This window comes from Anthonomus grandis, chromosome 18 (assembly GCF_022605725.1).
Source record: "Anthonomus grandis grandis chromosome 18, icAntGran1.3, whole genome shotgun sequence".
NCBI lineage: Eukaryota > Metazoa > Arthropoda > Insecta > Coleoptera > Curculionidae > Anthonomus > Anthonomus grandis.
In genome coordinates, this window is record NC_065563.1 from 5,655,129 (window position 1) to 5,943,486 (window position 288,358).

General features: G+C 32.0%; 3 protein-coding genes and 1 long non-coding RNA gene across 13 annotated transcripts in view; 3 read left to right on the forward strand and 1 right to left on the reverse strand.

The window, feature by feature from the left end:
• Positions 1 to 1,329, forward strand: part of LOC126746758 (endocuticle structural glycoprotein SgAbd-8-like) — a 10,638-nt gene extending 9,309 nt beyond the window's left edge. Inside the window, exon 5 of the mRNA XM_050455093.1 lies at positions 994 to 1,329. Within this exon, the coding sequence (XP_050311050.1) occupies positions 994 to 1,110 (117 nt within the window). The 3' untranslated portion in view covers positions 1,111 to 1,329. The remainder of the gene's footprint in view (positions 1 to 993) is intronic.
• A 6,831-nt stretch (positions 1,330 to 8,160) lies between these two features.
• LOC126746757 (methylthioribose-1-phosphate isomerase) lies at positions 8,161 to 38,121 on the forward strand. 2 transcript variants are annotated; one of them, XM_050455092.1, is made up of 7 exons: positions 8,162 to 8,226; positions 8,282 to 8,530; positions 8,782 to 9,017; positions 25,493 to 25,701; positions 25,757 to 25,920; positions 37,270 to 37,471; positions 37,538 to 38,121. In XM_050455092.1, exons 2-7 carry the CDS (start codon positions 8,393 to 8,395, stop codon positions 37,660 to 37,662), a joined length of 1,074 nt encoding a protein of 357 aa, XP_050311049.1. In that variant the 5' UTR covers positions 8,162 to 8,226; positions 8,282 to 8,392; the 3' UTR covers positions 37,663 to 38,121. The 2 variants fall into 2 exon arrangements, with proteins under 2 accessions (XP_050311048.1, XP_050311049.1); XM_050455091.1 differs by having other exon boundaries at positions 8,161 to 8,530.
• A 7,027-nt stretch (positions 38,122 to 45,148) lies between these two features.
• Positions 45,149 to 197,633, forward strand: LOC126746905 (tropomodulin). 9 transcript variants are annotated; one of them, XM_050455322.1, is made up of 10 exons: positions 45,149 to 45,291; positions 106,280 to 106,432; positions 111,621 to 111,788; positions 111,847 to 111,970; positions 121,126 to 121,346; positions 136,490 to 136,741; positions 157,483 to 157,630; positions 185,717 to 185,800; positions 190,678 to 190,737; positions 196,922 to 197,010. In XM_050455322.1, exons 1-8 carry the CDS (start codon positions 45,178 to 45,180, stop codon positions 185,788 to 185,790), a joined length of 1,254 nt encoding a protein of 417 aa, XP_050311279.1. In that variant the 5' UTR covers positions 45,149 to 45,177; the 3' UTR covers positions 185,791 to 185,800; positions 190,678 to 190,737; positions 196,922 to 197,010. The 9 variants fall into 9 exon arrangements, with proteins under 9 accessions (XP_050311279.1, XP_050311278.1, XP_050311282.1 ...); XM_050455321.1 differs by having other exon boundaries at positions 190,678 to 190,741; positions 196,922 to 196,936; XM_050455325.1 differs by lacking the exon at positions 185,717 to 185,800 and having other exon boundaries at positions 190,678 to 190,741; positions 196,922 to 197,633.
• Positions 197,634 to 209,323: 11,690 nt separating this feature from the next.
• LOC126746913 (uncharacterized) lies at positions 209,324 to 211,139 on the reverse strand. Its single transcript, XR_007664024.1, has 3 exons — positions 210,903 to 211,139; positions 210,607 to 210,696; positions 209,324 to 210,404 (listed from the first exon to the last, which is right to left on the reverse strand). It is a non-coding gene; the product is annotated as an uncharacterized LOC126746913 (long non-coding RNA).
• Positions 211,140 to 288,358: the final 77,219 nt, after the last annotated feature.

Genomic DNA, 288,358 nt, shown 5'->3' on the forward strand with positions numbered 1-288,358 from the left:
TAATATTTATTTTAAATAACATCCTTACAGTTTTCGAAAATTTAGTTTCAAAATTCATTACTTGCTCTTTGGGCTCTGAAATTATTTAGGAACAATTTGATTTTTATCAAAATGTATCAGCACAACTGAACTTGCTTATGTATGTTGACATACTGGCAGGTGCCTTCACATCTTTCCTATTAGTCAGTCTCCTCAGCTCTGCTACAAGGGTCTCGCTCGAGTTCTCTGCAGTTCAACCTTTTCATCTCAATGAGATCAAATTCTATTTTGACCATAGCCATTTTCTCCTATTTGCTGCCGATTTTTGTTGATTCATTGGAGTGGCATATTTTGCACTTTAGGACCTCAATAATAATCTCTAAGACACTTTGGTGCGACACCAATCGCATGGATCTCAATATCTCCAAATGCAAAGTCATCAAATTTTCTAAGACAAAATAATCACGTAACTTTATTATTCATATAAACAACTCCTTGAGAGTGTCATGTGTGCAACAGATAAGACATTTTGGGATTGCTACTTGATTCCAACCTAGACTGCTCGTATGAATCACATTTTTAATAAATCTAGTTGCTAGGTTTTATTAGATGTGGCACCAGTTTAATCACGGTACCTCCATTAAAGTATTGTATTTTGCCTTTGTCGGAACCCACTTGAAGTATGCCTCGTCTGGAGTCCAAACTATACATTCCGTATTCATAGGCTGGAAAAAGTTCAGCATAAGTTTTGCAGGTACATTCACTACAGGTTTAATAATGATAAAGAATTTTATTATGAGACTCTCTGTTCAATACTACAAGCAGAAAGACTTAAACTTAAAAACCTGTTCTGGGAGCTTTATCTGACCTTCATTCGTAAACTAAGTCGATTGTCAATGAATCTGTGAATCCTTTTCGAGCTTGTATTTCGTTACTTATATACATATTTTAGTTACTTATATTATAATTTTGTATTAGGCTTAACTCGTTAATAAATAAATTAATTCATTTTAGGTGAGGCCGACTCCTAGTTCGAACGAGTTAGGAGAGAAGGAACCAGAATACAATGATGCCCCCGGGAAACCTTATACCTTTGGCAGTGGGTACCTCTTTGAATTTGGGTCTGGTTAATGCTTAAGTTAAAAATAATTAACACTGTTTAACAATTGTTTTATTGTAAAGTATTAGTTAGTTTGTGTGATTGTAAATGGTGCGAAGAGACTTCATCTAGTTTTCACAAAGATACCCATTTGTGTTAGTGATTTTAGGCTACAGATCTTTTATTTTATGTACATACTTTTTTGTGAGTTCCCCTTATATGTTTCGAAAATATATATAATTGTTAATGAATTATATTTTATTATCATTTTTAAAAGTTAATCTAGTTTTCATTTCGGTTCTGTTGGAACTCTCTAACTTCCTTCTGGAGGTCTCGCACTAAAGAGGCTAATGCCTCGGGGTTGACTCCGGCCTCACAAAGCCTTACGCATATAGAAAGGGCTTCGGGACTCAGCCCTGTATTGAGTAATTGCGAGATTTCTTGAATGGTTGTTAAGGTAGAGCGAGCTTCTTCTATGTGAGCTGCTCTGGTTGAGTCCATCTGAAAAACAACATAGAAACATCTATATTTTATTTCTTTTAGTGGAATAGTTTCATGGTGGAAATTTTGCATATGTATGCAATAAAACAGATTAAAAAACATAATACGATGTCATACAACATATTACACTTTTTGCAGAAATGACCACTGGCAGCTTTCCTTATATTCAAAATTCGATAAATTCCTGAACTTAATCTAAGAGGACATTTTTAGTTTTATGTTCAAATTTTCGTGGTCTATCGACCAACCCCAGAATAGTTTTTGTTTTATTTACACATTAAATGTGCATATAGGGAGGAGTTCGGCCCTACCGCCAATCTGGTAATCTGGTGATTTCCTTCCCAATATTCACTTTTTAGAAGTGAAACTTAATTTTTTAGTATATAATCTACAAGCTGTAGAATGTACAGGCTTGGCAAAGTAATTAGCGGTATACCTTATGAAAGTGTGCCCTTGCACCCCAAAAAATCAGACCAGACTGCAGAGAAAATTGCACTAAGCCATAGTAAAGAGTCCTAAGTGTTTCAATATTTACCAAGTCTTTAATCAGTATAATCAAAAAATATATTACAGGAAAAATTTTATAAATAATAACATAAAACTATTAAAACATTTAGAAAAAAATGTAAACAATTAAAAAAACAATTGAACCTAATAAATCAATTTTTACATAAGTCAGGTGAAAATAATAATATCAAAGTATATAGATTTCAACGATTTGTTTCAATGATTTGTTAGACTGTGATAATATTAATCAAATCGAAATACATGGTGCACTTATAAATGATAGTAAATATATCGCAAATAGTTTGAATATATATTTTACAGGGATAGATTACAGAAATTTACGATCATGGTCAGGGATCGGAAATAAGGTCAGGTCAGGATCAGGGTCGGGACAAAATCAAACTACACACTTAAATAATATCCAAAAGTTTAATTGAATGTGGCCATAATGTATTTTAAGAACGTACAGATCGTAATGAATTAAATAGCATAATATTAAACCTGAAAAAAAATCAGCACCAGGCCATGATAATATCGGATGACTTAATATCGGAGAATTTAATCAATATAAAAGAACATATTGGTAAAGCTTGTCACTACAGCCCTTGTTACTGGTGATTTTTCTTCAGAACTAAAAATATCGAAAGTCTGTCCAATACATAAATCAGGATCTAAAACTCAACTAACTATAAACCAATTTTTATAATTAGTGTATTTTCTAAAATTCTGGAAACAGTATTGAAGAAGCGAATAACATAATTTGTTCAAAAATATATCTTATATGATTTCTAGCAGTATGAATTTCTTAAAAATAGTAGTACTCTAAGTACCACCTATCTGCTCAACTATATCTCAACCAAGCTGGACACTGGTAAAATTGTATTAGTTATTTTTGTAGACTTAAGAAAAGCTTTTGATGTGGTGAATCATACTACTTTACTGGATAAATTAGAAAAAATGGGGTTAGGGAGGTTGTACTTGCCTTGATTGAGTCGTACTTGTTAGGCAGAAAGCAATATGCGTATCTAAATGGTTAGAAAAGTGAAGTATTGACATATAACTGTGGCGTACCCCAAGGATCTGCACTGGAGCCCTTACTATATGCACTATTTATCCTTAGTTAAGGAGGTTAGCCTGTTTGGATGTCCAGTATTTGACATTTGCAGACGACACTGCTCTATTGTATTCAGACAATAAGATATCTCATTCCGGTGTGGAGCACATGTACTAACACTAACTTTCAGAAAATTAAAATGTTACAAAATAAAATACTTAAAATCCTTTTCGATTGGAGCAGACAAAATTAATTTTTAAGATTATACATAAGCCATAAAAGTCCAATGACACCATTGTATACTCAAATGACATACATTCATATCAATTAAGAAATAATAATGTTTGACTAAATAATGCTAACGAACATAACTCTAAGAAATCCTATTGATAAAGCTTCACAGATATTTAATTATTTGTCTTCTGAAATAAAACAGGAGAATTCTTAGAACAGATTTATTAAAAAACGTAAGATTGTTGTTACTCAATATTAAAATTAATTTCTGTATGTTTAGGTATTAATTACGTATTTAATTTAATGTAATGATTGTAAAACAAGACTACACGTGTTGCGGTTTAGTTATTAGTGAAACTCTGGTACCAATGCTATAAATGCATTGTTTAAGAGTTTATCATTTATATTAGCTTTCACAATATGTATTTAATTTTAATAATAATTGTAATATCTTGTATCTAACTGATTGCTTAAATAAATGATATTTTCAAAAAAATATTGAGCTAAGCTTAGCACATAGCTGCTAAACAGGGTATTCCCAGGTGAGTTTTTGGTCAAGATGGATATTCAAAAACTTGGCGATGGGTTCCTCAACAACAGATGTTCCATTAAATATTATAAACAAACGATTATCTACAGTAAGGTTTTTTATGAAATTAACTGAATATTAAAGATTACAAATAGGGGACGTCTTTATCTCCAAGAAAAATGCATGTAGGTCACATATACGTTCGTATGTTACTGACATTAACGTATATGTTTTTTGCAATGTTCTGTATCTGATGATGGCTGTTTACACAGCCGAAATGCATAATACATTTACCTAAGTGACCTACATGCATTTTTCTTGGAGATAAAGACTTCCCCTATTTGTAATCTTTATATACACATTCTCCTATAAAATACGGACTTCTATTCAACTAACTAAAAATTGCCTGGTCATGACTTAACACTGGCAGTAATCAGTCAAGTTTACCATGCACTACTGTCGAGACATTTAAAAAACGTTAAAGAGAACATATTCCTCTTATATTATTATCTAAAATGAATGTTTTCAAATACCGAATACAACTGTTTTTTAATACCTATACATTATAATATTGAACTTTAACAAAAATGATGGGGGTTATAATGTTTGTGAAAACTAATATAAATGTAAGCTTTTCTTTTGATCATCTGCCAAACTTATTGATAATAATTGGAAGATTGATAATATTTAATAAGAATAATATTTCTTTTGGTGTTACTTAGTTAGTGTACAAACCCCCACCTATCATGCTGCCTATTATGATACTTGTATGGATGAATTGTGATTTCAATCTTATATAAAAGCTGTAACCTGATTTGTGTGTTTTGATTAGATATTTGTTAAAGATAAAAATAGATTTAAACATTTTTATCTTGATTCATTCATACTAGGTAGGTATGTTACTGACTATTATTACTGACACGTGATGAATAATATAAGTCATACTAACTAAAGTTGTTCAAGAAATACCAGACCCAATTAACAAAAAAAACATTAATATAGATAAAATTAAATTGTTGTTACAAAATAAATATTGGTTAAATGTTGTAAGTATGAATGATGGTTTAATTGATAACTTCCGTTAGACATAGAGATAAATTAAAACGGCAATTATTCAGAAGCTATAATACTCAGCTTGACACAATATACTTATAGAAAACTTGAATAAATAAGTAAAAAAGACAAATAACGAATATTATGAAAATCAAATAAAAATAATTTAAAGGGGATATATAACATAAATACGGACGAGACAAATCACACAGATAATAAGACCGCATTAATATTCAGCCAGTAGCGCATAATTGGGCAATAATTAACTTAGATATAGATATATCAAACTATTTTAACAAATTCTTTACAAATGTGGGTGTGGAAATGGAATAAAACATTCCTTCCTCAACACAAAGATTGCAAGCCTTGTAACAAAAAACTATTCTCTAAGAAATAATTGTGCATCTGACCATTATTGGGTCTCCACAAGCATCAATTAATAAACATTTACTAAAATTCTTAAGCCCCTTTTTACATATAATACATGTTCGTTTTGAAACCGGAAAAGTGAACAAATAACATTTAATAACATTTTGCCAATATGTACAAAATGCTTTGAATAAAAGGATACACATAGTTTATATAGATATAGAGATAAAGTCAGGCATAATAAAGTCAATGAAAATGAATAAAGTCAGTAAAATCTCTCTATAAAAGTAATATGACAAATAATTCAATTACTTATCTTCTATTTAAATGATAGGCAGCAATATGTTGAATTCAAAGATGGCTCCAATTTGGGACCTCTGCTGTTTTTAATCCTTATAAATACATGTTAAGTACTATAGCTAATTCAACGACCGTATGTCTTGTTGGGGACTTTAAAATCTACATGGAAATAAATTCAATCAAAGAATGTCATGAAAAATTTAGAAAGAGTTGTAATCTGATGTAATTTGAATCATTTTAATTTTAATTAAAAAAGTATTTCTCTATCTACTTAACTCTTAATAAAAATTTAACCAATTATACTTACATTAATAATGGGGCACAATTACAAGACTGTAGGCATGAGAAAGACTTAAATTGTCATATTCGCTTGTAAACTGTCATTTACAGATAACACTATTGAGTTGGTTTTTATATATAAAAAAATGGAATTTAGTCAGAATTTATTGTCCACTAAGGTTTTTAGTGTACACTGTTGTCTAAGATTGCTTGATGGTCTGGTGTTGCCTGTGCTGAAGAAAAGTTGTATTATATGGTCACCACAATATGAAATATAGACTAAAACTATAGAATATGTGCAATGTACTTTTCTGAAATACTTGTTCAAAAAAATGGTTAATATCTGAATGAAGGCTAAAATGCCTTATTATTATTATTGCAGTAATTTAATAGATTTTCTTTGGAAAATCATTACTTCAAAAATACTTTCAATGTGTCCATTCTTGGTCAATATTGGTAGTACTACACAGAGACTTAACTGGGATTTTCCAAGAACAAACATTTTTGAGGGTTCACCAATCTATAAAGTGTCCAATTCGTAAATTATAGATTGTTTACTTCTCAGATTATAATTGTATCTGTAATTGGCTATTTCACTGTTGATGCATTATAAAGTCTGGGCAAAAAAGTATTACAGTATTTATTAACTTGGCAAAAGCATTTGACACTATTTCTCATGAAAGACATCTTAATGTGGTAGATTATTATGGAGTCAGAGGGACAGTGCTCTAACTTTTAAAAATAGGATTAGGATAATCTCCAATGAGTTAGATAAATGTATGACAAAACAGGCATATTTTGCATTAATTGAATCGCATTTATGGTAAGGCAAAAGTTTTTGGGCTTTTTGTTCTAAACCCTTGATACATACATCAAAAAAAAGGGCAATTAGGTACATGAATAAAGCCAAAGCTACAGATTCATGTAAGACTCTCTTTGTTGTGGACAAAATTTTAACATTGCCCAGTCTCTTTATACTTGAAATAATATCTCTAATACACAAGAAATATAATGGTAGTTTGAGTCAGGATTTGTCTTTTTACTCCACAAGAAAGACACATAGGGTGCAACTGCCCATTCCTAGATCGGCCCTGGTGCATGACTCTGTTGCATATAATAGTTGTCAACTTTTTAACCATTTGCCTATCAGAATAAAACAGATTTGTCAGGCTTATAGATTTAAAAAGGAAGGAAGGAAATTGATTGTTGTAAGATCCTATTATGATATTGAAAAATATTATAATGATATCTTTTAATGTATTTAGTTCCTACTGGTATAAGTTTGAATGTGTTTTTTTTGCTTTAGGTTTTATCAGCGCTTTATTTTATTTTAATTTGTGTGTATATATCCTATATTTTTTGTTGTTTGTTGTCACCTCCTTTTTCTTTTTGTTTTATACAGCTTTGTTCACAACAACAAATGTTTGGAACAATAAAGCATATTTTGAATTTGAAAAAAGAAAGGGGAACAGGACATTTTTGTCCAAATTAATTAGAAGAGAAATAGATGATCCCAATTTGTTGGGTATGATAGCTTATAATGAACCTGTGTACCAGAGAAGATGTCAATTATTATTTACTGTGAAGAGTGCTCAAACCAATTATTATCTAAATTCTCCCACAATATACATGTGTCACCTCTACAATAATTTGGAAAGTGAATATATTTTTAATGTATCAATTACTTATTCAAGGCCAATAGTATAATAGGAATACTGTAAATGATTTACCTGCTTTGTAGCCTACTCTATACTTGGTTTTTTACTGTAGTTTTTAAATAAATAAAACATTATATATAAATAAATAAATAAATAAACTCATTATTGCTTAGGTTTCACAGTATTAGCTCGCTGTTAATATTTGATTGGCATTTATTTTATCACTTATTTACCTTTTTTAGTAAATTATGTCTTTTTTCAGCTTTTTTGACTCAATCCTGACAACTAACCACTTGGTCTTGGAACATATTAATAAACAAAAATCAGCTGTTTTGAATTAGCATTTATAGGTTATGCTATAAAGTTGGTTAGAGTTCTATTTTTCTGATTAAATTTGATTTTCCACTAGACATGTATAGAAATTATTTTAACGCGTTTTTTAAAATTATAATCAAAAAACTAGGGCCAAGGTACATTAGATACATTTAAAAATGATTTTTCCGGTTGGCACGGTATACTGTCTGCAAACCCTCTTTGACAGGTTACATTCATTAGTTTATGTCACCTGTCACTGTCAGTGGTGATTTGAGGTCGGTCAGGTCAGTGACATTTCGTAAATGTCGTTTATCGCCGGCGCCGGCGGTTTCGAAATACGGATAAGCGGGTAGATTTTAAGCATATTTCCCATATATAAGTTATAACCCTTCATTCATCTCCAGATAAATAAATTCACGTTTCTCGTACGGTATTATGGATATCTAGTTTCGAATTATCGTTAGACATTATTCCGTTTTCGTGTATCGCCGTTAAAAGCTAACCAGTTGTTGACCATGGCTCTCAAGTCCATCATCTATAATAGGGAAACCAATAATCTAGAAATTCTGGATCAACTTCTACTGCCAGCGATCACGAAGTATGTGAAAGTTAAAGGAGTGGAAGATGGATGGAAGGTTATCAATAAAATGCAAGTAAGTACTTTCATATTGCAACTGAACCATTTAATAACCTTATTCAAGTAAAAGATGTATTGTGTAACTGTTATACTGAAGAATAGTATGGAATACTTAAAGATTAGGGTTTCTTGAGGGTCTCTTTAGATGGATTTGGTTTCCTTATATAGCTACACTATAATCTTATCATAACTTCCCTGATCTTTAGACAACAATTCATATTACTGGTATCTAAACTGATTCAATTGTAAATAGATTTAATACGACAGGTTAGAGGAGCACCAGCCATAGCTATAGTGGGCTGCCTGAGTCTAGCAGTGGAATTGCAAAATGACAAGTTTGAGAGCAAGAAGCAGTTTCGTCAAGAGGTTGAGGGTAAACTGAACTACTTGGTCTCCTCTCGGCCAACGGCTGTGAATATGAAAACTGCTGCTGAAGAGCTTATAGATCTTGTAAATGAATTAAGCAAGGATGGATCTGTGAGTTTGGAAGATATGAAAAATAAGTGAGTATAAATTTAAATTTTTACTCAAAAAAAAAACTCATTTATATCATTCAGTTTTAAAATACAACATATTGCAAATATTTGTATAATTTTAGGACAATTAGCAAATTTATAATGCTGATAACTGTTATCATCATTCTCCTTTTGACCTATTTTATAAAAACCAGCATATTTCCAAGTAAATTGAATGTAAATTTATAGTTTTTTTTTGAAGGTTCTCCAACTGGTTTTGCCAAGATTTTTATCTCATTTTTAATAATTAATTTGATTATTAACTTTGCTTGTAGACTATAATACACATGTAACCTAATAAAAGCATGCCAAGAAACGTTTTTATTATTATATAAGGCAACATAAATAAGATATTAGATAAGACAAGATAATTTGGCCAGTGTCTGTAATCAAAAAGTAATTATCAGATATTCGCACGTGCACTGCAAACGCGATTTTTTCTTGAAATAATTTGCAAATATTTTGTTATATAAAGCTGCTATAATTTATCTAGCTTCCTGTTGAAATTACAAAAATTCAGTGATTGGTGTGTAAAGTCCAAAAAATTTTTTCCTGTGGGTGTTGATCAGTTGAAATCATCTGGGTGTTTTTTAATCTTAATTTCATATTTAATGAAAGTAAATTTTGTAAAATGTAAATGAAGTAAATTTTTATTTGTATATAGAATATTTTCTTTCCTTCCTTGGAGGGTAGTACACCCTGGCTCCTGCCCACTTATTATAAACTTACTATTACTTATTATTAAAATTAAAATCATAAATTAATTGAATATATTTAAAAAAAAAAAAAAAGAAAAAAATCTTATTACAACATTTATTTGTTTTAACCTAATACCTAGGTGTACATAAAACACCTGTGTGTAATTATTTCAGAGAAAAGTTGTTTCTATTTCTTTTCCTGTTTTTAGTAAACCTACCTAATTAATCTTAAACTATTGTGATAAATCCTACCCTTGATTCCATCTTTGTCATTTACCAAAAAAAACAAACAAAAATTTGTCCTTGAACAATTGGTAATAAACATATTTTTTAAACCGATATTTATCATTGCTGAAAATTGTCTGTTTCATAGCTGTCTAGAACAAATCATTTGAATTCTACGCAAGGAATATTTTTACCTTTGAGTGATCTAGATTAGTATGTATTTGTGTCTGGTCAAGTAGTTGAATTTATATAAGATAAATAACCTAATTGGCACATAACAGTTGTATATTTAATAACACTATTATTTGCAATTTTTGATAAATCAATACTAACATCTCCAGTAAATATTTCTAGTTGTTAATTATTATTCAAACTTAAGAATTCTTCCAAATCTTGGATAAAAAAGATCTTTTGAAATATGGGTGGAGGTTTATACACTGCTGTTATGCCAAAGCAATATCCCCAATATGATATACTACTCTAGCCACTGTGGCTTGAGATTTCAGCAGTTTTATCTTAGAAAATATCGGCTCTAGCTCTGGTTTTATAAGAATTATGATACCATCTTTTTTGTTATATTTGCCTTCATTATAGAATGTTTCATAACCCCTTATGTTTAAGTTATCACTGAAAGATTTTTCGAAAGTACTTTTTGCTAAATACAATTATGTCTGTAAAACCGTAAACTAACATTTTCTAATAAAACAATTAAATTGTTAAAATTTTTTCTTACATTCCTGATGTTTACATGGACTAAATGAAAAATATTTGCATTATATTTACTTCATTATATAGGATATTGCAGTCCACCTTTTTAGTTAAGATATTGTTGTCTCCATCCATGTTGTTCAGAATATCATCCTGATTAATTATAACCATTACTCCCCATAGTCAATCTTTTTTTTTGTGCTTTCAAGAAAATGTTTTGTTGATGGGCAATTGGTATCTAAGGCTGTATGTTTAATATTGTGTTTTAAATGATATTTTCTATTTGTTGAGAACATTTTTTTTGAGCACTATTACATGTGCTTGTTTTGTGTTTTCCTGCACAAGTACCACATACAGTCTTATTAGTGCAAGTGTTGCTTTTGTGATTGGATCCTTGGCACTTATTGCATTTTGTAAAGGGGACATCGGCATACACGGCACAGTGAATACAGACCATTCCAGAGTTGATAAACTTCCAGTAAGCAGTGGGTCAACACTCTTTTTGGTGTTTTTTTAAGTAACTGTAAATTCATCATTTTGTTTTATTCAATGGTTTTGTTATCTGATTTTGTCTTTAATGATTTCTGGTATTCTGTCTTCTTTATATACCACAACCTTAACTCGAGATTTTTACTTCTTTGCTATGTTAGCGTCGATTGTGTGTTTTAATTTTGTATCAATTGCGTTTTTAAGTGGGTTTTATTTTTAGTATTTTTTTTCTTTTGTGGTGCACCTAATAACCAGATTTCCATTTTTAGTGGTATAATTATTTTTTACACCTATTTGCAAACCATTGGGGTTTATTTTGTCTTAATATAGTTTTAGTCTTTTCAGAGTCCAAGCCAGTTTTGGATTTCATAATTAGTGTAGGTAGTTGAGATGGCTTATCTCCCATTATTGTTTGGCTTTTTTTCGCAACATCAGAATTAGTAAGAATTTTGTTAATGATTGATTGAGGTTATTGATTTCTTTTCTAAGTTCAGTTACTTCATCTCTTAGTTTTGATACCTCGTTTTCATTTCATCCAATAAATTAAACATTTTAGGTGTTTTTCATAAGACTTTTAAGCATTGCAAGCAACATTGTAAGCAAAGCAGTACTAAAACTCTTTTCTGCAGTGGCATGCATTTTATTTCCAATGATCTTAAGCTGGTACATTTTTTGTGAATTTTCGACGCACAAAGATCGCAACTAGTCCATTAGTTTAGTCCAGCATATTTCACAGTTTTCATTGCCTACCATATTTATTTGTATATTAATAAAATTCCCGCAAGAGACTGAAAATCCTATAGATTTCACATTTCCTTATTAGTCATTCAAAATACACCAAAATATAAATAAAACATGTATCATGATTAGACATGAGAAATATACAATACAAAGCATATTCATTCAATTAAATAAAATTTGTTTCAAAGTATTCATGCTTGAAAAACGGTGGACAATCATTAATTCTTTTAATTTCTTCCTAAATCATTTCCCTACAGAAATTAAATGCTTAACGGGAGATGTTAAAAATGGCCTTGCTTTTTGTAAAACAGATACTTTTTAATGAGTGTTGTTGATGGTATCGGCTATGCCACTCTATATGATGATGGTATCTTTTGTATTTGGGGTTTGTATATTCTCACAAGACTTCTTGTAGACTAGAAAAGCTGTTTCCAAATTAAGCAAATATAACAAAGTCAATAAATTCAGTTTTACAGATAGCTTGCATGTATCTCAAGAAGAAGCCTTCCTACATATATCCAATTGCTAATTTTGCAAGAACAAAACTTTATTAAATTGCTGCTTTGAGCAATTATCCCAAAAAGCAATTCCATATCTCAAGCGAGATTCAATTAATCCACCCTTACAGTTTCCATTTCTAACTGACTATACTCAAAATCTTTAGTGTAAAACAGCCAGACACCAGTTTACTTTGTAATGTCTCTATATGAGCTTCAAACTTTAATCCATTTTCAATATGAATACCTACCTGAACATTTATTCTGATCTAGATTAAAAAACTTACAGTCATTCAAAATACTGATGTTAAAAGTCAACAAATTTGAGTCAAACTATTTTTTTACCTCACAGATATTTTTTAGTTTTTACTTACTCCTCAATTTTATGGTTCCATGATATGATGGCATCATCTACAAATATTGTAAAAATGTCATACATTCATATATTTGTAATATTATTGATATAAAAACAAAAAAAACACCAGTCTCAACACAGATTCCTGTGTAATGCTCTGCTTAACTGACTGTTTATGTGAGAGTTGATTTTCAAACATAACTTATTGATTTCTTTCCGACAAATATCATTTTAACCACTTCAGAGTAACTCCTCTAAAGCTATATTTTATATACCGGGTGACACAGAAAAAAGGAAACACTTAATAACTTTTTTATTTTTCAACATAAACAAATGAAATTTGGTATATCGATAGAATAGTTATAAGAGCATCTTTTGACATATTCTATTGTTTTCCATCACTTTTGGTTTAACATGAAGAGACACTAACTTTCTTAGTTTAAATGGGACACTTGGTATATTATTACGTATTTCAATAGAAAATAATATTCTAAAAACAATGATGCTCTATTTGCTACTTTTTGTTTTATACTCATAGAAAAAAAATTTTTTTTTAATTTTAAAATAGGGTGCCAAGAATGCGTTGAAACTTTCAATTTTTAACCAAGTAATCACGGAAAAATAGTTTTTGTTACATTTTGTGACTTAAATCTTTCACGCGCCTGTTTAAAATGTCTAAATTCCGCATTAATTTTGGCATTTACTTATTTTTTTTAAATAGCACATTATTGGGAACAACTACTTTTGAAATACGGTTTTTTTTTTCAATAATTTGATATGATTATTTTTTAAATCGGTTGATAAATAAGCCCATAAGAAGAAAAAAATTAAGTTATATAAATAAACGCATTTAATCAATAGAAATAGCATAGAAGGCTTTGATTGCTTGAATAGACTGCGTTTTGACGCCTTCCTAAACTATTTTTCAATTGACATAGTACATGACATCTTGTGAAGCGCAATTATTATTTGTTATTTAAATAAATTTGCTAATATATGAAATGTTTACCAATGAAGAAAAAGTTGATGCCGCACGCCATATTCCCACGCATACGTACTTGCATTAGACAAGAAGGTGGTAGTTTCGAACATGTTATGTTAAAATAATTTGTAAACCTTATATTTCTGTTTGTTTACCGTTTGTGTATACCTATGTTATGTTTAGGTAAATGTTAAATAAAATATGTCGTACTAAGATACTGAAAAAAATATTGCATTGAAAAATTTGTTCTTTTATTCTCGTCATATGTATAGTAGTAATATAGTAATATGACGTTTGACAAAATATGATGTGTTATGTCAGTTGAAAAAAATACTTGCTGTTCGTTCATTTTTGTAAATTTTTCTTCTTATGGGCTTATTTGTCAACCGATTTAAAAACTAATCATATCAAATTATTGGGAAAAAAAACGCATTTGGAAAGTGGTTGTAAGTGATCCTAAACAAACATGAAAAAATATCAACCAGGCAATAACGAAAAAATTCAATAATTAATAAAAAGGAAAAAAAAAGATTAAATATATCTTAGATATTGAGATAGGCTCCAGCCCTAAATATTAATGTATGTAATAGAAATAGTGAATCAGTTTTAAATTCTATAGTTCTTTACACTGATAACTGAAAATGAATTAACAGAATAAAAAGTCTCAAAAATAACTTTCCCCTTGGTTCCGACGATGTTACTATACTTAAATTAAAATTTAATCACTTAAAGTTACTTAAGCCTTTAAAACATTTGATAAATTTTATTTATTAAACGGAGCAACTTCCACTTAAAAATCGCCATTATATCTACTATTTATAAATCAGAACACGGGAAACGTTCCAGTAATTATCGGCCAATAGCAATAGCCGGAAAACTTTCTAAATTAAATGAGAATTCTCTCACAACTAGATTAAAGGAGTTTCTTCTGAAAAATAAAATAATCTCAAAAGAACAATACTGGTTTTTAAGATAATTGCAGTACTGTGGATGTCGTAATTTCAGTTACAAAATCTGTTTACAAAACTTTAGGTTGTAAAGGTAATCAAGCGGGAAAATCTGTGCATAGGCTTATTTCTGGAATTAAGTAAAGCACAATTTTATTATATTCAACACTGGTAATAGGCTGCTTGCTAAATTTGTTGCCTGATGGAAAAGGAGAAAATGCTTCTTAAATTACTTATCAAAGGAACTAATTGTAACACAAGGTATAAAAAAGTTGAAGATTTTAATAATCTTGTCAATGTTTGGACTATGCTCGTTGTAAATGCAATCTAGAAATAATAAAAATACATGAAATCACATATCTTAGAGTTATAATTGAAAAAAAATCTTTTTTCTAATTTATATATGAAATATGTATCAACTAACATTAGGAAACCTATTCATAAATTCTACCAGCTAAGACAGTTCATGAACTATAAATTATTAAAACTAATATATTTATCTCTAGTTGAATCCACATTAAATGAATGCATTGCAGTGTAGGGAGCAACAAGCAAAACTCTTTCTTCTTAAGTTTTACTACACATAATGTCACGATCAGAGCAAACTCTAATAAATTGGCTTTCAATAAAAATCCAAAATCTCAGTCAAAATTTCTAAATGTCAGAAAAGTCTGGTTTATGTAATACCTATACATAAAATATACCATTTTATAAGATGACTTTTTTTTTTTTTGGGGGGGGGGGAGGGTCGATGGACAAATTCTTTATGAACACTGGTTACGCGGCGCCGCCCCCAGTAGTGTGGAACTCAGTGTCGAGTCTGTTTCGTCCTATACCCACTAAAACTCCACCGTTGGGTGGTGCCTTGTGGCTCCCTACACTGCGGTCTGCTAAGAAGCAGTCCTATTGTGTCCCATATGTTTAGTCCCACAGGTTCAATTCTGTAGCTTCAAGGAAGTCCAGGATTGTGCCCAGTGGTAGATTTCTTATACCCTCTGGTGAGGGTTTCTCTTCCCCCAGGAATGTTGCCCTGGTTTGATTAAATGCTTCACAGAAGCACAGTATGTGAAGAGTTGTTTCGTCCTCCTCATTGCATCCCCTACATAGCGAGGTAACTGATTTCCCTAGCGTATGCAGGTGTTTCCTGCTGGGTGCATGGCCTGTAAGTAGCCCTGCGACCCTTCGCAGTTGTTGTCTGGAGAGGCCCAGTATGTTCTCACCCTTCTTGAAGGGTGGGCTGCCTATAAGTTGTTTGGATTGTTCCATCTTTGGCAGCTGCTCCCAGTAGAATTTGTTCTGGTTTGTTAGCCAGTTGCCGATTTCCCTCTTCCAGGTCTTATCGCTGACACAACATGTTGGTTCAGGGCCTACCAGGCTGTTGCTGGCTCCCTGGGTTGCAAGTTGGATAGCCCTTCTTGCAGCCTTATTGTTGCCCATATTCTCTGCTAGGATTATCTCTGGCCTATTTTGCGCTTCGGCGAGGTTCCTGAGATCCTCCCAGCAGCTTTGCATAGTCCTTGCCTTAGTGTCGAACTGTTGTAGTGCAAGTGTTGCAGCCTGGTCTCCTGTGAAAATTGCGAAGGTTTTGCCTCTTGGCAGCCCTTCTCTCATCAGTTGGACTGGACACAGGTTTGTATTCCTATTATGCTTGCCTGTAAATTTGTTGTTTCGAGGCCCAGGTTTAGCATAAGTTGTCTGCCCTGTTGTTCGTCCTCCACCATGCCCACAGCTACCCCGATCTTGGATCGTTTGGTTGCCGTGTGCCATACTGAGTAACCTCTTTGCCTGAGCCTGTCCGCTTCTTTGTCCAGTGGTCCCCTTTTCTCTTTGATGACAAAAGGTTTGTCTAGGTATGTGACCTTGGTTCTGTCTGTTCTTAGGGCCAGGCGCCCAAGGTCCTGTATCTTGTCAAATGAGGCATTGTGCCCATCTTTCGATAGGATTGTTGCGCCATTTGACAGCAGTCTTTTCGCCCCCGTTATAGCTTCAGCCCGTACCACTAAGTGTAGCGGGCTTAGTCCTATCAGGTTCTCTAGGGCAGCAGTCGGCGTTGTTGACATCGCTCTTGTTATGCCCAGACATGCTATTCGTTGTGTTTTGTTGAGTATCTGTATTACAGTCCTCTTTTCTGCCGCATGCCACCATATAGGTGCTGCGTATGTAATGATGGGTCTAACCATTGTCGTGTACATCCAATGTACCATTTTTGGTGACAGTCCCCATGATCTACCGAACATTCTCTTACAGTACATAAGAGTTTTCGTGGCTTTATTTGTATCCTGGATTACATGTTTCTTGAAGCTGAGTTTTTTATCCAGGGTTATACCTAGATATTTGACCTCGTCTTCAAGTCGCAGATTTTCTCCATAAAATTTTATGTTTCTAAAGGGCTCTAGTTTCCTTCTTTTGGTAAAGGAAACCAGAGTAGTTTTTGTGGGATTTACCCTTAGTTGTTCTTCCTCACACCAGTGCTCGACAGTAGTCAGGGCTCTTTGCATTTTTTCGAATACATGAGCCTGACTACCCCCTCGTGTAAGGATGACTATATCGTCAGCATATCCTATAGCGAGGATAAGCTGCCTCTCCAGTCGTGTCAGCAAGCTGTCCGATACAAGGTTCCACAGCAGCGGTGACAGTACGCCCCCTTGCGGTGTTCCCCTGCACACTTTGGCCTTAACCGTTGTGCTGTTGAGATTTGCTGCTACTTTCCTATGATTTAGCATTTGGGTTATCCAGCCGCCAATCATGGGATGTATTCCTCGTGCTGCTATCGCACGGTTGATTGAGTCATATGATGTATTGTCGAATGCTCCCTCAATGTCTAAGAAAGCTCCTAGGGCGATCTCTTTGTTGTTCAGAGATTGTTCGACCCTCTGGGTTATCTCGTGAATCGCTGATTCGCAAGATTTACCTGTTTGGTAGGCATACTGGTGTCGATGTAGAGGGTTGACCCGTAATACATTGTCCCTGATATGCCTTTCTATGAGCTTTTCCTCTGTTTTTAGGAGGAATGATGTAAGGCAGATTGGTCGGAAGGATTTAGGTTTCGCATAGGAGTCGCGTCCCGTCTTTGGTAGAAATACTACCTTTGCTTCCCTCCAACTCTCTGGTATATGCGCCGTGGCTAGACTTGCCCGCATTATTTTACATAGTGCAGGCAGCAGCAGTTCGCTACCCCGCTGTAACATGACTGGCATTATGCCATCCATTCCGGGAGATTTAAATGGTTTGAAGGAATTTATCGCCCATTTAACCTTCTCGTAGGTTACTACCTTTTTTGCTAGTTCCCAGTGTTCCCTTTTGCCCCTGTTCGGAATGATAGGAGTTGGGTCCTGGGTATGTTCTGGTTGGTGGAGAATTTTCGATCCCGGAAAGTGCGTGTTCAGCATTAAGCCAAGCGTTTCTTCCTCGGTTGTCGTATATTCTCCATCGGGTTTTAGACAAGAGCCTAGGGTTTGTCGTGGCCCTTTGGATATTGCCTTGTGGAGTCTAGCATATGCTGGTGTCTCTGCTAGGTCCCGGCATAGCTTCCTCCACCCTTCTTTCTTTGCTCTTTTTATAGCATCATTGTACCTGGTTAAGTGTTGTCTGTATAGATTCCACTCGCCAGTTCTTTTGGCTCTGTTAAAAAGCTTTCTTACTGTCTTCCTTAGCTCGCCCAATTCTTGGTTCCACCATGAGGTGTTCCCTGCTTGACGCGGTTTGCTTAGTGGACATGAATTTTCAAAAGCAACTTTAATAGCCTCAGTGACTGACTCTGTCAGCACTTCGAGCTCTACATTGTCTTTTGCCTCCGTTGGACAGTTCTCCAGTTCGCGTCCTAGTATCTCATTGAAGAGGTCCCAGTCCGTTTTCCTGGCGTTCCTGTAGGTCTCCGGATTTGTATCCATAGATTCTAGATCGAATCTTATGTACCTGTGATCCGACAAACTTGGTTCGTCAGATACATGCCATTTTTTAACGAGGTCGCAGATGCGTCCCTTGCCAATGGTTAGATCAATTACTTCTCTGCGGAGTATGTTGACGAAGGTTTCTCGGTTCCTCCCCCACATTAAGTATATTTAGACCGGAGGCAGCACAGTAATTTAATAATGATTCGCCTCGTTTGTTTGTTCCAGTGCTTCCCCAGATAGTGTGGTGAGCATTGGCGTCACAGCCTATTATAAGGTTTTCCAATCTTTGATGGTCTATCAACCTCCGAACTGTTGTCGGAGGTGGTTCCCCTTGTTGATCGTGCGGAAAGTATGCTGATACTATTATTGTATCGTAGCTCCTCTTCGCTGTTTTGATTTGTACTTTGACCGCCGCTGTGTCCCTGTCACAAAACTCGCACAGCGGTGTGGCTTCTATATCTTTTCTTATAAAGATACAGCTTCTTAGGTTAGGTCCCTCTTTTGGGTCTGACACTAGTCTCCCGTTGAGGTTTCCTAGTCCCCTTATCTGGCCCCTATAAGTATAAGGTTCCTGAATCAGGGCTATCTGAATATTGTTGTCGGCTATGCATTTTTGTAAGGCCGCAGTGGCTGCTTTGCAGTGGTGGAGGTTTATTTGTATCAGCCTCGCACCCATTGCGGAGAGCGATTTTAGGAAGAAGAGGTTCCCGGAAATCCCTCTGTTTCCATAGGGGTTGCCTGGTCCCTCTTCCCTTTCTCTTGGCTGCTGGCCAAGAGTCTGATTTTTATGCTGCCAAAGTTGAGGTATAGCGATTGATTCGCTTCCCTTACTTTGGCCCAGGATTTCTCGTCCATGAGGAGCGTTACCAGGCAACCCTTGTCGTCCTGGTCCTTCCTCATGTCGAGCACTTTCCACAAGCTGGTGTTGATGTTGTTTTGAACATCCAGCTTGTGTAGGAGTGCTTTCGGTTCCTCAGTAGGTCCCGGCACCCAGGTTATTGCCTTCACCGGTCTGGGAAGTTTGCCGTCCTCCGTTAGCTGGAGTTCAGTCCCTTCCCAGGGAGTTTCCTTCTGCACCAGTTCGACGAGCCAAATTTTAGTTGACTCGTCGACACAGGTGATGTGAAGGATTCCCCCACCGTGGCTTACGCCTGCAAACTTGGGCGCAATTTGTGATCCGCTCTGCAGAGCGAGCGTTTTGTTGAGCAGCCAGTCCTTTAGGGTGTTTGCCTGCTCCTCCGAGACGAATGCCTCGGGGTATTTTTTGGCTGTTATGGCCATTCTTAGAAACCCCGCCGCAGCATCCCGATAGGACAGCCCTGGTTCCCGTCTTGGGCCCCTGGGCTTCTTCCTGGGTCTTTTTGACTCCGGCGGGGTTTCTCCCTCCGAGCGATGTCGTTTTTGCGTCTCGCTCGTATTGGCCTTGGTCTGGGTGGGTGTCAGTGCCTCTTTGGGCCCCGTCCCCCCCCCTTCCCTTGGCCGCCAACAGTTTGGCTTTCCGTCTTTGAGCCCCCGACGGTCGTTTCCTCCCGGCAGGTCCCTCTTTGGCTTTCTCAGCGGAAAAATAAGATGATATAACATGAAATATAAGATGACTTAATTGTTAGTGTATTTTTATGTATAACTGAAGTTTTCCGTGGATAAATAAATAAACTAACTCTCCTATGAGGGACTTGGCTGATTTATTGAGTAATTGAGATCATATATTTAAAAAAAAGTACTAGAAGCAATCTTATGTATTCTTCTTTTATCATTCACTCAGCAATGGCAAACCCCTATTCAACTATACTGATACCGTTTTATTCATGCTAAGGAAATGTAAAATTTTTTTACACAGTCCAAAAATATATATCTAAAAATTTAAAATAATAAAGTTTGCAAAATTAAAGCAACATCTAAAATTAAGACAAAATTCTACACAAAACAACTATACTAAACAAAAGACATCAGCTGGTGCAGAATTAAAATTTTATAAATATACAATCAGAATTAATCTTACAGACACAATATTATAGTTAAGTAAAATTGAGTAACATATTTGACTGGTTAAGATCTAACAATTTGCGTGATCTGAGCTGTAAAATGCCTTAGTCAACAAATATTTTTTCACACAGTAGTAAAATTGTTTTTTATTCATTCTCCTAATATGTCTAGGCAATTTATTAAAAAAATTTGGTTTATTATTAAGGCTTACATAATTAACCCTTCGTCTTCATCTCAAGTCTTCATCTAGTCTAACATTGTTATCATCGCAGTTACGTTGTATTTCCTTCAATATAGCAGACACCTCAATATGTATAAGGAGGAAAGAATTAATATTTGGGGTTCAAAAAATAACTCCTTACATCAGCCAGTACCAGAAGTCCAGACCTTGGATCACACGAATCACCTTCCTCTGTAGAGAAAACATTTTCTTAGCTTGAAGATTGTGCCTCGAAGGCAAAATTGTATAATTACAATGGGATTGAAAGAGTGATAAACTGTCAATAGTATAGACTTGTCGACAAATGATTTCCTATTTCATAGAGAGAAAGTGGGAGAATTTAATTTTTCATTCATTAAAAATTAAAATGTTGTCTAAATGTACCCCCAAAAACTTCACAGATTTTTTTATTGGAAAATTCGTTTGTAATGGTTAGATTAAATAGGATTTCTTCTGTTTCATGGTTGTTTAATAATAACATTTGTATTGAACCAATTTTGTATTAAGATTAATGGATGAGAACTATGATTAACATAGATAGTGTTATTAATATATAATCACATAGAAAAGAACGTAATGCTTACACTGTGACTAAAATTGATTATGATTTACTAAAAAACTTAATAAAAAATCAGAATTTTGATTGTATCTTGAACAGGTAAGATCCAGAAGTTGCGAAATCAAAATTAAATAATATACTTTTACGTGCCCTTTTTCAAGCAACTATTCAAAAAAATTATTATTAATCTAATATCATTACAATCATTAAAAAGACAGAGAAAATGAAAAAAAAATTCTTGAAAAAATGCAAAATAAGACTACCTTTAAAGAGTATAATAATTACTCACATACTTTAATTCAAAAATGTAAATATGATTATTACAGAAGTAAAATTATGTGTAGTGAAAGGATTTTAAAACAATGTATAGAGTAATAAATGAAGTAACAGATTCTTATACTGTAATTCATAATGATATTGTGTTGCAAAATTCGGTGCAAATATTAAGAGTGTATTGTTGCAGCTAAAATAAGACTTTTTTTCCTGTAAAAATGTGTCCTAAAATGCCCCCTTAGACCTACAGCCCGCACAAATTGCTACACAAAAATCGATTATTTGGAACCGAAATTACGCATCAATTATTTATATTAATATGCATTATTTTAATTATGCATCAATTGTTCTGAAGAATTACATGTCCTTGTTTTTTGGGTGCTCTATTTATTTTCCGGCTCAAAAATGGTGTAAATTCAATTTTAGGGCCGGCTTTAGTGGAGCTTACTCTTCTGATGGCCCGTATCCTACATTTCCTATAAGAAATTTAACAAGCTAGTTAGTCATGAAAAATATAAAATTTTTGTCTCTTAAATTTTTTCGTTATAATTAAGTGTTTTCGAGAAAATCGCTGATAAATGAAAGGCGAGCATTATTAAATCCGATTAGCCTATTAGATTAGAGAAAAGGAAGTGGGCTGTGACTGTTTTATTTTTTGTCAAATCAAATTCATTTTATCCAAAAATGTAAAATCGATAATTTTAGATTTTTTATGACTAATTACATGGTGTTTTAGATTTTCAAATTTCTTATTGGAAACATAATATATGGGCCACCAAACGGGCAAGCTCCACCAAATCCATTTCTAAAATGGGATTTACACCATGTTTGGGACAGAAAATATCAAAAGGACCCAAAACAGTTAGGACTTTGTAAAATTTGCAATTTTCCAAAAGATTTGACGTATAACTGTAGTCAGTGTTAATATCGATCAATAATCGATTTTTCAAGCAATTTGCGCGGGCTGTGGCTTTGAGGGGATGCATTTTAGGATACATTTTTATAGGAAAAAAGGCCTTATTTTAACTCCCAACAATACGCTCTTAAAATATTTACACTGAATTTTGTATATTCGATACAACATGTACAAGCGAAGTAAATCTCCAATATACAAATAAAAATGAAATAATAAAACAAATAACTTCTTTAAAGGATTATTGTGCTTGAGGTGCTGAGGGCATTACGTCTAAAATTATCAAGCACACTAACAATAACATCGCTTCCTCATTGGCTCACGTTATCAGCTTGGTATTTCATTAAAGCAAAGTCCTTGTCTGTCTTATAATAGCAATTGTAAGACCAATTTGGAAAGCTGGAAGTAAATCCAATATTGACAATTATCGACGCATTTGTATTATTAATTAATAATTTTACCATTAATTGTTTCTTATCTTAATTATGTCTTACATCTTAAAGAATGTCAATTCGGGTTTAAAAGTGGTCGCAGTATTATAGTGAGGTGTTTGAACAAATTAAAAATTACACAGTGCCTCATGTTTTGCTTTTACAATTTTTATGGGGTCTAAATGACACAGTAGTCATTTTTTTCTGGAGAAACTTGGGTAAAAAGTGCAATGCAATACTGGAAATAAGTAAAAAAAAACACTGGCCGGACTCTTAACATTTCGCTGAATATCTCATAATTGAATTATTAGCTTTTTCTCTTACAGCTGCAAATCAACCCGATTTTAATAATATATACATTGACAGCCTTGGTGGTCAGTTATCTTAAATTGATAACACTAAATATCTAGAAATTATTATTGACAAACATTTAAAATGGGATCAACATGTTCTTTGATTAACAAAAATTATCAGAAAGTTGATATGTACATTTTACCCTATTAGAGACATAATAAAAAAAGTTTTTAATTCTGGTATACAAGGGTATTGTTGAATCTCTTAGAGGCAGAGTGTAGTGGTCTCTATTAGGACACCTTACCTTCTTTGAATCTTACGCACAACTATGTCTTAAAAGTAATTTTCAATAAAAGCGAACAGATTTAATGGTCTGCTTTGCGCCTAGCGCGCACTACAACTTTTTGTCGTCCAACTTTTAATTTTATAATTTTCTTTTGCTTTATTAAAAATCTAGAGGTACCTAGAATCTAAAGGTGTAAATTAAATCATGTTCAAGTTCTTAAGGCGTACAAAACGAGCAAAGTTCATATAAATAGTTGTTCACAAATTTATTGTTTTCGAGATATAAAAAGCATTAAAAATTGTTTAAACGCTTGTTGTTTTAAAGTAAATCGAATTAAAAAGTAATTAATCAAATGGCATTTGAGAGAGTTCATTGTTTGTTGTGTTTTATTTTTCTACTACTTTTAACTACTATGTAAAAATACTTTTTAATATAGTTATTATATTATTAATATAATATAATAATTTGATGGATTTTGCTTGGTCATAAAACTCCTTATTTAAGTCCGGATAAGCAAAAAGGAAAAGAAGAAAATATATATATTATGATCAATTACTCTTTCTTCTGCCGACCATAGACGAAGGTGAAGGATTTGCTTAGGCGGAAGCTTGCAACAAAAGTTAAAGTCAGCCAAATATTGACGAGATTGACGAGGATAAAGTTTTCTATTATCACTGGTCCCAGCATTTAAGAAGCTTAATCATAAGCAAAAATTACAAGTCAAGTGCAAAATTCTATTTTTCCGAACAATTATGAATACCATCATAACTACTCAGATACCTCAATAAACCAAATAACTATAATTATAGAAATATTCAGTTACCAATAAATATCTCAGGAGAAAACTCAAGAATTCAGCAATAGCTCGTCTAGCTGCTTATACATTGCAGCCCCTCATTCTATCACCAGCAACGATACACTAGCACAAAGTCCACAATAAGAACTCTATGTATATTAATTTTTACAGAATTTGTTACAGATATATGTTATTGAATAAAATAAATACTTTTGCTCTACATAATTTCTTATCTCAGTGTAACAGCTACTCTTTCATCAGGTGAGATTTCATGCAATTTCTGAATTTTGTATCTTGATAGCTTATAGAAGGTCCAATAATTTTTAGTAGTTCGTCAAAACTTCCAAGGCTCATTCTGTAAAAGCTGAAAAAGGGCTTTTTTTGCTACGACCTTAAATCCTCGTACAGCTTGTGAAATTGACCCTTTAGTAACCGTTGGCTAGTAATGGGATGAACCCAGTATTTTCTATTTTCTTATCACTAATGCTGCGACGCAAGCTACCTCTATCAAATCCATTTTTGAATTGTCGAAAATTATTTGTATATTATATTATGAACAGTTTAGTTCGTTAATGTACCCAATCTCGAATTGTTGTCGAAAAATTTAGTTCCTAGTGCGGACTAGCCCTTACTCTAGAGAAGTTTCTGATATTCGTTGAGTTTTGGTCTACCTGTATACATGGCCACAAATCTACAAAATGTAAGAACTTTATCAGCCATATATACTATATTATAGTATATATACTATATTATATACTAATATACTATATTATATACTAATATACTATATTATATACTAATATACTATATTATAGTATATATCCCATATATACTAAACTATACCCTACCCTACCCTAATACCCTGAGACACCAGTTGTTTTCACAAAAAAAATTAATTTCATACTTGGCTCTATAATAATTGTATAACTTGCTATCATCTAATAAGAAATTTGGTGTATTGTGTGGTGAACCTATATCTTTGAAAGTATATAAATGTTTAAAAATATTTTTAATTAACTGCAACAATTATTAATTTTTTTGGGAGTTATCAGGTTGTTGTTACATGAACACATACAGTTTTAAGTTATATAGGTGCATTATATTAATGCCCTTAGTATGTCTAATGATTCAGCTAGCACGGATGTTATTTAGTTAATAAATAATGAATTGCAGGTTCCTAATAACAATTCAGCAAATGCTAGAAAAAGACATAGCGGATAACCAAGCGATAGGGGATAACGGGGCCAAAGAAATTCTAAGTAAAGTCGCAGGTGATAGCCAAGTGAGGGTGATCACACACTGTAACACAGGATCGCTCGCCACCGCCGGATACGGTACCGCTTTAGGTGTAATAAGAAGTTTACAAGCAGCGAGGAGATTAGGTATATAAAAAAACGATTTTAATTTAATTTTTTTTGACAGACTTAACATTTTTAGAGCATGTATATTGTACTGAAACCAGACCATACAACCAAGGAGCCAGATTGACTGCTTTCGAATTGATTCACGAGAAAATCCCAGCAACACTGGTGTGTGATAGTATGGTGGCAGCCCTGATGAAAAGTCGGAATATATCGGCCGTTGTTGTTGGAGCAGACAGGGTAAGCATATGGACAGTTAAATTGAATTATACAGTCAATAACATTAACATTATATACTAAAGGGTATTTTAAAAATATATAGAGTAATAAAATGTGGACTTTCTGTCACTTTGGCTGAATTTTGTGGTCTTAATTAGGGGTTAAAAGCTAAGTAAACCAAGCAGTACATAAAATGTGATTTTGGGAAAACAGCAGTTTTTTGTAAATGCATAGAAAATTTTGTATATAATTTATTACAAAATCATTTCTCACCTTTAGCTTAAATTTTTATACTAATTTTTGGTTGTTAAGGTTATTTTTAATTGAAGTCCTTTTTCAAATATTTACGATAATAATTAAACAAGCATATTAAAAATATTAATCATTTCAATATTATTGCATCAAGTGATTAATATGTCCTACGATTTGTTCAAAACATACACTTATACGTTCCTGAATACCTCGTTCTACTCCATGTAACATTTGTCGAGTTACTTGAGCATAAAACGCGTCTCGTATTTCCTGCTCGCATAAATAACTTCTTTTTTAAAACCCCATAAGAAAAAATGTAATTTTGTTAAATTAGGCGATCTGGCTGGCCATTCCTTCCAATAAATTTTTCTTCAAAGGTCACATTCAAATGTTCAGTGACATTTCGAAAAAAATGTGCAGGAGCTCTGTCCTGTTGTAACCACATTCGGTTTCTAGTAATTAATGGAACATTCGCAAGTAGGCAGTTCATTTTGTAAGAGTTGAAGGTATATTTCTCCATTAAGGTGACCATTAAAAAAATAGGACCGATAATACTGCTTCCAATAATTCCCCCCACACATTTAATGACCATTTTAGTAGTAGGTTGTCAATCTTCCGCATGAACTCGGGGTTTTCCGACGAATAATAGTGAAAGTTATGTCTATTTACTCGTCCATTTTTATTAAATATTGCCTCATCTGTAAATAGGACATGGAATCGTTTTGTAATTTATTTCTGCTCCAAGTATAAAATTCAAGTAAGTTTTGTATATATATCCCTATCAAAAAGTGATTGTTCACGGATGTGATATGGATGAAAATGCAACGAATTTTAAAAATTTCTTTTTGAAACTTGTTGCACTGATCTTTCACTTATTCCAACTGCTCTTCCGATATTTGTTTGACTTACGTGAGGATCTTCGGTTACCGTTAATAACACATCTAACTCTTGCTCCTGATTAGTAATAGACCGCATTCTTTCTACCTTTTAGTAAGAAACATTCCCTGTCTCCATGAATCTCGCTAATAACCTTCTAAAAGATTTTGCATCTGGACATTTCTGATCAAGATAACACATACATGCGACAGGCTAAAAAACAATTCATTATCAATCAACACAAATATCATGTCTGCTTAAAAAAAATCATGCTAAAATGCATTTCTTTTCTTTTGAACAAAACTTCAAATAACTGAATACTTTGTTGTTGTTGATAATAAACACACAAATATGGTATTGTCATCAAAAATGTCAAGAATTTATTTAGAAAAACACTTGAAATATTTAGCTTGGCAACAAAAAATTTTATTCAAATATCTATTTTGTTTTGATTTCAGATTTCCTGGTTCTTATTTAAAAAAATTTTATCTACAAATATTTATGGTGAATATTTTTAAAATGACTAAAGATAGCTAATATGTTTACATAATGGGAAATGTTAATTTATTAATTCTTCATTAATTGTATAGAAAATATAAAGGGTATTCTATTTGAGAAAAGCGAGAAATGAAGCTTGGAAATTCGTAAAATTTGAGTAATAACTACGAACAACCCGTATTTAATAGAAAGAAACTATTTAAATCAAAGTAATTCTGCATTCTTTTAGAATTCGAATTTAACATAATATTGACATTAAATTAACATTTTTGATGTCAAGATAAAATGAAATGATGATATAATAAATTGATAATTTAATAATTTTATTTAAAAAAAATATTGCAGTCAAACTGCGCGTGAAAAAGTAGTCATATTTAATGCATTTACTAAGTAAAGGAGGTCGTAAAAATGGCACCCCATTTAAAAAAATGCCTCTTATATCGCCACACTTTTTTGAAGCTTTATATATCGAAATATTTTCCAAATATGCGCTATGACGTCTCAAAATCAATCTTAAATTTTAAGAGGTTAGAAAATGTGAAAACTGTAGATTTGCGTTTCATAAAGGCATAAGATTGAGAGGGTGAAATACCGATTTTTTTTAATCTTTCCAACGAGAACTATATACAGTGTGTCCCACTTAAGGGTTAGCCACCCCTCTAAAATGTTTGTTTCTTAACTAATTTTCAAAAACTTTTTTTTGTTGGATAGATGGTCAAAAATAGCACTTACGAGCCAAGTTCGACATTTAGAGAAAGCAGGTCATGGCCTACTGTATTCAAGTTTGAAGTGCGAAAAATCGATAAGTAGTATTAGCGATATTTATTTTTGAAAAATGGTACTGGATTATTGTTCAGGACCACTTAAACATAAGTGTACCAAATTTGGTTATGATAGTATACAGGGTGTTTAAATAAATTGGAGTCAAATTTTTAAAAGGCACAATAACATTCTTAATCAAATACGAATATTTTTTAAATTTTTGGCTAATTGGCATGTGTCTTGAGAACACAAAGGTTGGAAATATCCTTCAACAAACAACAATCGATCATATTATCATACTATTTTGGGCTCAATTTGTTTGTTTTTTTATGAGTTTGTTTGTTAAGTTCCAAAGATATGATGTGTCTGGTTAAAAATTATTTTATGGGAATTTTACCCAAGTATGCTATGAAAGAAAGTGTTCCTGACAGTTTGTCAAAGTTTTCACGCATTTAGTTCATTTTGACTGCTTGTCGAACAATTATGGGTGATTATAATTTAAACGAAAGAGTTGAAGTAGTGCGGCTAGTGGTAGCTTGTGGTAGTAGTGTGGCTAGTGGCGATGGAGTTAGAACATTTCGTGAAGCTGAGGCGGAATTTAACAGGAGACATCCTGGTAAAAACATCCACCATTCAACAATAGCCAGAATAAACTACGGGTTTGATCAGTCTGGTTCAGTAGGCGGAGTACGTCCTCAATTACATCGTAATCGAGCAAATAATATTAACCAAATAATTCTTGAATACTTTAATGCTAATCCGCAATCTAGCATTAGAGTTGCTAGTGCCAACTTAAATATTTCTAAAAATTGCATATGGAGGTGTTTAAAGAAAAATAACAAGAAGCCTTTCAAGCCTATATTCCTTCACACTTTGGACCACGGGGATGAAGAACTCATTTGGCTAAACCTACATTTTTGAAAAATATTTTATACACCGATGAGGCAACATTTACTACAAACGGCATTGTGTCATCTCAAAATATTAGAATGTGGAGTAACGTAAATCCCCATTGGGTAATACAATGTAAAGGCAGTATTCGCAGAAAATTAACGTATGGTGCGGTATCTTGAACGAACGTATAATCGGGCCGTTTTTCTTTAATGAAAATCTAAATGGACTTAATTTTCTTCGATTGCTGGAAGGTGATTTTAGTGACGTAATCGATGATTTGTAATTGATTTGAATTGGCTAAATCAGAATTATCCGAATCGATGGATAGGACGAAACAGTTCATAAATTCAGTGACCAGCACGTTCCCCCGACCTTTCTCCCTTAGATTTTTTTCTTTGGGGAACCCTTAAAAACATAGTGTACAAATCAAGACCGCAAACTCTACATGATCTTTGTAAGCGCATTAGACAAGAGTGTAATGAAATAAGCAGGGTACAGTTAAAGGGTGGTAGTAAACAACAGAAGACGCATAAAAAAATGTATAAGAATTAATGGAGGACATACTGAAGGAACTAATATTTAGTTTTGTGGCATTCATTTTTAAATTTGAGTGTTAGCAAAGATAAAATACTAGTAGTATTATTATCTTTGGTGTTAGGTAAATCCTTTAGGTAATTATTTTCAGTTTTTGCTGCTTAGCCTACATTACATTATTAAGCAACTAGTGAAGTGTGAATTGCAACCTAACAATGAAATAAAACTAAAAAATTTATAAATGAAGTTGTATTATTGTGAAGCCCAAAATAGTATGATAATATGATCGATTGTTGTTTATTGAAGGATATTTCCAATCTTTGTGTTCTCAAGACGCATGCCAATTAGCCAAAAAATTTTAAAATATTCGTATTTGATTAAGAATGTTATACGCCTTTTAAAAATTTTACTCCAATTTATTTCAACACCCTGTATACTATCATAACCAAATTTAGTACACTTATGTTTTAAGTGGTCCTGAACAATAATCCAGTACCATTTTTCAAAAATAAATATCGCTAATACTACTTATCGATTTTTCGCACTTCAAACTTGAATACAGTAGGCCATGACCTGCTTTCTCTAAATGTCGAACTTGGCTCATAAGTGCCATTTTTGACCATCTCTCCAACAAAAAAAAAGGTTTTTGAAAATTGGTCAAGAAACAAAAATTTTAGAGGGGTGGCTAACCCTTAAGTGGGACACTTAATGGACAACTTAACACAATGTTTTTAAAGAGTGAGTAACAATATTTTGTTGAAGCTTGGGGCCTGCATAAAGACATATTTTTAACTTTGCCCTTTTAAATCAGGTGCGCTAGCATCAAAAACAACTCTTAACTTGCTATTAGAGCTATTTGGTTTGAGAAAAATTAAGATAAACAAAGATTTCTCTATTTTTCTCGAAAACGAATCGACCGCCGAAAAACGATTTGACATATTTCGGCGTTTTATTTTTTAAACAGTGGTTTTCGATAAATCCGTGGTGGGAAGTTTTCAAATGAACACCCTGTATATAAGATGATCCTCCAGACATAACTGACAGGACATTTTCTTATTTATTACACTGTTCTTCTGATTTTGTTGTAAGTTAGCGACAAAACTAGAAGTAGGTTTTGCTTTATACTGAGAGTGATTATTTGGTTTTTTTATTGGGTTTAAAATGCGTCTTTGATTTAACATACTCCGACCTTTTAACAGAGCTATTAGAGTAAAAAACAGTGTCTAATGCTGAACATTGTTTATTAAAAAAACTGACAAGTATTTGAAAGTTGTTATGTAAGTTTTCATCTTTGACTAATTCTGAACTACATTCTACACAATTCAAAATGAGTAGCAGTCGCTTGATCCAATCCAGAACTTGACAGGGTAACCTAAATTTTCCAAAACTGAGATATTTTCCAAAAAAGTATCCACTAATAATCATAAAGAAGCAGAGGTATCTAGCTGAGGAATTCAAACAGTCGATGGAATAGAGAGCCAGTGAATAATGAGCAATCAAACGCTTATTATCTATCATACCTAGCTTTTAATGTATTATAGGCAACTATCTAATTTTGGCTTGTCAATGATGTACATTTAACGAGAGAGAGAGGAGCGTATTTTAAATAACTAACCAAATAATTAAACTTTTCAATATTAGTGATAGAATCATTATTGTGAATCAAAGAGTCGTACATATTGATAAAGGTCTGCCATGTTTTCAATTCTCCAACAGGTACAGACATTTTAGGAAGTTTGGCATTAATATATTTTGATTGAGTTTGAATTTGGGTACCATTATTTTCTTCAAAATGTGTAGAAAATATAGCTTGAATTTTAAAATTAATTTTATCAAAATTCACTAAAATTTCTTTTTGATTATCTAATTCAGAATTTCCCTGTCCAGAAATTAATACAATTATGTTCTTGTGAATTTTCATAAAATTATCATATATAACATCAATCAACTTGTACCTACACTTAAAAATGGAATTCGGGGAAGGATCTATAAGCGCTGCTTGCGCTACTTTAAGGAACTGTCATTTTTGTTATTTCAATATCGCGTCAAGCAATGTATTGTTTTAACTCCTTTTAATCAGCCATTTAAAAAAAAATAGAAAATGTGTAGGTGTACGGGTATAAGAATGAATGTAAATATGCTTTGATATTTTTAATGATAATGTTAATATTTAAATAACCATTTACATGCAAGATTTGGACTCTTAAGAGTAAAATATTAAAGAATTCCAGAAAAAATTACGTGACAATGCGCCAAGAATTTATTTCCGCTGCTATGCTCGGTAAAAAAATATACATAAACAAAATAAATATGGATACAGCGTAAAATCTGTTTTTGGTCAAATCGGCGTCGAGTTAATATTGCATATAAAAAAACTAATATTATCGATGAAAAGCAGGTGAAACTATAAGGGAACTGATATGGCGGTTATAAGAGTGTCTGGAAATGTATGAGTACGAGTTTTCAAAAATTATTTTTTATTTAATTTTGAAAATATGAGAGTATTGGTATGTGGGTAGCTCAGTATTTTTAGAAAGGATAATGGGCTTGAAGGACCAACATGTGGAGGTGAGAGCAATAAATTTATGAGAGAAAAAGGATAATAAAAGTGAATATACCATAGGCTGTTGATTCGTTTCTTCTATATACTTGAGCCGCCCGTCAGTCCCGTTACCGGCCGGTATTTTCGATAACTTTGGCAAGGTTTTACGGAATTATTTACTGAATTTGAGTACTAGTGAAGTATACACAAAATGCGTCGAATACACGAAAATGGTTCCCTTTTAAGTGCTTGTCCACTCCTCTTACGTCTGATTCCTCGTTCATTTTTAGGAGGAGAAAATGAGGAATTTGGTGTTAGCGAGCAGACATATTTTTTAGATACAGGGGTCAGTCAAAATTTACTTAGAGAAGTGAGATTAATATGAGTATTTAAATAATTAGTGCAAGTCATGCTAATGCCATTACTGAACAGTATATTTTTATTTATTTATAGTTACTTTTACAAACACAACCTATAACTTACATGCAAGAGGCTCTTAATACTAATGTCTTAATACTAAATAAATATTTAATAGATTAATAAGTAATAAAAAGGACTAAACACAGTGAGTGTGATGGTAGACATTTACAAAAAATCTTTGAGTTGCAAAACATACAAGCTCTATTTTGTTAGTATAAAATATATCTAAGCTATAATCTTTTTGAGATCTATTTAATATAATATAAAAATATATTAAAGAATTATTTGAACGATTGTAAGTTTACCTTATTGCAATAAAATGCCACATAGTAATATAAATGTATCCAACTCAACTCACAGAAATTATTTTTGTTTAAAATGCAATGGGATTTTTCTAATTTTTCATGATAAGTGTTGGCCATTTTTAAAAAATAAAAACAAGCATACTGTTTTCTTAATGGTTTAAGCTTTATTAGTTTCAATTTTAGTATTCATAGAAATGTGCTTAGCGTGCTGTTTACGTTTTACTATCAGAAACCCAATTTATGGTGCCCTTGCACAAACACTGCACAAACTGTAATGATGTATAATGCTTAACTTGAGTTTCACACATATGGACTAAAGGCATCACAACCCATAGATCTTCCCAGCTGAACATGATTGCTTTGCTTGCTATTTCTTTAATGTTATATGTTAAACTGATATTTTCATTAATTGTACACAAAAAAATACCTAGCATCCTAAAATCTATAGGATCAATAAAAAAATTACCTTGGGATTCAATAACATTTCTCTTAATAAAAAGTTCCTCATCAGTTTTCCAGATCTCTTTGATAAAAACAAAAACACCATCATTTAATAAACATACATTATCAGGAGCCTGAGTCCTAAAAACTACTCGATTAATTTCATCATATTTTGGCTTATTTACTATTGTTGTATCAGTTCTTTGGAACTTTCTTATATCTTCGTCAGTCTTTTTATAAAACTCGAAAAATTCATCCATTATCCCAAAGATGCTGGTCATACACTTTTATAAAAGGTAAAAAACACGAAATCTACAGCATCACAAATACATTTAATAAAATAACAAAGGTTACATGTTTCGCTCGACTAGAGCATCATCAGACCTAAACAATAATTAAAATTATGTAACCCGAAAAAAGGAGAATTCAACAAAAACTTACCATAACATACACAAAACACCTGATATATAAGTAAACAAAGATTACAATAAAGTGGCACTATCTATGTACAAAGAACTCAACTAAACAATCAAATCACTTTATACATTTTAGAAATCTAACCATCATTTAAGAGTCTAGAAATACTTGAGGTTATTAAAAACTAGGTGGCCATCAAAATCAAACCTTTCATTAACACAGGACAGATCTGGGCTTTTAAAAGCTTTACTAATCTCCATTGTCTCCAACAAGTCTAGTTTTTTACTTTTGTTGCATTGATGCAGTATTTTTATATCCAGATCAGCTTTTGCTAATCACCTTCTCGACTCCAAACATGATTTTCCTGACAGCCAAAATTAGATTTCGTGTTTTTTACCTTTTATAAAAGTCTTTTTATGATTTGTTATAAGAGTTTAGAGGATCGAATACATACTTTTTTTTTCAAATGGTACATGTAAGATTCAGGTATAAATGCACGCATTATCCAAGTAGCCAAAGTGTAAAACATAATTACGTAAGTGATTTAAGTTATGAACTAACTCGTCCCCATAAATTGTCCCATATTCTAAAACAAATTGATTTAATAAATCTTGTGCATCACTATTGAGATTTAAATTTAAGTTAGGTGAAACTAAGATTCTTATTGCACAAGACATGTACAAAAAATGCTTATACATATTTTTTGGTAAGTATGTTTTTAAAGCAACAACTCCTGTATTTAATAAAATTTGTCGGAATTCAGTTGCTTTAAATCTATCAATCTCATAAAGATCCCTTGGTTTTCTGCAAAAATCATTAGTCATATAACTTTTATAAGACAGTAACAAGTCATTTAATGCTTTAAAATTATTGGGTGGTATTTTAACATTTTGTTTGCCTTTACACCAAAACTGAAGAAGTTTCTTCATAAAACCCAGACAAACAAGGACAATATATTCAATAGTTAATTGAACTATCATATCAATATTAAGGTTTTCCAAAATTGTTGTACCATTATGATGATACTCATCATGCTTATTTCTAAATGACTCATTAGTTCTGAGTGCACTTCTTAACCCCCTAAAAGTCATTCTATTATGAAGAAAATCCCCTTCTTGAATGCATTTACCACACCCATGATAACCATTCCAATCAAGCATGTAATGAATGCCTTGGCAGGAAAATCACAGATAAAGGCATTTATATCAGTGATATTAGGTGATATTGGTAATTTTATATTCCTCCAAATTAAGCCTGTGATTTTTAGATCCAGAAATTCTTCTATAAAAGTTTTTAAATAAGTATTACAACATTGCGGTTTGTGGCTGCCATGATAAATCCCAATTACAAATGGTTTTAAATATATTTTTTAGGGTGCCTGGTACTATCCATCCCAAAATAGGGCAAAATTGGATCCCACTACTTTTGCTTAAAGGAAGACCATCAATATTGATATTTATTTTGACATTATTGTTTGGTATTACTGTCCTTATTGGCAATAAATCCAAATCTTTTAAAAGTGACTTTTTAAGACCTATATGGCTATACACACCTGGTTCAATTTTTTTTATTTCAATATTTCTTGGGGTATTCAATAAAGTTCTTGCATAGGTAGGCACATTTATATTATTTTTTTTTTATATTTTAAGAAGCTGGGAAGTGTGAGTTAGAAATATATTACACTCTATTGCTCATGTGCTTAGATCTTCGAATAGTTCAAAAATATTGGTTCTCTCATCCTTGACACATTCCGAACAAGAATATTAATCTAAAATTGCATTGGAAAATTCTGGATTACTAGAAAATTTTAAAATGTCAGAATTGTCTAAGGGGTTCAATTAATTAATACAATTAATTTGCTCTGAATTTAATTCAGTTAATGTACTAGACATTTCATTTTCTACATGTAAAACATGGTTTACACAAATAGGTTTTAATATAAATGTGGGTAACAATAAACATCAAAAAGGGCCTCACTCTCACCTCACTATAAGTTCAATTTAACAAAAGGAGAAAGGTAACAAAAGGTTTTACTTACACGATATTATAGAAAATAATTAGGACTCCGACACTATCTCTGAACAGATAAATTCGGTTTTACCAATGATGAGCGCAAACTATTTGGTATTTTAGTTTTAACAGGTGGTTAATAAATAATTTTCCATATTATGTCGATTTCTTCAGATTTCAGTGGATTCCACAATTAACGAAATCAAAATGGAAGTTGCAAACATACAAGTTGCCCGTTAAGAGTATATCAAAATTGCAAGTCATCATAAAAACAAGCAATATTAAATATGTGGACTGTCAAGACTCATGTCATCTGTCGCCAATCAGAGCAGTGCTTTTCAATTTTGCTTGGAATGACGTAACAATGACCATGATAGCGGCCTTACCAGACAGCCTATATTTATAATCATCAGCCCCTATATAATCTAGCGACTATGGTTAAAATGTGGCGTTAAAAAAGCTGTTTTTTGCAAAACAGTACAATAATTTGTGAAATGAGAACCATTCCTTAGATTGTTATAGACATTTAACAAATATTTTTGGCGTCTGTACTTAAACAATTACGCTTTAAAACTTCTTGATTTTCCCCTGTAGTTTCTACTTCCTTTGCTTTTTCCTCTGTTTCCTAAACACTAGAAAATTAATTATCAGAACTATGTGAGTCTAAATCACTGTCCAGATCACTCTTATTGTTTTCATCACAAATGTTATTGTCTTTCTTGTACACCCACGGTCTCCATAAGCCCGCACAAACACTCCTCTTCATGCCAAATTTTCCTGCCTATTTTCCTAGGGTCGAAACATTTTAAGGTCTTTAGGTATAATACCAAAATAAATCCACAAACACATATAAAAAAAACACACTTCCTCACATTAAAAACTGCAAAAAATTTAAACGAATACAAGCCAAATTCTAAATTTTCCACTTTCATAAACGTGTAAAAAGCAAAACCTGCAAAACCTATTAAATAATAATAACCTCACATGACCCCTCTCCCAATTATTAAACGTGATAGGCTCACCCTTAAAGATCTCTTTAAAAACACGACGAAAGTAATACAAAAACAGCCCAAAAATTTATCTGGGTATGGCCCCGTAATCGTCAAAATCTATTTAGTGCCGCATCTGCGACACATCAAACGACTTTATGTATCAATGTCGCATTCGCATCAGTACCAACGTCGCACACTTAATCGGCTCAATCCGGCAAATAGGCGCGTTTCATCTCGGCGCATTTCAATCGGGGAGTCGAATTAATATAGAATTATATTATATTATTATAATTAGAATTATATTAGAAGCACATATAAACACACACGGAACATGTGCTCCATTGTGTACTGTTCTTGGGAAAATAAAATTTATATATATGTAAGTTCTGAAACAATTAATAACAAATATTTTTTTCTATATTCTTAGGTGGCTGCGAATGGTGATACAGCAAATAAAATCGGAACCTACCAAATGGCCGTGGTGGCCAAGTACCATGGGGTACCATTTTACGTTGCCGCACCATTTACCTCCATCGATTCGAAAGTTACTAGTGGGGAGCATATAGTTATAGAAGAAAGGCCGGATAGGGAAATGACGCATGTTGGAGAACACAGGATAGCAGCAAAAGGTTATAAATAAACATGAAATAGTTTATGGTAAATTGACTATTTTGAATCTTTATGTATCGTTTTAGGAATCCAATGTTGGAATCCCGCCTTCGATGTGACTCCGGCCAGTTTAATCGCCGGAATAATAACCGAAAAGGGAGTTTTCCGACCGGACCAATTAAAGGATGTTTTCGCGAGTGCCAACCCGTAAATATCTTTAAATGGAAAACACTTAATTTTATTGAACAAACAAAATATATATCGACTATTTTTGGATAATTTTACTATTTATGTATCAACTTACTACGACTATTTCATTCTAAGATTGTTTATTAATAATTATTACACCTTAGAGCGAATACTGAGATATTAATTTATAGCGACAGATTAAGTACTTTTTAGCCAGTGAAAATGCCCTAAATTATACTTTTTGGTCTGCTGAACCTCCCGATTATTATTTATGGATTTTAAAACGTCATAAGCCTTAACTATTATAGTACTATATAATAATTCCGCACAAGGTTTCTTTGAGACTGTTTGGATTTTACTCCAGTTCACTCCTCCAGTGGCTAATAGTAATTTTTAAGTGATTTTTTTAGTTATAATGGTTTTTAAGTTTGTATGGTTTAGATTATTCTAGACAATTATAGAATTTTTCATCTTACTAAAACATTGTTTCTTTTTCCAACTTATAGGGTACCCAACTTATTAGATGCTTGTCGCTTTATTGGGGTGTTAAATTCTTTTTAAGGGAATATAGAGGAATTCCTAGGGCTGGATTTCATGTATAAAATGTTTTTTATGCAAATATGTACTTACTAACTACATAATTTTTGGTTAAACTATATTCAGTGGTACTTATTTTATATCGATGATAACTCAAAATCTATTCCGGGCATTTTAATGAGGCTTACACTTAAAGTTGAGGCAATGTCTAAGGAATATTTTCATATATGAAGAATTCTTGTAGTTTTTGAGTTATTGTTTACAAGAGGTGACGCTAGACATGAAATTTTAAGAATGACCTCTAATGTAGCACATACAGAGCCATGTTTGAGTGTAATTCAATAAGTTAGCCAGTTAAGAGGACTCCGGAGCGACCCGCGTTTACAGTTTTTGTGATGTTGGATGTCCGACCGTCTCGAGGACTGCGGACATGAGATTTGCGGTCACTGCCTGCGCGCTAGCCGGCGTAGGAGAGCGGCGTAGGTTTTTAATCATTTAATAATAATATTAATAAACGTCTTTTATCTATGCAGGGTGTGCCAACAAGGTGTACGGCTAAGATAGCGCCTTAATTATACGAGGTAGAGCAAAAAGTTCTACAGCAAAGTTGTAGGGTTGACAAAAACCTACGAGCTAAAAATATTTTTATGTATACTGGGTGTGTCACAAAAAAGTTACTTAAAATATGATTTTTTTTTAAATGGTACGCCCTGTGTATTATGATACTAAAATGTAAGGCAAAAAGAGTACTTTACTTTGGTATAACGTTTTTAAAATTTCCGTGCGGCGTTACAACGTAATTAATTTTTTTATGTTATTTATTGCCTTTTAGAGGGTTCGTTTAAAAAATCATAATTAACTTAAAATTTATTCTGTGCCTATGAAACTTGTACCACAGTTAGTCTAGGGTACCTCCTCTAGGCTGACTATGATAATTATTTAATTAAGTAATTTTTTAATACACGATGTTTTTAAAGAACTTTCAAACTTTCCGAACTTAAATACGCAATATCTTAAATTTTTCAAATGGAGCACCCTATATATTTTTATGTAATTAAGTTTGTCCCTCAAATACCTTCATTTTTCATTTAATGTGTCCTATAGCTAAACGAAGTACTTTTTGGGATATTTTAACTTTTCTATAAAATACTATGCATAAAACGGGTATTCTTTAAGTTTTGATCAAGATTGCTTAGAAACATAGGTTTAAAGGTCAAATAATAATTGTCAGATTATTAGTTTTATGATAGCAGTAGATGAGATCAATGTTTTTTTTTCAAAAACCATTTTAGAAATTATTATCACTGAGTTAATTAATCGATTTTTAATTTTTATTGTTCATTTTGTAATCAATATGAATTTTCCTCGTGAGGAATTTGTTGGTATGATATATGCGCTTGGAGCTGCTGAGAGAAATAGCCTTTTGGCATCTAGAATTTATGCGCAACTTTATCCTGAAAGGAGACATCCCCAAGCACAAGTGTTTCAAAAACTAAAAGAAAGATTTGAGAGAACAGGAAGTGTAATTTATGAAAAACATGAACGGGTGAAGCCAGTTACAAATGAGGAAAACAGGATGACAGTAGCTTTAAGTGTCGTTGAAGATCCTCATAAAAGCGTTAGGCAGATTGCTAAAGAATTACCCTTTAGTGCAACATCTCGCATGCTTCGAACCGAAAAATTTCATCCTTACCATATTCAATTGTTGCAGGAATTACTTCCGCAGCATTATGAAACAAGAAGAAGCAAAGAAGAAAGGCTTTCTGTCAGTGGGCGCAAAATAAGATTCGTCAGCCTGAATTTTTTAATTTTGTGCTTTTTTCGGATGAAGCTACATTCCATAATAATGGCAGTGTTAATAAACATAATTTTCATTATTACGACACCAGCAATCCAGTCTTCACCCGAGAAATTCATCATCAACATAGATGGTCGCTTAATGTTTGGGCAGGAATAATAGGACATTACGTTATTGGACCGCAGTTTTTTAATGGACATCTTACAGGTGAAATATATTTAAACTTTTTACAAATGTCCTTCGACAAACGTTGACCATGTTCGAGATAGGATTTGGTTTCAGCATGACGGCGCTTCAGCTCATTATAGCCACGCTATTAGAAATTTTTTAAATGAGCATTTTGATGACCGGTGGATAGGGAGAGGTGGGCCGGTCCCTTGGCCCGCAAGGTCCCCAGATTTGACCAAACTGGATTTTTTCTTGTGGGGATATGTGAAGGAAAAAGTCTATCGAACAACTCCTACCACAATTGAAAATTTGAAAAATAAAATTCGGGAGATTTTTCAAACAGTCACGCCAATTATGTTGGAAAAGGTTAATGACTCATTCTCAAAAAGGGTAAACGCTTGCGTACAAAATTTAGGAGGTCATATTGAACACAATTTATAATAACTGTAATTGATCTTTACAATTTAAAATTAGTGTAACGATGTACATTTATGCAAAAATACGTAAGTGCCTACCTAGTATGTAATTTAATTTTGCCGTTTTTTTTAGCAGTTTAGGTAAATAATTGTGTTGGTTAATTTTTCAAGTATGTAATAATAATAATAATAATTGTAGGAAAAGTAATCATTCTAATTTTTCAATAATTTTTTCTAAGCAATCTTGATCAAAACTTAAAGAATACCCGTTTTATGCATAGTATTTTACAGAAAAGTTAAAATATCTCAAAAAGTACTTGGTTTAGCTATAGGACATATTAAATAAAAAATGAAGGTATTTGAGAGACAAACTTAATTAGATAAAAATATACAGGGTGTTCCATTTGAAAAATTTTAGATATTGCGTATTTAATTTCAGCAAGTTTGAAAATTCTTTAAAAACACCCTGTATTAAAAAATTACAAATTATCATAGTCAGCCTAGAGGAGGGTACCCTAGACTAACTGTGGTACAAGTTTCATAGGCGCAAAATAAATTTTAAGTTAATTATTATTTTTTAAACGAACCCTCTAAAAGGCAATAAATAACATAAAAAAACTAATTACGTTGCAACGCTGCACGGAAATTTTAAAACCGTTATACCAAAGTAAAGTACTCTTTTTGCCTCACATTTTAGTACCATAATATACAGGGCGTACAATTAAAAAAAATCATATTTTATAGTAACTTTTTTGTGACACACCCAGTATACATAAAAATATTTTTAGTTCGTAGGTTTTTGTCAACCCTACAACTTTGCTGTAGAACTTTTTGCTCTACCTCGTATAGTTAAGGCGCTATCTTAGCCGTACACCTTGTTGGCACACCCTGTATGCATAAGTTACAGAGATTAAATGCACATTTAATATAAGATCGGCTGCTTTATACAACTTATGTATATAGAAATTTCCATCATTATTATATTGCTAAATATTTGCCGTATTCCTTTTTTATGTAGCGATTTTAAATACCAGTGAAGTCTTTACGAAAAGTTTTTTTTATTTTATTGTTAGAAAAAATAATAGCTAGGATTTAAGATAATAAGATTTAATGAGGACTGGAAATCTATTGTTTACCTTGCTAAGCCTCTTACCTATCTAGGTGAATTTAACTTTACACGTTAGCTATTAAGAGGGTGGATCAAATATTAACCGATCTTTTTTTAAATTTATTGCAAAAAATTGTCAACAAAAAAGAAATTACATTATTTTCAACATAGTCCCCTCTCTTTTGAATACATTATTCCCATCGAATTGGAAGTTTATCATGCCTGTTTCGTAGAATGAACGAGGTCGGCTCTCGAGCCATTTAGACACGAAGAGTTGCAGAAAGCTCCAAGCTCTTCTTTCAGCAGTGGCGAAGCGTACGAGTAGACAAGGTAGACACTGTCTACCCAAAATTATCCAGTTATTTGTCATTAATTTATTACGTAATTATTTCATGTAATTGTTGAATTACAATAAAAAAAAAAATAACACAGAACGTAGTCGCTCCTTACTATTATTATATAGTATCTAAACGGCTATAATATCTAAGGCGCGCCCCGCCTGACGCACCAATTAAAATAAAAATGCAGGGCTGACACCCAATTATTGTATACGAGCCCCAGAAAGACACATTGATATTTGTCTTCCGACATTTAGAGCAATTAATCGAACCATCAAGCAGGTGGCAGAGGTCCGGCCGCATCAGCATTCAGCCTATTACGTATGCAAAATTTACACGCGGAAATTTGAACTTTTGTCTATCGAAGTCGACCAGCTATTTCATTATACTGTTGAGGGTTATTGTTTATGGACACGCTTGATCTGGTCGGCCGCAATACCTACATCTCAGGTTTTTTTAGTGGTTATTTATGAACGACTGTTCGATATTGGCAATTGTATTTTAGTTGTGTTCTTATTTGTCTTTAATTAATTTTAAAATAATGGATATTATGGATTTATAAGTTATGGTTATACCTATGTTGTGTTTTTTTTGTAAGTAGTATTTATTTTTATTTATCTATCTTTTTATGCTAGTAGTAATAATTTTTTTCTTTTTTATATCACTACATAATTTTTCTCTTTGAGTTAATATTTCATGCGCTTTCATTCTCTATTTTATTAAAATGAATAATATTGAATACACATTTTTTTCTAATTAACGATTTTTATTGTTTGTCTATCCGAAAAAAAAGTTCACGCTTCGCCACTGTCTTTCAGAGGCCCGAACAAGTAGAAATCACAGGGAGAGAGGTCCGGACAGTAGGTATTCCAAAGTAGTCCACCCCAATTTGAGTATTTTTTGTGGTGTTATCTTGGAGTAGGAGCACGTTTTTTATACTGCAACCACCTCTCTTTAATCCGAAACACTGTCGCACTTTTTCCAGATTGACAGATTTCCTGCACTGTAGATGGCGGTTTTTCAAAATAAACTTCTTGACAGCGGCTACGTTCAAATTTGTAATGCTTGTCCGTGGGCGTCGTGGGTGGCAGCTGTTTTCAACGTTGACGCGAAATTTTGTATAATAAATAATATCCTTTTTAAAAAATACTCATTCACACCTCCCCCTCTACTTTTCTTTTAATTTTGCCTTTTTTAAAAATTCTCAAATGTATTACTATATTATAAAGACATTATAGGAAAAAATGCACAATTTATACAATAAAAATTAACAGTTATACATGCTTGTTAAAATATAAAATAAAAGGTAAAAATTCTACCAAATTCCATAATGTATAAAATTACAACTTCATTTAATGAAAAACTTTGGTGTTTGAAGAGCAAAGTTTGCAAAATCGAGATTATACAGGGTGTCGCAAAATGTTATAGTCAATATATAAAGGCAATAAAGTTTTATAAAATCACCAAGGAATTACCTCCTACCAAATTCACTCGTAGTGTTCCTTAGTAAGTATTATGAATTAAATAAATATCAACAAATTAGTAATGAAAGAGGCATAAGTAAATGTGTTAAAAGTAAAATTTATAGGAATTACTATTTTTCTATTTACCTTTAAAAATTTCAGACTCCGAGATCTGTATCGGGTCCAAAATTGCTCATGCATTGAAAGTGCTGCATGCATTGAATTACTCCTCTCTCAGGTTTGGCATCGCATTTTGAGTAAGTTTTGACATTGAGGCTTTCAAAAAGTCTACAAGATGGATTATTTCCCGTATTGAGCTTCACTGGATAATTTATTTTGGAAGCCAATGTCTGGAAATAGAAAATATATTTTGAAGTAATTTTTAAAATCATTCAAAAGAAACATCTTACTCCATTTTGCCATATTGTCCGTCTAGGGTCCTATGGGATTACTAAAAACCTGGATGCAGTTTTTAATTTGTTAATCAATCAGAATATTCTGCTGTCGGCTGCTGCTCTATGAGACCAAAAGTGATCAGTTCTTTATATTCGTAATCTGAAAAAAGACATTTTTGAATGGAATGTCTTATACATCTTGACAGGGACGCCATAGCGGCCCACGTCTTCTTCAGCAGAACACATCTCCACAGATCGTGCAAAATCTGATTGCATACTGCCAAAAGAAAAACGGGCAGTTTATCCAGAGATGTGATGCAAACTCTCATCACACAGCCTGGAGTAGCACAAACAAATGGTTTGACATTGCTAATGGTAACAGACCCATAATTGAGCTGAGGAACGTGAGAAGTACTGACATAAATCGATTCCTACAGAGGAACTTACTACCCTGTGACAAAAATAGTAGCGTGTCAAAATATAAAAAATATGTTAACAATAAGCTGTTTCACCCTGTATAGTATATAGTATAGTTTTTAAATGTTACCTATGCTTTTAAGTTTCAGACAAAAGAGTATAAGTTAAAATAAAACGTATTTTGTTGTTAAAAGCGATAATTTGTATGCCAGAATAAGTAATTCAGGGTACACACACAGACTTTGGTCTATTGTGCTCCAGAACTGAACTATAAGTTGTTAATTGATTCGTACTTTTTGGGAAATAGATACTTTTTTGATTTTGATTATCATTTAACACATGATAACTCAAAAATTATTCCAGACAATTTAATACATGAAATATTTGTGTAGCTCAAAAAATCTCTGATATAAACTCTGCCATTCTTAACTAAGACGAGTTCTAAGTTCTTTTGAGAAAAAAAAGTTCGAACATTGATTTATTTAACTCGTACAAGATTAGAATCTGCAGCGGGCAGAAAGCGTTAAAATAGCAATCAAGATTATAGAGTCGTCGCGTCAGAAGCAGGAAACAAAAGGCTTTAAAATTAGCACACCAGCAGCAAAAGTAGATAAATTCGAAAAACATAAAAATCAGTAAGTAACAGGAGCAACAAAACAATACAGTATCTAGACTACAACAAACTTCCGTTTGACGCCTGCTAAAAGAAAGATTAAATTTAGAACGGCATGGCTCGCCAGTCTTTGGCAAGTAACCGGTGCGTTCAGATTGAAATAGCCCAGTGACGGAGTTCGGTCGTTCGTTCGATCTTATAATACAAATTTAATATATACGAGAACGAGAGAGAGTAACAGTGTACAGAGAGCGCGCGCGATCAGCGATTTTTGCCCCCCTGCAATGTCCGAGAATGGAAATGGCAACGGCGAGGAGAGCCTGGTGGAGACCGTGGAGGAGTCTTACGAGACGGCCGTGCGTCGCAAGGTCATCAAGACCAAGATGAAAATCCAAGAAGTAAGTGCCGGACATTTTTATGTAACACATCTACCACACGACAAAACCATCACAGCACCGCAGTATTATAGCGCTCTATCTATGTATGTATGCGCGAGGATGTTTTTTTGTTACTATTTGTTCGACCTAAGGTGGTCATGCGCACTTTATATGGCATTTTCCAGATGCTCCGATACAATAACATTATATTATTATTATTACTCGGAATATTTCCAGTATGTAGACACAATAATTAAACTCAAAATCTGGTTTTCTTGACAGTCAACCACTACAGAGGACGTTTCATTTATGTGTCTTTGAGCTACCTTGTAAAGCTTTTATTATCCTCAAAGTAATAAAGGGTTAACTTTTTTGTTTTTTTTTTTAACTTGAACGTCCCACACACCCATAAAAGCTCCCATATAAAATCCGAAAATAAACTTTATGTGTTTTGGTAAGATATACAAATCATACATAGATACTTATCAAGGTATACTGGCTGACCCAGAAGGGATGCGTTAATGCAAGCCAGTCCAGTTTCTTTCAGGCAGTTGAAAGGATTTTTTAGTTACTGAGATGAGTGAGATTCTTTCTTTCATTTTTAAACCCTACCAGGAAATTATTGACCCCCTATTAAACATTAAAGTTTCGAAGCACCTAAGCCCTTATTCTTCAATTTGTAGGGACTAGAAAACGCAATTGTTATCTCTCTTTATCGCAGCATGAATTAAATTTGTCTGACAAGGACGAGTGGTCATTCTATTAGCAATCAAAAGTTTTTAAAAATACGTTACTTCTGGTCAGTTCCCTGGAAATTTAGCGCTCTTTTCCTTTGGCCAATTGGAGTAATTTTCAAAAGATCCTCTATGAGTTGGCTATGTTGTTGCTCTGAGATAATCAATACCTTTGCCTATCTGGATGATCTTCTAGTATATAAATAAATGGGGGCGTTCATCATACATAAAGTGAGGGCATTTATGTACCAGTTGATCCTGTAGAAGCGCGGGCATTTAACACGCACAAATACATTTCAATTGTACGAATGTACGATCGCTGGATCTTATGTAGTAGCGTCTATTTTTAACAGGATTTTTATAGATCTCCGGCGGCGTCATGTAATTTTCGCAAACGATCAATATGTTCATCAGCAAGATCAAAAAACAATCTGCTGGGCGGATACGCCATTTGTGATAATTGATTTTCTTTTTGTAAAAAGTTTAGATATACGAGTACAGTATAGGGATCAGTAAGAGATTTAAGGATCGGTTGCAAAGAATGTAATTTTTTTTTCAACAAAATCCAATTTTTTCGTTTTTTTTTCCTATATAAGATGTTGGAGATGAATATGAAAAAAATACGTTAAAAAAAAAACATTATTTTTCAAATCTTGGTATAAACAATGCGGTCTCGGATGTATTTTTTTTATTTCCATTAATAAATCCGAAAATTTCGTCAAAAATTATTTGTGTCATTTCCAAATCAATCACAAAAATGTTGGGCACCCAAAAATCTTTACTGGGTTTTGAGGACTTTAGGTCTCTCCCCACTCATAATCCTACTGTTAAATAAATTATTCATAATTTATATATAAATCACTGCTGCGATAAAATTACAAACTAGACCTTGAAAAATTACTGGTGTAAAAATTATTGTAATAGTTTAAAGCACTAAAATATTGGCACCAAATCTGTAGAACCATTGTCAAAATAGATATTTTATAGGCTCCAAAACTTTAGGATATTTTTAAAATCACTGATGAGATGACCCTTTCAGTGATTTTCATAGAGTTTAATGTTTCAATACTATTAAGTATAATATTTAATCTCTTGATCCAATAAGTCAGCTATAAAAACATCACTACTGTGAAAATTATTTTATGGTTTCCGGGTCACAAACAAAAATATTGCGCACCAAAATATACTCCCATGGGAAAATCTGTAGGCTTATGTACCCCCTACGGTTAAATAAATGATTTATATATTAGTAGAGTAATTTATATATTATTATAGTATTTGGTATTATAGTGTGTATATTAGTATTAATTATTTGTAATATATAAACTACTAATATTATATATTAATAATTTATATATACTGCTGACATAAAATCCTTTTATTAATCCATAAAATCTTAAAAATTAAAGTTATATAACAAAAGTAAGAAAATAACAAAAATTATTATATAAAAAAAAACACCGATCGAAATCAATCAATATTAACATAAATAATGTATAGAAAAATATATCTAAAAAGAAGTACACTTTTAAGTATAGTAACTAATAAGACGGTCATATCCATAGAGCGCCAAACTCAAAATGAAACAGCTACTTACATAGGTAGCTATATTGTCTATAAGTGTTTAAGTAATGTTATTAGTTATAACTTTCAAAGAATTACTAAAAATGTCACAATTTACATAAACATTAAATGTATTACAATAAAAATATATTGGGGCTTTAGTAAGTATATTAGATCTGGGATGGTTGCAATGAAAAGTTAACGAAGATCTAGCGTTAAATCTGGGAACAATATACTTTATCTATATGTTTCCAAACATCAGATCCCAACATATGTAGTAACGAGATTACAGATGTGATTTTAACAGGCATGGAAGCTTATTACCACATTCCAACAAAAAATTAAATACTAATATAAAACCTTGGTTTGACAAAAAGTGTCAAAAAAACAGTTGAAAGAAAACACGGAGCATATAGCCTATGGAAGCAAAACTAAATTGCCAAAAAGCAGGCCCAATTTATAGAAGCAAGAAACAACTGCAAAAGAGTTATCAACTTGACCAAGGAATCGCACAATAAGAGGATTAAAAGCAAGTTACTTAACTGTCCGAACAGCTCCAGATCGTTTTGATCTCTTGCCAACTCTGTTAACTCCAATTTCAGCAAACAATCAATACCTCCACTACCAGATGAAAATGGACAATTAAAGAAAACCACATCAAAAGAAAAAGCTAATATGCTAGCCAGCTTGTTTTCTTCACATTCCAGCCTACAGGTTCCCGCCGGAAGAACACCAATGACAATGGAGCAGGTCAATCACTAAATGGCGGAGTTGACTTTTTGCCATAGAGATGTCCGAAAGACCTTGCAGAATCGAAAAATAAATAACAGGACCCGACGGGATACCTGCCCTGGTACTAAAACAGTGCACAATTTAACTTACTCCTGTACTTCTTAAGCTTTTTAAACTATTTAACCTATCTTATATACAGGGGACTTTTCCAAAAAACCGCTGCAGTGCAACCGATTCCGAAGAAGGGTAAAAAAACTACACCATCCAATTAACACCCGGTTGCTCTGCTTCCAATTATTTCAACAGTCATGGAAAAGGTCTTCAACGCAAAACTACTAAAATACCTGGAAAAACACAATATAATCAACGATAGACAATCCGGTTTTAGAAAAAACAGATCACCAGGCGGCATACTAACTTATGTCACACATCTATGGTACAAGGCCATTGAGCAACATGGAGAAACGAGCGAGCGGTGGCATTGGATATGTCCAGGGCTTTTGACAGAGTGTGGCACGAAAATTTGCTAAACAAATTGAGTGCCTTGGGTCCTTCCGCAACACTTTGCTTCTGGTTTTCCAGTTTTTTAGGGGATAGATCTATTTATGTTATTTTAAATGGACGCAAGTCTGGCATCTTTAAAATTAATATTGGAGTTGCTTTTCCTAATTTACATCACTGATTTGCTAAACAATACAAAAAACCCTCTCTATTGTTTTGAAGACGATGGCACTATTGTATCTTCTATTATACCACCAAGACCCCTTTCATAAAGGGAATTTCTAAGCAAAAGAATTATACAAGTATCTCAACAACACAGAACAACATTCTTGTGCTTGTTTGCTTCATTGTTGCAACGGCCCCAAAAGGTACTCCCTTGACTTGAAAGAATTTGAAAAAAAGAGGATTAATTTTTTCTATATTACTTTTACCTCTTCTAGTAGTATCTATTTATTGAAGAACCCTTGAAGTTAAACGTCAGAGATAATAGGCTTAACCTTGTTAGGTATTTCTGGAAAAACTGTTTCTAGATTTAAATTAATGGCAAATTTTTGTAGTAGGATACATTCATTTACAATAAAATTGATAAAATATTTCAAGTGCTTCCGTTAAGAAATTTGCAATGAATGAACATTTTGTGACCTTTTGGAAAAAAAAAATGTTTCAAATTTGTGCGTAAATGGTTTTGCTGTTGCAGCAGTAAGTACATTAAGTGGCAATTAGATTTAAATATTGTCATTAAATATTATTGAATAAGATTAAATATTAAATTAATAATTTAAATATTGTTATGGCGTTGACAAGAAGGAAAATTCAACAAAAGATCCTAAATTTATAGATTTTTAAATAAATATCTAGATTTCATTTCGCAAATCAGGTTTGCAAATTGAAAAGACCAATTAATTACTGGATTTTTTTCCTTTGAAAGGCAATTCTAGTCAGGAGGTTAGAAAAACCATAACAATGGAAACTTCTCTTTATATGACAACAAATTACTCTCCAATATGTCAACATTTTTTTGAGCATCCATCAATTCTGAGTAGTGGAGCAGTCCCAGATCGCTTAAAACAATTTATTTTTTCTAGGAATTTAATGCCTTGACTAAGTGAATCTTCACCTTAAGTATCTGAAAAAGGTCTTCTGAATAACTTAAGAGCAAGGACTAAGTGTCTTTGTGTTCAAAACTCTTGGAATAAGAATTTAATTGACATATTCCTAATGATTCCCTACATGTTTTGGACACAGTGGTGTCCATCATCAGGGGGTACTAAAAGGAAATAGTTCCGAACAAAAGACAGCAGACCCAGAAAAAACTTAAAAAATTAATATAAGGTACACTTACAAAGGTTTAAAATTGGTAACAGGCACACGCCCCAGGGTTTGATTACACATCAAAAATCCTCTATTTATTACTATTGTTTTCAATTTTAATTTTTTTATAAGTATTTTTTCTTCTTCTTCTTCTTCCTCGGCTACAATGGACTCGCGTCTTTTGACGACCGCCCAATGCCCGTGCCTCAATGAAAGGTGTGCCTGGACACGTCTGGATTGGTATCCATGCCTTTCGTGGTAACTTTATAGGTTTACTTAGTTTAACTAGTTTGGATAAATTAGGATTTAGGAAAACATATATAGACACTCTTCTCGCTCTGTGGCTATCAGAGCATTACACAAGACAGCCGGATAAAAGGATTAAAAAGCGTAAAAGCAAGCACACTCTTTATCTATATATATACATGCATGTTTACAGATTGATGTTATTGTTGAAAAGGTTTTCTATGATAAATTGAGTGGTTTTAGATTTTGGTTTTGCACATACAGACTTTTCATTAACTGGTTCCATTTGTTCTTTCAAAGCCGATTGGTATCTTCTTTGGCAGTTCTTTTCGTCCATTACACAGTCGAATAGGATATGGTTTAGTGTTCCTGGCTGTCCACATACACAGTTTGGGTTTTCGTTAATTCCTATTTTGTATAGATGCATTGGTGTTAAGCAGTGACTAGATCTCATTCTATTAAGGAGTGTAATTGATTTTCTTTTAATGTAGGGAATATCAGAGAACCAGGGCTTTTTTAGTGGTTTTGGTTCCATTTTTGCATATTCTGCTCTTTTTCCCATTGGCCACTTTGTGTACCGGCTTTCTCACTTCTTCCATATTGCTTTTTTGCCATCATTAATGAAACGTTTTGCGTTGATAAGATTTGGTTGAGTTACTCGTTCCAGTTGTCTTCCTGCTTAGGCGAGTTCATCAGCCCTGTCATTGCTACTTATACCTGTATGACTTGGCATCTACATTAATTTTATGTTATTATCCCCTCTATTAATTATTTCATGTCTTGTCGTTAGAGTTATATAGTCCCTTTCCTTGTTAATTCCAGGTTTGGTAATTGCTTGCAGTCCACTAAGTGAATCCGAGCAAATAAGTAGTTTTTTGTTTGTTCCAGCCAGGCATTTAATAGCTTACCTTAATGCTAGCGTTTCTGCTGTAGAAATTGGTGTTTAGTCCTTTAACCTCCTATGGACTTTTATGTGTGGATTTTCACAAAAAATTCCTGTCCCACATGTTTTAGTACTAGGATCTACTGATGCATCTGTGAAGACTGGGGTATACTCTGGGAAACTTGCAACAATATCTAAGAATTTTTTGTTGTTTGATCCTTCTTTACCTAATTCTGACTTTATTAGCTGAACTAAACTCATTTGATGTTGATATGATGACTCATAGTATGGTAGTAGTTCGGATTTGTGGATTTTTTTTCAATGTCATGCAGCATAAAGTCCAAGGCTTCAATTAGGGCTGGAGTTTGGTGTTTACACCAATATTGGGTATCCATGTTAACACTTGCATATGCGTTAAGTAAGTTGTTAAAAATGGTGTCATCTAACATGTTTATGCGTTTGGCAATAAATTTTAAGGACAACCATGCTCTTCTTAGGTCCAAGGGCATTTCTCCTACTTCCGATAGTAAAGTTCTTATTAGTGAAGACTTCATAAAGCCTAAGGCTATTCTTATGGTGGTGTACTGAATCCTGTTTAGCTTATTCCAGTTGGCATTGGTTGTTTTAAAGATGCATTGTGATTCATAGACTAAGTGTGTTCTCACTATACCTTTATATATCATTAGCAATGTTCTAAGGTCACTACCCCACCAGACTCATGTTAAACTCTTCATAACGTTTGTTCCTTTTAGGGCTTTCGTGGTTTGATTTTCAATATGCCTAGTCCATTTCAAGTGATTGTTAAAAATAACACCCAAGTATTTGTAATGTATTACCCACTCTATACTTTATTATTAATTTTTAGATTTGCTGGTGTATTTTTTAGGTTTCCTTTTGAAAATGTCATAGCTTTGGTTATTTGTTCTAAAATTGTCAAGCCATGATTTTGTATAAATTCATAAATTCACTCTATTTAAGTGATTCCGTAGTACTGTAGAATAACCAAGTCATCTGCAAATTCCAGCATTTGAACTTCCTCTGCATTTTAGTACTTTAATGGTGCGAGATACAAATTAAAAAGTAATGGACTAGCTGGTGCACCTTGCATTAATCCCCTACTTGTATATCTTGGTCCTATGAGTTTCCCTGATGATGGTGATCTTACCATGATTTGTCTATTTAGTAGTAGTTTCTCTATGAATTGTATATTTTGTTTATTAATATCTTGTTGGTCCAAGTAGTTTAATAGGATGGGTATATTCACATTATCATAAGCTGCTGATGTATCTATGAACATTACAGTCACCTTTTTATTTTCATTGAATGCCTTATAGATTTTTGAAGCCAAATATATGCAATTATCATTGACTCCCATTCGCTTTCTAAATCCATTCTGCAATTTACCAAAGATGTTTTTATTTTCCAATAGGTGGTCCAGTCTGGTCTGTATTATAGCTTCCATGATTTTTCCAACACATGAACTGAGGGTAATTGGTCTATAACTGTTAGCCTCGTTAGGGTATTTTCCTTCTTTTAGAAGTGGTATTACAATTTGTCTTTTCCAGTCCTCTGGGATGTCTATATCACCATCTAATCTTTTATTGAATATGTTTAATAGACACGTTTGTCCAATATCTGGTGAATGTTTCAACATATTGTAACAAATTTGATGATGGCCAGGTGCTGAGTCTTTTCTTTTTTTTGATAGTATGGTGTCAAGTTCATTTTTTGTAATTGGTTCAATACCTTCAGAGTTTTAATAGTCGTGCCTCTCTGGAAGTTTTTGGGGGTGTCTGTTTCTGTCAATTTTTCAAGATAATCCTGGAACCATAACTCATTTGTCTTGTGTACCCTTTCTTTGTAAGTGTTAGAGAACTTTTTAACTATTTGCCATACTTACGTTATAGGTGTATTTCTATTGAGATTATTACAAAATTTCATGAATCCCTCTTTTTTCTTTTTCTTGAGAAAGCGTCTCGTTTGTGCAGATATTCGTTTAAAGTCCTGATTTGATGTATTTTTATATGTCTTTGAAGTTTTTTTCTTTTTGCTATTTGTTCATCACATGAGGCATCCCACCAGATTGGTTTGTTAGTATATGCTGTCTTGTTTGTGTACATTTTTGTCTTTGGGATTGTTTGTTCTGCAACTTCATTGACTATCTCTAGGAATTGATTATAATCTTGGGTAACGTCTTTTATTTCCAAGAGTTCTCTATATTTCTTCCAGTTTGCAGACTTTGTATTCCATTTTGATTGTGGCGAACTATATTTATATCTTGTTTCAGCATTAATGGTAATGATTATAGGTATGTAATCACTATTAATAGGGTCCTCGTATGTTTCCCACTTACATTTGTAGCTGACATCATTTGACACCAATGTTAAGTCAGGGCAGCTGTTTCCATCTGCTGTTAATCGTGTTTTACTTCCATCATTTATGACTACTATATTGTCCATATCTTGGAGAGCCTCCACTAGATTTCTTCCTCTCTGGACTGTTCTGGTTGATCCCCATAGCTGGCTTTGTGTGTTTAAGTCACCTGACAATATTGTGTGATTTTCCATTAGATTTAAAATTTCTTTGTACTTTTTCTTTGTTGGTATTACATTTGGTGGGCAGTATGCATTTAATATGGTTAGGTTTACAACCTTTATTGCTTGTATTTGGAAGTTCTCCGGTAGTGTTAGTGGGATATCTACTTTACTATACATGGTTTGTTTGTTAATCAGGAAGGCAACTCCTCCATAGCCATCATCTCTGTCTAGTCTAGTTGTGTAGTTGTTGATTGTGAATTTGTCTTCATGTTTTAGGTGAGTTTTATTTATTATATGTTTTATGTCCTGTTGTTTACTTTTTAGTCCGTTGATATTCCACACTAGAATTCTGAGTTCCATTGGGACTAGAGGTTGTCATCTTCTGCTGGTGTGTAGTAGTTCTCCTCATTTGTTGGAGGACTTGGGACTGAGATTAGCTCTTCCTCGCTTTCCACCTCATATCCCCTGAATATGCTGTCAATTTCTTCAAAAAGTGTGTCGAGCCCTATAGTTTCCTTAATGACTTTAGATTGGCTTAAAATATTTTTTATTAGTTGAGGCAAAGTTGCCTGGGTATCGTCTGATGACTCCCCTGAGTTACGATTCTTCATAAAACTTAAAATGTTTTCAGATGTTGATGGAGCACGGCCACCCTCTGGGTAAGTAGCTTCCTTGTAGGCTTTTTTCTCTATAGGGGGGGGACAAATCAGTGGTTGATCTCCTTTTTGTAGACTAGGTTTGGGTCACATTAAAATATAATCTTTGTGTGAATTTGTTTTGTCCTACGTTTCTTCTTTGGTGAACCTCTATCACCGTTTCTGTTGCTTTTCTCGAGAGGTTTGGGTAGTTTTCGCTATTACATGTGTAGGTTACTTCATCCACTCTATTTGTTGTCTTCTTGGTTGGGGCAGTAGTTTCATATTTTTTCGGGACCCTTATTCTTGCTTCATAATGGGAAAGGTTTTCAAATGCCATCAGCTGCTGACTTTCCTTCTGCCTCTGGTACTCGGGGCATGCTCTATCAGTTGGTAGATGGTCCTTGTGGCAGTAAAAACAGTCCTGCGACATGTGTTTTTAACATGCCCATATTTTAGGCAATTTCTGCATATAAGTACTGGAGCAAGATATACGTTAACCTTTGCTCTGTAGTAGTCAATATCCACCTCTATTGGGAGTGTTTTGCCTGTAAAGGTGAGAACCATTTTTTGGCTGGGTACATATTCCACTTGGCCTTCTTTTTCTGGTCTTCTATTGAGCCTTCTTGCACCTAGAATTGATAGTGAGCATCTTTTGAGTAGGTTTGTAGATGTTAATTCTATAAGTTCCTCTTCTGTGACCTTCGTGGGTATTCCTTTTATAACTCCTTTGCATGTAACTAAGCTTAATGGTATAAATGCTATTATCTTATGCTTGCTAAAGAATTCATCTTGGGCCATGAAATTGTTGACTGAGCGGTGTTGAATTCGATACCAAGTCTATATTTTCCTTTCCTTGAAATTCTGAAGATACCTTGAATATTGGCTTTTTTTAATTCTCTACCCAATCTTGACTTGGGGGCCCCCATCTTTTACACTCATATGTATGTGCTATTAATTATGTTTTGTGGTTGTTATGTTAAATATGGTTTATATAAATTTAGAAGAAAGCAACGAGCACAAAGTGCTGAAATATACACAGGTATGTACAAGACGGTCAAAAGAGAGAAATTGAACAAAAATAAGAGTAAAAATCGATTTTGGAGAACACTTTGGCTTATAAGCTTATGCACGTAATCACCAATTCTCTACCACTCTAATAAAAAATCAGAAATCAATATTTTTTTTTACTCCAACAAGTTCGCACATAAAAGTCTAGAATTTTTTTTTTGCCATTATTGTTTGACATTAAAATTACACTTAAACGAAACTGACGTTGATACATGAGACGCGACAAGAATGACATAAGTAATTCTAATATTGACACTTTGTAATTCGGACCTTGGTCTACAAACGCATGAATCATAATTTACCCTATTTTAAATTTACATACAAACGATCCTTTTATGCGTCATATTTGAATTGTTGGGCGCCAAAATGAATGAATCCGTATATTTGTTTTCTGCATTAAAGATTTTCGTGTGGCGGGCACGGAGAAATCTTGACGTGCAACGTCACTAATGTTTAGAGAGATATTTATGAGTGACGAACGAGCTCGAAATAGAACGAGAAATAATTACACGCCCGTGTACACTTCGGGACCTGACATGACAGTTTTTCTTGGTCTTTTGAACATCTAATTATTAGAAAAATGCCGAAATTGATTAATTTTTGATTGGATTTTAACAATTGAATATTCAGAGAAGTGTTAAAAGGACCATTCAGGCTCCTCTATTAAGAGCGTAGGTGCATGCGAACTAAACACCACACGCAATACATAATTATTGTTTTTGTTTTGTTAGAAATAGAAGCGCATATCAAATGGACCCGATGACAAATTGATTACGTGCAATTTTTTTGCTCGGTGCATGTTTTGGACCACGGATACGTTAAACGAACTATTTTAGACTTTTGCTATAAATTATGGCAATAATTTACATGAAATGTGTGCATTTAAAACGAAACTACTTAGTGACAGATCTGATATTGATAGGTTTCAAGTGAAATTGATTGATTTTGAGTTTTGATTTTGATATACGTGATATCTATCAGTTGTGCAATAAGGAAAGAAATTATCACCGGAAGATCTGAAGAAACAGAGAAAGACAGATACATATGACCTGTAGACAGCACAATCATCGACCCATTTTCAAGTATATAAGCCCCAAAAATGTATGGAGATTTCTGATTGTATATTGAGAGCAGTCAAGTCTTTGCAAACATTTTGAAATAGGTATTTCATCAAATTAATTAAAGATTTTAAATATAAACTTACCAAATATACAATTTTATCTTCTTTTTACAAAAATTTAAAAAAAGTGCTGAAACAGGTGTCTAATCAAATGAATGGAAGGTTCTAAAATTTCTAATTCTACTACAAATTTTAAATTTTTTTTATCTGCATTAGGATCTGAAAATGATTTGAAAGAGGTCAGTTTCCCATGTAATATTAGTTAAAGACCAACTGGATTCAAATCAATTGCTATAAATATAAACTGGATTATCATAGCCTATTATAAAAGGAAACAATAGATTAAAAAATTCTATTCACTCAACTACATTTGGATTCCACTGGGTCATTCTCGGCGAGAGGGGAAGTGCCAAACAGTGGAGCCAAGAGCAACGAGATGCAAACCCAGGCTCCGATTCTAATTGATGTTTCGAGTCGAAATAAATATGGCGACGTCGAAATGCGACTTTGCAAGCCTTTCGGATTTCGGCTGAACTATGAATATGACGTCATTGGATCTCGACTAATCGAAATTAATTTCAACTTAAAGAAAATGGTTGAAATTTTCACTTCGAGTCGAAATTATGGAATGGAATTAGTCAGATGTCTATTATGATTGATTGTGTTTTGTAGGTGAAAGTGATTTTTTTCCAAAACTTTCATCCCCTAAAGTCGAAGTACATACTTGTAATGGATATTACTTACTAAACTTAAAAGTTACTTTTGTGGTTAGACATAGTATATTTTATAGACGTTATCCGGGATTTTAGTTTTGGATTCGTTTCTTGTGTTTTTAACAAATAATGTATTGTTTTATATATTAATATTTCCTATCTAACAGTGTCTTGCAGGTACTTATTTACAAATAATGACATTACTTTATTTACTTGTTTTGGGTGAATTAGAAGTTCAAGAGAATAGACGTGCACAAAGACTTATATTTGAAAAAAATGCTGCTACCGATACACAAAACCCATTCTCATTAGGCAATATTCAATTTAAATTACATCTTGGTTTCCAAGCTTTATCAAGAAATAAATGTAGAATAAGGATGTATATAATGTTGACATGTACACTCGATAAACTACAAGCAGAAAACAGATAATTTATATAGAATAAATGCTTGTAGTAATAAAATCTTTTACATGCTTTTGGTTTAGTGGAATTTTTTCATTAGTGTTGCCTCTAGAAAAATAAACAAAATTTTATTACTGTATCTATATTTATGGCTTAAATCGTCATTACAAAAAAATTTGATCGATTCTCAATAGTCTTTGATGATACTAGTAAAAAAAAATTCTATAGATTATAAAACATAGTGAAATAAATCTTACATCGTCAATTTGCAATCCTAAATTACGAACTTTTCAAAAAATGCGAAAATCGCATTAAAAATATTCCGAAAATGCGCCACAAATGAAAAAGTGTAGCCAACATTATCTGAATATTTCTAGATGTAACTAAAATCAAAATTATTAAGAAGAAATAGAAGAAATTATTAGCGCTTGTTTCGTATCTTATTATTTTATAAGTTTGCAGTAGTTGCGTCAGTTTGACATAAATTTGCATAAATTAGTGTTATGTTTGTTTTTAAATATGAAGAAAACCTAGACATTCTGCTGGTATACGAATATTGTAATAGAGGTGGTAGGGCAGCAGTGGTTGAATACCTCATGGACAAGTATTTAGGAAAGTTTTTAATCAACTGAAAACAACAGGATCATTTCCAATTAGTTCTCTCATATGTCCATCAGCAGCTGCTCAAGATGTAATATTAGATAGTGTTGAATGGTCACCATCAACATCATAACTTTAGTTTATACCCATTTCTTCTATAACCAGTCCCAGTCGACTGACCTGGGTCCTCGTATGCAGTTCGCAATTCGCTCATTCAACGTCCTAATTTGGTTAATCACATCTTCTTCACGAATAAGGCTATATTCATCCAAGACGGTGTCAATAATTTCCATTCTTGGCAGCTTCGTATCCCAAAGCTGGAACTGGACTGAAAAAATTCTGTTCAGGTGCACTTTAACGGCCATGTGACCCGTTCTGATACCTATAAGTGTTCTGAGTTTGTTCCTTCCAAGAGTAAAGAGGCCTTTAGTAATTTTTTTGTCTATTTTAAAGTTCATAAACATGTTTTCTCTCTTTAGCCGTCTCATTTCTGTTCAGTGAGCTTAATGTTTTCTTTTCACCCAGGCCCTGATCTCACTGTAGAGTGTGCTTCTTGGCACTCCCAGCGCAGGTTCTGGTCCGATGTAAGGTGCCGTAGAGCCCTTTCTTGCAACTTTATAGGCTTTTTCATTTCCTGGAATACCTGTATGTCCCGGAACACATATAAGCTTAACTGAGTTGCAGTCTCTTAGGGATTTCAGTTCGTTTTGTCGGTTTTAGATCTATCTATGTACCAAATAAGATCCTTGTCGGTTACTGGTTCTATTCTTTTCTTGTTAAATATTCAACTTTGAATGGTGTGCGGAAGCAATACTTTGGAATCAGGTGATGCGAAATCATTTCTGATTTGATTACCTCAAAGATTCCAGACATTCTTTGGTGTTCTGTCAAGTTAATCTGGCTATTATTTCCCATTCGCTCCAGTTCCAGCTTTGCTTCTCCTTGAATCAGCAGGTCTAATGGTGGGAAGTTAAGAAGGGCTCCCATGGATGCGGTTGGTGTAAATTTGATGGCTCCTGTTATGCCTAGACATGCAAGTCTTTGTATTTTGCGTAACTTAAGCCTTGGTCCTACTTGCAGAGTTTTTGGACACGACGTTAGAGGACCATAAGTTATAGTGGACACTAATACTCTAGTGTAGATCCAGTATGCCATTTTATGTTAAAATTTCCATGTTTATCAATCTAAAAGATTTGGCTTGAGAATAGTCAGTTTTTCCGGGCTTGGATATAAAAGCAACCCGTATCGGCCTCTATCTCAAAGGATACATCCATAAGCTAGACTGGCCCTTAATATCACAGTCAGTTTATCATTTATCACAGGCCAGAAGTATTAATAAATACTTTTGGCCCTTCTTGCATCAAATGAGAATACATCAAATATAGGACTCAAATGAGTTGATGGCCCTCCCTTTGATCTTCTCATATGTCACAACTTTCTTGGCAGCTTCCCAATTCTCTCGACGTGCTTTATATTGACGTCATTCTTTAGTTTGTTTGTTTATCGTTTAGTTTGTTTAGGTCACTTATCTTTACACTAGCTCGCGATCGGGTTCTACCTTAAAGTTACCCCAATCGGTTCTTTTTACTAGTCTCTCTACGGCTGTTGGTAGAGGCCTTGGGTCATCATAAGGAAGGTATACCGATCCGATTATAAAGTCCTTCGAACTCCCCTTCTTATTTATTAATCTCACTGCTACTAGGTCCCTAGAATAAAAGAGAGTCATATGCAGTACTTTTTTTAGTAGTTTTCTTAGCAAGAATGCTTGGTCTGTTCTGGTTTTTGGTGTCACTAATTTAAAATCGTATATTATTTCTTCAGTAGTTTCAGTAAATTTATTTGGCCATACTTCTTTGAAAACGAATATTGTCTTGTCTAATTCAATCTCGTGAATTTCTGGAACATTTTGCTGGTATAATATTTTGTATTTTGGGAAGCAGATCTTGTAGCTTTAAGAATTTTGATTCAAGCTCTTCAGAGATTGTCCAAGAATAGACTGTAGATCGATCGCCTGTAGTAGTAGTCTTTTTTACGTTCTGCTTGTCAAGGAACAGTCAACACGATGTCAATCGATTCAAAATTTCTCGGAATATTTCGTCTGCTTTGGTAGACATGTCCTTTATTGACATCATTCGCGTATGTAGTGCATTTACTCAAGTTACAGTTTTTTCTTGTAAATTAACACTCAAACTTTTAGTTCATCCGAAAATTGGCTTGAGTACTGTCAATGAAATTATATTCGTTCATTTGAATTAAAGCAAGCTCACTCGGAAAGAATCGTTTAAAAATTATTTGGCAAGCCGATATTTCGGAGGTAGGTCCGGACAAAATTAATCAAAATTCTTTTTTTCTCCCAATAGCAAATTTTGATTTCCTTCTTAGAGAGTAAGAATTTCAATTTTTATTAGCCTATTGCAAAAAAAAAATATTTGTTCATTTAGGCGGTTTAGTTTCCCCTCCGAAGGTTATGATCTTTTTTTGGAAAAATTAGGATCTTTATTCTCTCATCTGTCAGTCAATTCTAATATTGTTGCTTTGGGTGATTTTAACATAGACTTTCTGAATCGGTACAGTAATCACACCATGTCATTGTGCAATCTTTTACGGTCCTTTAATTTCATCATTCATGCTCTCTACTCGATTATGTTTGCTCAAATTTGGGCTGTGGTAATATTATTTATCACTGTACAAATGCAGGACTATCTGACCATGAAGCTGTCTCATTTTACATAATAATATTTAATACCCAAGACCAAACAAAAAACAACCGTGGCAGACTTTATACTAGGAGTAAAAAGTCTTGAACAAATTCAATAAAACCCAATTGTTAATAAAAAAATTAAAAGAAACAAGCCATGGTATATAAGAGGCTTAAAAGTTTTAGGGAAAAATATGAACTTGCATAATTTGCATAACGTTAATTTTCCATGGACAATGATTCATTTCGAGACGTCTATTTCAATAATTATAGGAGAATTTACATTACAGGAACCCTATTGCTTTCTAACTTTGTACTATCGTAGGAAAATTGATGAGTTATCTAATAAATCAATCTTTATAGCACACTTAATTCCGATGAAGTTGCTGCATCAGTGTTCAGTGTCTGTGACATATCCAAGGCTTTTAACTGTGTAGATTACAGAATATCGGGTCATGTCCAAAGGCTTAATTTTGGTGATCATTGCTCTGAAAAACTGCAGACTACTATAGAGGTTCTCCAAGGTTCTGTACTGGGGCCGTTATTGTTTTTTCTTTATGTTAACGACCTTCATTTGCTCCCCATAAAGGGTAGGTTACTATGTTTGCAGATGACACCACCATCATTTGCCATGGAAAACACATTGATCAATTGAAATTATTTCTGGATACTGACTTGCTTATGATGAATGGTGACATGCAAATCGACTTTGTTTTAATACGTTAAAAACAAATCTGTTAAGTTTCAAATGTTCAATGAATTAATTATGTCACTATCAATGAGGAGCCGATTTCAACTCCACAGTTTTTTGGGATTGACAATTGATTGCAGACTCAAATTCTAGGAACATATAATTAAAGTATGAAATAGCCCTTAGAATAATTTTGAAGAACTTAGATGTTTACATTGCAAAAAATGCTTATCTTGCCCCTGTGGAGTCACATCTTCGCTATGGGATTTGTTTCTGGGGTCATGTGCCCACTATCTGTTTAATACAGTATTTGTTCTGCAAAAAAGAGCAATTAGAGCTCTTTGAGGAGTGAGGTGTATCTTGTATCATGTATCTTGTCGGCATCTTTTTGTGCAAAATAGAATCTTAATCTATTTTGCACAAAATATATCATATATAAGCAACATCTTAATCTGTTGTTGCTTATATATGCTTGAAACAATAACTAAGGTATTCACGCAAAAGCACATATTGCACCAGCAAGAAATTGTAGGAGGCAGTTCGTTTGGAGCTTGCCTTAAATTCGCTCTTCGGTTGCCCATTCCACATTTAAAGCAAGCGGGAAGTTGTTTATTTACATGGGTAAAAAATGTTTAACCACTTGCCTCTTTGGATAGGCAAACTGAACTTAGATTTAATAAGGCTTTGTCCATAACTCGGTTTGGGACAATAATGCTACTTTTTGAATCTGAATTGTTAACAAACGCATAAACGTACGGTTGAATTAATTTATTTTACTGATTTTAAGCTGGTCAAAATATCTTCGATCAAAAGTCTCTGAGAGAACCGGGCACAACACAAATTCTAGGTACAAATTTTTAAATTATGAACATTCTGTGATTTTTGAAAAAAAACTGTTTTTTAATCCTTGTTACCATTCTGAGAAATGCTGGAATACGTGTTCATTTAACTTAATTGAAGATTATAAGGTTCTGCTCGTGGTTTGCAATTCCAAACTAACTTCATGTTGAGGCCTTGAGTTCAATTAAATAATGTATTTCGATATCGATGACCCTATTTTTTCACCCAGATTTTATGCTGGTCTAAAAATACAACTCGCATTTGCTTCAGTATGTTCACTCTTAACGTTTATTGCAATTATTAATTTAATAGTGTTTCCTTCTTTTATTAGCTCATTCATATTTCAGCCGGTTAACGAAGCGTTAAATACTAACAATAAATGTGAAGGACCGCAATTCTAACTAAAAATAAATTGCCTTCTAATACAAAATTCTGGATAAATTCTTATTTATAGCCACTATAAATTTTATTTTAGTAGAAAACGTTTTTATATGGGACCTTTTTGTACTTTTACATGCAAACGATACAGATAAAATCCACAATTTAAAAATAAATTTAAAAAAAAATTGGCAGCGCTATGAAATCCCGATAAAATCATTAGAGTGTTTTTTTTTGGAGACCACTTGCGGATGTTACATTATCCAGATTAAATTTAATACTAACATTTATTTTTATCCAGAGTGCCACCCTTAGTATTGCAACACACAATAAATTCAAATAAAGCAAGCACTTAATGGCCATATTTCTTTGGTGCACTTCACTTAACGTTATTGATACACGAGTTTATGATGATTTTGTTTGGTGCTTTGCCCTGTAACCGTTTATAATGAACTCCATTAACTGAAAAGAAGATGTTTACACAACAGATTCAGCTCCTTGGCCAGTTCATTCGATTTCATTAGGTAACAGCACAGGCGGAGATCAAATTTAATCGAGACAGGTGGTCCCATGCATCAACAATATTTAAAATATCCTCCCGAGATGAGAAGCGACATTCGGACGCATTTATTTGTCATCCAGAGCCACTATGTCACCCGTCTTAGGCCTGGACGTACATAATTCTGGAGCAACGACGTGATTATTACGAACTTAATCTTTTCAAATACTAATGCAACATTTTGCTTGACATCAATGAATTTGGGCCGTCGTTTGACGAGGTTTAAAAAAATAATAAAAATAAATCCGGATTAAATTGAACTGTGAGGCTGCTTTTTGGCACCGTTACTCCTTGAGCGGATAAAAACAATGTAAATGGCTCCTTAATGTGTACAAAGTCCTCTTGAAAAAAAAGACGTGTATATAACGATTTTTTTTAAACGACCAAGCAAACTTTAGGAAGTTCGTTCGAAATTATAAGAGGCGCTTTGTTTGAACAGATTACTAAGGGAGTTGTTCAATGCCTCTTCAAGGTATTTAAGAGTAGTCTGAAAGTGCATTTTAGGAATCTAAGGCACTTTGCCTATAAAAATAATCTGAGTAAGTAATTTTACTGCCTGAAAGTGCCTCTTAAGGGTACCTAAGAGGCACTTTCAGGCAATTAACCTAATCCAGGACCGTTGAACGTATTTGGGAATATATAATCGAAATCTGAGGCACTTTGACTGTCTGTAGGAGTATTCTAGGTACTTTTTAGTCTCTTTCAGCAAGTTGAGGCGTATATGAGTCTTTTCCAGGAATTTAATTCACTTTCATTGCAATTAAGAGTATTCCAGGAATCACGGAAAGACTCAAACAGTTATTTTTCCGTCAGCATCTTTTTTCCAGTGCCACGCCCAAATTATATAAGAAAAATAATTTGAGTTTTTAACTGCCTGGAGTAGAGGAACCCAGTTTGTTACTTTCTGCCAGAAGCCTTTTGCAGGCCAATCCCGGAATTTATATTAATTCCAAAAAAACGAAAGCATCATTGTGAGCATCAAATCAGCATTACTTCCAAAACTCTAATTGCTATGGTTTTGATGACTTTTTTCGTCTAATTTACAATAATTGTCAACTGATCTATTTTATGATCCCAGATAATAGCGTAGTAGGTTAGCAGACGTTCAAATAATATCTCTATAGATCCACATAACTACGCGCTGAGACAGAAGCTCCAAGTCCTACTAATGATGCGTCCATACTGTTTATATGAGATAAATGATCTATATTCTCTTGGTGATATGAAAGTTTCGATTTAGTTTGATGTCGAGTAGCATACCAAGCGAAGGACTCTCTCAAAAAGAGACACAGCTTCTGAGCCTTCAATGCGGTATGCGAATATTCTAATTTCTTAATTTCCTAAATTTAAAAAGGGTTCAAACCGAAAGAAATTAAAGTAATAACACTCCAGTAACATCTGTTTTATTCCAAAAGATAATAATACTTCATATGGACATATTATACAGGGTGAGTCTCCAGAAATCGCATCTATTGATTGTGGGAAAACTACAATTTGAGAATTTGACAATATACTAAAGTCGATAAGGGCAACAAAACTTTTTTATTTCAACAGGAATCTAAATACTTTTGGTGTAAATTTTTTTACATCTAAAAGCGTTTTTGATATTTTTAAGTTTTTATGTCAAAAATGACGTTTGCAGACCCCACAATAATTATCAAATTTTCCTATAAGGAAGATGAAATCTTCGAATATAGAACAATGAAAAAACTTGTTTCATGAAATCAAATATGAGGGCAATAACAATAAGAAGATACTAAGATTTTAATAGATAGTAGAAATATTCAATAACTCACTAGAGGAACAATTCAATATAAACCAATTCCCGGATGACCCAAATACAATAAATGAAAAAGAACCTAAATAAACGAAATTGAAATCACACCACTACAATACTATCCGAATCCTTGAAAAAATAAAAACAAGTAAAATATGAGACAATATTAACTTTTAAATAAATTCCAAAGAATTAGGCTACGACAGTATTACTAATAAAAAGCTTAAAACCAAACCAGATAATATTTTATATTATATCCTTTTTCCCGTTCGTTAGGTGGGAATTACAATAATCGAAAAATAATCAACTAATTTATTTACACACTTCGCTATGAAAACACGATGATTCACGACTACTAGAGATATTTATTTTTACTGGAGTTATTTACAATTATTTAAATTTCATGCCAATATTCCAAAATGTACTTCACTGAACTGACACCTGACTACTATCGGCGATGCGGCTTTTTATATACTCGGCAGAACGCTGATCCAGAATTATTCCCTCTTAACCTTCGAAAAGGCGTGAAGAAGGGAGATCTGATTTCTCGGTATTTACAATGTCGCTACAACATTATAAGACCTAACAATAATTTATAAGAGGTGTGCTATTTCCCATGATATAACATGGTATTAATCCCAAAAGAGCAAAAAACCTCCAAAGAGACCAAAATTGGAGGCTAATTATAGTCTACTACCTACAATAGGTAATACATTATCTAATAAAGATATTAATTAATTCTATCAGATATCCCAAAAAATGCGCTCTATTCAAAACTCGCGCTTTTTGCTGATAATACGTACATTTGCGCTACATCAAGACACAATGAGCACCTGGTTGTAAACCTGCAAACTCACCTCGACCGGTTACTATTATAGACTCAAATGGAAAATTAAAGTAAACAGCGATAAAACCGATCCCATCATTATTACCCAAAAAGAAACAGAGATTTGCCAAATCTGCAAAATGTAGTCGTTAACAATGGCATAATCCTCTGGAAAAACGAATCAAATACCTATATTTCGATAGGAAAATATGTTTTTCATTTTATACCAGGCCAAAAATTAAGCAATGCAATGGGTTAATGACATCACTAATGTGTAAATAAGAAGGAAAAAAACTATCGACAAAAAACAATCTACTTATAGACAAACAAGTAATTTAGTCCTAAATTATTGTAGTCCTAAATTATTATATGGATTAACTACATTTGCGCACGCAAATAAAACAGTTATAAAAAATCAAGCGCTATCGATAGAATTGTTATAAGAGCATCTTTCAACATGTTCAGTTGTTTTCCGTCACTTCCGGTCACAAACCGCAATTACTTTATTTTTTAAAACGGGACAGTTGCTATATAATTACGGATTTCGACAGAAAATATGATTCTGAGAAGAATGATGCAGTGTCCTCATTCGCTATTTGTTTATATTAAGAGAAGAAATCAATTTTTAAAATAGTGGTGCCGTGGATTCTTTAATAGTTTTCATTTTTAATCAAGTAAACACGGAAAGACTTGCCTATTTAAAATGTCACTACTAGTATTTTTGTCATTTGACATTTATTTAATTTTTTTAAATAGCAGGTTATTGGGATAACTATTTTGAAATGCAGTTTATTCCAATAATTTGTTATGATAATTTTTAAATCGGTTGATAAATAAGCCGGAGAATTTTAAGTCTTAAGTCAAATAAATTTATTTGACTATTATGAATACTCGGCGCCATCTAGCACGGGAAGCGGTTTTAGGATGAATACGTCAGTAATACGCAGTTTTGTTAAATCCTAACTTTAAAAATCTATTAAAAAAATAATATTTTTTTAGTCAAGCAAAATTAATTTGAAAAGAAATTTATGTCTGCAGGTGTCTATTTATCGTAAAAAAAAAACTAAAATTAAAGATTTATAGTACATTTTTTTAGGTCGCGTTTCCCTACAAAAATGATTTTTTTGTTAGCGCACGCTTACGCTGAGTAATCTGACAAAAAGTAGTTGTCTATAACGGGATTGGTCAATTAGGACCAGTTCAGGTGTTCAGGAGTTGTAAATAATTGAGTTTAGTTGAGAGTCGACCCAGAACTTTTCCAGTTTTCAGACAAAGGGAAAATCCAGTTTCATCTGCGTTAAAGATATGTTCAGCGACATGAAGAACATCACTAAAATTATGTTCCTCGAGATACTTTGCCAAATCGTTGAACCATGCCCGATATTTTTCCAACGGATGTGTTGTCTTCAGGATAATTCGGCGTGTCTTTTTAAAAAAGAAACATACCATTTGTCGCCTAGGCGTCCATTTTTAAAGGGCATTTCCTTCTTGACAATATTTTGTTTCGTATTCTCTTTTTTAAAGAGAAGACCGCATTTTGTCAAAATATTTCTGACCGCTCATCCGTTTTTGAGAATTCATTTTCTAACCCAACCATCTTAAAATTAAACTTTTTTTACCAATTTTTGTTAGTTGGTAAAAAAATTATTATAAATTTTACTGGTTGGGACCGAAACTTATTCATATGCCACTAATGGGATAGTTTTTGTAGAGGTAATTAAATGGTTTAATATTAAAAGAGTATGGCCGGTTATGGTAGGTTCATGCACCAAACAAAAATTAAAAATTAAATAAAATAAGAGTTGCCCAACTTTTAACTGGCTTATTTTATGTGAAAATCGATTTGCGCATGTTTAAATCTCTAAATCTCTGTTTGTGTATATTTTCGGTTAGGGGACCGAATTTTTTATTTTTTTCTAAAAACTATTTAAAAATACCTAGTAACTTGTGTGTTGTTTTTTCAATAAAAATTTTTGTCAAGGATATGATGACAGAGAGCATTTTTTAAACACACGCCAGAGATATTTGAAACTCTTTTAAATTTAGTTAAGCCCCATTTGTCTAGAACAGACCCAAGAGCCCCATTTCACCAGGTCTTAATCAGTATATATTGGTTGACCACACTAATTTTATTTTATTTTGCTGCATGAAGCCAAACAAAGAAAATAGACGTTATTTTATTTTATTTCTGTGCCTGAACCCACCATTAATGGCTGAACCAAATAAAACATATTTTACATGCTTAAAAAAAGATATAGAAAAATGTATTTAATTTTAATTTAGAAAAAGGCGAGTACGACCATATTTTTGCTTCATTTTACCAGAAGCTGAACTACTGAAACTGACTACTGAAATATTCGCTTTGTAACCGAACACCTTATTTTCTGGTTGTATTTTTTTAAAAAATATATAAAAATACTTTTTTTAATAATAAACATGATAACATCATTAAAATCTAATACAAATTAACCACCACATATTTTACTTAATTTTATAGTGTACTTGATCTCAACCAATTTAACAAATAAATCACAACACAATGCCAACTATAGAACACAAATACAGAGAAATGCCTGTTTCCTAGCCTAATGATCAGACAGAAATTCCATTGGTAGCTCTCAACATTAGTGACAAGGACGGAAGCGATCATCTTGGCTGGCGTGTGGCGGAAAATTTAAACCTGATCTACTGCGTGATATTTGAAGTCATTCGCAAAATTGATGAGAAGAAAAAGTTGATGCGTTAACTGAAAACTGATGAGACATACATATTTAAATAGAATTTTATTTTATTTTAAAATTAACAATACGCCTATCTGTTTAAAAATACTATAATAAAAACTTTGTTAAAGTTGATAATTTTGAGTTTGAAAGTTGCGAAAAACAAGGTTAATATCGAATATCTTAGACATCTCTCATCAGGTTTTACAAGAAATAACACATCGACTAAAATATTATTAATTTGATTTAAATTTACTTTTAAGAAAATTGCTTATTTAGGACATTCAAGTCTGGACTGATGGTATTTAGATATAGATACTTACCAATAATTATAAATTAGCATCATAGGTATGGAACCAAATTAAAAAAAAAGATTAATTTCTCTTTTAAATATTTTATTTTAAGATGAATTGAAACAAATTTAACAAATGGCTAGCAAAACACATAAATATAGTTACAATCCACTCTAAATTAAATATTGTATACTGTAAGCATGGTATTAATAAAACCTTTTATGTAAAAATGTGGAATTGTTGCAGGTATGAAGCATATTTTTCTTTTATTAATTTCTATAATTCCAATTATTTCTGTATAACTTTCAAAAAAAATTATCCTTTTTTACCTTCTAAATAAAAAATTAAACATATATATATTTTTTAACCATTTATACAATCATAACAAAATAATTAATATCCACATATTATGGGAAATAAAATATAAATTCTTCTAACAAAAACAAAAATTATACCTATTTCATAAAATAAATCTATCTTTTCATGGTAAATAAATTCATTAATAATGATATAAATGCATATGTACAAATTAATATGCATGTTTTTTAATTGTTTTAAACCTAAGCAAATAAAAACAAAATATAAATTCTAATTAAAAACTTAATCTCTGACATAATATAACAATGTAAATAATGATATAAATACCATAATATGTTTTTTGAAACAAAAATTTTTAAACGTGAATCAATAAAATCAAAATATTAATTGTAACAAAATTAAATAATTATTTCTAAATGCAACAAATGCAAAAGTTTGCATTATTGCCAAACTTCTACAGTGTAGTTTTGGTAAGTCACAATAGAGTAAAGATGTCGCATGCCAGTGGGGTTGTCTCCAGAACGTATAGAACATGAAACATATTAACAGATTAAACTTCTTTTATTCTCAAGAAGAAAACAGTATTTGTCACTATGATCGTTGTTATCTTTCAAACCGAAGAAATCAAAGTTGGTGGCATACTCCGCAGATTCACAGTGTCAAGGTCTGTCAAGTGAGATGCATGGTGTCTTAGACTCTTGTATGATTTGTAACCATGAATGCATCTTAAGAAATACTTGGGTTGCAAATAGGACTTTTTTGCATTAGGAACTTCTGAGTAATTATGTTTACTTGGCATTTCAATTTTATGTGGTGACCATGGGATAGTGTCCCATGTAAGTTGCACAGAATTATCAGAATTGAATTGTAAAAATTGCGAACTGTGACATAGATATGTTCAAAATAGGATTAAATCTACAATTATACCTTGGAGAATAATAATACATCCAAAATGCATCTCAACATTATTAGAAAACACTTAGTTATGTCATAATTGAATAATTTACCTTTTCTCTGCTCTGTATTGCTCTACAACGATTGGATGTTTGCACGCTTGTAAAATAATTTATATAATAATTTAAAAGAGTCAGTCGACCATCTTAGGTGGCCGCATAAAACTTATAAGTATATGGGTGGCAGACTATTCCGCCGCACTATATTCAACCTTTATACCCATGGTAAGAAATCTATGAAAAAAAAGCGCCGACCTATAATCAAATTGTTACCTTTATGTGTGATGACAAGTGTGTAACGGCATCTGTTACGCATTTGCATTATGGCTCACCTCACATCGAAGTCTTTTTTGCTAGATTGAAATAAAGTGTAAAACAGGTTAAATTGTGCAACGGCGGCGCCGTAACATATAAACCGCACTCTCATTACCGAAATTATGTTGAGATGTGTTCGGCCGTGTAATGAACTACTTTTACTACAGCCACCATAGTTCATTTAATTAGTCAATTACCACACTAGTTTTCAGGTTGGAAAACGTGTTTTTCCGGATAGAGAAAAAACCCGCCAATTTATGTACGCAAATGTGGTTTTAATTAAATGTATTGTGCCGAATTAGAGCGGAGCTCCGTGCCGTAGAGGCCGCCTTTTGGTTAATTTATTGCCGACTTTCTGGCGATTTCACTATATAAATTTAGCTTAAGGTTTATGTGCGGTTTTATTAGACTTTTACACCTGGAAATCTACAATTAAACGGACCGGCGATTTATGCATCAATTAAATTAATTGGGAAATATGTTTTGTGGTAACGTGCGCATCAGCTGTCGAAAATTACGTTGGTCCCTAGGTCGGGAAAATATGACTTTTCGTTTTCTTTCAGAGCTAGTGGCATTTGCAGAACGTTTCATGTTATTTCACCCGTTGTTCTCTGTAATAAGAAGCTTATTTTTTGTTCCCTTTGAAGCCTTTTTTTTTAATAAGCTCCAAATTAACTTTCAATCCAGTGACATAGATATTTTTTTCAGGAATTGGAAAAACAGAAAATGGAAAACAAGTCTGATGAAGTTTCTACTTCAAGTCTGAAGAATCTATAATTCAACATATTTTGAAAATTGTTCATAAGTTAAAACGGACTATTTATTATTGCCAGACATCAAACACAAAAAAAACGACCAAATAACAAGTCCTTTATGAATTCTTAGAAATACCAAAAGACAAAAAATTTCTCGTCAAAATGTTGAAAAGGAAACTTATTTTTAGTAATGACAAATATGCTGTTTCTTATACTGTGTTTAAGAAACCTAAATAAAGAATCGATTTTGGAATCCCCTGTAGACAAAAATTTACTTTTTCGAAACATATGTGTTTCATTCACACCGAAAGTTAATAGAGATATACATATATTATTTAAGTAATGATGAAATACTGAAAGAATATGAAATACTACCAAGAAGAGATGAAACTCCAAAGTGTCAAAAAAAAACAAAAAAAAAGACTGAAGGAATCTTGAGAGGTTGATGATTAAGAATAAATAACCGCTGGAAAGAGTACTAAAATTAAGACTCTATCAACTCAGAATCCAACAAGCCGAGAAAAACAAAATTAACTTTAAAAAAATTAAAATTAAAATTTTTTAAGTAATAGGTGTAAGCTTTAGAGATAAATACTTACAAATTGCGTTTTAGTTTATTTTATTGTACTACTTATACAACCAGTATTCTTTTGCAATTAAACAAATCTAAAATATTCTAAAATATTTGCATAGGAATAAATGGCATCCATATAAAATTCATTTAATTGCGGAGCTTATTAAAAATGATCACATCCACAGAATAGAGTTTTGCGAAATAATAATGATGAATGTAATGCGAACCCACAATTTTTAAGTAAGATTGTTTTTTCCGACGAGGCAAGTTTTTTTTAAATGATTCTGTAAGTAGGCAATATTTTCATTATTGGGCACCAGAAAATCCACACTGAAGTATGGAAAGTCACACAATTTCCCAAGAAGTTAAACGTATGGGCAGTAATTGTGGGCAAGTCAATTGTGGGTGTCTCTATTTTATTGAGGGCGCACTTACCTCTGAAAAATATTTAGAGTACCTAGTTTATTTGCACTTTATCCAAATGGTGAAAACCCATTTATACCGGCAGATTCGATATGGTAACAGGATGGCGCCCCCTCACACTAATCGCGAACAGTAGAAGATTACCTTACCAACATTTTCCTAAATAGATAAATTGAAAGGGCGATTTTATTGAATGGCCAGCAAGGTCGCCAGATTGAACCCTATTGGATTTTTATCTATGGGGTTATTTAAAAATCTAAAGTTTATTTTGATAAACCTGAAAGTTTAGAAGAATTAATAAAATAGAATTAGAGCCAAAATACAACAAATCCGAACTCAAACAATAAGTAAAGTATTACAAGAATTTGAATATGAACTTGGTTACTGTCAGGAAGTTAATGGTCAACAATTTGAACATTTATTTTAATTTTTTGTTTTGTTTTTTTTTATAAACTGTTCCAAAAATTCATGGTTATTTATAAAAAAAATTATCACAAAATTCTGAATAAATATTGAGGTTAGGTCTACGATATGGTATACAAAATATACTTAAAATTTTATACAGAATTAAAAAAAATGGATGTTTCTATCTAAAAAAATTAAGTTGATAGTCGTATTGGTCCATCCTGCATACATGAATTCATCATCAAAAAATTGCGTGAAAAATAAAAATTTACGTGTTGATTTTTTGAGCGTTTTTTTTTTTCAAACACATCCCCGAATTTTAAATGAATTTGTTGCAACTTGCGCGGCCTCACTGTATATAAATGATATGGTAAAAGTTATACAAAAATGTAAAACTGTGTTATAATTTATATGATGGGAAACAATATTGATCAGATGGTAACTGATATAAATAGTAATTTAACCAAAGTTTTCAGCTGGCTTTGTATCAACAAATTATGTTTAAACAAAAGTAAATCTAAATTTTGTCTTTTTACCAGAAAATCGAAAAATAATCAATTAAATATTGACAATGTGAACATCAGTAGGGAGAGTATTTTTTATTAAAAAGAAATAAAGTAATTGAGTACAATTTTGGATGCAAATTTGAATTTTATCACACATGCAGATTACGCCATGAGAAAATTCTCCAAGAAAGTTGGGTTTATTAATAAAGCTATAAAAAACTTATTAATGCATACAAAGCTCATGCTATCCAATTCAATTGCTGTTCCCCATTCGCAGTTTTGTTCCACATTATTGTTCAAGCTACTTAAATACAAAGTGAAACAGTTTGAAGTAATTCAAAAGAGAGCAATAAGACTAATCCTAAAATGTAATTGATACACTTCTGTTATTGTTATGTTAAGTATGCTAGGTATGATCTGTCAGGCAAAAGATTATGTTTAGCGTATATGTATTTATTTTTAAATTGAAACGTCTACTGCCCACATATATCTGCGATAAGATAAGAATACGAGTATTCGGAGACGTTCACAATTACTGCACCAGAAATATTATGGACTTTGTCTTTAATATATGAATACTAGTCAGATGTAGAATTCTGTATTCAGCAAGGGACTTATTGAATGTAATAAGTTTACAGCTGAAATCAAAATATGTGATAATTTAAACCAGTTTATGAGGATATTGAGAAAATTTATCAGCGTGTAAATGTCTTATTTTACTTTTATGTTTATACACATCTTATTCGGAATTTTAGTTGTTTCATTTTATTTATAAATTTTTAAACAGTAATTTTAAAGTTTTATTTCAGATACTTTCTTTTATCCTTCATATTACCTTTTTTTTTGTAGTTGTAACTCATACTTTTATTTGGTATTAGTTTTATTTTGGTATTTTATTTTTGGCTCAAGTTTTATTTATACTTTTTGTGTATGTGAGACTTTTTGTATTTTTTAATATATATGCCATAGTCGTTGTTTCATTTACGTGTTTATTACATTTTGTATGAACACTACAAGCACACACTTTTATTGATTTAAACTTTTAAGTTTTAAATATGTATTATATTATCTATATTATGTATTATTTTTGTAGATGAAGCTATAATAAATTATATTTACTATTATTATTAATACACGTTTTATATAAACTTGAAAATATTCATAAGGATTTATAACCTTCCTCCAAAATAATTGGCAATTACACATTTACAATGTTAAACTATTTTGGAAACGCGTTTTTATATATGTATGTACGTTATGTTTGCAGCTTGAAATAGATCCTGTTTACGTTCATTTTCGAAGCAAAATACTTTGTTCTGGACGCTTTAAACAGATAATATATAGACTGTTTATAAGTTTTTATGAGTAAACAAAAATCAAGTGGTTGTCAATATGTCTCTTATATGTCAACGTCAAAAATATCTTTAACATTAAGAGATCTATAATTGCTTGAACGACATAACCGTCAAGTGTCAAAACAGTCGTCTGTCACATCACTAGTAAATGTACCTGCGCATTTGTAATATATTCCTTTAACTATGATTAAGTAAGAGAAAGACACCATCAGATGGCGCTGAACGTATAAGTGGCGTAAAAAGTTGATCTATATATTTTCAATTTAAATTAACAATCTTAGTAACAGTTAATAGTGTCAAAGTATAATTTGGTATCTAGAGTCTCATTACAATTAGAAAAAATACCATGCAAAACTGTAAATTGTATTTAATAAAGAACTTAAGTCCAGGAAACAAGGCCGCATGATCAGCAATCAAAATACAATGTCATTGTGATCAGTGGTTGAGCCGAAAAAATCAATGATAATTCAGAAAATTTAAGGAAAACAAGTAATGGACATTATAAAAAATAAATTATCTTTGTCCAAATCTGAAAATTATTAGTTCTCACAGAATAAGAAGAATCACACGTATTCAACATAATTCGTAGCTAAAAAATAAAAACCTGCTCCAAAAGAAAAATTCCTACATAATATCTACAGTAGTTAGGTTTTTCTTAATTTTTTAAGAGGTAGCTTATTTCTCTGAACAATCATCTTCTTAACATTGTAAATCGTTTATTTTTTATTAGAATTTTACAGTAAAAAGAAAAGGACATTCATGTTCGACTACTGATATTAAATAATTATTTACTTATTTATTACCTCGTAGGTAAATTTTTTGTTTAACCGAAAATTAAAAAAGTAATCATTGGTTTACAATTGTTTGACCAGGTTTACTTTGAGGGATATAATTTTATTCGTCGTTTTATTCGAATGGTGCTGTCATGAGGTAAAAATATATATATACCTTGTTCAGTTGAGCAAACGGCTGAGGATTTAGAGCAGATGTGGATAAAAATTAGGTAATTTATTTAACAAATTTATTACCGATGTTCGAAGGCGTTTTTTGCCTAGATGAATACAATTTAGCTCTTTATTTTTTAAATAAATTAGTCTAACTCAAAGTTTATTTTTAATTTTTTTTTTGAGGGGCTTGGACTTCATCAATTAATCAACCAACCATCCAGAATGAAGAGATTTAACACTATTGGCTTGTGGTGTTAACTTTACAGTGGCGTTAACTATTTTGCCAAGAGTTTGCAGACGGTAGCTCAGAATTATTGGAGGCTTGGGATTGTTCGAAGGTTCACTTATGACTGGCTATTAAAAAATCTAAACTTGATTATAACTATTAAATAAGAGGGCGCCACTCAGTTTTTTTTTTCATAAATGAAAGAAAACTAAGAAAAAGACTTGGTATATAGGTTTCAGTTAACAAACAAATGACCCTGGATAAAGTAGATTTAAAGAGGCAAAAAAAATATCTTAACAATACAACCAAATTATATTTACATCAAAGATATGTATGTAACCTCATGTTCTAATCCGTTAAATATTAATAATTTATTATGAATTAAAATATGAATAATGTTAATATGATTATAATATGATTGACAAAAGTAACATTTAAATTATGATTTCACTACTAGGTAGATTTCAACACTTGAAAAATAAATTGCAATTATTAAAGTTTTTTGTATATATTTGTAGTACGCAGGGGAAAGTTCATGAACCTTTTTACCTAAGGCATATCAGCCTTACCGAGTTATTTCTACTTAACTACCAAAAAAAGTACTGAAAAATACTGAACAAAAAATAACTACAATTATAGATAAGAAATTGACGTATCAAATTATGATATTGATTAAATATTTATAGTAATAAATTGAAATTAAAGGTATATTAATAAAAATTTAAATAAGTGAGATAAATCTATGGTTAGTAATATTTAGATAAATGGAAAAACTGGCTTGTATATTCCTCCAAGAAATGAACGGCTAGCCTTCAAAATCGAGGCTGTGAATGTATGCCTTTTATAGCTCAGCTATCCGGACTGGGAATCTCTAATACTAGCTCTAGCTCTAACTCCAGCTCTTATGAATTAAACGGTTTCCTAAAGGAACAAGATACAAGAAAGGACTATAAATTACAAACCATATTGGCCACTTCCTGCTTCACAAACTTCGGAAATAAAAAAACTGGCCTTTTACGTGTGCTCCTACCTGCGACACAGGAACAAACACAAAATATTAACCCAGGGTAATCGTATCTCCGTAGGTTAATATTCCTCAAGGTTATAAGTCCTCGAAAAATGGACCCAGTACCGACTAAATCAGTAACGACCCCACCTCTCGCCTGAGCTGTCAATATCAGCCAATCAGAGAAAACATTAATTAAGACCAATCAGAGAAGTGACGGACCGTCAACAGAAAGCATGGATAATTAAACCAGGAGAGTGATGCGTTACAGTAGTAATGTGTCATTGGCAGTGTGAATTTAAAGAAATATGAGTAAAAAGTTGACTGAAATTATTAATGTAATTATTGAAATTAACAAAATGTCAATGGCGCGTTAGTGAACATAAGGAATAGAAAAATAAAACGCTACAGGCTATTGGATTACTTTACGAAAACAATTAGATTCTAGTCTCAAGGGTTAAAGTACATGAGTTAATTATGTAACGCTTAAACATACAAAAATAAAAAAAAATACTCAAAACTGTAAACAATTTTAAACTGTTCTATTACAATAATTTTTCGGGTGAACTGAGGTCAATATCTTGAAATAATATTTTTTTTATTTACACTCTTGATGAAAAGTTAGATTTTTGTATGATAATAATAATACATTGTTAGATAGACGTGCTCCTTGCAGTACCTTTGCTCTTTGCAGTAAAGAAAAAGTTCAAAAAACTACTCACCATAACTTACTGAGCCTTTAAAAATAATGGAAAATAACAGAGATAGACAGAACACTGAGTTTTTATAAAAAATATCCTGATCAAAGTGCAATAGTTATAAATGTCTCAGAAATATGATCAAAAAAAAAGAGAATATTTTCTCCTAAAATTAGAAGAAAAAAACTCTAAAGATATTTGGGTTAATTTGAAACCTAAATGTTCGTGCTACGAAAAAACGCTTCTTAAATCTTCCAGATTTTTTGAATGATGTTAGCCAACTAAAAATCATTTAATAAATTCAATAATTGTTAATTGAAAAACAAATAGACTTTTATCAAAATAACATTTTTAAAGAACACTTAATTATTAAAACCAATATACATTACAACTATTGACTACTTGATGTATTCTACTCTTATTTAACTAAGACCTTCGATAGATTACACGATGGAATTCTCTCCAAAAAGCTTTATAAAATGGGTTTTCATGAATATCTAGTAGAGTTTTTCATATCCTACTTAGTAGATCGCAATTTGTGGACTTCAATGGGTTTAGATCTAACTACATTGTCCCAAGTGGTGCCCTCCAGGAGAGTGATCTTGCTTCATTGAAAGTAGAACTTAGAAGTATTTAAAAATACGTATATTTGAAGAAAAAAAAAATTTGGCATTTAATTTTATGTATTAACAAAACTTTATGTTTTTTTTATTCTCGTATAATCCATAGAAGCAAAAACATGTTTAAAGTATTTATAGGTACATTTATGTACGTTCGTGGGACATAACTAATTCAAAGTACCTATTAAATACGTTAATTTTATAAAGATGGACGTATGGTCATAAATATTATTATTACACAAAAATTACTTACCTAGGCCGTATGATGCTGTTTGGGATCATCTGCATATTATCAACCACTGCATTAAAAATTACGTATTTCAAGTATGTGAAAAAAGGTTTAAATTAGCCCAAAAGTTCTAATACAGCCTCTTTAAATGACATCACCCTTCGGAGAGTAATTGAAAAATCTTTGACAAACAGCTTCAAAATTATGAAGATGCACTGTTGAGCATTACAGATAACATAATAAAATTAACTGACAAAAGGTTAAGAACTGTTCTTTTTTGTACTGATTATTCGAAGGCATCGAGGTTATGTTATTAACTACGACTTCCAGAATCGCCGATTTTTCAAATAAACATTGTTTAAAACTAAATAATCATGTAGCAATATAGTTTTTGCAGTATGACAGCTTGTCAAAGATTTTGGAACAATACCATTTTTTAATACCTTTAGTGCTAGTTTTTAAAGGTTCTTAATTTACAAAACAAAACGCTCGCACCCGTCGATTTTTGATTTTAGAAAAACGATTTTTTGTTTAAATTTTTAACCCCACTACTTCAACCCCTTAGCGAAAGCGACAGTCAACCTTATTTTTTAAATGGGAAGGGGTATTTGAACTACGGGATCCAGAGAAATCTAATTTAATTTTATTGATTAGTACTTACGCATTATCTTATTAAATGTTGAAAGTGTCCGCCGTTTACCTCCATACAATAGTACAGTAACTGTTCAAAGTAATAATGCGGTTCCGTAATCTTCTAATAATTCAGGTTGGGTGGCATAAATTTTCGATTTCAGGTGTCCCCACAAAAAAAAAATCAAGAGGAGATAAATCGAGTGATCTCGCGGGCCATTGGATAGCATTCCTTCTCCCAATCCATCTACCAAGAAAGATTTCATCCAGAAACTGCCGTATTGGTAATGCTTAATGGGGAAGAGCCCCGTTTTGCTTAATTATCGAGTTTTCTTCAGGGTAGCGTTGGTCGTTTTCTATAATTTCTATTAACGGCATTCTCCAAAAGGTCTAAATACGTATCTCCATTTAAATTTTCCGATAAGAAAAATGGTCCAATTACGTGATCACCAAAAATACCAACCCATACGTTTAATTTTTGAGGGTGTTGAGTATGAACCTGGATTCGTGTCGGACCAGTACAATTATGACGATTGACAGTGCCATTGAGAAAAAATTAACATTCGTCTGAGAAGCAAACATTTAAAAAATAGTTGGGATTATTTAAAATTAGTTTGGACATTATTTCACAAAACTGTAAATGGCGGTCATTATCATCTTCATTTAATTATTGAAGAAGTTGAATTTTATATGCGTGCCATTTATTATGTTTTAGAATTCTCTGTACAGTGGTCCGCGAGATTCCCGTTACATAACAAAGTTTTCTGGTATTTAATGCATGGTTCACACTTCACCGAGAACACCGACTTCTACTGCCTCATTTCTCACTGGAATTTTAATATTCCGTTTTTTATTTGCCAAATCAAATTTGCCGTTTGTCTTGCACATTGATTGTTTATAAAGTATAATTCAATAATTTCCACTCTCTCCGCAATAGAATAAACTATTTTTATTGAATTGAAAGAAAAGCACAGAAATAACTAATTCACACTAACTTGTTTACTGAAGATAAAGTCGGATTGTTGACTGATTTTTGATAGTTTAAAAACAATTTTCTACTCAGGCACCTAAAATATTCAGTAAAATGTTGAGAATTCTATTGCTTGGCGATGCGTAGCTCAAATTAAAAGAAACAAAGCTATTATAAAAGTCAAAGTTTTAAAAAAAACCTTACGTGGAGAAAAGTCTTCCCGCCCTTCCCATCCCGCTATATTATAGCCACTCCATCTCAAGAATGGATTTCTACTTACCTCTAAAAATTACCCTTGGTGATTGTGTTTTTCTATTAAGGAAAACTAAAACAGATTTAAAAAGTGTATACGAGTAGCAGAAATAATTTTTAAATATTATTAATAATAATAAATTTACAATTTTTTTTAATAATTACAACTCAGATATAAAATAGCCTTTTTTCGTCCAGTGAATTATGAAAGAAGTAGTATTGCCGTAAATAGTCTCTCTGGAACAGAACAAGTGTGGTAGTAACTGTAAAAAAGAATAATTAAACTGGTTTACACGTTTACAGTCCAAAAATTTATTTGGGTACAGCCCCGTAATCCTCAAAATCAGTGGGATAGAGAGAGATACACAATAACTTGCGTAGCCTAAAGTAGAAATCGCCAGAACGCAGGTGTTTTATCTTTGTTTAATAGACTGGCTAAAAGGAAGTGAGAAGTCTGTGAGTGCTGGAAGTGTTTAAAATATTTTGACTTTAGTCCGCGATTAATTTTTTGATATTATTTTCTTGCGATATTATTTTCTTTCTAAAAATTGTTATTTCTGAAAGAAAACTAAAAAATAGTATAAAACATGGGGTTTTACGTATATTTAAAATGTTTTCATAGATAAACAATATAAAATTTTGCCATTTAAACATGTATATCATGCGACAATAAATACGACAAAGGCACACGGACTATTTAGTGCGGCATCTGCGACACATCAAAGATTCTAATAGAATTCTGAACTGGACTTTAACAGTCCTCGCCAAAGCACCACTTTCTTCCAGAAGATTGGCACATAAAGATCATGCTCTTCGTTTCGAAGTGGATAATTGTGAGATGGTCTATTAGGAATTTCTGATATATGCTTGCGAACCAAGCAAATAGATTCAAGAATGAATAAAGATGGAAGAGTTAATATTTTAAACATTTCTTGGCAGTGAGTGCGACTATCAAGTTCTAGTAAATAGCGTTAGTAGTTAGCCAAACAAACAGCTGGAGGAACGTATCTTTAAGCAGTTCACCTTTGATAGAATTTATGTAATATTATTACAAACGGTTCTCATATTTTTTTGCTAAAAAAAAGTCCTTTATTATTATTAAGTTGTTTTACATAATTCTAGAGTGGCGATATTAACACATATAAAGAATAATTAAACAATTAACAATATGGCGTCAGTCTATCAACGTCAAAACTGTCTCTTTAACTTTGACAGATGGATTTACTTTATTGTCTATTGTCAATTGCTTGAACGTCCCATCTGTTAAATTTCAAAACAGTCATCTGTCACTGAATGTGCGTACCCAGTTGCAATATGTTCGTGTAACAATGATTAAGATATTTTAGATAATTCGAAAGTGGTGACATCAAAGAAAACCTATTAAACAACGGCCGGCCAATATACCTGATCCGATGCCCGTTTATTTTTAAACAAGCCGGTCTTGTATCTGCGCTCCGCTTAGTTGAAAACAAATTAATGGCTCTTTTACGCCGTTTATTTCCGAATTGGTGAATTTATGAGCGAATATGTGACGCTAACTATTTTATTAGTTCCCATTTAGTTTCGATGAAATATCCCGTCCTCCGGTTCTTTTTAGCGAAACTTTATTGGTGAAGTTTATGTGAACGTTTCGTGGTGTGTTTGTTAAATACTTTTGACAGCTTGTCACTTGTCAAAAATATTACAGTGATTGCATGACAAATTATCACGACAGTGATGTTAACTGTATGCTAGTTCAAGCAAAAAACCTTAAGCAACTAAACCGTATCAAAAACAAATTGGCACGTTTTCAATTTTCGTTAATAAAAACATAAAAAATCATTTGAATCACGCGCCATCTGTATTTGAATCGCCAATTTTTAAGAAGCTGTCGACCACAGCCGGTTCGTAGATTCTCCGATAGGTGTCACTATTAATATAACCCAGTTTGTTTTCTAGAAGAAAAGAATCCGGAAAATATTTTTGTACTACCTGATTTGTAAAACCTGATAGATATCAAGCATCTGTACGTGCAGTTTATCTATTTTTAAAAATGTATTAGATTTATTATTATTACTAAAATTATTATATGCATGTACCATCGTGTCGAAAAAAAACTCGGACATTAAAATTTAGGTAGGGAATTATCTCCTAGTCTATTATAGTAAATCGCATTCCTTGGGTATGGTATGCATATTTACGCATTATGAATTTTTGGAGTCTTAATAATTACATATTTAAATAATAATATTGATACAAAACATTTTTATTTTTCGATGTTTATTTGGACTACATTTTATAAATTAACCAAAACTAACTAATATCTTTTTTGATAATATGGAATGAAAAATTATTAATACTTAGTAAGCGCACCGTCGTTATCAATTACAGCTTACAAACGTCGTGGCATACTTAAAATTAACTTTCTGGTATATTCTTCGGTTATTTGGTACCATGCGTCATCTATCTTTAGGCGTAATTCATTCTGATTTTTAGGCCTAAATTTTACCAAATTAATAAAATTTTACTACATTTTACCCCAAACGTTTTCAATTGGGTTGATATCAGGGCTTTTCGAGGGCCACGGTAAAACTTGAATTCGTCTTTCGTCTAGATAGTGTTGACCCATATGGGCTGTATGTATAGCAGCATTATCATGTTGGAAGATAAAATCTTGCCCATAGACTACACCAACCGATGGCATCATAACATTGTTCAGGATATTGCAATATCCTAAGGCTAACTAAACTAATCCAGGCCCAAACGTTTATACTAAAACGTCCACTTTGATTAGTCTTATGTACATATCTTTCATTATATCTGGTATTAAAAGGCCTGTAAACGCGGATTTTGCCATTATTGCACGATTGAAAGGTTTTTTCATCCGAAAATATTACCGTTTCTCATATGTTGTTTTGGTGGGCATATTGATTGGCAAATGCTTATATTCTCTGTTTGTTTGCTTCAGTCAAAAATATTTTATTTGTTGCACAGCCACTTTTAATTTCCGAATTTCTTATCCTACTACAAGCTATATTAGCAGAACCAAGAAAATGCGTGTCTTCTTTCGCCTTTATTGCTGTTTCAAACGGACTGTTTCTTAGAAAGCCAACGAACTCTCTATCTTGAATGTCGTTTGAAATTTTTGGTCGACCAGAACCTGAATTTCTTACAATAGCTCCATATTCTGCAATTTTTGCCTTATCTAAGGAAACGGTATTTTTACTAATGCCCAATTCTTCTGCGGTTCTTCTTATAGGAACTCCATCCATGAGACGAGTGTACAGTGTTTTATATTATCGCTTTTTGTTGAGGAGATAATGCAGGCATTTTGAAAGAATGATTTTGTTGACGCGGCTGTCACAAAATTAAATTAACTTTGACAACATCAAAATATATTATTTTAATATACCAAGAGATTTAGGAGATTTTGCTGTCCCAGCTTTTTTTCGGCACGATAGTACGTACACACACCACTACACGCATATGACAGAAAAAAATATATAAAATTATGACATCACCCAACATTCGAATTATAAATTAAAAAGAAAAAATTACATACATTCATATTATTATACATATCTAAGCATAGTTCAACTTATAAATCAAATAATTAATTTAAAATAACTAAATTATATTCAATAAATTAAAAAAGACTTTAATTAGCTAAAAACCTTTCAAATTGATAATGATTTTCAAAACTGACATTTTTATCAATACTTTAGAACAAAGTTTAAAGAAGCAAGTTTTATGTGTCGGTGGTTTGTAGCCCTTATTTCATAAGTATGATCCACCAACATTTTTAAGTTTGGTTGAGTGTGATATAAGAGCTGTGATTATATAATACAATATTAATAAAACAATATGATGTATTGATCTAATGTTTAAAATATTATTATGAAAACGTAAATACGTTAATTATTCTCCTAGTTTTTGTACAATTTAATTAGTATTCTGTAGTTAAAGTTAATTCGTAGGGTTTCTTTAGGGTTCTACTTACGTTTGGTTTATTATTTTTATCTATAGTGTTTAGTTTTTAAGTAGTTCATCTTGTTCGAGAGTATATATACATAATTGTTTAGTCAGTTTTTACCTTGGAAACAATTAAACGACAGTCAAGGCGAGTTAGGTTAAGTGTTTTTGACGTTGACAATAAAAGTGTGTTCCCGAATTTCGTTACAATATCTTTATTGAAAAGCAAATGAGAAGGATATAATCTGTTTTTCTGGAGAATTATTTTTAGTATATAATTTTGTATAATATTTAACTTACACAGACTGTTATTAAAGTCCACCCCATACAAATATTTCATATTCTATGATTGACTTTGCAAATGCATTTATTTATAGTATCTCCTCCTTTAAAAATTCTCTTAGCAAGTCAAATTTATGGATTAGTTTGCGAATTTTATGGTAGATATAATGTTAGAAATTTATCTATTATCACGTCAAGGTATTTTCTAGCCTCTTTAATGCAATCTTTATGAACTAAAATATACTCATAATGATGAGGTCTATTTGCACTGGTAAGTGAAAAAGCTTAATGTAGTTTTATGTTAAATTTATTGTTAGTTTATAATTTTATGTAGCCAGTTCTTTATTTTAACTAAATTATTTATGGACTTATATTTAACACTTTCCCAAGATTCTTCTGTAGCTACAATGGCTAAATCGTCAGCCCTAATAAAATCAGCCCTAAGACCGTTCCCTGTGAAGTTTTTTATTTATTTATCAATTAATAAAAGCTGAAAGTACATGTCTTATGAATGAATGTTTAGGTCAGAAACTTTTAAATAAAAATAACACCCACTTGGCGGAAAGTTTGAATAAACTTTTCTGCATACGCATATCAAAAAAGCAAATAAATATGTCCTAGTAAATTTAACACTTCGCCTTAAGTAACAGAGATGGCGCTGGTTAAAGTAACGTCGTTTATCAACATCATATTTTATGAATGACTTTTTAGGTAAGAAACTTTTAAATAAAAATAACACCCACTTGACGGGAAGTTTGAATAAACTTTTCTGCATACGCACATCAAAAAGCCAATAAAAATGCCTCAGTAAATTTTACACTTCGCCTTACCTAAATGTACACATCGGTTTTAAATCGGTAGTAAACGAAATTATAGTATGTTCCTCATATGCGATCTAAATCCGCTCCTCGGCTACTATTAATATCTGCACAATACCATTTTACCAAGTGTATTTTTAGCATCTTGTTATGATCAAAAACTCCATGCAATTTTGTATTTTTTTTACCGCTCGGGTTGTTGTAATTTTTTTTTTTGGCTCATTCCCAAGTACACTAAGTAAAATAACTTAAACCGCAATATGAATTTTGTCGTTGCTCGTAAAAGGTGAGATTTTTCAGCATTTACTCCGAAAATAGCCGTTTAATAAATTATACCGCTTCCAAGGTTTTATTTTGGTGCAGCTTTATACTTTAACAGTCAATGTCGAGCGAGCTATTTTTAAAATGTCTATTTTCATGCTCTTCAGAGTGTAATGCCTTGTCTTTAGAGACTGTTTAAGGTTAAATGTCCAGAAGCAGAGTAAAAAATAAATAAATTTCTTTATTAAAGAAAAAATGTTTGATTATCATCTGCTCCATCTCAGACAGCCTGCTAATTCATTTTCAATAGCAACATTAATAAAATTATTTATTTGCTTTGCCTGAACGAAAATTGAAATGAAATGAAAATTGTTTTACCCGCCACTGGATACTTTAAACCCACCCCTTTTAATAGTACCTTTTCACTACTAAACCAATCAGGACTAGTGAGAGGCGGGGACATCATAGGCTTACTAAATCAATTTAATTACTATATGGATTTTATTATTCTTGCAAGTGTATATAGCGATCGTATCGTAGCATATAACCGTTACCGCACTTACGTAACCCGAATGCGTAATTAGTGCATGCTCCGTGGAACATTTTCCATTAAAAATATCCAGCGGTTTATTTTGAATCTCATTAGTTCCGGCCTAAAATTTCAGCGAACGGTAGGAGCATCGGACCTGCATTTTACGTCTAGTAAAACACCGCCATATTGCCGCATTAATTAAGCGTGTTAATGTGCTAAAAGTTTTTTTTTCTTAGATTTAAACCAAAAGGATTTTTCAATTTTTTTATAAGCAGTTGAAATCCTTCTTTATCTTCTATAAAGTTGACGCCACTTTCTACTCCTTTCAGGCAACTGATGACCGAGGATGAGAGACTTTTTCAGGCTTCCGGTGGAAGATGTTATACGATATATTCCTTTTAATTAATTAAAGAAATTTTGAGTATTATAAAATTGATTCAAAATATTAATAAAACTTCATATAAGTCTGAATATGTCCGAAAATGCTTGTAAAAAGCTGAAAATAATAAAATAATAAACAAAAATAAAGAGCAAATTTCAACAAAATTTTTACTTTTACCATGTGATTTTCCGCAAAGAATTTCATTTTGTCCCTAGCTACACCATAAAATAGGAGAAAATTGCCAGTTCGTGGTAAGAATACAATAATCACATATACGAAAATCCGCATGGAGTTTTAAAGTCGGCACCGGCCGAACCATTTTCGGTTATTTTATGAGTGGACATTATTGGAGAAAACTTGATTGGTTAATTTTTTTAACCAATGTGGTTACCAGTGGTTAACCACAACGTTAAACTAGAGATATTTATCGGCATTTTCTCGAAGACAAAACCCTTGAGCTAAAATATCAAATGTATTTATTTGGACCATGCTGCTCCAGCTTACTTTAGCTTAATTGCTTGAGAATATTTAGATTGAGAATATCCCAATCGCTGGATAAGCCGCGAAGGTCTACAACCGTGGCCTCCGCGATATTTTGATTTAAACTGATTAGACTTTTTTCCTCTGGGGTTACCTAAAACAATAAGTGTATACTACTCCAGTTGAAAATGTTGAGGAGTTAAGTAATACGATAGTGGCGCAAAAATTTGAAACCCAGCAGGCATTTTTAAACGAGTGTGGCAATAAATGGTTCGTTGAGTAGATGCTTGCATTGAAATTGGAGGGAACACATTGAACCACTTTTATAACCTCTACTCCTAGTTTGAGTTTTACGTCACGTTGATCACTTTTCCCTTTTATAAAACCCTTCATTTTATAAGAATTACACTCAATAAATAATATGGTTGATTTAATTCTTATTCAAATTAGTTTAAAAACTAAAAATGTAATACTTAGGGCCCTCTATTACTGACATCAAAACTATCAAAAAAATTAAATGTAGCACCTTAGAAACCCTCTCTACACAGAATTTATATGGTTATTCTCGTTTACTTTCAAATTATACTATTAGAAAAAATTTTTTTTTTTAATATTAATGACTCACCCTGTATATAGTTTTCGAAAAAGTTGATGTCATATCAAACTATCTATCCAAGTGCTTATGTACATCTACTAGGCAACTAACGAAATTTTTTATATGCTTCTAGGCAGTTGAAGTCTTTTCTGAGTCCTTCTCTGTAAACTTCTATTCCGTCCAGGCAATTGGAATAAGAGCCAAAAATGTTCAAAATAAAAAACTGGAGAAATGTCTGGGCTTTAGAGATAATAATCTGGATTAGCGTAGCGGGGTTTCGCAAATCGCCTTGTCAGCTGTTATTTCAATCACACGGATGATTAATGGCCTCGACACTTGCAAGTACTGCGCATCTTTAAGATAAGATCATATGCATTTGGACGGTTTTAGTTTGTTTTAATATTGCCTAGTTAAAAAAATATAATTCCTATTTAAACTATGGATTATTTTTACTGAGTATATTAATCCAGTTTTAACTCATGTCAACATCCTTTATTTACTGTGAACATTCTAAAATTGCCTCAATGATATTTTGTGTTTTACAATCCGAACTGTTTTCCATTTAGTAGCCTTCGTAAACATATAATTTCTGTCATAAATACATAATGTTGGGACCTTTTTGACCTACATCTACAATTATTATATTGAATTTGCCAAATACTTGTATTTATAGAAATATTTATTAGAATTTCTGGCTTTTATTGCCTAGAAACTTAATGGGTCTATACAATGTTTTGGCAATGGCTGAAGAAAATTCGTAAGCTTGTTTTACATTTTGACTGTATTTTTTCCAGTCATCTCATATTATTCAATCCAGATGCCTCAGAATTAAAATAGAGACCATTTGAATTCTTCTTCCAGATACTTGACAATCATTTCTTCTTCTTCATTCAGGTAACAAAAGATATTTGCCAATCTTTCCAGAAAGAAGGAACTCCTTTTGCCTATTGTCCGGGTATTTCTTGTTTTATCCAGATAATTGTAGATTGATTCTAAACTTAACTTACAAGTGACCAGATTGGACTCTTAATCGTAATGACCATTGGACATAACGAGCCTGCAAAATAGGTATACTAAAGCACTACTGCAAATTAAAGACATTTCTTTAATTTAGAAAGTTAGTAAAAAGACAAGACATATGGGAATTGTATGGCATATATACGACACGAAACTCTATATTACTGAGTCTGCAACCAATATAAATCATGAAAATAGAACGTTTGCCGGTGGATATTTTGCTAAAAGCCCACCCAGTGATTAACCGGGTCGGGAACAATAATAAATAATAATGGCATTGATTAATTCATGGCGACTTAAAATATCCGGGAGAATTTACGTTTTGTAAGATCCGCCCGCATTTCACGAAGAATATAATATGTGTGTGAAAGGTTTATGTTTTAAATGTTATTTTGTTATGCTATATGTCTCTTCGGTCTGTATTATTTTATATAAATACCTGGATTTAGTAAACATATCCTTGTACTATTGGAAAAGCCACGTTGGGGATGTATTTGTGGAAATGTTAGATTGTTCGGGGCAGCTAAAGATGGCAGATACTTTGCGATGGAACTTACTACTACTTACTATAATAAGTTTATATTCATATGCATAATACTGATATTCCTTGGCTCTGGTTTTGATCACTATTTAGGCTTTTAGATTTGACTTTGTTTTTAGTTTGTTTAGTCTCGGAGAAAGAGGGTTATTTGAACAATTGTGTTGACGTCACAGAGGTGAACATGAAAGTTAGGACGGTTATAAATCTAGAACAAACATTACAGTTTAAAATTATTTATGATTAGATACATCAATATAATTCAGTATGGTTATTATTTGACTGGTAGGTTCATAAAGGAGTGAATATGTCGAAATTATCGTGGCTATATTGCCGTTAGTTGCTAATTTTTGAAGAGATGAGGGTTAACATTTGTACATTTAAAAAGAATGTGGTAAAATTCCCAGTTCTCCACAAGTACAATTTGGGTTGTCTTTGAGACAACTAAACTCTTTGTAGGAAATGTACATATTGGAGGGTTAAGCAATGCCCAGTTCTTAGTCTAACGATCGCTATGATGAAACCTCTTCTTTGGTACTCTAATATAGAGAACAAAGGTCTTTTGGGTGGTTTTGTGACCAAATTCTTGTAACATTTGCCCTTCGCCTTTAGACTTCTTTCCCATGGCTATATTTTTTCAGTGATTCTCCTTTACTCTTGGCATGAGGTCTATTGTGTCTGCCTTCTCGTTTCCTTTAATATTGGAATGAATCTAAGCTAACTTTATTAGCTAGACTAACTAGTCCGGTATTGTTTGCCTCGATCAACATTTGTTTTGGTAAATATGTTATATGGTGAATATTTGACTTAATTTTACAACTCGGTATTCCTTTTATGGGAAATATCATGCCTTTGTGGACTACTAATATTCCCGCTGAGATTATTTGTATCCCATGGAATATTCTTGTGATATTGACTAATTTTTGTGTGCATTAATTCAGCGAATCTTTGAACTACGTCTCTGTCCACTTTCCCAAGACCCAGTTTTTATAGTAGGTATTGGGACCATTTGGTATTACTTGGTTAAACTCAAAGTACAAGGTTATTTGATATTTTCTGATTTTTCGTTCGTAGGGTTTTAGTTCCTTGTATGCAGCAGGAACTCAGTTAGCTATCGTTGGCTGAAGTATTCCTCAGTTTTTTCCCACTCTAGCAATCATTCTTTTATGAGTGTTATATTTAGATCGTTGATGTTCTATGTGCTTCTATGTTTTTAGGTGCTTCGTTAGTTTTTATGAGCCAAATCCTTCGATTCAATGTTTGTTTCTTCGCTTTCCCCCAGTTTAGATTTAATTTAAGGCTTTCTGCTAGTAAGAAATTGGTGGATGTGGATCTCATGCAGCACAGAGCTGTTCTTAGAGCTTGAAATTTTATTGAGTCTATCTTTTCTTAATAAATTTTGGTGTTTGGGTTCCATAATTGATATCCATAGGCCAGATATGATCTTACGAATGCTTTATACAATAAAGCAATGTTTGTGGGTCTGCTCCCTACCCTACTATACTCTGCTTATCGCCTGCATGGGGTTTTTGCTTCTTTGTATTGAGTTGCAGATATTCGTAGTATGTTGGGTTCAATTAAGTGTGTTAGTTATGGTAATTTCTAGACATTTTTGTATTTCAGCTAATTCAATGCTTTGTCTTTGTGGTTGACGGTGTTTTCTGCGTTTAAAGTTGCTCATTTTGCTCTGTAGTTTGTCATTGAGGATTGTTAGGGCGTCTGCAAGTGTTTTCCAGTGTTTTGTTCGCTGTTCTTATTAATTCTGCTATATTGACTCCCCTTTCATTAGGTAAAAATCATCAGCACAGTATGCAATTTCTTTTAGTGGATCACTTATACCTTATGTATGAGCATTGTATCAACATTGAATTATGTGGCGCTAAGTGGGGATTCTTAAGTTAGTCCAAACGTTAGAAATAATATATCTATTATATAGCTAATATAGCTAATATATCTAGAAATACAGCAATAGCATGCTCTTTTTTTTTGAAAGCTGGTCACAATTGTAAGTATGAGCTAAGATGAAGCTTCCATGCCTTTAGCTCTAGGCATGATATTGGCGCTTCTTTTGTGATCTTTTCCTATTGTGTGGTTGCCATTGGAAGCATGTCAGCTTGTTTTAGGTTTTGGAGGACTTGTGTGGCCACTGAGATGTCTGGTAGCGTATTTTTTCATGTCTTGCTGGTATTGGAAAATACTTCTACTTGTTTCTATACGTCTGTGAAATCCTTCGCAGTAGCTTTTGAATTATTCTTTTTTGTTGTCAGTTTTAATATCCCTTAGGTTCTGGCTATGGTCTTTTTTGTATTGAGGTAGTTGTTAAATGTGAAGTTTTTAATTAAATTACTGTTCATTATTAACTCCACACATTTCTCGTCCCACCAAGGGTTTATGGGTTTCTCTTTTTCCTGCTTAGCGAATTTTCATTGGTATGGCTTCGGTTGCTACTATTTCAATTGCAATTCCAAGCTGGGTGTAATTTTTTATTAATACCTAAAACTGTCAACCACAAAATACAAAAGTCTAGCCGTCAAAGACTTAAATGTCACTGGTCACTGTCACAAATACACCTAGATCCATAAATAAAGACGTAAATAGAATGGACTCCTCCTTGTTAATGCATATGTTAGCATTATTTTGTCGCACCTAGAGCCATCTATCGGTCTGAATAAAGTAATGGTTTACATCTTTTATTACTAGGTGTCTATTTTAGGCGGGATTTTCAAATATTTTGAATAGTCCCGCTAGACTATCATTGAATAATTATTTAAAAACTGAAATAATTCTTGAGAAAATACTTAATATTAAACAACATGATTTAAAGTTACATGCATTGAAAATTTTTAAATAATAAAGGTTATTACACTTACAAAAACAGATTTTTCAATTTAAGCAAATTTAACATCAAAATTGCATAATTTTAAAATTTACATCATATGGTTAATAAAATGTAAAATGTTTTAAATTCTTAATTTGCACTTTACTACTCTTGTAGGTACTGCTAGGTATATAAGTTTCTAGTGAATTTCTTATATAAATTTATTTAAGCTTATTTCTTTTTTCCACTTTTATTTTACTTGGTAAATTATTATATCTATTTAATGCATCAACAATAGTTTCCTAATGCAATGCTAATTACAATACTCTTTAGATATATTATGATTCCTTGAGGTGATATGGTATATGTTATCTGATTTAACTTTAAAATCGCTTATATAATGAGCTAATAACGTAAGTTAATTTCCTTATAAAATGGAGATTAATACTCGTAAATCTTGTAAAATAAATTACGGAATGGTTTGACCTTTAAAATTAATTTGGCTTAGTGTAATTCAAGAATTTGATTAATCAACTTTATTTTTTATATTTTGTAGGCATGAATTGAAAATAATTTTGAAGAGTATAATTTCTAAGACTTATTGAGGTCACTTTAATAAACCAACTGTATTAATATTAGTTTTCGGTCTGTAAATATCATTCAAAACAGATTTTTCAGCTCTGTATGACTTTAAACTTTGCTTTTTAACATCATAACAGTCAATCATATTTACCCTGAATATTTTTAAATTTTTTTGGAATTGGCTATATGTTCAATCCTTTTATTATTTTATTTATTTGGCTTGTTTAATTAAACAGTTTAAAATAAAATCTTTAAATATTGCTGGTTGTATTTACTCATCATGGAAACATTTTGTTAAACCTGTTTTTCATTGTTGTTAAGGTATACGACACGTATGTCTTTTTTATAAAGATCCCTATTGAATATATATGTAATGGTGGCTAAGGCCTATTTTAAATGGCCCAAAAAATACAAATTACTATATTTTAAATAACTTTTTCCTTTACTGTATTCTTTGGCCTTTAGAAAAATGTCTTTTTCTTCAATGTCACAGCTGTTTTTTAAAAGAAGTTGTCCAGATCCGCTATTAAAAGGTTTTCTAGCTTTAGGTGTATGACTATGGATTTTATTTACATACATATACATATATACAATATACAGTTTTCTTTTCACCAAGGAGACCGTATATAAGGAGACTGATGAGATGGTTACTCTACATTGTGTTTTTATTTTCACTTGCGTTTACTCACGTCACTTTGACGTTTTCAAAAAAAATTTTGATAAACAATCTTTGCATCAATTTCGTTTTTTTCCATTCGCGCAGTATGAAAATAAATTTCGAAAGTGGCGAGCGGTATTTGATTATATTAAAAAATTGCACTTTCCTAAAAAAGATACAATAATATTAAACCCATACAGAATACAGTCGTTTATTTAGAACCGTTTTTTTTTTAATATTGGTTAATAATCAATTTTATAGAAATAAATTCTTAATCATATATTGAATTATTTTCACATTCAACAACTATTTTCAATTAATAATTATTTTTTTTCCTAATGAAACTTACTTTTTATAAAAAAAATACCTGCACCAAATAATTATTTTGAAATAAATTAAAGACTGCAATTAGCTAAAGATATTTTAAAAGAATAGTTTTTATTGTTTTTATATACCTATTTGCTATATAAAGAAGCCTGAGACCTGCCGTGTTGATGTGGTCGCCATATCATATCTTCTTTAATATCAACATCATTTTTATTTATATATTGAGTTGTATTGTCCTTGTCATCATTACACTTTGGTGTATTTTCTTGAAAAAGTTCCACAGTAGGATGTTTTCTAATCATGTGTTTTTTTAAGTTTGACACGGTGGTCTTATAAGACATAAGTGTTTTACAGATATTACATTTTGTAATTTGTTTAGTGCCATCTGTGGTAGAAAAAAACTCCCAAACCGCACCGGTTTTTCTATTCATATTTATTAATAACTAAAATTATTATATTATAGTACCCAATTAAAAAGGCTACTTACTGAAAAATACTAAGAATTTAAAAACGAATATAGTTCGCGAGATTGCACAAATATTACTATAGTTCGATCTGCTTTCTACTTCTTACTAATCTAATACTAGGTATAAGTTAGTAGTATAAGTTATTATAGTAGCAACAAGAAGTCAAGAAACGGGTCAATAAGATAAATTAAAAACTTTTTAAAAAGTGTGGCTAAAGTCCGTTGGTGTTCATAAAGGAGGTAGAATACACAAGAAAAATTAATATTTAAGATGAAACCCGCCGCCCTGTCAACTATCAATCATTCCATTCGGACTATTCGGAGCGATAGCAAAGAACAAAGTGCCGCAAAAATCCAAAAACCTGTCTCAGTCGGCCCGCCCCGTGCCCCGTTACCTGTTTCAATTTATTGTGACATAACCTAAAATGTCAATCTTACTTATAAATATTCGTGGTTTGGTTCGTTATTAACAGTGCCTGATTTTCCTGTTAGACCTTTGACCATTCAAATCAGCCTTTAGCGTATCATATAAGAGAGCAAAATCTCTTATTGTAAACGGACATTCATTAGTAGAAACCTCCTATAAAAACGACCCCAAAATGACAAGAAAGAAAGTAACGCGTCTACTACGTTGGTATAGCAGCATTTAACTCAACTATAATCATAAAATCTAAAGTAGTGTGTGGTTCTATAACTGTTTCCCGAAATAAGGAGAGACCGACGGCGGCGCCGTTTAACTTCAGTTGACGCGTCGCGACGTTCGTATCGCGAGTCCTATCGCACGATCTTTAAACGGGCGCTATGGCGGACTTTTTCCTTTTTAACTGACATTACGCACTTACGATTACGGGAAAACACCCCAATTAAACGCGGAAAAACGGACTTTTCTTTTTTCCGCTTCCTTCCTTCGGTCGGGCAATTTTCGGTTCGTGTAGCGCGCGTGTGCTTCTTTAGTGTCGGTTTTTTATAACTTTCCTTCGTGTGATATGGAAAATGGAGTATTTCCAAGAATGGGAGGATACAGAGACTACCACTACCAGGACGAAAACTGTCCGAAAGGTTAGAATTGCCTTTCTGTTTTCCATCAAAATGACAATTCATAAATGATATATATATATCAGGATAATAATAATTATTCTGTTTACGACAGACTTTACAAATGTTGGCATCAGTTCCCTATAATGATCATTTCAATATTTTTAAGTATTGACAGCTTTGTGTTTTGTTTCCGCCTACAAATAATCATTAGGAAACGTTCGACTCACTGATGAGATCCCCTTAGAATTTAACATTTACGATTTAAATTTATTTAAAAAAAATCAAAATTAACCGAAAAAAAGTTTAGTGAAGCAGCCAAATAGTTGAGACAAAAAACACAATCACCCAATATTACTAGCTAGCTGCCCGCTGCCTTTTGGCCTATCGCAATCCTTAACTGGTCTACAGCATAATGTTCCACTCACTGGAAACGACCGAAATTGATGAATATCAAGTCAGCACTGATTCAAAAAAGAACCAATAGGTATTTTTAAACTAAACAAAAAAAGCATATAATTAAAAAAGTTTAAAAATAAGAAAAACTGCTGCCAAAAACAGGAATTAAAGAAAGTAAATTACAAATGAAATATGAACAAAACAAAGGTATCAGAAAATTTGAAAATGATGTTGGAGCACAGGTCAAAAGGTATAGTTAAAAAAATCATCAAGGCTATAAGATGCTTTAGTTAATAAAAGAGAGTTTCACTTGCTTTTGAACTCTTAAATATCTAATGTGTTTCTAATAAGCAGAGGAACACAATTGTAATGTTTACTCGGGTCTATGGCCGAGTTTCTGGCAAGGAAGGATGTAAGGAATAGTAAGAAAAAAACACTGGTCGTATGATATGACGAGTCATATGACCAGTGTCAGAGGAAGGTTTGGAATATTTTTAAATAAGATTAAGCTGATTCCAAGATAAAATGGAATGAAGAGAAGAGAGGTTTACAAGAATCCCTTAACCCAGCAGGATATAGGTATCTAAGTGCTTTTTTAATCACAAAAATAAGACTGACTAACCCCTTGTTACCTAATCCCCAAAAAGGCATGCCTCAACGAAGAAGAGATTCAATAAGAGAAAAGTACATTGAACGTGCAACCACTGCTCCCAGCTCATGTCTTGTCATTCTTACTGCAAAACATCCATTTTACCAAGAAACCAGCAAAAGCAGCTTTTTTTGTTTTGCAAATGGGACTCTTCACTAAACGTCATGCTCTGGACGTCATACTAAACCCCATAATAAAGGTCTCAGTACCCTTAAACACAAGCTTGTTTGATAAAATCAATAAAATCTTAAGATCCTCGAAAACCTGAGCTCTAATGTAATTAGAATCTTTATGACTCCGTAATGTGGTAGCATCATCAGCAAACTGAACTCCTCCTCTGCAGTCTCAATAAGCTTAAGTCATTTATAACTAATAAAAATAATACTGATCCTGGAGGTATTGCAGACTTAAAAGATCTAGAATCAGACAAACAGCCAGATTTTGTAACTCTCTGAGTACAGCTGGATTCATATTTATTGAGCATTAATAATTGAACAACACTTTTTCTGCATATTCGATTTCCGATTTAAGCGGCCATTATAATATTTAGCCATTGTTGCTTGAATTGTCTTTCTGTATAGGCTACGGTACTTCCAATGTATTTATTAGTTGTATATTTGCACAACTTAGTCATAAAATGGAGTTTTTTGCCGAAATTCTGGGTCCTGCTGTGACATTTTCTGACTTTTCAATTAAAACAGTTTTTTAGGAAAACACTTATTTATTATTATCAAAAATTTGACACATCTCGGAAGTCTCAAATTTAAAAACAAATCATGAAATAAAGTTCCTTTATACTAATTTATGGAGAAAAACCGGTTTCCTCCAGTTTCTAGAGACTAGTTTTTTAACTTTGTACATGTAGTTAAACAAAATAATAGTGGTAACTATAAATTATAGTAAAAGAACGGCAAACCTGAAAAAAAAGTATTAAAGTGAATTTGACAAAAACTTAGTTGATTATTATTTTAACTAAAAAATTGAAGTTATTCTTAAAAGTTTAAGGTTGCCAAGACGTATGATGGGTCTTAAAAGTTGAGTTTATTTCTCTGCTTTTCCGAGTAACGTCTCCTATAAATCATTCGACTAAAATTAAGGCGGTCAGTTGGCATTAAAATAGTGTAATAATGAATTCATTTGTTGAGTTTTCGGTGTATTTTTCATAGAAAATCTAATGAAAATGCCACATCCTTTGTGCTTTTCGGCTGGCACATTATAACTACCCATGCTATTACGTAACTGTTTCATTTTTAATAATAATTTTAAATTAAATCACTGTACTTGGATCCAAGCCTATTGGATAAAAAAAAATCAATTTTTAACAAGGCCATGACAAATTTTGCATAATTGGACACATTCCCAACAAAAAAAGACGTGTTCTGACCCTCAGATCAGTTGAATCTCCAATGATTCGAGTGATAAAAATACAAAGTGAACTATCGCCATGGAAAGTTTATTTATGTCTCTCAGTGATTCATTCTATGCGGTCATGGGAGCACGTTATACCCACATATATTTTTATTATTTAAGTTTATTTGTTGGTACAAAATAGATTTGAAAATATAAACACTCTTTGTCTTTGTCATACTCGTAATTAAAAAACTAACAATAAAATAAAAGAAACTCGTTCGAGATTGGAGTGTAATTAGCTATCCAGAAGCTGAATCTGGAAATAGGAGCATCTGACAGGAAGTTGTCAGTCGGGTTGTTCACTCCTAAAGCTGCCGGCTTCCAACGTTCGCCGAAGATAATTGTTTTTAAATGGCCTCCAGACATAAATAGACGGTCACTCTTTTATTTGCAATTTTCTATTCCAGTCTAGTTTCTATTTCTAAAGGGGCGTGGAACATTGACCTGTTAAAATAAACCAAAGAGTTTTTTACAATCTACTGGAATATTCGTGAAAAATGTTATGGATTGGCATAATTAAACATCAGAAAAACAATTTAAAAAAATGTTTTTTCTGTTTAAATGTTAGATGCCAATTAATTGTCTGCGAGCAAACTATCAATCATTTAGTCGTGAACATGATCATAGCAACGGGAATAAAGGATTTATGTGTATTTTTAAAAACTGTTGGCAGACTTAAAAAAAAATCAAATGAAACTGATGCAAAAATATAAGGGTGTTACATGATTTCTGATATATAATATTATGAAACCTTTTCCAAAAAATATGGTAGTTTCTTTGGAAAAAACATTCAATCCGACAAAAAAATACTTCAATAAAAACCATACTCTCCATCTAATAACCCAGTCGAATATTAAAATTATTTTTAACTCACCTTTACCTTTGCGCGATCACAAAATTAACGATAAATATTTGATTTAAAAATAAATTTGTGGCATTCTTAACGTCATCGTTATTACGTTTATCATACAAAAATAACTGGTTTGGCAAGACCAAGTTGTTTTCATGTGACTTTTTGTTTTCTTTTTGCATGTAGTTTTTTGACGTGCGTCAAATTTTGAATTAAAATAAATCGATCAGATTGATATGATTAACAGGCAAAATCATATAAAATGGGATATAAATTATAGGACATTTTTGTATTGGCATTTAGCCTCGCACTTGACATTCCAACATCCCACTCATTTCTTTGTTTTAATATAAAAAACTATAGCATTTTCTAACTGTAAGTGTAATTAGGGAATACAGTCATACGATTTCGCATAATTCTTGGGTCTGAGGTGGATTAAAATTGTTAGAAATTTCCTGCAGATCAATAGTGACTAAATGTGTTTTACAATATTTTTAACAAACACGTGTGCAAAACCTTGGCGGTGGGAATTCTAAAAATCCATGATTTATTTAAATACATAATTTACATAATAATCTGGCCTAACATAAATAAATTTTAGCCAAGACATTGTTAAACTGTGTATTTTTAGGCTTTAATAATGTATTTCGGATATTAATTAGTATTGGAACAGCTGCTGATACAATATTTGTCAATTTGGCCTTTTTACTCTAGGTATATGGTAGATCCAGTATATGCAGCACGTGCAATAATACTTATATTTTAATTTTCAAAATCAAAACAAACACTTGTCTGTTTCCCGAAAAGTGTTATTTCTGATACAAGGTCACCGATGTCCCATCCAGGGGATCTACACACGAATATGTTGCCAAGTATGCGGGATCAAACATTATTTCTAAAAAAAAGGCTAAAAATAAAAGCACCACGGTACTTTTGAGTAATTTGAATATGATTAAGTATTTTTCCTATTTAATTTTGCGATGGAGCACATCCGCCATTTTAAAAATTTATAATTAATAAATGTAGCCGGCCGTTCCGCCCTATAGTAAGTTCATACATTTTTTTATGTTTTACAGCTACTTCGATTCTTTTAGTTTTCTCTCTAGTGAAATAAAGCTATTTCTGAGACTCATGTATAATTTATTGTAGACCGTCGTAGGTCGAGGTGCTATTATTTAAATAAAACACCCCTTTTAATAAAACACGAAATATATTTTTAAATCGACTGTTTCTAACAAAGATTAGAAGGGAACTGCCATTATACTTTTTTAAAGTTTTTAAAGATTATTTTACAAAAACTATAGAACAAAGAAATCACTGTATTATACCAAAAATAAAAGAAGTGCTGAATATTAAATACGCTGAACCCTCAGCCGAGAGTGTTTACATAATCGGCATTGGGATAAAGAAAATAATTACTGTGGCGCTCTCTTAATCGTCGGAGTCGGAAAGATTGATGTATTGATAATGGCACAGATGTAAATAGCTCCGCACGGCGGAGCTATTTACATCTGTGATAATGGTTCTTGGGTGATATGACCACATGGCCATCCTGCAGCCCTTACGTCCTCGTAAGGATTCTGTAAAAGAAGAATTATACACATAAATAGAAGAGGTTGCCAGAATTTTTGCCAGAGGTGGCGATCACTTTTGTCTGAGATAACGATAAACTTTACTTGAGATAGCAATCGATTTTACTTGAGATGGCGATAAGTTTTGCCTGAGCTGGCGATCAGTTTTGCCTAAGATGGCGATCAATTTTGCCTAAGATGGCCATCAATTTTGCCTGAGATGGCGATCAGTTTTGCCTAAGATGTATTAAGCAAGATACGATTAAGAATGACTATGGATTTACCTTAACTTTTTTGAATTTCAAACGGCTTGATGTTTTCCAAGCAAACTGTTCCCTCGTAAGGTCTTTGTAATCTTTCTGTGTGAATGTCCTCTTTGATACGATACCTATCATTCGGATATACCTCGATAATTCGAAAGGGTCCTCTAAATTTTGGAAGTAACTTTTTACTTTCGTTATTGGCCGGAAAACTAGTAACTTTTGTCATCACTAAGTCCCCAACTGAGAAGAACTGAGGTGGAGATCTTTTCTTGTTGAATGTTAGATTTTGTTTCATTCGATTTTCATCCAGATTTTTGGTGGCTATTTTTCGACTTTTAGTAACATCTGAAGGTTCCTCGTCAGATATGGCATGTAGATCAGAGTCAGTTTTAAGATTAAACCCAAACAAATGTTCTGAGGGCGTGTATTGAGTAATTCGGTGTTTTGTACTGTTTAGTCCATGTTGAACTTGATCGATTTTTAAATCCCATTGATTCTTGTTAATATCTGCACCTGTAGCAGCAAGAGCATCTAAGATTACTTTGTTGACCCGTTCAACCTGTCCATTCCCTCTTGGTGTACCCACAGCTGTTGTGAACAATCGAATTCCTTTTTTGTCTATGTATGTTTTAAATTCACTAGATGTGAATGCAGATCCAGCATCGGTGATTATGCCTCTAGGGTTACCCAAGATTGAGAAAAGTCTTTGCAACTTTTCTATTACTTCCTTTGAAGAGGTATTTGGAACTGGATATATGTAGGTGAACTTAGAGAATCCGTCCACAATCACCAGAAGGTATTTATTGCCATTTTCTGTTTCTATAAACGGACCTAAGTGGTCTATGTGAAGAGTGTGGTGTGGCCTAGCATACTTGGGTATGAAATGAAGATAACCTGGTCGTTTACCGCTATGTTCCTTATGATAGAGACAGTGTAGACAAGCACCAATATATTTCTTAATAAATCGGTTCATTTTGGGAAACCAGTATGAACGTTTGATTCTATCAATCGTTTTATCAAAAGAAAAATGACCAATATCGTCATGATTAGCCTTAACGATTTGCCACCTACATAGTTTGGGGACTACTATTCTGAGACCGAATGGAGTTATTCGGAATAACTTGTTTCCTCGGAGATCAAAATGATCAAAAATTTCTTTTTTATTTTCATTGTCACCGCTTGATAAAATTTCTTAAATTTCTTTTATGTCATTATCAGAGTCTTGTGCCTCTCGTAAATAATCATTTTCTGTTATAAGCTGTACTTGTTTTGTATTAACTTCTATATTATTTTGAAAGTTACGGCTTACTGCATCGACATGCTGCATTTGAGAACCTGATTTATGACACATTTGAAAATTAAAGTCTTGAAGAAAAAGAATCCAACGCGCAATGCGTGGAATAATTGTTTGTTTATTCCAGGCATTTTTAACTGCGTTGCAGTCCGTAAAAATAGTAAATTCATTTCCCATTAGATAAAATCGAAATTTTTCAAGAGTTTTAACGATTGCTAATAGCTCTAGCTCAAAGGAATGATAGTTTTTTTCTGAGTCAATTGTTTGCTTACTGAAAAATGCTACAGGGTGTTCAAGGCCATTTTCTTTTTGCACGAGGATACCAGCAAATCCATCCCTATTAGCATCCGTATAAACTATTATGGGTAATTGCGGATTAAAAAGTGCCAAGATCGGTTTTGAAGTTATTTGTTCTTTTAAACTATCTACAATTTTTGAATGGCTCTGAGTCCAAGACCATTTTGAATTTTTTCTTTAACAACTTTGTTAAAGGTGCTGATATACGAGCAAAGTCTTTAATAAATTTGCGAAAGTATCCCACCAAGCCTAGAAATTGTCTTAATTGATGTTGACTTTTGGGATAAGGAAACTTTGAAACCGAAAGTATTTTTAAATCAGAGGGTGATATTTTATTAAAACTTATTTCATAACTTAAATAATTAAGTTTTTCTAGCAAAAAGAAAGACTTTTTTAATTTGATAGTTAAACCATAATTTTTAACAATTTCTACTACTTTACTCAAAATTTCAATACCTTCATAAATTGTTTTGGAGGGGATCAGCAGATCATCTAAATATGGTACCACCTTATAGCAACGAAGAGGAGAAAATATTTCATTTATAAACTGTTGAAACACCGAAGGAGCATTATATAGTCCAAAAGGGACTCTCAAGTATTCGTAATGTCCTTCGGGTGTTGCAAAAGCTGTGTAAGGAATAGATTCGTGACTCATAGGGATCTGATGATACCCCGAAGCCAAATCTAAACTTGTAAAATATTTATACTCTGATAAATTATCAATTATTTCTTTAATAATTGGCATAGGAAATTTATTTTTAACTGTAATTTTATTTAAAGATCTATAATCTACAACCAATCTCTTTACCCCATTTTTCTTATTTACTAGTAATGTCGGACTTGAGTAAGGTGATTTACTGTCTCTAATAATACCAGCATCAAGTAATTCTCTAATAATATTTCTCAATATTATTTTATCTTGCTTACTGCAACGATAAGCCCTATGGGTTACTGGTTTTTCTGTTGTTAATTCGATAGAAAGTGAGACTGAATGAGCTTTTCCGATTACGTTTAGTGACTCAAACATACAAATTTTATAATTTAATAAAAGATTGGATATTCCATTTTCATTATTTAATGAAATTTTAGAATTAATATTTATATTTTTGAGCCACTCAGGAATATTTTCTTTATTTTTAAAATGAAGGAAATTATCAATTCTGTAATAAACAATATTTGGATTTTCTGTGAAGTTCGCGCCAATTAAAACGTCGAGTTTAAAATTTACATCCTCTATAATGTAATATTTTATATCGAGGTAAACTTCGTCAATTTCCGTTACTTCAGAGACATATTGCGATACTGTGGTTCCCAATCCTAAAAACCCAGAAAGTGAAATTGGATTTTCAAGATTGTGAACCTTCAGATTAAATAAATCAACTAAGGATTTTTTTATGAGCGAACATTCACTACCAAAATCAATAAATCCTTCACATTCATTTTTATTAATGAAATTTTTTTTGTAAAATTGTAAAAAAAAGAGGCTCTGCGTTTGTAATAAGATTAAACTTTTTAGATGTGTTACTAGTAATATAAGATTTTTGGGGTTTATTGTTTTCAGCTAACTGACTTAGCTTGTTGTATTATTTTTTTTTTAAACAGTTTGTTTCAATATGACCTTTAATATTACAGAAATTACATGTTTGATGTTTATGACGACAAGTCAGGCGACTATGGCCATTTTTACCACAGGCTACACACAACATAGATTTTTCTTTTTCTGCATTTTGTTTACTCGTAGAGGGTAGATAATTTATTTTATTATTTAAATCAAATTTTTGGAAATTTTGCTTAGTTCTTGAACTGCCAGCGATTTCGATTTTACTTACAGGCGACGAAACATACAATTTATTTTTGAGATATGCACCTAATGTATTAAGATCGGACATATTAGAGGCTTCAACAGCTGAGGTTATGTTATCGTCCCCGATTGCTCCACAAATTAAAGAAATTTTATCAGAATCTGTAAAATTTACTTTTAATTTGTTAATTATAGATAAATGTTTAAAGTAAAAATCATATAATGATTTAGCAGCCCTCAGTAGGTTTATGGTTAAAAATGTTCATTAAAAGTTTAAAAGCATCTCTTTTTGACTGAAAAGTAGAAATTAAAATATCTTTCCATTTTGCCCAAGTAAACCGAGACCATCCCAGCTCATTTTCTATGTAACTATCGTACCATAGTTTTGCAGTGCCTTTTAGTTTGATTAAGGCTTGGAAGATCGTAATACTGTCGGACCACTTATATGTTTTGGCATTATATTGGACAATTTCTATCCAATCAATAATATCGATAGATTTAGGGTCAAAATCAGGTATAATTGTCGATATTTTTGAAGTTAAACTTGTTTCTGTGGATGGCTGTTTAAAATATTGACGTGGGGGTGTATAACTTACAGTTTTTCGGCTGGTATGTACCTTTATGTGTTTCTTTTCGTGCACTTTTCTCTTATGCTTTCTATCACTTGAACTACTACACACTGAACTAGTAGACGACGATGAAGATCCATTAAGTTCTTGGTCACTTGCCCGAACAAAACACCGGGTCAATGTTTATTCAACCACTTCTGATGTAGACCGGCGTAGGTCGAGGTGCTATTATTTAAATAAAACACCCCTTTCAATAAAACACGAAATATACTTTTAAATCGACTGTTTCTAACAAAGATTAGAAGGGAACTGCCTTTATCCTTTTTTAAAGATTATTTTATAAAAACTATAGAACAAAGAAATCACTGTATTATACCAAAAATAAAAGAAGTGCTAAATATTAAATACGCTGGACCCTCAGCCGAGAGTGTTTACATTATCGGCATTGGGATAAAGAAAATAATTACTGTGGCGGTCTCTTAATCCTCGGAGTCGGAAAGATTGATGTATTGATAATGGTTCTTGGGTGATATGACCACATTATATACAATAATTTTTAACTTAAATCAAGCCAAACAGAACCTTAATGATAGATTATTAATTAAATATATTTTTATGTATTGTGGCACCTCATAAATATGGATTTAAAAATAATATCCAAAAGACATTTATAGCATTTAAGTTTGTTTAATCTAGAATATGTGAATAGGCAGTTTCTTATTTATAAGTATGTAACTAAATATATGTGTGTCCAGAAAAGTCATAAATAAATACTTAAGTGCCCTATTTAGTTGACAGATGTAGGGCCCCGGCACTGAATAATAGTTGTTTGGGACTGAAGAGAGTTTTAGTTTTAAGCTGAGACTCGGAAACTAATTGTATTAAGATTGTGCGAACCATTTTTGAGTTTTAATTAAAACAGTTAATTCAATAATCACTGTTTCATTTTGCCCACAATAGTATTTATATTAAGGATGAGTAGTTATTCTTTTATTTAACACCTTTGCCTATATTAACTGAATTTTTATATAAATTAAATACATAATTTATAAAATATTAATAGCGTGTACAAAAGCTAAATTTGTCTATTTAAGAACATTTAAACATAAAACAAATAAAATTTGAAAAATTATTCTTTACGAAATCTTTCTGTTCCGGCCGCAGATTATCCATAGTAGGTTCAGCCCAACTGACGCCTGACCTTCACATACAAAATGAAGTTTATCATCATTGTGGCAACAATGTGCAAAACAAATGTGAGCCAAAATCTTATTATTTGTATTTACATAATGAGAGTATATTTTTATTTAAAGAAATAATGCAACGCTCTTTAGAACCCTAAACATTGGATTAATTTAAAATCCTCTATTCATAATCTATTAAAAACAATTTAAATTACCATAACATCAAAACCAATACGCAACTTCGGCAACGCTGCATAAAAGAGAAATGATTGTCGTGATCCCGATCATCATCCATCTTTTTCTTGATCACGATGATTGACCTTGGTTGGCCAACAAGAGAAAAAGACAGACGGAGACAATTATCGATTTATGTCACAGTATGTTTTTATTTCAAGTGACAGTGACGTTTCTCCTTTCTTCAATAAACAATTAAATTTTCCTTGTAAATCACACATTTTTATATCGTGGGGAGGCTTCAAGTGCTTTTAGTACAAAAAAAAACGTGACTTTCAGGTGTGGAAAGTACAAACCTCGTCTATTCTAAAAGGTATGGGAACGGTTTTATTTGTTAAATAGTTATATTATTGTTCTATTGTTCGGTTTTATAGGTTAACGTCGAACAACGCCCTGAAACCTAAATAATTACCACTCTTTTTCACTGAAAGTCTGCCTACCATTCAAAATAGAAAATAGTAAAATAGTAGTTTGTTGTTTCTTTAACATACAAATTCATTGTTATGCATAAATCTCCATAGAATTTATTTTTCTTAGAAAGTATTATTCTATTTGGTTTAAGTGTTAAAGATACACCTGTGTTACTAGAATCCTGATTAGAACAATCAATAAATTAAGGTAATTAGATTAGTATAATCTGAGTGAATATTTACCCACAATTTTACACCTTTTACTTGCATTTTAAAGTCACTCTATATATTTGGTGTCTTACAAGCTTATTTGTTTTTTTCAGACTTCGTCCACAACAACAACCACTACAATGACAACCCCAGCCAAGCTATATGGAAAAGATCTCAGTGTGTATGAAGATGTGGATGTAGACACCCTCTTAGATAAGTTAACCCCCGAAGAAATTAATATTTTAGCCAAAGAAGTAGATCCAGATGTAAGTACTAATCTATTGTTTAAAAAAAAGGGGCACTAAAAATTAATGTTTTGATAACATAAATACCTCTAATAAATGTTCATCTGTTAAATCAAGCCAATTTTAAACCTCAAAATTACAATATAAATGAACCATTAATGTTTTTTTTTATATGTGATTCGTAAGTAACTTGGCATTGTTTTAACATTAAGTGATGCATAATTAAAAGCTTTTGGCACCTAACTAAATATACACCTACTATCTCATTACTAAATATTAAATAATGATTTTGGCAAAAAGTAAGCCCTAGAATAATATGTAAATCTTCTTTCTTTGATTTTCAAAAAGCATTTGAGACTGTAGACTGCAAAACTGTTAAAGATATTAGAATGTTAGGGAACGACAGGACAAGTTTTAAATTGGTTTCAAGAGTATGTTTTAGAAGATAGATGACAAAAAACTAGAATAGGGATAACAGAATCTTTAAGTAAATTAAATGAATTGACCTCTGATTCTAATTACCACAATATGAGCATTTTAGCATCTTTAAATGGCACCAATTTTATTAAAGACCTTTATTTTCTGTAAGTGAAAACACAGTGGAGGAGGTTTTGCAAAAAGTACAGGAAATATTAAATAAATTTAATGATTTTTAAAACTAAATAAACTAATATTAAACATAGAAAAATAAAAATTAATATCAGTATGAGCTAAAAATAAAATAGAAAACCATGAACTAAAAATGAAAACAAAACTTTTTAGTTAGAAAAGAACTGTTTTCCAGGGTCAGTAAAAAGCTTAACTTTACATGCCGGCATTACATTGTTTGAAGCAATACTGTAACCACATTTTGACTATTATGCAACTATTTTGTATCTAATGTCCAAAAAACATATTGCATCCTTAGAAGTTTGGATCTTTTATTTAGCAGGGGACTGAGACTAATCCTTAGGTTTAATAGATATACTTCTATAAGGGTAATGCTCACAGTTTTTAAGCAGTCTTCAATAAAACAATGATTTTTTTTTTACTTACTATATTTGGTTTATAAACTTAAAAGAGGTTTAATGCCTATATTTAATTGAATATTTTAATGTATTTTTGACATTAAGAACTCATATATATAACTCTAATAAGAAACATGAAGGGTCTTATCAGGTTTCTGATAATATAAGAAATGCATTAAGAGTTATATATGTGATACAGTAGCAGCATAAAACAGTGCATAATGACATAGTTCACAATATGCAGTCTTGAGAATGTGTGGATATACCCTTCTGGAAAAATTCTTTGCAATGCATATATGCATTTTAACAGTCACTGTTTGTGTGGATCCCAACCAAGCTTAGAGTCCAAATAGACACCAAGAAATATTGCATTTTGATAACATATTATATTGTTGGACTTATCCTGGTTACAAATAAGGGTATTTTGTTGGAACTATTGCTTAGCTTTCAATTGTGCATCACATGCTCTGTCCATTGTTTCCTCAAACCTCCACTTATAGGTACTGAGAGATGTTTTAAATTTCAAAATTGATTCTTTCTTCTTATGGGCTTATTTATTAACCAATTTAAAAAATAATCATATAAAATTATTGGGAAAAAATCTGCACTTTATAATTGGTGTTACTAACATGCTATTGATAAAAATAAAGTAGAGGCCAAAAATAATGGTTTGAAAATTTCAAATCGGCATGTAAAAGATTCAAGAATGCATATTATTTTTCTGTGATTACTTGATTAAAAATTAAAACTTTTAATGCATTCATGGCACTCTATCTTTAAATTAAAAAAAATCATTATTTCTATTACTATGCTTCCTGTTATACTGGAAGTGATGGAAACATTATAATATGTCAAAAGATGCTCTTATAATGATTCTATTGATATACGAAAATTGATTTGTTCATCTTGAAAAGTAAAAAGGTTATTATATTAGAAATAGTAGTGGTTCCAGTACCAACTCTACTACTAAAGTGATAACTTTTGAGTTTATGAATTGGGACACACAGTCAAAAGCCTCTATTCTATTATTCTATTATTAAAAGCATTATAAATATCTGATACCCAATACATTCTACCAGAAGTAGTGTTTAAACCTATCCTAAATCTAAATTGACAATCAGTATAAAAAGTATAAAAAAATTATTGTTCTTCAAATACTCTAAGATTCTTTTGGCAATGTATTGTTTCCAAAATCTTTGACAGAAGTGGCAATAATGAGATTAGGTAGTAGTCGTTCAATGCATAGGTATACTAATTTTGTCATAAGAATTAGTAACAATTCCTTAACCGTTTGTATTTGAATTCATTGATCACAGGTTTAGAACTATGTTTACAAGAAACTCATTAAATTCATTAGCCATGAAATATCTGGGAGAATTTATTATACATGTTCATTTAAATTTATTCTGTGCAATGTGAATCAAGTTGTTATTTTAATCTTTCTTTGCATTGATAATTGCACTCACTCTGTTTTTTTTTTAAATTAACATTGACAGGTGTACAATTTCTGTTAGCAATATCTGAAAGAAAATATAAATGATCCGCATCATGAGCAACTCATCACTAAATTAATTTTATTTTTTATTTGTATGCTTACTTGAAAAGTGTTTTTACTAACCTGAGTAATTGGCCGAAACACCCTTCTCTCATTATTATTTACAACAATATATGGAATATCATTTCTATCTGGATATAGTATCCACCACACTTATACCACAGTCACCTACCAGCTGAAAATTTAAAAAAAAATATTGCTTATACAGTTACTGTACCTAGTAAGCAAAAAGGTCATCTGAGAGAAACTCAAGAAGGTCATGTCTTTGTCTGTAGGTGTGTGTAGAAGAGTTAGGACTATAAAAGTGTCTCTGTGTATACAGGGTGTCCTGAAATTACATCACAATATTTTACCAGCCGCATGTTTGTCTAAAAATAAGACAAAAAGTCCATATACAGTTTGGTTCAAAAGTGCATTGTTTTTAAGTTACAGGGTGTTTTATGAATCATGTTAAAGATGGTTTTTTGTTAATATATCCGGAACGCCTAGTTGTAATCTTTTGAAATTTTCAACATTTACTATTGGTTTTATTAAAAACTAATATTACAACCATTTTTGCCAAAATATATACAGGGTCGTGTAAAATAAGTGGTCGGTAAAGTTTAAATTGTTAAAACTTTTTTTCTAGCAACGTCGTGATAATTTTGGTATTAGAATTGAAAAGAACAAACATTTTTACATCAAACAAAAAACGTGCTCTTGTCTAATTTCGATAGGAGCTTCCGTTTTCGAAAAAATTAGATGTAAATGTTTTGCAAAGAGAACGCGTAAGTTATTTTGGTAACAGTTAATTAAATTCAAAAGCATCTTAAAAATCCGTTGGGGATAAGTGGTTTCAATTTTGCTGAAGACACAATCTTGCCCTACGCGTTATTGCGCGAGTAGCCCTTAAAACAAAAAAATGGATTTCTCATTATTTCATTAACAGCCCAATTAATCCTTTGCATCAGTTGTTCACGGGTATTTATCTCCACGGCATATACCACTTCATTTAAATGTCCCCATAAATAATAATCTAACGAAGTTAGATCTGGAGATCGAGGAGGCCAATTTATAGGACCACCTCGACGAATTCAACGTTCAGGAAAATGGTTATTTATCCACTCACGCACATTGCGACCAAAATGAGCACGCGCTCCGTCTTGTTGAAAAATCATGTTTTGGCGTAAGATAAGAGGAACTTCTTCCAGAAGCTCCACAAGATTATTTTCCAGCATATGAAGATAATTCTCCGAAGTTAGCCGATTGGGTTCGATTAATCCCGCCCACAAATTTACCGAAAACCTTCTTTGAAAATTACTAGGCCTCGTGGCTCTTAGATTGTGATCTGCCCAAAAATGCATATTATGCATGTTAAATGAACCATTTCGTGTGGCTTCGTCCGTCCATAAAATGGAAGGAATTAAGTTTGGATTATTAATTACCCATTGACAAAATTGGATCCTCAACGGAAAATCGTCTGGCTCTAAATCTTGGACCCGCTGGTAATGACGGATGTAACCCTTGGGATCTTAGCATTCTTCCAATCTAATAAAAATTAAATTACTATCGTAACAATAAGTAATTTTTTTAATTACTTACTATAGACCGAGGGATATGTGTGGCTCTTGACACATTTCTTATACTTGCCCCCGGATTTTCTTCAAAAACATTTAAAACATTTTCTAAATTAAAATCTTCTTGTGGTCTGCCTTGTCCACGAGCTCTTTGAAAACTTCCATTATTGAATAAATTTCGGTGAGTGTTTATAAAAACTTGATGATCTGGAATATGTCTTAGGGGAAATCTTCGGCGATACTCACGGACAGCCGCTAAAGAACTGCCATTACAAAAACCATAAACAAAATGCATGTCAGCTAACTCTTGATTTGTAAATCTATCCATAATTTTTGAAAAATGAATCACAAAAAAGAACTAATTTACTTTGCCCAAGCAAATTTAAAAAATGTGAAATGTCAACAAAACGTTAAACAAAATTTAACAAATAAACTATTTGTCAACAAACACAGCCAACTATTATTTTATAGGATGTTATTTGTAGTTACTTTTTGAAATACCAATTCATGATTTATTAATAATTGATTTTTTCGAAAACGGAACCTCCTATCGAAATTAGACAAGAGCACCTTTTTTGTTTGATGTAAAAATGTTTGTTCTTTTCAATTCTAATACCAAAATTATCACGGAGTTGCTAGAAAAAAAGTTTTAACAATTTAAACTTTACCGACCACTTATTTTACACGACCCTGTATACATTTTGGCAAAAATGGTTGTAATATCAGTTTTTAACAAAACCAATAGTAAATGTTGAAATTTTCAAAAGATTACAACTAGGCGTTCCGGATATATTAACAAAAAACAATCTTTAACATGATTCATAAAACACCCTGTAACTTAAAAACGATGCACTTTTGAACCATACTGTATATGGACTTTTTGTCTTATTTTTAGACAAAGATGCGGCTGGTAAAATATTGCGATGTAATTTCGGGACACCCTGTATATGGAGTTATTAACTTGTAATTTTTAAACAAAGTGATCACTTTATTACCTATTTTCAGCTTATTGAACATTAGGATAAAATAGCTACAATTAAAACAATTGAATTAGAATTTTCTATATGAATTATATCAGTATAATATTTTAGGATTCATTTTTACCCCCATCTCAAAGAACCAGCTATGATTGTGATAAAGAGGCGACAGGACCCTTAAATAGGAAACAACTAATAGAGCATATAAATAAAGAGGCAATAGAGACCCCAGATCGACCAGAACTGAAACCTTATGTACCTGGAGTTGTGAGAGGGAAAAAAGTAAGTTAAAATATAATTAAATGTTGAATTGTCATTTAAACTTTATTTGTTGGCTTAGTGGATTCCACCTCCTCCTGCACAGAAGGAAATTGAGGCAGAGGAGAAGATTAGTGTAGATTTAGGAGATGAATATGAGCATGCACTGTCCAGTGCATCACAAGAAGAAATCATTGATTTGGCAGGTACATGCTTTATTATATTATATTAATATTCTGTTAGAAACCGGTTACCATTCAGGATATGAAAGGTGCAATAAATAAATGAGTAATTACTCATTTGGTATAAGAATAAGTAATTTATTTTAAATAAGAGAGAAACCAGAATGTAAATGACAAAACTAAACTTTCTATCTTTATTAGTAATTAAATTAATTACTTTGTTTACACAAACAGCTGATCCTTGCTATTTGCTCCAACATCTGTTATTGTACATTTTCTGTAATTAATATAAAAGCGATTGCGGGTATTTTTATGTAGGCGAGAGCGGTACTTGAAAACACGCCGCGGTGTATCTTTTTTTTAATTTATTTGCCACGTTTTATAATTTATTTAAAACCGAAATACGGATGATCTAATCCGTGTGTTTTTGTGCTTTCTGCTCCTGATGATTAACATTTGAACTGGCCATGAATAAGCAGATCATACAGAAAAAAAAGAATTTTTAAAAGATCAGGATATAATAATAATAATAATAACAAGAAGAAATACCTTTATGTTACGTAGAAAATTTATAAACAAATTCACTTTAAATTTCAAATTTCAAACAAACATAACATTTAAAACACTTTACCATAAAATTTACACACATTACCAAAATTAATTATAACAAAACAGATTGAAAAAATAAAAAAAAATAAAAACATCTTTTTGATAAATTTGATAAAAAAATAAGTAAAGCTGTCAATAAAACAGAATTTAGAGGAAGTAAATTAAAATATTTAATAGGAAACAAACTAAAACACTAAAATGATGTAACACTTAAAACAATGTACACCCATTATTATCTATCTAAAAAAAAAAAGAAATTAATTTTTCTGAAAGACACAACCAATGGTTTAGATTTGAGGTCATTAGTAAATGTATTATAAATTTTAACTGCATTATAACTAAAGAAGCCTTGAAATTTGGAAGTTTTATGTTTTGATAACATAATACTTCATGTTATGCCACTGAGATGCCAGAAATAATGGAGTAATGTGGTCACATTTTCTTTTGTCATTACAAAATTTAAGGAAGCATTTGGTAGTTCCTGTAAGCTTGATTTGTCCCTTTGAGGAAGGGCTGGCCAAAATAGTATATTTCCATAATTTAGAAAGGATAATACTAAAGAGTCAGTAAGTTTTAGTTTGATAGTGGTTGATGAAATATCCTTATGCATGTATAAAATTCTTAGATTATAATATGCTTTTTGTAAAATGGTATTGACGCGATTTTCAAAATTAAGTTGGTTATCTAGAATTATACCTTTTTTCGCAACTAGAAGCATTCTAGTTTACATCAATTGTTATATTAAAGTTTACTTTCTGAATGTTAGGCATGCCGAAAAGTAATAGTTTGGGTCTAGTACTAATTAAGATTAGAGCTAGTTTATAAAAGCGACACCTAAACAATTGTATCTAGGTCAGCATCAAAATCCCTCTTATGGTATCATTCAGCTTACAAAAGGGAAAGTAGTGGTAAAGTTGAACATCGTTTGCATACTGATGAGACTTACAGGTATTTTAAAATTCGTTAAAATAGCAGATCTAAATGGAAAATAAAAGTGGCCCCAAAATACTACTTTGTGGAACTCCTTGACTAATGTTCATATAATCAGAAAAAGTTAAATTCATTCATTCAGTGCATTCTACATACTAAATAGTCTCTCAGTAATTCTATAAGACTCATGTAAGCGAAAATATCTTAATTTGGTGAGAAAAAGGGAATGATCGAGGGTGTCAAAAGTTTTGCTGAAGTCTAGCAACACCAAGGCAGTTTAATTTTTATTATACAGCGCCCGAAAAATGTCATCACATACATGAAGTAATGCAGTAATGGTACCATGTTGCATTCGAAATCCAGACTAGGTACTTGGAAAGTATGTCGAAGAATTCTTATCATTGAGCTAAAAGATTTATGCCAATAAATAGTTTAAAATGCCACTAAAATAAATTTAAAAACATTGTTTCCCAAGATTTGCGACAAAATTAGAAAGATTTATTCTTAAAGTATATATGTATCGTATACTAATGGAACTAAACTAATACTTCGTTCAGTAGGTACCCTTTGTTCTCAATAACTTTTTGACATCTACTCGATCCAATGATATTGAAAATTACAGCCGGATCTATTGATTTCCAGGCATTTTCGACCTCCTCAAATAATTGAGCACGATTACGGAATTTTTGGAGCGTATTTGTCTCTCAATTATCTCCCAAAGATTATTTTCAATTGGGTTTAGTAGTTGTAAGGGTGGTGGAGATAGAGCTCGGCAAATAGGCCTGCACAGTCCCTTTTCGTCAACCCCAGAATCACCCACCCCTACGCCTCCACTCCCAATGTGTGGTCTTCACTAAGTCGGCCTTTTAATAAAGACTTGCACGTTGTTCCAGTCCAGATTGATGATTTTTCCGTTGGAGTATCGTTTATCCGAAAGTTTTTCTTCTCAGGCGACTCCACCTATCACAGATATCTAGTATCTATTTTCCTACCCTATACCGCAATTCGGGCAGAGTGGGCTTTTTCTTATACCAAGAAGGTGTAGATGCCTGTTTAGAATGTTATGCCCAGTCAGGATTCCCACCAGGTCTTTGATACTTGGTCTTTGTTAGCAGTCGCCTTGCTTTAGAGCCGTCATGGTCTGGTATCATTTCCTTGGCCTGTCTACATCTTTCTGTCTTTCTCCAACTCTTTCTTGTTTTTTCAGGCCGAATTATTAAGTGCCTGGGAGATTTGTTTTTTGCTAAGACCGAGACAAGGTTCAGGGCCTACGATTGTCTTGCCAGTTCGTCGGCCATTGCCGTCGATCGACACCCTGGTGTCCCGGGACCCACCTCAGTCTCACTTCCCTGTGTACTCAAAGCCTTTCCAAAGCGTCTCTGCATTCCTGGACTAGCGCTGAGCTGGCCCTGGGTTTCTGAATCGCCTTAAGGGCAGCTTGACTATCAAAGTAGATGCAAATCCCCCCGTTATCCTTCAATGCCTCTCGTTTGTTTGCTACTTCGAATATAGCAAACACCTCCCTTTGGAAAACTGTCTTGTATTTCCCTAGCGAAAAGGATTCCCCTGTGCTCGTTTTCATCCTGTACACTCTGCCTCCTATGTACCAGGCCTGGACAACCATTTGGCTCTTTAATTTGGTTCGCCGACCATTCTTCCCTTGTCGGGATTTCGATTTAAAACTCCTTCTTTAACCTTAATTTGCCACTCTTTATAGTACATCTGGATGTCAGAATTGGTATGTTCTTACACATCCTGAGGGCAATCGTCATATGGGCTTGTCCTAAGTGAACATTGCGCCACCCTCCGCTATCCTTCATCCTCTTATGCGCCGTCATGGCCTCCCTCTCAATCTAGACTGGGAGGTCCGGTAGCCCAAGAAGAATATTTAGTGGTGCCGCAGGTGTTGTTCTCATAGCTCCAGTAATTCTGAAGCAGACCAGTCTTTGTAGTCTGGTCAGCTCTTGGGCGTTGATGACCTTCAATCCGTATTGACACCATACCACAAATCCGTATGAGATCCTCGGTCGTATGACTGCAGTATAAAGCCACTGGAGAACGTGAGGCTTTGGGCCCCATCTTGTGTTAAAATAAATCCATGCTATTCAGTTTATTATTTAGTCTAATGTAAGTATCGCCATCTAGATAATATGTACAATGTAACACATGTTCCACTGTTTATTTGCTGTGTGCGGTTAATGATTACGACTTAGCAAGCGTGTCGTTTTATTTCGATCCACGAACCCGTTTTGTAACATCTTGTACCTATTGTTCGCCGTAATTGCCATATTAGGGCTGTTGCCTTAGTTACTGCCTGCTCTACGTGAGTTTTAAACGTGAGTTTGCTGTCTAAAGTAACTCCCAAGTATTTGACTTGCTGCCTCAAAGTTAGGCGAGTCTGATACGTAATGGGAGGTTTAAAGCCTGTCAAATTCCGCCTCTTAGTAAAGAGAATGAGCTCGGTCTTTTCTGGTTTGACCGACACCACTCTTCCATTATCCCGCACGCGGCTTGCATACGCTCACAGACTGCGTTCACGAATTTACACGTTACTATCCCTAGTCCGTCGTCCGCGTATACCTGTGCATAGAATCCTTCAAGTTCTAGTTTCCGGAGGAGACTGTCCAGGCATTAAAGGTGTGGCGAAAGGCAACTGCCTTTCAATTGGTAATTTAAGTACGGAGATTGTGGTGGCCTTTTTAAAACTTTAAATTTATTTTCCACAAACCATTCCTTCACCAGTTTGACGGTATATTTGGGGTCGTTCCCATTCGGCCTAAGACAACATTACATCTTCCAATATAGTACGATGCTTTGTAGATTGGACCTATTCCATAACCCGAAAAACAACCCCAAACCATTATATTGCCGCCTTCGTACTTAACTGTACCAGAAACATATTTTGGATCAAGTCTTTTATTTACTGGACCATGCATGAACCTTGCTCCATCACTCCCAAAAATATCAAACTTAGTCTCGCCACTAAACAAAAGTTTGTTTCAGTCTTTAACACTTTAGTGACGGTGACGTGTTGAAAACATCATTCTAGTGAGCACAGTTTTGATAGATGGGGTTTTCTAGCTGGTCGCCTTCCAGGAAGCCTCCAGTAATCGCCGCTGAATAGTCCTGGAAGAAACTCCCGAAACCTCCAACTTAGCCAAAATTGGATTTCCAGACAGCCGCGGATTATTTTAAAGTACGGAAAGTTAGAATTGACAAATTGACGAAAGCACAATCTCTCTAATTTTGTCCGATACTGTATATAGGGGGTAAGATAGGGAATTAGGAAATAGATCATTTTAATTCCGATACCGTCCGATCAGTTATCCGTTTTTAGTTTTTTATATTTCGTAAGTGCTTTCTGCCATAATTTCATCATGAACCAAATGTTATCAGTAATCCATGGTGCCTTAGTTTTAGTAAATTTCTTAGAAGTCTTGAAAAGAGCGTGAATATTAAATAAATCAGAAACGTTTTTTTGAAAAAACATTACTATTAATATACATTTTTTTAAAAGGGAACCATTTTTTTAATGCAGAATCAGAAAGAACGCATCTTTTTATAAAGGATATAGTACAAGTGAATAAGCAATTTTTAACGAAAAATTATGATAAAATGTAAAATTAAAGAAATACCTATCTAAATTAAATGTTGAGCACCGTTAACAACCTGCCAATAACCAAGGCGATTTAAAAATTCTTTTTGAACGTTGTCAATGACATCTGGAGTAATATTTCTAATTTCCTGGCGAATTTGTTCTTTTAAATCTTCTAAACTCGCTGGTTTAGTGACATACACTTTACTTTTTAAGTATCCCCATAAAAAGTAATCGAGGGAAGTTAAATCTGGCGATCTGGGTGGCCATTCAATGAACCCTCGTCTACTTATCCAACAATTTTTAAAAACTTCTAGATAATTGCGAGAGGGTAAAGGATAGTGTGGCGGGGCTCCATCTTGCTGGAAAAAAATATCATGTTGGTGCATATCGGGTTCTTCCAAATCCGGATACAAAGTTATCAGAGCCGGGATAAGATCATTTTGAAGAAAGTCCAAATACCTCTTACCAGTGAGAGTGTCATCAAAAAGTAATGTCCTAAAACTCTTCCTTCCACTATACCGCACCACACATTGACTTTTTGAGGGTTGTTGTTTGTTGTGAATGACATTCTGTGAACCAATGGGGAATTTCGGTCGTCCAGTATCGACAATTCTATCTGTTCACATGGCCATTTAGAATAAACGTTTCGGCAGAAAATATTATCTGTTTTACAAAATGATTATTATTATTACATAATTGCTGCATTTGCTCACAAAATTCATTTCGGCGATCAAAATTATCTTCTGATAGCTCTTGAAGTAAGAATATTTTATAAGGGTAGAACTTTGCTTTTTTCAATACTTTATTCACAGTAGATTGTGATAAATTAACATTAGAAGCCATGCCTGTGATTATGGCTTTGAGATATCTTGGACCGTTAACAGAACGATAGGCTCATCTTCTTCAGTTATTGAACCCCGACCAGCTTTTTGAGTATCCTGAACATGCCCGAATTCACGAAACTTTACGTAACTCTGCTTACCATGCTTTGGCTAATAGGCGACCGATCAGGATGAGTTGCATTAACTCAACTAAACCACCTCCTTTTGAGTACGCGATATATCTCCGAAACCAATCATGCACAAAATTTCGATTTTTTATATTTAATTTCCACATAGAAAAATCCTAAACCCAATATTAAAATCAACGGGTTCGGGCATTTTTTTCAGAAACGGTCCATTTCATTTTTATTGAATTTATCCGCTACTTTACAGATGCATTGTATACATTATTATTAATATCAGTAAGATTAAATAAATTTTGCCAGTTAATTTTAAACACGTTATTAAGAAAATCTATAAATTCAAAATTAGAATAGTCCTTGCAGGTATGAAAGGTAGGTGGAAATTAAAGAACGATTAGATATTATGTTATACATATGAATAACTTGAACATCGGTGGCGAAGTTTGAAGCTGAAGTAATGCGAACCTCAATTAATTTACCATCAGCTACCCAAATTCGAGTGGGAGCCTGAATTAATTACGTTACATTATTCTTATTTAAAATCCTATTAATAAAAGAGTAACCAGGACTACTAGTACCGATAACAAATTGACAATTGTATTTTCTAAATCGTCTAAACAAGAACTTAGATTGACGGTACAGAATGCAAAACACACCACTTTTCTATTAACTTTGGTGCGGATGCAAAGCTGTTCTAATTTAAGAGTTAGCTGTTCTATTTTGAAGAAGCGTATTTAAATAATAATATCATATTCCTCAGATACAAATTCAGAAAGGCTGTCAAACTGCAAACATAATGATCGTATGTTAAAGTATAAAAAAGTAACTTTATTCTTAGATCCTTTAGACATAATAAGTTATGTATTAGCATTAAAACTTACTCCGCCAACTGATAAACAAAAAAAATCAATATGCTATACAGGGTGATTGATGGTTGATGGTACCTTAGACGTTTACGGAGAACGGAAAATAATTTTTTTTTGAAAATTTGGCAACATGGGTTTTAGCTGATGATCTAACGATTAAAAATATTTTTAGCGATGCAGCGTTGCCGCTTATACCAAAAAGTAGTAGCAACTTTGTTATTTTAAATAGAATACCCTGTATATTTTTTTATTTTCCGATCCGCTATCACTTTATGATTGCTTTTGTATAAGGTATTCCTATACCTATCTTTAGTGGTTTTCGAGAAATTAATTATTTTCTTTATTTTTTGACCAAAACATAGCTCCAAATAAATTTGTATTACTACGGCACTGGAACGCGCAGAACCTTGAAATTATAAACGTAATTTATGGAAGTATTGTACATTATTTTTCACTATGAAAATTTGTTCTACGTTATACAGGGTTGCTTAAAATTAGTGATTTTACCGCTAGATACAAAAATGGTAAAAAGTGCATTTTTTTAAATGGAACACTCTGTATATTACAACATATTCTAAAAGGAAATTAAAATCCCTGTCTAAAGAGGTATTATATTCCTATATCGAAGTAGTTCGGTTTCGGAAATAAAAGCAATTTTCTGTAAAAATTGGAATATTTTGACATATTTGCTTTAGTTGGCCATGAAAGGTCATGATGAAACAATGCTATGCTATTGATGTTTGACAGTGGCATTTAGTTGATTAATAGTAAATACGCTTGGGTGTTTTTTTAAAATAGTGACCTAAAAATTCATTAAAATGGAAAGAAATAGTTATTCAAATGAAGTTTTGATGAATCTATTTATTATTCATGGACAATGTGACAAAATTGTAGCAAGAACATGCAGTAAGTTCAATGAAATGTACCCGAATTTACAAAAAATGGATAAAAGAAAATTTATGCGAATACAAAATAACTTTCGTCTGTAATTAATTTCTCGAAAACCGCTAAAGATAGGTATAGGAACACCTTATACAGAACCAATCATAAAGTGATAGCGGATCGGAAAATAAAAAAATATACAGGGTATTCCATTTAAAATAACAAAGTTGCTACTACTTTTTGGTATAAGCGGCAACGCTGCATCGCTAAAAATATTTTTAATCGTTAGATCATCAGCTAAAACCCATGTTGCCAAATTTTCAAAAAAAAAAATATTTTTCGTTCTCCGTAAACGTCTAAGGTACCATCAACCATCAATCACCCTGTATATACTAATATTTTTCTGTAATACAAGCATATTATTAAATGTAAATGCATATCTGCGTAAAAAAAAAGTAGGCGATAATCCTAAATAGTATAAATTCCTAAAAAGAGCCCAGCCATATGAATACATTTTCTTGGAAACTGCAGCAATCCAGCGAAATATTTTACCAGTAGAGTAGACCATAGATTGTTATTACCATAGTTTTTTTGACCTCAACCAGTAGATTATATCTATGGGGTGTTACATCATAGAATATTGACACAGTAATTGGAGCGTGATTACTATTATTACTTTTGGAAATACGAAAAACGTAGTTAAAGTCATTAGTTGTACATGAGATACCTAAATTGTCTTGTAGAAAGTTGTTGCCAAGTCTACACCTACATTTTTATTGTGCTCTTCCTTGTATCCACAAATTCGCAGCGAATTACGCTTTGAAAGCTGTTCCAAATCGTCTAGGCGAACTTTAATGGCATTGACTTCTTTTTTATTATTTAATACGTTTTCGTTAAGTTTATATATGACATCCTATAGTTTGTTTAGTTAGGCCTCGATGATTTGGAATCCAGTTTCTCTTCAATTGCTTTCATAAAACTCGCACAAACTTTTGTTATTAGTTTCTCGGTTTGATCTTTTTCTGTACGGGTAGTGCTATCACTACGGGTCGACTTACGTCCCGTTATTATCCAAGAATTCTGTAATAATTGACTAGTTTACTAACCGTAATTAATTGCGATTCACATCGGCCTTATTCGGGTACGATTAATAGGAATACACTTTTAAAGAATATACTCAGAATATGTCATATGCATTAATGCACAAATTATTGGTGAAAATATACCAAATATATGGGGAGAAAAATGAGGAGCTTGCAATGTGCTATTACTCAGCTGCAAGCGGCATACTGATGTGATGTGAAAGAAATTACATATGATTTTTTTGTAGCTATTTTGGGCTTCCATTCGATGATGAACCAAGATCAGTACCACGCGTCTTTACTAAACAAAGGGCAGCCAGTAGGTCTCGGTTGGGACGGGATCACAAAAGCTTCAAAACCTAAAATATTCCCTATGGATCCCCCTAATAGTACTGATGTCGAGGACTCCATCAGGCGAGTTCAGAACGACGATCCCAAGTATATCGATCTCAACTGGAATAACATTAAGGTAAACCTAAATAACTCTTTTTTTATTAACTGACTCAATAGGTTTCTGCATGCCTTATTTAAAGTGGGACTAATAGTCGATAAAGCGTGTCGTACGGAGTCTATTTTAAAATTCGCATTTTTCAAAATAAAATGGCCTTTGCAAATAGTTCAGTAAACAATCTCTGGCTGGCGCGATACCAAATACTTTCGGTTTAAATATCGAAGCACATTAATTAACAAAAAAATATTGTAGTAGTTGTTTTGAATTATGTGGCGAAAGTATCAATGAAAATTCATATACTATAATGATTTTATGTGGCGGTTTTGTCCTATCAACATAAATTATACTGACATTTACTAAATACGTAAATGTCTTTATTAAGAATAATAATTAAGATAGTTGACAATGTTGCGCTTCATCGCTAAACGTGTTGTGATTTCATTTGTTTTATAAAATCGTTGTTTTTAAAGTCTCTATTGCTATGTAATTATTTTCGTGGCTGTTGAGCATTATTCTGCTGGTTCTGAGATTGCTGGTGGGTGTTTTTCTCTGTTTGAACAACGCATATTGTAATCATAGAGTAATTAAAAGTATAAGAGGGTTCAATCCCATGTAGAGGTAGTAGTATGTACAAGTATGTACAAGTAGGCACCATCTTTACCCTAAACTCGATTGCAGCATCACGAATGCGGTCTAACCGAACTAATATAATTGACATTTGTCATAGTCGGTAAAATAGTCTACTGTAATACCGATCCGTCATAGAAATGAAAGGCGCGCTATTCAAAATTTTAGAATGGCGCGAAATTTATTTAAAATTATTGACCCATTAAATCAATTTTTAACAGCGTAAAGGCTGTGAATCTCGATCACAAACTCTAAAAAATTATGAAATAGTGCAAGTGTATTAATTTAATTTTTGAAGAGGCTAAGAGTGATAATGTATGTAATTTAAGTTTATTTTTTAGATTTTTTAATTGAATTCGTTAGTTTTTTGACATTAAATTCATCAAATTTACTTTTAAGCTGTTAAGTTAATGCATTAAGGCCCTTCAAAAAAATAAATTGTTAATGATGCACTTTTTCATTGATTTTTAGAGAATGTGAAAGAGACTTTACAGCCCAATAGGCTATCAAAAAAAGATTTAATGGGTCAATTATGTAAGACAATATTTTAGAGATTTAAGTATAATATATTAAGTCCTATTTTGAGAATTAAATGCTTGATACTAACAATGTTAATTTCACTGTTATCAACAAATTAACAAGGGTAGGGGTAGAATTAAAGTCAATTGTAAAGTAAGTTTATAATTTTTTGTCTTAAAAGGGATCCTGATACAATTTGTTTTTGTGCTGCTTTACAACTTGCTAACACTTTTGCTTTTTCTACATTTTGAGGATGTGATACAAAAATTACAATTTATCAAATTTATAAATTAATTATTTATAGACATAACAACTATATTTGTCAAAAATATGCCCTAAAAATTTTACGTTTACTACCTACTTTTTTGTAGGGGTGGTAATATATAAAAACTGTAATTAAAATATTCTGTATGGAGAGTATGATATTAAAAATTAGTTAACACTGATGTATACCCTAAATTCTAGATGTCATCGGTCCTTTTTCTTAAATATTCAAGGAGAATTCCTGGATCTTACTCCCATCTTATCAAGGTGAGGTACCTCCTTGAGTAGTGACCTGGTAGAATGGAAGTTGTTTCACTTATTGTGCTTTTGGTACTTCCTAGCAGCAAAGCACTGATGATACCTTTTGTCAGACCTAGTAAAAAGTGGCCTAGCATAATTATGTTCATTCTGAACAATATATTGAGATTGCTGGATTATGACAGCAGGTAATAAAGTCAATGTATCCTCCCAAGGTACTTGTGCCTCAACCAGTACTGGGGCATTTTGAATAATACTTGGGCCAGCAATTGGGAGAGCACACTTTCTTAAACGAGTATGTATAGTACTAGTAAATGAAATATCAGCAAAATGGTCTTGACATAAATAACACCTTGTTGAGGTTGGGCTTAAACCAAGTATTTTAAACCATTCGGACCTCCTAATAATGTCATTTTCAGGAAATTTAAAGAAAATTTTATTTTTGTATGAATCCTCAATAGGCCAATAATAGTATGTATTAGAACAAGTAGGTGCCTTGCATTTAAAAATGAATTTTCCTGGTGATAACATTATTAGGGCAGTTTTAAAATGGTAAACAAGAATTTTAGGTGACCTAAAATATGGTGAAAACTATTTGATAAAAAAAATTGCACTTACCCCATCCTAGGGATCTGAAACCACACAAACATCAAAAAAGCTTCTATATGATGAAATTACACTTAAATGACTTTGAGCTACATTTTTAACTATTTTTTGTTGAGAAAAAAACAAAAGGACACACCCAATGGACGCCAAAATAAAAAAAAACGTGGGAACCAAATTCGTGGGAAGGGACGAAAGAAAATCGATAATCTAATGACAATTATGACAGAAGTTGAACTAAATTTTTCAGGTTAAGTTTTAGAACTTGATGATCAGGTTAGGCTACCTTTCGAACACTCTTTTAATATTCATTTCTCTATGATTGTAATAAACACTAAAAAACTTTGTTTAAAATTCGTCACACTCGTGGCTAGTTTGAACTTTGTATGCCCCAACCTGAACCAGGAGGTTTTCACATTGCTTAGCGTGTAGTTGCCGGATCTGCGTTTATTTCGGAGATGACTAGAGCGAGGGTTTGCAAGAGCTGCAATAAAATCATAGAAAAGAAATTGAAACTGAGCTGTAGGCAAAGGAGAAATTTTTTCTATTTGGAGTACGGTCGGATTGTAAAAAAGGATAAACTTCTTCCTCGTCCTCTCTATGGTTATCAATTTTTATTCATCTTAGCTTAGAAACCCAGAGGAATCCTGAACTTAAACTTATGATCCGAGAATTATAAGACGAATTGCGAGACTTTTGCAATATATGGATTCGATACGAAAAATTTGAGCGTAAAAAGGTCCCAAATATTGTCAGAGATGGTTACAGAGGTTACCAAGGAAATTTGTCGTTGTCGGTTGAGAAGTTGGAATTTGTTTTGAGTGTACAACAGTCAGTATTAAAATAACATTTGTATTGACGTTTTGTGTACTGGAAGCACAGGCAACGTTAAGGATCAAGTCATGAGCTACTTGGAGGTGCCAATTCTATCAGATGACATCAGCAAGAGACAAGATTGAGAGACAGAGAAGCAAGAGAACAAGAAGAAGAATAAGAAGCAAACAAGAGAAGCTTGAGACAAAATTGGGATACAAAACTGTGGGCACACTACCTAATTTGTACCTCAAAAACCGGATTCTAAAAGTTTGAAAGTTGGGTCTAGGCAAAGAATACCTAGCTGTCTTTGTCAATGAGGAAAATACCAAGGAGTCCTATGCCTTTTTTAAATCCACCAAGGAACTTACGAAGAAAGGCTGACACCAGTATAGCAAAGTATTTGTTCGTAATAGACAATTGTCTTAAATTGTTAAATTCTCTAATTTATAGTTTTGATGGTAGTATAATTTTTTAGTTTATGTATCTGAATTCTATTCTAACGGCTTCATATAACCAAAACTCATAGTCAATTTTATGCGTGTTAATATTGACACTTTTTTGCTGGGTATTGTAAATATTCATATCTTGGCAATCGATTTAAAGATCGATGCATTGTAATTAACTAAAATGTGGAAGGTGCCGTATTTACGAGTACTTGATCTAGTGTTAAATAGAAATGGGTTTAATTTTTACTGTTGTTGGGGACGTGGTGTGTGTGAGAACTGGGTTACCTTTTCAATGATATTACTGGTATACGAGTAGATGTATAGTCGTCTGGATCTCTTGGCCACATTAGAATTATTTCTTGTTTTTATTTTAAGGTTTCTCTTCAATCGGATATCCGAGAATAGTAAAACATCATGGATTTGATATGTTTTGCGTTGGTTAAACTCCATACTTAATTCTTTTGTAGTGGATATTGACGGTTATCACTTAGTTCGCAAGAATAGTCTTGATAGGGCTCGTGTGGGGTATAGCGATATACACGCGAATATTAAATTGCCGAATATCGCATGTTTTCGATGATAATTAATGATTCTACTATTTGATGATCTACTACTTCTTTAGACCTAATATTTGTAAATAATACAAATACTGTAAAGTAGCAAGGTGTCATTAATTCAGATGTTATTTTTGATCATAGTTTAGTTTACGGTGATCTTACTTTGGAATCGCTCAAATCGCTTTTGTTACGGATATGTTCAAAATTGACTGGGATAGTATTTTTTACATGCCTAACGGAGATGACAAAATAGACTTTTTAACATATATGCCCCTGTGAGAATAGTTCGTCTGAGTCGGCCTCATACGCCTTGGCTTACGTATACTCTAAAGCAAATTTTTCAAGAACGAGATAAGGCAATTAAAAAATATAAAATAAACAAATTTGTTAATAATTGGAATTAATAATTCGTACAAAAACTCGGGACTTTTGCTTTCCTAAGACGTGAAAAGACTGCATATCTTCGATTTGTGGATTCACAGGATTTATGTTTAGAGACAGGCGCAACAAGTTTGACAGAACCCTGACATTGTAAATAATCATTTTAAAGCAAACAGACATATTCAGTCAAGGGTAAAATAATCATATATGTGAATACTTGGAACTTCGCAACCCTTCGTCTCTAAATGACTTTTGTCCAATAAGCCTATTACCCATTTTTAGTAAAATCCTGGAGAGCGTTACTTATCAACAATTATTTTTGTATGTAACATGATTTGATTGTTAGGTGTATGGATGCTGGATTTGGATTAGCAACTATTTTACAATTTGTTAACATCATATATCTTATGTGGAGCCAAGAATCTTTAATTTTATACCACACGCTTTTAAGGCTTTAAGAGAAAAATTGTTTAATATACGCATTACCGAATGAACTATGAAAATATTTTATTAAAACTACCTTTTATAACGCAAACAAATGTTATAATTACAGGTATATTGGAAAATATTATTTATTGATAGAATAAAAGAATGAATTAATTTAAATATTACTTTTACAAATTTAATCTAAGTTAATTTAATTTGGTTTTTATAACAAGCTCCTAAGTTTATTGTTAAATTAATATTGTATTCTGAAATACTGTGTCCCGACAAGTCACTTGTGACTTGGCACAAACACTAACTTTGTAACAATACTTTACAATTTTAAGTAATATTTTCAGTTTCGACCCAATATTGCGGAGGGTTGTTGGGTGGGGTCAGAAATAATAATAATTGTTGATTCTAGTTTGCCCACAATAACACCTATACAGTTTAACCCATGTTAAAAATAATTCTACGCTCCTATTATAAATGTGTTTTAATTATAACTTAAGAAACCTAGACTTAGTGTCCTGAGGATGACTTTAATATAAGTCGAAACGTCGACATTTAGGTAAACAGGTTTTATTTCTGACCCCACCCAACAACCCTCCGCAATATTTAAGTAATATATTTGAATTTGAATTTATTATTGCTAGATTTTTATCGTGCATTTGACTGTGTTAACCATGAATTGTTGCGTGCAAAGTTAATATTTTTTTTGCTTTAACTAAAATTGATATATCTCTTTTCAAAGTTATTTGAGGGACAGACGTCTTGTAAAAACCTGTTTTAAAGAGTCTGATATGGGTGTTGCTCCATCTTGGGACCCTTGTTATTTTTATTATATATATTTGACCTTAATTTAGTAACCTCATTTTCACAAGCCCACTTCTATGCTTATGACACAGCTTTTGTTTAATTTCGACCCACATTTCTGTAATGAAGTTGATGTAAATGTCGAAACTTCGAAGTCTTTTTGACTGTAGCAATAAACATAATCTTAAACTTAATAGGACCAAATTCAAATCCAAGTGATGATATTTGCATCTAAAAGATTTTTAAAAGAATAATATGTTGTATCTAATATCAATGGCCAACCCCTAAAATATATTGAATCTGCCAAAAACGTGGGAGTGATATTTCAGATAATTGTGTTAGATTTGTTAATGAATTATGAAAATATGGCCATGCAGGTATCTTAATATGACCATATATCGAAATTAGTTTTTAGGGCTGATATAAGGGTATAAAATTATGACATTTTCTCTAGTGAGATGAATATAGGTAGACAACTTTAGAAACAAGATTAAATCGAACCTGTTAATCCAGTAGAGCTGAGTAATGTTAAATATCTTCTTTCTTTAAAGAAATTTAAGTTATCCTTAATTATATTCATAGTTTTTTTTTGTGTATGGTTAAGTTAAATAGCTAATGTAGCTAGACTTCGCCATTCCGATTACTTTGCCCTTTTGTATTGATAAATATTATTGCTAGATAACATTTATTAAATGTCTATAACAAATAAAAATATGTATACTGATACATTCAACAATTCTGTTCTAGATAGAATAGAACATTTCTATGATGTGCAATATGAAACTGTAAAATTACTCCAACTGAAAAACATCATACATTTTGATGAAATAATAACACACTCCTTATATTTTTTCAGAATATTTAGAGAAATTTGAAAATAATTATGCAAATTATTATATAGCTACAACAAAAATCAAGTAATATGTTGTGGCATAATTGACTTATTTCGAACTCTTTAAGATCACTGATAGGTCTCATCCCAAAATACTAATATAGATCTTAAATGTAAAGCTAAGTTTGTACCTTAATTTTTTTTAAATAAACATTAAAAAATATATTTAAACAAATTTTCGACATTCTTCATGCTTACTTTTTCACGGAAAAAATCCAATTGAATTTTATTATGGTCTATCAACAAATCTAAATCGGTATGAATCCATTTCGAATTTGGGTGTACTTTTACTCTGATCGCGCTAGGAGGGCACCGGGTTTTATAGTACGCAACTGTCGGGGTTGTAATAACACATAAGCAATAAAAATGTTATTTTTTAGCTTTATACGTTCTAAACTTAAATATGCTTCTGTTATAAGAAGAACTTACTATGAAATTCATTCAAGTATTCGATGGAAAAAGTTCAACGTTAAGAAACTTACTTCTTAAGTATCTGTCCTTTCAAGTGGCTTTTACCTTCCACAGCGCATTTCATATAATCTGCTTTTAACTCGATTCTCCGTGGAATCTCTTGAATTCAGAAGAAACAAAGCTTCAGTTGTGTTATTGCATAGAATTCTGCATGGGGATATTGACTGTTCTGAATTGCTAGAGAAATGAAATTTTTGTGTACCACGATTAAATTCTAGGAATACTAAAACCTTTTACTCTATCAAGGCAAATACGAATATACTCTTATATTTACCTCTTTATGTAATAACTCTAATATAACACAATCTTGTGATTTATTTGTATGCTCTGGTGCTGAAGTTGTAAGAGCGTTTTTGGGATTATCCAATTAACTTTGCTTAATTAACTTGCTGTTTGTACTACTTTTGTTTTTTTTTCTCTCTTTGAGATTTAGGTATACAAGTATACAGGGTGTCCCCTTTCAAATGGTCAAAAATGCTACAGTATGTACAAGAACCATAAAAATGTAGTTTGAGATAGGACATCGATGGTCGGAGTGCCCGGTTTCCAAAATACCTTTTTTCCCCCTGTAAACACTTGTTTATTAAAAAAAAAACACGGCCCTTACCTTGTTGTGCGCCCACACACCGTTTTGGTGCAAAAAAAAAATCCCTACCAGGGTTTTATTATTTATTTATTTTTATTTTATTAGTTTTTTTTTTCTGAAAATTTTAGCCAGTTTTTCATGGTAATCTCCATAAAATAAATAATAATACAATACCCAATTACAAATAATGTCAAGGCGATAACATGAACAAAAGAAAAATGAGTGACAGTAATAAAACAAAAATCACTTTTATTATTATCACTAATGTAGTAGTAATTAAATTAATTATTACTAATTAATTATCTTGGCTTGGGTACAGATATCTTGTGTCAACAGGTGCAGACAATGTATGGAAATGCACAGAGGATACTTTGAGCATTTGATTTGAATTGTTTATTGTTTAGGTAAATTATTTATTTTTTATTGCAACGATACTAAATTTTTCATTGTGACAAAAGTTTTGAAAGATCCTTGTAAAGATTTTTTTTTTCACGAAAACTGTGCGTCGGAGCACAAAAATGTTGGTGTGGAGGGATGTGTTTCATTAAAAATAAACAAAACACTTCGAACACAATTTTTTGTTCAAAAAAACAGTGGCATAGCTTTTTTTATAAAAAAATTAACATACAGGGTGGCCAAATAAGAATGCGAGGTACTGTATCTGGGAAACTATTCATCGTAGAAGCTTGCGATAAAAAAATGTATTACTAAAATGGCCAAGAGAATGACCTGGAAAATATTTTCAAGTTTCTAAAATGGCCGCTAGGGGGCGCAACTGCAATTTTGAATCTAGAAAACTGATGTTTCTGTAAATTTTGCTGAATTAACCTAACAAAAAAATAGCTGATTATTAAAGTAGAGACTAATCCGAACCTTTTTTATTTGAATAGTTTTGCTGTATCTCTAAAAATAAAGTGGTGGGGGGTGTTCAAAAGTTGGCTTAAAACACACCCTGTATACTAAAAACGCCTTAGCCGATTTCATCAAACTTGGGCTAGTTGAAAAGAGCTATTATTAAGCTACGAATATTATTATATTTCATGTTTTTTTAGTTTTACATCTCGCCGCTAGAGGGCTTTTTTCGGCTTTCTGACACAAATGACTAATTTTCTCAAAAAACTTAAATGCAATGGTATAAATTTTTTTATACAAAAAAATAGCTTAATGACGCCTAAATATGCTTGCGAAAACCGCATCTTAATATCTTCATCCTAACCTAAAATTTAGGCCAAAGAAAATTTTATATGGAAATCCCTTAATATTTATAAAAACTACAAAATAATTTATTTCGAATTTCTTTTATAATGTAAGTTGTGGCCCTATAAAGGACCGATTTTAAAAAGAAAGGGTTTTAATACCCCCATAAATGCTCGAAATGCTGACCACAGCAATGCATAGAGATTGCTGAAGCCTCTCATGGCTAGATAGAACTGCAGCTTCAATTTCGACTCTCGGTATGGTATGTATTGCATTACGAATGCGGTTTTTCATATCTTCTCTAGTCGTAGGCTGAGTCTGAAATACAATGTCCTTTAACCGCCCCCATAAATAGAAATCAAGACAGGTTAAGTCTGGGGATCGCGGAGGCCATGGAAACAGGCTTCCTCTTCCAATCCACCGCTGTTGAAAAATGTTATTAATATGCTCTCGCACATTCCTAGCAAAATGTGCTGGACAACCATCCAACTGTGTTGCGTATTTTAATAATACACAGGTGTTCTTGATTGATAATAATTTTAATGCAAAATTATGTACAAAACTGACTGTTAACACTGACTGAAAAGTAACTGATTGTCTGTAAAAAAACTGAGAAAACTCAACTCGACTGCTTCTGTGTTCGAGAGGCACTGGTAATATTTTCTGTGACTGCCCGTAAAGTAGAGTCTATTCTATATTACATTATTTTAAATTGTTATGAAATAAATATAATTAAAAAAAACTTAAATAAAAGTATTTCTACAACAAACTGCAAAAACAAATTTTGCCGGACTTCCAGTGGCACATCTTCCAGCAACAACGGTAATTGATTTACCAAAAAGTCGAAAAAAACATTGCCATTTAGAGATTGCTCAAAAAAATATGGTCCAATAATGTTGCCTCCAAGTATACCACACCACACATTTAAACTCCAGCGCCCTTGGTGCTGAACTTCACGCAACCAATGCGGATTTTCTGCAGACCAATAATGCATGTTATGCAGGTTGACTCTACCGTCACTATTAAATGTGGCTTCATCGGTCCAAAGAATTTTAAATAAAAAATCTCTGTCCTCGCGTATCATGCCTAATATCCAATGGCAATAGTCCAACCTACGGTCAAAGTCTGCTTCTTCCAATGCCTGATGTAAATTAACATGATATGGGTGCATTCTATAAATATATTAAAAAAAAAAGCTGAACTTAAATAAATCCATATATGGCGATGGCTATTAGAATTTACCTATTGTCCTTCAAAATATTTTGAATCGTTGTTCTTGATATGCCTAATTCAAGGGATAATGCTCTTGTGCTAACATGAGGATTTCCTTCAATATATCCCAGTACGCTGTTAATATTGTCCACATTTCTTCTAATTCTTGGCCGTTGAAACCTAGGCCGAAAACTACCATTGGCTCGTAAGTTCGCCACTAATCGGGGAAAAAATCTAATATCGCAAGGACTTCGATTTGGATATCGAGCAGCATAAACTCTTTTTGCTACTGCAGCATTTTGAAGACATTCAAAATAAACCGCAAGCATATCAACAGCTTCATCGTTCGTAAAACGCATTTTGCAAAAACAAAAAATGCTCAAGTAACGTAAAACTTTTGACAACTTACTATTGACAATTTGAGGAATGTTTATAATTTGAGTAGACATTTGTTTTGTTGCATTCCATGGCCTGCTTTCTAATAATTATTTTTTTCGTATTATATCCATAGTGAATATATAACATAAAATAGGTCTGATTTTTGATGTAAGCATTATTAATACTTACCTTTTAGTGATATTAGGTAATATTTTCAAAAATGGTAAATTTTGTTTTCAAAAGTAGTGAATTTTAAAAAATTCCAAAATAATTAGTATAAAAAAATTAAAATTTAAGGGTATAAAATATTCTTTGGCCTATATTTTAGGTTAGGAACAAGATATCGAGTTGCGGTTTTCGCAAGATTATTTTTTCATTTATCATTTAGCTATTTTTCTATGAAAAAAAATCATATCAACGCATTTAAGTTTTTTGAGAAAATTAGTCATTTGTGTCAGAAAGCCGAAAAAAGCCCTCTAGCGGCGAGATGTAAAACTAAAAAAACATGAAATATAATAATATTCGTAGCTTAATAATAGCTCTTTTCAACTAGCCCAAGTTTGATGAAATCGGCTAAGGCGTTTTTAGTATACAGGGTGTGTTTTAAGCCAACTTTTGAACACCCCCCACCACTTTATTTTTAGAGATACAGCAAAACTATTCAAATAAAAAAGGTTCGGATTAGTCTCTACTTTAATAATCAGCTATTTTTTTTGTTAGGTTAATTCAGCAAAATTTACAGAAACATCAGATTTCTAGATTCAAGATTGCAGTTGCGCCCCCTAGCGGCCATTTTAGAAACTTGAAAATATTTTCCAGGTCATTCTCTTGGCCATTTTAGTAATAAATTTTTTTATCGCAAGCTTTTACGATGAATAGTTTCCCAGATACAGTACCTCGCATTCTTATTTGGCCACCCTGTACATGTGCTGCAAGTCGGTCCCTGGACAGGTCTATTGCAAGTAATTTGCACTAGCTTTGCAAAAGTTGCCTCACCATCTATCATTTAAAACCTAAAAATCGTATTGAAATCGCTATAAGCATTTTTAATAAATATTTTTTTTTGAAAAACACCCTGTATTTTGGAAACGGCGCACTTCCGACCATCTGTGTCCCATCTCAAACTACTTCTTTATGGCTCCTGTATATACTCTAGCATTTTTAACCATTTAAAATGGGACACCCTGTATATATTTTTTAGGGTTAATGGTTGTTTGTTTTTATATAAGTTTAGGATTATTACTATAAACTATTAAAGTGTAGTTTATACTATGATGTAAAGAATATATTGGTTTATTTATGTTTTTATTATATCTTAAAAATTATTAAAGCATTAATGTAACCTTTATCTCTGTAAATGGCTTATACTGCTAAAAATAAAAATAATCTTAGTTTTAACAGTAGTTAACCTTCATGCTTTCTACTATACAGACAAATGTTGAACAAGTCACTGTTTATTTCAGCTTCTATATCATTGTAAAATTTAGGATCAAAGGGGTATTGCTATTCATGGGCTTAACACGGTATTTGAGAATTTCTAGTTGTTTTGTTCATATTAGAGGTGTATAATCAAATTAAAAGAGCATACAAAATGGGCCCCTGTGGGACTTCAAATTTTACAATGCCCAATGCCGATATTTCCACTTGTGTACGCACAACTTGCTGCCTACCACATAAATACGATTTAAAAAAGTAAACCATTCTATCCGACAATCCGAATTTAGCTCACATAAGATTATGATCAACACAAACGGAACGCTTTTGAGTAATCGAATAAGACTAATATAGTAGCTAGCTTTTTATTTATGGCGAAAATTACTGAGTCATTTAAATTCGATAAAGTGCTAATATTACTACCACTAGGACGAAAATCGGATTGAGTGGAAGCCAATAAACCGACACTGTCAACATAAGAAAACATTTGTCTGTAAATAACTTGCTAACCCTTAGCATAAAAAGTGTCCTGTCATTATTGCCCGGCGCATTTGACCTTGACTTGCTAATGCCTTTACGTTTCTCTGTCTGAACGAAACGTTAAAAGCTGTGGTGTCATGTCTATTTGACTCAAAAAAAAATATGAGACCTTGATCAGCTCCATTTTGTTTAAATATAGATAACAAATAGGCACTTATCTTGTCAGGGTCTTGCAGCTCTATAGAAAACTCTCGCTTTACGGATGTTAGGGCAAAGTCCTGAAGCTCATTGTAGCTATTCCAATTAGTTGTGTGTTTGTTTCGTGTAAATTTATTAAAAGCTATATCATGCTGTTTAAAAATAAGTTTCAAGGCATCCGTAAACCAAGAACCTAGTGGTCTGCTGAGTGTTACAGTTCGTATAGGCGCGTGAAAATTAAAAAAAATTTGATTAAGTTTTCAGTTAAAAGGGTAATTTTAGCATTAGCGCCTCGAGTTTGATATATGTTATGCCAATTTATACTTTACGTATCTGTATAAAAAACATATGTGTTAAAATGTTTAAAACATCTAAAGGTGTAAAGTTTTTGTACTGACCCAACAGCCACCTAAAATTCTCACCAATGTAAGGGTCAAATGGTATCACATGTTTTTGCAGGATCTCCTTTATGTACCTATCAGCTGTTAAGCTGCCATTATTAATAGCCACCGAGTTAGTACGAGCAGTTAAAGAGATTCCTTCCCAAAACATAACTGACCCTCCACCAAATATTCTGGTGTTCTGGAAGTTACATTGAGCATATCTTTTATGTGTCTTCGATAAACTCTTATACGTCTATCTGAGTTGTAGAGACAAATTCTGGTTTCATCTGATCAAAGAACTCTTTTCCAATATTCATTAGCCCAATTGATATGTTCCCTAGCAAAAGTTAACAGTGCTATACGTTGCTCTGGGGTCAAAGCTGGTCCTCGCGCTGTGATTTTTGACCTCAGATTCAGTTAGGCATCGACGAACAGTATCAGTTGAAATTCTGAGTCCCTCTTAGTTGATCTTAAGTTGACAATCAGTAAGGCTATGATCTGATATTATTATTTCTGTATTTATAACACTATAACGTGATATAAATACGTGAAATATAATAACGTGAGATCGCTAAGCACTATTTTATCCAGTAAAGTGAATGTTGTTTCAGTAATCCCTGTTGTCTCATTAACTACTTCGTTTAAATTATAATCGTTAAATCAGTCGCTTAAAAGATTGAAGATTAGTAGATATATAGGGCCCTAACCAAGTCTCAGTTCTACAAAATATATCAAAATCATGATTCAGTAAGACATCACGTACATAAGAATAATGATCTTACATTTAGATTTCTTATTTTTATAAGCTTGATGTTACCTGCAATTTTGCTAAATAGATTTGCACCTATTAAATTATAGCATATTACACTGATTTATGTTTCTAACTTCTGTTTCACGTGAGCAATAAATTTCAGCACTTTTCAAGATTGTTTTCACATGAGCAATAGCATTTATTTTAATTGTCTGATCTCCATCGGTTTTATTTATAAACTCCAACTACTTATTCCTGCTCCATACATATTTATCGCCCTTTTAATAAAGTTACTTGGCCTGTTTAAACAACTGGTATGTGTTTTTATCAAGTCCTTCATTAATAAAAATACGTTTTATTTTTTGATTGATTATACAGGCACTTGTATTTAAATCCCCATTTCTCTTTGAATTTTATATAAATGCATTACAGCCCTGCATTTAAAAGTCACACTTGCTAGTGGTGATTTTTCTGGTGGTATGATAGGTTTTAAGGTCTCTACAATACTCTCTGAAAATTGTGGGCTTATAAATTTAAGTAGTTGAAAATCCTCTTTATTTATTACATCAGGATTAGCACTAGCTTTAAATGCGCCATTAATTAAAAGGAATTCTTTTTTTTTTGTTTTCGATATCAGAAAAGTTGTTTTGCAACAGTGTTAAATCTGGTATTCTCCTTTTTTATTTTGTTTCTGTTCTTCATTTTGTTTCTTCAAGAGTGAGTCTTTCATTCAACGAATTGCTTCATCTTTCAAACTTCACTTCTTAAGCCACTTATTTCACCTTTCAATTCCATTTCAAGAGTAAAAAAAATACATAAACTCATTGGTATCACCTTTTGCCACTTCCAGAAGAAGCACTTGATGTGTGGAAAAATAGCACTGTTACAGTAGATTGGCTTTTATAACTTTTGCAAGACCAGCATTTATTTTGTTTACTCATTATTTTGTACTGCAAGCTTACTTAAGTTTTCACATTCAGAATGATGTGCACTTCTTACAGATACTACAGGTGACTACAACTGACTTCGGAATATTTTTGTCATAAACCACACAAGGAAGTTCTTTTTTGCTTCTTTCACCTGCCATAACAAGAAGTTCAACAATACACAAATTCGGAGAATTACCTCAAGAAAACTAACTATTCAACCAGTATTCCATTAAATCTTTTCTCCGAGAATGACCCACTGGAATTTATTCACGATAAATAATTATTAACAGCATAGCATTCTTGGGTATATTGTATGAACTAAAACACATCAAAACAGTACCTAATTGGATTCAAACTAACTTGGTTTTTCGATCATATTATAGGACGTACTTCCCCAAACATGCAGTTCAAAAATTAAAATTTTGCATTAAGTATTGACGGTGTTTTTCATAGATTTTATAAGCGCGAAATAGGTGGGTTTCACTTCTACTTCTAAAACTGTACTAATACATAAACTTATAGCCTATTTATTTGTTCTAGAATATTTCCGACGAGAAGTTCAGTAACCTATTCGAGGGTCTAGAGCAGAACACTCACCTGGAAACGTTGTCCTTAGCCAATACCGGATTAACGGACCGAAATGCCGAAAAACTAGCTCAGGCTTTGGAAAAAAATAATCAGCTGAGGGTAGTTAATGTGGAAAGTAACAATATTACACCGTTAGTAGTGGTCAGGTTAATCAAGTCTCTATTAAGTCAGAAGAGCGTCGAGGAGTTCCGGGCGACGAATCAGGTAAATTATAATTTTTGGGTTAAAACATTTACACATAAATTAAATTCTTTTCTAACAGCTCTCAGTATTTTCTATTACGATTTATCAATATTTTGATAGTTTTTTTTAAATGAATAAAATGTAATGGAAAATCGGACATTAGCTATGGCGAAAACTTAGGAAGAACTGGAATATAATGGAAAATACCTCCAAAGGCATGAAAGGGGCCAGGGAGAAATAAATTCGTTACATGATATCAATATGTATATAATTTATTGGAAGATCACTGATGACTTGAAATATATTTCCATGTCATTAGCATGTCTGATCAAGATAAATAATCAAGAATACCTAACTTTTCGCCCGCGAAAAAAAAGTCTAATGATAATTGTCATGAAGTATGCTAAAATATTGAAAGATCAGTCAGATTAGAGTAAAAAAATAGCAAGCTAAATTTAATAATACAGCTTCTATCCTAACCGTTTTGAGTCAGGAACGGCTGAAAAAGTCGAATGAAAATTAAAAGAAGGATCTTGATCTGCCAAAAGTTGGTAGAACATAAAAAAACATGTTTAACTGGAGGAGGGCCAGTACCGACATATACAGGATGGTAATGATAAATAAACATAAATGATAAGTTAAATTTTACTAGTCCGAAAGTCAAAGACAATCAAGATACAGGGTGATAAACTTAATATTTTTTTTTTTAATTTTGGCCATAAATTAGCATACAGGGTGATTGATGGTTGATGGTACCTTAGACGTTTACGGAAAACGGGAAATAATTTTTTTTGAAAATTTGGCAACATGGGTTTTAGCTGATGATCTAACGATTTAAAATTTTTTTAACGATGCAGCGTTGCCGCTTATACCAAAAAGTAGTAGCAACTTTGTTATTTTAAATGGAATACCCTGTATATTTTTTTATTTTCCGATCCGCTATCACTTTATGATTGGTTCTGTATAAGGTGTTCCTATACCTATCTTTAGTGGTTTTCGAGAAATTAATTATTTTCTTTATTTTTTGACGAAAACATAGCTCCAAATAAATTTGTATTACTACGGCACTGGAACGCGCAGAACCTTGAAATTATAAACGTAATTTATGAAAGTTTTGTACATTATTTTTCACTATGAAAATTTGTTATACAGGGTTGCTCAAAATTAGTGATTTTACCGCTAGATACAAAAATGGTAAAAAGTGCATTTTTTTAAATGGAACACTCTGTATATTATAACATATTCTAAAAGGAAATTAAAATCCCTGTCTAAAGAGGTATTATGTTCCTATATCGAAGTAGTTCGGTTTCGGAAATAAAAGCAATTTTCTGTAAAAATCGGAATATTTTGACATGTTTGCTTTAGTTGGCCATGAAAGGTCATGATGAAACAATGCTATGCTATTGATGTTTGAAAGTGACATTTAGTTGATTAATAGTGAATACGCTTGGGTGTTTTTTTTAAATAGTGACCTAAAAATTCATTAAAATTGAAAGAAATAGTTATTCAAATGAAGTTTTGATGAATCTATTATTCATGGATAATGTGCCAAATTGTAGCAAGAACATGCAGAAAGTTCAATGAAATGTACCCGAATTTACAAAAAATGGATAAAAGAAAATTTGTGCGGACAACATCGTGAATGTTTTAGCCTACTTTCACGCATATCCACAAGCTTCCATCCATCCGGAGTGCAGCAGATGATTTAGGCCTAACTTATTATTCTGTGCAAAGAATTCTGAACGACAATAATATGCATCCTTTTAAATATTCAAAAGTTCATCAGCTGAAACCGGATAATTACCAACGTCGCATTCAATATTGTGAGATACTTCTGACACGCACTCAAGAGGATCCAAACTTTCTAAAAAAAAATAATATGGACAGACGAAGCAAAGTTTTCTAGAGAAGGTATTTTTAATAGAAGAAATCAACATTTTTGGGCTAATCAAAATCCACACGCGGTTAAGGAAATGGGGTTTCAAGAAAAATTTAGTTTTAATGTTTTTTGTTTACTAAAAGACAATCAAATAACTTTTTTTTATTTACGACGGGTCATTAAACTCCCATAAATACATTCAGATTTTGTGCTCAGTAGTAGAAGATTTTCTGGAAAATTTAACGCTTGAAGATTATCGCACTTGCTGGTTCCAATTGGATGGGGCATCTGCTCATTGCACTGAGGAGGTGACACGTGAGTTATTTGAGAAATTCGATAACCGCTGGTTTAGGCGTTTGGGACTGGCCTGCGAAATCACCTGATCTTACACCACTTGATTTTTACGAGGGCGGGTCAATAAGTCCGTGACTTTTTGAATTTCCCGCCCTTTAATGGAAATGGCAACTCTGCTCCTGTCAACAGAAAACTGTTGACGTCTGTCAGTTGACGCCTGTCAAAATTTGAACAAGCTGCGTCATTTAGTTTGTGTTTGACAGCTGTTGATAGCAGACTACTACTCGTTTTGAGAAGAAAATGGAAAAAAGTGAAATTCGTGTGCTCATTAAGCATTATTTTTTACGGAAAAAAACCATCACTCAAACCAAGGCTAAGCTTGATAAATATTATGGGGACTCTCCGCAAGATGGGTGCCGCGTTTGCTCACAATCGACCACAAACGCAACCGTGTGACAATTTCTCAGGAGTTTTTGGCGTTATTCAACCGCAATATGGACGAATTTTTGCGTCGTTTCGTCACCGTGGACGAAACGTGGATCCACCACAATACGCCGGAGACCAAACAGCAGTCAAAACAGTGGATTTCTCGGGGTGAATCGGCGCCCAAGAAGGCAAAGGTGGGTTTGTCAGCCAATAAAGTCATGGCGACCGTTTTTTGGGATGCACGCAGTATAATCCACATTGACTATCTTCAAAAGGGGAAAACAATCAATGGAGAATATTATACCAACTTATTGGATAGATTCAATGAGGAACTGAAAGAAAAAAGACCACATTTGGCCAAAAAAAAAGTTCTTTTTCACCAGGACAATGCAAGGGTCTACACATGTGCAGTTTCCATGGCAAAAATCCATGAATTAGGTTACGAATTACTTCCTTCTTCGCCCTATTCTCCAGATTTAGCCCCCAGTGACTATTTCCTATTCCTAAACTTAAAGAAGTGGCTCGGCGGAAAGAGATTTGACTCCAACGACGAAATCATATCTCAAACTAATGCCTATTTTGATGACCTCGACAAATCATATTTTTCCGAAGGTATAAAAAAATTGGAGAAACGTTGGACGGAAGGTTGTTTGGAAGTGTATAGAACTCAAAGGAGACTATGTTGAAAAATAAAATAACTTTTTATATAAAAACCTGTCTTTTATCCAAAAAGTCACGGACTTATTGACCCGCCCTCGTACTCTTGGGGTAATTTGAAGCAAATGGTATACAAGACACCGGTAAACAGTAAACAGGAACTACGTCAACGAGTTATCAATTGCATTGGTCAACTAGATCCTTCTGAAATACAAGCAGCGACAACACATGCTGTACAACGCAGGATTTTGAATTGCTTAGAAGTCAATGGCAATCATTTTGAAAATTTATTGTAAATTACTTATAATCTTGTATCATTTTTAAGTTGTGAACCAAATTGTATAAAGTTATTTTGTATTCGCACAAATTTTCTTTTATCCATTTTTTGTAAATTCGGGTACATTTCATTGAACTTTCTGCATGTTCTTGCTACAATTTTGTCACATTGTCCATGAATAATAAATAGATTCATCAAAACTTCATTTGAATAACTATTTCTTTCCATTTTAATGAATTTTTAGGTCACTATTTTAAAAAAATCTCTAATTATTAATCAACTAAATGTCACTTTCAAACATCAATAGCATAGCATTGTTTCATCATGACCTTTCATGGCCAACTAAAGCAAATATGTCAAAATATTCCGATTTTTACAGAAAATTGCTTTTATTTCCGAAACCGAACTACTTCGATATAGGAATATAATACCTCTTTAGACAGGGATTTTAATTTCCTTTTAGAATATGTTATAATATACAGGGTGTTCCATTTAAAAAAATACACTTTTTACCATTTTTGTATCTAGCGGTAAAATCACTAATTTTGAGCAACCCTGTATAACGTAGAACAAATTTTCATAGTGAAAAATAATGTACAATACTTTCATAAATTACGTTTATAATTTCAAGGTTCTGCGCGTTTCAGTGCCGTAGTAATACAAATTTATTTGGATCTATGTTTTCGTCAAAAAATAAAGAAAATCATTAATTTCTCGAAAACCACGAAAGATAGGTATAGGAACACCTTATAAAGAACCAATCATAAAGTGATAGCGGATCGGAAAATAAAAAAATATACAGGGTATTCCATTTAAAATAACAAAGTTGCTACTACTTTTTGGTATAAGCGGCAACGCTGCATTGCAAAATATTTTTAATCGTTAGATCATCAGCTAAAACCCATGTTGCCAAATTTTCAAAAAAAAATTATTTTCCGTTCTCCGTAAACGTCTAAGGTACCATCAACCATCAATCATCAATCAGCTTGCTATATGGCAAATCTTAAAATTAACCTTTTTTTAAATTATGTAAATTTCGCCACCAGCGATATTTCGACTTTTTTTCCGTAATTTTTTTAAGATTGGCATAATTAATTTTTTTATTTGAAATATGCATTGTGCGAACAGTTTTGCTTAAAAAAGGTGTACTTCAAAAATCTCGCTACCATTAGCCCTTTTCGAGATAATTACTTCAGGTTAAAATATTTAAGTAGTATGTGCCTGACAGGATGAATTATTATAAATATCATTGTCAATGTTAGGGTTTATGGTCTTGTCACTTACTTTGATGAGTGTTTATAAAAAATCAAAAACACACAATTAGTATGGTCCTTTAATTCTTACTTAAAAACGGGTGGTAATATAATAAAGTTATCTTCATAGTTTCAATTCAGTTTTTTTTATAATAGTTTTACTAACATAATTAACTTCAATTGCTTTGATCTGACGGAATTTTTATCAATTCTAAATATGTTTTTGGTTTTGAACAGATTTAGAATTGATACTATTAAAATGTATTATTGTAAAGCTTACATGAGTTGTTTAAACGTTATACAATGTTTTAAGTTAGGGACATAAGGTTTAATTTAAAATACAATGTGGTTTAAAAATTCATCTATTATACAATACCTTTTTATATTAAACTGCCTACTTTTTCGCAATGGATCAAGCAATCCGAAATTTATTGTCGGAATTGACAGATGCAATAATGAATCGATTGGATACCCAACAACGTGCGTTTTATGTCCATAGCTTTTATAAATTAAATCATTCCTACATCGCAGTTTTACGTCGGTTGGGTGCTCGTTATGCTCTTCACAACGTCAGTGAAGCACCTAGTACCAATCTCATCAAATCTTGGATAAATAAATTTGAAGAAAGGGATTCATCCTTCTGAAATCGTACGAAATGTGCGCATTAATCAAAATATTGACCGTGATAGCGATGCAGCTGTCCAATATCCACACAGATCAGTGCAAAAATATGCTGCGGTTCTCCAGTTACATGAATCTAGTTTTTTTTGTATCTTAATGAAAGACCTTAATCCCTTTTTGAATAGGATTTTGTCGTCAACGGAAATGTCCTTAATTTTCATAAAAGTTATGATATGTATATTGTTTTTTGAAACTAGTATTTGGTATTTTATTTAGCATTCTTAAATGGATAATTTTGCTGATTAGAAAACCATTTTTCAAATAATGCCGCAGTCATATCTTCAAGGGAATCAGCTGAAGATTGAAAAATATTTTAGGCAGACAAAAGTAACGCATTTTTAACAAATCCTTCTGTACTTTCCGCATGAAGTATAATGACTCGTTTGCCTTGAGCATGGCGTATTCAAAACACAATACGTGGAATTATCAACCCAACGGTATTTAATTACGTCATGCGTAAAACCACGTTTCATCTGAATATATTATATTATTAAGTTTATTTAATTTACGATATAAGTTAATACTACGCCAATGCTTTAAAATAATCCAATTAAAATAAATGCAATTTTTTTGCTGCCGCATGGGCATTGATCTGCTATTGAGGAACGATGCCGCAAATCCGCCGCGGCATAGTATGCTGCCAGTGTACCGCCATCTTAAGATAATTCTGGGAAAAGAAGTAAGTTTAAAACTGGCCTCGGTCTATCGGTCTTTTCGTCGGCACGCTTTCATCGTTTTTATTGTCATTCAAGTGAGATTAAAAAGACTATAACATCGACGAAATGTGTTAAGCTGCTATCTCCAATTTAACAAATTTGTCAGAAGAGCATTAAAACATCATAGAAATATTTTAAGATTAGCTGCAGATAAAAAACTGCTAGCATATTATGTCGGCGCAGTAATATGACATGATCTCAAAAAATAAAAAATTCCAATTTGTATTACAGATATTTTTTTATTGAAAAAAATTGGAGATAGCAGGATTTCTTTTGATGAAAAGGAGCAAAGTTTGTCGATTTTTGAGAGATCCAACCTTTATTTTGTATCACATTTCTTCTTTGAGGTAAAATTGTCCATTCATCACCAAATCTTTCTTTATAAAATATTTCGCCCTGGGGTGTGTACTTCATCATTCGTGTGTACGTATATCTGTAACTTTGCTGTCTCCTTTAACTCTTCCTGGATGAAGAGTTTTATAAGCCATAACATCGGAAAAACTCTTAAAAAATGTGTGTGCCAAATATTGGACAATAAAAGGTTTAGGCCGTCGTCCCACCAAAGATACGCGACGGCGACGCGAAGGCGATACGATTTCGCCTGGACACATTCAGACGACATGCAGTTGCTCCACCAAAGATACGCGTTTCGTGTTTCCTACGTTAAGTTGTTCAGTTTAGTTCAAAATGTCATCGAGTGAAGACGAGGATGTGGTTGCAATGTATTGGTATTTGCGGAATAGAAAAAAAAATAAAAAGGCAAAAAAAAGAAAATAGTGGGTGCATACTTTTATTGAGGAAAAATTTAAAAAAAAAAATGTTTGTTGCTGCTAAGAAGCTGCACAGACATCCATTAAAATCCAGTTCAGCATTTCGTTGTGCCATAATAAACAAAAAAAACAAAACTTCGATAAATGAAAAAAAAACGCCAACACACACAGCTTGAATGTTGCTTCGCAACTGACTCGTCCAGTCTCCCGGCAACACGAAGGCGACACGCATTTGGATGTGTCTTCGGCGCAGCGTTGGTGGGGACAAAATGATTTTAAAACATGGGTTCGACACGAAAGATACACGCTGGCGACATCGCGGCGATGTGGCGTCGCTGTCGTGTATCTTTGGTGGGACGACGGCCTTAGGGTTTCGTCGAGCAGTCATGCAAAGTTTTATGTATTCAGCCGGAACATTTACGACTTTTTTGCGCAAGCATCTTTCTATGCAAGAATGCATGCTATCTGCCTTCATCTGGGTGTGGCCAGGTTCCAAAAATTTTTGTATTATGGTTATTTGTTCTATGACAGCGACATTTAATAACGAGTTTGCCATAACTGCGTTACGATTTTGGTAACTGCATCCATCGCTGTATATAATTATTTCAGCTTTATCGTTTGCCTTTATAGAAGGTAACATTTTTTCTTTTAAAAAATATGCCCAAATTGAAGCAAATTCTTCGGCATTAACACCTCCTTCGGTTTCATTCCATAGAAAACAGAAACCGTCATGGTTGATTAAATTATAAAAACACATGTTGTGAACTTGGAGTTTCGTCCTATAGTACAAACTGCTCACCTGTGATTTCGGCGCTAACAAAACCGCTTGCATATCTGCAGTTAAAACACATGCTTGTTTTTTTTGTCTGCCTCCTCTTCTAGTCTTGCTTCTTCTTTCCTCGAAATGTGCAACTGATATTCATCTTCACTAACTTGGCTTACTTTATATCTTGCACATTTTTCACATTCATCTTTTTTGGGCCTAAACAAAGCAAGGTTTTTCAATTCAGAAGCCGTGTTAAATTTTGTTCTTGATAGCGGCTTAATCTTATGTCGTGACTTACACCAATCTGTTGCATAAAATTGATAAAGCGATTGTTTTGATGACCATTCTGGTAAAAGGTATTTTTTATTGGTAGATGTCCTACAATAGTGGGATTCCATTACCGGAAGAGAATTTAAAAATTCTTGTAACTGTTCATTGCTTTCTAGAAATGGTTTAATTCGATCCTCGTTTATTAGTCTTATCGCTTGGGCGCTTTGGAGTGTCTTCATTTTTAAAGTCATTTTTCCAATTAAGGACTGTCCATCTACCTATACCTAATGTGTTTAAAAACATGGTTCTACAGACTCTCACATTAAACTCGTCAACTCTTAAGTGATAGATCAGTGACTGGGATCTCCTAGGTTTTTCCGTTTCTTTTCTATTGCGATGTCGCTTTGTTCCTTGAGCTGTTACTGTTGTATTTATGTACACTTTCTTGTCACCCCATGTAAATTGTTTCTAAAAAGTTTCAAATAATTTTTTTCTTATGCGTTCAGTCACTAAATTACACTTCAATAAACCCCCTTTTCTATTTTGACATTCACACCTTTTCTTCATCTTCCTAGGTTCTTTCGGCTTCTGATAAGTCCATTTATTATTGGTTTTTACCCGACCTAAATACGATTCACCTTTTTCTCGTTGAATTTTTTTTTCCGCAAACCACTCCATCTTATTTACTTCAAATTTTTGGTTAATCCTTTAATTCTGAGCTAGTTATAGAGCTGTCTGAATACGGTACTAGAGTTATTTCCATATCACTGTCATCTGAAATTTCTTCGTCAGGATCAACTAAACGTCTATTTGGTTCTCTCAGGGGTGTCACATTTTTTTTCTTTTTGAGTGCCTTCTTTTGTTACTAATGATGTGTTGCTTGCTTCCATATTTTCATTATTTGCTGGTAGGATTATATCCATAGAACATTTATCTATAATATCCAAAACTGTGGCGGCATAAGAATCTTCAGATAAGAGCGTATCGCTTGTAGGTACTATGTCACCGGAATAAGAAAACACTATCTCTGTTGTGCAATTTTCCATTTTTTCAGTGGAAAGTACTTCCAAAAATTCAAATTCAACATTATTTTCAACTGCAGTTAAGCTTATCGAAGGAACATCAAAATAATTTTCGCATTCTTTCACATCATTCTCAGCATCTTGTACAAAATTATAATTTTCTGTGAAGTTTATAATCTCATTATCTACAGAGGGAGCAATCTCTTGGCTATTATTAAGAATCAAAGTTGATGGTTCTTTATAGTTGGATTTATTAGAAGCTTCTTTTGCCATGGCAACCATTAACTTTCCACGGGTACTCATCTGAAAGTTAAGAACATAGTACTGAAAAAATAGTTTTTTAATAAATGATTGCAACAATTATAGTTTAGTGAATATTTAAAGCTAATTTTACTTTTTTTAAATTTATTATAATTATTGTACTAATTAAATACTAACAAAACGATCTAACTCGTGTAAAGAGAATAATATTTCATTCAGTTTATACCAACTAAAAATATTAGGCAAAACATATTTACAAATAATAATGAAATATTAAATGTTTCAATAACATTTTTTTAATAATTCTTTAATTTAATTTTTTTCGTTATCTACAAAAAATATTAAATTATTACATTAAAAAATCTTTTTTGTTCTATCATTCAGAAAAAATGCTTAATCCTTTCAATTAAACGCAATGCCCAAATATTTACAATGTAAAAGCCGCTAACTCCATTCTAGTAAATGGTGATAATTTTTGATCAAAACAATACAAATTTTTAATAGGTAACAACGTAGTTTTAATAAATTATGTTATAGAACCATTGTTTTATTCGTACCTACCTATAGCCATAAACAAACACTAGAATATAACTAATTTCAAAAAAACTAAGAAAAATCGTCAAAAATACAAGAGCAACAATATACCACGTGCACGTCTACACACAAATCGTAATGCAAATACTGGACATAGCAGTATTGCATGTGTCAAATTTATATGGGGTGGAGATAGCAGGGATTATTGACGCCAAAAAATACGCTAACGTGTCTCTCAAATGGATATAGCGGTTTTGCTTACGAAAGCAAGGTTTTTTTCTAATATTAGTCATACAAAAAACCGTTTTGGTGAAAAAGTGGACTTAGCAGGTTAACACATTTCGTTGACGATAACGTTATCTATTATAGTAGTTTTAACCTCACTTGAAGAAGCAAAAACTTAAAGACCCATAAAAACCATAGATAATTCTGCCGCCGCGCCGTCAGAGCCGTGCGGCTATTTATAAAAATCTCTTGGTGAATAATAAAATAATAAAATAAAATAAAAATTTTTAACTTAAAGTTAGAGTTTTACTGACTATTCTTTTGTTGATCTGGTTATTTTTGAGATGAGAACTTATTTTTATGTTGCCTACTTAGGTACATTTTTATAACACAGTAAAGTCGACTAGGATTATTCACTTAAACACTTATTTATATTATTGCAAAGTACTCACCAATGCTTAACTAATCCTCAGAAGTAGAATCATCAAGGCCAGGTTGAATTATTATTTGGGGTATAGGTGGCAAAATGGTATGCTTTCTTTCAGTTTTAATTACGTGCTCAACTCAATTTTTCTATCTATTAGTTTCGAATTCTGTCACAATTTTGCGGATATTTTTAATAACTACCGCACTTAATGTTGGTGAACTGTTGCACTTTCGGAGTTGTTTTTTTAATGTGCCCCATACTAGTTCAATGGAGTTAAAAATACAATAATATGGAGACAACCTTAAAACGGTTTGTCCATTATTCTTAGCAATGTTATCAATAACATACTCATTTTTAAAGTTATAACCTTTAATGGTATTAAGCAGCTCCTTTTTTAAGGGGATTTTGTTAGGGACTGAAATGTTCTTAATTTTCATAAAAGTTATGATATCTTGTTTTTTAGAGCTGTTGTTTGGTATTTTATTTAATATCCTGGAATGGTAAGATGCATTGTCCATAACGATTACTGAGTTTGAAGGAATGTTTGGTAGGAGCTGCTCAGAGAACCTCTTTTCAAATAATGCCACAGTCATGTCTTCGTGGTAATCAGCCGACGATTCAGAAATATTTTTAGCAGATAAAAGTAAAGCTATTTTAACAAATCCTTCTGTACTGCCAGCATGAAGTATAATGATTCGCTTTCCTCTTGAACATGGCGTATTCAAAACACAATTTGTTGAACTACCAATCCAACCGTATTTAACTACGTCATGCGTATCAAACCAAGTTTCATCTATATAAATAATATGTCTATTTAGGTCCCGATACAACTTAATACTACGTAAATATTCTTGCCAATGTTCAACAATGCACCGCGATTCCATAATAACCATTCTATTATTTAGTTTTTGGTGTTTAAACTCGCACTCTCTTAAGATACACCGGAGTGCTAAGCATTATTAGTTGCTAAGCATTTATAGTCATAATCAGGGTACTCGACAAGTTTTTCTCTAATCATTTCCAATGTAGGAACCAAGTTCGCCTTATAAAAGTCGTATACTATACGCCGGATAACGTCTTTGGTAGCTTCATCAACACTTCTAAGTTTTTGGCTGACTCTTTTTCTTTTCACAGAATAGTCTGTAACATCTCCCACTTTTAAAACGCGACAAATTGTCGACGACGGAATTAAAGTTAATTTATGAATACGTAATTATGGAATTTTCTGACATATCCGGACTTTCTGGTCTAAGGCAATTAAAAATATTTAAGATTACTCTTTGACACTGAACATGTAAGTCTTTCAGTAAGTCCGCACTAGCTACATTACTTGTCGATACTGTATCGGCTACCTCAAAAGGTCTCCAGAAGCCATCTTAATAAACAAAAAAAACAATAACAACACTTAACATCGACACTTGCATTAGTACGCTGCCGCTGTTCCATAATCCACGCGAATTTGGCGATCCTTTAATGCAAAGCAATGTGTTTAAAACAGGCCCCGGTCTATAAGTCTTCCCGCCGGAACACTTTTAATAGTTTTTATGGTCATTCAAGTGACTTTAAAACCACTATACTAAGATCGTTATATATTATCTTGTACATTTCTTGTTCTTGTTAGTGTTAAATAGTTTTTTTTCGTATCTAGTTGTTTTCGTTTGTATTTAGTGAGTTTTGTTTAAAATTCTCAAAGGGACAATGAAGCTGGCGATGAAATTATTTTAGACCACTTTAATGCGAACCCGAAAACATCGACTCGAAAATCTGCAACTGACATGAATATATCAAGGACTTCAAAGTCCTTAAAAAAAATAACGTCCATAAAAGCCTAATTTTGTTCAAGGATACAGACTACCCAAGACGATTAGAATTTTTAAACTGGTTTGTAAGGCAATGTCAAGAAATACGTCATTTCAGCAGGAAAATTATTTGGACCGACGAAACGATTTTTAGCAAATGCGGAGTATTCAACAAACATAATAGTCATTTTTGGGTTAAAGAGAATCCTCATGAAGTGGCTGAACGTAGACCAAATCTTACTTGTAATTAACTTAATGTATGGTGTGGTATGTATGGTAAGTTAATTACCCACTCCACAAAATTATTTTCAAGTAAAATGCTATAATTGTTTTTAGATAATCACCTTATTGGTTATTTATAACCAAACACTGACAAGTCAAATATATTTAAATCTTTTGGAAGGGCAGATATTACCTACCATGAGAGCTAGAATAACTGAAGAACAAATATGGACTGATGTGTGGTTTCAACAGGCTGGGGTGTCCTGCATATAATACTCGGGGCGTTTAAAACTTGTTAACGCAAGCATTTAACAATAAACTTATCGCGAACCGCGGTGCTGTAAATTGTCCAGCTAGGACTCCAGATATTACACCCCTGGATTTTTATCTTTGCGGATATGTTACAAATGAAGCTTACGAGTTTAAACCTCCTGCGACTCTCGAACAACTAGAGGACAGGATTCAGAATGTATTAAATAATATAAATAAAAACACCCTGCGCAAGGTAACTAGAAGTGTTTTAAAGAAATGTGAAAAATGTTTTAACAAAAATGGCCGTCATTTTGTTAATGAATAAAAAAATATTAAAAAGACAGATTTAATTAATAGATAAAAAAAATATAAAGAAAAATGGTCGTCTTAATTTACCTAATCTCCAGCTACATGGAGCCTCACCAAGACAACTGGCTGCTTGAAGTCTCGATTGTGAGAGATGGGGGCTCAGGTGGCGGTTAGGTTCTCCTTGTGGAGAAACCAGGCTGTTCTGGAATCACTCGTGGAACATCACAGAATTCAACACCATCACATCCTCAAGGCGAAGCAATCGAAAAGAAAACCAAAAAACGAAAACCCTGAAACAATTTTCTAATGATAATAACCAAGTCACTGGCACGATGCGGTAAAAGAGGGTCCATTAAAGCCAAATTAACCAATATTTGAGGTAACTTTTACGTGTGCTCCTACCAACACACGGGAACCAAGTCAACGGAAATGCTAACAGTGAAAATCGATATTGACTTTGACAAGTGAAAGATAATTAAGAAGCAGAAAGATTAGGGTATTTTCATAGTTAGGAAGTCCGCGTAGCAACACTACAACTACCAATACACGTGTTCCACTTATTAATTTAAGATGAGCAATAAAATATATTTTAGTTATATTTAATCATTAGATATTGTTGGTTTATTTACTTGATAATTAAAAACAAGTGATATTATGATTTATTTAAGCAATGAATGGAGCATTCACATAATTTTAATAAAATCAATTTAAATATAAAAACAAATGCTACAATTTCTTAAGATTTGGCCATCTTTCAGTAAAAGAATTTTAAAATGTATTGAGACAAATGGAGATCATATCATAATTTTTATTTTTAATTTACCTTTTATATTTTATCATTCATTCCAAGTTTAATAAAGCAATTTAAATAAATTATGAATGTCATTTTTGTTGCGTGCATTGAAAACTTTAAAAGTAAATATCCCAAAAAAGGGTTAATCGTAGCGAGATTTTTTAGTATACCTTTTTTAAGCAAAACTGTTTGCGTAATACATATTGTAAATAAGAAATTAAATTATGCCAAGCCTAAAAAAGTTACGGAAGTTGAAAAAAAAATCAGAATGGTGCTGGTGGCGCCCTCTATGACATAATTTAAAAAAGGTTAATTTTAAGATTTGCTATAGAAATAGAAAACCATATTTTAAATTTTGTTAATAACGAACAATAAACGCTAAATTTATGGCCAAAACTCAAAAAAAAAATTATTAAGTTTATAACCCCGTACCTTGGTTGTCGTTGACGTAAGGACTAGGAAAATTTGACTTAACCTCATTATTTTTTTCAAAAGGAATTTGCTGTTACAATGTTATCATTATTTATGGGACACCCTGTATAATTTTTGATAACATAGAGAATGTATTATCACAGATTCTGAACAAAAATACAGTAAAAGAATTTTATATTATTTGAGTTTGACTCAAATAATATAAATAGGCAGCTACGAACTAATTCCAATAGTAAAATATTGAGTTCTCTTATGATTTCTATGTGGAAATCCATAATTAATAGTGTGGAATACAGAAATTCAAGACTATGAAGACGCTTCAAACATTTTCGTTAAGAAACTTCAAAAACTTATTAAGGCACCTAAAAAAAGAAAAATTTATTTATTGCATATAAAAATCATTTAATAAACTAATAAATATAACAAAGTATAAATTTTAAAAAAGCAAAATATATACAATAATATTAGAAAATTGAATGATATTAAAAAAGTAGATAAAATCATCAATATAATCGGTGAAGACAAGGACAATAAAACCAACATATTGGTTATCAAAGACGAACAGAACCAACCTTTTAATGATCCTTTGGCGTTAGCAAACTTTTGCAAAAAACATTCTTTGTAAATGTACAGAGTTAGAAAAATAAATAAAAGTGCGCTTGCAACCACATAGATTAAACCCAAACCAAAGTCTCAAATTGTCTATGTTTTTAAAACCATTGGCTTGCATCAGTGGTATGAGATTAAAATTCCACAAGATATCCTAGAATGGACACACGCAAAATAAACTGATGGAGCTAAGAAATTAATATAATTAAATTTCCAAGTGCGAAGACTTCAGAAGCAATGGGAAAAAATATGCAGCTCTGGTAACTGAACTGTTTAAATTATTGATAATGACATGAAGAGCATAACGTCCAGAAAAAATGTTATTGCATATTGTGCTTACATATAAATGATTTTCAAATTTTAACCCAGAATCAATATACAGTGCATTCACGACGAGAGGAACAAATTTATTTAAAATTCAGATTTTTTTGTTTTTTTGTTTTTCGGACACGTCAATTGTCACTCGCGCTTTTTTGCAATTAATTTTTTTCTATACAGGGTACCTCAAAGAGAAACTATGGTGTTGCTATATATTTTGTTTAATGGAACACCCTGTATATCATGACATTTTACAATTCTACGATATATTTTGGATACTTTTCGTATAGCATACTCAGCGGTTTGTCAAATTTGATATAATAGAATAGACTAATGAAACATACGAAATTAAAAAATAAAAATATGTACAATATTTATTGCAACTGATTGTTGCCATAAATATTTTACTGCCTACATGCCTGACAACAATTTGTTGTCCATTACATCAGTCGGTAAATAACTTCCAATTGCATATGTTCAGTCACCTGCGGATCGATTAGTCTAACTTCTTGTCGAATTCTTTGCTTTACATCATTAACATTATTTGGTTTATTCACATAAACTTTGGACTTCAAATAGCCCCATAAGAAAAAATATAATCGGGTTATATCCGGTGACCTAGGTGGTTACTCGATCGGCCTTCTTCGTTCAATCCATCTGTTAGGAATCGTTGCATCTAGAACTTGCCGAACGGCGATGGCAAAGTGAGGAGGTGCCCCATCTTGTTGAAACCATATCTCGTTACTAGGTATGTCAGCTTCTTGTACCTCAGGGAATAAAACAACTAAAGCAGGGATAAGTTTAAACTGTAGAAAGTCCAAGTAGCGCTCTTCGTTTAATGGGTCTGCCAAAAAAAGGGTTTAAGGATTCGATTTTTTACAATACCTGTCCACACATTAATTTTTGAGGGCGCTGTGAGAAACTACATAAAAAATTAATGTTGGCTTCATAGTTTCTACTTGAGACTCTCTGTAACCAAAATGTTCATTAGAAAGGACGCATTGAATCAAATGGACAACAAATTAAACATTAGTTGCATAAAATCTAAAATACACTTTCATTTTTTAATTACCTATGTTTCGTTAATCTGTTACGTCATTTTTGAAAAACCATATGGTTTGCTATACAAAAAGTATTCAGAATATATCATAGATTTGTAAAACGTTATAATATACAGGATGTTTGATTTACAAAAATGAATGTTCACGTCATAGTTTCTACTTGTATAGATTTTTTTTTTATTTCAAAAAACGCGCAAGTGGCAATACTAATTGATGTATCCCAAAAATTAAAGAAGAAAAAAATTTCACACCACAGGTGTTTCAGAATTTTAAATGAATTTGTTCCTTTTACCGTTAATGCACTGTACAACCTAAGAAATTTGCATACATTAGGAAACATAAAACAAAAAAATCATTTAAGCCACATTTGAATTTCAATATATTTATTTTAGAAATAATAAAGCATAACTTAGTAGCATCACATCACCTTTTTGTCACAGAATGGTACTCTGCAAAGATGGAGCCATATATTAAAATATAAGGCAAATAATTAACATAGATTAAGAATAGGACACTGATTCTTAAGGTACATTTATGCTAGTTTTTATTTCGTTGCAGCTTTGGCACTGACAATCTTTATACTCTTTCCATCAAATATGACCAAATATAACCACTCCAAAACCCTTCCTCTGGGTATGCCTCCAATTTATTCAACAGTAATCAGGCGATTGAGTCAAAGCCTTTTGACAATTCACAGAATACTGCGCCAGCACAATCCCTATTGTTAAGCTGAAGATATAATGCTGCACACTTATAAGGTTGCGCTTATTTAAAAATGAAAGAACCTTATTTTTAACAAGCTATTGCGCTATTTTTGTCAAATTGGGTAGAAGAGGTATTAGGCGAAAGCTTGAAGGATTATTTGTATCTCCATCTTAACAAAGGAATAATACAAGTTTTCTTCAAGCAAGAAGGGCGGAACCTGTCAAAATAGCTTCTGCCAAAACCTCCAAAGCTGTTTCTGATAAAGCTAAAAGCACTCTTTTCTGGCTGTCATGACACACCATGAAAGCCAAAAGAATTTTTATTTTTTAATTGTGCAAGTAATTCTTAAATTTCTAATGATGAAACTGGTGTAAAAAAAGGTGCATCAGGAATAGGCGAGTGGCCCAAGTATTCCTAAAAATCCACTTGATCAGTGCAAGTATCATAATTTAAGTTATATGCGATATTGCAATAGAAGTCATTCATCAAGGTGTGAGGTTGGTCATCAAGGTCAGAGTGAAAGTTAGTTTTCCTCTTATCTTGTGGACTATTCTTCAAGATTCTTTTGATTTATTATTCGAATTTAAAATAATCTGCTGGTAATAGTGATATTTGGCAGATTTTATGATTTTCTTATAAATTTTCCAAAAATTATTATTGTAAAAGATCATAAACTGTACGTTATGAGAGAAATATTTTTTGATGTAATGCTGCTTTCATATTTTTACTAAATGTTTTCATAAAATCGTGTAATCTAAGGTTTTTTTCTTTGTTTTTTATATTGGTTATGGGAAAGGAATCGTTAAATAACAAACATACAGAATTAATTAAATTTCTCAAGAGGACCATCAAAGTGTAGGATTTTTCCAATGGGTCTTCATAGAAACTACTCTGAACCTTTCAAAAACCTTTTCTTTTGGGAAATATACGTCTCAGCCTTTTTAGGCTTTACCTCTATTATAATGCTCAAGTGGCATTGATGCACCAACAACAAGGTCTGATAGTCCAGCACTCACAGTATTCCACTTCACATCTTCCCTTTCAAAATACGTACAAACATAATCTAGAATCGAATAAGAAAACACATAGTATCTAGTAGGCTCATCAACATCCATACACAGATTAAATTAATTTACCAACTTAGTATATACAGGGTGTCCCAGCGAAAACGAAACAGCTATTTTTGGTATGAAAAAAAAAATTTTTTTCAAAAATCTCGGACACGTCGATTTTATTTTTGAGGGGGACAACTTTTCTTTACCAAGGCACCCTCATACCAGCAACCCCCTTCGAGGGGGTGGAATCACCCCTAAAATCCTAAATGGAAAGAGGGGTCGTATGATACCTTATTTAAAAGGTCTTTTAATTCTGAATATAACTGCCAAATTTGAAGTGGCTAAAATTATTTCTCTGGATAAAACAGCTTGTCAAAATTGCGGAAACAGCGAAAATGAAAAAGGTATTATGGACTCTTTTTTGAATAATATTTTTAAAAGAACAAGGAAATCCTATTTTCGAAGGGGTCACTTATTAATTAAGAGGCCACCTAATACCTGGAATACGTTTACGAGGGGTTGAAAGCACCCCTTAAATCTTAAACAGAAAGAGGGATCGTGTTATACCTTATGTTGAAAGCGTTTTCACTTTAAATTTAAATGGTGACTTCTGAGTGACTGATGGATTTCTTCTGGATATGAAAGCCAAATAAAATTCTGGAAAAAATGCTTTAAATAAACCTTTATGCCTGAAACCCTTTCTTACAATTTTTTTTATTGGATCATTAAAACATGATTAAAAATGTATTAGTATTGTTAATATTATTGTTATTACACCTTATCAGCATATCATAAATAAAAACAAAATACCAAATAAAATGCAAACACAAGTATCTGAAGAATTTATTTAGCTTGCTAAATATCATTGGTACTTTTTTCATAAAGCAGCATTTATTTAAATAGTTTTAAATTATTACCCAGTCTTTTACGTGTTGAAACACCGTTAGCAATGGTTTATTCTACTGCAGAGAGGGTTGAGATGATAGAGTTTTTCTTTCGGCATAACAATTGTGCCAATAGAACGGTACAAGAATTTAATGACCTTCATCCAGAAAAACGAGTCAACAGAAAATACGTTCTAGAAATAGTTGCTAAATTTAGGGAATCTGGCAGTGTCTTAAATAAAAAGCGTGAGGTTCAAAATGCTGTTGTTGTCAATGAAGCAATGCAAATAACTGTCCTAGGTCAACTTCATGCCGAGTCAGGAATAAGTGTCAGAAAATTGGCGACGAGTACAGGAGTAAGCAAAAGTAGTGTTCATAGGATACTTAAGCATAATAAATTCCATGCTTACAAAATTCGTCTGGTGCAAGAACTGAATGACGATGAGGACGATTTTGACAGACGAGTGCAATTTTGCGAATCGCTTAGTGATATGATAACTGTTAATCCGCGTCTTATTTACAACATTTGCTTTTCAGATGAATGTACTTTTTTTTCTTAATGGCAACGTAAATCGTCATAACTGCCGCTACTGGTCAAATGCAAATCCGGGTCAGTTTCGTGAAGTTCATACCCAGTTCCCTGAGAAGTTAAATGTTTGGGCGGCTCCATTGTTGGTCCGTTTTTTCTGCCCGGAAATTTGAATGGAGAAATGTACCGAGATCTCTTGGAAAATGCCGTATATCCAAGAATAGTAGAAATAATGGAAGGCGGAAATCATTCTGATGATGATCAAGTCGTTTTCCAACAAGACGGAGCGCCTCCACATTATGCTGCTGGTGTGAGGCAATATCTTGATGAGATATTTCCTGATCGTTGGATTGGAAGGAGAGGACCTTTTATGGAATGGCCAGCTAGGTCACCCGATTTAGCCCCATTAGATTTTTTTTTATGGGAGCATTTAAAAACAAAAGTTTACGCTACCCAACCAGACACCCTAGAAGACTTACGCCAGAGAATTATAAATGAGTGTCAGATGATAACACCTGAAGTTCTACAAAACGTCAGGCATCGTTTTGAGCAAAACCTGTATTCCTGCATGGAAGTAGGCGGGGCACAATTTGAACATTTAATAAATTGACGTAATTTAAATAAACTTGTTTTATTTAAAAGACACAAAAGGAAAAGGGTAGGTATTTCTTATCTCTCCACTTTTACTGGCAGTAAAGATTGTATTTCTTACTATTTTTATATCCACAAGATATCCATCAGTCACTCAGAAGTCACCATTTAAATTCAGAGTAAAAAGGCCTTCAAAATAAGGAATGACACGACCCCTTTTTCTATTTAAGATTTAAGGGGCGCTTTCAACCCCTCGTAAAGGGTTCCAGGTATTAGGGTGGCCTCTTAATTAGTGACCCCTTTAAAATTAGGACTTATTCCTTATTCTTTTAAAAATATTATCCAAAACAGAGTTCAAAATACCTTTTTCATTTTCGCTGTTTCTACAATTTTGACAAGCTGTCATATCCGGATAAAAAATTTTAGCCACTTTAAATTTGGCAGTTATATTCAGAATTAAAAGACCTTTAAAATAAGGTATCACACGACCCCTCTTTCTATTTAAGATTTTAGGGCTCGAAGAGGGTTACTGGTATGAGGGTGCCTTGGTAAGGAAAAGTTGTCCCCCTCGAAAATAAAATCGACGTGTTCGAGATTTTTGTAAAAAAAATTTTTTTTCGTACAAAAAATATTATATACTCTGTTTCGTTTTCGCTGGGACACCCTGTATATTGACTTAGATAATCTTACACTGGTCTTACTCTGGTTTTCTAAGATAAAAAGTTTTTCTTTTTTATTCTTACAGAGGACGCAAATATTGGGTAACAAAATAGAAATGGAAATAACTCAGCTTATCGAGAAAAATCCGACGATATTGAGGCTGGGATTGCATTTAGAATATAACGATGCCAGGCATCGGATCGCTACCCATTTGCAGAGGAACATTGATACAAGTAAGTAATATTTTGATCTTTTTTTAATTTTACCATTTTTATAAGTTTCTTACAGGGTTGCTATTTATTTATTTTTTCTTTATTATTGATATAAAAGGTAATTTTCGTGTGTTGTAATGTCAACCTGCTAACTTTTCGAGATTTTCCAGGGTTAATTAAAAATTTATAATCAATTAGTGGAAAAACAGAGCAAGCTTTTATCGACTCGACTTAAAATTATTAAATAATTTAGGTTACGTATAGTAAAATGGCGTGACTTAAGAACATTGGTATAACGTAGGTTTGTCATTTAATTATTAATAAGGCTGTACTCTCGTCCTTAATAACTCTATTTGTGCCTTTGAGTCTATGTGGTGCTTTAAACGATGCATACACATACAGAAATTCTAAATCTTTTTTTTTTTACTTGTATGTGTGTGCATAGGATAATGCACTGTCTATAATAAAAATGCACGATACTTTTTTTTTTAAATCTGTGCTACTTTTAATAATCTATTGCACATTTCCGGTTTTTTGCTCAACTTTTATAAAAAGTGCACCTTTTTTTGTATTTACATATGTACTTTCAACTAATATTTTTTTTGGTTATTCGGTTTCTTTAAGAAATTGCCTGTACGTCCTTAATATTATTTTCAATTAAGCAGAAAATTTTGAGAAGAAAACTGCCTGAAAGTTTAGGGAGCTCTGAAATAATTTTTTTTCTGTAATTGGGTAGGCTAATACCAAATAGAAAAAAATGGAAAGGTTAATTTTTATTATATCTTTATGTCAGTTTAACGTATGGTAAAGGGTGGCAATAAAAAAGGATATCTTTCATACGTAATCCGATAAACCATGCCAGAAAAACACAATTTTCAGATAACCCAAACTGTAATTTAGGTATAAAATGACGATATACATAAAAGTTGAAAATTTTTTATTTATATGCCGCCATCTAACTCTAAGATGTCGTAAAGGTTAACGAAAAAATATGTTTTTTTTTTTAATGAATGGATAAGCTATTCTAGTAAAACACAATTTCCAGAAGATCCAGTCTTTAAATTAGAAATGAAATGGTCATATAGAAAATAAAGAAAGTTTAGAAAAGTTCAATTTTCATTCTAGATCGTAGAGTGTGATGCTTTTTCTATGTTATATTATACGATAAATTACGCCAGAAAAATATAATTTCCAGAAGATCCGAAGAAAAAAAAATTGGAATATTTGAATTTTTATTCATATGTGACCTAATCTCCGAAAAGAGCGCTTATATGCGTAACTAATTATTTTCGTCTGTTTCTCGTTAGTTGTCACCTTTTCTCCATGTTGACTCTTGTCTAAGTATATTCAAGGACTTCACTTTTTTTTCTCCTTAAAATATTATCGTAGTTAATTGCGTACGTTGTTAGTTTTAGATTACAAAACGAGAAACACTAAAGAAGTGAGGTTGAAAATGTTACCATTGTTATTGGGCTGCCCGTCTTTTTCGTTATTACATTAATTTAATCGTTTCTGTTGGTCTTTTGCAATTACACAATAATAAACAATTAGTGTTGAGGAGTCTAGTGCCGTCTACAGTAAATATTTTTTTCTGATAACAATGAAGAGAATGTCCGATGGATGATGTTCATTCGAATAACGATTAATATGAACTACATTGGTCTCATCAGAAGATGATATGGAACAAGATTTCGTTAAAATGGATTTATCTGCTGTCGACGAAGAGGAATAAGAGCTGCTAACTAAATTTCTCTTTAAAGATTGTTGTATTACCAAATGCCAAATAATTATACCACGAAAATTTATCGAGAATATGAGAAACAATCGTTTATAGTTGTGAAAAAATGAACTCGATTACTTACTGGAAGACTAAGTCATAACGAAGTCGGAGTGATGTGTAATAAAGAATTAGAAAAAGAAATATTACATACATGATAACCTTCCTATACACTACTATAACCTTTCAATTACTTAATTTCCTGTCCTTGTAATACTTCAGAGGTGCATTTAAATGTAATATGCTCTAATAATTTAAACGAACATTATTTAATTAAATTCGCTTTTTTCCTAAAACTAATAATAAAAAAGTTTCTCATATGTTGCCAACTTTAGTAGACAAACAGTATATATGTACATACAAGTAAAACTGATATAAGCGTGATAAAAATACACATATTCAAAAACAAGTTATATTGCTGTCGATGAGCGGGTTGAGTTTCTGTTTTTGAAAATGAAAATTAGATAAGTAAAATTGAAGAGTTTTTTATAAAGCTCCTCAATCTAATTTGGGTGCTTTTCTTGAAGACATTGACAAGGTGCTCTCTTTTGTTTATCCAAATTTAGATGAGGTTGTATGTGTGGGGTATTTTAATGTAATTATTTAGTAGTAACTAAGTATTTTTATGTAATAATTTATTTAATTTAAATAATTCCTTTAATAGATTGTTTTGAAAATTTTAATTTTTGTCAACTAATTACATAGCCTACCAGGGTGAAGGATAGGAGGACGTACATTTTTGTTACTAAAGGGTTAGAAATTATACAATCAGGTACTGTGGAAACTCACAGTACATAAAACCATAAACTGGTGTTGTTTGAAACAAATATTCAGAAACAGACTACCTACCATTTCCAAAATTATACAATGTCGATGTTTAGAAAAGTTTAATTATAATTTATCTTTAAATGAGTCTCTACAAGCTACCATGTCATAATATTATTTATGAGCTGGATATTGGCAAGAAAATAGCTATATTTAGTGAGTTTCTTCTAGATTTATTTTCTTCTACATGCCTAATAAAAGAAATAAAAATCACAAAACCACCTGCTCTTTGATTAACCGAATATCTCAAAATGAAAATGAACTTTATTTAAACCAAACTTAAATTTGGTGACTTTGGCGCCCTCTATCTCTGTCCCTATTGGTTGTACGGCTTCGCTCCCATGAAGGTAATTGTAGAGAATTTAATTTGCAACATTTTATGTATTGTGCACCTTATTTCTTAAAACGAACCGTTTTCGCGAAAAATCAAAGCCAATTTTTTTTTAGATTTTTAAGAACGCGGTAACCCAAAAACGGTTTATCTTACAAAAGAAGTTTATACATTGTATGTGTTTTTTTACATTTATTCAATTCAAGCGACTGTAAAAAAAAATATTTTTCACGATGAAAATTCGAAAAACTGAATTTTGGTAAGTTTGGCGTCTTCTATCTCTGTCCTCCCATGAAGGAAATTATATTTTATTTTATTCTTTTCATTTTATGTCTTAGTTGTTTGTAAGTCCAACCGTTTCCGCGAAAAATAAAATCCAAAATATTTTTGAGATTTCCAAAAATTCGAGTGGAAGGGGGATTCAACTTTTTAATTTTAAGCTTTTCTCATGGATCACTATCAACTGTCAAAAAATGGTAACATGATGTATTTTTTGAAATTGCAGACCTTTTTTGCTGCGAGATTGACTGTACTATTAGCCGTATATGGAAAACAGATCGAAGCATTTTTTCTGAAAATTTAGTAGCCATGGTAACAGGCTACTAAACAACCAATGCTCTATCGGTCTAAAATATTTTCAGAACTGCAGCGTTGCCGCTTATATAGAAAAATGGCAACCCGTTTGATTTTTTAAACAGAACACCCTATATATTTTTAGATATTTTGATTCCGTGTTTCATTCTGAGTCTTTTTTAATCATAATTTCCTATTATATATATATATATATAATTTCCTATTTATTATAATTTTGCCTGTTTTTTGTTAAAACTCAAGAGATAAACTAATTGTTTATTTCTCAGTTATTTAAGTTCCTAAAAAGCTCAAATTTTAAACATTACTTTACAAAACTTTAAGAGATCAACTTGGATTAATTTTCATGTATCGGCAAAAGTTTGGAAGGTTACAAAACAATTTTATCAATTATGGTTCTAAATTAAAACCTGAATTGAATAAAACAAAGCCACTTACCAATGAAAAAGATAATATTATTAATGTATTGGCATATCCACAAGCTTCAATTTTAAGTGCTAAGTATGATTTAGGTTTGTCTTATTCAATTCAGAGTATATTAGCCAATGATAAAATGCATCCATACATATTTACCAAAGTTCATGCTTTAGAACCACAAAACTATCACAGTACCATATTCTGTTGTGATAGTCTTGTGAAACGCTGACTTTGTAAGAAAAACAATTTGGACCGACGAAGCCAAATTTCCCAGGGAGGAAATTTTGTACATAAGAAATAATCATTTTTGGGTTGATATAAGTCCTGATTTTTTGCTAAAAATCTTCCATTGCAAGATTTTCGTACTTGTTGGTTTCAACTTGATGGAGCCCCACCTTACTGTGGAGATAGTGTAACAAGACTTGTACTACATGTTTGATGATAGATGGCTTAGATTGACCGGCGAGATCGCCAGATCTGATACACCTTGATTTTTATTTGTAGGATAATATAAGGTTATAAGGGAACTAATATAGGGTTATAAGGTGTACGCAACACTAGTAAACAGTGAAGAAGAGCTACGTCAGCGAGTTTTACCTGTTTTAAAGAGGTAGATGAAATCGAAATTAAAAGAGCGACGAATATATTACAGCCAGATAACGATTTTATAAATGTTAAGAGAATAATGCTAGTAATTTCCTATAATAATACTTTTTTTGTTACTTTTACCTATAACTAACGAATTATTTTATAGTATAAATAAGCTTTTCTTATCCGTTTGTCCTAAACCTAGATACAATGTGTTAAATTTTCTACATGTTCTTGCTATTATTTGAACACATTGTCGATGGAAAATAAATAGACCCGTTAAAACTTCATTTGAGTAGTTAATAATAATATTTTTTTTTTAATAAAGTTTATTATAAAACATAAATGTAATACTATAATTAAAACCGATACTGTCATAACTAAAAATGTCACTCTCATTTATTAAACCATTGTGACGTTTTCATAGCTAAGAAATTTTAAACATAAAAATGTTTAAAATTATCAAATTTCGCGAAAATAAGTATTTATTTCTAAAACGCGGCCTTAATTTGAATTTAATTTTCAACGATCCTGTATATTGCTGATGAAATCAGGTTATAAGAAGTTAATCAAGATTATCTCTTAAAGTGGTTTAAAATTTGAGCTTTTTAGGAACTTAAATAGTTGAGAAATAAAGAATTAGTTATATCCTGGTTTTTAACAAAAAACACGCAAAATTTTTTTCCTGGAAACCTCTAGTACCTTATTAGAGATAGGTTAAGGAAAGCATGACTATAAAAAACTAAAAACGAAACAGGGAATCAAAATATCTAAAGATATATAGGGTGTTTCAATTAAAAAATCAAATGTGTCGCAATTTTTCATATATAAACGGCAACGCTGCAGTGCTAAAAATATTTTAGGTCGATAGAGCATTATCTGTTACCATGGCGACCAAATTTTCAGAAAAATGTTACCTTCTGTTTTCCATAAATAGTAATAAAATACTGATTTTCCCATAGAATTAATCAATCAGTACGTCGTGAGAAAAACACAATCTCTAAATAAATCAGAGAATTTAAGATGCCCGTCAATACAGCTAAAAAAACATTTTAGCGCCACCTTCACCCAGAACTGTCAAAATTTTGCCGGCTCACATTACTATCAAACTAGACGGACAATTTAAATTTTGCTCAAAACTTGTATTTGGCTTGCAATAAGTTTGACATTGACTACTGTCATTTTAATTTCAAATTCACCTTGGCGGTCAGGATCGAGTAGGTGGACTGTCACTTTGACACATGTCGACAATAAATAAATTAAAGCGTTTCTTTTTTGTCAATTTTGTTCAGTTTAAAAGTTCCTAATTTATGGTAAAATGGACGGAAATGCGCAGATCGGCCATAATTATTTGACAAGATCGAGTTGCGCGTCGACTATCAATCCATCGCCGGGCGATTTCGTGGTGCGACGAACACCCACGAAAAAACTGCGATTCACAGACTGGACGCAGGCGCTCCCCGATGAAATTCTGGTCAAGATCTTCTCCTATTTGTCAAACGAAGAAATCGATCGGAACGTACGTGCGGTATGTACCAGATGGTATCATTTATCCTATACACCCACCTTATGGAAAATCATAAGGGCGGATAGCCATGTGCCCTCCATAGTGGTTTCCAAATGGATTGATCAGTCGCCCTTACTGCGAAGGGCGTATTTTTTCAATAGAGACGATATGGACTTTATAGCGGAACAGTTGATCTTGCGCTCATCCAATTTGCAATCGTTAGTAGTTAGGAACTGCCGAGGTAGTTCCAGATCTGAGTTCATTAAGGAGACGAACGTGCGGAAGCTCCTCAGGCGTTGCCGTAAGAATAGATTTAAATTTTTTCGGTGCCAGAAATGGGGCGTCAAGTTCTACAAGCTGCTGGAGGAGAATAAATCTGGGTTTTCTGTAACTTTAAGCTATAGATTTTGTATAAGATCTATGTAGAATAAACAATAATTGTAAGCGTATTTGTTATGTTTAATTAAATGTTTGAGAGACCTCAGAAAGTGTGTGGTATACTAGAAAGTATGTGGTAACTTATTCCTGTCAGTACCAACAAATAAGGTTGAAGAGTTGCTATAGCAGAATTAAAATGGATGGAGAAAATCTGGCCAAAAGTTACTGGAATCTTGAAAATAAATCTAGAGCAATTAAAACAGAACGGCATTCTGCTATTACTTATATACTTATTACCAAGTATAGACCAAACTAATCATTCATAATTGAATTTTAAGTTAATTTAAGATATCTGATTTCACCAGTGGTGGCAACATCGCAGTCATTATTCAAGTTTGTGGACCTTTATATTTCGTCGTAGGCGTAGATGATTTTTTTAATACTGCCGACGTTTTGGCCTATATTAGGCCATCCTCAGGGTGCTACAATGGATGTAATTGGTGTTTATTTAAAATATAAAATGATAACTGTTTCTTTTTTTCTTGAACTTTACAAGATACATTATTAACACATTTGGACTACATAAACGGACAAAACACTCTTAAAAACATTTAAATAATTTTTAAGAAATTAAGAAAAAAGAGGCAAAATTAACACAAATATATAACAAAAACTAAGAATTAAAAAAGACAAATATACTAGTGGAAAAATATTTAGAAACTCTCAATAATACTTATTAATTAATTACTGAATTTTTCTGGAGCCTTTTAAATTTCGGTAAATTAAACAAACGCCACAGATATACAATACAATTGTTGTGCTTAATAATTCAAAAAGGTATTGTGTTTATGTTTTCTCGGCGATAAGGAATTTCTAGTTGGAAAAAAGTATGGAAACTATTTTTATTCTGTGTTTAAGGTATTCAGTCCTAGTTCTTCAGTACAATATAAAATATTAATTTATCTTGCCAAAACACCTCTAACGTTATTTTTCATATAATCTCAGACAAAAAATTGTGGGTTTACTTAAAATGGGTAGAAAAAAGTCGTTTATTATAATATATATAATACAACCGTAAGAAACTGTCTACTTGATGGAGGGTCTTTTTGGGAGAGTTGCTGTAAAAAGCCACATTTTCTATCAAAGCAATATAGAAAGGCCTGAAAGGAGTTTGACAGTCATCTCTATTGGTCTTGAGAAAAATATGCTATACCGTTCTCTATTTGAATTTGATGGCAGGAAATATGTAAGGAGACCGGTGGATGCAAGATTTAAAGCAAAGTACGAAATTATAACTGTGAAGCATGGAGGCGAGAACATAATGGTCTGAGGATGTTTTTCCCGACCTGGGACACGGCCAATTATTCAAGTGAAGGGTACAATGGATCTATTTGGCAGTGGCGAAGCGTGAACTTTTCTTTCGGGTAGACAAACAATAAAAATTGTTAATTAGAAAAAAATGTGTATTCAATATTATTCACTTTAATGAAATAGATAATGAAAGCGCATGGAATATTAACTCAAAGAGAAAAATATGTAGTGATATAAAAAAAAAATAATTACTACTAGCATAAAAAGATAGATAGATAAAAATAAATACTACTTACAAAAAAAACACAACATAGGTATAACCATAACTTATAAATCCATAATATCCATTATTTTAAAATTAATTAAAGACAAATAAAAACACAACTAAAATACAATTGTCAATATCAAACAGTCTTTCATAAGTAACCCCTAAAATATCCACTAAAAAAATCTTTTCTATACACCCAAAATTAAAAATACTAATTATTAAATTACAATAGCACGCGCCCGCACCAAATGCCAAATGCAGATTCATCAAAAAACAAAACTGAAGATGTATTACGTCCGACCAGATCAAGCGTGTCCAAATGTTCATAAACAATAACCCTCAAGAGCATAATAAAATAGCTGGTCGACTTCGATAGACAAAAGCTCAAATGTCTTTCCCGCGAGTAAATTTTGCATACGTAATAGGCTGAATACTGATGCGGCTGGACCTCTGTCACCTGCTTGATGCGTATATGGTTCGATTAGATGCTCCAAATTTCGGAAGACAAATATCAATGTGTCTTCCTGGGGCTCGTATACATTAATTGGGTGTCAGCCCTGCATTTTTATTTTAATTGGTGCGTCAGGCAGGGCGCGCCTTAGATATTATAGATAGATAGATATTATAGCCGTTTAGATACTAGGTATATAATAATAGTAAGGAGAGCGACTACATTATGTGTTATTTTTTTTTAATTTGAATTCAACAATTACATGAAATAATTACGCAATAAATTAATGAGAAATAACTGGATAATTTTGGGTAGACAGTATCTACCTTGTCTACTCGTACGCTTCGCCACTGCTATTTGGATGGTTACTGGTTACTATTTGCAGAAGAAGGTTTGCCGTTGCAACAGGGCAATGAGCCGAAACATTCGACCAATTTAGTAAAAGATTGATTTCGTGAGAAAAAAAATAACTGTTCTTGAATAGCCATCTCAATCCCCAGACCTAATTGAAATATTAGATCACCGTTTTCGGATGCATTCCAAGATAAAAACGCCTTTAACAATTTTTTAATATTATAAAAAATCGGAGGGTTAAAAATTCCTGCAGAAACTCTTCAAAAATTGGTCGACTCTATGCCTAAAAGATGTCAGGCAATCTTAGATGCTGACGGGTATTCTAGAAAATTAATATTTTCTAGAAAAGTGTTAATCATAATGTTTATAATACCGTTTTTTTTTTAAATAGTAGAAGTTTCCATACTTATTTCCAACTGTTATACGAAAATTATAGCTATAATTTAAAATTATACTTGTCAAAATAAAAAGTTTCTATACATTTTTCCGCCACTGTATATATAATTTGCAAAAAAATATCTTACTCCCAAAAAAATGAGTTTTTTTCGTACAACTTTACCATCTTTTTTGATTGGTTTTCTCCAAGGAACATGTCCCTGAATTTTGTCACAGGCCTAAAAAAACACCCTGCATGTTTGTAATTTGTATTTAAAATTAGCTTTTATTTTGTATAAATTAATAAAATATTACATTGTAACTATTTTTAATACATAGTTACGAAAATCATTAAATTAAATAAAATTATATACTTAACAAACATAGTTCGACAAATAAAAGATATAATATGACATACTGTTAAATATAATAGATAGTATCTCTGTTTCCTTGTTCCACCAATGTAACACAATTCTAATAAAATACTTTTGAAAAACTAAAAACAGTGTGCGCACGGTACTGGCTATCAAAATTTCAAAACCCTATACCATATTAATCTCGACTAGACCGGACTGGAAATACACTTAATCGATCAAATTTTTTTTAAATAACTTAATACAATGGAAAATATAAAAATACTTCTTCAATTGACTTAAATACTCAATAATGCCTATTTTTATATTTTAATAAGATTATATATAATATTTTAATAATAATTAATAAGAAAATTGGACTGGACGTTTCCTCGAAGACGGTGGCATAATAACAGATTATTTTATTTTAATAGGAGAGTACCAATTTCAATTTAAATTTGATAATTCAAAAATGGGTAAAAATCTGTTGTAGAGTACCACATTGGTCGCCGTAAATCTTGGTTATTATTTAAAATGCAAACATTTGAAAGGATAGTAACACTATCTTTTTTTCTATTATATGATTATAAATATAAGTAAATTAAATCAATAGATTTTCGACAGCTTTTCAGGTATTCTTATATTTTATGCATGTAATTATCAAAACATTTAATAACTATTATAAGCAATAATTAAATTATTTAAACTTTTAGTATGTAATTTGCAATATGTTAAATTTCTAAAGTAAGAGTGCTGATTGGACATTTTTTTGTGATAAAATATTATTTTTATAGTATAATTAAAGAAAATATATCTAATCGAAGAAAATTTTATCGAAAATCTTGCAAGAACTTATTACCACTTTTACTACAAGAAAATTCTGAAGAAGTCAATTTAATAAATTCACCCAAAAATCGAGCTGTCAGTAATGAGTCGCGATATAAATTAACTTCATTGTCAAGCCACTAATATTCATCATTTTGACGGTAATCCTTAATTACCATAAATATTCATACCTAATATTCTTTGATGGATATGAACAAATAACCAAAATACTACAGATTTAAGAGTTTTACTTATTTAACTTAAAAAATATAAAACATTAATACGGTAGAAAAAACGTGTTTTTATTGATTTTTCATTAAAAAAATAAAAAATCATCAATTCGAATACATGTCTATGTATAAGAGTCTTCTTATGCGACCTGATCTTTTCTCTCAGTATTGTGGTATTCCTATCTAATACATATTACCTAGAGCCGTAATGAAATATAAGCGTGAGGTTTTTTAAAATATAGTCCTATTTTCTCTTTAACTTACTTGTTCAAAGCTATATTGTCACAGTGTAGACCTTTTTGGTTACTTTTTAATTTTTCGTTCTTAGTCTACGTTCAAAAACTATATAAGTTTTTAATTTCTATTAATACAGAAATAGTTTATGGGTAAACATAAAACAATAACAACAACAAAACCTAATTTTATTTTCTCTCGCGTTATGCAGTAACTTCATATGATACATAAGGTCGGAACTCGAGTTTCACCATATATCACAATGATATATATCAAGGGGTTGAAAAAATGTACTCCTCTAATCTTCCCATTAATTAAACCACTTTGTTAAATATTATTATGAAAATGTAAATACGTTAATTATTCTCCTATAGTTTTTGTACAATTGTATTAGTATTCTGTAGTTGATTCGTAGGGTTTCTCTAGGGTTCTACTTACGTTTGGTTTATTATTTTTATGTATAGTGTTTAGTTTTTAAGTACCTAGTTCATCTTGTTGGAGAGCCCCATTTTGGCCCCAATTTAGGTTATTTAGGTTATATTATTGTAAATTTCTGTAGTTCTAATTTTCTCGAATTTGTATACTTGCTTGCTTTGACTGTCAGTATTCTCCTAAAACTATTGGTCTCTTTCGGCAAAAACAATGAAGATAATTCCAAATATTTCGAAACTGTTCCATCGGGTTTTAAAAAGGACGCGCTTCGTGACAATTCATTCAGTTTTAATTGTTTAGTCAGTTATTACCTTTACAATTAAACGACAGTTAAGGCGAGTTAGGTTAGTATTTTTGACGTTGACAATAAAAGTGTGTTCTCGAATTTCATTACAATATCTATACTAACAAATTAATGCTTCCATATATTAAGGGCTTTAGGTAGATCTTAGGTAGTCTACAATATGATCGGATATCTATATATATATATATATATATATATATATATATATATATATATATATATATATATATCACTAATATATATTTTTGACGTTGACAATAAAAGTGTGTTCTCGAATTTCATTACAATATCTATACTAACAAATTAATGCTTCCATATATTAAGGGCTTTAGGTAGATCTTAGGTAGTCTACAATATGATCTACAATAAGATCTACCTAAAGCCCTTAATATATGGAAGCATTAATTTGTTAGTATAGATATTGTAATGAAATTCGAGAACACACTTTTATTGTCAACGTCAAAAATATATATAAATAATGAATATTTTATTAAATATGCATTGCCAATTAAGATATATTTTCTGATAGGGTGCAATCAATTCGACAGTAAATATTTATAAAATTAGGCAAAAAGTGAATTGATCGTTTTTCTTACAAATGTTTGATAGTAAATACTAACAGTATAATTGGTACCACTGGTTATATATTTGACAGAAATGCAGCCAATTCAACAGGTCAGTCAAAGCTATGCTAAACATATCAACATCAAACTATAACTAAACATCATTGAACCAGCTGCATATGAGCAGCGCTCTATACGTCAGCTCGTTACTAATTAAGCAATTGTTGCAAAGTGTTAAGATAAAATTATTGTGTCTTATATGGATGCAGGGAACAGCAAAATTCAAAGCTAATAAGAGGTCTGAAGCATCAATTTGATTCCTGCATATTTTCAATAAAAAACACTCCCCGAATTCTCGCAAAGAGTGCATTTAATAACCCTTGAAAGCAATAACTGCTGACTAAATCCGGATATACACCATCGATCCTAAAACTTAGAAGTAGAACTTTCATTGAACTTATTAGGGAATTAAACAAGATTGTTCTGTTTGAAGTATATTTGACAGTTCTGTTAAACTGTTCTGTTTATTACGTAATCAGTTTTATCTTTGAGCAAAGAAATCGACATCTTTTTATATTTCCGAAGGTTAGGTGAGAGTCTGTTAACTTTTACACCATTTATAAACCGTATTAAGATCTACTTGCAGTTAACGATTCTTTAAAAGGCGAAAAATCTTCACATCATCTGCAAATAGAAATTTACTGCCAATAATCGTGAAATAATAAATAAATATAAATCAAAAACAAAAATGGAGTAAGAGTGCTCTCCTGGAGAGCACCACTTGAGGTAATGTAGGTAGATGATCTGAACCCATTGAACTCCACAAATTGTCGTTTTTTTTGCTCATAAGTAGCAAATGAAAAAGTCTTCTAGATGCTTGAAATTGCAATTTTGCAAAGTAATTGTATGGTCCCTCCCACCTATCGAAAGGCTTAGCATTATCTGTGTAGATTAGACATCAACTTGATATTTGCAATGTATAGCCTTAGTTACGCAAAAATTATATTAAATGTGTTAACCAAGACTGAAAAAAACCATGCTGCTTAGGTTAAATAAAAGTTTAATTTTTTTGAAACTTGATGCTATGAATGCAGGTTTCAAAGGCCTTAGAAAAGAAGCAGATTGCCTACATAAGTAGATGCATGAACGTAACCAGTAATTTTTTATTCGGTCCACTGCATCTATGGTAATTTCATTTTTGAATTTTCAAGAAGTATTTGGTTCATTAAGGATATCAAGAATTTCTTCAATATTTATCTACGAAAATTTTCATTGAGACTAACCAAGATAAGCATTTCTATCCTACGAGGTACAGGCTGGATGCTACCTATACTTTCTTACAACTGAGTAAAGAAAATTGAAACCGCACCTAGATACTTAAATTCTGGAACAAACTCCCATTACATATACAATCATTCATTTTATTTTTTTTGATGAAATATTTTAATTTTTATTAAATATCTTTGACTGTGTCTAAGTTCGAATTTTGTTCTGTATCTATGTTTTATTTCATAAAGCTATAAATTTACATAAGAAGTTATTACCAATGTGGTCGACAAAGGTATCTGAATCTGAAGCTTAGAGGTATACGTGAGACGGGAAGTAAATATGGCCACTCCATTAGCGTACTATTTTTTATTTTTCAGAAAATTTAAATAACTTAACTAACTAACACGTGTCGCACAAAACAAATAATAAATATGCCTACGCCTATGTTGTCCTAGAGGACCGCCTCCTAAAAAAACCTGGCGATAACGTAAAACACCTACGCCTCGAACACGTCTGTGTTGGGGAGCCAATCGGGAGTTTAAAACTTGGCTCGGCGCAAAACGGCCATGATTTTGCTGTTGTAGCAACCGAGCCAATCAGATAACCTGCCGATCGTGTGCCGCACCTCTACTGTGCTATGTTGTCATATTGGTTTTATTTTAATGGATATGCGGAAATAGTCGTATGCAGCATTGGTTTAGTCCAAATCATTGCCAATCCAATATTATAATTTGTTTATTCAAATTGAATAAGATTGAACATACAAAAAGGTTTTTTTTAGTTTTAAGAGAATTAATAAGCATATATAATGATAGTAACTTAAAAATAATAATAAAAACTTAATAATAACTATAAAACAATATTGTGTTTTTAGCGGATTAATATGACAACTGTGCTTCAAAACTTTTAATAGACAAGTCACGCCTCATCAATTCCTTTGGGAGACAGATAAGGTTGTGGAAGAATATATTATGTATATTCTTCCTATGAATATAATATGTATGCATATTGCCATTTTTTTCTTTTTTTCTTTGCTGCGGCACGTGTAGGATTATAATTATTAACATGAATAAAGAATTTAAATTTGATTATCTGCCAGGCAACTGAAATCAAAAATTCAAATTTTCCACCCATATGAAGTAATTTTCTGTGTATTCCAGGGAATTAAAATAATTCTTCCGGGCATATCTATCCTTTCTATCATCTGGAGCCATTTTTCGTATCTTCCAGTCTCCATGTTGGAGAAAATTTTTGTAAATGAATTGATAGTTTTGCGTTACCGCCTTGTATATATAGGTACCTTTGTTGCAATACGTCCATATCTATGTGACAATAAAATGTTTTCTCAGTGATCTCTGATGTACTCGCAGACACTTTTAGGGTTGCTACAAGGGAACATATGCTACAATATATATATATATATATATATATATATATATATTATATTATACATATATATATATATATATATGTATATATATATGTATAATATATATATATATATATATATATATATATATATATATATAGCCATAGCGAGATGGCTTTTAAATTATTCTAAATTGATTCTAGAGACATTTTTACCCCTACTGGTAACGCTAACGATTCCCAGAACATTGGTCCCTATATATTCGCATTCACCTATTAGAGATTTTTTTATTTAGACTATATGGCTTTCAAATTGTATTTTTTAGAAGTAGAGAAAACTCGCAAACCACCTAATGTATTTCTTATTAGTTGATACTAAAGAAAACTTAAACAAATAGGTATATATGCAAACTAAACAAATATTTATATTAAACTAAACACATTACATTTAGTTATTTTTTAAGTTACCGATTTGTAGCCATAAATTGCGGATCCTATCCATATAATTCCCTACACATAAACTGGCAGACGTAGGTATTGTTTCAAACATGACCGATATCCCTGAAAACAGTTGGTACATACACTTGTTACCAGATCAACAAAATTTCAGGAATGATTGACCGTTTTGGGTAAATATGGAGTGCACTTTAAATTTTTCAGTTCAACATATCCGTTGCACAGATCTGTTTCTCAATCAAATATTTCCAAAATCCATGGTCATCAACTCGACCCTGGTTAAATTATTTTCTTTGGCCATTATTGACATCAATTTAACTACACGGTATGGACCATCTAATATTTACAGAAAAAAAAAATTAATTATATAATATACACTTTACTCAAAAGGAATAAATTGTCATTTTGCAATAATTGCCAAGAACAAATATCACTAAGATAGCAATAAATAGACTGCAGAAGCAAACGCCACATTAAAAAGATTTTGTTGTGATGTTGTAATGTTGTAACACACTGTAACGCACTCGAGATCGCTTCTTGAACATAAAAATCCCAATGAAGCTTTTCCCACGAGTATCACGCAGTACCGACGACAATCCCGGGATAAACGACGCGCATATTTTGGCCAAAGAAGAATAATTTTGCAATGTTTGTAGTAAATCGCCATTTTTTGCAGAAATCACTCGGATCGATTGAAAAATATTTACCGCTATTTCATCGTGATACGTCTTAAATCAATACCGTGCGACACAACCCTTTTTTTTGTTCTTATAGATAGATCTGCAAGCAGAGCCCTCCTAGGTTGTATGTGTTCATCCAGTACATGGGGGAGTGTGGGGGGTGAAGAGACTTTTTTGATAATATTCCCGACCAACTAAATCTTGTCCTCTTTGTCTTTCATTGCAACTCTCCTGGTGTAGACTTGACCTCAGATCTCTCTGTGCCTTTGTCGTTCATTAGGACCTGTATTACTATTCCAGAATAATTTTAAAGCAATTTTATTTTGTATTACTTCTACAGAGGTGTTCTCTACAGCTTTCCAGGGTTCATTACAGCCTAGAATCTTATCAACTAGATTTTGTGGATTAATCTCTCCTATTGCATTAGTGAGAATTCCTCGGCTTTCTATTTTAGATATTCGAAGATTGTGGGTTCATCGTCTTCTTTACAACAGAAAACGCAATACAGTTTTCTTCTATATGTCCGTGAGGTATGTTGCGTTTGTTCTATTTCCACTTTCCAGTGAAACACCCTATTCATATTCGTTGTATTTCATATGCTAAGTAAAGGTTGTAACCCTGCCAATAATTGTGCAGCTTCAGCAGATCCAAGCAAGACTCTTATTGCCATTGGCCTATGTATGGAATTTAGACGTCGGATATTACTTTGATGTTTCATCGCCTCTAGCCTTATCGGTGCCTCATTAGTAAATAAATCGCTGCTCGCCGCTGGAAGGCCGGTTGACAGGTCAGCAGCAAATAAATACGGTATAAATAAATATTTCTAGTAGTCTAAAGTGCTCCTGTTTAGTAGTGTTTTACTCGACAACTTTATCTGTGTCTCGAAAAGATTTAAATCAAAGTTGTCATATTGATCTCCTAAAAACATGATATTTTTAAAATTTAATATAACTATCATTGTATATGCTAATTTATTCTCTAAAAATTAAAAAAAAAATTAACCTTTTTGTAGGTTCAATCTTATTCAATTTAAATAGACAAATTATAATATTGGATTGGCAATGATTTGGATTAAACCAATGCTGCATACGACAACTATTTCCCCATATCTATTAAAATAAAACTAATCTGACAACATAGCACAGTAGAGGTCCGGCATTTATCTGATTGACTCGGTTACTACAACAGCAAAATCATGGCCGTTTCCCTCCGAGTCAATTTTTAAACTGATTGGCCTCCCAACCCAGATGCGTTCGAGGTGTAGGTGTTTTAAGCCGCGTACTCATTGACGAACTGTAACTGTAACTGCAACTGTTACAGCAACCAAATCCAGTAATGTGGACGTGTACCGAACATAGTTCGCGAGCACGCGCAGAGCCGCTTGCCGCGAGCCAAATTTTGTCGGTTTTTAGGACGAACACAAAGGAATTCTCAGTTGGTTCGTGGAAGTTGTTTTGCGAGGTTCGCGTGTGCCGTGCAACCAATATAATTATAATTAGCCAAATACCTTAATGTCACTGCTAGTCTGTCTTGAACGGATATTGCTTCCCTGCAAGTAGTATTCATTTTCTGAATCTTCGGACCAATTAAATTAATACAATATTCAAAATCCGTTGGACTCATGCGGGTAAAATTTTTGTAGTGTCCGCTAATTTGTTGCATCTTCAAAGCTGCAAATAATGAAGATCCACTTCTCTCTTTATACAGTGCATGAGACCACCATCGCCGAGGACGTTTTTCTTTTTCAATTAATGCATCTATTAAAATAAAAGCAGCACTGGCTATCATTTCTGGTTGCGACATGGCGGCTTGAGCTCACGGCGAACAATGCGGATTGAGAGGGTCGCGAGGGCAAAGAACGTGGTTACAGTAGTTCCTTTGATACAGTAACTGTTGCAGTTACAGTTACAAGACTTACAAGTTCGTTAATGAGTACGCGGCTTTTCCTCTATTTGGTAGTATAGTGTCAAAAGCTCTTGGTACTCGTCGCTTTTTTACAGGCTTTTTCTAAATTTTTTTCAATGCAATGTTTCCTTTTTGTTTTGGGTCAACCCTAATATTTGAGTCTTTGTGAAGTTATAGTAGTATAAAAAAATTTCCTTCCATTTGTACCCCAATACTATTGACTCAGTCATCTTCGGTGCAATTTGGAGATTAGGTTTACTCTTCCAGAGCCATATGGGATGCAAAGTTTCATTTACCTTTCATATCCAACCCAACACAACCTAACCTAACCCAATTTAACACAACCCAACCCTATCCAGTCTTTTTACCATTACGCCACAGAATCATTATGTTTTTTGTTTATTATTATAAAAAAAATATTCATCCTTCAATTTTTGTTTCTTAATATAGTCCAAAAAAGCTAACCTTCTTTACTATTTCATGCTCAAAAAGAATAGGAGATACCTAAACCGATTGAACCTTTAAATTATGTTTGTACCTACTACGTAATTGGATAAATTATGTGAGAAAAATATAATTTCCAAAAAAATCCAGAGATGAAGTTAAAAATGAAATTATAGTTCATACTGAATATTACATTTATTTTTTAAACTAATCTCTAATCTCTAGAAAAATAACAATAAATCAATTTTTAAACGAAAGGGACTTACTCTTCAGTCACTTTAAACGCATCACTTTCCTTATTTTTTAAAAACCATTCACAGCAACAAAAAGAGAGTAAAGATGTCATTGGTAAACTATGCCATTCACTGTTTCGAAATACCACATGATCATCCAGTCCGCATACGTAGAATATGTAGTTTTCTAAGCTACAACACTTCCTGTTTTGGCACTAACTTCCAAATTTATTCCTGAATTCAATAGGATACGGTGTACTCGGAAAAAATTTGCTGGGCCAGCAGTTATTGATTTTCAAAAACTCCAAATTGCGCGAATAGAGGCACAATCCTTGTGCAATATATTGGATATCCTGCCTGTTCGAAAAGGACGCCCTCTTTAGTTGGGGATTGTTGATTAGCCATTCTTTTATAACAGACAAAGGCACTTTTTCGTCTACTTTTATGGATTGCCAGAGGCTTTCTGTTGTAGTCATCCTTTTCCACCTTGTACATACCGCTCTGATAGGACCATACAGCTCATCAATGCTTAAATATGAGAAGATTTCCACTAGCATTTCATCTGGCAAGCTCTCAGTGTGATTTACGAGGCGTTTTTTCGATTTTTTTAAGCATTGGTGGTCATTTGAAAGTAGTGGGGATTCAGTAGACTCCATGGTGTAGAATAGAGAGAACGCGTTACATTGCTATCATAGGAAAATTTGAAATACACAAAACAAAAAAAAAAAAATAAGTCGGTTTATAACAGTTCAACTGTATGTCAAAGTGACAGGTACATACATTTAGGTCATGACAATTACTGGCATAGATATTGTGATCTAAATGGCCACCCAATGTTTGTTTACAAGTTCAATAGATATATCCGGATCTAGTTAATCCGGAATCTTTTTGAAATTCCTTTTTGGTTTAATTAATTACCTCGGGAAAACATAATTTTATTCCATCCTTCATGATACGTAAGACTGAGATGGTGATATAAGAATAAAAATTTAACTTTTTCAAGTTTTTACTACATTATTTAATAGTTGAATTTTAAGTTATTCTCTTGATTTCCTGAAAATGGTATTTCTCACGTATTTTATCCAATTATTTTTTTCTCACGTCGTTCCAATTACGTAGAACAAACAATTTATTTCAGTCCTTTGAGATATATTAGACTGACTTGGGGATATAAAAATGAAAGTTGAAGTTTTTGCAGTTTTTTTCTATATCACAATTTATTTCTAAATTACTATCTGGTTCTTTTCAAAATTGTGTTTCTCACATTACACATCTTTTATTATGCTTCTGGAAATTGCTTGTTATTTTTTTTAAGTAGTTTAATCAAATAGATAGACAAAAACATCATTTTGTTCCATTCTTTATAATACTCAGATGGCATTATAAGAATGAAAATTTACCTTTTTTAACGTTTTTCTATATCATTTCATTCATAAATTACAGTCTGTATTTTCTGAAAATTGTGTTTTTCTCACATAGTGTATCCAATTGCATAGAAAGAACACAGTTTTATTTCCACCCTTAATGACACGTTAGACCGAGATAACGATACAAAAATATATATAATCTGAATTTTTTTCTGTACCACTATGTCATTTCATAATTACTGTCTGAATCTTCTTGTTTTTTACTTACATAATTTAACTCGTATAAAATTTAGAAAAAAAACGTCTCTTTATTCCAATTTCTTACGATACAACAAAGTGAAATTGTAATAAAAAATAAAAATTGAACATAATATGTACAGAGTGTCTAATATTCATTGGACATCAATCCAATGTTAAGGCGCTTCCAGGCAACTTCTACCGATAATACCAAAAGTTTTTTTTGTACGAAATTACTCATAAATTAAGTAAAACCATCAAGAGACGGTTTACGTAATAATCGTATGAACTTTTTACAATTTATAGAGCGACAAAAGATAAAAGCAAAATATCAAATCCACCTGGCGGCGAGAGGAAAAGCGAAAATCATTCGGACGGAATAGTCCCGTATATTTATTTATAATAAAAAAAAGTTAAAAAAATCGCTCGACGTCGTTCATCTGATCATTGTGAGTAGTAGCTAAAATTATCCAAGTGTTTTTTGGCTGATGTTTATTATACAAGGCATCCCATCAGTTACGCAGCACTAAATTTAAATCTAAACGGTAGAAATCACACATATATATTTTTTTAATTATATAACCTGTTACCGTTTCGATTTAAAGATGGCCTTGTGTTTCTTTGCTTTGCGTGCACAAAAAAAACATATGAATTGGTGAAAAGTTTAATTCTATAAGGCATAACAAGTCGCTAACCTGGAAATAGATCCAGAATTATAGTTTTAGGTTTTTAAACTAAATAACGCATACTAACGCCTTATTGTTGCTAAATCGTAATTCATAAAGCTTTCTCTGTGTGGCTTCATTATTTGGTTTATTATTAGATTCAGTGTGTCTATAATTTGGTGTTACTTTCTTGAGCCCCTTAGCAGCCAAATATCATTTAAATCTGTCTGGATCTTCTGGAAATTGTTTTTAAATAGGCACACTGAATCTACTTACATTGTACTTGTGTCAAAAACAATTTACAATAAATAAAAGCTTCAATAGCTGAAAAAATACAACAAATCTGGATTGAGTTACTTATTTAGGATTTCTTGGATCTTCACTGGATTCATTATGAATAGGAAATTTTGGAAGATGGATTTATGACAAACGGTAAGATTAGGATTTTATTTGTCTTAGTACAAATCTCGATGTTTTTCTATTTATTTTTAAATAAATAAATTCTATTAGAAAAAGAAGAAAGACTTGTACTAGGACACTTTTTGTTAAGTAGTTTTATATTAAGTTTATTGCCATATAAGTTGTATAAATATAAATGTGTTTTTTTGAGATGTTATTGTTTCCGCATCATTATGTATAATAAATATATATTTTTCGAGTTTGTTTATGTTTTTTTATCACCTCAAAGAAATGGTATAAGCACAAAGAGCCATTGAGAAGTTATTTTAATTTAAAATCCTTCTTTTTGTTTCCAACTCACTTAAATTTGGGCGCGGCTCATTGTAGCAGTTCAAATGTTTAATTAAAAAAAATAATAAAAGAGCTGACCTACTAATTGATTTTTGTTTGTCAATTTACAGAAATAATGTGTTTAGATGATTTAATTTAGATTTCATTGTAATATTATTTAATGTTGTTTGTTAAAATTAATATTCATTTAAAGCCACAAGTTCTATTAATAATATAAATTTACGTTCCAAAAACATTTTTGTATATAACAAAATAGACACGTAATCTATTATGTACATTAAATGTCCAATGACTAAAAGTAAAAGGGTGGTCCATTTTTTACATAATTACTTTGTAAATTTGCATTGAGTAAATATATTTTTAATAACATAGAATTTGGATAATTCGTGTGATTATATATAATTTAAATACCCCGTGACTAGATAAAACGTAGGTAATTTATTAGATTATTTTTTTATAAATTTACATTAGGTTAATCATCAAATATAACTTTTACAATTTTTTTAGTAAAAGAAGGAAAATGAAAATATTTTACACAATTACTTTGTAAATTTACATAATATGAACATGAAATATTCAATAAAAGTAATGAATTATTTATAATTTGTAATAACATAAAATTTCGAAAATTTATGTAAATATCATACTTAATTAAGTTAAAGAAAAAACACTTTTTTAGTAAAAAATAACGTTAAACAACTTACTTTATACAATAACTTAAAAATTTACATTGAAAAAGTAAACATAATTAATTATGCATAATATTTACATTAAATATCCAATGACTAAATAAAAGGCAATAAATTTCTTTATCGTGTTTCCGTTCGTGTTCGTTATTGCCTAGACACAATTGCTCCGTAAATTTACATTGGTGAAAGTATATTTGTTATTTAACATTATATATAACGTATTAATTTAACATTTCACAAAGTAAAATTATAAATATGCCTTTATAATCGTGTTACATTGTAGAAATATTGTAAGTCATAAACAGTGTAAAATTCGACAATTTATATAAAAAAGTTATAAAGCAAATATTAAAATTTAGCAAAGTAAATATAATATAGTGGAAAAGTATATTTTTGCATGTAATGAAATAGAAACAGAATCTATTACATTTAAATTATAAAATATGTAGTAACCGTAACAGATTTTTAAAATTTGTCCAATTTATACTTTTTAGCAAAAGAAGGAAATCAAAAATAATTTTCACAATTATTATGTACATTTACATTACATAAATCCTGAATTATTTAGTAACATTTATATTTTTTAAATTTTAAAGTTGTACACGTTTTAGCAACGGAAGGCAAATATGAATATTTTACATACCTACCGTGTAAATTTACATTGGATAATGTATATTTTTAATATCATAAAATGTACGTTATTCATTACAGAATTATTTTGAAAATTTACATTGGATAAATCCTGAATTATTCAGTAACAGTATTATTTTTGAATTTTTAGTTTGCCAAAAGAAACAAAATTAATTTGTAATGTTTCCACTTTCTTAGCAAAAGAAAGGAAGTAAAAATATTTTACACAAATAATTTTTTAATTTATTTTGTAAAAATTTAATTTGTCAGAAAAAAAAATTAAATATGTCTTTGTAATCATGGTACTTTTATATCTGTCATAAGTAGCGTAAAAGTGCGTTGGAAAAGTAAATTTTTTTGGTATGTAGCAAAATAGAGACGTAATTTGTTTTGCGTATATTTACAATAAATCCCCAGTGACTAAATAAAAGTTAATTAATTTTTTAAATTTACTTTATGTGAATCGTGAAATATTCCGTAATAGTAATGAATTGCGTATGATTTGTAAAAGTTTCTTAGTAAAAAAATAACATAAGCATTGTTGGAATATTTTACAAAGCTGCCTTGTAAATTTACATTGGGTAAAGTATATTTGTTATAACATTAAATTTCACAAAGAAAAATTGTAAATATGTTTTTGTAATAAAAAATGAGTTGAAAAATAACTTTAAACAACTTTAGAATAATTTACAGAACTGCTTCGTTAATTTGCATTGGGTGTATTTTTATAACATAAAATCAAGTATATTTGTTACATAAAATTTCACAGAAAAAAAATTTAAATATGCCTTTGTAATCGTGTTACATTGTAAAAATATCGTACGTCATAGTTATTGTAAAATTCTACAATTTATATAAAAGTTATCAACAATATGTACAAATTTACCAAAATAAATATTCATTTACCATGAACGAAATCTATTTAAAATTTTAAAATTTTATTAGGTACAACAACAGTAATGAATTATTTATAATTTGTAACATCGTTTTAGTAAAACATATCACTAAAGAAAAAGAATTTCTTTGGAAATTTACATTGGAAAAGTAAACATAATTTATTATGCATATTTACTTTAAATACTCAATGACTAAGCGACAGGTATTTAATTTTTTACATAATTACTTCGTAAATTTACCTTGGACAATATTTGTTAAAACATAAAATTACACACAGAAAAATTGTAAATATGCCTTAATGTAATCGTATAATGTATGAAGAACATGTTTAAGTGTACCAAAATGAATATTCATTTTCAACACGAATTCTATTCATAATATAAATTTACATTGGAAAAGTATAATTTTATATATGTAACAAACTAGAAACCTAGTTTAATACGCATAGTATTTACATTAATTGCTCAACGATTAAGTAAAAGGTAGGTTATTTTTTACTTAAATACTTCGTAAATTTACATTAAGCAAATCCTGATTTTTTAACTCCTGACTTATTGAGTATTTTTTTTTTTTAATTTTAAAGTTTGCATTTTTAGCAAAAGAAAGAAAATGATAATGTTTTACATAATTGACTAAAATAAATGCAAATATGCATTTGTATTCGTGTCACTTTGTAATATCTGTCATGAGTGCAAAATTTCACATTTTATATGGAAAAGTTACTAAACATTATATTTGTGTAAATGGTTCCACATAAATATCCATTTATAAGACAAGTTTTATAAAAGTAAAATTAAATAAAAATAGTAATATAAAAGTAAAAAGTAAATAAAATAAAAAAAAAGTTTTAGTAAATCTACCTTAGGTAAATCCTGACTTATTCTGAAATGGTTTATTTTTTTATTTTTAAAGTTTGCACTTTTTCTGCAGAAGAAACAAAAGTAATCAAATTTCACACAATTACTTTGAGTAAAATAAATTTGTACATAATACATACATACATACATAATACATACATACATACTTAAAATTTTGAAAATTCAGGTAAATTCGCGTAGTAATTTACTACACAATTATTTTGTAAATTTAGATTAGGTAGATCCTGACTTATTGAGTAACAGTAATTTTTTTTTAATTTGGAAAGTTTGCACTTTCTTAGCAAAAGAATAAAATTGATGTTTTACACAATTTCTTCGTAAATTTATCTTAGGAAAGTATATTTGTACTTAAAACTTTTAAAACATAAAAATTTCAAAATTCATGTAAATACTTTATTACACAATTATTTTATAAATTTTCATAGGTCTGTAAGAAACTCAGAGGTAACTCCTGAATGATTTAGTTACAGTAATTTTTTATTAAATTTGTAAAGCTGCAATTTCTTAGCCAAAGAAGAAACGTAAAAGTATTTTGCAAATTTATTTGTAAATATACATTGGAAAAAGTATTTATATTATTATATAATATTACAAAAAAATTTTGTGTAACTTTACCAATGCTAATTTTGCTTACAGGAATAAATTCTATTTAAATTTACGTGGAAAAAGTATATTTTTGTATGTAATAAAATACAGGCGTAATTTTTTATGCATAATATAAGTACCCAATTATTAAGTAAAAGAATGTTAATCTTTTACATAACTATTTAGGTTTATATTGGGTATATACAGGGTGTTTGTTAACCTATACGCATAAACTTGGGAAATTATTGCTGACGGCAAATAATGACTAATAGTGAAAAAAAAATTTACTAAAATAGTTTTAGTTACGGAGATAAACGACTTATTAATTAAAATTTAAAAAAAAACGTAAATTTTCCAATATAAATGTTTATTTAACCATTATAGTAACTGTTCGAAGTTATTTCCATGACTTCAATACATAATTGAGCACGCCTAATCTAAGAGTTGCAGACAGCAGCTAATCCAGGTTTTAGTCGAGTTTTCTCGGCAAATATCCGATGTCTCAATTCTTGTTCATTGTCAACTTAGGTTACATACACCAGAGATTTTAGGTGGCCCCAAAAATAAAAGTCAAGCGGATTAAGGTCGGGTGATCGAGGAGGCCATCCAATTGGACCACCTCGGCCTATCTATCGTTCGGAGCACATTCGATCCAAATGCCGTCGCACTGGTCGCGCAAAATGTAGTGGAGCACCATCGTGAAGAAACCACAAATTCTGCCTAATGTGAAGAGGGACTTCTTCAAGGAGTACCGGCAAATTTAGTCGCAAGAATTGTAAATAAAGAGCACCAGTTAGACGATTATCCAAAATGAAAGGGCCAATAAGTATTCCGTTTACAATTCCAGCCCACACATTTACTGAAAATCGTTGTTGAAAGTTTGTTCGCCGAATGGCATGCGAATTTTCAACTGCCCAAAAATGCGTGTTGCGAAAATTGTGAATACCATTGCGTGTGAAAATTGCTTCATCCGTAGCTAAAATGTTCCTGGTAAAGTTTAGGTTTAACTGCTGCTGATGTAACAACCACTCGCAAAAGTTTACTCGAGGCGCATGATCCCTTGGAAGTAAAGCTTGTACCCTATGGACGTGAAATGGATACAGTAATTCACGCCTTAAAATCCGCCAAACTGTGACTGGCGATAATCCAAATTGAGTTGCAATTGTTCTAGTGCTTATGTCAGGATGCTCTTCGATGATATCTAAAATCAAATTCTCCAGATTTAAAATGCGCGTAGGTCTAATGGCTCCACCAGGTTGCCCTGGCCTCGGCCGCAAATTCCCAGTTTCTCTACCCCGCTGAACCACACGCAAAAAAGTTTCACGCGACGGATGATACTTATGAGGAAACCTTTGTGCATAAAGATTAGCTGCAGCCACACTGTTTTGTCTTGATTCCCCGTATGCCAGTAACATGTCTATTAGTTCCTCATTTGAAAAATTATGCGGCATAATTTTAATAAAAAACGAAATACAAGCACAACTGTATCAACTGATAGCAAAGTAGGTACTACTAAACATAATAAACATCATCCGGACTTGTCTATTTCTTAATTTGAAAACAAAATTCCACCTGATAAAGTTATTACATTTTTGTGAAAAAAAAGAATTATCTCAGAAACTAAAAATATTTTACTTAAATTTTCTTTCACTATTAGTCATTATTTATCATTAGCAATAATTTCCCAAGTTTATGCGTATAGGTTAAGAAACACCCTGTGTATATATCTGTACAAACATAAAATTTTATAACATATATTATTTAAACATTCATATAAATAATAAAATTAATATAAATACCCATTGATTATATAATATTAAAACTTATTACACATATACTAAGTACACACTTTTTTTTAGCAACTAAAGGACAGTAAAAATATTTTACACAGTTACTTTGTAAATTTATATTGGTAAAGTTTATTTGTACTATCGTAAAATATATAAAATTCATGTAAATATCTAAATAAATTATAAAAATGTATTTTCAATTGTATTATATTGTAAAAATTGACCTAATCAGTGTCAAATTTCACATTTTTGATGAGAAATGTGCATAAATTTAGCAAAATTAATATTTGTCTATAGACACGAGTTCTGTTTAAAATATAAAATTACATTGCAAAAGTATATTTTTGTATGTAATAAAATATAGATGTAATTAATTATGCGTAATACTTAAATTAGTGACTAAGTGAAAAATAACTAACTTTTTATACAATTTTTTTTTTATTTATATTGGGTAAGGTATATTTGTAACATTATAAAATTTTATGTAATTATCGGAAAAAAAGCATTTTGTAATCGTCTTACATTATAAGAAACTGTCACAATTATTGTAACATGTCAATTTTTTTAACAATGTTAATTTAGGTACATTCTAAATATATATTTGTAATTTATAAGTGAATTTATGTTATTGTAAAATTTCATATTATGTATTTGGAAAATGTAATTAATGTCGAACTAATATCAGTAAAGCATTAATATATTTATGCATCGTAAATTTACATTTGATTAAGTTTAGACTAAATAACATATAATTAAATTTTTATAGATCATTAAGTAACCAATGATTCGTTAAAATTATTGTAAATTAAAAAGTGCCATGAGGTAAAAAAATACCCATTTTTGAAAAAGAGTCTTCATCTAGAAAACCTAGAATTTCTAAGACACTCCTTATTGATTGAAGCTTGTCCTGTTTTTCCATTATCAAATGAAGCCTTTTCGGTAGGTATATTGTGAACTTAATGTAGTTTTATTAGTTCTAGTTTGTCTTAGTCTGGTTGGCATTTAATCCTCTACATAATACGAGATGTTCTTTAATCACTTTTTTCATTAAAAAAATATCAAAGAAAATTCTTTCACATACAAGATTAAAGAACACCCTGTATAACACTTTAATTGTATTGTTTTTTTCATTATTATTTTCCCCCAACAGTTCGGAAAGACTTAAAAATGCGACTCCAGTTTAGATTCTTTACCCACAGGAATAAGTCGCACCTAATCAAGTGAAAAAAAGAAGGTATTTTTGTGTATTAGGGGCTGCCATATTAGCCTTTCGCCTACTAATTATGCCCGTTTTGTTTGTTCTTTTTTTTGTATATACTAACCCCTTCAGTAAAAAAAATAATTAAACTCTCGTACTCTGGATAGCATTCTTTTGAAATTTTCAGGACGTTAAAAATTAAGGAATAAATTTCATTATTATCGAAAAAAGTGTGAAAGAAAATTGCGTGAAAAATTGTTCCATCAAAAGATACCCTGTGGACGATTTAGGAAAATATCGAAACGCCTTCCATCTTTGTATCTGATCATATTTTGGACACAAAGCCAATCCGATTTATTCCAAAAAATCAAATTTATAGTGAATACACTTAAAGCAAAAAGGGCCTAAGAATGTTTACTTTTAAGGAGAATACGTACTGTGGGTTTGAAAATGTAACCTCTGTAGAATATTTGAGATACGCCGGAAAGAAAGCTCATTTTACACTGTTTCAAAAAAATATAATGTGTTAGAAATCCATAAAAAAAACGAACTGAATAATAAAATATGTCTATGCGTAAACTCTCCATTTAGTCCAGGCGAATTGTACCAATTTTAAGCAAAAAAGGAAAAAATTGTTATCCGGAAACTAACGACGGGAAAAGGTTTGGGGGGTATCAGGAACGAGAAAAAAATTCATGCAGGAGCAGGTTAAGGGAAGTAAAGTTTTGGGGGGTGAAAAGGGGTGAAAAATTGTACCTTTTCGATTTGCGGCGAAAGTTGACGTAAAAAGAAAAAAATGTATAATGGAAAAGTTGAAGATAATAAAAAAATCTACAACTTTTATAGAGGCCACTTTGTGACATAACCTCAAAATTTCCAAGAAAATCGCGAAAAATTGCTGTTTTTTAATTTTTTTGTTTTTTATTTTTCATTTTTGGACAAACACACTGATTTTAATCAAACTTGGCAAAAAGATACTTTCATGTGTGCTTAAAAACCAAAAATTTTTTCAGACCGAAATATTGAACATTTTCCGAGATATTAAGTTTTAAAAAAAAAAATTACGTTTTTTTCAATTAAAGTTTGTCCTTCAAAAAATCGTCGTAGGAGGTTCATCCAGGTCTCATTTTGTTTGTTTTTTATCTACTTTCAGATAAAATAAAAAAAAAATAGACTTGCCATTTAAAAATGTGCTCAAAAATGCAAAAAACTAAAAAAATAAAAAAAAAATGTTTACAATAATTGTTAAGAATTTGTTTAAATTTTTTAAAAAACAAAAAAATTTGATTACACCATTGATTTCTACGGGAAAAAATACAAAAAAACATATATTTTGTTATTTGATCGTAAAGTTAATTTCTTGATAATATTACTATAAACATTCGATTGCATTGATATACTTAATACTCCGGCTACTAAGGGGCGTGGGATCTCATTGATTTTACTATTTTTACGATTAAATTCCACATTACTTAATATTTGACAATGTGCTGAGTCTATTTTCGAAGGTTACTGTGGCCAAATTCGCTTTCTTCAAGGCCGTATGACTAAATTTTTGTCAAAATATACAGTTTTTCCTAATTTTCCAAAAAAAATTAATACATTATCGGCTTACCAACTTATAATAATGCATTTTAATATTTTTAAAATTGAAATAATCAATCACAGTATTTGATTGGATGGTATAACAGAAAAAATACACAATAAATTTTATGAAAAAAAGGGATGTTTGAAATTATTTATTATTAAATGTATTACAATCAATGTGTTTTATTAAAGTAAATAATTAAAAATATCATTTTTTTTATCTAAAATATTTTTTTATTGACTTTATTTATAAAAATCTATTAAGCTAATCTCGGTCTTTTCACTAAATTCATCGCTGCATCGTCATCCTGTAATTAATCGTTTGATTCTATTTCTTCTTAACCATCATTAAAATCTTCTCCATCGCTAAATTGCTCAGACTCTACATTTTCTTGATCCAAGGAAATACTGGTTGCTCGAAAGCATGCACAGTGTCTTCAGAATCACTAACATAATCTTCAATTACTTGTACGTTGGAACATTTTCCTGTGTGTTCACATTGTGTGCACAATACGGTGCATTTTAAACCGTGTTTACGACATCCACAACGGTTGCTTGAACAATTTGTTTTGCAACTACAAGATATTTTTTTTAATAGCTCTTCAGGTATTAGTGAGATGTCTGTAAAACGAGGCACGAGCATTTTAGAGTTATTCACAGCTACTTCTTTCCAGCCCCACTTCGTCGCATTCATTTCATTTCCAAGCCACTTTTGAAGCTGATAATACGATCTGTATGAGTGTTGTGTAGCTGCTCCAACAGTTAATGGTAATTTTTCTAATTATTGAAAGGTTGGCTTTGCAGATGTGGTATCCTTAGCGTTATAAACTGATGCAATTAAAGCGCAACCATTTCGAGCAATAGTTCTTGGATCTGTATTGGGCTCGTAAAAAGGTTTTATTAAATCTGATAAGTTCCGAGTTTTTATAAGCAAATCGACCGTGGTTTTCTTACCTTTACCTGCAAAACTAGATATGGTATCGCATCCAGTGAAGCAATGTAAAAAAGCGACAATAGACCGATAACATTCAAACTTAAAACTGTTTGAAGAGTAAATACTGTCACTTACATTGCCTCCTCCTGCTTTAAGGAAAAAAAGTCGATATCTTGGCCAACTACAACAACAGTTTCTTTATATTCATCAACTCCTGTTGTGGAGTTTTTAATTTTGTGGCTATCAGCGATCTCTACTGCTGTCTTTATAATCATAGCATCTGCATCTTCTTCTGCTTGTTGAACTGTATAGCCTTCAAACTTCAATGCTGTAGATAATTGCTTTATCAATTCAATTTTATTTTTATCGTTTGACAAAAATTTATCTTGAGGAATTGTTATTCTTGTGTGAGATTCAAGACGAAAAGAAGGAAAGTTTGAAGAACTTTTTCGTCTTAAACGTTCCATTGCTTTTGTCGAAACTGCAGTGGAATGTTCTTCACCTGCCTCATCGTGTATGTATTCATCAAATACGAAGCAGCTGTTTTCGGCATAATGATTTCTTACAAAAGCCAGGTATTTGTTGATAATAACTTCAACCGTATAATTTTTTACCCAAACAACTTACTGTGATTGATTATTTGAATTTTAAAAATATTAAAATGCATTATTATAAGTTGGTAAGCCGATAATGTATTAATTTTTTTTGGAAAGTTAGGAAAAACTGTCTATTTTGCCAAAAATTCCTAAAACCTTCGAAAATAGACTCAGCACATTGTAAAATATTAAGTAATGTGAAATTTAATCGTAAAAATAGTAAAATCAATGAGATCCCACGCCCCTTAGTAGCCGGAGTATTAAGTATATCAATGCAATCGAATGTTTATAGTAATATTATCAAGAAATTAACTTTACGATCAAATAACAAAATATTTTTTTTTTGTATTTTTTCCCGTAGAATTCAATAGTGTAATTAGATTTTTTGTTTTTTAAAAAATTTAAACAAATTCTTAACAACTATTGTAAAAATTTTTTTGAAAAAAAATTTTTTTTTAGTTTTTTGCATTTTTGAGCACATTTTTAAAAGGCAAGTCTATTTTTTTTTATTTTATCTGAAAGGAGATAAAAAAACAAACAAAATGAGACCTGGATGAAACTCCTACGACGATTTTTTGAAGGACAAATTTTAATTGAAAAAAAAAACGTCATTTTTTTTTTTAAACTTAATATCTCGGAAAATTTTCAATATTTCGGTTTGAAAAAATTTGTGGTTTATAAGGACACATGAAAGTATCTTTTTGCCAAGTTTGATCAAAATCAGTGTTTGTCCGAAAATGAAAAATAAAAAACAAAAAAATTAAAAAACAAGAAATTTTTCGCGATTTTCTTGGAAATTTTGAGGTTATGTCACAAAGTGGCCTCTATAAAAGTTGTAGATTTTTTTATTATCTACAATTTTTCTATTATACATTTTTTTCTTTGACGTCAACTTTCGCCGCAAATCGAAAAGGTACAATTTTTCACCCCTTTTCACCCCCCCCAAACTTTACTTCCCTTAACCTGCTCCTGCATGAATTTTTTTCTCGTTCCTGATACCCCCCCCCCCAAACCTTTTCCTGTCGTTAGTTTCCGGATAACAATTTTTTCCCTAAAAAGTACAATTCGCCTAGACTAAATACAAAATTTCTGAGAATGCCTAATATAGTAAGAAAGCGTCCAAGAACTATTTGGCAAACCCAGGAGTATGATGATCGCGGCGCGAAATTAAGTCAGTCGGCTAATTTGATTTCGGGAAGCATATCGGTCGTTCTATCAACTTTTCTTATTTCTTTGTGTCCTAATATTATCCTTAATATCCATTAATATATCGTATTTTCATACTTTCAGTTAGACTATTAAATTTGTTTACGAATCAGTCCGGAGTTTTATTTCTTATTTCATATAATGGTATTTGCCGTAAATTGATGTTTTTCTCGTATACAGTGGGCCAATTTACGTAAAAAATACGATAAACAATTGAACGTTTTAATTGTACAAATCCAATTATTATAGTCGGCATTTTCAGTGCACTATCCCAACGCCCAAAAACAACAGGATGGAACATAAAATTTCCCTATAGAACGTTTTTGTAATGTAATCCACCATTTCAACTTTTAACTATACTAATGGTTTTTTTGTTATTTTGTATTACGCCCGTTAACCACACTAATCGTCTTTTGTTTAAGGATTTCACACCAATCTTAGATGAAAGGAAATTTGTAAAAATAAATAAATTCGGAAAAAAGTAAATACAGACACAGTCCAAAATTGGTGTAAATTTTTCTACTTGTAATTCCATTTTCCAAATGTAAAATGACGTTTGTTGTATGTTTTTTCTTTCCCTTCCCCTGTAGAACGCCGCCTGTCTCGGTTGGGATCGACCAGTCAATAACTTGGGCGTAAACCACAAAACCGTAGGTACTTTTGTTTTTTTAGGGGATTTTGGTGCTTTTCGGGACGCTCTGGTGCTGGTACATCGCTTTTTTTGCTATTTTTATTTATTTATTTTATTTATTTATTTTGCAGGTTTGAAATATGCTTTTTTTATGACTGTAGATTTACTTAGTGACAGCAAACATTTTATTTTTTTTTTTTTAAGTTTTAGTACGTCTCAAGCTCTAAATGCTGAATATTCATATTTGGTATTGGTCAGAACTTAAAAATTTTCCTTAAAAAAGAATACGAAAAGCCTTTTTGGCATTTATTCTTTATTTCTAAGCGAGTAAAATAAAAGGATTTTTGAAAAAAAAAAATTGAAAGAATCACTGGAATAGGACCAACACTTATTAATACTTTCTGATTTAATTTTAAAGGAAATGATTTATGTGTTTTTCGGCCAAAATAAAATTTACTTTTTTTTGTCTTTTTGTTTGAAATTATTTTCATGAAATGTATTAGTGATAATTATTAGTTTTAGATATTTTTTCCGTAAATGGTAAAATACTTTTTAAATTTCTACTAAGCAGGAATTGTGCTAGAGAGTACAACTTGTTATCTATATTAGAAATATTATGTAACTCTAATAGAGCTAAAAAAGGGATCTGTTTAACCATAAAAATATTTATTAAATATGTTTTCAATTGTACCTATCTGCTTTTCTACCTGCCCATTAGATTGTGGGAAATAATGGTGTAAGTAGAATCAAATCCCTGTGAAAATTTATGAAATATATCTGAACATAACTGAGTGTCATTATCTGAAATGATTTAATTAGGTATTCTGAAGAGTGACAAGATATGTTTTAAATGCGAAATTATTGGAATTAGAAGTAACGGTATTTTCTAGGCATTTCGGGAAACTTTGAATTATAATAAACAATGCCAATATAACATTTTCCATTTAATTTAAAAATATCCTTTTCCAAGCTCTATCTGGTATCCTATGATTAATTAATGAGTGGTTCTTTCAGAGTCAAGTTAAAAAATATAGTGGAAGATCTAAAATTTGACATGAAATAATTAATATCTTGTGACCCATTCGGCCAATAAAATAGGGTACAAACGCGATATATAGTTTTTTCTCTACCTAAGTGACTTTTTTCGTTCGAAGAGTTGAAATAAGTTTTCTTTAATAACAAAATATAGTTTTACATTTTTATTATTTGTAGCAAAACTGAGTCCGACTTTGTTTGACTTTTTATCTTTTGAATGTATTGTTGAGAAATTGGTAAACTTGACTGAACTGATAAAACTTGAGCTTAAATTTTATTTTGAAAAAGATAATCTGGATAACCTGTATTGTTGTGTACAAAAAAATCATGAGCTCTCGATAATGCATCATTAAATAAATAATAGAACAAGGCTGAATATAAATTAAAAAGGGGGTTTGTGATCTGTTTCCAGATCTATTTATTTGCCATAAATGTATTGGTAGAAGCGTAAATAAGAATATGTAATAACAAACATTTCTTTCTCAATTTGAGCCCAATTTTTCTTGAGTATCTGTTAAAAATTTTGAAATGTAGTAAACGGGTAAGACACCTCCGCATTTTTGATGTATCAACCAATAGTGTATTAGGTTTTTTGTGATAAAAAAACTGCAAAATTGGTTTTTAGTAAAGATATTTTTCAAATGATTAAATGTTTCTTGTTGTTGATTCCAATGTCAAATAGTTTTTTTTTTTAAATAGAACTTTTAAATTTTCAGTTTCAAAAGACATGCGTGGAATAAATTTTAATGCATAGCTGATTCAAATTTATAATAAAAATCTGTCTACATCTTTTTTACACTCGGGAAAATTGTTTCTTCATCAGGCTGTCACTTTGTAAAAAAATGTGGGACATAATTTTATTTTGTTTACGCGGAACTGGCATTTAAATAAAATTAATTTAAAGTTAATTTCACGTGATTTGTTAAGAACTTGTTTTAATCTTAAATCATGTTCTTCTTTATAAGATCCCCAAATTAAAAAATCATTAATATATGACATACAACCTTCTATGTTTCTTCAAATGTTGCCTGATATATTTTTGAAAAACTTCGGATGCGGATTTTACACCATAAGGCATCCGTAGAAAACGATACTTACCAAAAGGCGAATTAAAAGTGCATTTTAAAGAAATCTCCTCGTAAAGCTGAATTTGCCAAAAAGGTTGAAAAGCGTGATAGATGTAGGGAAATAATTTTTAGGTATTAGTGCTTTGTTTAATGTTTAGAGGTGGATACATACAGTGTGGTGACTTTAACTGGAATAAATTCAGTTAAAACTAATCAAATTTTATCTCGCAAAATTCCTGAGACCCATCGATTTTTGTTTATTTTTTTTTCACATTTCAAGATAGTTTTTGTATTTTTTCACCTACAGGGGGGGTCTAAATTAACCCCAACTTTTTTTTTCAAATGGAAAGTCACTTTTTTTTAAACTCTCATTGAAAAGAGCCCTTTTTCCTGATTAAATTGCCCTATTTACTTTTGTGATTATCTAAAGATGTGATTGCGAAAGATATGTATTTCTATCACTAAACCCCGGTTGCCGTTTAAGATTTCCTAGAGGGAGGTTTTGGGGGATAGGGGGTTGGGTTTAAAGAGATTAATGTTATGGATGTCATAACACAAACATTCAAAAGGTTCATCAGTCCCTCTAGTGGAAGTCCAGTGCGTCCTGCAAGTGTTGCGTACTGTAAGAACCCTGTAAATTCTTCCTTCTACTGTGTGTGAATGATTTTTGTTTAGTAGTTTATATTCATTTTTATATTGCGTTGTCCTTGTCCGCTGGTAGAATCTTGATATTGGTGTCCCTTTTTAAATCTTTGAGTACAGTCTGTTCTTGTCTGGAGATTCGGTTTTGGTGGTTTCCTTACCAGTTGGTCCTTAAAGTATTCCTTATGTCATTGCGAAATTTGTGTGCTTCTGCCCGTGGTAAGCTGCTCGCTAGAAGTGATAATATCCAAAGACTTCGCGATGAAAAATAAGCTCTTTACCTTTTTAGATTGGTCCGGGTTCTCTCGAATATGTTTAGATTTTCGTTTGGAGAGATTATTATATCATTTTTGACATAAAAGAAATATGTAAAAGCCAGTATAGTATAGTACTTAGATATAGGGCACTATACAAATAAATATTTGGATTCTAAAGTAAAATTCAAAAATACTTTAATATATTGGGTGTTGTATATAAAGTAACAAAGTTGACACCTACTTTAACAAATTACAAAAAAAAACTACAAAAACCTATATAAATTATAAAAAATTGAGAGCCGATTTAGAAAAGGAATCATGGACCAGCTTAGCTTTACCAAAGCCTAAGTCTTGACATCACAACGTCAAATTTTGTTAATACACTAAAAGATTACGTTGCTAAAAATACAAAAATTATAAAACAAAGTAATACAAAAATTGAGTGGATAACAAATAATTTACTGGAACAAATAAAAAGAAAAAATACTTTATATAAAGAGTGTTTAAAAGATCGCGGGAATATGCAACTAAAATCACAGAGCAATCAACTAAAAAATTAAATGACAAGAAATGTAAATAAAGCCAAAAAAGAATTTACACAAAATGAAATATTAAAGTATAAAAACTGTTAGATCTCAATAACTTAAAACATCTAATTATACGTGGTTGTCGTGAAAGGAGGAAGAGCTGGCAACACTGTTTATGTCCGCTTGACCAGGAGGAATATTCGTCTCGCTCTCTTGGTGCAGCGTATCGCAAAGGGTAGCATCGTTTGTAATCGATAAAGAAAATAAATCAATATTTTTTCTTATGTAACTCGAGTATAAATCAACAAACCATAAAATCGTCCCCAAAAACCAATCTCAATCTATGGATGAAAACGGCATTAGGAAGCATAACGTTGCCTAATAATGAAGTTATCATAGATAAGCAAGAAATTGCAGCTAGTTTGAATAATTATTTTAGTGAACTAGGTGTAAATTTAGCCAAACAAATAAATAAGCCCCAAAAATCTTACGAAAACGCCGAATGGTCAACTAAAAGCCTATTCTTTTTAAAAGAAGTTAAAAGTATAATCCATCAATTAAAAATTTAAAAAAACCGAAGACCAGACGGCATTCGATCTGAATCCCTTGAAGAAGATTCTCTAGAAATAAAAAAAATTGTTTGCAATCTAATAAATATGAGCTTTAGAATTGGTGAGATTTTAAAGATTGAGAAAATCAAACCATTACATAAAGGGGGTTCTAAAAGTGAATTATGTCATTACAGGCCAATTTCCCTCATTTCAAATATATCAACAATTTTTGAAAAATTTATTAAGCATAGAGTGACTGAATATTTAGAAAAACAAAATATTATGAAGATGCTAGAGTAGCCCTTATAGATCAAATATATGATGCCTTAGATAAAACAACACCATCTCTTTGCGTCTTTGTTGATTTAGCAAAGGCGTTTGATACGGGCTGCCATAAAACATTATTAAAAAAATTAAATTAAATTGGTATTAGAGGTAGCGTATATAATTTGTTGCAAAGCTATTTAACGGGTAGAGTAAAATACGTCAAATTAGACGAAGTAAAGAGTGATGTTAAACCTATTGCGTGTGGAGTACCCCAGGGTACTGTTTTGGGACCACTCTTATTTACTCTCATATCAATAATTTACTTATGGGCGATTGGAGAGGGCAGGTTGTTAGCTTTGACGATGATATAGCGATTTTCTATACTGGAAAAACTTGGTCTCATGTAAGAAAGTTGGCTGAATCGGATCTCAATAATATATTTAATTGGTTTCAAATTAATAAATTAACAATAATCAAAGTAAAATAAAATACATTCGCTTTGCATCGTATTCCGATGGCTTACCTGAGTTTCAGCATTTAAATACTTCTAAACACGTTAAAGCACAAACAGATAATATCAAATATCTGGGTATAATAATCGATAAGCACTTACGCTGGGATAAGCAGATAGATCATATAAGACCAAAAATAGGATATCTGATATCACGCTTTTCTTTTTTGAAATCTTTTTTGACTCTTGCACAACTTACAGACCTATATTATCCGTTAATAAATTCTCATATAAATTGTGGTATTGTAGATTGGGGAATGGTGTGGCAAAATTACATACGAAAACTAGAAGTAATTCAAAAATGGGTTCTAAAGATTATTTTAGATAAATTAAAATTATTTTCAACAGAAATACTATACAAAGAAGAAAAAATATTTGAAATAAGGCAACTATATTTTTCTAAAATTTTAATTCTTTATATCCAACCAATATTGCATCAGCAAAATACTAGGTATAAGAAAAATTGTATGGTAGTTCCCTTAACAAAAAAAGATATAGAGCACAAATCCAAAAACTATTTGGCTACAAGATTCTTTAATTCTTTGCCTAATGACTTAAAAGTTTTGTTTACGAGAAAACATTCCAATATAAATTATGGTAACATATATAATATAAAAAATGTGGCTATTCCAAAAAAGTAGAGAAGATATTCATGTTTTTTTTCTAAAGATCATGGGTATTTAAAAAAATAAGAGTAGGTACTAAAATGGTAGGTAGGTATAGCTTATTTAGGTAATAAGAAAAAAATTGTTTTGTGTAAAGAAATCGATTAGTGACTTAATTCTGATTCTGTCGTGAACCTGAAATTGACTTTATAACCTTAAATAGACTCTTATAACTGGATATGACTACCAAAACACTAACAAGCGGCGTCTATGTTGCTTAAGTGTCTTATCTGTTTATTTCATTTACCTGTTTAATTGTTACTTTCGGTATAACCGAAAGCGCCACCATCCTGAAAATATTTTAGCCAGTTTTAGTATATTCCAAAATTTTCAGAATTTCTAAATTCATATTAAAAAAAGCTGTTTTTAAGCTTAAGAATTACATAAGATTTATTAATTTATTTTTACAAAAGTTTAAAAAAAAATTCCAAAGGCCAGAATTCAGTTTTGCTAGAGTTGCTTTACTTTTAGCCAAAACTGTACGTAAGAAAAATATAGGACCATTTAGAAGGTGCCTAAAAAATAAAATATGAAATATGAAATAATACATTTTTTACGCATTTTGGGATCAATTGCAAGTATGAATATTCCGCTGGCTAAATTACGCTTTATTTGCTTTAAAAAAAAATAAATATTTTTGCAGCTTAAAAATTCACTAAATTCGTTCAAATTTTTTTCCAGTTCGTGTCGATCGGACCACAAGGAGACCGTCTAATTACCTCGTGGGTTACATTCGCCATCACAGCTTCATCAAGGATTAGAAAAGACCGAAACGCCCCTTGGGTATTTTTGACATTTTATTTTGACGCTCATAAGCTTCGGTATCACCGATTGGGTCACGCAGGCGCATCTTTTCTTCACTTTAATACACATAAGTATCATTTTATCGTTATATAAGGTTAGTTTAGATATTGTAAATTCATTTTTTACCAAAAAAAAAACACTATTACATTAAAATCAGATTTTTGTGCAATATTTCTGTATAAACCGTACTTTGAAAATATGCTCATCACTGTTGGATTTTTACCATAATAACTGTTTTTTTTGTATTTAAAAAAATCAAGAGATAACTAGTCGAGTAGGTTTAAAGGCTTCGCGTTGGTTTTGAATATATTATACTAAACTGCCATTTAAAATGCAATGAATATGTTTTTAGCCGTAGAGTTTTCTATTTCGAAGAAAAAGCATTATAAAAATTACCGAAAAAATAGGTTTTTAACGTATGTATATTTCAGTCATAGATTAATTTATTAGATAGAGGAAACAAATTTTTTTTTGGCGCCTCTCGTATGATCATTTATTGTAATTGTATTCGACATTGTATTTTAGTTTGTAGGTATTTAAGAAAATATTTGCGTATATTAATTTATGAAAATAAAATTGATCATGCTTGTGTTTCTTTTTGGTTTTTCCATGTTACGACGGTAAAATAATTTAAGTCATGGAAACGCGTTAATAGAACCTTTATTTTGCATAAAGTAAAACGATATCATAATTCAAAACAATAAATATTATAAGCATCTTATCTAAATTTTTTTATTTAGTTTCATCTAATCTTTTTAAAGATGACCATAAGACATTCATAAATGTATAAGGCATAGACTATCTTAATAAATAGGTCTCTTAAAATACCTTTAGGTGTACTTAAATAATCTAACTTCCAAATTACACGAATAACTTCTATACAACATACTCAAATCCCCTTCCCCAGGAATTTATACCATATCTTAATATAGATGCAAAATTTGCATCATGTAATATTTTTAAAAATTTAAGTTTACATCAAAGTATATATATTTGAAATATATAGACTTTGTTAGTTAGAACACTAATTTTTAACACCATAGGGAAAGGTGGGGCAAAGCCGGGTAGCCAAGGAAAATTTTTTTTATTTGAATCGAAAATATTTTTTATTTATAACCAAAAATTGGCCAACTACAAACCTTGAACATTAATATACAAACTTAACCTACAAAACATTTTAAAAAAACTTCTGATAACTAAAAAAATAACATTAAAAAAATGTTACTCCCATAGTAGGGCAAAACCGTATGCTAAAAAGTTGCTTGAAGTTTGATTTAACGTACTTTTAGACATGTGTCGCATTGGAACTCGTTCAAATCTTCATCCAGCCAAACTTCATGGGCCCAGTTTTCACAAAGCGTACAATTTATATCAATTTTTGTGGACCTGGTATAGGGTGGTCAGATAAGAATGCAAAGTGCTGTATTTTGGAAACTATTCTTCGTAGAGACTTGCGGTAAAAAATTTTATAACTAAGCTGGCGAAAAGAATACCATGCAAAATATTTTTAGATTTTCAAGTAATTAATTTTTGATTTTTTTTTCGAGTAATTTTTGTTTTACACTTTGTGACGTATCTATTAAAATAAAGTGGTGGGAGGTAATTCAATGTTTTTTTTAAATAAACAGCTGTAACTCCTTTATTCCTCCATCAAATCCGTCTTATCTGTGATATGTCTAGTTCTACGTATTGCCGCAAGTGCGTTTTTTGATCTATTAACAGAAAATTGCAAAATTCTCTAAGAAATTAAATTCAATAATATGACTTTTTTCATTTCATCACAGTGAAATGATAGCTTAGTAGGCCAGTGAAAACCGTATCTCGATATCTTATTCGTAGCCTGAAATATCGAAGAAGGAATATTTAGTTATCATATAGTTTTATTAAGACGCTATTACACCGTTATTTATTTCTCCTTTTTCAAGGTTCAAAGTCGGCCTAAATTGCTCTTAGCATGGAATTTTCCAACCAGCTTCGACGCTTTGTTTTTCGCTGGTAGCTACGCACCATATCGCAGCCTAAAACAACAGGTTGTGTTTATTTCGAAAAAAATATATGGAAAATACCCGGTTTTGCCTCAACTGTAGTTCTAAGACAAATCAGTTCAAAGATTAAAAACATAACTTATAATTCAATTATTTTATAAAAATAAATTGACTGCAGATAGTACTAAAAAGCTTTTGTCAACCTAGTACTTAGTGGATTGTAGAAACGATGAAAATATATGAAAATAATATCTCATATCTTCACAAACACGTTTTCTAAAAAAACTTCCAAAGAACTCTTCGATATTGGCGTCATGCAATAGTTTCATCAACTGGTGAGTGTTGGACGAGTAAGTTGAAGCGTTGGCTTGCAGGTGGCGCCACCGCATATAATGTAGGCATCTGGGTTCTTGTCGACGGCCTACTACGTCTAATCTAATAATGTGATCGCCAGTTTAAGACGCGCTGGATGTTGGGATTAATCCGTTCAATGAAAACTACCACACATAACTCACAACAACTTATTATATTTCTCGCAACTTAATAAATTCATTTAGACATTTAGCCTCTTGTCACACGCTCAAGTTACTTCAAGAGTTTAAGCTCAAGAGAGCTCTCAAACCCGAATAATAATTGAATGGTGGGTTGCGTACCTCTCACATTCGTTAACCTCAATAAAAAGAGACAGATCTAACCGAGGACAGAGGTAGACATATGATGGAAACGCAGTTCCCTACAGAAATAAGGCTACAACTATAGAATAATATTGAGGGGGTATACATACATACATACTGGGTGACTACAACCCAGTTTTACCCCGCCTATCCCTGTTTCATGATTTGCTGGTACCAGGAGAGATATTCATCGAGCATTAGACCCAAAAACTTAGTTTCAGTTTCTAGAAGATAATGTTAATTTTCTAAATTAATATGAGGTTTTTTTTCACTGTTCATGATTAGATTATGTTGAATGAATCGACTCTAATGCTATTGCTGAGTTATTCCGAATGATTGTCAATATTGTAGCCTAGAATCGGTTAAGTTTGTATCGTCTGTGTAATTAGGGAATCTATACAGTCATATGCCTTGCTGAAATCCAAAAATAATGCCAATGTTATGTCTTTACTCTCCAGTGTTCCAGGATAGCCTTTGTGAACTGAAATATGGCAGTTGTTATGCCTTTCAGACAAGACATTGGCATCCTTAGAGCACTTTAGAATGCTTGTGACATTTAAATATCTTTCAAAAACTAGAAAAGAGACTTGTGATATTTGAAATTTTAATGAATTAATAAAGTTTAACGTTCTTAGGGCGAAATTACGGACTAGCTGGTAAAGTTCCTGTGTGTTATGAGGCAGATAAATTCTATCCTCTCCGTAAACCTACCAATAGCTGTAGGAGGAATTATGAACTAAATTTTAACCCGATGTTAACTAGCAGAAGGTTTACAGTTTGACAGCAACATAATATTTTTAAGAAAAAAGAAAGATTAGGGTTATGAATATCCGGTCCTGAGAAAATCAATAAAATAAACAAAAATAATGGAAGTGTTTGGTTTTTAATTTGTGATAATAGTTATAAGTACTTGTATACTTGTTTTGTGCCAAATACGATATTCTTTCTGTTAGTACTAGTATTAATAGGTATTTGCATTTTTGTTAATTGTTTGTAAGTATCGCAGCAGACATTTGTCAGCAAATCACAGTACACAGCTTTTTAGAAACTGTATACTGTAAAGTGAATTTGGTAAAATTTTAATCAATTTTTTTTACATTATTTTTCAGAGGATGTCTCAATAACCTAACATAAAAAAAAGATCAGTAAACTTTTCTAAAAAAAAAAGTTATTTTGCTCTGTAATTTAGTAAGTCAATATGCAAGAACAATTGAATCAAAAAAGACTAATGCAACATTTTGGAAAGAAAAAAATCAGGCCTGGAAAAAATTGACAGCAGAAATTAATGTAAAAAACCCTGTCAGGGGTGGTTCGAACCACTGAATGATCTTCGAACAAAGTATGAGGGTATAAAAAAAATCTAAGAAAATAAGTAGCCAAGAACAAACAGGAAATATTTAAAACTGGTGGCACTAGTGGAACCATAACACCTCTTACCACCTATGAGGAAATATTTTATAATTTAATAACTCTGAGTGTTGAGGGACTGCCTTCAAGATATGATGATGATAATAAGTGACAGAATATGGTGGCTCAAATTTGACGATCCTATATGGGATTTCTTAGATGTATGTTTTCTCTTCATTTCTCAGTCACATAACAGTGGCATACCCAGCAAAGAGAGGTAGGTGAGGGAAGGGTGTAACCTTAAGTCGGGCATTATCATTTTAAATAAAGAAAGATTTAACCAGATGAAAAATAACAAAATACTCATACAGATTAAGAACAAAATTTAGAATATTATACACAAACTTCTTGCAAAACTATGCAAGCTCCAACTCTTTGAAAAATTTGAGGTTATAAATTTCCTGGTAAACCTTGAAATATATGGAAAAAATTAAAAAGTTGCATTTTTGAAAAAGGGCTGTATTTTTTTTTATTTTACCGTATTTTTAAAATCTGTAAAAACATGATTAGAACAACTTTTTAAGGACAACGCATACCTGATTTCAGCTTTTGTTTTCGACGTTTCGGTTCTTCGGAGATTCCATCCTCAACTTCTTTTTTTCTTATTGCGGTGATTTTGTTCTTTTACTAAATTAAAAAGATTTTTTTTCCCTTTAAAATGATGTATAGCTCTTTATAAAAATATTTAATGATTACATCAAAGAATTAAATAGTTTATTTTTCGCTGAGTTGGCTATGACTTTTATTGGCATTTTGTCGTACACACAATTATTATTACCTTACTAACTTGCTAACTTATATTTTAACGTAATTTCTAAACAATTAACTACTTTTAACAATAATATTATATTACACTATTCAACATGTCGGCCATTTTTGTTAAAACATGTTTCACATTTCTTTAAAACACTTCTATTTATATTATTTAAGACATTCCGAATCCTCTAGTTTCGAGAGTCGCAATAGGTTCAAACGCGTAAACGTAATTTTTAACGTATTCCCAAAGGTAAAAATCCAGGGGTGTAATATCTGCAGATTTAGCTGGCCAATTTACAGCACCGCGGTTCGGGATTTGAACGTCCCGAGGATTATGTGCGGGACACCCCTCCTGTTGAAACCACATATCACTCCGTATTTGTTCTGCAGGTGTTATAGCTCTCACGGCAGGTAATATCTGCTCTTCCAAAAGATTTAAATATCTTTGACTTGTCAGTGTTTGGTTATAAATAAAGGGCCCAATAGGGTGAGTATCTAAAAACAATTGTAGCATTTTACTTGAAAATAATTTTGTGGAGTGGATAATTAACTTACCGTACATCCCACACAGTACATTAAATCCAAATGTTACTTGTAGCCTACGTCCAGCCACTTCATCAGGATTCTCAGTAGCCCAAAAATGACGATTATGCCTGTTGAATACTCCACATTTGCTCCGAAAATGTAAATTATAACGGATCGCCAAACAAAATAGTGAATCTGTGCGGAATCGAATAAGAAACACTTTGACCAATTTTCAACTCATTCTGATGTGAGGTTTTTTTTTTAAAGTACTTTTCTAAGATGCTAAAAGTGACCAATCACGAGGGCGGATTAGATGTCGGAAAAGCGGCAAATGAGCAGGACTACGACGCCTTAAAATACAATCTCATATTGGCGGTGCAGTGTGGTGGAGATAAGAATTGTCTCGTTTTTCGATGAACGAGCGGAGAGCCGTACGGCAGAAATATCAATGTTGCCAAAAGTATTAATTTGGAAACGGCATGTATTGTGCCCTCTCATGCGAACTCCATATGTCCCCTCTAGCTTACGCTCATAAAAAGGGAGGTTTGAATGATTATATCTGTATATTGCTCGAATGTAATTTAAATTTAGTAGTTCGCTAACAAGATAGCCAAATGATCCTTTTTACGGTTTGAACATTACCAGAATTCAGAAAATACGATAACTAATAGCGCTAGCTATTGTTCCAATTTGATTTCAATTTAATGTTTCGTGTTCATTTGATAGTCAAAACGATTTAAATTTTTTTTTTAATGTATTGTGTTTAAAAAAAAATACTCATATCTCACTCTATTACTGTTGTCTAATATTCGAATATAATTTCAATTTGGAATTTAGGTTATACAAGATAAACCAAATGATACTTTTTACGTTCTGGACATAACCAGGGTTAAGAAAATACAACAATAATTACATCCTATAGCATTGTCCGATTTGACTCCAATTTAATATTTGGAGTTCATTTGATATTATACTGTGATTTTTTAATATATTAATATATATAATGATTTTTAATTTTTTTTTGTGTATTGTGTTTTAAAAAAATACTCATATCTTACTCTATTACTGTTGTCTATTATTCGAATGTAATTTGAATTTGGTTTTTAGGTTATACAAGATGATCCAAATGATCCTTTTTAAGTTTTGGATATAACCAGTATAAAGAAATCGATAACTATTAGCTATAGCTATTCTTCCGATTTGATTTCAATTTAATTTTTATATATAATTATTTATTTAACCCTAAATGATTTTTAAAAATATTTTGAAGTATTGTGTCTTAAAAAAATACTCATATCTCACTCTATTACAGTTATCTATTTTTTGAATGTAATTTAAAATTGATATTTAGGTTGTACAAGTTGACTTAAATGATCCTCTTTACGTTTTGAATATAACCAGGGTTAAGAAAATACAAAAATCAAACCCTATAGCATTGTCCGATTTGACTCCAATTTAATTTTTGGAGTTCATTTGATATACTGTAAGTGATTTCTTACATTTTTCTGATGTATTGTGTTTTAAAAAAATAGTCATATGCTCACTCTGTAACGGTTATCTATTTTTCGAATGTAATTTAAAATTGGTATTTATTACAATAGGCTTCGCGTATTGTCAGAACGTAGCGTATCTGAATAAGGGATTTCGGACCCTGCGTCACATAAACGTCAACAACTTTGCTTCTATGGCAAATTTTTTTTCTGGTTTTTCACCGTTTTATGTGGAAAGGCTGAGCCTACCCGATGGTGTAGATTTTTTTGGCCACGCCGCCCGAAGAAGGGTCCTTGGCAAAAAACTGCTTTTTTCGCGAAAACAGGTTCTTTGATCGGTGGGGAAAAATTGACTAAGCCGAATTTTCTGAAACTCATTGACGTCAAAGCCCTCGATGGGAAGCAGTGCAAAAGCAAGTGCGCTTTTTGAGATAAACTCTTTAAAAGTGCAATTTTTCTGTGAATGAAATTTTGCGCAGATTAAACATTTAACGGTTTTGTCTTAGTTTCGTCATTCTAAATCCAACGAGACCATTTCCAAAGACATAGCTTGTTTATTAATTTAGATAATGATTTTTAGTTTCTATATATGTGCACCAAAAACTTAAGTTTTGGAAATTAGCTAAAGCTAATAGTTATCATATTGTCTTAATGATCGTTATCTCCAAAACGTAAAAAGGATTATTTTGATCATCTTTCTTAACACTGTTTATGTTAAAAACGCATAACGAATCATATAGGTTGTCCAATATAAACTCTGTCTTTTTTTCCTACTGTTTTTAACTCAATTTTTAGTGTTTTTTTTGCCTACTGCAGATTCCATGTTTGAGATCCCTTGTCCAGGTTTACGGATGAAGAAGATGAAAGAAAAGCCACAGATAAGGAACAGCTTCTGGATGATTCATTCTTTGACAAAAGTTTATTGGTATCCTTTTTCCAACTCTCTTGCTAAGATATTAATGTATATTTATTTAGCATAAAAGCTACAAAGAAAATAATAAATATTTATAATGTAATTGCATACATAAAGATTCAAAGGCATAATATGGTTTAAGTTTCATACTTCATACAAAAGAAAAATACATATAATAAAACAATATTCATTATAAAGCAATTAGAACAAAAGTTTTAATTAATCTTTTAAATGGTTAAACTTTAACAAAACTTTTATTCATAATAGCGTTTAACATCTGCAGAGTATTGTATCAATTATGATGAAATCTAAGCTAATAACAGTAATTTCTTTTACTTGACAGGTAAAATTTCTTCATTTCTTCAAGAGTTGGTGCCATGTAATAGAGTAAAACTTAATTTATTATATTCTTCTTTGGCCTATTAAGTTTTTTTTTTTTTTTTTTTTTTTTTTTAAGAGGTTTAGGAAATCTGCAAACAGACACCCTGGACGTTGGATAGGGGGGATTCCTGTCAAACGTCCAGGGTAGTGTGGGGTTGGAGTTGGCCATGCCCCGACCCACTAAAACCCATTCCTCTAGTCAAGTTTTCAGGGTTAAAGCACACTGATTACGTGATTAGTCAATATTTTAAGGGGTTTAGGCACATTGTGTACATGCTTAGTCAAATTTTCAAGGGAAAGGTGCACTGGCTAAGTGCTTTGTCAATATTTCACGGGTATACAGTATCAATATTTATAAAAAATTGTACATAAAAATACAGTTGAGCATAATAATTATATATGTAATGCTTAATAATACTTCTTCGAGGCTTATAATATATGCTGTTCCTAATTATCTTATGCTAATAAAAAATACCAATTCTACATTTTAAATTACTAATAATAAGAACAAACAGTATACAGTAAATCAACTCAATAAGTAAAAGTAAGTGGTGAATATTGTATAGGTATTGGCGCAATTTTGGACCATTGGATATTGGATTTTTAATTTGCTTATTATTTAAATTGCTATATTTGCCCTTTTAGAACTTGAATTTTTAATTTAACCCCTTTAGACTGTTTTGATGTGAATTTAGCGAATAAATCCACTTTAAATTAAACCCGACTGAGAAGGAAGTTACTAGACCGAATAAACTCCCATAACTGCCAAACCGTTGAAACATAACCTCTTAAAAGAGCAAAAGAAGATTCAATATCAGGAGGATCTTTAGGCACCAAGCCCCTTTGTACAGAGCGATTACGGCATGCCCTCCCCCCCCAAGTACTAAATCTCTTGAGTTCTCTTTGGTCCACCAGGATATGATGAATATGCCGGTTCACCCTTAGGTTCGGTAAATTCATGGATCGTATAGTGAACAACTAGATGTTATGCCACAAAAGATTGACAATTATTTTTTTAATTAAATGTGAATTTAGCGAATAAATCCACCAAGTACAAGCTTATATGTTTTTACCCATTTAAAATAATGGTTAAGTTTTGAAACCTGATCAAAAGTTTTCAACTGCTTAGTAAAGAGTGAATTTATCAAATAAATTCTTTAAGTATTAGCTTGTATCTTTTATGCAAATTCTAATAACAAAGTTTTTAACTCCTTTTAAGTGTGAATTTAACGAATAAATCCACCAAGAAATGTAGCATTTTACCCCTTAAATTTAATTTTATTTGAATAAACTCATAAAAGAAAGCAAACCTTGAAACTAACCCCTTATTTTGAACCTCCAAATTGCAAAATATAGAAATTTAAATTTTATGAAAATCGTCAAAAGAAAACGTTTCTATTATAATACCAATAGGTCCAAAAAATAAAAGAGCATGCTCTTAAATAAAAATATATAAAATTGTACATTACCTCCACGTAATACAAACTAAATAACAAAACACATTAAATAAATATAAAACTACGTTTACATTTCCCATCAGCCTCTGGTGAATGTCACCAGGAGAATGACTTGTCGAGACCACCGAATATGGCCTGCTAAGCACTTTCACCTCTCCCCTCCCCACCCCCTCCACCGGAGCGGACGCGATTCGACGCTCTCGGACGCTCGGTACTTACATCTTCGGATTTATTCGTATATGTACATCATACAACAAAAGATCATCCTTTTATTTTGGTTTAAATTTCAATGAGGGTGTTCAGTTGGGGAATAAAGTACCCAAATTTGAGTTTTTATACAAAATTTTAAAAATTCTGTATAAAAATTTCAAAAACATATTTTTTCTCCTAACAGCATTTCCTACTTGAGGGGATTATTCACCCATAAATTTCTGTTTCCTGGATAACTTTTTTATTTTACAATATTTTTTAATGCGGTTTTCACTAATGAAATGTACTTGATTTTTTATTTAAAAGCCAAAAAGATGAATAAAAAAATCTTTCCATGCGTCACTAGATTCATCGATTTTAGAAACATTATATTAAAAAATCATTTCAAAAAAATTAATAATAAACCTTTGAGAATGGAAATACAAAATTCAGGCATTTTTCTTATAATTTCTTGAACCGCCGATAAGTTTAGTATCAGTGTTTTAGGCTAGCATGAATCAAATCAAGAAACGCGCGACGCTTGTTCGGCCCGATCTATGCAAACGACGGTATCCGACTACTGGTCAACAGCAATTCGATATTATGTAAAATTGAAATGTTGATTGGGATTTCACTTAGAAGTATTTTATTGCGAAGGTGTTCCAATTTTCTGCACGTTTTTCTTTATACTATTAAGTTTTTTATGATTATTTTTAAAAAATGGGAAAAAGAAAAGTCAAAAGTTACTTATGATTATTATTATTCTAAACGAAAAAGTAGGAAGCCAAAAAAGGATCAGTTTAGGCCTAGAATGGCTGCAAATATGGAATAAGAATGCTATATTGCTTTTACTATTTATACATATATAAATGAAAATAAATGATTCATTTTGGAAAGAAAAAATTATAGAAAAAATAAAGATTTTTTATTTTAAATGTCTACTGCCTGAAATCATAGATCCTAGGCATAATAGAGGCCCATATTCTCAATCAATGATAATATTTTCTCTATTTCCTACATTTTTGGTGAAAGTGCGTGTGTGGTGAAACGTGAAACTACTCTGCCCTAAGAAGCCTCGAAAACTACATTTTTTCGGCTTCTATTGCCGAGATATTAGTAAAAATGTAAAATTAGTAAAATGTGGGAAAAACAAAAGAAAACTGGGTTTTTCCCACGGTACAATTTTTTTTTAGTGATTATTGACAAATTTTTATGTTAGCCAACTGGCTAAACTTTGCAATTTTCACTAAAAAAACCCAAGAAAAAAATTTTTTTTTGATCGAAAATCGAAAATGGGAATTTTGAAAAGAAAAATTTCGAAAAAATGACTTTTATTTTTTTTTAAATAAACTATAACTCTGACAACTTTTTGTATCAAATAAAAGTTCTTGGGCATATTAAGAGTAAATGAACTATTAAACGTAAATATCGAATTATCAAGAGCTCTATGGAAAAATTTCAATTTTTTATTTTTCAATCCTGTACTACCTTAGAGTACCTTTAAAAAAGGCTATTACCAATTTGATTCTAAAATGAAAAGAAAACCTATTTCTTTGCATTTTTCGATTTTCCAACAAAATCTGGGGTCTAATGACCATTTTTTCAAAATATGCTCCGAATTCAAAATTTCTTTTTTCTAGTTAAACACCATTCAAAAACTGGTAAAAAAGCATTATGACAAATTTTTCCACCAATTATACGAGTGCCACAATATAAAGGGAAATATTAGGTCCCATAGAATTCATGTATGGGAATAAGACAACCGGGTTTTTTCGAGGATTTACTTGATTTTTCAAGAAAAAGCCGAGATAATTGCAATTTCGTTTTCTCACACGGTACCATTTTTTTTCTCAAAAAGATTATTTACAAATATTAATGTTAGCCCTAAACTGGCAATTCTCACTAAAAAAACCGAAGAAAAAAAATTTTTTTTGGTCGAAAATCGAAAGGGTACAGAATAGAATACAAGTTGGTTCACTCAACGCCAGCTCTTTGAAAATTATCGCACAAAGACGCGTCCGCTTCTGCAGGTGTGAACTATAAAACGAGTGTGGATACCGGGGCAATAAAACCCAAAACTTGGCCATTGATAGTGTTTACCTTGGTGTAAGGGAACGCTGGAAATTCCATAGGCTCCTAATACCAATACACGAGTACATATTTGCATCAATTTACCTGTTTGTACCTATTTGGTCATGAACATATTTGGGATTGTAGGATATAAAACTAGGTATATGGGTTATTATTGTAAATGAAACAAAGATAATAATTACAAACACTGGTTAAAGTTTTATTAAAATAAGTAGGTACATTATAAATGGACGGAGAGGCTGACCATTTTATTGATATAATAACTTCATTTTAAACATATTTTTCAACCTAAATGCGAAACACATCAACTTATATAAAATAATTATTTAGTATGATACATAAGTACTACGAGTATTTACAAATGATTTAATATGTTAAGCTTGCTTACATAAACATCTTTACCTTTTTTTTAGATTTTTTTTTTACTATCGGCATTTTAAATTTTAATGTATAATAAATACGCACCCTCATGTATAAACTTAAAAAATAGTCAATGGGAAATTCATTACAGGGATGCTTAAAGGTAGTGTTAGACAATAGTTTTTTGAAGATTATAGCCAATTGCTTCTTGCGCTGATAATTTATTAAATTCAGCGATAAAAATACTTACTAATTTTATTATGTACTCAATAATGTCTTTTGGAGGAATGATTAGACCACCAAATAAGGTATTATTTTTATATGCTTTTAATTTACAATCAAATAACTCTTTATTAAACAGGGCATTTGACTCTTGCATTTCCTTCTGCGCTTTTTAAATGTACATAATCGTTGGTAAAAACTTGAAGAGGAATATATTTAGGGAGGAATAATTGCATATATTATTGCAACCCTTAATAAAATCGGGATTTAAATTTAATAGGGCTTTAGCGCCATCATCTATACTATTAGCTGTTTCGACAATATCTAAATATCCTAACGCAAAAACCTTTTAAGAACTTTTAGCTAGTTTTTGAAAATTAGTACCCTAATCTGATACAACCCCAAAAATATTTAAACCGGTTTTGCGTATCTTTCGGACAGTTTCAAATAAAATATCTTTTAAATGATTAACAGGTGCAGATGTATTTTTACTCTACATTGAACTACTTTAAAAACAAACTCGTTAAAACCTGGATTTATTACCCATTTTTGCGTAAAACGGTTTAATGTAGATCTTGATGGTAGAGGATAAACGGTGGACATTTTTTGTAAGCTTTTGTACTCAGAAGAAACACACTTAGAGCAAACTGTTTAAATTCATTGGTATACCTGCGTTCTTTTTAGTCCTTATTCAGCAATAACAATTGAGTTTTTAACAGATTGCATGTATCTTCAGAAAAATTTGATTCCAAAAATTTCAGAACGTCATCCATGTTAATTTCTGTTTCAAGGCTTTTTTTGCAAGTGTGGGTAGTAATATAGTTTTTTTCTAGTGTTTTTACTGTCTCCTTAAGTAAAATTTTTCTTGGCGGATCTGCTAAAAGTTTTACTGCCGTTTGGGTTCCTGCAACTAATTTTGCCAGTTTAAATTATATATTCAATATTATGTATTCCATTTATATGAAAAACTTAACTAATTTATGCCGTTTATAATCAAATCTACGATGGATTTTTGAGGCGCGATATTTTTATTTTGGTATGTTACAAAAACATAACGACTATTTATACGTATTAGTATATTATAGGTATTTTGATTTAAATAAATATGTTACCTTTTAGTAAAGGCTGCTTTGGCTCATTTACTTTAAAGGGTTCTGTCTGAACAATGGCATCAACATTGGCTTTAGGAAAATGTGCATCATCTACAATATGTCCTATATTATTTTAATTTAAGATCAATAAAAAATAATTTAATTAGGTTTGAATTTGTAAAAAAAAAACTTTTGGCTTGGCAACAACATTGGCTTTAGGAAAATGTGCATCATCTACAATATGTCCTATATTATTTTAATTTAAAATCAATGAAAAATAATTTAATTAGGTTTGAATTTGTAAAAAAAAAACATACCCTTTTGGGTAGGTACTCCAATCGATGGGATAGCATACGAATGAATTCGGGTTTTCGAGGAATTTGTAAAACTGTCATCATTAAAATGCAAACTACAAATTCTAATACGGTTATAACATTGCGTTGGAGTATTATCCGCGTATCTATGAGAATCTTTAAATCCTAGGGCATTTTTCCAAGCTTGACACCTAAAATTTTTGTTTCATTTAAAACTGCATATTATATTATAATTTTTTTTTATTTTTTTTATACGAGTTATTTAAAATGCTAGTTAGGTAATTAAATAAACAATTATTATATTTGCAATATTCATTTACTAATATTAATCCCTTGTAAAGGATTAAATAGAAGGTTGAGTTAAAGTAATATAAAAATAATTAAAACTTATTTAATAAAATCTATATTTGATACATACCTTACTTCATCTTTAGACAAAACGATATCTGATCTGTCATTCGACTTTCACAACCATATCCACTGAACAAATATTTCGATTAGACATTTATATATTTAGATATTATTATTATTCTCCACACAATCAATAAAATCCACAACTATTTCTTTTAACTCCACCCTATACACCGAAATGTGAGTAAAACTGAAATGAGGTTGGCGCGCTCGGTATACATCCATAAATAAATGTGGCACCGGGCACAAGGGGAACTGCGGGGAGGATTTTGACGGCCGACCGGAGCAAAGTTTACTGAATAAAATAGTTTAAGAAAGTTTACTGAATATAATATTTTATTCAGTAAACTTTGACCGGAGTGACTCAACTTGTATTCTATTCTGTAAACTTTGGTTATATCCACGAAAAATTTCGAAAAAATGGTTTTTATTTTTTTATAAATAAACTATGACAACTTTTTGTTTAAAATAAAAGTTGTTAGAAATATTACGAGGTATCCGCATGTTAAGAGGAATTGATTCTAGCGATTACAGAATCGGAGAAAATTGGAAAAACTACTAACCATAATAAATATATATATATATATATATTATATATTTATATAATATATATATGTCGGGCTTAAAGAAAACTTTAGATAACCACCCCCACTGTCATTCCTTAGCCAGGGTGGAACTTTCCTCAAAAATGTATTACTATCCTTTAAATTTTTTTATAAATGCAATAGCGGGTCGAGTGATAGCTTGTTTGAAAGGTCTTTTAATTTTCTTTACGGCTATACCTAGTTTAAAGGACTTTAGCGATTTTCAAACTATTGACTATTTTAACATTTAATGCAGTTTTTTACAAAATAATCAGTTCTTTGTCAAACAATTGACTTGGCTGTCATACCCATAGTAAACAAAAGCCAAATATAAACAGTAAAACTTTTCTTGAAATATTAAGGGCATCCTTTGATAAAAGTTACTAAAAAGAGTTTATTGAGTACTGGGCTAGCCCCACAAATAAAGTTCAGTCCATATTGTTGTAATAAATGTATTATTTTACAAAATAAATTTTTGTGAGGTTATGTCGTCAAACAATCCAGTGTTGGCCGACTCCCACGAAGAAAATACCTGTAAGCACTGCAAAAAAGGTGTAAAAACTTCTTGGAGCTGTATATCCTGTTCATCTGCATTCCATCCTAGTTGCGCTAAACAGGCGAAAGTGGTAAAACAGGACGTAAACGGAAAGGAGATTCTTAGTTGTTGTCAGAAAACCGGAACTAGCCAAAAAATTGGTGAAATGGACGAAAGGAGGATGAAGGCCATTTTTGCTGACCTGTTTAAAGAATATTTAGCTCCTTTTAAAAAATCCATAGACAGAGAATTTAGCGAACTAAAGAAATCCGTTCAATACATATCGGACTCTTTTGATGAGCAAAAAATCATGATTGATAAGCTGGCTTTGGAGACAACTGCTGAATGAAGAAAATGATTCTCTGAAACAGCTTGTGATTAAGCTTGAATCCAAGATAAATAAGATAGAACAGAGGGAAAAAGATAAGAACATTATTATAAATGGCATTCCCTACCAAGAAAGCACAAACTTGGCAGATACTGTAAAACGTATTGCGAACACTTTGGATATTCAGCTGGATGAAAACTCAATTTGTGAAACTTACCGTCTAGGAAAAAGAACCGATGCTCCCCTATTGGTAAAATTAAAAAGCCAAAAACATAAAACTTTACTCTTTAGGAAAATAAAGGAAATGAAGGGACTGACAATTGAGGCATGTGGCATACAAGGTAAAAATAAAATTTACATAAATGATGATTTAACACAAAATAACCAGATCGTATTGAAAAAAACCAAGCAGTTTAAACATCTTCACAAATTCCTTTCGGTATTCACTAGAAACGGAAACATATTTCTAAAAAAGACACATTCTGCTGATCCAATTAAAATAAAAAATGAAGAGGACCTAAAAATTTAGAGAGGAGTGTTGTTGTGACTTTGTTAAGGATTACTGTTTATCATTTCAAAAAATTACTAATAATAAATGGAAATGGAAGTTTTTGATGAGATCCATATTGACAAAAAGTCAATTACCATAGAGCCGTAAAACATGTGTAATATTATTGAAGCAGCCACTAAGCAAATAAACATTTTATTGCTTAATATTAGAGGTATTAAAACTAATTTAGATAAGCTTATTGTGTTTCTTGAATCCTATAATGCAAAACATTGTGATATATTGTTGCTAACTGAATGTCATAACCTTACATCCGCTTCCATGTGCCAAATACCTGAATTTGATTGTTATTATGATAATGCAGATTTTAACGTTTTTGATGGTTTATTGATATACACCAAAAAATCCTTAAACCCTATAATATGGAATGGTATATGGAATGGAATGGTATATGGATACACAGGGAAGCAGATTACAAGTAGAATTAGTGTTACTAACTTAACTTTTATCTTGGAAAATTTATGTGTTAGCTTGGAGGTTTGCTATCGCTCCCCAAATTCTAATACACTCAACTTTTTAACTGATTTAAGCCATTACCTTGAAAATAAAAAAAAATGTGATGTAGCCTTATTTTTAGGGGACATAAACTTGAATATTTTAAATGATGGTGACAATATGGTCAATCAATATGTATCACTTTTAAATAGCCATGGCTTTTTTCATTATATGAGGATGTTACAAGACCTGATTCACAAACTTGTATAGATCATGTATTTCTCAAAACTAAAATTAAAGTAAATATACTTAAATTTAATCCATATATAGTAAATCACGATATAACAGATCACTTGCCTATATTAATAAATATTGTTTCAAATAAAAATAAACCAGAAAACTCTAAAATAAATGACATAACAATTAGAAACATAAATTATCAAAAATTAATCGAATTGGCCAAAAACAGAAACTGGAATGAAATATCTACACAAAACGACCCTAACTTAGCCTTGAATCTTTTGGCAAAAAATATATCTGAAATAATAAATCAGTCATACTATGAAAGAGTGTTAAACACAAGAGTTAAAAAATTAAACCTTGGATATCGCAAGGTATAATTACTTCAATAAAAACTAGAGACAAATTAAAACAAAAATTAAGGAAATATCCTACACCAGAAAAAATCTTTGAATATAAACAGTACAGAAATAAACTGAATAATCTGATCAAAAGTACAAAAAATGATTACTACAAAAATAAAATTCAGGAAAATAGTAATAATATAAAAAAATATACAATTTTATAAATGAGGCTGTAAATGAAGATGGGAATGAGGGTGAAAGGGAAATAAAAGTGATTAGGTCGCAAAATGGTGATCAAATAATAAATCCTATAGAGATCGCTAATCATTTTAACAAGCATTTCATGAATGTTGGTTTAAACCTATCAAAAAGCATTAATTCTCCCCCTCACCCCTTCACAATAAACAGGACCAAATTCCATGTATTTGAAACCCGTTACTCGGAATGAGATAATTAAATATATAAATTCTTTAAAAAATAATGGCTCACCTGGTAAAGATGGAATTTCTGCAAAAGTCTTAAAACTGCTCCATATGCACATTTTACCACCACTTGTACATATTATAAACTTAATTTTTAAAACTGGTGTAGTGCCAAGTCATTTTAAAGTATCTGTGGTGAGTCCAATTTTTAAGTCCGGAAGTAAGGAATTGATGGATAATTATAGACCAATAAGCGTCATCTCTAACCTGGGAAAAGTCTTCGAAAAATGCTTTAAGGATAGACTGTTATGTTATTTTGACCAAAATAATGTACTATCAAAAAATCAATTTGGTTTTACTCGAGGAGTCAGTACAATAGATGCTATATATGAGCTTGTTAGTGATATAACTAAAAGTATGGACAAAGATAAAAAGTGCCTTGCGGTGTTTCTCGACCTAACAAAAGCATTCGATACAGTGTCACACCAAATATTATTACAAACATTAGAAAAATATGGTAACAGAGGCAAAGTATTACAACTTTTACAGAGTTATCTATCAAACAGAATGCAATACACCAAGATAAAAAATAACCTTAGCGATCCTGATATTATTAAAATTGGAATACCGCAGGGCACTGTACTAGGACCCCTACTTTTCAATGTTTATATAAATGGAGTGAATGATATAAAAACTCCTGGCAAAGTAATATCCTATGCAGATGATACAGGAAATATATTTATGGCACATGGCAAGAGGCAAAAGTTAAGTTTCAAGAAGGTCTATCATTAATCAAAAGTTTTATCGACATCTGTAAATTGTCACTAAATCCAAAAAAATCTAAATATATAGCATTTTCCATAAACAGTTCAAATAGACCAAACTTTCAAAATATTATTGTAAACAATATTAATGAACGAATTGCACAGGTAAACTCTATAAAATATTTGGGAGTCCATATAGACAAATATCTAAAATGGGATATACACATTGATTATTTAATAAAAAAGATAAAGGCACTCTTACATAAATTTTATTTATTAAGGGAAATTTTGTGCAGAAAACTTATTGTGTTGATCTATAAAGCTCTCGTGGAACCCCTATTAAGGTATGGGATATTGATTTGGGGTGGGGCATATGAAAACAGACTAAAAAATCTTAAAACAATACAAAACTCAATAGTAAAGATAATGTTAAAGAGACCTAGGTTATTTTCAACAAAGCAATTATATAATTCTGAAATACAAGATTTGAAAACTCTTTTTATAACAACCTGTTGCTCTTATGTTCATAAATTCTATGGTAAACAAAGTATAATAAACCATAGACACCAAACCCGAGCTAATAAACACCAGCAAATTGTACTACCTTATATGATTCGAGATTTTGGTCAACATTCGGCAGTATTTTTAGCTCCAAAATTTTATAACCTTCTCCCAGAAAATGTCAAACAACAGAAATACTTCAAAAAGTTTAATGAGCATGCCCTAAGTTATATATTAGTAAAAAAAAGAAAATTTTGTTGATTGATCATAAGTGCTTGTATCAATATTCTGCTTTTCACCAAACCTTTTTATTTTCTTACTCGATAGCAATCACAACATAAATACATAAGGGAAAAAGAAAAAAATCTCAGTATGGACATTTATTCAATTATTTATTTTGTTTCAAATATTATAGGTTTTAGGTACCAAAGACTAGAAGATTCTGTAAAATACTACATAATACCTTTGTAGGTAAAATGTATATGTGTATATAGTATATGAATCTTTTTTTTTTGTTTTTTCTCTTTTTCTCATTTTTATTGTCTGGTTTTTGATTTTTGTTATGTAGTTTTGGGTAAACTTATTTAAAATGTTAAATATTGTGAACTAATTTATATAACGGCTAGTCTGCTAAGGGTAACAACAGCACATAGAATTTTTGAATTGTTTCTACCATAGCACATACAGATACTCTGGTATCTAGGTGCTTTATATTCTTAGAATTGTAATATTTTATATTGAAGTTGAATATATTGAACTATTGAACTATTGAACTGTAAAAATTAATTTATAACAATCATACGTAAACACTAGTTTAACAAATGTTGAAAATGGCCACCGTTAACCTCTATGTAATAATACTGATTTTGTTGAAATCGACGTCGCACATTTCGTAGCATATCAGGAGTTATGTATGTTGGCATTCAAATGTAATCCTTTCGCGCAATTCTTCTATTGAAGCTGGTTGGGTAGCATAGATTTTACTCTTTAGGTGACCCCACAGAAAAAAATCCAGAAGTCAGGCAACCGCACGGCCCATTAAACAGAGCCTCTCCGTTCAATCCAGCGACCAGGATAGTTCTCATTTAAATAATTGCGGACAGCTATTACCTATTGAGGGGGTGCACTATCCTGCTGAAACATCAACTCGTTTTCAACGTATTGATTGTTTTCAGTCATGTTCGTGATTGCCAAATCGATAGTATAATATATATCTTGTAAGGTTTAATTTTTAAAAACGCCAAAAGTTTAATTTTTCGGGATGTTGAGTGTGAGCTTCGTGATAAATGTGTGCATTGTGGTCCGATCTATAACGGCAATTATGACGGTTTACAGTGTCGTTTAAGAAGAACGCGATTCTGTATTATTGTATTATTATTCTGTATTATATATAAAAAATCTGTATTTTTGCATGGCTTATAACGATGGCCATTTTCAGTATTTGTTGGACTAGTGTTTATGTATGATTGTTATAAATTAACAGTTCGATAAAGAATTGCGATTTAATACAGGTTTTCCAAAAAACTATATTAAATGTTAAAATAGTCAATAGTTTGAGAACCGCTGAAGTAAAATCCTTTAAATTAGGTGTAGCCAAAAAGAAAATCAAAAAGCCTCTCAAACAAGCTATAACTCAACCCACTATTCTATTTAAAATTTTTGAGGTTTTCTTTTTAAAATCTTTACGAGCCCGACATGGCCGCCGTTTCGTTTTCGTTTAGCCAGCTTGTATACAGGGTGTCCCAAAATTAATAGACGAAACGCGAACCCTGTATTCTTTGGTCAAAAATAACCTCACTTTTTCCTATAAACATATATCGGCAAACGCCCCCCAAGGGAGCTACGCCCCTTTTAAAGGGGGCACCTGAAGATGGTTTTTCCACTTATTTTCGAAACGGGTAAATATAAAAATTTTAAATTTTGGTATTCTCCCAATTTTGATATGCTGAATTTAGTTGTCATTTTATAATTTTCATTATTTAGTCAGGTGCGTATCATTTAGGAGGTGAGCCTAAAAAAATACCTAAACAAAAATTGGGTGCAAAGTTTTTGTTTTTTTTTCTTTAAATTTTAAAAATTTGAAGCTTTTTACGTAAAAAAGTACCTCTTGATCAATAACTCCACGAGTTACCATTTTCGAGAAAAACGCATTTAAAAATAACGCTGCATAGTATTATTTTCACTGCCAATTTTTATGAAAACTTAGTAGCAGGCTTTGGAAAAATTGACACACTGCATAATGACATTCACATTTGTTGTAATTGATTAGTTGTCATTTTGCATTCAAATTGTTAATATCTTTTTAACTATGGAAGACTTTTCGACCCGTGAAAAAGTAGATATTCATTTTATGTATGGGTTTTGCAATGGAAACGCACATGCCGCTGAACGAGAGTATCGGCGGAGGTTTCCTGCAAAAAGGCTTCCACATTGGAAAGTTTTTGTTAGAATTCATAGAAATTTACTTAAATATGGATCCTTCGAACGTGCTCGAGGGCAAGGAAGACCAATTGCAAATGATGGTTATGGGGAAGTAATGAATTTAATTGAAGAAAACCCTCAAATATCATTGAAAACCTTAGAAGAGATTACCAATATCCCAAAGTCAAATGTAAGTAAAATTAAATATGATAAATAAATAATTAAGTACCTAATTTGTTATCCAAAAAATTAAATTCAAAGTATATAACTGAAAATTGAGATTGGAATAAATAGTGTTGTTATTAATTATTATCGTCGGATCGCATTAAATTCATTTCAAAATACTCTAAAAACTATTATTATTATTATTTACTTTATTTACTTGGATAAGTCTTATCACAAACATCAAACACCCCAAAACAAATCCTTTTGACGACTAACTGGAATGTTTAGTGACTTACTAAGGTTTAGGCTTATTTCCTATGCAATTTAAAATATTTAAAAATAATTTCAGATTGGAAGAATGACTAAGATGTTAGGATACCATCCTTTCCATTATAACAGGGATCAGGAGTTAGAAGATGAAGATTTTCCAGCTCGAGTAGACTTTTGTCATTGGATTTTAAATCATCCAAATCTTCGTCAAAGAATTTTGTGGTCAGATGAGGCAACTTTTTCTAGGAGTAAGGGCTTTAACAGCCGTAATACTCATTTTTGGAGCATCGAGAATCCGAGAGTAGTTCGACGAACTAACTTTCAGCATAGATTTTCCTTTAATGTATGGACGGGTTTGATAGGAGATAAATTGATAGGCCCAATTATTTTGCCACACATGTTAACTGGTTGTCATTATTTAAATTTTCTTCAAAACAATCTCAGAGATTTACTGGACGATATTCCCATAGAAACTCGGCTGGAAATGATTTTTCAGCACGATGGGGCACCAGCTCACTACAGCCGACAGGTGAGAAACTGGCTGGACAATAATTTTACAGGCAGATGGATAGGCCGAGGTGGTCCAATAAACTGGCCTGCACGATCGCCCGACCTTAATCCTCTAGATTATTATCTTTGGGGTAATATGTGCAATATTATTTATGCCACCGAAATTGATACTCCAGAAGAGCTTCAGAAGCGAATTCTCGCAGCTGCAGGCCAAATAAGAGAAAACCGATTTGAAATTCTTAGATCGACCCAAAACATTCAAAAAAGGTCCAGGTTATGCATTCAGGAAAACGAAAACTTTGAACATTTGCCTCAAATAAATTAGTATTTTTATCTGTTTGCAATTTTATTTGTCAATTTACTTTTGAAGCGTGCTATTGAGTCTTAATAAAAATTGTTATTAATAATACTATGCAGCGTTATTTTTAAATGCGTTTTTCTCGAAAATGGTAATTCCTAGCGTTATTGACCAAGAGGTACTTTTTTACGTAAAAAGCTTTAAATTTTAAAAATTTAATGAAAAAAAAACAAAAACTTTGCAAACAATTTTTTTTAAAGTATTTTTTTAGGCTCACCCCCTAAATGATACGCACCTGACTAAATAATGAAAATTATGAAATGACAACTAAATTCAGCATATCAAAATTGGGAGAATACCAACATTTAAAATTTTTATATTTACCCGTTTAGAAAATAAGTGGAAAAAACCATCTTCAGGTGCCCCCTTTAAAAGGGGCGTAGCTCCCTTGGGGGGCGTTTTCCGATATATGTTTATAGGAAAAAGTGAGGTTATTTTTGACCAAAGAATACAGGGTTTGCGTTTCGTCCACTAATTTTGGGACACCCTGTATACAGCTCTCGTCAAAGAGAAATAAAAAAATAAATAAATATTAATTTCTTTCAATGTTAATCACCTTTAAATATGCCTTCTTAAACAGTTGTTAGCAATCAGAATACAAAAAATAAATTATGACATACGCGTGAGCTTCATCAAAGGGGCATAAAATAAACCCCAAAGTTCAATTAATTTTTAAAAAATGTGTGTCTCCGTTTTGAACTCGTTACATTAGATTACACTTATTTTTTTTGTGTTTTTGGATGTTGTGTGTACTTATCATGACGTAGGTACATGTTTTAGAACAAGCTGTATAAAATATAAGACAATATTAAACAGTTATGTAAGTAAGTATACAAAAATTACAATTATTATATAACGATGTGGTATATTCTAATAGAAAAACCAAACAAATGTAATACAAAAATTGTCGTTTACAGCTCAAGTTCTAGGTGGGTTTCGAATTTCCATGCCTCTATTAAGCCTAGGATCTATGATTTCAGGCAGTAGACATTTAAAATAAAAAATCTTTATTTTTTCTTTCCAAAATGAATCATTTATTTTCATTTATATATGTATAAATAGTAAAAGCAATATGGCATTCTTATTCCATATTTGCAGCCATTCTAGACCTAAACTGATCCTTTTTTGGCTTCCTACTTTTTCGTTTAGAATAATAAACTTTTGACTTTCCTTCTTTTCTTTTTCCCATTTTTAAAAAATAAACATAAAAAACTTAATAGTATAAAGAATAACGTGCAGAAAATTGGAACACCTTCGCAATAAAATACTTCTAAATGGCGCTTTATGATTTCCTACTGCATGTCAACACACTTATGGTGTTAAAACGCGGTAGCAAAATCGAATATCATCTTCCATCCTTACTTGCTTTAAACCATACGTGAATTGTGTGCTGTAGTCTAGGAGGAATTTAAAAGCGTTCAAACGAGTAAAAGCTGTTAAAATCATACCTGTAAATAAAATCGCAATATTTACGCAATATATACGCAAAAGTAATAAATTCGGTGAAATTAAAAATATAATTCTATTGCACTAGCTTACAAAATGGCAATTTTATTGTTTCAACAAAATTCATGTATTGAGTGAATTGAAATGGTGATTGATTAAGCACACAATTTATTGTATGAGTGGACTGTATTTATTTTAGTAAAGTAATATTTTAACAAACACAAATTCAAAAACCGTTTAAAAATACTAGTACGCCGCTGTTGGGCCAAAAAATAGTGGAGAATGCGAACCCTGTGTTCTCTCTCATCGTTGACACCGAACATAAACTAGAATAGAAGGATCACTCTAAGCGCCGCCCAAAATGTTGCCTTTCTCACTCGCTTTCTGATGCTACTCTTTTTTGCTGCCCGGTGGCGACTGCGTTATACAGGGGCGTCTTCAATATTAGAACTATAATAGCGTTGTGCGGAAATTTTGTACTTTAAAAATGCCGGCGATATGTTGCGTAGATGGCTGCAGGAGTAAAAGGGGATATACATTTTTTTTTTTAAATAAAATTGGATTAGTTTACAGAAAAAAATACACGCTTTTCTTCAGCATTTCTTAAATATCTCGGAAAATTGAGATCCTACAAAAAATCTAATAAACAAAAGTTGCTTTAAAACAAAAGATTGGCTTTTGTTTTATTTATCTAGGTGCTATAGGCGCTAAGATACAACTGTGTGAACATAACCCCTTTTTTTAGATAACAAAATATAATGACGTAAAATAATAGCGTGAAATAATTTAAAAAAAAAACATTTTTTAGACAAATATCTAGCACATTTTTTCAAGTATATATTATCAAAAACTTTAAAAATAAACTTGATTGTAAGTCATTAGCATAAAAGTTAAAAAAGTTAGGAATAAAATAAAAATAATTGCAGTTTTAAAAAAAAATTATCATAAAAAGTAATGTATTTATTTCAAAAATTAAATCGTAGCCTTCTACAATGGACTATATATAGGTACCAATAATATGTTCAAAAAGTGTCAGCGATTTAGAGTACATATTTTTTTTAAATCGTGATTTTAATCTAAAAAAATGCAAAATTTTTGGTAATATTCTGTTATTACGTAGCCGATCGAGAGTTCTAGCCGTGACACTGGTTTCGTGGCGTCAAAATTGAAGCCGAGATTTGGTGGCGCACGCCGAACAGTGGAACGACTAAGTGGAGATACCGCGGGACCTAATATTTTACATTTTACATATATGATAAATGTTTTAAATATTTTTTATTATTTATTTTATTGGAAAAATATACATAAACGGTGTTTAAAATTCGTCTACCCTCAAAATACGAAAATGGATAATTTACCCCAAAGTTGCACATTATTTACTTGTAAAAGAATATGCCATATGAAAAAATATATATATTATATTTTATGTGGTTTTGAAGATTATCTAAAAAAAAAACAAATTTTCAAAAACTGATTCTTGACACTTTTGTGGGTTATCTTGGTTGCTATGGGAAAGTTTTTGCATTGCTGTATTACTTTTTCGTAAAAATGTTAATGCCGAAAACAAAATTAGGTAGGTACCTACGCCAAATTTTTGTTGCTTATTTAAAAAATCGAAAATTTGAATGATTCCGAAGATAATCAAAAAAAACCAAAAAAAAAAATGTAAAATCCATTTTAATTTTTTCTGAGCTTCTACGGGAATGCAGCAAGAGGTAGGCATTATTCTAAATAAAATTAAGATTGTAAAATGTAAGTTAAAAATAAAATTGTTAATTTACCCACTTAATTTAAATACCGATTTTTTATTCTTTTTAAAACTCAAAGCGAGTATCAAAATAGTTTGGTAGTTTAAAATTTTAAGTGCGTAATCTTACTATAAACTACAATAATAACTGCAGTAAAATATTATTTCGAATCAACGCAAAATATGTGCCCCAGCGCGGAATTTTTGCCATCGCGATGCGGTCGTCGCCTCGCATGATTTCGGCTTCTGTTGTGAGGTATCGATGGAAGCGGGGATAAGTGTCCAGGCTAGAACTATCGATCGGCTACGGTTATTAGTGGTGGTTTTTAATAGTGAAAGCTATCCGATTTATTATTAGTTGCATTGCAATCATTTGAATGATATAAATTTTAGCCACTTATACCGTCTAACCATACTTAAAACTGCATTTTTTCGTCATTAAGGGTGGTTTTTAAGGGTTTAAGTTTCAAAATATTGATGTGTACTATAATCCCCAATGTAAAACTATATTTATTTTGCATATTTATATGAATTCTAGGTTGTAAAACACCTATTTTCGTTTTATTTGAATTTTAGTGGTTTGTTCTTTCATCCCCTATTTAAAAAGCAAATAATTAGGCATTTAATAAGTTTTTTTTATTTAACTGCCTTTTTATATTTCACTGTTACCGAGTTCCATATGCTGAGTGTTGTTATAACATTATTATGTAAATTTTATTAAATATTTAAAAAATGGGTATATTAACGAAGTTATTATTAATTAAGTGTATGTAATATTAGGTAGGTAGTTTCTTGGTCAGTTAAGAAAAGAGCATGAAAGGAACGTAAAGCTAAGATTTAATTGTGTACATTCTAATAAACTTAATTTTAAAGCTATCTACCAAGTGTTTTTCTTACAGTTATTTGTTCAAAAGAGATACTTAATAATATTCTTTCAATTCCATTTTAACAATAATACAAAGTGCCTTTAATTTCAAAAAATTCCATATATTACACGCTGCCCGCCGCGATGTACGAAAATATTCCTTATTAAAAATGTTTCAACACCCCCCGTATCGTAAAGGATTGCCGTCGAAACTAAATAATGATTTACGACCGCGTAAAAAAAGTCGGCACTCTTTAGAAGTCCCTACTTCAAACGGCCGCAAGAGAGTGAACCTACTGTCTTGTTCTTTATCTTGTTCTTTATACTGTGTAGTGATGCGAAGAGTCCGGATTAATCGTCCGTTCAATCCGAATATCAAATTATTCCGAATCAATCCGGATATCTAAATCGTCCGGATACACGCCGCCTGTCGTCCGTTCGACCGACAATGAAATATTTGTATGAGCTTGCACGAGTTCCACGTTCCACCGGCTAAGAGAATCCGAATTAAATCGTCCGGACAAATACCCGACAATCGGATTCGGAATCGGTAATATCGTCGCGTTGCCTTGTGGAAGGAGGCGCGCCAGGCGGACGATTCAGCCGGTCTCTTCGCAGTCCAGTGTCGGCGTATGATGCTAATAGATAAATTGATTTAAAAATATAATTTCTTTGATACCAGTGCGGTATAATTCTCCAGATTAATCTATTCTTAATAGTCGTTTGTAGTGAATAATTATTACAATTCCAACTATGATTTGGAGTAAATTAGGAAGATAGGAAGTTTGTTGAAAACAATTAAAATAAGGAAAAACATTTATTAGAAATAGAGGAATATATTAAACAACAAATATAAATATTAAACATTAATATAACAAGGTGTCTGCTTAACTAATTAATAAAATTCAAACAAAAAACATTTTCTTTGTTAACTTAAAACGAAAAATAATTATGAACGTATTTAACAGTCTTAATATTTTAATTAGAAACTACATAAATATTTCAAGTCTAACTTTATTCCTAAAACTAAAAACAAAACGAAATTTTAAGTTTAATTGAAGTAACAAGTCGCCTGTCGACTACAGAACTAATAAAAAAAATAAGAACATGACATTTTAAAAAACACTGTTTAAAAATAAAATCATATGCAGGTTTTTTGGTGATAATCTGTTCCTGCGAATATTAGCCAGTTGACCCGCTTTTGAAAACAGTCTTTCGCTAGGTACGGAAGAAGCTGGCACACATAAATATTTTAAATGCAATGTGTACAACTCTGGCATCATAAATTTATGTTTGTCCCAAAACTCTAATGGATTGCTTTTGCGATCACTATGCTGCATTTCTAAATATTGACGCATACAAAGTGTCGAAGTGGTAGATGGTGTGGTTTTGGTTTTCACATCTTTAATTTTTGTGTCAAAATGTAACCACAGCGACATCTTTTCTTGTGGAATTTGATCTCTTGATGAAGTACTAGCAGTTAGGGAATAATCTTCATGATCGAGATTTTGAACATTCGAAGAAGAAACAATTCCTGCGACTTCCTCAAGTAACCACTGAAATGTATTTTTAGCATTATCTTCCAAACCGAAAGCTGTTTTTTTTAATCTGGGATCCAAAAAAGTGCTTTTGGCAGCAATTTTGTTGGTTTCTAATGGCACCAAGCGTCGTGAAATTATATCTAAAAGCTTTGATTGTAACCAAAGACCGATATCTGTATTTGGTTTAATTGTTTTTATATTTAATTGTAGTCCTCTAATGAGAGGGATCACCAAAGACATAGTTACGAATTTCTCACCTGAAAGTTCTGTCGTCATCATGTCAAAGAGTCTGAGAAGTGGCACACAATCTGCTATTACTGTCCATTCAGAAGCATCCAGAAAATCAGGAGCTGTAGGTAAAGTGGTTACTGCGATAGACAGGGGGTCTTTAATTTCTAAAAGTCTCTCCAACATAAACAAAATAGAATTCCACCTTGTGTCAACAGATTGCTTGACTTTAAGTAAAGGCATGTTCATCTGCTCTTGGCATTTTTTTAATTTGCCAGTGGCAAGGCCACTGTGTTCCAATAATTATCCATAAGGTTCCAATCATTTAGAATAAAAGATAAGTCCTCACTAATATGTTTTCCCGTGTGTGACACGCTTGATAGCTCTTTAACAGCTAAAACGCGGGAATTTAATGTCTTTGCATAAACAAAATGGCATGTAGCTGACAAATATGATATATTACTGTCTGATTGCCATATATCTGTAGTAATTGACACATATTTTACGTCACATAACACTGCTTTCAACTTCGCGACTTCCTCGTTATATATTTCTGGCAAAAGTCTGTTTGACAAAATATGTCGACTGGGAACCAAATAGAGAGGATTCAGTATCCTGGAATATTCCAAAAAACCTTCATTTTCGACTATGGAAAGGGGCTGAAAGTCTTTAGTAATCAATTTCACTAGACTAATATCAAATTATTTTTTTTGAAGAGCTGAAAGTTCATTGGTATTACTGCCGCCATATAATTTTAATTGTCGTCCCCCTGGTCGCGCCCGTTTTATAGTCTTTTGAATTCCTGAGGGAGATTTTGATTTGACTGCTTGATGTTCGATATGAATTCCATAACTTGTACTAGGTCCAGGTTCAGATAATATATCTAGCTGAGGAGCTTTAGAATTGGCACTTTCAAGTTCCTCTTGCATTTGAATATCAGAAACAGGAGAAAGATCAACAGAAAGGCTTTTAGAAACATTACTTCCGTCTTCGTTTTCTTCTACGTGAGTTGAGAAAGAAACAACACTATCCCTTTTTATATGTTCATTGTATTGAATCGGATGTTTTTTTTTAATGTGTTGGCCTAAGTTGCCTGTGCTCCCAAAGTACTTCATTTGTTGTTTACATAAACGACAAATCACAAATAATTTATCGGAGGACTTATTAAAAAATGACCACACGTACGACAACTTTCTCGGGGCCATATTCCTAATTTATTGAACGCGCTACACTACAAAACGGTTTGTACACCCGCCACTGGACAGAACTGATACGTGACTAAACGATAAGCTAAACAATAACTGAAAACCTAAATTGGTGGACTCGAAGTACAATATGCAGCAGTATGTATTTTCTATTTCTTTTCCGTTGCTTAAATATGGCTTTAACTATCCTTATTGTACTATTGTACAAATTGTTTAAGGGTCGCCTGACCTTCAGAAGTTTTTTTGTAAACAAAGCATTTTTGTATTGATATTTTGCATCATTTAAAATACACATGATTTATTACATACATAATTAGCTATTTTAGTTTGAACATCATGTAGAAATCCGTAAAAACGAAATGTCTAATGGGTTGCATAATGCATACCTTATATTCGAAAAACAGCTATAAAAAACGTTTATCGGACGGTCGAGCATCGAGCCCGAAAGCCGAAACATGGCATAATTTGCCGAACGGGCGAGACATCGAGCGGATGAATTAATCCGGATGAAAAAACCGAATTTTCAACTCATCCGAATCGATTCTGTCCGGATATCGAATTAATCCGGATTTTTACAACACTAATACTGTGTCGTTGATCAATATCTCTGGAATTAAATAATATCGCGTTATTTTCTCCCGCTTTGTCACCGAACTAGCCAATCACAACGTCCGAATGCTTACTCCCGCTGCATTTGGTGCCGGGGTTAAATTCTCTGAACTGAAGAAAAATACTTCTATTCTCAGTAAAGTGTTTGATCAGTTCCGCCTGTTTAAAAATAATCTTTTAAATTAAAAATTATATTCTTTGTTGTGGAATTTTCCACAACAGTGATAATATTTTAGATATTTATAAAATCAAAGTTATAGTCAGAAATATTATGGGTTAGGGTTTAGAGCCCATGTCCGAAACCCGGTGAAAACGCTAAATATTCGCCGGGTGTTAGAATTAATTTGTTAGAATAGAAGATATTTTAGGGAGTGATTCTTTGTTAAAAAATTGTTTCACTATGAGCATTGGCAACCCATTTTTGATTATTTTATTGTATTACACTATATTTTTTAAAGTATATGGGCACTTGGAATTTTCGAGGATACTCTTTTCATCTAAAATATTTTTAATATGGCTCCAGTACTATCGGAAGTGACGACATTTTGAAAATATTTTATTTAAGAAGAGCGTCCTTAAAAACCACAAGTGCGCACATTATGAGAAAAATATAATACAGGCCTGTAACGAATATGGACCGCAAACACTTACATTGAAACACCCTGTATGTATACGTTATTTTCAAATTAGCCAAATTATACTTAAAAATAATTATAGTAGACTCAAACCTTTATGAAAATAATTATGTGAAGGATAAATTAATTTAAACGTTGCAAAAATATACAGGGTGTTCTATTTAAAATTATTAAAATTTTGCTTTGTCCACTGATAATTTTATTATTGTTGAATAGTATTCGTTATAATATTGATTTTTTTTACACTATACTGAGCGACCCTGTATTGTTTTTTTTTTGGAAAATAATAACAAAAAACTGATAAAAGAATATTTTTATTATTATGAAAATACATTATAATATCCTTACAGCTAAACTAGTCTGCATGTATAAATGTACCCTGCTATGGTAAAAGGATGTACTCGCAAAAATATAGTTTTGAGAAAAACGCGTTTTAAGTTAAAAGTTGTGTTTTTTTTTTTAGATTTAATATTATACTACATTAGAGGTAAGTATCTAATTTTTATTAAATTATTACTAGTTTTTGAAAAAAAGTCAATACATTGTTTTACCGAAGTATTTCTAAATTTTTATTAATCCTCAAACTTTGGCAAAATAATGTAATAACCAATACATCTTTTTGCCAAAGTAAAGGAGTTTGATTCCATTCATAAAAACTTACCTATTTGAGCTATTATATAATACATTATTTGGCAAATCGCTAAATATATATTAATGCTAATTTGGTATATTAATGCTAATTTGGTATATTAGGAGAAACAAAAATGATAAACGCCTTTATTCATAAAAAAAATAACAAAAACATATTATAAAAACAAAAACAAATATTCCTTGAACCCAAAAAAAAATTCTTTTAGTTATATATATATTCTTTTAGTTTCATATAAGTATACGGTCGTGCGTACTACATTACATTATTATTTTTGTAAATACAAATTTTTTCTCGAAAACACCCAGCTCTAAAACATCCCAGCTCAGTATAATACATAACCATAAAGTTTTAAACCATAATAAAACTTAAGTTAATTATTTCCCAATTTTCTGGAATTAAATAAATATTCCGCATTATTTATATTATGTAACTTACTCCTTGAATACTTCGCGCCATTTCAACCAGTATTTTAGATCTGGATGCCATTATTTCTGCTTAAAAACCCAAATTTATTATATTTTTCAGCACTTAACTACTTTTCAAGACTTAACTCACTACTAAACTGCGGTGAAATAATGTATTAGTAAAATAGGCTTTGTAGCGTTCCCGCATAATAATGACATCTCCAATGGCAAAACAGGGTATTGTATAATACATTATTTTACCATAGTTTAAGACGTGCTTAAAAAATCAAAAAACAACGGTATTCGCCATTACACTATTTTACCAAAGTAAATTGGGCAAAATTTTGTCGATAACATTGTTTTGCCAAAGTTTAACTCAATAAATAGTGATAATAAAACAGTCTATTATCACTATTTATTGAGTTAAACTTTGGCAAAACAATGTTATCGACAAAATTTTGGCCACCGTGCTAACTCGAGAATGAAAAATGATACAACAATGGGAGAAAGAGCTACTGATAGGTCTTTTAAATTAGGATCGGGCTTTGTAAATAACTCAAAATCGTCATTTTTGCGAATACATTCTTTTACCATAGCAGGGTACAAATGTAGTTAAATTTACTTTTTAGCGTTTGGCACATCTTTTTTAATATCTATTAAAGAGTGGTTCCTTTTCTTTACAATTCTTCCTGACTGAACTCGGTTTCTTGTTTTGGCTCCTGCAGATGTTGATTTTCTGCGACTTATTGCTGTCGGCTGTACTTTAATTTTCTTGCTTCTTCTAAAAACCGCTTTATTGAGTATTAATCGATCGCTTGATTTGAGGTACTAATTCGTTTTAACTGATTAGTAAGTGAATTGATTGCTTTTAAACCACCAGAACTAGGGTTCTGCTTAAACGCTTCCAGTAGTCTGTTTACTTCTTTTTTTCAAATTTGACAGCGCCGATTGATACTGGGCTTGAAACTCTTGGATATTTATATCTGTTGAAACATTTTCAGAAGCATCAGTTTCTCTGGTTTCAGTAGTGTAATCTGTATTCTTAATATTAGAATTGATTAAATTCGACCCATCTTCGTTCGAGTTAGAGCTTACCATACATTCATAAAATGATTCACTTACTACTCCTAAAGCTAGCTTAGCAAACATAAGTCGATCCTTTGTATCTATTTTTGGAGAGTTCTGGAAGACAAAATTATGCTGATTTTTAACAGCATAAAGATGTTTGCAGAATGATCCACATTTTCCGGCTACACAATCACAAAATGCAGAATCGATGTTAATTGTATAAAACACTTTATCGTCTTCACTTGAGGAAACGTTGAATTCATTCATTTACTCGAATCACTTTTAATGTTTCTCCTTTTTTTGCAAAATCGGAATATAAATTGAGTTTATTTCGTCTCATGTTAGCAAAATCCAATACCGGCGATGATGGTACTTTTCAAAAATTGTTGATATAAAGTCTATAAGTGCACACACATTGAACACCCTGCATCTTTGCAAAATAACGTCTTTTAGTATCCTAATTGAAGCTTTGGTATAATTATTGGTATTGTGTCCACGGGTAATAATATTAATTCTATATCCTATACACCATTCCTCTCTTCTTTTCCAAATTTCATTTAACATAGTTTTTCATTTTCTTTTACAACGTTGGTTTCCAAAAAATCACGAAATCTTAGTTTCTTTTCAGAGCTATCTTGTTCGAGTGCTTCTTTGATAGCTGCAAATGCTAAAGTATAATTAGCTTCCGACTGTTCAGTGTGCAAAACACAAGCCGCAGGAATAGCACCCACTTTATGAGCTGTAACACAAAATGTTACATTCGTATTCGTCTGATTACATGAGCTGGTTGTATCAACAAACACAATTTCATCAGAAAGTGCCTCCATAAAAACATGTTTCATAATTGGTGTTATAATTACTATTATCCTAGGATTTTCCTTAAATGTAACAACATAACCTTCTTCTTCTAATTTAATTTTTCTTTGCATAATCACTTCATTTATATTTTGTTCTGCTCTGTCACCATATTTTGAAGTCCTCCATTTTTGGAATAAATAGTATACATGATTATCAATAGGATTTAAATGACTATTTGCTAAGTATTTAAAGCTTTCAGTCCCATATTTTTCCATCAGTTTCATCTCATGATATGTTTTAGCTGCGCTCGGTGTCATACCAGATTCAATAAGTCTCGAAGTCCCGTTCAGTGTTAGGCTCACAACGTAGATAACTAAATGTTTCAGCTACCTCAATAAGATGTGAGTGTTTAAAATACACATTTATTACAACATTGAGTCCTCTTTTCAAATTTTCACTAAATTCAACACTAAACTTGTTATAATCGTCTTGATAACTGTCTTTTATTTTGCAAACAATATTCAAATAAAAAGTGTCCTCGTCTTGGTAAGCAAACTTTGAAATTATGTGGTCATCACAAACTTCTCGAAGGAAATCCTTTAAGTCTTTTATTGAAAAGGTCATTTTTATAATAGTTTTTCATAAGAAAGCGACAAAACACTACCATAAATACTTTTAATTAAAATTTTTTAAGTTAGTTTATGTTATAAATAACAAAAACCTGCACAGAATAACACTTAGAAGAGATGGAGCACGCAGCCAGGCGATAAACAAAGTAAGTATTGTAGTGGTGAAAAAGGCGCGCGCTATTTGCGTGCTGCAATGCGGTATGAATTCAAAATATAGAAATAAGACTTGTATCTAAAATCATCCCAGATTACAACACGCGTAGTAATTATGGAGGTGCTTTCCGCGCGCTACTTTTAAATCACTACGCAATATTTGTGCTGACGTGTGGTAGCATTTTTGCGATATTGTAAAAACAAATATTCATCTAATTCCTCTTGCATTTTAACACGTCAGTGTGCTACAGAGTAGTATGAATTCATATAGCGCTTCTAAGGCCCAATACAGACGAAGCAACACGACATCAACCCGATACCCGAGCAATATGTCGCTCACATGTCGCCGCCAGAATGATAGTGAAAAATTAGTGAATGATTAGTGAAATCCCAATCAACATTTCAATTTTACATAATATCGAATTGCTGTTGACCAGTAGCCGGATACCGTCGTTTGCATAGATCGGGCCGAAAAAGCCTCGCGCGTTTCTTGATTTGATTCATGCTAGCCCGGCCGTGCGTTGTTGCCATATGATACTAAACTTATCGGCGGTTCACGAAATTATAAGAAAAATGCCTGAATTTTGTATTTCCTTTCTCAAAGGCTTATTATTAATTTTTTTGAAATGATTTTTTAATGAAATGTTTCTAAAATCGATGTATCTAGTGACGTATGGAAAGATTTTTTTATTTATCTTTTTGGCTTTTAAATAAAAAATCAAGTACATTTCATTAGTGAAAACCGCATTAAAAAATATTGTAAAATAAAAAAGTTATCCAGGAAACAGAAATTTATGGGTGAATAATCCCTTTAAGTAGGAAATGCTGTTAAGAGAGAGAAAATATGTTTTTGAAATTTTTATACAGAATTTTTAAAATTTTGTATAAAAACTCAAATTTGGGTACTTTATTCCCCAACTGAACACCCCCATTGAAATTTAAACCAAAATAAAAGGATGATCTTTCGTTGTATGATCTTTTGTTGTCTGTACATATACGAATAAATCCGAAGATGTAAGTACCGAGCGTCCGAGAGCGTCGAATCGCGTCCGCTCCGGTGGAGGGGGTGGGGAGGGGAGAGGTGAAAGTGCTTAGCAGGCCACATTCGGTGGTCTCGAGAAGTCATTCTCCTGGTGACATTCACCAGAGGGTGATGGGAAATGTAAACGTAGTTTTATATTTATTTAATGTGTTTTGTTATTTAGTTTGTATTACGTGGAGGTAATGTACAATTTTATATATTTTTATTTAAGAGCATGCTCTTTTATTTTTTGGACCTATTGGCATTATAATAGGAACGTTTTCTTTTGACGATTGGCTATACATTTTCATAAAATTTAAATTTCTATATTTTGCAATTTGGAAGTTCAAAATAAGGGGTTAGTTTCAAGGTTTGCTTTCTTTTATGAGTTTATTCAAATAAAATTAAATTCAAGGGGTAAAATGCTACATTTCTTAGTGGATTTATTCGTTAAATTCACACTTAAAAACTTTGTTATTAAAATTTGTATAAAAAGATACAAGCTAATACTTAATGAATTTTTTTGATAAATTCACTCTTTACTAAGCGGTTGAAAACTTTTGATCAGGTTTCAAAACTTAAACATTGTTTTAAAGGGGTAAAAACATATAAGCTTGTATTTGGTGGATTTATTCGCTAAATTCACATTTAATTAAAAAAAATAATTGTCAATCTTTTGTGGCATAACATCCAGTTGTTCACTATACGATCCATGAATTTACCGAACCTAAGGGTGAACCGGCATATTCATCATATCCTGGTGGACCAAAGAGAACTCAAGAGATTTAGTACTTGGGGGGGGAGGGCATGCCGTAATCGCTCTGTACAAAGGGGCTTGGTGCCTAAAGATCCTCCTGATATTGAATCTTCTTTTGTTCTTTTAAGAGGTTATGTTTCAACGCTTTGGCAGTTATGGGAGTTTATTCGTTCCAGTAACTTCCTTCTTAGTCGAGTTTCATTTAAAGTGGATTTATTCGCTAAATTCACATCAAAACAGTCTAAAGGGGTTAAATTAAAATTTCAAGTTCTAAAAGGGCAAATATAGCAATTTAAATAATAAGCAAATTAAAAATCACCGTGAATATATATATATCCAATGGTCCAAAATTGCGCCAATACCTATATAATATTCACAACTTACTTTTACTTATTGAGTTGATTTACTGTATACTGTTTGTTCTTATTATTAGTAATTTAAAATGTAGAATTGGTATTTTTTATTAGCATAAGATAATTAGGAACAGCATATATTATTAGCCTCGAAGAAGTATTATTAAGCATTACATATATAATTATTATGCTCAACTGTATTTTTATGTACAATTTTTCATAAATATTGATACTGTATACCCGTGAAATATTGACAAAGCACTTAGCCAGTGCACCTTTCCCTTGAAAATTTGACTAAGCATGTACACAATGTGCCTAAACCCCTTAAAATATTGACTAATCACGCAATCAGTGTGCTTTAACCCTGAAAACTTGACTAGAGGAATGGGTTTTAGTGGGTCGGGGCATGGCCAACTCCAACCCCACACTACCCTGGACGTTTGACAGGAATCACCCCTATCCAACGTCCAGGGTGTCTGTTTGCAGATTTCCTAAACCTCTTAAAAAAAAAAAAAAAAAAAAAAAACTTAATAGGCCAAAGAAGAATATAATAAATTAAGTTTTACTCTATTAATTACATGGCACCAATTCTTGAAGAATTGAAGAAATTTTACCTGTCAAATAAAAAAAATGACTGTTATTAGCTTAGATTTCATCATAATTGATGCAATACTCTGCAGATGTTAAACGCTATTATGAATAAAAGTTTTGTTAAAGTTTAACCATTTAAAAGATTAATTAAAACTTTTGTTCTAATTGCTTTATAATGAATATTGTTTTATTATATGTATTTTTCTTTTGTATGAAGTATGAAACTTAAACCATATTATGCCTTTGAATCTTTATGTATGCAATTACATTATAAATATTTATTATTTTCTTTGTAGCTTTTGTGCTAAATAAATATACATTATTATTATTGTATCTTAGAAAGAGAGTTGGAAAAAGGATACCAATAAACCTTTGCCAAAGAATGAATCATCCAGAAGCTGTTCCTTATCTGTGGCTTTTCTTTCGTCTTCTTCATCCGTAAACCTGGACAAGGGATCCTAAACATGGAATCTGCAGTAGGCAGGAAAAAACACTCAAAAATTGAGTTAAAAACAGTGGCAAAAAAAGACAAATTTAAGTTTAGTACTAAGAGCTTATATTGGACAACCTATTTGATTCGCTTTGCGTTTTTAACATAAACAGTTCTTCGATCATTAAGACAATACAATAACTATTAGCTTTAGCTAATGTTCCGATTTGATTTCAATTTAATTTTTTAGAGTTTATTTGATGTATCCTAAATGATTTTAAATTTCTTTGATGAACTGTGTGTATGTTTCAAAACATTACGAATATCAAACTTTTACCGTTACCTATTATTCGAATGCAATTTAAATTTAGTAATAAGAGCATATATAGGACAACCTATATAATTCGTTTTGGATTTGGAACACAATCCAAAGTTTGGGTTTTTGGGGCATATGTATGGAAACAAAAAATTATTATCTTGTCTAATAAAGGAGCTACAGCTTTAGGAATAGTCTCGTTGGATTCAGAACAATGAAACTAAAACAAAACCGAAATTTTTTTTAAATTTTTGAAGCTAGTGCCCATAGAAGCCGAGATATCAACTTCCAAACTTTGGGTTTTTGGAGCACATATATGGTAACTAAAAATCATTATCATCATCATCTCGGTTAATAAAGGAGCTCCGACTTTGGGAATAATCTCCTTAAATTCAAAACGACGAAACTAAGACAAAACCGTTAAATGTTTAATCTGCTCAAAATTTCATTCACAGAAAAATTCCACTTCTAAAGAACAGTGAACTTTTTTTTCGGGTAGACAAACAATAAAAATCGTTAATTAGAAAAAAATGTGTATTCCATATTATTTACTTTAATGAAATACAGAATGAAAGCGCATGAAATATTAACTCAAAGAGAAAAATTATGAAGTGATATAAAACAGAAATAAATAATTACTACTAGCATAAAAAGATAGACAGATAAAAATAAATACTACTTACAAAAAAACAAAATACAATTGTCAATATCGAACACTCGTTCATAAATAACCACTAAAAAAACCTTTTCTATACACCCAAAAATAAAAATACTAATTATTAAATTACTATAGCACGCGTCCCCACCAAATGCAGACAAAACTGAAGATGTATTGCGGCCGACCAGATCAAGCGTGTCCATAAACAAACCCTTAACAGCATAATAAAATAGCTGGTCGACTTCGATAGACAAAAGCTCGAATGTCTTCCCCGCAAGTTAATTTTGCATACGTAATAGGCTGAATGCGGCCGGACCTCTGTAGCCTGCTTGATGCGTATTTGGTTCGATATGCTCCAAATTTCGGAAGACAAATATCAATGTGTATACATTAATTGGATGTCAGCCCTGTATTTTTATCTTAATCGGTGTGGCAGGCGGAGCGCGCCTTCGGATTAATCATGTTTAGATACTATATAATAATACTAAGGATAGGGACTACGTTCTGTGTTATTTTTTTAAATTTTAATTTAATAATTACATGAAATAATTACGTGATAAATTAATGACAAATACTTGGATAATTTTGGGTAGACAGTGTCTCCCTTGTCTACTCGTACGCTTCGCCATTGCTAAAGAGTTTATCTCAAAAAGCGCCCCTTCTGCACTGCTTCCCATCGAGGGACGTCAATGAGTTTCAGAAAATTCGGCTCAGTCAATTTTCCCCCACCGGTCAAAGAACCTGTTTCCGCGAAAAAAGCAGTTTTTTGCCAAGGACGCCGGGGTACGGTAAAGTTAAAGGGACGTCTAAAAACCGATTTTTTTTGAAAATTTTTACATAGAATGTTGAGTGTGGTCAAAATATTGATAAAAAAGTGAGGATGATTGGAAAAAATACAAAATTTTGGAAATTATGAAGGTTTTTCTACATACGTTCAATACGTAACTATTGATAAAGGTTTTTTAGCTCTTGATTTTGCTATAATTGAAAAATATATATATTGGGGCAATTTTGGAACTTTTTGGGTGCTAAAATTGTAAATTTATAGGATTCTTTATCGCTTTGTACCCCTATAATTACATATTTTGTAATTTACACACACGAAATATAAAACAATAACCTTATTGACGAAAATGGGAGTGGCTTCACTACGTCCCCAGTAGTATTTTTTGGTTTTGCCTGGAACACTTTTTAGTTGGATGGGTTAGCTGTGGACTCAATTTTAGATAATAAAGGCATAATATACCTAGTTAGATTTTACATTACATGAACAAAACACATTTATCAGGTGTTAAAAAATAGGTATTATTTATTTCAATTATTTGATATTTTATGTAATTTTATATATAATAAATATACATTTTGAAAAAAAAACATAATCTAAGATATTTAATTATTAATAAGTAAATAATAACGATGAGGTTTAATGTACATTAACTTATAGTCAAAACAATAAATATCTTTAAATTCATTATAGTCATTAGGAATAGGGATAAGGCATAGGAATTATAATTCCCTATAATTCCCATTTTCTAACTATTATCCCATTCCCTAAGTAGGGCTCAAACGACTACTCAACCCACTATTTAGCGCCAAACCAAGGTTCCAATCCCTTTTTGCAATGCCAACTCCACATGTGCGCCAACCACACAGTCCCATGTGCGCCCGCCTTATATTTTATGATTATATAAATAAACAATTACTTACCTATAATGAGACAGGACAGAAAATTACGATAATCGTACTAGTACAGTAGCCACTCCCAATAAATATGTGACATTTTGACAGTTTTTTTTATTTATGAATAAATCCGTATTTGCATATTTGATATTCCTGATTTGCGTGTAGAAATTTGTGTTTATCACCTAAAAAAGTGATGTAAATCCTTCTAAGTTGCAGAATTTTGTTACTTACGGCTTTAAATTTAAATTAATAGCATATATAATGGTCAACGTGATGCCTAATCGCAAATAGAGTGTAGTTAAGCCGGGTGTAATTGTGAATCATACGTAAGTAGAAAATTTATTATAATTTTTAAAATTTTGCATTTTTTTACTTCATCCTCATTTTTTTATCAACAAAATGTTCAAACTCAACATTCTATGTAAAAATTTAAAAAAAAAAATCGTTTATTGACGTCCCTTTAACTTTAACGGACCCGACGCCAGCGTGGCCAAAAAAAAATCTACACCATCGGGTGACAAACACCAACAAACGGTGAAAATCCAGAAAAAAAAATTGGCCATAGAACCAAAGTAATTGACGTTTATGTGACGCAGGGTCCGAAAATCCCTTAATCAGATACGCTACGTTCTGACAATAATAGATAACGGTAATAGAGTGAGAAATGAGTATTTTTTTAAGACACAATACACAAAAAAATTTTAAAAATCATTTACAGTAAATTAACTCCAAATATTAAATTGTAGTCAAATCGGACAATGCTATAGGATGTAATTGTTGTATTTTCTTAACCCTGGTTATGTCCAGAACGTAAAAAGGATCATTTGGGTTATCTTGTATAACCTAAATTCCAAATTCAAATTATATTCGAATATTAGACAACAGTAATAGAGTGAGATATGAGTATTTTTTTAAAACACAATACATCAAAAAAAATTTTAAAATCGTTTTGACTACCTATATCAAATGAACACGAAAAATTAAATTGAAATCAAATCGGAACAATAGCTAACGCTATTAGTTATGGTATTTTCTAAATTCGGGTAATGTTCAAACCGTAAAAAGGATAATTTGGCTATCTTGTATATGTGAAATACTAAATTTAAATTACCTTCGAGCAATATACAGATATAATCATTCAAACCTCGCCTTTAGGAAACAGTCTATGAGCGTAAGAGAGAGGGGATATATGGAGTTCGCATGAGACAGAGGGCACAATACATGCTGTTTCCAAATTAATACGTTTGGCAACATTGATATTTCTGCCATCTCTCTCATCGTTCATCGTTCATCGAAAAACGAGACAATTCTTATCCCCACCACACTGCACCGCCAATATGAGATTGTATTTTAAACGTTTTACGTTATTTTTATTCCTAGCTTCAGTGTTGCCAGGTCTGGTGAAATTTCACCAGATCTGGTGATTTTATAATGAACCTGGTGATTGGTGGAAAACTTTTTGTAAAATGGCAATTTCTGGTGATTTAAAAAATTTCATCAACTTTGAATATTTTCAACAGTTTTTGAAACCTGTCGAAAAGCAAATAGATTCAAACACAGTAAAGCCTGGCACTAGTTCCTCATCAAATACTATGTCAGCATGTGCGTCTCCGCCGGTTCCATCTACTTCCGCTTTGGACTCATCAGATTCTAATTTATTAGACACCAATGATGCAGAAGAGACTCCACAGAAAAAAAAATGCTATGCTCACAAATATAATTCAACTTGGGAGCAACATAATAATTTTAAGCATTGGATTTAGAAAAGTACTCTAGGTAACACTTATTTTAAATGTAAAGTTTGTAAAAAGGATTTTATTGGCGGCATTGGGGCAGTAAAAAAACACAACGCTGCAAAAAAACATGAAACAAACCTTCTTAGTTTAAAAAACCAGTCCGATTTGCATAAGAACTTGTTTTTTCAAACTAATGAAAAAATTGTTAAACAAAATGAAATAAGAATAGTGGGCCTTATTACAGAACACAATATTCCTATCAATGTAGCGGATCATTTGCCTGAGTTGGTTAAAATTATATGTAATTCTGGAATGAACTCTTCCCAAGTATCAAGACTATCATGTAGCAGAACCAAGTGTACTGCAATAATTAATAATGTAATAGGTAAAGTAAGCTTTGAAACTTTGGTGGACACACTGAAAAAAGAAAAATTCTCGTTGCTTGTTGATGAATCTACTGATAATCCCGCGGTAAAAAATTTAGCAATGGTGGTACGCTTTAATAGTAAAGATTTGACAATTAAAGATGAATTTTTTGCGTTAATTCCCGTGACCGATGCAAGTGCCGAAGGTTTATATAATACTATTATATATTTTTTTAATAATTACGAAATACCGTACAAAACAAATATGGTTGGTTTTGCTGCAGACGGTGCTTATACCATGATGGGGCGAAAAAATTCTCTGAAAACTCATTTATCAAAAGACATTCCCCATTTATTCAGTATGAAATGTATTTGCCATTTATTAGCACTATGTGCTTCTTATGCGTGTGAGAAGTTATCCAATGCATTAGAAAAGTTTGTTATGAAGCATTAAACTTTACTTTAGAAGTGAGGTATTTGAGGCATCATCCCTTGGTGCTACAAAAATTAATGATATGCTAAACGATCCCACCACTAAATTATACTTACAGTTTGCCAATTTTTAATTATTTAAACTTTTTAGAGTTTCAATCAGAAAACCTTAAAATTTATTTTTTATACTCAAAAATTAATGCTGCCTATAAAATGTTACTGAGCTATTATATAAGACCCGAATATTTAAAAAACACTGATATAATACAAATCCAATATCGGCATCCTGCATACTATCTCCCTCTCGAAAAAGTATATATGGGACCCAAAATAGCTGTAGCATTTGAGCAAAATATATTAACGGAGCAACAAAAAAAATCTTTCAGATTAAAGTGTTTAGAGTTTATTATTAAGTTGTACACAGACATTAAAGCATGCATTTTCTTTGTTTAAATATAGTAATACAACTTAAAAAATAAAGTTTTAAAATTTCTGGTGATTTTAAATCTGGTGATTTTTCATATTTTTTCTGGTGAATTTTATTTTTTTGACCTGGCAACACTGCCTAGCTTCCTGCTTAATCAGCAAGGATTAAATTTAAAATCGCTCGCTAATTTCTTGTTAAAATGTGTTCTCTTGACGAAAAAAAGCAAATTATTAAGTGGTATTATGCCGGCAGTTCTGTCGATGAAATATCAGGCAGAATAGCATTCACGTTCGAAAATCGGCCCATTCACGTACGCAGCACAATTTTTGCAAAATTGTGCAAATTGTTGTTGTAAAATTGTGAAAGGGAGCTTCGAGAGAGAATTTTAAAAAGAAATAAGTATAAGTGCTATAAGTTGCAAAAAACCCAAGAAATTTTCGAGAGAGATGGATGGAATTTTGCCATGAAGTATTGGAAAGGGCAAATCGGGACCAAATGTTTATCAGAAACATTTTGTTTTCAGATGAGTCTTATTTCTTTATTTGTGATAAACATAATCCGTCCATTACAGTGGGTTATTCGAGGGAAAATAAGCACATAAGCATACCAACACGTAAACATACCCTCAAAAGGTTAATGTATGGGCTGGCATTTTAGGTGATCAATTATACGCCCTTTTTTTATCAATTGAAACCTTAATGCCAACAAATACCTTAATCTTTTGAGGGATGAAGTTCTTCCTGGTAATCGAGGGCTCAATATCAATTTAGAACAAGTGTTTTAAGTTAGTATTCGACGAGTATTTTTTTAAACACAATACATCAAAAAAAATTTAAAAATAATTTACGAGTATATCAAATGAAATAAAAAAATTAAATTATAATCAAACCAGATAATAGCTATAGGTCTTAATTATTGTATTTTCTTATCCATTTTCTTAAAAATATTGTATTGTGTTCTAACACAATACTTCAAAATATTATTAAAAATCATTTAGAGTTACACAATTTAGATCTAAAAATTAAATTGAAATCAAATCGGACAATAGATATAGAGCTTAATTGCTGTATTTTCCTAACACTGGCTATATAACCAATTTCAAAATCATGTAAACTAAAGGAAAGTGCATTTATAATGTTAAATGATTTTAATAATACATGATTCCTTTGTTAAAAAGAGAGCTAGAACAGGGCATTCTTGGCATTGGCAATTGCCTTGCAGCAAAGCCATCAATAAGAGCAAGAACAGGGCATTCTGAAAATTAATTAATAATTTAAAATATATGATATTCATATATTCTCTATCATTAAATTACATTAAGATCACACCCCTTTAATTTTAAAAGAAGTAACTTCTATGTGACTTCTTTTAAATTTTTGAGCGTGTGAGATATTATTTTCTAAATTCATATAATAGGATAATAATAACAAATATATTAAAAACGAGCAATGGGAATTAGAGAAAATTTAAACTAACCATCTGAATCAGCCTACACAGTGCTTTAATTTCAAAACGATCCACCCTTATTAACTTTCTTAAAAAAAAAAAAAAAAATATTTTTTATTTCTAGACATTTTCGCTAACTATTTGCTTACACATTTACCGATTTTTTTTTTGTTGCTGTTGAATATAGAATTTTACGCTGCTTACTAACACGATGGGGGTTCCCATTTGACATATTAAAGTGAGGTTAGCTGGAGGTGAGGAGGTGGATTGACAGAACTTCAGTAAATGCATAATTAAACCGATATATCTAATTTGACGTGTTAAAATATAAATATAATGTAATTAACATACGCTATTTCTATTATTTACTCCGGGAGGAGTAGATAGAGCTGGAAGAACATGGGAATATTTTGATTGTAAATCTTTATTAGTTTTGGTTGAGGAACATTTATTTTTTTCTTTTCTTTTTGACAAAATCGAGAAACACTGATTGAAGGCAACACAGACTCACAATTTGAAGGTATAGTAACAGTGTTGTTGTCATTCCAGCGGAAAACTTTAATATTTTCGGTTTTCTCTAAAGCATATTCAAACGTACCTCTGTGTTCTTTTTTTAGATCTTTGCTAGATTTTATTATAGGAACTGCTATTCGATTTTCTCTTAGAGTACCAGTTGCTCTAATACACCTGTCTCTTAAAATTAAAAGCAAATCCCAACAGGTAAAAAAATTATTAAAAAACAGATGAAACGGCAAACGACCCTTTTCCGACGTAATTTTATCAACAAAAGTTAAAACAACGTTCGTCCCTAAACCTAAAGCTTTATACTGTTTATCAATTGGAGTCGTTGAGCCTTGATAGGGTTCAAGCCATTCGATATAACCTCTGCTATCTGTTCCCATCCAAAACTTGTAGCCATATCGTATTGGTTTGCCTCTTATAAACTGTTTTGACCCATGTCGTCCAAAATACGGTATCATCGATTCGTCGATACTATGGTTTTGTTTGAGTGGGGCAAACTCCAAAAATGTTTTATTTAGATGTTCTAGGAAGGGTTTTATCTTTGAGAATTTGTTTCCCATATCCAAATCCAGGTTGTTACTACAATGTAAATTTTGCATGGTAAAATCGAATCGGTTCCTTGAAATAGCTTCAGATACGATTTTATGATCTCCATCAGAGCATTTTTGCCAATAGGGTTCTTCTGGATACAGTACAATATCCACTATAAGTCAGAACTCCAAAGAAGCATTTCATTTCGTCTGCTGATACATCACCAGTTCTATTGTGTTGTTCCGCATAGATATTTGTGTATTTAACTAACATATCCCAGAGCTTTTCGTCAAAAAAGAAGTTGAAAATATCTAAGGGTGAAAGATTATTATTTATTGGAGTGACCTCGTTGTGCCAGATCGGTAAAGTATCTGTAATGTGCTGTCGAACCCAGTCATTATTCCTACACATATTTCATAAAACTAGATAGAGGCACATCATCATCATAATGTTAATGTTAATGTTATAACTTTTTTTTTTCTAAAGTGCAATAAAATGGAATGATGATGAACCGATGAATGCCAAGTTAATCAAAAGAAAAGTAGTACTAAAAATAGTGAAAGGTTTATGGCCTTAAGAGGGTCTCCAAAAGTTGTTTGATGCCCGGAGGAACTTAACCCCTCTTACCTGAAACGCCCAGAGAAGGAATCCTTCACAATGCTGCTAGCTCAAGCCGATGTGGGTTCTAGCTTCTTTCTCAACCAAATGAACCAAAATTTCTTAGGTAGTAACTACCCAAGAGTTACCCAAATAAATGTCAAAATCAGTATGGCGCCACCAAGTTTTGAATTTTATATAATCCCAATGGACGCCCAATATTTATCAAAATTTATTTAGGCAAGTTCAAAACGAAACTTGGAAAACAAAATCAAAGTCAAGTCAGTATACACTATTGTTTCCAAATTACCTATGATATTCTAATCTACTCAACTCAAGTGAAAAACAAAATAACAACAGAAAATAACAATTTATTTAAGTCTTGATTATCACCGAGAATTATGTTATGTTATTTATCGTTAAGAGGAATAATTATTTAAGTTGGTAATAAGGAACCACAACATCACCCAAAAAAAAATACACAATCAAAGTGTGGTTGTCAAAATAAAATAAATTATGTTACACCCAAACCTTTTGGGGAATGAAGCTTCAATTCAAATTAAACTAATAATTACATGGCCCGGTATATCCCGCCACGGACATTGACCTAAGCAAAAAAAAATAACAACCGTAACCACAGCATAAAGAAACCAGCAGTCTCACTCCGCTCGAAAATGTAAGCGAACTAATAGCATCCTTAGCCATGCCGCGGCCATGTTCTCCGGATGCCGAGCTCACTGTTTATCGAACTGTGTTCATAGGTGTATCACCTAGTTCAGCGCCGTACTTAGTAACTATTTTGATAGCGTTTTTACAAAGCGTAGCGTTTTTTATAAAAACTTTTGTATTAAAAGAAGGGTATATCAAAAATTATTAATGAAGCAAAATAATTGACTTTGCCAAAGTTTTTAATAGCTGCAAATTTGGCTGTATGGCTTAAATAACATCATTAAGCATCAATTAAAGTTGCAGCAATGTAATATTTTTTTTTTTGGATTCTTAAGGACATTATTTATATTTCTGCCATTTTAACAGTGTTGCCATATTTAAAAGAGTTGCAAAATTGTATACTTTTACTTTAGTTGGTACTTAATAATATAACAAAAATTCGCAGATGTTAGAATTGTTTTGAATTGTTGCCAACTATTTGTCTTTATTTATTGGCCTAAGAGTTTCTATTTGTTTTGAAATATTACTTTATTTGTATAATTATTTATCCTTAAACTACTATGTAGTCAGATGTTAATCTAGAAGCGTACTATACAGGGTGTTAATTAAGTATGTACCATAAATTATTTAACAGGCGATTATTTGAGTAATTTTAAGACAAAAAGTTCATATGAACATAGGTCCGCAAGTTCTCTGGCGGTGTTATTTATAACATTAAGGAGCTAATTTACCCCTAACATGATTAAATTTATTAGGTTCAGTGTAATCTCGAACGGGACCTGAAGAAATATTTGTGGCAAAAAAATTGGAGCACCTGAATTTTATGCCATTTTTAATATCTTATTTGATTTACTCAAATACAAATACAACTTTTTCGTATCTCGCTTATTTTTCGAGAAAAAAAAAGTCCACTTAATTGCATATCCCTGGATCACACAAGGAATTTGGGGAAAAGTTTCATTTAGAATTTATTATTAACTAAGCAAGATACGAAAAAAATTCAAGAGACAGAAAAGTTTTATTTGTATAATCCACAGAACATAATAAAAATTGCACAAAAGTCAGTGGCATATATTTTAGTTGTTGTTAAATTTTAACACCCTGTATATTGAGAACGAAGAATTTCTGGACATATGTTTATATGAACTTTTTGTTTTAAAATTACTCAAAGAATGGTCTCTTAAATTAATGGTACATACCTAATTAACTTCCTGCACGTATTCTATATCGTCGTTGTTAGATGTAGAAATGCGATGTTTATTTTTGTTTAAATATTTTGTTAATGTATGAACTTTATGTATATTAAAAAATCAATATTTGTACTATGTAGGTATTTTTATTTTACAAGATAATAACATCTAAAAAAATGTTTAAGTCCGGCTCTAGCCAAGGCAAAAGCCGCGTGGACCGTAGCGAGTGTCAGCGGCATCCCTACTATAAGCAAAAATGCCTCGCCTGCGTTAGTACACATGCACCGAACTCGCTTATTCAAGCCAATGTATTTTTATTGAAGTGCAACTGCTGGTTTCTTTATGCTGTGCCGTAACTGTTGAAGCTTCCCCACTTAAAATTACCCTTTTATTAGTTTACTCTAATATTTACTAGCTAATCTGAGAAAATTTGACATCTTAGGACTAATCTGAAAATAAATAATATAACTCAAGTATATACTCGTAGTACTACGAAGCCGGCTGCGTCTTACCTCACAGGAGTCACTTGTCACATATATATGTACTCTTATCAGTAATATTCAATAATAAAATAGCATAGATTAAATAATGTCAATAAAATTTTAAATAAACTTTTGAGACAAAGTACAGTCGAACCTGGTGGGTCTTTGGATTATCAGAATAATATAAATATATCCAGCCTTTGAATGAGAAAAATAATTACATCCCCTAACCACCACAATTCGGCTTCACCCCGCTCAGATTGTAAAGTCATATATGTATGTATCTCAACTCAAAAGATAAAAGTTGTGATAATAAAAATAAAATAAAACAAGTGAATAAAAAAAATGTTATGTTGTGTCACCTAGCTCCACACACAGCAGACTACTTCAGATTCGAGATTCTCCCAGACATCCAATTCCCAGTCAAAGAAAAACTGCAGGCTTCCAAGCTTCACCTCTTCCACTTCACAATACGCCAAGCTCTGGTAGTGGTCTAGGTTAGACGTTAGCTCACAGTTGCTTAAAATCTCCTTCTAGATTAGAGCCAGTAGAGTACATAACCCCAAAACGAAAGCACCATGTGGCATGAAGAAATCAGGTCCGTACAAAAAAAATCCGTCCAAAAATCCATGTTATGTAGCTTTGCTAATTAAATTGTCCCCTGCCAATGCCAATCAGAACCTCTATTTTGCCGATGTTCGAGGGCACGTGAAAAATTATTAGGTTTTAAATCGCCATAAAGGCCAGTAAATTCAATAAAAAAACAAAGAGTAAAAAGTGTATTGCCAATCGAAATATATAACAAAATAACTTAACATTTTTTATAAGTACCATAAAACCTTTTATAAAAAATAAATAACAAAATTTGTGGCCCAAGGAAGTTGGCAATGAAAATATGTGTAACTATGACAATCAATTTCGATTTTGCCTAGACCAGCAACTTCTTGCTATCTTCCAAGAAAACTAATATTTACATTAGATAAAAAGAGACAAAAATTAGATAGGTCAGTCCGAGTAAAATCAACCAGCATATCTGGTATGGTCAAGCCAAAATCAGATATTGTACTATGAACAGTACAACATACACAATAATTGTACATGCCCAATTAATCATTATTCGTTATAAAATAATTAAATAAAGTATGGAATAATCAATATGGGATATAATTTAAATTCTAAAATATTTCTTTAGTCCAGAACCGGGTTTTATAAGAGTATAAATAAAATTTCATTAACAACCAGTACAATATGAAGCTGAAATGTACAAAACTAAATGTGTCCTTAAAAAAAAGAATACTGTAATTTGAAATGGCTAGAGAACAGAACTATGGGTTACTTGGGAGGCTATTACAGAGAGGGTATTACTAGTACCAATCATTAATATTTGTAAAATATCTATTTTGAAAATATAACTATAATCAGTGCTTTTAATAAAGAGTATAAAATGCCATTTTTAACCTGTAACACTATCATCTAAGTTATCCTTATTGTCATCGATTGCGTGACTGGTTGCTTTGAAAACAGGTTCAGCCTTGGAATTAAGCAAACTACCTAAAATAAAATAATATGATATAAAAAATAATGAATACAAGTACCAGATACATATAAAAAAAATATAAAAAAAGATAGCTTACCGGGGAGATTGTTCATTGTGACCTGGTCATCGTCGTCAGAGTCCTCGTCTGTCACATAGCCATTAGCATTTGTTGGTGGCAGAATCACAATGGCATCCGGAGAGGGAATTTCGTTATCAATATTCTCAACCTCTTTCAATAATTAATTTAAAGTTAATGGTTTTTTCCAGTACCTAAAAAGTAGCCTAAAGTCGAAATTATACCCATTTGTAATGACGTCATTTTTGTTTCTCTTTGTTTAGCATATTCCAAACAGCGGCGACAACAAACTTTTAAAAAAAATTGGTGTCTGATGATTATTCATCTTTTATATACTGTCAATCAAAAATATTGATTTGTCAACTTGTTCTTGAAAGTTATTTCGAAAAGTGTTAGATAATGCCTAAAAAAGATATAATAGGTATAATGAACAATCGAAGCTGATGATTTTACATATATTGGCTTTTTTTCAGCTGGAAAAGGAACAAGTCCGAAACGGAATTGCACTTCAAATTGAGAATGTGATACAGCGAGCCGCAGATGCAACAAAATTGAGCACAACAACGATCGCAAATATAAAGAAGAATGGAATAAAATCAGATCAGGATTACGCAGCCCGTATATCTTCCAAGCAAAAGACAGCATAAACCAAAATTACATCATATTTGAAACATAGAATTCGGGACACAATTTATTCTAGGTACGCCAGAAAAGAATATGTAATATTGGCAACAATAAGAGAAAAGTTCAGGGAAGAAATTGAATATTTTGAGCTTTCCATTGACTCCTTAAGAAGATGGATCAATAGTATAGGCTTCAAGTGGAACAAATCAAATAACAGAAAATATTTGATGGACTTGCAAATATTGTTCATAAAAGAATCAATTTTTTAAGGGAGTATCAAAAATAGAAATGTAGGTCCGGAAGGTTTTACTCCAGTTTTCATTGACAAGACGTGGATTTTTAGCAAGGAATCACTTCGTAGTAGCTGGCAAGATGACACCAAGCACACGGATTCAAGGAAAAACAGTGAAGGTAAAAATTATCTGGTTATCTTTTTAGATTTTTTTTTGAATAAAAACTATTGCCCTTGTAAGGGCCCTCTAACTTCATAATTTCATCTGTTTCATAGTTTCATATAATTTCTCTCTAAGACAATATGAGGGAATTTAACTCCATACACTACTCGTATGTGCATTGAACATTACTTATTAATTATATTAAATTTATGTTCTGGAAGAATGATTTCTAAAAGAAGAGAATTGAATTATCTTTTATTTTTAAGGTCATCGTTACATCGTGGTCCACGCCAAAGATGGCTTCATCAAGGGTGCAAATTTAATATTCAAGAGTGGATTAAAGACGGGAGATTATCATGACAATATGAACAGGAAAAACTTCGAAAACTGGTTTAAAACTCAGCTGGTTCCAAATCTTCCCCCAAAGTCATTTATAATCATGGACAATGCAAGTTACCATTCTGGTTTATTAGAAGAAATCCCGAGAAATTCTTGGACAAAGCAGAGACTGACCGAATGGTCGAAGAAAAAGAATATTGGCTTTCCAGAAAAAGCCATGAAACATTAAATATGGAGTATTGCACGCAGAAACTGCCCTAGTGAAAAAAAGTACCTCCTTGATGAATATGTTAAACCTTTAGGACACAAAATTTTGCGATTGCCACCATATCATTGTCAGTTTAATGCAATTGAAATGGTATGGTCGGAATGTAAACGAAAATATGATCAATATATTTCCAATTTACATTACCTTCAGAAGTTCTGACTACATGAAAAAGGGTAATAAACGAAATTTCTATAGATCATTGGCAAAAATATGTTTTTCATACAGAAAAGGTAATTGAAAAGGCTTGGGAGGCAATACAAGTGTGTGATGCCTATGACATTCTGCCACTTGTGATTACGACTGAGGAAGACGACGATGACAAAGACAATATCTCTGATTTCAGTTCTGACTCTGACAATACTGACGAGATTGATTAAGCTTTTTTTGTTCTAGCAAATTTTATTTTATGATCAAATATTATAAAATGAACTGCTTTACACTAATATTTATACAAACCTATAAAAAATATAAAATATATATAAAGTATTTCTTACCAGATGTTGTCCATTATCGACTAAAAAAAAATAGCAACAAAGACTTCCCTCCGTTACCAAATAAACAACAATAAATGTTTAAGCAAATGTCAAAATTAACTGGTGCATTCATAAACAAAACAGTGTTAGTAGCGCCATCTCTGTAAGAATGGTCTAACTTTGCGAAAAAAAAACGATATTCCAGCTTCTATTTAAAAGGCCAGTGGGAGTATCTGGGTTAAAGCAGTTTATCAAAGCCAAACAAATGTCAAATTAAAAAAAGTATTTTATAAATTATGATAAAAAGGAGTAAAGAAGTACAAAAAAAATAAGTAGTTTTACATATTTTATTTACCTTGAGAACGGTAGCAGATTTAACCACAGAAACGTTGGTTAAAATAAGGTCTTTTTGTTCAATAAATAGATTTTTCGTTATTTTCAACTTCTATAAAAAAATAAAGTTAAGTAGGATATTGAAAAGAAGAAATGGGCTCAGAGGTCATCTGTCAGCCTCGCTCCTGGGTATATGAAAAAACTATTATACCTGTGGTAAATTATTGTTTTCAAGATTTATTGAAATTTGATTAGAGTTAATATTACAAAAGGAATCGTTAAAGATTTAACTTTATATTTCTTCTAAATAACATGAACAAGTCTATTTTCTTCTTCGTTTAAATAATCGAGCTTATGAGATTTTCAAAATTAATTTTTACTGGAATAGAGACGTATTAGGTACTAAATAAAATAAGTAAATACAGTGAAATTCCTCTTAGTGGACAGCTCTCAATACTGGTCATGTCCTATTAATGGACAGTATTTTTTGTCACGAGATTTTAAAGAACAATTTCCTATAAAATAAATTCTCATTAGCGGACGCTCTGTCGGACGGACAAGGACAAAAATTTTTAACCCCAAAACGCGCAAAATTCCCCAACAACGGACACGGATCTCCGAAAGCGGACAAAAATTACCGTTACGTTACTCCAGGAAAAAAATCACGCCACTTTAGTTTCCACGTATGTATTGTTTTAGTACCGTCTTGTAATTGAAGCAGGTGACATGGCGCCCGTTAGAAACTTTTTAACGCTGAGGCAAAAAATGTAGGTTATAAATATTGCAGAACAGGAAAGTTTAAATATCCGTAAACTGGGAAAAAGGTATGGGTGTAGGATTTTAATTTTTGTATTTTGTGATCACAATGTACATATAGGTTTAATATAAGTAAAAGTCAAGCGGCGGAGATTGTAAAAAATAAAGAAATTATTCGAAGACAATGGCAATCGGGAGAAAATTTAGATCAGAAATCAGCAAAATTGAAAGGTGAAGCTGCCCAAATAGACCGAGTTTGTTTTGAGTGGTTTGCCCGCGCAAGAAATCAAAAAATTCCCATCTCAGGGCCCCTAATAAAAACGAAGGCGAAAGAAGTAGCAATTGAATTGGGGCATCGCAATTTCAGCGCATCTGATGGTTGGCTAAATAAGTGGAGAAGAAGGCATAATTTAAGCTTTAAGTGCATCTCAGGGGAAACGGCAGATGTAAACCAAGAAGATGTGAATCAGTTCTTAGAGAGGCTACCAGGAATGTTGCTAGGATATAGGCCAGAGGACATCTATAACGCAGATGAGAGCGATTTATTTTTTAGAGCTTTGCCAGATAAAACCTTAATGTTTAAAGGTGAGAAGTGCACAGGGGGCAAAATGTCAAAAGAATGATTAACAATACTATTTTGCGCCAATATGGCTGGTGACAAAGAAAAGCTTTTGGTTATTGGAAAGGCTGCGCGCCCACGAGCCTTAGAAAATTTACCACTTAAGAATTTGCCGGCTACATGGACATCAAATAAAAAAGCTTGGACGACAAGAATTATCATGACAGACTGGCTTTTGGATATCGATAAAAGAATGGGTCGTCAAAAACGAAAAATTTTAATTTTTTCTTGATAATGCCGGTTCACACCCAAGAGAACTTAACCTTAAAAATATTAAAATACTTTTTTTACCTCCCAACACAACTTCTGTATGTCAATTATTTTATAGAAGCCAGATTTTAAAGCACATCCTATTAAAAATGGATGATGTATCGTCTGCTTCAGAATTATCAAAATCGATTAACATTTTGGAGGCATTATATTTTATTAAGAACCCATGCCCCACGCACTATACAAAATGTTTTGTCAAAGCTGGTTTCCAAAAATCACCTCAAGGAGATACTCGAGCAGAAGACTACGATCCAGAAGATGACTTACCTTTGGCAACTTTAGCGGAATTCTGGAAAAACTGTCAGGAAGTTGGCCAAATTTCTAAGGCATTAGATAATGACTTTATTATATTGGACCAAGAACTTCATACGGAGGAAACATTTGAAGGAGGTCTAGAAACCATTGCTGATGAGGTACAAAGTACAATTTTGCTGGAAAGTGATAGTGAAGAAAAGGAAGAAAAGGAAGAAGAGGAAGAAAGGGAAGAAGCTTTGAGTACTGTGAATTCTTATGCCGATGCATTAAAATGTGTTGATGATGTAAAAAAATTGCGACAAAACATGATTTTGTCGCTTTTGAACACCTGAAAATATCGAATCGCATTTTCAAACCTGCCTTTTTCAGGAAAAAATGAAAAAGAAGAAGCAGGCAAAAATATCTGACTTTTTTAAGGTATAAGATCGGAAATTTGCAACAAATTTTTAAGGATTTTTAATTTCAGTTTTTTTTTTTGGTATTTAAGGTAGCAATGTACAGTCGGCAAATTTGAAAATGTCCCTCGCATCTGCTCTCGGCCTTCGTTGCCTTACAATTTGGCAACATGGCTTTTGACTGAAAGGGGTAGCGTACGGCGGGCGCTAGGGTGTAGAGTATCGATCGAGTTTAGTCGTGTATAAATAGGCAGGGGTGACGGAACTCATTTTTCAGTAGATGGGGTTTTTGCAATGGGACGTTTCGAATATTTTTGTGGCTGTGCAAGCTGATATTAAAATAATCAATCAGTTTGTTTTTCTTCCTTATGTAAAGTTTTTAGGACAATGCGCTATAGTGTTTTATACGTTGGCTAAATGCGCTCTTCAAAATTCTGTTTCATTTCAATTCATTACGTAATACGAGCTGAGATACTACCAAAACTACTTATTTTGGAATACCCTGTCTAACGCTGTAAAACTAAGTACTTGTACTAAGTACTACCATAATATGGGAAAAAAATTAAGATTTTTGTTTCTTTTTCCTCACATTTTATTTATAAGTATACCTATATAAAAATACAGGGTGTAGAACTCGTCAAAAGAAGTTGGTTGATATACCAAAAATTGCCTATACTCGTATAGTAAAAGTTGCATATTAACAAAGTTAGTTTGCGTTATTGAAATTTTTTTTACTAATTATCCAGTAAAGTGGACATTGTTTTTACAAAAACTGTTCAAAATTGTCCCCACTTGTTCGATTAACCCAAAATGTTGTTCGGCAAATCCATATTTTAAATTGTTTATGTCTATATTTTGGTAAGAGGTAGAAAAAAATCTATGTGGTTCTCATGAGTAAAGCACACTTTTTTACTGAAGTGATGAATAAAGTAATATTTCCGTTTGTAAATAAGGCACTCTCGTGATTTCTTCTTGAATAAAAACTATTTTTTATATTTTTTTTATTGAAGCGAAGTTAACTTTAATTACTAAACTTTAATTGTAGTAGTCCCGTATCTTTTTTTATTTACTTTTTTTTAAACCTTATAAAACGTATAAGTAATGGATCAAAGGTCAGTTTCAAAGCGAACATTTTATTTCCTATTTAATGACAAATTGCAGTTCTTTAAGTATAACATCTTAATAATAATTAATAACATTCAACACTACTCCTAATAATCTTTAGTAAGTATAATTACAATTTAAATCTACAATAAAAATACTTTTTTATTTAAACTTTTAAATAGCCTACGTATTGTTTTTTTCGAAACTTACACCTTTTTTTTAAATAATAATTATGTCACAGGGTGCATTTGGTATTGGTATGGCTTCTTAATTAATATTTGGTAAAAAAACCATTTGCGTCAATGCATTGTTGCAGCCTTTTCCGCATTAATTCCGCGTAATTACTAAAATCGGGTCTCCCTCTGAAAGATTCCCACGCTCAAACTCTTTGAGCGTGGGCTAGTAACGTTTCCTTCGATCTAATTTGGCCTTGATTAAAAGCATCCCAAGAATTCACCATTTCAGCCCACAAATTTTTGATGGGGTTTAAGCCGGGGCTTCTGGATGGCCATGGAATTAAATTAAATTCCGGATGTTCCTCAAACCATGTTCTCGCCATACGGGAGTTATGAATTGGACAATTATCGTGCATAAAGGATATTGGTCCAGCCGGATATAATATTCTGTATGAAGGCAGAAAAGAATTTTACAAAATGTCCACGTAGTCCGCGGAATTCATTTGGGGTGGCGTGGTTACCAGCATTCCGGGTCCATTTTGGGTCATCCAACCCGATAATGACAATGTTATTCTCCCGCTTTTTTCAGTTTCTTGGACATAATGGGAATCATATCTGGTACTTGTAGGTCTCCACACTAATTGATGGGACCTTATGTCCGAAGAAAACGTGTTTTCGGTAAATACTACATTTGACCAGTCTCGGTCAATATTTTCTTAAGCAAACCTAAGCCTTCGCTCTGCGTTGTCGACCGTTAATTTGGCCTTTTTGGCTGGTCGTCTACAATTTATTCCAGCTGAACGAAGAGTATTCCTAATTGTTTGCATACTAACATCCAAGTTCATGGTTTCTTTGACTACCCGGCTATTTGTTTAAATAGTTATTTGTTTAAATAGATTTTAGTTTAAAATGATTTAACTAGCTACTACTAGTTAAATCTGTGATTTTACCTAACAAAAAATTTAAACGAAATGCATACAAAAAAAAAAAACTTACTGAAAGATCCGTAGCCATTGCTATTTCTCGTAAGGTGCACCCATCTCATGCATAATAATAATTCTAGTACGAATTTCCATGATACTCTCCCTCTGTCCAGGCAATCTTGGCATTATGAAAAAATATTACATAAAACACTTTAAAAAATAAAAAAAATTAAACACGTAAATAGACTCGAGGCACTTATAAACACAAAAGACAGTACAATACTACTTACCATCAAATTTATTTATAATTACCACCTTATACATTTTACCTGCATCCCCGTGTCGCCAATTAATATGGAAAAACCCTCAAAAATAAAATAGATCTTAAAATTTACAATGGTACCTTATACACAATGTTATAATGGGATCGATCGCATAAGCTGCCCCCGCATTAGCCCCCGTTAATTATTTTCGAAAAATGCCGCTATACTTTCTTCATTCATACAGTGTAGCCAAATTGTGCTTAAATTACGTGTAAATGCGTAAAGAGCCACGGAGCGAGGGACATTTTCAATTTTGTTGACTGTACCTATGTTTGTTTATACTTGTAATTTTCATCAATACATGTTAGTATAAAATTATGTTATTAATAAAACATATGTTAGTTAATAAAAATTATGTACATACATTTACATATTTGGGTTTTCTTATTAGCGGACACCTCTTATTAGCGGACAATAAACTTGGTACCGTCAATGTCCGCTAATGGGAGATTTCACTGTACATATTTTTTGACATGATATTCAACGTTTCTAAAAAAATTAATCCAATTTCATGTTTTTTTCCGGGAAATTGATAGAGAGTTTCATTATATTAATAAATAGCAAAATTAAAAGTTTTTTCTATTTATTACATGCAGTTGCTGATTTTCTATTCCCTTTTCTAGTACAGTCATTTGGTGCTCAAAAAGAGGGTTACCTAGAAAGTTTTCCGGGAGTTTTGAAAATTGGTGATTTTATAGATTTCGACGTGCTCTTTTCGAATTTTTACTTTGCCACCTCGTATCTTTGCCGCTCGCGCCGCCATATTAAAAAAATGGCGCCCATATACAGTATTTTAAGAATCACTCCGTTCCAACTCATTTTACGATAAAAATAGTTATGTATTAAATTAAACTGGAGAAAATTTCCTACAATTTATGTATTAACCTTTTTTTTGTAAAATCAATAGTTTCAGCGTACGAAAGCCGCAAACCAAGGCACGTCTACACTCAACTCGATCAAACTATACATCCAATACCATCCATTGTCGTATTTAACGGATATCCGGAAGATATAACGAACCGTCATAGCAAATATGCAGAGCGATCCAGGAAAAATGCTTCAGTAGACATACTTTTTGACGAGACAATGATCCCATCTGTGTCACAACATAAATTTCTGAACAATGATACAAACAAAAAACGCCTAATCGGAATGTTGAAAACAAAATTTGAAGCTGCGAACTTTATGGTCAAGCAAGCCGCGGAAGATGCGGATACGTTAATAATCAATACTGCAATCAGCATTTCATCTACATTTGATTCCGTAATAGTTGTCGGCGAAGATGTAGATCTTTTTTTCTTTTGACGGCTCTATCTACGAGTTCATAAGGGACTATTTTTTAAACTGGCGAAGGAGTCAGCCAAAAGAATTTTGACAATCCTATAACTGGCAAGCTTTTAGAGTTATCGAAATGGTGGTTCTTTTGACGTCTGATAGATATGGAATGGAGCTAAAAGAGCATGAATATTGAATAATGGTTTAAAATAACACAAGTATTATTTTAAATATGGAACTAAATAAACATTATAACAATAAAAAACAAAAATAGAACTTTACTTCTCAAAATCGCCACTGGATCAGAACTTCCAGAAGAACTTTTAATACCATTAAAGACAGTTTTTGAAACAGTGAATCAAGGGAAGTCTATAATTCAACGTACAACGAAATGATGTATTTAACAGTCAAGCATCCACTTCTAACAACACTGACGATGATTTTTTATATTATTAGGCTATTCGCGGTGATTCCGATATTTTTAACGACATCTTAACAACAGAAACCTTATGATGATTCCCTTAGTTTAACAACAGCAATTCAGACTTGGATAGCATCCTTTCAAAAAAAAAAATTCTAGTTCTACGTTTTATTTTGATAAGCAGCCTTTATATTTATTTAAATCGAATGATCATTAATGTCGCATCACGAAACGTTTTAACAAACACAATTAGAAAAAGTTCAGCAAACATCAATCGCAAAACGAAAAACTGTCACAACTGGCCGAAGAAAAAAACAAGCAGGTAGGCATACAACAAGCCCTACTTAAGAGAAAACAAACAGCTTCCATTTATTACAAGAATATTTGGAGAAAGACATAATTTTGAGGAACAAGAAAGAAAAAAAGAAAATGTGCTATATTACGCAAGAATAATCTTGTATACAAGCATCCTACAAGCTAAAAAAACAAAACAAAAATACAATTTCAAAAATTGACAAAACAATGAACAAAATTAAACATAAGAAGAATGAAAGATAACTAAATAAAACAATCAATTACTAAAAAAAGGTAAACTTGTTGACAAAACTAGAGAAAAAAACTTTCCAACATGTCCAAGGTTAAAACCTATCATTAAAAAAGTCATCCATGTGATAATATGCCTTAGCCAATAAAAGCGTCTTTGATTCCTTTTTAAATTTCTTAACATCCGATATATGTCTAACACATAGAGGAACATAATTGTAAATTTTTTTACTTATGTAAATTAATGAGTTTTGGGTAAGGGAAGACGTAGGAATAGGTAGGGGAACATCATTTACACGAGTCAAATGGCCAATGTCAGAGGGTAGTTTGGGAATTTTGTGAATAAGAGCAGCTGTTTCTAAGATAAAGAGTGAAAAAAGAGTTAGCATTTTTTCAGAAATGAAGAGGGGTTTGCAAGAATCTCAATGATCTTCAAACCGAAGGCGACCATCAATGCTAATTCCTAGGAACTTGCAGCACTCTTTATTCTGCAAGTGGGAATTTTCGTCAAACATCAGACCCTGAACATCGCACTTAAACCCCATAATAGACGTCTTTCTTACATTAAACACGAGCCTGTTGGAAGCACACCACCCTGATAAAATCTGAAGGACTTCAAGGATACAAGTCTCTATATAATCAGAATTTTTATGGCTCCATAGTATGGTGGTATCATCAGCAAACTGAACCACCTTGCCCTGCAGTTTCAATGAACTCAAGTAATCCACATACAGTAAAAATAACAGTGGTCCCAACACTGAACCCTGGGGAACGCCGCATTTCAGGGATCTAGAAGCAGACAAACGCCCTGACACTGTAACCTTCTGAGTACGATTTGATAGATAGGATTCAAGCCATCGCAACGCTACGCCCCTAAAACCATATTTATCGAGCTTAGATAACAGTATTCCATGATCCAGACAGTCAAATGCTTATTAACAAAAATTAAAAATAAATTTTTGCAATAAAAGGATTTTTGAATGAATGTATGTCTTTAATAAATTATTTTAATATTTAAAATTTCCTATTTTCTCTTAAATTTGCTACTAATTCAACATTTTGTGAAAAAAAATAAGATTAAGAAGAATCAAACTAAATAAAGAAAAGTAATAATCTTTTTTTTTGAATTTACAGTCTATGTCACATTTTAAATATTGACAAATAATAGTGTTATTAAACAGTAATAACACGGTGTCAACTCATCAATCTCTGTTATAAAAAGCGGCAATATTAGATATTTTTTTGTCCCAAATAAGCGTAACAATTTTCTTTTACAAAAATGTATAACGTAGTATTTTCACAGGTGTTTTACCTGTTTGCATGAAACTTTTTTGAATGTTAAATTAAAATATAATATACTGGTCTAATAAATGAAAGACAAAGCAATATTTACAAATCCATAAAATATTTAGTATAAGTCAAATAATGGTCAATAAAAGGCAAAATAATATTTACAAATATAATATATAAGTCGAATTTACAAATTAAAGTAGATTTTGTTCTCTTCGACGGTTAAGCCTGACTGTCCATGATCTTTTTTTGATGCTCACAATGAACTTTTCATTTGTAGTTCATGTTATGATTAAAGTCGCTTTTAGCATTTTATTCCATATGCTTTGGGAAAAAACCTTTTTTCACCACTTGCATGCATTATAATAAGGTGTAGTCCTTTGCCCATGGGTCTTTAATACCTACCAAACTCGCATCATTCCATCTTTTAGTGCGGGCAAAGTTTACAGAATATACTATATAGAAATATATTTTCTAAAAAATTTGTTTCAGTTATGAGACAAATGAATATTAGTTTCAGCCATGTATATTATGATGTGCTTTTCTTCTCTTTACTGATGCATTTTTCTAAGAAATTCAATCCTAACCGATTTCATAAGTTGATTCTTTTATTGGCACTTTTTATTCTATTGTTTTGAAATTTTGTCTAACGGAAACCAAATTTTTAGACCTCTTTACAAAGTTACATTCTTGATAGCCGATATCTTCGATAGGAACCATCGTAGGAATCGCCTGTGTCGTCACGCATAATCATTTTTTTTAATGCTTTTGTTTCGGTTTCTTTTTTTGATGATTTAAAAGAATTTTGCTTTATTATGGGTGGATTTAAATTTATGTTCAAGTAAACATTTATTACAAAAAATATTTTTTAAGAGAAATATTGACTTCTTCAGCCACAGCTTCAGTTTCCATAAAATTAAATAAATTGCTAATTATTTCACGACTTTGACATTTTAATAATTTATTTTTTATTGTACTGTTACAGATGACATTTTAAAATTAATAAGTTTAGGAAATGCACAAAAAAGTCCTGTCGCCATCACTTAAATGATCTTGATTATCATACTCGGCTATAACATTACGATGTAAACTAATAGGCCTCTACGACCGTAGTTCTTTAAATAAGTTAAAGTCTTCGTCAAAGGGTTTTGCCACTGCACATCCAAATTTCATCGGCCACTTGAATATTTCTATGGATAATGTAATTTATGCAATTTTATTCCGCTTAAGCCGAACTGCGATACGCTACGTTAAATATTAAAATGGTTCCGGATCGATTTCGGACTATTATTAATTAATTTATTAAAATCTTTATTCAAAAGTTTAATTTTTAAGGTAACAAAATTTATTGTTGCTCGCTTAGCGTTCTTGAAAGAAGAGGTGAGAGAGTAGAGATGGGTTGTTATTTAATGATCTGTTATTTTTTAACTATTATTCCTCAACAACATTACAGCAGTTCGTAATGAAATTACGTTCTGCACATGCAGCCGACCCGGGTTCAATCCCTAAACTTTTTAATAATTTTCTCGATAATTTTTAAATCCGATGGTGAACTTAAAGTTATTAAAATTGAAATAAAAAGCATAGTTGTAAAAAATTGTAACCAACTTTAATAACCTGTAAAATAAGGAGCAATTACACAAAATAAAAAACATAAACTCAAAAAACATTTTACATATAAGAAAAAATAATATTTAACAAAAAATATCGAAACTTGAACTCAAAATATAAAAATAATCGGTATAAATTCGTATTAATCAGTCAGGATTACACTAATCGTCATTTTGATTAATGAACATAATGTTTTTTACCTTTGTACTTGATATTCTATTTCGGCGATCGCTTATAATTTGCCCCGTTTTAGAAAACATTCTTTCACAAGGTACAGATGTGGCTACTGTACCAAATTTTAATTTTATTAGTTCACTTAGGAAGGGGTAGTTATAACTATTGTTTTTCCACCACTTTAAGAGCAATCATCAGCACGTGACTTTGCCTGAAATGGATTTAACGCGCTTTATCGGGAAGGTAGAACACTGTTCGTCTCGCAGCAGACGGGTCAATGTTACCAGATATATATTTGTGTTCTGTGGTTACCAGAGAGATTCATCGGTGCATTTTTTAGTTTGCATGCGGTTGGACTTTTTTGCGTTTACTAGCAAATAAGTCGCACGCGTATTTTGGTATTTCACGACGTTTGTCTCAGTAAAGAAAATAACATTTTTGTATAAGTTCAATCAAAATATCCTCATGTTCCTCTGGTAATACAGTTTATTCACTATGCAAATGAACGGATTTAATTTATTCATAAAAAATGCTTTTATATAGGAGGGTATTAGTATCACAAATTTAGGGAGAGAAGGAATGAGATATAAAAATGTTTATAATTTTGTCTCACTTTCAAATATATGTACCTAAAACAGTTTTAAGTAATTAAAATATAAATAATAAATTAGAGACATGTGAGTGACTTCCGTCAAAAAAGGGTAGAAGCAACCCTGTAGATCGAAAAAATAAATTATCTCATTTCCAAATATGCCTAACGCTATTACATATATACAGTGCATTCCAAAAGTTATGTCTAAATTCATTTAAAATTCAGGGGTGTGACCCGTCGATTTTTATTTTAAGCTGCGCATTTTTGTACGTGAAGTTTGTATATATAGGGTTGCTCAAAAATAAATTACGACCATCAACTTCATTTTTTCAAATGAAAGCACATTTTTTTTTATTTCATCTGTGAATTTTGCGTGGAATTCTACGTACTATGTTTCATGCATGATGTCCTATACCTAAAGTCAACAGTTATCAAAAAAAGACGAGTCCTGTAACAAATAAAAAAAGAACAAAAATTAAGTTAAATGTTCAAAATGTTTGCCATTCACGGCTTGACAATATACAAGGCGATCAATAAAGTCTCGTTGCACATTTTCAATCATTTCCGGAGTTTTGGCACCCACTTCTCTGCGAATTCTCTCTTTCAAGTCGTCTAGATTATTTGGCCTATTAACAAATACCTTCGACTTGAGGTATTCCCACAAAAAAAAGTCCATTGATGTTAGGTCAGGCGACCTAGCAGGCCATTCTATGGGTCCTCTCCTTCCTATCCACCGATTGGGAAAGGTATCATTCAAACATGTACGCACAGTGGTAGCATAGTGCGGAGGAGCGCCATCTTGCTGGAAAATTAGTTCTTTGTCAGGATAGTCTGGGTTCAATGGATTTGGAAATAAAGCTAGTAATGCTGGAACTAATTCAAATTGGAGAAAATCGAGATACACTTGTCCCGTTAAAGTTTTTTCAAAGAAAAAGGGACCCAGCCAACAATAAAAAAACACGAATGAATAGAATTTTGCTCTGTATAAAAAATCTCAGAGATAAGGTGACTCGTAAGGTGAACTTCAATAATAATGTTTAGTCGTCTTTTTTTCGATAACTATTGACTTTAGGTATAGGACATGATGCATGAAACATACGTAAAATTCCACGCGAAATTCAAAAATGAAATAAAAAAAGGTGCTTTCATTTGAAAAAATTAAGTTGATGGTCGTAATTTATTTTTGAGCAACCCTATATATACAAACTTCACGTACAAAAATGCGCAACTTGAAATAAAAATCGATGGGTCCGAGCGTTTTCGAACACACTCCTGAATTTTAAATGAATTTAGACATAAATTTTGGGATACACTGTATATATTACAGGGGGGCTAACCGAAATGGCGGCCATGTCGAGCTCAACAAACGCTCGGACACGTCAATTTAGATTACCAGGAGGAAACATTTTCAGAGTATGGTGGAACTATCCTCAAAAATGTATTACTATCCTTTAAATTTGTTATAAATGGAATAGTGGGTCGAGTTATAGCTTCTTTTGAAAGGTCTTTTGATTCTCTTTACGGCTATACCTAGTTTAAAGGACTTTACTTTAGCGGTTCTCAAACTATTGACTATTTTAACATTTAATGCAGTTTTTTAGAAAATAATGGCAACTCTTTGTCAAACAATTAATTAATAACAATCATACATAAACACTAGTCCAACAAATGCTGAAAATGGCCACCGTTAACTTCTATGTAATAATACAGATTTTGTTCAAATCGACGTCGCACATTTCGTAGCATATCAGGAGTTATCTGTTGGCATTCAAATGTAATCCTTTCGCGCAATTCTTCTATTGAAGCTGGTTGGGTAGCATAGATTTTATTATTGCATGGCTTATAACGATGGCCATTTTCAGTATTTGTTGGACTAGTGTTTATGTATGATTGTTATAAATTAATAAGTCAATAAAGAATTGCGATTTAATACAGTTTTTCCAAACACCCAACATTTAATACAGGTTTTCCAAAAAACTATATTAAATGTTAAAATAGTCAATAGTTTGAGAACCGCTGAAGTAAAATCCTTTAAATTAGGTGTAGCCGTAAAGAAAATTAAAAGACCTCTCAAACAAGGTATAACTCAAGTCACTATTCCATTTAAAATTTTTGAGGTTAGTTCCACCATGGCTAAGGGATGACAGATAGGGGTGGTATTATACTCTGAAAAAGTTTCCTCGTGTTAATCTAAATTGACGGGTCCGAGCGTTTTCTTTTTAAAATCTTTACGAGCCCGACATAGCCGTTTCGTTTTCGTTTAGCCACCCTGTATATACAGCTCTCGTCAAAGAGAAATAAAAAAATAAATAAATATTAAATTCTTTTAATGTTAATCACCTTTAAATATGCCTTCTTAAACAGTTCTTAGCAATCAGAATACAAAAAATAAATTATGACATACGCGTGAGCTTCATCAAAGGGGCATAAAATAAACCCCAAGTTCAATTAATTAAAAAAATGTGTGTCTCAGTTTTGAACTCGTTACATTAGATTACACTTATTTTTTTTGTGTTTATGGATGTTGTGTGTACTTACAATGACGTAGGTACATGTTTTAGAACAAGCTGTATAAAATATAAGACAATATTAAACAGTTATATGAGTAAGTATACAAAAATGAAAATTATAATACAACGAAGTGGCATATTCTAATGAAAATAGAAAAACCAAACAAATGTAATACAAAAATTGTCATTTACAGCTCAAGTTCTAGATGGGTTTCGAATTTCCATGCCTCTATTATGCCTAGGATCTATGATTCTACAGGCAGTAGACATTTAAAATAAAAAATCTTTATTTTTCTATCATTTTTTCTTTCCAAAATGAATCATTTATTTTCATTTATATATAAATAGTAAAAGCAATGTGGCATTCTTATTCCATATTTGCAGCCATTCTAGGCCTAAACTGATCCTTTTTTGACTTCCTACTTTTTCGTTTAGAATAATAAACTTTTGACTTTCCTTCTTTTCTTTTTCCCATTTCTTAAAAATAAACATAAAAAACCTAATAGTATAAACAACAACGTGCAGAAAATTGGAACACCTTCGCAATAAAATACTTCTAAGTGAAATGCCAATCAACATTTCAATTTTGCATAATATTGAATTATTGCTGTTGACTAGTAGCCGATACCGTCGCTTGCACAGATCGGGCCGAACAAGCGTCGCGCGTTTCTTGATTTGATTCATGCTAGCCCGGCCGTGCGTTGTTGCCATATGATACTAAACTTATCGGCGGTTCAAGAAATTATAAGAAAAATGCCTGAATTTTGTATTTCCATTCTCATAGGTTTATTATTATTTTTTTGAAATGGTTTTTTAATATAATATTTCTAAAATCGATGTATCTAGAGACGTATGGAAAGGTTTTTTTATTTATCTTTTTGGTTTTTAAATAAAAAATCAAAATTTTAGAAATTTGAAAAACTGGCACCTATCAACTCTTGACAAAAATATGTACATTTCATTAGTGAAAACCGCAATAAAAAATATTGTAAAATAAAAAAGTTATCCAGGAAACAGAAATTTATGGGTGAATAATCCTCTTAACGGATTTTCGGTACGTTCTAATAATGGCTCCTCCAAATATCTTTGAATTTCAATAATGGCACGTGCTTGTGACGAATGACAGATTGGATCAACTTTTTCGGAGTTTTGCCATTTTGTTTTTGATAGACATCCAACATACACTTCGCAACTGCACTTCTTTTGAAGTGTGAAACAATATTAGAAACTTTAGCAACAAGCGGATCGACAAGTTTTAATGCATCCTGAACAATTAAGTTTATTGTATGTGCCTTATTGCCTTTTTAATATTAGCCGCGTTATCCGATATGACTAGTAAAATTTTACTTTCGATTTCTCATTCATTAACGATCCGTTTGAGGTCCATCGCGAGATTTTTGCTTGTATGGCTCTCACTACAAGGCCCAACCTCTAATAATACTGACTTTACTTCAAAATTTGCATTAATAAAATGTGATGTTACGGCTATAAAGCCATCGTTATTAGAGGACGTCCAACAATCGGTGGTAATTGTTACTGCCTGGGCTGTTTTAAGTTTTTCTTGTGCCTTAATTAACACTTTTTCGAACTTCGCTGGAAGTAATGTATTCGATAGAGTTTTTCTACTGGGAAGACAATACGATGGGTTTAGGGCATTACAAAACTCTTTAAAACCTGCATCTTCAACTATCGAAAAAGGTTGAAAGTCCTTGATTATTAATTTTAGGAGTATATCATCAATGCTTTTTTTTTGCGAAAAACCTATCTTTTTTGGGACGGAAAGCACAGCTTGTCTAAACTTTTTTGTATGCTTTTCATTTATATTAGTGTTGACTGATGATGCAACAGATGAAATAGATGAGGCAGGTGAATCAGGACGTGTTGAAGTAGTTGATGCGGTGGGTAAATGAATGAGTGCTGATGACGTGGATGGAATAGAGGCAAAACCGGTAGATACCGTTGATTGTAAATTACTACTGGATGAATATGAAGGAGAATTATTTGAAGTTGTTGTAGAACCATTTTCCACTAACTTTATTGACGGATGTTTTCTTTAAAGATGTTGCCTCAAATTACTGATAACACTTGACGACAATAGTTACATCGGGCAACAATTTCATTCTTTGGTGTAAAAAAATTCCAGATGATTGATTTTTTCCCCTTTAAAAGGTTTTTTGCCTCACTTGACCTGAAAGACAAAAAACCTAATTTTGAATTTTGTCTACAAAAATAAATGAACTAGTTTCTAGAATTCTTGCAATCATTGCAAATCATTTTCCTACAGCCCACAGAATCGTTAATAAATAGCGGAAAAAAATTGCTCTTCTATGTTCTATATTCCATGGTCGAACTCAAGAGCAGGGAAATTAAAAAGTCTTTTAAAAATTTGTTTTTAATTTCTCTGGTACAGGCGTTAATTATTAGAAAACATACATTTTCTTATACTATCTCTTACCTTTCCATTTATTACAGGTGAGATATCTAATTGTTCTTAAATTGGACAAGTTTCTAATAATTGGTTCAAACAAATCATTTACTACACTCACACTAACACTCAAAAAATTTACTATTACGAAATTTAACTAGCTTTTAGCTTTAGATCTCACAGCCCATATACACAATTCGTGTTTTGTTTTGACTAGTTTGACGTTTGCCGGGGAATTACCGCGGTGGGACCCATTGATGAGGTTATGTGCGAAAACAATGATTTTAGATTTTATTGCTAAATAACGCTATTAAAATAGAAGTTTTTATTGAAAACCAGAACTTTTAAACTTTGTAAGTTCTAAATGTAATTTTCTTAAATAAAAGAGGTATTAAAACAAAATTATGGGCCATTATATTCAAAAAAGTATAGTATACATAACAAGTAAATATCAAAATAACAATAATAACAGAAACCTGTTATTTTAAACTGTTGTGAAAAAATAACAATAACAGTTGCAACTGTTATCAAAAAATAACAATTTTGCCCATCTCTATGAGAGAGTCGAGGCGTCCCGTTAGGGGCGCTGTGGTCTCAGTTTAGCTAACCGCAGGTAAAACAGGTTCATCAAGGCAAGGTAAGTGGCGCGTTACAAATGCCGTCCGATAGATGGCGGTAGTAGGACTGAACCTTGAATAAAATAACGTTGAGAGTACACTCGTAGTCCGAACAATTATAGAAAGAGAAAATATCTATCATATCTAGATGATACCATATACAGGTATGGTTTGATAATGCTGAGTATGCAGATATGCATTTCATTCTGCAACGGAAATGCAGCAGGTGCCGTTCGAGAATATCAGAGAAGATATTCAGGCCGAGGCAGCCAAGCGCTCGTGTTTTTGTAAACATCCATCATCGTCTTCGGGAGTTTGGTTTGAAAAGTAGGCAAGATCGAAAACGGCCAGTAAGAAGAAATGATTATGAAAATGCCATACTGAGAACATTTGACAATAATCCTCGATTAAGTTCTCGACGAGCATACGATTCAAGACGAGCCATACAACTGAATACAACAAAATCAAAAGTGCTTCATGTACTTCATAAAAGTCATAAGAAACGATATCATTTGCAACCTGTACAAAATTTGCTTCCTGGTGATAAAAACTATCGCATGATTTTTAAAATCGCATGAATTTTTTAAAAAAATTCTTCGGACAGATAAGGCAGTTTTACTCGAAGGGAAACTTTCAACCATCGTAATTGTCATGTTTGGGCCGGAGAAAATCCAAGAGAAGCTCGTGTTAGGTCTTTTTAGCATGAGTTTAGCGTTAACGTTTGGCTAGGTATTATTAACATTATAGGTTATGTTATTGGTCCATTCTTTCTCTCGCCACGGCTCAATGCTGAACTTTTGTTTTATTTCTTGACCAACCACCTTCATGATTTGTTGGATGAAGTACCTCTGATTACAAAAATAGATAGTTGGTTTCAAATGGACGGCACTCCAGCATGGAGAGCATGGATGAATAAAAGTTATCCAGAGAAATGGATAGGAGGTTTCACAGAGAATGGTTAGCCAGAAGTTGGTAGAGGGCCTGTGGTATGGCCTCCAAGGTCACCAGACCTTACCCCTTTGGATTTCCATGTGTCGGGTTCCTTAAAAGAAATTGTTTACGAAACGCGAGGTCAAACACGAGAAGAGTTAGTAGTACGCATTAATAGAGTTTGTCATCATTTGCGGGAAAATCGGGTTCAAGTTTAAGCGGTAATTAATTCTGTATCCAGAAGAACTAAAAAATGGGTGGAAGCCCAAGGAATTTATTTTGAGCGCCTACTGTGAAAGTTAAATTTTATATTTTCTTTTTTTTGTATTTTTTCGTAATTTTTTGTTTTTTAAGAAAATAATGTTAGCAGTTTGTTTGTTCATATTTGTGTTCTTGTGTTATTTTTTTTAGTAAATAATTTATTTAAATAAGAAAAATAGGCAAAAATAAACCAAAAATGTAAAATTTTGACACTTAACTGTTTCATTTATTTATCTTACTGACAAGTAGCCCTCCCTATTTTTTTAATTAGTCTCTTTTTAGATGGTTTTTAAACTAAAATATCTCAAACATGGTTCTTTATATCAAAATTTTGCAGGAGCAACTGCTTTTTCTAAATGAAACAGAGAGTCAAAAAATTAAACTTTTATCACAAAATATCTCGTAGCTTCGTAAATCAAAAGAAGATCGAATCCCCCTGTATGTTACGCCACTGGTATTCTTTTTTAAATTGGCTTGATCCTTATTAAGGAGGACAACCTGTTAACCTGTGAGCAAAATTTGAAAAAAAATGATCAATTTTGGTTTAAAAATTATTAAGAAAAACACAATTTTTTTTCCAACTTTGACAACTTTGACACCCTGTAAATTTGCGATAAAGTATTTTTCAGCAACATTTTCTTTTAAAAGTCTAGGTTTTTTTATTTTCTTTTAAGAATTAAAATTAAAGACGTTTGAACCGGACTACCCTGTATATATAAAACAATCCAATTTATTGAGACCCAATACGTATATTTGCTTATAGGTCATCTTTAGACAATTCTTTCATAAAAGAGTTAAACCATGCAATTAGCTAAGAAGATAAATAAAAGCCTCCACTAGTCGAAAAAGCTTGTCGCGGGCGTGGCAACGGGAACGTATATTCCCAATTAGCCCTCATTAAAACTTCGTTATCTTAAGGGGCGCGTTTATACGGACACTTAACATGTTTCATCTGTTTCGTTAAAGTCCACAATTAAGTGTCTTAATTAGAATAATTGACCCTGGCCGTGGCTTAGAAGACATAAATGTGGATTCAGATCGGTCAATGACCCATTTGGCAATTTTATGTTAAAATAATATACTTAACATGTACAATTACATCTAAGAAACGTCAAATAATTCAAATCCTGTCCTTATATGATGCAAAAAAATATTCTAGGGAAACTGGTCACTCAGATAATAAAATGTATTCCCGGAATATGCCTTCCTTATATCCTTGTAAAATATCCCTATAGGTTTTAGCGTAATTAATATATATTTCAATGCAATATACATTAGATCTATATCTTTCTTTTTTGAACACTAAACAAATCAATTATTTTTTCTCAGTTTCCTACAAGAAACCTTTGAATGATTAAAATATTATCAGAATATCGGTGGGCTTAGTGACAAACAAAAAGTGCCTCTTTCTTAAATGCTACTTCTTGCATTTATAATTATATTGGTATTACCGAAACTTTACTAAATACTTCATTTTCCAACCAAGAATGTCAAGAGTATGTAGTTTTCAGAAAAAAATTTGCGACCCGTAAGAAGTATAAATGCTGTTATTTCAACTTAGAAATCACCGGTATACAGATATTTGTGACAAAGTAACTTTGAAATACTCATAATTTTTCTTTTTTGTTGTCTACATACCCCCACCCTGCTTAGTAGAGAATCTCCAAAACCTCGAACCTTCTTATTTTCAAATATTTGGTAAAAACATATGTATAATAAGACTTTAACATACAATCATTACGCAAGCTATCTAGATACGAACGCAAAGACAAATTTAGTTTAGAAAGTAATAACATTTTTACATTTTCTGAACTTGCAACAGAACAATCTAATTCAAAACGAAAATAATTGCATTTTTAAAATTGGAAAAAAATGATAACGAATTGAACACGCGAGTGACTTAATATTACAGGAAGTAGAATACCAGCCCTTTCTATACAACTAGAATACTACTACAAATAAACTGGGACTTACAGTCAAACGAAATTGATATTAATGCGCCCTGTGAAAAATTCTACTTTAAGTTATACGAGCTACTTGATCGACTTTTCCTAAAGAAAAATCCCAAAAAATAAGTCGATACCATCAAGTAAATATCCGCCCTGGTTTCTGCCCCATATTATTTAAGATATAACAAAGAAGTCTAACTTATACAAAAAATATAATAAAACACAAAATCCCAGGTTCTTGAAAATTGTAGGTGTTTACGTACGTGTTAGTTTTTCTAGTTAGTTATGTTATGTTATATACAATATATATACAATATACAATATATATGTTACTCTAAATGCTCCAAATTAGGTGAAACCTAGGATTAGACTAGATTGGTAAAAGCCCAAAAACTAGTTATTTTGCTTGCATCTCGGATCTTAGGATTTACCACATCGCATTGGTAAAAGTACTAATTATGTTTTTTTATAATAACAATTTTGACAAATTAAAGATATCGCTATACAAAGATATCTCTGTTTTTCTTTATCGAATCCTAACCTAGAATTTAATTACTTTGTGTTATCGTCTGTGGTATCGTTTAAAAATTAACAATTGGAATCTCCTTTATTATAATGGCTAATAAAAAGGGTTTTTATGAAAAAATTAATAGCATAATTGCAGACAAGAACGTTCAGAACATTTTTTATGTCAACAGTGACAAGTATAGTGCCTATAATAATGAAGTGAAAGAAGCTAAGCAAGTAGAAACTAAAAAAGTAATACACTACAGGAGATTAAAACGATTTGATGTGATAAATGTTGGAGGTAAAGAAAGACTTAGTGAATCCAGGATGTAAAGCTATACTTTACTATGTGAAATATGATAATATATAAGACGTGATACACCAATCTCATCTTGCAACTAGACATGGAGGTAGAACGAGAACACTGAAAGAGGCTAACCGCAAATATAAAAATGTGACAGTAGAAGCTATAACGCAGTATTTACAGCTATGCGAATCGTGCCAAAAAAAACAAGCATGCCAAAAAAAGGATTGGTAGTTAGGCCTATATCACACACCGAAATGAATTTACGATGTCAAATCGATCTGATTGATATGCAATTAAATCCCGACAGTAATTTTAAATTTATCATGGGGTATCAAGACCATCCCACCAAATTTGTTGTTTTGCGTGCTATTTGTACCAAGGGAGCTGAAGAAATTGCTTACAATTTGCTTGATATTTTTAACCTTGTTGGAGCTCCCAGCTTACTGCACTCGGATAATGGACTTGAATTTGCTAATGCTGTGATATCTGAACTTTGTCAATTATGGGAAGACGTTAATATTGTGCATAGGAAGCCAGTCTCAAGGGTCAGTGGAACGTGCAAATCGGGACATTCAAAATATGATTGCCACGTTGATTGAAACAAATAATGTAAAAAGTGGAGTGAGTCCTTAAGATTTGTTGAAGCTATGAAGAATAATTCATACCATGAAGGCATTAAGCAGTTCCCTTACGAAGCCATGTTTGGTATTAAAATGAAAATGGGTCTTTGCAATTTAAATATTCCGTCTCGTATACTACCAAACTTGAAATGTGAAGAAGACCTTGAAAAAGTACTGTCTAAAAATCCAGAAGCGGTTGAGGAAGATTCTACTCACTTGCCATCTTTTGTAAATGAAACAAATAATAATCCCTCGGATAATCCTGCTATGAATCAAAATGATAAGCGTTCTCTTATTGGAGAAAATGGTGGCGTTGACATGAAAGAGGAAAGCGAATCTCAGATAAACGAAGCAAAAACCTTAAATATTAAATGTTAATTAAATATTAAATTCTTTGGAACAACAAGCAAAAAAAATGAAAATATTTTCAAGTACGAGATTTCCCTCTGCAACGTGTAGACAAACCGTTAATGTAAAAATACCAGACGTGGATCGATCTAAAACGGATCCTCGGATTTTGTTGGCTGTTGTATTAGAAAAAACGGATGAAGATTTTTATCGTCTTGGAACCAGCGCAGGAACCTTGGCTCAGTTGTTTGCAAGAAATCAATTCACTATTTGCAAAGAAAATTTCCTGAGTTTTGGAGATGTTCCATCTCAGGAAATTAGTGCTTAATTTCTGCACTTCTTAAAGTGCAGTGCGAAAATTGTCGTTATGCAGTGGCCAAGGACTTAAGAAATGTAATTGCATTCGAAAATGTTCCACTAAAAGATGTTTGTACAAATCCTCTCAAATACTCTGCTCTTCCAGATGCCACGGAAGTTTCCCCTATACTAATAAATAAATATTTCTATACGTGGATATTTTAATTCATTTATTCAATAAAAGGATTTTTTTTCAATATTAATAAGTACTTTTTGCAATATTAGTACTTGAATTAATGTTTTTTTTTTCATATCTTGTTTAGGACTACTATAATTTCTGTTTAAATTTAAGGATATTGAAAGAAAGAAAGAAAGAAAGAAAATGTGCTATATTACGTAAGAATAATCTTGTGTACAAGCATCCTACAAGCTAAAAAAACCAAACACAAATACAATGTCAAAAATTGACAAAACAATGAACAAAATTAAACACAAGAAGACAAAACTTTTTGAACATATTTGAATTAAAGATAACTAAATAAAACAATTAATTACTAAATAAAGGTCAACTTGTTGACAAAACTAGAGTAGAAAAAAGGAAAAAAAGAAAACTTTCCAACATGTCCAAGGTTAAAACCTATCATTAAAAAAGTCATCTAGGTTATAATATGCCTTAGCCAATAAAAGCGACTTTAATTCTCTTTTAAATTTCTTAACATCCGATATATGTCTAACACACAGAGGAACATGATTGTAAATTTTTTTACTTATGTAAATTAATGAGTTTTTGGTAAGGGAAGACGTAGGAATAGGTAGGGGAACATCATTTACACGACGAGTCAAATGGCCAGTGTCAGAGGGTAGTTTGGGAATTTTGTGAATAAGAGCAGCTGTTTCTAAGATAAAAAGTGAAAAAAGAGTTTTTCAGAAATGAAGAGGGGTTTGCAAGAATCTCTTAACTTAGCAGAACACAGGTATCTAACTGCTTTTTTTTGAATAACAAAGATAATGTTAAGTAGCCTCTTATTGGTTAAACCCCAAAAAGGCAAGCCATACCGAATATGAGATTCAATAAGTGAAAAGTACACTGAACGTGCAACCACCCCTCCCAGCTCTTGCTTTGCCATTCTTAGAGCAAAACATCCAGAAGATAATTTCCCAGCTAAATGTAAAATATGATCTTCAAACCAAAGGCGACCATCAATGGTAATTTCTAGGAACTTGCAGCACTCTTTATTCTGCAAGAGGGAATTTTCGTCAAACATCAGACCCTGAACATCGCACTTAAACCCCATAATAGACGTCTTTTTTACATTAAACACGAGCCTGTTGGAAGCACACCACCCTCATAAAATCTGAAGGTCTTCAAGGATACAAGTCTTAATATAATCAGAATTTTTATGGCTCCATAGTATGGTGGTATCATCAGCAAACTGAACCACCTTGCCCTGCAGTTTCAATGAACTCAAGTCATCCACATACAGTAAAAATAACAGTGGTCCCAACACTGAACCCTGGGGAACGCCGCATTTTAGGGATCTAGAAGCAGACAAACGCCCAGACACTGTAACCTTCTGAGTACGATTTAATAGATAGAACTCAAGCCATCGCAACGCTACGCCTCTAAAACCATATTTATCGAGCTTAGATAACAGTGTTCCATGATCCACACAGTCAAATGCTTTGGATAGATCACAAAACACTGCCGCCGATGACTCTCCAGAATTCAAGGACACATAGACGCTCTCCAAAAAGCTAAAAACAGCATCATGAGTCCCTTTACCGGCTTGAAATCCAAACTGATTTGCAGACAAAATGCCATTATGATGTAAAAAGGACAAAATTCTGCTTTTTACAAGTTTTTCAACTATCTTAGAGAGGGTAGACAAAATAGAAATGGGACGGAAATTACAAGGCTGATCCAAATCTCCACCCTTATGAAGAGGGATAACCACTGCCTCTTTTAAACATGAATGAAAAATGCCATTATGTAAAGAATTGTTTATGGCAGAAACTAAAGCATTTAAGGCTGAATCAGGCTAAAAGAGTAACAACCTCGAAGATATCCCATCAGCTTCAGATGATTTATGGTTTTTCAGGCGTTTGATTTCATTTTTTACTTCGGTAAGTTCGACAGGATGAAAGAAAAATGAATGCTCAACCGACACTTGTTGAAGATAGTGTAAGGGATCAATGTTACTACGAATGCCCTTGAGCAAGTTATTAGGTATATCACAATAATAGTCGTTTAAAATGTCAGGTCTTAACTCCGGTTCCGGTACTTTTCTATGGCAATGTCTAAAATCATTAATAATCGACCAACACTCTGTTTGCCTATTTGATGACATATTTAAGCGATCCCTATAATAATTAGTTTTTGCTGCTTTAATTGTCTTTCTGTACAGACTACGGTATTCCTGATGATATACAAGGATATTTTCATTTGTGGTATATTTGCACAATTTAGTCAAAAAACGGAGGTTTTTAGCAGAAATTCTAAGGCCTCTTGTAACCCATGGTTTTCGTTTCTTAGTTTTAAGCCTCATTTTAGGAAAGCACTGATTGATCTTATCACACAGAACTTGAAAAAATAAAGTAAGTGGGTCAGAAGCCGTTTCAAGTGCATTCCAATTTACCGAAGCTGTAGCAGCAGAAAATGCATTGAAATTTCTCCTGTTGAAAATTCTTCCCATATAATGAGATGAAGATGATACAGTATTATATGGCATTTTAGCAAGAATAGCTTCATGGTCGGAAATACCAGATGGGAGTACGCATAAACGTAGTGCATAAAACGTCATCAAAATTTGTACAGAAATAGTCAATTGTAGTTGCAGATGAAGAAGTTATTCGTGTGGGAGAAAGAACGTGCATTTTCAAGTCGTAAGAATTTAAAATACTTAAAAGAGAAGTACGTGGCAAGGTTTCATCAGTGTAGTTGATATTAAAGTCACCAGCCAATATAACCTTAGGGTGTAGGGACAACTGGGATAAAAGAGAATCAAGTTTGTCCAGAAACATAGCAATATCTCCTGTAGGTGGCCTATAAACACAAAGAATATATAAATTAAAACGCTTACAAAAAGAAAGAGAGAATTCAAAAACATTCTCTAACAGAAGGTTATCATACTTATCAATATTACAAAAAATCGTTTCAATTGTTTGCCTAGCCAAGATCATGGTTCCTCCATGTATAGATTGTTGACGACAAAAATTTGATATAGGAAGATAATCAGATATTAAAAAACATTCACTAGGCCTCAACCAGTGCTCAGTCAAAAGTACAATATCAGGAAAACTACATGTGTCCAGCAAAAGATGAAGCTCATCCATCTTGTTTCTTAGGGATTGTATATTAAGAATAAAGATACTTAAGTTTTTCGAAGAGCTAATTTCAATTTTACTAGTAGAATATGAACATGAATGAGATTCAACTTTCGTGGACATGTCTATAAAAAAGAAGAATCCAATTCACGATCAGTAACTAGTTCAGACTCATTAATTTGATAATTCAAAGACAATTTATTCGATGAAATATTAATTTTAAAATATTTGAAAATATGTGCATGTAATAATGATGCCAAGTCCAAACCAAAGTTACTGGCGTAATTAGACTCTAAAATCCCATACAGACTAATATTATTTGCATGAAAAGTACGATAAAGGGCCTTATTACTATTATAGATAACATTATGGTTTAAATAAGTATAAGGGCTTGTCATCACTAAAGTGTTTGTATCAACATGATTTTAAATTAAATTTTGTAAAACATCAGATGAAGAACAAATTCCATTTAACATTACTATTAAAAAATCTTCTTTCGTGAAATCCTTAACTAAATTTGATGCTGTCCTAATCACCTCACTGCTTGAACTGCCCGGCTTCAGGAAACACTGGACCTTGTAGTAAGCTTCAAACTTTAAACGTAAATGTTTTAGGAACACTGTGCTACAATTTCCACCAACAAAGAGAAGCCGAGGTCGACTATCGTCAGGTGTATTTGGCCTAGTTGGTAGCTGTGTTGGAGAATTAATAACAACAGATTTGGATATCTGTAACTGTTCCTTCAATGCACAAATGTCGGAATAACAGGTATCTTTTTCAACCTCCAACACCTTTACGGAGTCTAACATCTTCTTATTTAAATTAGTTAAGTCATTTACGTCTTTTTGTAGCAAGTTTATTTCAGTCTTATAGGTTGAAGACTCATTTTCTAATGTTTTTATCGTTACTATTAAATTTTTATTTAGGATATTTAGCTCGCTTAAGTGTTATGGTGTAACTTTTTGTTTCATTTATAAAGTACCTTATTTTTAGGCATTGAAATTTTAACCATTATCGTTTCAGAATATCGATTCCTGTAACGTATTAGTAGTATTTGTACTTTTACCAATGTGGTGTGGTAAATTCTAAGATTTACTGGGTAAAAGTCAGAAATGGAAGCAAAACAATTAGTTTTTGAGCTTTTACCACTTGCTTTTGGTAAATCCTCGGTTTAGCGCTTATCCTAGGCTTTACCGAATTCCGGGGATTTACAGTAACATATACAATATAAAGTAGACAAATCTTACAAAGAAATTAAATATAAGAAATTAACTCAGAAGACATTGGTCTAACTTAAGAAGTAAAAAACAAACGTCTTGAATACCCAATTTAATGTCATATAAATAAAACTATCTGCAATAACAAATATTTTACATGCATTTGAAAATTTATTAAAAAAATTATGTGTTATCTGATGTCTCCGCTTTCGCCTCTACAGGCGGATTTATCAACAATACTCAAAATATCGATATTAAAAAAATTACCGAAGACATTCAATAAAAAAACTGAAGCCAAAATTGACTACTGGACCAGATCAAATACCTGCTTTTTTTGTTCGTAATTATGTTAAAGTGTTAAAACCACTTGAAGTTTTATTTAATAAAAGTTTATGCCTTAAAATATATTCCCAAATTTGGTTCCCCTGTTCCGACCATCCCTCCACCTCCGCCCAGGTCAGCAAACTATCCCTACAATGGTCAGCCAGTCCAAGACTCCCAAGTATTAGTATTGTGTTTTGTACATATTTATTAGTATTAGTTTTATCCCGCCTTAACTTTTAAGACCTATTGTTATATAGAATAAGATACAATTAGTTAAGTAGATATAAAAATTTATATTTTAATCTAGATAAATAAATATGAGCTTCAAAGTACCAAATTTGGTGAAATGCCCAAGGCTGCCCAAAAAACTCTCGATCTATATTTTGGCTTTTGGTATTTCATAAGATTTATTGTAGCTTTTTCAGTTATATATGTATTTCAGACTATAATAGAATAGAAATTATAGAAGTAGAAAGTATATGTGTCTGTACTGAGCCACGTCTGTCGAATATATAGGGCGTTAGTAAATAAGTGCGACAAACTTCAGGGGGTGATTCGTCATGGAAAAATAATGGCAGTTTGCTATATAAACGTATGTCCGCAAATGCTTCGTTTTCCGAGATACGGGGTGTTAAAGTTTTTCTTAAAAATTGGCGATTTATTTATTGCTCTGAAACCGGTCGAGATATGCAAATGCAATGTGTTCACTATTGGCACGCATACGGATAATGATCTCATTTTTTTTAATGAAAAACGATACGACACTGAGATATTTCAAATTAAAAATAATTTTTGAATTCCTCGTTCAATTTGTGACAAAGAACCTCTCTTATATTTTTTTCGTATGTAGCGCCGTTTTTATGCAAAAAAAATCTTGACGCGTATTTTTCATTTCTTTAATACATTATCTAGTAGGCTACTGTCAACATTTATCTAATATTAAAGCCATATTTTAGCGAGTAAGCGGCTTACTCGGTTGTCTTACGTTTTCTTAAGCGTTACATCACCACATATAATCTAAATATTAGCTATACCTTTCGTTTTGAAGACTGACCTAAACCATAAAAACACCCATTTGTCTAAGTTTTCAAACCGTTTTGAGTCTAAATCCGATCTCATACATTTTTAGGATCAGATCTAGATCGTAACAAAATACAAATTAATTTCGCCCCGAAAACGATAATAAACAAAAAAGTTACTGTCGTAAACATAACCTCACTCATATTTTTTTTTCCACAGAAATAAATACAAACTAATCAAAAATCAATTAAAAAAATATCCTGTGGCAATTTTTCTACCCTATGGATATTTTTTTTTTGCCTCATAAATGCACGGCAGCTTTTAGTCTGGTGAGCGTGGTGGTGGGCAGATCATCCCTCCCTTTTTATACTTACTGATTTCATCTTTGGACGCCACTTAATTTAATTAAAGTTTATTTAAATTTTATAATTAAAGATGTTGTTTATAATTAAGTAAATCAAGAAACTTAATTATGTTTTTTTTTTAAGCATTAGTCTGGACTGGTATCAACTTCAAGTGAAACGGTTTATTTTAATTTTTTAACAAAATTTATTTTATACCCTAGATGTCAACTGAAACATTGCATTCCGTGCGGTCAATAAAATACTTACAACTATTTACAAATGGTGGTGTGATAGTGATAAAAAAAAATGGATAAAAAAGATACTGAAAATAGTGATAGTAACACTCAAATATCACAAAGAGAACGTGTGGCTCTATGGGTTTATATTAAATTAAAATGGGAATATGACATTAATTATATGACGTTAAACCTGGGGAAAATTCATGAATTCTCTGCGCAGGAAAAAAAGATTAAATAGACAGTACGCACAGGGCTACTTATAAATCAAAATATGTGTACCAACAAAAATAAATACCACAATCAATCAAAATAGAATAAATAAATCATTAAACCAAGTTCATATAAGTATGATGAAATTTTACCAACTCCACCACGCAGCTTAAACACTTCCTGCTCAGCGTTACTGCGTAGGAATGCTAGGGAAGCATTATCCAGCGATTGACAGGCCTGAAGGCATGGCCTTAGGTGGATGAGGATGAAGGTCAGCAGTCTGGAAGCAGCAAAGATTGAAGGCAGGGCTCGGCGTCGAAATTGGCGTCAGGCAGTATGGCAGCAATCACGTGGTTGGGGCAGGTAAATAAGGGCTAAGCAATAAGTAAGAAGGACTCCCCAAAAATATCAATCAAAGATATTTTGTGGCGTAGAATTATGAACCTTTGTTAAAGTTGATTGGGCAGCAACGCAGGACGAAGGAATCTCTAAATAAAGGAAGGAATACCTGATTTAAAGACACTTACAAAGGAACCACGTGCTACTTACGTGATGTCATGGGAAAACTCAAAAATCACAAAATCAGATAAACCACGCCCGTCAGCAAAAGGAAAACTACATCGGTAGATGCAGTGCGAAAAATAAGTAAGTTTAAAATATTAACACATCCCGAAATAGAAAACTTTACTTGATTCGCCCTTTTTTCTAGGCAAAATTAGAACGACTTGTCAGATCTTCGGTCGCACGCCAAAAAGAAAGATGGATGGGCATCAAGGTTCACCTTGGTGCTTGGTGACCTCCCACCACCGAACCATTGCCGTTATTGCCAACGTACCTTTTACCAGGAAAAGGAATAGAGCTGCTAGGAAATCTACATAAATAATTATGTACGACTGAAGAACATAAACCAGGACCTATCAAAATCCTTTAATAATGATATGATTTTCAATCAATAATGATAATGATTTTAATTAATTTTGAATATTAAAAATAATAAGATCAGCCGCTTTTCCGTTCCAGCACAATATGGCAACTCTGAACCTTAACCCGAAGATCGATATGCGCTGATTGTTTAAAGCAAGGTCAAGTTAGACTGGATTTTGTTTATGCATTTTTTGATAATAAAATACTTAAACACAAACGTAAACTGTGTTGTTAATAATAAAATATGTAACACAATATAAAAAACAGATTTAATGATGTCGAAATAAATTAAAAGTACTTCAAGAGTCCATTTAATTATTTAAAAGTCCCTTGAGCTTTTAGGCAACACACAGTACATACTTTGTTTAAATTACGGATACCTCCGAAAGCGATGTTGCCGAGATTAACATAAATAAATTAGAATAATTAATAAACAATATTCTTTCCAAATTAAAGTAAACTAAATAAAAAGAAAGTATGTAGTATTTTTTTAAGATGATGCTAAGGGAACAAAAAAAAATGCTACAATCCATGCAACCTCACCTCTATACGTTCTTCATTGTATTTTTTTAAATCTATTCGCTCTTTTGATAATTTATTCTTTTTTGTATTTTCATTTGGTTTGGATGTCTTAATTGTCTCATATACAATAATATTAAATAAATTAAAATTAATACTAAGAAATATAATGCTTCTCAACTCTAAAAAATATTAAAGGATTGATATCAATATTTATTATTTATTATTGATTGTATAGCTTCCCTTTGACTTTGACATATCGAGTTTATTAGCGCTCTCGGGAGACCGCTAACAAACGCTTAAAGCCCTATACCGTGACGTCATGACTTGATCGCTCGAATGAAATGCCCTAAAGACGCTTATAGCAGCTTACTCGCTAAAATATGGCTTAAATACAAAATGTCAACATTCATCTGCGAAATACGAAATGTCAAATTACCGTTCCTTCACTTTTAAGCTTTTAGTTATTATTAATAAGTAATTAATTTTGCTTTTATCGATCAAAATGGAAAATTTTACAAAAGCGGAACTGTCAGATATGCATTTTATCTATGGCCGAAGTAATGGAAATGGTCGGCAAGCTCAAAGATTGTATGCTGAGTTGTATCCAGGACGTAAAGTACCCCATCACACAATATTTGGTCGTCTTCACCAACGTTTGCGTGAAAATGGTACGTTTAAGAAACAAACGGCTGACTGCGGGCGCCCTCGACAAGTACAAGCGGTGCAACTAGAAGAATCAGTTAGAGTTAATTGCGGAGTCACCTGAAAGAAGTACTCGAAAACTTGCCAACATATTGAATGTAAGCAACTTCACTGTATTTGAAATTCTTAAAGAAACTTGTATCCTTTTCATATTCAACGTGTGCAAGCTCTACTACCTAGAGACTTTTTTTGCCAAGGGATTCTTCATCAAATCACTCAAATTCCTAATTTTTTAAATAATATTTTGTTTACTAACGAGGCTACTTTTGGAAGACAATGCATACGAGATTTTCATTATATTCACTTATGGGATGAGGAGAATCCATATTGAATTTTTGATGTTCATTTTCAGTATCAGCTTTCAGTAAATGTATGGCTTGGATTAATTGACGATCATTTAATCGCCCCATATTTCCTCCCATAACGCCTAACAGGAGAATCTTACCTTCATTTCCTATAGGAAGAGGTATCTGGTTTTTTAAAGAAATTCCTCTATAGCTGAGGCAACACTTATGGTTCATGTATGATGATGCACCATCACATTTTAGTATCAATGTACGTAATCACTTAGGTGCAGTATTTCCAAATCGTTGGATAGGTAGGGGAGGTACAGAACATTGGCCTGCTCAATCACCAGATTTAAATCCTGTAAGTCTTTAGTTTATTCCACTCCCGTCGAAAATGTTGATGACGTGAGGAATCGACTTATAGCCGGCTATGAGATAGATAATAGGAAATATATTAGGAATATTTGCGCGAATACGAGAATCAATAAGGCGAAGAGTTGAATCTTGTGTGACATCTGAGGGAGGTCATTTTAAATACTTATTATAGCTTTGCGCCTATTTAAAACTTTACTTCTTGATAATGTATTAAAGAAATAAAAAATACGCGTCAAGATGTTTTTTTTGCATAAGAACGACGCCACATACAAAAAAAAAGGTGAGAGAGGTTTTTTGTCACAAATTGAACGGGAATTCAAAAAATATTTTTAATTTAAAATATCTCACTGGCGTACCATTTTTTATTTAAAAAAAATTAGATAATTACCCGTATGCGTGCCAATGGTATTTGCGGATTTGCGGACATACGTTTATATAGCAAACTGTCATTATTTTTCCATGTCGAATCACCCCCTGAAGTTTGTCGCACTTATTTACTAACACCCTGTATAGCAACAGCGTCAGGCATTCCACAAGAAGGGTCAGTCTTGGGATCCCTCTTTTTTAATGTTGCTGTAAATGACGTGGATCTATATATATCTGTAGATTACTTAGCCTTTGCTGACGACTTTAAATGTTACAGTGCGATTAAAACTATGCAAGATTGTAAAAACTTCTAGAGGAACCTCGCCAGATTGGCTGTTTGGTGTGAGAAAAATATGTTTTAACTGGACGTCGGCAAATGTTATATGATGACATTTACCTACAAAAAAAATAAAATAGAATTTCCTATAGAATATGGAAAATAATAGAATCTTTTATAGATCAGATGAAATCCGTGATCTTGGTGCGACATTCGACCCTAAGCTTTAATTAATTCCACATAATATGGAGGATGTAATTGCCAAAAGTTCAACAACTTATGCCTTTATATAGTAGGAGAAACTATTGTATCTAGACCTGAAATCACCGGTATGAAAGTTGAATGTGGCGAAGAGTCTGTGATGTCTGACACCCAAGATGGCCGATTGATTCTGATTGACTAATTTTTGACTTACATCAAATAAGTATGATAATAGTGACGTTAATGACATTTTAACTGTCGTATTTAACGATTGTCTTTTTTAAGTTCTCTTTGGGTGGAAAACAAGCCAAGCATCATGATTTTTTTCCAATTTGAAGTTTTTAGGTAATTTAGTCCTGGATTAATAAATTATTTTACAAACGTGCCAATCGAATCATCGTGCAATTACATAAAGCAGGTGACAGGTAAATTTCAATTATGACATACCTAATAATAACTACATACCTAACTGTTTTCTAATAATGTTTAGCATCTTGGATGTATTATGATTTTCCAGTGTATAATTATAAATTTAATCCTATTTTGGATATATCTATGTCACTGTTCTCCATTTAACTTTTTTAAATTCAGTTTTAATTCTTGAACCTTCACTGGAAAAATATCGAGTATTTCCTTTTCCTTGTCTTCATCTAGATTAAGATATTCATGCAAATATTCTTTATGCACTAGTGTGTATATTAGGAATTGCCCAGACAGTCACAGAAATTATAGATTTTTTTAAATTTCTATTGAATCTATGCTTATAAAAATCTTGTCTATCATGTAAGTCAGACTAAAAATGTCACCAATTATCGAGTTTGCTCCAAACACTTTTCTGGTTCTGGAGTAGAAATGATATTCACATGGAGTAGAAACACAACACCTATTTGTTCAATTTAAAGAAAATGATGACACATCCAGATTGACATATCCTTCTCAAAAACTGATTTTCCTAATCGACTTAATCCACCTTAAGTTATACACATTTATGGATAGCCGTGGTCATTTAGTCAATTTAGAGAAAAAGTTTTGGTTGGTTTATGAACATTTTTAAGGACTCTTTTTGTGACCAGTATGACATTGTAAAACAAATTGTTCAAGGTAACACTAGCTTAATAATTTATAACTATTTAAAGGATAAAATTAAAAGCCAACTTGCTTAAAGCAAAATTATAGACTAATATAAAATCCTTTAAAGTATTATTTAGAACCCTAGTTGTAATCATAACTACTGTGATAATCAATACTTACTAATAATAAAGACTTATGTATTTTGGATCATTAGGATGAAATACTTATTAGGATATTTAATTTTAACCCGATTAGAATATAATATTGTATACACAATATACTGTCTTAATCTGCTTTCTTATGTTTCATGTTCCATACTTACTGGAAACAATCCCACTGACTTGTGACATCTTTACCCGATTGTGACTAACCAAAAATCAAAAGTCATATTTTCTTTTTTTTTATTTGCTTATACTAAAAAAATTTAAAAAAAAACATGCATATTAACTTGTACATGTGTATTTGTGTTATATCTAGTCATTATTATTTAACTTATTTACAATGAGAAGCCAGATTTATTTCAAGAGATAGGTTTAGTTTCTGTTGGTACAAGAGTTTATATTTTGTTTTTTATAACATGTGGATATATATTATTTTGTTACAATTGTATAGATGGTTAAAAAATATACCGGGTGGCGCATCGAAAACGAAACAGAGCCAATTACGGGCAGTCCATTCACTTTTTAAAAAAACGCTCGAACCCGTCGATTTTATTTTCGAGGGGGACACTTAATAATCACAAAATCACTTTCCCACCTAAAACCCCCTAAGCGGGGGTGGCACTACCCCTAAAATCTTAAATGGGAAGGGGGGTCGAGTGATACCTCATTGGAAAGGTCTTTTAATTCTCTTTACAAGGGTACTTAGTTTGACGCAATTTAAGTAAGTACTTTTTAAAATGTTCGCATTTAAACCTTAAAAGTTAATTTTCAATATTTTTACTTTATCATAGACTACTAAAGGTACTTTTAAGAAAAACAATGCCAGGCAGTAGGACAAAACCATTAAGTATTATGAAATTATGAGACAAAAAATGATATAGCTCTATCATATTACAGAATATTTTGACCTTAAGTCTAGACGTTTAAAAAATTATCGCAAAAATACATTTAAAAAGAATTTGCTTTAGTTCACTATCTCAATCACAGACCACGTTCGTATTAATATTAATTTATTTGCGACAGGTAATAAATATCATTAGAATAATACGGATGAACTAGAGAACGGGTCAGCCAAAAAGTTTTACAAATATTTGTATAATGTCTTCAAATCACGCCTGAAGTATTGCAGAACGTGCGACAACGCTTTGAGATCTTTTTTAAAAATCTTTTTTATTGTATGAAGAATAGAGGTGGCCATTTTGAACATTTAGTATAAGCTAACACTTAAGCAAATTCTTTTTAAATCTATTTTTGCGATAATTTTTTGAATGACTATACTTAAAGTCTAAATATTCTGTAATATGATAGAGCTATCTCATTTTTTGTCTCATAATTTAATAATACTTGATGGTTTTGTCCTACTGCCTGGCATTGCTTTTCTTAAAAGTACCTTTAGTAGTCTTTCTTTAGAATATTGTATATTGAAAAAACCAAGGTAATTTTCAATATACCATTGAAAAACCCCTTCCCATTTAAGATTTTAGGGGGTTGTAGGTGGGAAAGTGATTTTGTGATTATTAAGTGCCTCCCTCGAAAATAAAATCGACGGGTCCGAGCGTTTTTTTAAAAAGTTAATGGACTGTCCGTAATTGGCTCTGTTTCGTTTTCGATGCGCCACCCGGTATATGTTTAATTTTTTATTTAGGTAAGTTTATTACATATTTCTTATAATGTTTTATACACTTATGGAAACAAAAAAACAGGTAATTTTTTCTGAAAATTTAGAAATTTTCACAGAAATTGGTTAATTTCTATGATTGATGTTTCATGTTACCAACTACATGAATCATGTCTCATATAGTTTATTATGTAACATTATGTTTTAATCAAAATATCATTAAGATGTCCACCTCGGCTACGGCGGCAGACGTTTAGACGATGAACCCAAATTTCAATCACTTTTTCTAACAAGTTGGGCTGAATTTCGCGAATAACCCTAGCTATGTTAACTTTCAACTTATTGATGGTTTAAGGATTGTTAGAATACACCTTCGACTTCACATTTCCCCAAAAAAAAAAAGATCACAGGACCTTGGTGGCCAGTTGATATTGCCATGTCGCGAAATTATTCGATCTTCAAAACGCTCTCTTAATAAATTAATTGTGGCTCGGGCGGTGTGTGATGTTGCTCCGTCCTGTTGAAACCAATTCTGTTCGAAGTCTCCACCATCAATTGCAGGCCAAAGAAAGTTTGTTATCATGTCGCGGTAGCGCTCTCCGTTGACTGTCACAGTACGCCCCCCTGCATCCTCAAAAAAGTATGGACCGATAATTCCACCGACATGCAAACCACACCACACAGTCACTTTTAACGGGTGTAATGGCACCTGTACTAATTTCTGGGGATTGTTCTGTTACTAGAAGCGGCAATTTTGCGTATTGACAACGCCACTAAGACAAAATGGGCTTCATCTGAAAAGATGATTTGTTTCCCAAAATCGGCATTTTGTTCCAACTGCAACAGGGCCCAGTCGATAAACGTTCTTCGCAAACCATGGTCAGCAGGCTTCAAGTTTTGAGTTAGAACCATCTTATATGGATGTAGGCCTAAGTCTTTCTTCAAAATGCGCCACAGAGACATTGGTGAAATGCCTAATTGCTGAGAACGGCGCAAAACAGACACATTGTTATTCACTTCAACACTTTCTCTTGCAGCGGCGATATTTTCAGCGGTCCTTGCACTTTTTTGTCGCGTTGGTGGCTTATTATCCAGAAGCGTGTACTCCCGTTTAAACTTATTAATTGTGCGCCTTATTGCAAGCTCAGAAGGCCGTCCACGATGGCCAAAATCTTCTCTAAGAGCACGATAACAGGCTCTTACCGATTGCGCATTTTCGTAATACCTTTTCACGATAGCTATACGTTGCTCTTCACTTAAACGATTCATGATGAAATGTCAAAGTATACTTAACACAACTGACGCTTGATCCGCGTTTTGACACATACCATTTTGCGTACATGGCTCACTAAACTTCTATCACTTCTATTGGTAGAACCATTACCTGCAACAATTCTATTTTGTCTGTCTTAAGAACCAAATTTAAATGAAATAATATTTTATTTGATATGTTAGTTCTTGATTAAAGTGATGGGGGATTCGACATTTAAAACTAACGATTTTAATTAAATGTGGATATTTCTAAACTGATAAGCGTATTGTTAATTTTAAAATAAAATAAAATTCTATTTAAATATATCTCATCACTCGTCAGTTAACGCTTCAACTTTTGTGATTCTGCAAATTACTTCAAATTTAAATATCAGGCAATAGATCAGGCTTAAAATTCCCGCCACAAGTTATCCAAGATTGTTGCCCCCGTCTTTATTAACAACGCCAGTAAAGCAGTCAACAGAATTTCTGTCTGTTTATTAGGCAACAAGCATTTCTCTATATTTGTGTTCTGTGCCTGAAATACTGAAAGGACTTATAATACTCATATACTATAGTGTAGGGAAGAGCGAGGAGACTCTGGGCATTTTTCACTTTTGTTTTTAAGATTCAACATATAATTAATAAAATAACAGATTGTATGATTAGTAGTCTATATTGGTTAACAATTTACAGGCCTAGTGTAGAAATTTATAAATTAGTTTTTATAAAAACTCTTTTAATATCGAGTTGCAGTTGTCCGCAGAATCTCCTCGCTCACGGGGAGACTTTGGACAATGGTAAAAATATATATTTGTAAATACAAAAAATTATTTTAGTACAAATATGATTCAATACTAACAAAAAACATAAGTTAAAAAAAACACAATAATTCTTCTAGATCTTGAAGAACAAATATTTTTTTTCTTATTAATTTAGGCTGTATTTAATTAAATTAGGTCCATGTTATAAACATATTAAACCGTATGTCTTTGAATCTCTCCCAAATGTCACTAATTGCATGAGGTATCTGACCATAGCACAAAAGCCTCATCTTCTAATCTTATGGTAAATCTATTGGAAGATGTCGTTTAAAACATGTCGTTTTAAAAAGGTATACTTTATATCCGTAGGCACGTTGTTTTAATATTTTTGCAGCATAATTTCTGACTAAATTTACCATGGACTTTTGCTATTATAAAGCTTTCTTTTGGGATATCTTGTATACTCATCAGTGTGGAAAATGAACTCATCATTTGAGGAATTATCATTAAATTTCACTAAGCTCTTCCTCATCACTGTCATCTTCTCAAATATTCTTTTTTACTGTTATTACTTTATGCAATTTGATCAAAATAAGTAACGGCCAATAAGTTCGGATAGTTTATCCTAAAATATCTTCAGATGAATGCGATTGAAGCTGGTCATTCGTGCCAAAGTCGTGGCATCAGGTCTTCTAATGGATAGTCTTGGATGACGCTTTAAAAAACATCCAAACCAATCTCTTTCCGTTATTTTTGCCGTTTTCCAAATTTCAGGGATACTGATTGAGTTCTTTATGGCAAATTCCTCGTGTTGCTTCTTGTATGTTCTTGGCTTTCCGTGTCTAAAAAAATAAAGGAATCAAAATTTAATGGGAAGGCTTTGGACGAAATGGGAAAATGTTGGACAAATTGGACAATGTCTTATATTGCTTTTTTGGTACATTATAAAGAAAATTATAATTCAACATAAATCCAGTTAATATATCCCTAAAACGATGTCATAATCTTAATAAACAATGCCTAATTTAACTATATATAGTATATCAGACTAATACCAGACAATGAAATATAACATCATAAAACTCATCAATTTTTCGAAGAATATTAGATGCCTAGTGACAAAATTCGTAAAATCACAATTTTGTTTTTTTCCTTTCTATTTTAAACAACACAGTATTTACAGATTAAGTGGATTTTTTCTAAGCCTCGTTATTTACATTCAAACTATAGCCAAAATGCAGTATCGTTTAACAAAGGTGTCAGGAATGTAAATATCAAATTTGCAAAAGCTAATAAGAAAAACGTAAAAAAATTTTGAAATCGCCTGCAAGAATAGATGAGATAATTTCTAAAATGACATGAAAAATATCTGTCATTTCGAAAGCTAGAGGCTACTAGTTTAAGCCAAATAAAAAGTGTTCATAAGACTAACATGGGACTTTGTTACAACAATATTAAAGAGGTGTATAGAAAATATGGTTCAATTTCCCAGATAAAACTTGGAACCCGGACGAAACAGGGCTGAGCATAGTTTAGGGGGCAATCTAGAATAGTTGTTCTGAAAGGTGTAAAGCAGATAGTCAGTGCTACTTCGGCTAAAAGAGGGGCTATCGTAACTATTATTGGTGCAGTGAATAAAATCAGTAACTCGTTGCCTTCTATGTTGATTTTCCCACG

What these genes read in the sequence shown, in the direction of transcription:
- LOC126746757 (XM_050455091.1), top strand. Translation starts at nt 8,393, where the DNA reads ATGGCTCTCAAGTCCATCATCTATAATAGGGAAACCAATAATCTAGAA. An exon ending in AGGTTATCAATAAAATGCAA is followed by an intron (nt 8,531 to 8,781) that starts GTAAGTACTTTC and finishes TTAATACGACAG; the next exon opens with GTTAGAGGAGCACCAGCCAT. An exon ending in ACAAGCAGCGAGGAGATTAG is followed by an intron (nt 25,702 to 25,756) that starts GTATATAAAAAA and finishes TAACATTTTTAG; the next exon opens with AGCATGTATATTGTACTGAA.
- LOC126746905 (XM_050455319.1), top strand. Translation starts at nt 45,178, where the DNA reads ATGTCCGAGAATGGAAATGGCAACGGCGAGGAGAGCCTGGTGGAGACC. An exon ending in CCAAAGAAGTAGATCCAGAT is followed by an intron (nt 106,433 to 111,620) that starts GTAAGTACTAAT and finishes ATAATATTTTAG; the next exon opens with GATTCATTTTTACCCCCATC. An exon ending in GCAGAGGAACATTGATACAA is followed by an intron (nt 157,631 to 196,921) that starts GTAAGTAATATT and finishes ATTTTTTTCCAG; the next exon opens with TTCGTGTCGATCGGACCACA.